Below are 245,079 nucleotides of genomic sequence, written 5' to 3' on the forward strand. Positions count from 1 at the left end.
GAGTCAAGTATGAACCCTGGGGATAGTGATGGCACGAACTGCTCTTAGCAATACATACATTTACATTCCAGTAAATCATACATGTTAAGCTCAAGGCCCACAGGCCAGATTTGACCCACACTGTGGTTAGATCTGACCCATGAGGCTGCCCTGGAGACAGCAAAAGATTGGCCCCCACCACCTCAGTCCCTGCCCACCCTATCATCTTTCTATCTGCGCTTTGAATAATATTATCCAATTCGTGTGGTTCTGTTTCGATGTCATATAATTTTGTATCATTATTGTATTTAGTTTTGATTTGGAGGTAAGTTAGCCAGTCAATTTCCATGTTCTGTTCTGCCAATTCTTCAATTGTTTTTAAATTTCCCTGTCTATCAATTAAATCTCTGTATCTTAGCATTTTGTTCAAATTCATAAAATTTGGATGGGTCGTCCTTTCTGTCGGTGAGAGCCAATTCGGGATTTTCACATAGTGGATTTTTTTGATTTTGAGCCATTTTTGCAATAACGCTCTTCTAATTAAATGATTTTGAAAGTATTTGTGCATTTTATTTTTTTCATCCCATAGGAATGTATACTAGCCTGCTTGCAGATCATGGCCTTCTAAGGTCAAAATTCTTTTATTCTTTAGCTCTATCCAATCCTTCACCAATGTTATTGTTAATGCTGATGCATATAAATCCCAATTTGGTAATGCTAAACCTCCCCTCTCCTTGCTGTCTTGCATTGACTTTAGTTTAATTCTCAGTTTTCGTCCCTGCCAAATGAATCTAGTGGTTATTTTGTTTAATTCTTGAAAGAATTTTTTACCCGGATTAATAGGTGCGGCTTGCAACAGGAATAGGATTCTTGGTAAAATATTCATTTTAATTGTTGCTATACGTCCCATGAGTGAGAGCTGAATATTTTTCCAAATCTTTCTTTATTTGTATCACTAATTTATTTTTTCTAAATCTTTCTTTATTTGTATCACTAATTTATTATAATTATCATTTTAATTGTGGAACATTTTGCCGACACCCAGATCCCTAAGTATTTCACTTTCTTAGTTATTTGCATTCTGGTTGCTACTTCCAGTTCCTCTTCTTGCTTTTTTGTCATGTTCTTGGTTATCATTTTTATTTTGAACTCGGGCTCCTGAGGTAATGACGAGGCTAACACAACAGCTTTATTAGAACAGTAACTAGACAGGAACACGAACAAATGCTCTGACAGCCCTTTTATACCCCGAGCTGTCAGCACGCTAACCAATAGGAACCTTCAAAATCTCCTGCCTAAACAACATGCGAACGGACCAATCAAATAACACCCTGCCTGATTGACAAGAGAGGGTGGGACATGTAACACTCCTTCCACCCAGTTAGAGCACACATAATCTTTGAGATACGTGGGTCTATTATGAGTTCTTCCGGAATGCCTGGGTCCTGCCAAACTTGCAGCCTGGTCGTGCTCCTGAACCACATCTCTGGTGTCATCGCTGCCTTGGGAAGACCTAGTCCACTCCGATCATGCAGGCCTTGCAGGTGAGTCTTCCGACGAGAACGTGGCGGTTGCATTTGGGGAAATTTCTGGCTCTGGGCCAGGACCCGGTTCCACCGGACAGTCAGTATCTGGGTCGGTTGATAGTATAGGCAGGACAGGATCCCTCTGGTCCACTTCATGTCTCCGCAGCTGGTCTACATGGCACCCATCTTCCAACCGGACCTTATAAGAACATGGGCCGGTTACCTGTATAATCTGACCAGGAACCCATTTAGGATCTCCTATACAATTTCTCACAAATATCCCTTCCCCCAGTTGGAATGTGTGGGTGCCTGTACAAGGAAGTTGCATGTCAGATTGGTATGTGGGATGTAAATGGTCCAGCACCGTGCATAACTGACGGCCCATAAAAAGTTCAGCTGGGCTTTTACCTGAGGTAGGACAAGGTGTTGAGTGTTGTGATAATAAATATGTGTTAACCTTTTGGTCCCATGGACCCAGCCCCATATGGCTGAGTGCTTCTTTTGCTGATCACACAGCTCGTTCTGCCCTACCATTGCTTGCAGGATGGTATGGAGCTATTAAAGCATGCCTAATACCTAAACTTGCCAAAAATGCTTGGAATGTGGCAGATGTTAGTTGCGGCCCATTATCGGATACTAAAGTGTCCGGAATGCCATGTGTTGTGAAAAGATGTTGTAAAGCCTTTATGGTTGCTTCAGAAGTAATAGAGTGGATAGTACATATCTCAACCCAATGTGAGAAAGCATCCACCACTATTAAAAAAGAGTGTCCCTGCATGGGGCCAGCAAAATCTATATGGATTCTTGACCATGGGCCCCTTGGTATGTCCCATTCTCTAGGAGGTGCTGCTGGAGGATTTCGTCTAGAACGTTGGCATGGGAGGCATGCCAATACCCAGTTAGATATGTCATTATCCAATTTTGGCCTTGCTAATGCCTTCATTCTGGCAATGCCTGGGTGGCTTAAATGCAAATGTTGTAATACTTCATTCAGCAATCCATTGGGCACTACTATCCTTGATCTCCAAAGCAAACAATCTTTTAGTTCGGACAACTCAGACCTTCGTCTAAAATATGGCTGAAACTTTTCAGAAATCTGTCTATTGGGCCACCCTCGTCTAACCCAATCTAGGACTTTTGAAATTGTGGGATCTGCTTTTGAGTGTGCTGCTATATCAGTTGCAGACAGTGGTAGCTGCAAGTCGTCAATCAGTAATACATCGCTCACTGGAGCAGGGTCATTAGTCACGGCAGGCAGTGGACAACGACTTAGCGTGTCTGCATGGCCTAAATGTTTCCCTGGTCTGTATTCTATACGATATGAATATGCTGTGAGGAATTCAATCCATCGCAGCATGTGGGGTGACAGTATATTGGATGTGGGTTTGTCCCCAGCTACTATTCCCAAAAGGGGTTTGTGGTCAGCTTGCATATGAATTGCCTGCCGTATAGGAAATTGTGAAACCGTTTAATGCCTGTTACTGCTGCTAATTCCTCCTGGTCCAATTGACTGTAATTTCTTTTTGGTTTGGGCAAGGAGCGGGGGAAATAAGCAATGGGAACCTCAGAGCCATTGGGTAATCTGTGGCTCAAAACTGTGCCTATTCCATACGGGGATGCATCTGAAGCTAGTAAGAGTGGAAAAGATTCATTGTATTGGATTAGAACGGCTGATGACGTCAACAGATATTTGACAGCCATGAACGCATGCGATTCACGGCTGCCCCATCTCCACATTGTTGAGCTGTCAAGCAACCTATGTAGAGGCTCCGCAATGGACGCCTTATGGGGAAGAAACATTGCATAGAAATTTAACAATCCTAGGAAAGCCTGCAATTCCTTTCTATTAGTGGGTGTTAGTGCATTTTTGATTGCTTCCACTTTGGACTTAGAAGGATGGATGCCTTGAGCATCAATGTGAAATCCTAAAAATTCCACGGAGGATACTCCAAAATGACATTTAGATTTTTTAAATTTTAAGCCTTTCTCCCTGAATCTTTGTAAAATGATTCTTAGTTTCTGAATTAATTCTTGTGTGGTGTTAGCAGCTATAAGTATGTCGTCAAAATAAGGTAAAACCCTGGGAATTCCTTGTAATGTTCTTTCCATTATGCTCTGGAATATCCCAGGTGCGACACAGACTCCAAATTGTAGCCTACGACAGCGGAACCCCCCACAATGTGTCACTATCATTTGTGCGTCCGCTTGAGCTAGGTCAAGCTTAACAAAAAAACTTCCTTTACCCAAAGGTGCTGGACCACTGGAATTGGGTAAGGGTGCGCTTGTAAGGCCTTATAGTTGGCACATAATCTAATTGAGCCATCTGACTTCATTGGTAATACTATAGGTGTTTCCCACCTGGAATAATCAACAGGCTCTAATATACCTTGCTGTAATAGTTTGTCTATTTCTGCATCTACTTTGGCTTGCAATGCAAAAGGGACTCTTCTAGCCTTAAGCCTGATTGGTGTTATGCTAGGATCTAAATTAAAAGATATAGGAGATCCCTTAAATGTCCCTAAACCCTCACTGAATACCTCAGCGAACTCTTTGGTGAGTTCCTCAAATTCACTTGCAACATTTGGAGTGTGAATTCCTGTTATTTCTAAGCCTAAAGCTTCAAACCAGTCTAGTCCTAATAAAGTAGCTAAAGGGTTGGTTACTATTATCAAAGGAAGGTTCCCTTTAAACTGGCCATGTTCAACAAAAAAAATTCTGCCTCCTTTAAGAGAAATTGGATTGTTTTGGTAATCTTTTAGGATGCAATTGCACTTTTCCAGTTGCTTTTCTGGAAACCTCAGCACCAGCTATTTGAGGGTGTCCCATGCTATGATTGATTTCAAAGATCCGGTGTCGATCTCCATCTCGCAAGGCGCCCCTTCGATGTAGACAATGATGTACGTCTTCTTACGTTTGCCTGTAGTCGCCGATGCTGTGTTGATCACCTCTTCTTCTTCCGCATCTGGATCCACAGCATGACAGTTTTCGGTCCCTCTGAATGGCCTTTGATTGGCAGGTCGACTGCTTATTCGATTGAACGGTCTGGGATTGGGTAGTCTTACATACATATGCAAGGTGTCCCATTTTTCCGCAATGGCGACAAACAGATGTCTTGAACCTACAAGTTGAGCGCAAGTGATTGCCCCCACAGTTTAGGCACACGGCTTGAGGTAATTCACTGTTAAGTCTTTTCTTCCTGGCTGCACTTATGTTTAAACGGCTCACTTCTTCTGGCAGCCATACATCCTCATTCAATTCCTCTGCCTGGTGGTTTACCATAGCAGAAACTGGCGAGCTGTGGAGGGCTTGGTATATTTTTATTTCAGCCGCTGATCTATTGGACTGTTCGGCTGCTCTGCTCTGCATAGCAAATCTATCCATTGCTATGGATAGATTTAAATCAGAGCGAGCCAGCACTCTCCGGTGTAAACGAGGGTCTTTCACTCCACAAATTAGCTGCTCTAACAGTGCATCATCCAGATCAGGGAATTTGCAATGGATGGCAGTGTTTCTTAAAGCAGCTACGTATTAGCTCACAGTCTCATTTTCGCCTTGAATACACTGCCTTCACGTGTATCATCTAGCGAAACGGGATGGTTTTGGGGTGTAATGACCCTTCAGTTTGGCTATGAGAGTGTCCCAAGATAAGTTAAAGACTTGGGCTGGCGCGACTAGGACTTGGCAGTGGTGAACATCTCAGGCTCACAAGAATTAAGAAAATACCCCCTACGCCTTTCGTCTGAAATGTCCTTGAAATCATTAGCAAAAAGGAAGCATTCAAACTGTTCAATAAATGATTCCCAAGATTATCTTTCTGGCATTTAAGCAGCGAACGGGGTAGTAACCACCATAGTTTACAAATTTCAGTTCATTTAAGGACGAATAATTATTCTACTCTGGTATTTGAGTGGTTTTTTTACTCAAAATCCCATCCTTGTCACCAAGTATTTTGAACTTGGGCTCCTGAAATAATGGTGAGGCTCAGTGCTAACACAACAGCTTTATTAGAACAGTAACTAGACAGGAACACAAACAAATGCTCTGACAGCCCTTTTATACCCCGAGCTGTCAGCGCGCTAACCAATAGGAACCTTCCAAATCTCCTGCCTAAACAACACGCGAATGGACCAATCAAACAACACCCTGCCTGATTGACAAGAGAGGGCGGGACACGCAGATATGTGGCAATTTTTGTTTTTTCTTTATTGATCTTTAGTCCTGCTACTTTGCCATATTCTTCTAATTTTTGAATTAATTTCAGGCTGGATTCTAATGGATCCTCTAGAACAAATGCTAAGTCATCGGCATAGGCTTGGGCCTTATATTCTTCATTTTTGAGTCTTAGACCTTTTATTCCCTGGTCCTTCCGAATTTCATTTAATAAAATTTCCAAATATAAACAGCAAAGGAGAGAGGGAGCATCCCTGTCTGACTCCTTTTTTATTTCAATCTTCTCTGTTAGATCTCCATTCATCAGAACTTTGGCTGTCTGGCTGTTATAAAATCATTCAATCATTTTTATAATTTTGTCTCCGAATTTCATCTCGTCCAATTGTGTTATTATAAATTTCCAGATTACGTTGTCAAATGCTTTTTATGCATCAAGGAAAACCAGTACCATTTGTTTTTCTGGATACGCCTTGTAATACTCTATTATGTCTAGGGTGACTCTCATATTATTTTTAATGTGTCTGTGATGTAAAAATCCATTTTGGTCCGGGTGTATTAAAACCTGTTTAATTCTTCCTACCATAATTGTTGCAAATATTTTATAATTGGAGTTTAGTAATGAAATTGGCCTGTAATTTTGAATTTCTTTTAGGTTGGTTTCTTCTTTTGGTATTAGTGATATTATTGCTTCTGTCCATGATTCAGGTATCTTGGCTTTTCCTAAAACTTCGTTAAACATTTCCACTCCTAGCTCTTCCAATATTATTTTATTGTATTTGTATAGATCCACCGGTATTCCGTCTGGTCCTAGGGTTTTATTATTTTTTTGGTTTTTAAGAACTAATTCCAGTTTGGTTAACGTTAGTGGCCTGTTTATTGCCTCCCTTTGTTCTTTTGATATTGTTGTTATCTTTTCTGTGTTTAAATAATGTTTTATTTTGATTTCCTCCATAGAGATAGAGATATCCATAGCATTCCAGGTGGACCTCAGCTGAGTCAAGGAATAGGGCTAACTGGTCTGAGTTCCCATCAAACTTTCCTCTGAACCGGGGCAGTTCAATCAGCAGTACCCTTTCCTCCTCCTGTTGGCCTCTGTATGCTTGCATTTGATATGTCTGAAGATAGTGCTCAGTTCTAGTTTGGAGGGAGGGTGGAGATTGTCTGCCCTGGGCAGCCTTCCTGCTACAAGGGAGAGGCACTGTCTTCATCTTCCTTCTAATGGATGGAGAAGTGGGGCTGTGTTTCCATGTGCTTCTCGTCACCTCAAGAGGATCCACTGCTCCTCCTCTCTCTTTTGGCATGCATAATGGCCTTTCTTCACAGAGGGTGACCCAGTCAAATTCCTCCCTCTGTTGCTCTATGGAATTTCCCAGGGGCTCCATTTGGGGCTTTGGGGGCCTGGCTTGATTCCAGTCCAGCATCCCCTCCACTCTTTCCAGCTCACTTAGGGTCTTTCACTTTTTCTGGGAAATAGGGGTGGGGGTTCAGCTATAGTTGTTTTTAGGGGTTGATTACTTACCTCCTCTTGCTTCACTCATCTTGGCTTTGATGCCTGATGGCTGCTCTCCACCTCTGTTCAGATAGCTGGCCTTTTGCCATTGTCTTCTGAGTTCCCCCTCAGCACCTCCAATATTTAAAAGCAAAAAATGGCTGTCTTTAAAGTAGCCTAACGATGCCTGCTTCATAATAAGCTACCCGATATTGTAATACAAAAAGCAGTAATTTATTAACAGCTTCATTAGGCATTCTTCATTAGGCATTTCTTATTCGCAGCCATATTTTTTGCTTTCTTTATCTGCTTCTGAACTTTGCCCATGTTCCTGTCCTCCCTTCAGTCTGTGTCATAAATCACGTTATCCAATAGCTTCACTCATCTCAACCCAACTACTGTAATCTGAGATCCAGTTCTGCCGATGCTCTGCATGGAATGTCAACACAGAGAGTTGACAATTACAGAAAGTGGAGGAAAAGGCAGAAACAACAGAGAAGAAGGTGGAGGAGATGGATTACAGACTTGCAATAACCGATAACAATTAAGAAAGGCTAAACATATCCTGGGAAATGGATAAAGCTGATTATTATTTAAGATTTGAAAATATTGAAGAGGAAAAAGGGGAGAACCTAACAGAAAAAAAGGCAGATATTTTAGCGGACACATTAGAAGAAAGCAAGGAAAGGTTAGTGTTGCAATTGCAAATGATGGACTTTGGAGAGGGATTTATAAATATGGTTAAAACCATTTATAAAGAAAAACTGGCTAAAGTGATGGAAAATGGGGATATGACAGAAAAAAATGCCTATTAGAAAAGGAACCAGGCAAGGGTACCCGCTATCTCCATTATTATTTACATTGACATTAGAGGTTTTGAATAGAAAGTTAAGACAAGACAAAGAAATAAAAGGAATGGAAGCTAAGAAAGAAGAATATAAATTACAAGCATTTGCAGATGATTTAGTATTTATTTTGGAAGGTCCAATAGAAACAGGACCAATAGTACTTGAGCAAATAGAAATGTATGTAGAAGTAGCAGGATTGAAAAATAATAAAGACATCACAAACATTTTAGTGAAAAATATAAGAGAAAAACAGAAAACGGAAATAATGGAGAAATTAGATGTTCAAATAGTAAAGAAGATGAAACATTTGGATATACAACTGACTCCAAGATGTGTAATCATTAAGGAAGATAACTATTATAAATTAAGAAACCAAATTAAAACAGGTGTAGAGAAGTGGAAGAATTTACTGTTATCAGAATAGTGATAATTAAGTTGAACATATTACCAAGAATTTTATTTTTATTCCAAATAATACCAATAAAGCTTGAAAAAAGTACTTTGAAAAATTAAATAACAGGGAAATATATTTAACAAGGGGAAAAAAAGAGAATTAACATAAAAATGTTTCACAATTCAAGAACTAGAGGTGGATTTGGTTTACCAATTTGGGAGTTATATGAAGCAGCAGTCTTAACTTGAATAAAAGAATGGCTCTTACTGAGAAATACAATGTTATTTGTCCCTCCAGTCTTTGGAGGGACATGATATGCAACTGGGTTGGCACACATTTTTGTGGTATGGGAAAAATAGAATGCATACTTATTTTCAGAGACATTATGTAAGAAATGGTTTATTCACAGTATGGGAGAAAGTGAAAGGGAAACATTACATGGGTATACTAATGTGGCTTTCAACAGTGGCAGCTTTGACATACCCGAATATCAGTAGTATGAGAAATATTACTAGATATAAAGATAAACTAACAGTAAGGGGAGAATCAAAACAGAAGAAAGAACTAGAAGAATATAGGATGGTTTAAACAAATAGAAATACAAACAATATAAGAAAAGGATGGTAGAGAGTATGGTTTTAATTTGGGAAATTCAGAACTGGATAAGATACTCATTGGAACAGATGAAAAAATGATAAAAAATTGTATAGTTACCTACTTAGAATCAATTTAGGGGAAGAAGAAGTTTAAAAAACAATGATAAGGTGGGCAAAATTTTTTGGCTACAAGATAGAATTATAAAAATGGCAACAACTATTGGAAAGGAATTATAAATTAACAATGGTGACAGCATATAAGGAGAACATGTATAAAATGTTTTACAGATGGCACATGCCACCTAAAAGGCTAGCAAAAATGTTTCAGAATAAATCAACTAAATGTTGGAAGTGCCATCAATTGCCAGGATCATATTATCATATGTGGTGGACATGTAGAGATACAAGAAGCTATTGAGTTAAAATGCAAAAATGATTAGAGAAAATGGTACATCAGCGTATAGAGCTCAGACCAGAGGTATTTTTATTGGGTATTCTATCAGAGAAATATAATAAAGAAGATACATATTTGATTGTACACATAATAACAGCAGCTAGAATTGTATTTGCACAAAACTGGGAAACAGATAAAATCCCATCAGAAGGAGAGATAATAAAGAAGATATTGGATTGTGCAGAAATGAACAGGTTGACATTGAGAATAAACAACAAAGAGAAATCAGTGTCCTTCAGAACATGAGGGCAATTTTATGATTGGTTAGAAAAGAGATACAAATAGAAAGAGAAAGGGAAAAAGCAGAATAAATAACTCAGATGACACATTATTAAATGGGGGGAATGGAAAATTATTAAAATACAAGTATACAAGTTGAAAATAGTACAAGTGGATTTATTATTGGGAAATAAAATGTTAGAGAGAAAATTATTTTTATGTAAATATAAAGTTGGGATCGCTGAAATGCCACCTCGAGAATCCATCAGAGAAAGTAAACAACGGAGGGCAACAATGGAAAGGAGGGATGAGGAGGATGAGGAGGAGGGATGAGGAGGAGGGAAAGGAAGAAAGGACAAATTGTAAGAAGATAGTGATAAATGTTAATAGTACTTATGAGAATGTATATTTGTGAATGTATTTGAAAGGAACAAATAAAAAAATTATAAATAAAAAAAACCTGGTCATCTGCCGCCTGACATTGCCATGCTCAATTGTGAGTCCATCCAGTCTTTCATCAATCCCTCCTTGTTCCAGAATGACCTGCCTGTTCACTCCACCAACCTGACTGTCCATAGCCTGTGCCACATGATGGAGATGGGCCATCCAAGTATGAGGTTGCCAGCATTTGGGACTCCTGGTGGCTGAAAGGATGGTTCCAGTATTTATTTGAGTGGAAGGGTTATGGGCTGGAGGATTTCACCTGGGAGGATGCTGCGACCATGCATGCACCTGCTTTGGTGCAGGCCTTCCACAATTAATTCCCATCATGTCCACACCCAGATTGTCAGACCTGGGGGAAGAGTCTTGCAATGAGGGATAGTGTTATGGTCCACCAGTGGCCAGCAGAGCTAGCAGTAGTGTCGGACAGTGAGGAGGTTGGGGAGGAGCATGGGCCAGTCCTGGAGGCTGGGAAAGGCTCGAATGAGGGTTCTGCATCAGATGCAGAGATGGGGCAGAGGTTGTTTGGCAGTGATCAGGTGACTACGGAGCTAAACAACAGTAAGGCAGAGGAACAGTTAGAGCCGGTTCCCAGTGTGCGCATGCGCAGAGCTGCCAGAAGAAAAGAACAACTCGGAAATTAGGGTAGACTTGTGATTGACCCCTCCCATAAGAAATAAAAGAGGAGCGAAAGGGGAGTGGGCTTTTTCAGGAAACAATTCATTCGTTCGGTCCTTAGTTTCATTTCAGGAGTGTGAAGATCTGTCCGTGAATTTCAGAGACTCTGTGCTCAGTCTTTCCTTGCGCAGCACCTCATTTGGAAAATATTTACATGGCAGCTTTCCAAGATAGATAAGATCTGTACTGATAAATATTCCTTTGAAATAATGTTTGCCAGGCCTTGATAAATGTGAATGAGAGGAATTCGCATTCGTTTAATAAAAGGGGTTTTGTCAGGACCAGGATTCTGCCTCGTGCTTTCTGGGGAAGCCTAGGTAAGAACAAAGATTTCTAATAGAGGGGCAAACACAACACTTTCATTTACAACCATGGAAGTATCAGCTATCACTTTTCAGTACAAAGTCACTTAACCTCTGCCATTCTCACTGTTTTGGGAGTGAAATACCCTAGACAGATGCCCTAGTAATGAATGTGCAAACTGAAACAAGAAAATTTATCTTCTGCTAGAACTGCCCCAAGTAATCAGTTTTTTGCAAGTACATTACCTCCAATGGGTTGACAGAATATTAATCTATGTTTTCCAAGCAATGTGATATGTAATTTTTTTCCACTGCAATGTCATCAGAGCTGAGAAAATGCACACTATTATTCTGTTGGAAGCAGCAGCAGCCACCATATAACATTACAATTGTAATGTTGACATTACAATTACATAGCTGTGTAATCTTATGATTGACAGGAAAATAATGGCTACTAAAGGATTGCTTGATTTTTAAAAGAGAATTGTTTTTACTTAGATAAAAACTGTTTTCAGAGCAGGCACAATCAGAAACCTTTCATTTAAGACATTTATTGGAAGTTATTGTTTATTACTATTATTCCTCACTATATTTTGCTAATGGCTGGCACTTTTAATAAATGGTATCTTGTCTCTTGCTCTCTCATTTTTCTCATTGATGGAGAGGCAATGAACAAAAATCTCTGCTCATAATGACACAGACAGGTAAATTAGGACAGCAAGATAGCTAAAAGCATAAAGTGAAGGCATAAAAATATGAGTCTCCAACATTCTGTGTAATCTAAATGGGGACATAGTTGCAATATTATTACAAGTAACAAGTAACATATCCATCTACAAGTTTCATTCTTTTCATGACTAAGCATTATGGTAGGCTACACAAATGCTCTATGGTATATTACAAGCTTGAGGCTCACTGGGCTTGGTGTAGTAGCGTCCCCAAAGTAGAGTGGCAATCCCCAAATTTTGGAGTGGGGTGGATTTCATATTTCTAAAGAAGTAAAGTACAAGTTTAAGATAGATATTTTAATTTTACTCATGGTAAAAGAGGGAGTTTTCTCCTTTGCTCTAAGGACTGTAAAAGCAATGTAGATGGAAGAAGTCAGTCTAAAGCCCAGACTTTTTTTGTTAATTTCTTCAAGTATTCTTTAAAAAAATAAAATATCAAGTAAGTTATAAGGTTTTCCTGAGGATGACAGACATAATGCAAACCATGGACAATTGCCTATGCAATTCCTTCAGTATCAATGGGCGTTTTGCACATATTCTTTCTGTCCTTATTAGTGGCGAGTTGCAGGCAGTACGCCCTGGTACGAGCATACCGGAGCTTACCCAGAGCCTACCATTCCACTATGGTGCTCCGGAGGGCCCACCCACCCGCCCGCACTCCTTACCTGTCTTTAAACCTTTTGGTGCTTCTGTGCAGGCGCAGGGTGCATACAGCACCTGCATGACGCTCAGCCGAGCAGCTGAAGCATCACAGAGGCTCGCAGAGATGTTGCTAGACAATAAGATGCATGAGCACACTCTGTGTGCATGCGCGCACACAACACATGTTCATGTGGAGGACGTCGGGCCCTGTTGCAACCGTACCAGTTGCAATGGGATCTGGAACCCACCACTGGTCCTTATAATCTATCATCCCTGAATGATGCAGTCCACATGAAATACTATGGACAAGTGATGATATTGTCCAGATATTTCTACATGTGTGTCAGCATTTTGGATGCTTTTTTCCTAGAAAACAAATGAAAACCATTCTAACCAATATTTAATGTAGCATTCCCAAAGCTGGGATTTCCCAATGCAACTCCAAAATTTCTAGCAGCATAGCTTGTGATAGTAGCTAGGAAAACTGAGAATGGCTATCTCAAACTTTAGATCTGGTAGGTTTGCTCTTATAGCAGTCAATTTAGATTCTGTCTGCTTTTTCACTCAGAAAGGTAAGATTAGGTAATTTAAGGATGCTGAAATCTCATATATTTTTAATTGAAACCTCATAAAATGTCAGCATCCATATCTTGAAACCCATGAATAAGATTTACAGAAGTAGCATTTGAAATTGTCAGTTTTTCATTTTATTTTATTACAGAAGTCCTTGAACATAATTTAGGGTTCATTCTGGATTTTGTGAGCACTTTGTTGCTCATCTGAGTAAGAAATTTTCTCTCCCTTTAGGACTTGCTCCTTTTTTGGAAAAGTTTTTTTTTAATTTAATTGAACAAAAACACAAAAAAGGAATCATCCTTCATTACATCTTGTAGAAAGCGTGTCGATTGGTTACAGATAACTTTTGGGTGTTCCTTCCACAGTCATTACTTATAGTTCATATTAGATTATACACTCTAAATCAAAAATCTTTGTATATCTTACTATCAATGTACCACAATTCTCATCTGACTACAATTATTTGAATGTGCTTTTACCTCAAATCATTCATACTTGAAGACACAACCACATAATGGCATTCATTAGCTATTTCAAAAATCCTCCAATAATATTACACCTTTATGACATATTCTAAGCAAAAGTCAATTAATAAAGTTTCTAAACCTTTCCCCCCTCCCCCCCAACTCGCGGTTTAGAGTTTGTATCTAAGTTGCTTTTGCCAATACCAGAGCATGTATATATTATTAAATATCCATTGCCATTGCCTTGTTGTTATTATAATTGGATAAAAATCATTTACTATTTACATCCCATCTCCTCTCGTCAGACCCAAAAAACATTATACCTTTATGACAAGATGCAAATAAAAATTTGTTAATAAAATTTATAGGTCTTTTTCCCAGATCACAATTTGCAATTTATACCAAATGTCTTTTACTAGTTTACCAGTACATGTATATATCACTAAGCTGTATCCATTATCATTTCATAGTTATTGATAACCAAAATTAACTAATTTTTTATTATCAACTTTCATTGTCAACCTGTATCTTTCCAGTAACAAAACAGTCTTATCTCTCTTGCCAGTTGTGGTGTCAGTCTTCTTTTTATCTCCTTTATAAGGTTTTTATAGACTTCTCTCCACACTTTGTTGCTTAAAGGATCTCTCAGGTAATCTCGTTGCCCTCCAGCTGTTATTAAAATTAGCTTGGTTGTCAATTGTGCTTCTAAAAAAAAAATCTCTTCTTAAATCCATCACCATTTACCCTTTTTTTTCTTCTATATCTTGGAATCTGGGGTAGAGCTCCAGTTCATCTAATTCTCTTTTCCATATTCCCTTCTTTCCACTTTCACCCACATTTGCTCCATTAATAAATTCATATATTGTCTTGTCTTTATCTTCTACGTCTTCATTCTCCCCTTTAAATTTTTGGGCTCCAACCCCTTCATCTTTTGCTGTGAGAAACACTAGTCTTTCCAACTTCTTCTCAATTCTCCTATATCCTTCCAATAGATTTTGAATTCCAGCCAAGATATTTTGGAATTTTAAGGTTTCCTCATCTGAATATTGATCCATGTTTCCAAAAAAGGAGGAGGAAAAGAAAAAAAACTAATAGCCACTACCACTCTAGCCTTCCAGGCCTCTTTTATTTTTTATTTTAGGTTGACTTAAACACAAGTTCTTTTATGCTCTTCAAATGAGAAGTGTTCTGTTTCCCCCACTTTCTCTCCCCTGCCAGAATAGTTCTCAAAAGCACCTGTGAAAAAAATTCGTGCCCTTGGCTCTTTATCAGTTTCTGTAAACAATTTGCAAACCCTTCAGCTACAGAGTCAGTAAGATCAAAAAAGAAAAGAGAAGAGATACATTGTTTCAAAAATTCCAGCCTCTGACCATTGTGTGGCAGTGTTGCTACTTTTCACTTTCTAATATAGGAAACAAAGTTCTTTAGATTTCTTTAATGAGATTTAATAACAAGTAATAGGAAGAACTGTTAAAATAAAAAGGAAGGTTTTAATCCAGGTCAAAAAATAAAGTAACAAAAAGCAGAAGAAAAAAAATTAATCTGTTCACTTTAAGAGGAGAAATGTTGCGAGCACCCAACTGTCAGGTGGGAGATATCTTCAAAAAACATCACCAGGATGGAATGCTGGACAGTTAACTTTGGCGGGAAACTCCCTTCCTCCACATGCGCAATGAGATGGTCAGGCCAGCGTCTAGAATTTTCCTCCAGCACATAATGATTCCCCTCCCAAATACCATGCCCACCCTCCCCGTTTCAATGGCAGCCGAAGCAGCAGCAAAGCAGAGGCTGACACTAGCCTTAGCTTTCAAACAGTTCATTTAGTGACCAAAGTTATAATGGCATTGAAAAAAGTGACTGATGACCATTTTTCACACTTAGTGACCATTTTCACACTTAGCAACCGTTGCAGCATCCTCATGGTCACGTGATCAAAATTTTGATGTTTGGCAACAGATTTGTATTTATGATGGTTTCAGTATCATGGGGTCATGTAATCGCCTTGTGTGACCTTTTGACAAAGTCCAGATTCACTTATGTTACTAACTTATCAGCTGCAGTTATTCACTTAAGAACTGTGGCAAGAAAGGTGGTATAATGGGCTTAGTGACCAAAGTTACAATGGGATTGAAAAAAGTCACTGATGACCATTTTTCACACTTAGCGACCATTTTCACACTTAGCGACCATTTTCACACTTAGCAACCGTTGCAGCATCCTCATGGTCACATGATCAAAATTTTGATGTTTGGCAACAGTTACAATTTATATTTTTAAATTGTAGTATGTTGAAATTACAATACTATTTTTGCGTTGTATGAAAATGTTTGTTGCTCCGTATAAAATTTTTAATCAAGCCCCCCCCCCCCCCAGTCAAAGGTGTCCCTCTTTACCAATCTGAAAATCTGGTCACCTTATGCTTGGAGGGTGACTTCATGGGGTGCACTGGGGGCAGCAAGAAGCTACCAAGATTGGCAGTGGGCTTTGTGGTCTACGTGAACCTGAGGACTGGCTGAGGCCTTTCTTGCCACCCTCCCAGTCCCTGGGCTGGCTAAGCCACCTCAGCTCCATGCCAGGAGGGACTAGCTGACTGGGTTATCCCTGTGTGCCTCCAGTCCAGCTTACCTTCAGCCGGAGTGTCTGGTCTGGTTGCCTGCTGCCTACATCCATTCCAGCATCCGTCACATCGGAGAGCAGCTGATTCTGCCTGCTGGTAAGTGGCTGGTTTTTTTCTTTATTATTTAATGTTTTTTAAAGGATATTTTATTGTTAATTTTTTTCAGGAAATTTGGTTGTTTTTAGGAAATGTTTTTTTTAATTTTTTTATTGTTTTGCAGAAATGTTTTTTTAAAAAAATATTGTTGTTAGGCAATTTTTTTTAAAAAAATTGTTTTTAGGAAATGTTTTTTTTAATTTATTGTTTTCAGGAAATTATTTTTTAAAGACATTTTATTGTTTTTAAGAAATGTTATTTACCAACAGCAAACGGCACAAATCATAGTCAATGGAAGTTTAACAGATTATTTTCAAATCGGAAAAGGTACAAGACAGGGCTGTCCTTTGTCCCCACTATTGTTTATTATGACTCTGGAAGTATTGTTGAATAAAATACGGGGCTTGGATGGTCTAAAAGGGATCAAGATTAGGCAGCAAGAATACAGAGTGCGCGCTTTTGCGGATGATTTGGTCATAATATTGGAACAACCACAGGAATCCAGTATGGTTTTAATGAATACGATTAATCAATATGTCTGGCTTTAAAATAAATTTAGGAAAAACAAAAATATTAGCTAAAAATATGAATACTAAACAAAAGGAAGAACTAGGAGGGATGCTACGATGTGAGGTAGTCAAAAAAGTCATATATCTTGGAGTTAATATTTTAACTTCAAATGGGAAACTATATAAGCATAATTATGAACCACTTTGGCATAGTATACAGATAGAGATGAAAAAATGGGAGAAATTGCACTTATCTTTGCTGGGTAGGATAGCAGCAGTGAAAATGAACATCTTACCAAAATTTTTATTCCTCTTCCAAATATTACCCATACTTAAAAAAGATGTGAATCTTTTAAAATGGCAGAAGGGTATCAACAAATTTGTATGGGCAGGAAAGAAGCCGAGGGTAAAGAGGAAAATAATGCAAGATGTACGCAAGAGAGGAGGCTTGAAATTACCTAACCTAAAACTATACTATGATGCAGTGGTGCTATCTGTAATTAGTGATTGGCTTACCTGTTATGCAACAAAAAATTGGACAAGAATTTTAAAAGTCATATTTTAAGAAATGCTTTACTGCGGGTCTGGAAAAAATACCAATATAAATTAAATGACAAGATACCCATGTGGGCAATTCCTAGACACGCAATTGATTTGATTTGATTTGATTTGATTTTATTGACATTTGTAGGCCGCCCTTTTCCCTGAGGGGACTCAGGGCGGCTCACATAAAATCAGGGAAGGGGAAATGCAGACAATAACAAAGACACATATAATAAAAACAGTAACCAACATGCATTCATCATTCGGGAGGGGCAACTATCTTCATCCCCAGGCCTGACGGGCTAGCCAGTTCTTCAGGGCTGTGCGGAAGGCCTGGACGGTGGTGAGGGTACGAATTGAAAATATGAATATAGCACAAAAACAGGATAGAACTACCTACAGACAGCTTCTCATTTTGGAAAGGGGGGTACTACAACTAAAATCTTTAGAGGTATTAAAAGAGGAGAAGGTAGTTCAAACATGGTTCCAGTATGGGCAATTACAGGCCAGGTGGAAAATAGATCAAAAAATTGGTTTTATCCAAGTTGAGGATAATCTGTTTAAACAAATAAGAGATCAAAGCTTAATGCATATAAAGAGGATATATAATGTATTAATACAGATGGATTCGGAAACAGAATTAGTTAAAGATTGTATGATAAAGTGGGCTCAAAATATTGAAGAACCAATAATGCTGGATACATGGGAAAGAATCTGGGTAAGAAATGTGAAATTTACACAAGCTCAAAACCTGAGAGAAATTTTTTATAAGATGTTCTATAGATGGCATTTAGATCCTAAAAAGCTGGCTTCTATGTATTCGAATGTACAGCCTAAATGTTGGAGATGTGGTTCTCTCAATGCTACATATTTTCATATATGGTGGACCTGCCAAAAGATTAAGGCATTTTGGATAAAAATATGGTGGATTATGCAAAATATCTTTAAAAGAAGGATAAAGTTTACTCCTCAGTTATTTTTACTAGGTATAAGTACTGACTTTACGTTGGTAGAGACTAACTTGATTCTGCACCTAATAACGGCGGCAAGACTGTTGGTGGCGCAATACTGGAAGAAGGAAGACTTGCCTACAACTCAAGAATGGACATTGAAAGTTACAAATTTAGCCGAGATGGCTAAAATATCGGCATATCTTAAAGATCATTCAAATGAAAGATATAAACGAGACTGGAAAAAATGGATTGACTATATACAAAACAAATATGGGACTAAGAAATTCCAGATAGCCTATGCTTAAGATCAGGAATGATTTAAACTGTTCAAAGTTAGCGTAGCAAGAAGAAGTTAAGATCAATGTAGAGATGTTATTAACCCTTTTTTAAATTTCTTATTTCTCAATATATTTTAGACTGTGTTTGTTAAAAATCTATACTGTGTACGGGCTCTGGGAAGTCGGGGGGGAGGGAGGTGGGGTGTTGGGGGGGAGGATGGGGGGAGGGAGGGATATATACTAGGTTAGATACAATGGTTTAGATCTCAATGTAATGCGATTTCACATGTATACAGTTTTTCTTTAATTTCTCTGTAAAAATAGGATAAGTTAAGTACATTGACATATAGTGGAGGTACACCAAAGGGAGGAGGAGGGGATAGAAGAAAGATGGGTAGAGAGGGTGGGAGAGAGGATGGGAGGGAGGGTAAGAAGGAAGGGAGGGAGTGGATCGGGAGAGGGGAGTGGTAGAGGGGGAGGGGAAGTAGGGTAGAGGGGGATGATGGAGGGAAGATAGAAAGTTGGAGGGGGTGGAAGAAAGAGGTGTATGGAGAGTGGAAGAGGTATATTGGGTTTCTATTTTGGGGGGTATTGTTGACAAGAGGAATTGCTGCGATTATTGTTTAATGTTGTATGGCCCCGGCTACGAACAGTATATATGTGAGTGTATGAAAATGAAAATGGAAAAAAAAAATCTTTTTCACAAGAAATGTTTTTAATTAATTGTGTTTAGGAAATCTTTTTTTTTAAAAGAAATGTTATAGCTTTTAGGAAATATTTTATTTGTGATGCAATATCTTGCTTTTAAGTGTGCAGGCTGGTGCATTGTTGGTGAGATTTTGTGTGTTTGTGTAGTGAGGTGAATCACTACAGAAATAAACACACAAAATCTCGCAAAGCTGCCTTGCACAAACCTGCACGTATAAAAGCAGCCATTTTAAGGCACATAAATTAAGGCTGTTTTTATATGTGCAGATTGGTGAAGGCAGCTTTGCGAGATTTTCTGTGGTTCTGTGTGATAACTGGTTTTTGAGGTAATTGTGAGGTGGTTGCTTCTTGCAGCAATCACCTTTTATGTGACTCCATGGCTGCTTTCATATGTTGAGCTGTGTGCTGCTTTGTGAGCTCCTGCAGCTTGAAGGGTTTTGATGATTTCTGATTGCCCTTCTTTTGTTTTCCTGTTTTCCAGGGTTAATCTTGCTCCCAGGTCTTTTGTTATTCCTATCCTGGGGATTAGTTCTGCCAGGAAACAGGAAAAGGGGAGTTCCAGGTGAGCTATTTTTAGCCAGCTGATTCCCTTTGTCTTAATGGATGTACTTAAGAATTTAAGTCTTCCTTTCAGCTGGTGCTTTTGCATGGGGTTTTCTTAAAGGGGGAAGGGCTTGAGTTTCTTGGCACTGTTTTTTGTGGTTTCTGGTTTAGTGAAGTTTCTGGTACTGCCTTTTATGATAATACTTCCCACAATGCCTTGATGGTTCTTATTCCAGTAGATTTGTTTTTCCTATCCTTAGGGTTAGGGAAAAAATTGTTTCATCTGCAGTCTTTTGGGGGGAAACTGTTGTTATTCTTTTGGTATTTTCCTGATTCTGTCATAGTTGGGGTGTGTGTTTGTAATGTCCCGCAGTTATCTACACATTAATAATGATCAAATACTAATAATATTTGCTTATACATTTAAGTGACCTTTCCTTACATAATTGGTGTTTTCTTTCATACATTTAGATTTCTAACTTCTGTTTCTGTTAGTTAGCCATTGATAAAATAAATTCCATGTGAAAAAGTATTCGAAATCTTCTTGATTTTAATTGTCAATTTATTCATTTCTGCACATTCTAATATTTATTCATTTTCATATCTTTGTTTTTCCACTGTTATGCAAACACAATTCCAGCAGCTGTTAACGTGTAAAATTAAATATGTATTATATTCCCTTTGAAATATCCAACAAAATATTTCTGGTTTGAAATCCATATCTTGCTTTACCATTGCTAACCATGACACCACTAACTCTTGAATAGCTAATTGGACTGACCTAAGTACTGAACCCAATTCATATATTCCTGTTTTTTGAACTCAGGAATAAATTTCAGAAAAAGAAATCTGTATTGCTCTGTGAATCTATCTATGACATTCATTCTTCTTGATCTAACTTCTTAGATGAAAAACTATAAATTTTCTGTTTGTTGGGGGACATCCTTTCTGAAAAGACTGTACATTGTTGGGTGAAAACAGATCCCTTCTGTTACCTGTAGTCCTCAGCTTACAACCACAAAAGTCCAAAGCACAATATTGTTTTATTATTAGTATTATTTAACAGGATGAAGAAGAGGCAACAGAATATCACTGCTTTCTTCACCAAGAAACCAAGACAGGAGCAATCAGCTGATCCAAAACAGTCACCAAGACCACCAGCACTACCAGGTGGATCAGACCAGTACCACCAGCACCACAAGCACTAAGTTTGATGAGGACCCCCATCAACTGGGAATTTTCCTCACACACATGTTAACCTACATGCAGAAGTATGGTAGGGACCTCCCCACAGAAGGAGCCAAAGTCAGGGTCATCACCCTGGCCTTAGAAGGGGCTGCTGCATGCTGGATGATGACCCCCACAACGCAGACACCCCAGAGCTTCAAAGCTTCAACTGCTTTATGACAGCCCTGAGACAGAGATTTGAGGACCCTCTAGCCAGCAACTGCATCAGGCAAGGACACCAACTGGTGGCTGAATACATCAAGGAATTCCAAGACCTGGACTGCCGTATGAATTGGCCAGAGGAAACACTGGAGAGCTGGTTCAAGGATGGGCTCAATGATGACCTGTAGAATGCCCGAGTAGCCCGTGGAACCCTAGTCCACCTGCATAACTGGTACTTTGTGACTGAGGAAGCTGAAATTGACCAAGCCCAGAACCAGTACTGTGTGAGTTGCACCTGGAGGAAGTCCCTGCCCAAATGGAGAAGGGAGGCTGCCAAACCTTGCCCTGCTTCACTGCCCTTGACCACCTGCTTCAACTGTGGGAAATAAGACCACCATAAAGCTGATTGTCATGCAAAGATCCCTGCTCAAAAGGGAGAGAAGCAAGCCACAGGAAGGTCTATGAAACCAGCACAGCATCCCAGGGATACCTCTTTGAAAAGCTGCATAGTTATGGAGTTCCTGCCAAAGTCAGCTCCAGTACCTGGAATTCCAACTCCTCTAGCAGAAGAACCTGAGCATTCAGGGAGTGACTACAAAGACCCATTGGTAAGTGGGACTGTTGAATTTATAATCCCCATAGAAATATTAATCCCACTAATGGGGAAAAAGTAAGACTTAAAGCATTGTTGGACTCAGCGTGCACGAGGAACCTAATAAGCCCTCCTTTAGTTGGAAGACTGGGGCTCCAAGTAAGGCCATTCAAAACTCCAGTCTCTTTCTGCCAACTCGATGGTTCCATTGAGGGAGGCACCCCAGCTACGTGTGCTACTGAATTGCTGGATCTCACCATAGCAATCCACTCGAAAACCATTGCTTTCATCGTGACACTGGGGTTGAAGTGGTGTTTAGTTTTGGGACTAATCTGGCTAAAGAAATGGAACCCGGGAGTGGACTGGATGGATGGGACCCTCAGATTCCCTAATGGCCCAAAGGAAGGAGACTTACAAGGTGGGAATGCCATGTTGTGAGGAAGTAGCTGCTACCATGATAAGCAGACCCCTACTGGACATCCCCAGAGAATACCAAGACTTAACTGACATGTTTAGCCATACAGTTTCAGATGAACTCCCCCCTAAGGATTGTGCCATTGAGATTCTACCAGGAGCTAAACTACCTAAGCCAAAAATGTATGGCATTACCTCTCGGAAGCTGGATGAACTGCACCTATTCATAGAAAAAAACTTTGAGCGCAGATTCATCAAATCTGCCAGATCCAAGGTGGATGCCCTGGTACTGTTTTGAGGGGGAAAGGACGGTTTGTTGTGCCTATGCATGTACTATAGAAATTTGAATGCTATTTTCAAGAAAAATATGTATCCCCTACTTCTGATGAAAGACATGCTGGCCCATTTGGCAAAGGGGAGGATCTTTTCCAAATGAGATTTAAGGGAAGCTTATTACCATATCTGAATTGAGGAGGGGGATGAATGGAAACTCATGTTTAATTGCCCACTGGGTGCTTTCAGTTCAAAGTTTTGCTGTTCTGACTCCAAGGTGCTCTGGCCATTTTTATGCAGCTGATTAATGAAGTGCTGCATGAGAAATTGTACAAGGGTTGTTTTTTGGGGGGTTTATCTTGATGACATATTGATTTACACTGAAACTAAGACTGAACATGTTAAGTTAGTCAGGGAGGTCTTGAAAAAGCTAAGAGCAGCTAAGTTGTTTGCCAAAATATCCAAGTGTGAATTCCATCAAGCTAAAATATATTACTTGGGATATCAAATCTCCCATCAAGGAGTGGAAATAGAGTCCGCAAAAGTCAGGGTGGTGCTGGAGTGGGAGACCCCTTGCACCCGCAAGCAATTGCAGAACTTCTTGGGTTTTGTCAACTTCTATTGTCAGTTCATCCCCTCTTTTGCCCAGGTAGCACTTTCAATTACTTATTTGTTGAAAACCAAAGGGGTAGATAAGCTGAAACCCAGCCAGCTACTAAAAGGGTCTATGGAATGCCAAGCAGCATTCTGAAAAGATCTTTTTTTGGCTGAACTGGTGTTAAAACACCTGGATCTGTAGAAACTGTTTGTAATTCAAGCCAATGCCAGTGATGTGGCTGACAGAGCAGTCCTACTCCAAGAAAATGAAGAAGGCAAACCTCAACCATGCACGTACATCTCTAAAAAATTAACTGAAACTGAACAAAGATGGGCTATATGGGACAAAGAGGCATTTGCAGTCAGATGGGCTCTCCTGACTTGGAGACATTTCCTGGAGGGAAATATAATATCCTTTCAGGATATTTCCTTTTGTGTGCCGACCACAAGAACTTAGAAGCTCTCAAAACCACAAGGAAAATGTCCCCAAAACAGGTCCAGTGAGCACAGTATTTCCAACCGTTTAATTTTACTTTGAAGTATTTACCAGGGGGAAAGAACTTTCTGGCAGACACCCTGTCCAGGCTACCAAATACAACAGTGCTAAAGCAGAAGTGATTAAGCCCATACTCATGGCTTCCCAGCTGCCCATCAAAGTTGTCACATGCTCCCAGGCAAAGAAAGACCCTCTCCACCTTAGACAATGCCACCATCTCGGAGATCAAAAAAGCATTGGAAACAGATGAGTGGTTTTGTACCCATAAACATACCTGCACAATAAAGGATGGGTTAGCTTGGGTGGGAGATGAAATGTATTTCCCAAATAAGGAAATATTGAAAGCTATGCACGCCTATCACGACTCCAGATTAGCTGATCACTTAGGTTTTGTAATAATTATACACTTACTAAAACCAACTCTGGTGGCCTTCGTTGAAGAGGATATGGAAAGCTACGTAGCAAGCTGTCCCATTTGTACTGCTGCTAAGCGCAGGCAGGGGAAGACCCCCAGTCTACTATAGCCAGTGGCAGACCCTTCAGCACCCAGGAACACAGAAATATGGGTTGTCATGGATCTCTTTTCGAAGCTCATGACACTTCATACCATGTCAAAAGAGCCATACAGCAAAAACCTTAGCTAAGCTATTTTTACTATACATATATCATTTGCACGGTACACCTCAATACACTATTTCAGATAGAGGGTTCCAATTTACCTCCATGTTTTGGAAAGCCTCCTTGGACCTTCTCAGAACCAAACAAGGACTTAGTGTTAGATCCGTGTATATGCCATTCTTCAGTGGACGAAGATAGGGGGTTGGATTTGATGCATTTATTCTTCCTCCTTTCTATGTCTTGCCTTGCATGTTATATAACCTTTCACCTGATTTATAATGGTTGGCCATATTTGGGGATATATTTATCACCTAGATGCAGTACTCTTAAGGAGGACAACTATACTAGACTAAAACAACAAATTGCGACTGACTTCATGAAATGGGAAAATCTACAACTCTCAATGATGGGAAGGATCTCTACAATCAAAATGAATATTTTACCTAGAATTTTATATCTGTTCCAGACAATCCCAATCAGACTAGGTAAGGACTTTTTTCAAGATCTAAATAAAATAGTTTTGAAGTTTATTTGGCAAGGGAAAAAAGCAAGTATAAAATCAAATTGTTACAAGATGCTAGAACTAGAGGAGGATTGGGTTTACCTGATTGGGAGTTATATTACCAAGCAACAAACTTGATGTGGATTAAGGAGTGGATAACACTAAAAAAACCTCTAGAGTATTGAATGTAGAGGGTCATGATTTACTGTTGGGATGGCATGCTTTTTTATGGTATAAGGGAACCAAAGCACATGGTTATTTTAGAAGACATTATATAAGGGAGGCCTTGTTATTAAATTGGGAAAATGTTAAAAGATTACACTACTTAAAAATTCCAGTCTGGATATCAACGATTGAAGCATTTTCATACCCAATAATATATAAAAATGAACAAACAGTTAGATATGTTAAAATACTGAATGCAGAGGGTGAACTCAAATCTATTCAAGAGTTGAAACAAGAAGGAATAGAAATGAATTGGTACTCATATGTACAGATACAATCTAGATATAATGAAGATAGAAAATCAAAAGATCTTTACAACACAATGACTGAGTTAGATAAAATTTTAACAGGTACTGATGAAAAAGTAATTAAAAATTATATGGATATTTATTAGAGGTTAAATTACAAGAGGAACAAGTTAAAGAAACCATGATAGCTTGGGGGAAAAACTTTGGGCATGGGATTGATTTAGAGAAATGGCAGAAATTGTGGTCTCAAAATTATAAAATGACAATGTCTACTGCATATAAAGAAAATTTGTATAAATGTTTTACAGGTGGCATCTATCCCCAACGAGAATTGCAAGAATGTCCAAGAATAAATCAGAAAAGTGCTGGAGATGTCATCAGACACCGGGCTCATATTACCACATGTGGTGGACTTGTATTGAAGCCAAAAGATATTGGACTAAAGTTCACATGTGGTTGGAGAAAATGATACACAAACACATAGATCTTAAACCAGAGATTTTTTTTATTGGGAATTATACCAGAAATCTATAACAAAGACTTAAAATATTTGATTGTAAACGTTTTAACAGCAGCTAGAATCTTATTTGCAAAAACCTGGAAAAATGAAACAATACCAAAACAGGAAGAAGTTATTCGAAAAATAATGGTGTGTGCTGAAATGAATAAATTGACATTTGAAATTAGAGAACAAGAAGACGAGCAATTTTATAAGATATGGGATTTGTTTTATCAGTGGCTGGGGAAAAAAAACCTGGAAATGAAAAATGTTTTACTTATGTTTTAATTGAAGGAGTTAAGTGATAATACAATTATGTTGTGAAATAGATTAATAATGATACAATGAAAGACTGATTATATATATATATATATATATATATATATATATATATATATATATATATATATATATGTGTGTGTGTGTGTGTGTGTGTGTGTGTGTGTGTGTGTGTGTGTGTGTGTGTGTGTGTGTGTTGTATTTGTGCTGATAAATAAATAAAGGGAGACTAGTATAGATCTATTTCAAGCTATTTAGCTCTCATCAGCTAGCCATACCCTTACTGGGATTTGTACCTTGCCTGTTTTACATATTAGGCAGATGTGTTAACCATTAAGCCACAAGGTTCTCCTCCTTTATCAGCTGAGCCAGGGAAATAGGTATGTATTTAGTATCACAACCCCTGGTATGCCCAAATATGGGAGGAAGCCTACTGCTTCCTTTTCTCTGTCTATCGGCTCGTCACAAGAGACCATCCAAACAGAAACCCAATATTTTTTACTGTTGCCTTTAAGGTCTCTTGTGGTGATGTGGAAATAACTTCCTACCTACATATCTTGCAGCCCCAATCTTCCAATAAAATGGCCCTTTAAATGGCTTTTGTTTCAAAGGTTCTGCTTTCTTGAGAAGACTAGTGAGGCAGGACCTTACATCTATCCTTTCCTGTTATTTGTGTTGCACTCACTGTGAGCACAATATTTAACTATGGCTAAGGGGTGCAGTGGCCTAGTATCTAACACACTGGAACTAAAAGGTTGACGATTCAAGACCCATGTGACAGGATGAGCTCCCATTATTGCCCCAGTTCCTACCAAATTTAGCTGTTCAAAAGCATGAATATGCAAATGGATAAATAGGCACCACTTTGGTCAGAAGGTAATAGCGTTCCATGCACCTCAGCATATAGTCATGTCAGACCACAGAAGTACCATCAGACATTGTGGCTCCCTCAGTTTGGAAACAGAGATGAAACCTTTACCTTTTAAAGACTTGATTTAGAATTGCCCTGATATTCTCCATATAATATTAGCATAGATTCTCCTTTATAGGCAACTGAATAGTGTTTGATACTTGGATACCTTTCTTCTTGTTCACATTAAGAAAAAGAAATCAAATATATATATTGGAGTAGCCTTGCTAGATTTATGATAGATAGATAGATAGATAGATAGATAGATAGATAGATAGATAGATAGATAGATAGATAGATAGATGATAGATAGATAGATAGTGTCGTGTTGTATTTGGGTCTTTTCCCGTGGAAGAATTATAAATGACACTTTAAAAAATATCGCTTGTTCTTGTCTACATACTACATTTTGAATTATCCTGTGCTTGTGAGAAACCATTCAATAATACCGGATCTGGTTGTGTCAAGCAACAGGATGGGGATGCTACATAGCAAAATTATATTGGTCTGCACTTGATCAGTGAAATTCTGAAGCAATAGTAGGCCAGTGAAATGAAGGCATAATTTCTGCACAGGATCTCAGAAGGAAGCACTACCAAATTCGACAGGAATCTGCACCTCGATTCATTGTAGTATTTTCTGGACAGTTGAAAGCTTTCCGGAATTCCTCAAAATTACTCATAGCAGCAATAACTCTAAAATGGAGAAAGGAAAGGTAAATTTGCAAATTAGTTTAATACTGTGCCTCATATTCTTAATACATATACTTGTAGTGATTTCAGGCTATAAAACCTTCATTTTGATTTTCTGTAGAAAAACATGTGCTAGGATCCAATCTGGGTTGATCACTGGGACCAGCAGTTTTATCTTCTGAGCTTTCGGACCTGTACTGATAGGACCTGTTCGGACCTATCTTCAGGAAACTCTGACACACTGAAACAGAGTGAACACATTCTGCTAGAGAGAATTCCCTGAAGATGGGCTCCAATACAAGCCCAAAACTTTGGAAGACAAAACCACTGGTCTCATATTGACCCATATTGGATTGTGAAATATTATTCTGGGACACATTTATTTGCCTGCATTCATGAAACATGCTAACTCAAGCTACCACTGCTATGGCATCATACCATTCCAGATAACATGTAAAATACTTTAAACGGTTCACCACGCACTTCCTAGGTACATTAGGTGACAATATTCGATAGTGATTTCAGGCTACAAAACCTTCATATTGATTTCCTATAGAGAAACATATGCTAATTCAAGATAGTTCTGCTACTGCATCATACCATGTCAACTAACATATAAAATCTTTTAAAAGGCTCACCACTTTAATGTGTACATTAGGTAATGTTATTTGATAAGTTCTGGAGACAAGACGCCCAAGGCAAGACATAATCTTGTTGATGAGGATATACCATTAATTTGTATAAAGTCATTCCAGTTTTTCAGGCATTCTAGTCTCTCGCTTGTTCATTGCCTGCAGCAGCCCATTAAACAGGGATCTCAACAATGCTGCCTGAAATTTTATCCTGATAGTTTTCTTTCCTGAACATTGTTAACATATTACCAATAATTCATGTACTTTATATTAAATTTACATTTATTTTTAATTGTTGAAGCTGTTTTTTCATTAATCCATTTGATCCAGTATCATTCAGGCTTTTCAACATTATCTAAACTCCCTTTTTTTAAAAAAACAAGAAAATTTGTGTCATAATTCAATTATTATCCTTCACTACCTAACTCATCATGTGGGGGAAGCTATATTACTGGAAGATGTATTTTCTCATTCCAAATGGTTATCCATGTGAGGTGCTTTTAATCCTTCTCTTTCGGAAGATATTTAGGGCAACAAATCTTTTAAATACAGATAAAACTAAAAGGATTCCTAGCACTTTTCTATGGATGCAATTACATTTCTAAGGATGTATGAAACAGCTCCACAGTTAGGGATGAAGAAGAGAACTGTGTCATTTAATTTGCTGGCAAGAATAGTCAACACTCTAGATCCATGATGGCGAACCTATGGCACGCATGCCACAGGTGGCACGCAGTCATTTTTAGTGCATGTGCGCACTGGCCAGCTGACTTTGGCCTTCTTTTGAGGCCATTTTCTGCCCTCCGGAGGCTTCAGGGAAGCTCCTGAAGCCTCCAGAGAACCTCCAGGGGGGAGAGACTGTTATCGCCCTGCCCAGGCTCCTAGAAAGCCTCTGGAGCCTGGGGAATGCAAAAAAAGCACACCAAAAGCTGGGGGGAGCGCTGGTCATGTGTGCATGCACATGTGCACTGGGGGTTGCACACATAGCATTATGGATGTGACACACCCGCGCACAACCCCCCTGTGCTCCCCCCACTTTTGGCACAGGAGCCAAAAAAGGTTAGCCATGCTGCCCTAGATGATAGGCTCAAGATCCATCTGGATCTTGTTGGACTTGAACACTGGGCCCTATCTAACAAAATGAAATTCAATGTAGAGAAATATATAGTGTTACACTTAGGCAAGAAAAACCAAAAGTAGGGTTAGGGTTAGGGTTGTAGGAACTGGGCATGGCTAGTCTAGTGAAGAGAAGTACCATGGGAGACAGGATAGCAGTGTTCCAATATTTGAGGGGCTGCCACAGAGAGGAAGGGGTCAAGCTATTTTCTAAGGCACCTGAAAGCCAGACAAGGAATAATGGATGGAAACTGATCAAAGAGAGATTCAACCTAGAAATAAGGAGAAGTTTTTTGGACAGTGAGAGCAATCAACCAATGGAACAGCTTGCCTTCAGAAGTTGTGGAAGCTTCCTGACTGGAAGCTTTAAAAAAGAGACTGGACTGCCATTTGTTAGAAAAGGTGTAGGGTCTCCTGCTTGGGCAGGAGGCTGGACTAGATGACCTACAAGGTCCCTTCCAACTGTTAATCTATTGGATGTTGAATACATTTCTCCTTTAAATATTGGCAGGAAATTGCACTAAAATTGCAATAGAAATTCCTGTTCTAGGAAAGACTGATGATTTCAAAAAATAATAATTTAAAATACTATTTCATTAATTATAATTGTATATAATATGTTTTATCATAATTATTTAAGCTTCCTACATTCACCAGGTGGCACGCAAAAAATTAAAAAATAAAATACAGCATTACAATACAGCAGAACAAATAAAAATCAGTGTAAAAGCATTCACCTCACAGAAATAATGGAACAATTTGGGTAATGAAATTGTGCTGTTCGGTCAAGAGAGTCCTATTTCACAGCATGCTAAAATGCACAAGTTTTTGCTGGATCCAGGATAAAGGTAGGCAAGAATTACCTTCAATTGTGTAAATGTTTGGATGTGTGCATTTGCACACACACAAAAACTACACAATCCTTCTTACCCACATTTCTAGACCTGGTTTAATGTGTTGATATGTGGGGTCAGTTGACCCATATCCATGATTATAATGCTGCACGTAGATTCAGAATACTACAATAAACATTAATAAATTAAAATCCACACAGCTAAATGTTACAGAGAAGAGAAACTACTATCTGGAAAGAAGAAAAACATTTTCCCTACCCAAATTTATCTCCCTTCTACTGAACAGCTTCTTGAAGCTGGAAAAACAAATATCTGGAAATGATGTACTATAAATATCAAGATGGAAAATAAAGTGAAGGAAGACAAGTACATACACTATTGTATGAGTTCTTGCAGAACAACAGAGTGGTTAAAAGAAATTGTCACATTTCTTAACTGATCAGAACAGCTGTTTATACTAGTTTTATTATACCTGCCTGATTTACTGTATTTTGGCAATTGGGAAAAAAGGAAGCAACTTAAAATACCTGAACTGAGGAGGACTGTGAGCTCCAGTGTAGATTTGTTCTCTTGCAGCTTCTGGTTTAAATGAATTGCACCTCACCTAAGATACATAGTTAGATAATTAGATAAAATAACTGGTTAAATAATTCTGAACCTCTTTCATGATCCAGTTTGTAACCAATGACACACGTAGTTGTCTGTACTCTGTAACCTAGGTAAATCAGAGAGAAATCATGCACAAAGCCATCTAACATTGTGCTATAAAAAGGACCTTGTGCTGCCTTTGAAATTTCTTTCTCTTCAGCAACTAGAAAGCTCGAAAAGAGAGAAGCATCAGTTAGGAAGCAGCACTGAAATGTACTTTCAACTTTTTGGTAAGGTATTGTAGAAAGAAGAATCTGAAGAGAGGCCTTGTAATTTGTTTCTAAGGGAAGGGATTGGTAATAATCTACAATTTATGACAATAACTATAAATATAATCTTTATTGTTATTATACAAAATAAATACAACGAAATTGGTTATGACATTATTTTGGTAATCAAGCAGACTTGTCTACTCATTATACAGTGAACAGCTATATATCTATACATCTATATATCTACATAGCTATATATCTACATATCTATCTATCTATCTATCTATCTATCTATCTATCTATCTATCTATCATCTATCATCTATCTATCTATCTATCTATCTATCTATCTATCTATCTATCTATCTATACCAGTGATGGGCAACCTTTTTGGCGTGGTGTGTCAAAAATCGGCAAAAAATCGAGCATAACTCGCGTTGTGTGTCACTTCGACAAAAACATAATTTTGCGCAATTTATAGTTGCTGCTAATGGCGCTCACAGTTCCCGTTGGCACTCCGCTGTTCCCTGCTGTGGTGCGGTCGTAACCGACAGTCCCAGGAGTAGACTCTCTGTGCCGGCCTGACTGGAGAGAGGCACGCACTGTTCCCGCGCTCCTCTCCTGCGGGTCCTCCCTCGCCACGCTGATGACGTGTGTGCGCACGGCACGCACGCCTTACCAGCAGCCCCTGCGCTCAGAAAGGGGCGGCGGCGATACAGTAAGTGAGTGTGGGCGGGGGAGATCACATGTCCCGCCCCCCCCGTTCCTCCAGCACAGATTCTTTCATCCTCGGCGGCCGTGCAGGAGCCGAGGATGAATCGCATGAAATCCTGTGCGTGTCACCCCAAATGGCTACGCGTGTCAGCACTGACACGCGTGTCATAGGTTCGCCATCACTGATCTATACACACACACACACAAACACAGTATATTCATTCTGAAATGTTGTGTACTACTCACATGAGCATAACTCAGAAAAAAGAGCTGATTATGGGTGAAGTCAATGCCTGGTAGTACAGCCTCTTCCTCTCCTTGTCTCTTTTCTTTGATCCATTTCCTATAGGCCTGATGAGAGACATAATTAACACATTGAAGGCAGTGCAGGTTTCACCAGCCCTTTTCCCTACAATATCATATTGGGGTGTGTGGGGATGGACCATGTATTGGTCTGCACTTAGAAAAAAAGAGCTGCCTACCCGGAAAGCCTCTCGCAATCCTCCATTATCTGCAATGTTTTCTGCCAAAGTTCTTTTTCCTTTTATCTAGGAGTAAGAATAATGTAAATTATCATGGTTTTTCAATCCACATCAAATATTTCATACAACTGGGGTGGGGGGTGGGGAAATACAAGGGTTGCTAACTCTGTTGGTAAGTAGTGGTTGTTAAGTGAGACACCATGTGATTATAACTTGTGACTATACTGTCAGCTTTTTTATTAACTCTACTTGTCAGAAGCCAGCTGTGGAGCAGGCAAATGGTGATAACTCAGCCAGGGGAATGTTCAATCATCCTAAGTGCAAGGAACAGTTATAAAATTCCTTTTTCAGTGTCATTGTATCCTTGAACAGTTGCTAAACATGGCAGTCTTTAAACAAAGACTATCTGTAGGCAATATTGGAAGACATATGCATCAAGGTGCCTGCAGCATTACAGCTGTTGAAAAAGTGAAAAAATAAGTTGTGTTTCAAAACATTTTGTGAACTATGTAGCATTAGTACTTAAGTTTTCCAAGGAATCCAGTCAGTGGATCCTATTGCTTCAAATTCCTTTTTTTTTCATTCTACTGGATAGATGGTTGGATGGATGGATGGCTGGATGGCTGGATGGATGGATGGATGGGATAGGTATAGATAAGATATAGGCAGATAGATAGATAGACGAGACAGACAGATACAGAAAATCAAAACCTGTAAAAGAATACAGGTTTAACAATATCTATTTGCATTGTTATTGACAGCTATAAAATTGTAAAGATGCACAGTGAATAATTAAGCAAGCATATGTGCTTAATTCTCTTCCTTGCCTCTTTGCCTTGAAATTAAAGGAAAAAATGAGGCAAAGCATTGGAAAATAACTAAGTCTTTAAAACCTTTGCCACCAGCCACAGTAGCCAGCTGTCACTAGATGAAATCATATCTCTCTTGGTATCATGCATCACTGAAAAAGCAAAATGTATCTAGTTAAAAAGAGAAAAAACTTGTTACAAGCTATACAAAAAGCCAAACATCAAAATGTCATGATGATATATTACTGCTGATTGTTCCAGATTTAGTTTGATTGATCCAAATCAGTTTAAGCCAAAACTCCTGAACTTACATTCAACCCTGCTTGCTTCCAATAATAGCTGTTGTACTGATTGACCATGCATTTTGTTTTCTCTTTGAATTTTTCTTCTGACTGCAAGGACCACCAAGGATTCAAATTTCCATTCTTGTCATATTTGCGACCTGCATTTCCATTTTCAAGAAAAACACAAAGCATAATATTAATAAAAACATACAGATTTTTAAAAACTTAACCCAGAAACATTTCCTTTAAAAGAATAACTTCACTATTTATGTAAATCTTAAAATTTGCATAAATATAAACAAGAATTTAATGCATGATTAGCTATTTTCATCTAAAAGACCAGAAACACTACATCTCCATATTGCTTTAGAAAGTACATGAGGTTTGCATTTTTTTCCTATACAAGTTAGGAGAGGGCTCCAAAATTAGTCATTTTTTTACCAAATTTTAAGAATTTAAATAACTCACCATTGTTATCAAATCCATGAGTAAATTCATGTCCAACAATTACTCCAATAGCACCATAGCTTAATGACCTGAAAAAGAAAAGAATTTTGAGATCCAGTAGATTACAGTTGTCAAACTCGCAGAGTCATGTTGCTATCATGTGATGTATCATGACAATTTTCCCTTTCGTGGAACTGGGGTGGACATGGCCTGCTCATGACACATCTGGCCACCAGTTTGATACCTATGCAGTAGGGGGAGAAAACAAAGCAGTATAATTTCCATTCAGTTTTATGTAAACTGAAAGAAAGTATATCTAAAGATATCATTGAAGAAAGCCACTATTATTTGAAAAACATTAGCTGAATTTTTTTAAAAAAATCTTAGTTTGTAAAAAGCAAATGGAAATTAGGTAATATATACAAAGAAGTACATTTAACCTCTCTGACTATATTAAACACAGTGCCACCTCAAAGATGTTTTATTTAACAGTCACATTGCATGTTTTTATATTAATAGACGAATCACAGTTCAGTGTTACATTTCTAGCAATCATTTTCAAGGCTGCTCACAATTAACCTTTTGGAATCAATTACCACCCCTCCAGTATCAAGGTAGATAAACTTTGTATTTGTCAGAACAGAGTGAAGAGCTTCTCTTAACAGCTATTTTTCCCAAACCTTCAAAAAAAGCTCAAGTTAATTAAATTGTCAAAAGAGTACTGAATCTCTTTTTTCCATATAAGCCAAATATGGCTCATAAGTTGTCTTAAATCAAAACTGATGGAATGAGGTCTAAAGTATAACTAGTCAAATGTATTAGAATGGAGTATGCTTGCAGTAATACCAAATCATTGGTGCTTATTATCTATGCCCTTATTTGTAGATATTTATTCGTAATAAGATGTAAGAGTAAACATTATTTAATGTCATAAAAATATAAAAGGTTTTTGTAATCTTGGTTTAAAACCACAAAATGGGAGAAGATGGAAGGGAAAGGGAAGATGTGCAAGTTTAGTTAAATACCAGACTAAAAAGATAAGTTTCTAAAATATTCTAAAGAAAGGAAACCCATAGTTCTCATGTTTTTAAGAACTGAAATATCAGGAAGAATAAAGGAATATGGAAGTAGTCCTGGAATGAAAGCATAACTTTTAGTTATTGAAGGGTCAACTTTTCAATGAAGAAAGTGAACCTTGATTGATTACAGGAAGACAGACAGGAAATCATATTCCAATGAATTACTTCAGAATCCAACCAATAACAGAATTTTAAAAGTGGGATTCAAAGAATATTCTGGCCCTGAACTGTCAGATCTGGAATAACAAAAATCCTGTTGCTCCTTCAATGTGTACACAAACATTCAATTGTCATGTATGAGGAAGGAAGGAAGGAAGGAAGGAAGGAAGGAAGGAAGGAAGGAAGGAAGGAAGGAAGGAAGGAAGGAAGGACACACTATTGGGAAATAGGACATTTTTTCTGCTTATATAAAAACACTTCTGTTGACTGTAATACCCAAAAGATAATATGGCATTTTTACAACCAGACACTTTTCACAGTAATTTTAATAATGGCTGAATGCTGCAGTCTGAGTCATTATAAACCCATGGCAGGGAAAGATGGCTCCCTGAGGCCAGAGGCTAGGAGTTGAATAATATAAAATATAGGTACAAGTTGCATATATAATGAGGGAAATTCAGATTTATTACTTTTTTAGAGAGATTGTGAAGTTGGTTCGGAAAGTTTTGGAAATGGAATTAAACTTTTGGAATTTGTATTAGATTGTACTCCTATTTCATTTTCTGTTATTTTGTATTTTATTTCTTGAGGACATTGAGAAGCTAAAACAATTTTCTTTAAAAGTGCAAAACTAACATCTGTGATAAAATATAGTGGGTGAAACATGAGGAAGTCACTACTGGGCAAACATGTACAGAAGTGTACATTAAACATAAGAAAAAAGTGCAAGAAACAAGTGCATTGCATTTCCAAAGCTCTCAGAAAATCTCCCTCCATTTAAAGATAATTATTAATGAAATAAACAAAAAAAATATAGCAGTAATTGTATTTTGTGTGTGTGTGTGTATGTGTATGTGTGTATTAAAACTTCCAAAAATACAAAACCATATAATTTTAAAATACAAATATATGTTTTTAAAATATGATTAAATCTGGGTTATATTGAACTCAATTTATTACAGTCATAAAGCCAGATTAAACTGTTGCATACCTCTATATGTATAACAGAAAATCAAAGCAATATGGAATGTTTGTATGTAGGTATAGATAGATAGATAGATAGATAGATAGATAGATAGATAGATAGATAGATAGATAGATAGATAGAGTGATTGTAGATAGATCTAAAAATATATAGAGAGCCATTCTGATATAGTGCTAAGGCATCAAGTATCAACTTCTAAAGCGTTGACATGACTATTATCAGGCTGGCATGGAAGGGGAAATTCCATGCATGCCTTTGGCCGGAGTCGGATCTCATGTCTACAGCCTAGTTGGAGAATATGAATTATGATGTAGGACAGAAGGGAGGGGATTACAGGGGTAAAGTTTAAACGCAATTAAGCGAAAGCAGTTTTGGCTCCACGGGAGTCCACGCCAGAATGTCGATCCTAATAAATAATTGGATTTCTTTTCAACTTTGTCTGGAGGCTTGTAAATTAATTAGGTCGTCTTCTGGGAACTTCACATCAAGCTAGAAACCAGAAGATAGTGGGTCTAATCCCATAAACCAGCTGGGTAAATTAGGCTAGCTATTCTGTAGGTATGGCCTGCTTTGTGGGTGTGGCTTGGCAGTCATGTGACTGGGTGGGAATGGCCAAGTCGATGTCACTGAATTCTTTGCTCCCATGAATGATCTACAAAAAGAAGATATATAAAAAAGAAAATTTATTATTTTGTGCACTTACTACTTAAATAAGATTAAAATAAGTACACAAAACAATAAAAGAGCTACTTACAGAAGGAAGATGATTGTCCTTGCCAGTCTTCTATATCACTGAACACCTTTCTCCAATGAATGGCCTGCACAAATAGACACAGAAATGAACTCTTCAATTTGGATGCACTACATTAAGGATGAAACAAGCACACAAAACAATAAAACACCTACTTACAGGAGGAAGATGACTGTCCTTGCTGGCCTTCAACATCACTATCTCACCACCTTGTTCCAATAACCTGCACAAAGAAGAGACACAGAAAGGAAGACTTTAATTGCATGCACTTACACTTTACATAAGAATAACACAATGAAAGAGATACACTCAAGTACTTACTTGTGTTATTGGTTTTGTGGTTGAAGATGTTTCCAGATTGTTCTTTGGTTCCCAGACCCCTCAGTTGCGCTTTTCTTGGTCTTTATTCGTGGATCATCAGTTGGGTGATGGTGTGCTCTGAGCCACTTTTTCACTGCAGGAATTGGGTCCCATCTCTCAACAGGCATGCCAACAATGCTTATCGTCATCAGATTACTAATGTTTGTAACAATTAGGTGGGTTCTTTGCTTTGAACATATGAGGTTCATTTTTGAGAACCCCCTTTCTGCCTCTGCTGAATTAACAGCAATTGTCCTGACAATATCTCTAGTTTTTTTTTGATACTGTCAGGAACTTTGTAGCTCTTTAGATCTTTGATCACATTTTGCAAAAAAAAATCTGTAGTCGTTCAAATCAATTTCATAATTAAAAATTTCACCAAATTCAGTCAATCCTTCTTCTGCTTCTGCCAATGGAATGATTACATCTTCAATGTTCCAGTAATCCGGCTCCAAATATGTGATAAAGTGTAATTTGTTTGCATCTGGCAATTGGCTACCTGTTTTTAGATGGTTGCAATCCATCAGCCTTTTCTTCAAATTGGTGATGATGCTTGCCAAAAATGTTTTCACAAGGAAGGGCAACAAACCGTTGATTTGGAACTAAATTTTATGTTTTTGAAGGCTTCTGAAGCTAGCATTGTGTCATTTCAAATGCTTTAATTGATCACAATCCTAATTTTTTGGCCTTGATGATATCTGTGTTTCTCCCCTGCAGGGCATTTGACAGAAGAGAAATCTCATTTAGAATATCAATCATGAGGGCAAAATCCTTCAAAAAATTTAAATTTTCAAAATGGGAAGCCATTTTTTGCCCAGAAAAAACTGATGTAGCGCTGGGTAAGCACGCCACATAGCTATGGTTGACCTTAAACTACAGGCAGCCTATCCTGGTCCCAAAACTCTGCCAATCTTCACAATTTCAATGCCCAGTTGTTCAGAGATTTGGAAAAGGTCATTCTGGCTATTGCAGGATTTCTGGAAAGTTGTGTGTATCTTATCAAGCAATATCTTGAAGTGGTTAACTTGTTTGATTTCTTTTATCGCATCATCCAGCACAAGTTGGAGGTAGTGGTTCATGCAGTGCCAGATTATGATGTTTGGGAAGTCTTGAGCTATTCTGGTGCTGACTACAGATTTTCTCCCAAGTATAACATTGGCACCATCGAAGCAGAAAGCTATTAAATTCTTCTGCAGATTTTCAGTGGTAAACCCAACTTTACATAAGCTTCCCATCGCTGCAGAACATATGGTCTCTGCATATTGTTTCTCTAATTCCAACAGCTCAATAAAAATGGTTGCTGGGCATCCTGAATCCTCAACTTTATCTCATTATCTACCTGGCAGACAAGTGGAATGAGCCTTTCTGGGAGTAATATTTTATTGTGGGAGGGGGGTGTTGGTTGCTTTCCACAGAGGGAAGGGAGAAAGAAAAAAAAGAAAGACAGAAAAGCAGCACAGCAATTTAGGGCTAGAAGGCTACTCAGAGGTCATCTAGTCCAACCCCCTGCTGCAGTAGGAAACCTTACATTGTCTGAATTATTTTGATGCCGCTAACAGAGAGGAAAATTGCCAGAAAGGAGAAGGAGTTTACTAGGAAAAGGCTGCCATGCAGAGGAAGGCAGAGATAGTCCTTGACGTATAACTACATATTCATGTTCATACATACATACATACATACATACAAACATACAAACATACATACAAACATACATACACACACACACACACACACACACACACACACACACACACACACACACATATATATATATATATATATATATATATATATATATATATATATATATATTCTGACCCCCCCCTCCTTTGCTCGTTCAAAGACAACAGGCAGACAGACTTAAAAGGAAAGAACTTTATCAGCCTCGGCTCACGCTGGCTGCGAGCCCAAAAATAAACATAAATAAAGTCTCTGGCAAGAAGATAACAGAATGCAAAAACAAAGATCTCTTACAAAGCAAATCACTTCTCCAAGTGTCTCTTTGAATCAGGGTTACAGAAAGCAAATCACTTATCCAAGTGTCTCTCATAAACAAACCACGACCGATGATCAATGAACCATGCACGAACAACGAACGTTGACTTCTTCAACCAGGGTGTGGCACCATCAGTCCTTTTATCTCCAGAAGACCACACTAACGAGCCCCAGCTGCATTGTTATTCCTGCATCCCGACTCAAACTTCTGCTGAGTCACAACACACACACACACACACACACACACACAGACATAGACATACACATACACATACACATAGACATACACATACACATACACACATACATACATACATATACACACATATACATATACTCATACACACACACATACACACACACATACATACATACCCATGCATATGTATTATAAAAAGTATATTCAAATTTAACAAATTGTGTGATATAATCTACAGATGGTGGTACAAAACTGGGTGACTTGGAGGGATACTTTTGAGTCCTTGTCTGAAAGAAGTAACATTAAATAGACAAAAAGGAGCAGTACAGTAATAAATGGCCTAGAGTTTAGCCATTACCACATGGACAAAATTGGAAAAACATAGAAGTATATTTAAAACCTCCCAAAAGGACTACTGCAGGTAACACACCCAGTCTGAGTAAAGTGAAATCTAGATTGTATGGAAACAGATTATCCCATCTTCTACATCTATATTTTTAAATACAAAGTCATTTTAAAAACTGGCAGAAATCACATCTTTCAGAAAACCTCTCAAAGAGATGGACACAAAATCCAGCCAAGTCTGAAACAACGGATGAATGTAACTATCCTGGGGATGTCTATTATAAAAACATAGCAAGGAGCTAATCAGAAAAGCCTGGAATGAACTCTGGGATTGCCCATTGCAATCTGGGACAATTCAACACAAGCTTCTAAATATTGAGTCATGGTGCTGCAGTGGCTGGAATGCAGTACTGCAGGCTGACTCTACCCACAGCCAGGAGTTCAATCCTGATCAGCTCAAGGTTGACTCAGCCTTCAATCCTTCTGAGGTCAGTAAAATGAGAAGCCAGACTGTTGGGGGAGTCAGCAATATGCTGATTCTATAAACTGTGTATAGATGGTTTCAAATAAGAGTTATATATCTGATCAGCAGACTGAGTTCAGCTACTGTTGGGATAATCTGCATTCCTAATGACTTGTCATGCAGAAGAATTCACTGAAGAAGAAACTTTGATTAATGCCAAGGAAGATCTCTTCTTATTGAAATTATGTTTCCTACTCAACACACCACCCACAGGACCAAAATGGGGAGGGAGGAAAGGTTATTTCTTTTCTCCACTTACTCTATAGTCCAACACAAAATCAGAATCCCCCATGCTTATTCTGAATTTACTATAACAACACTCCATCAATGTCACTGCAGATTTTCAAAGAAACTTTCATTTGACAATCCGTAACATGGTAATTGCCCTCTAAATCATATCCGAAACCTACAGTATATTTATTTTATTCCATCCTCCCCAAAAGCTCATTTGTATGTCATAAAATAGTTCTTACAGATTTTATTTTTATCTCTGATAAATTCCATTACAAGCCTGAGGTTAAAATTATATATTTCAAGAATGGAAGCATCCCATTCTATGACAAGTTTATTATTTTAAATTGTACTGAAGACAGGTATGGCATCAGATACAAAGTACAATCTTAAAAGTAAGGCTTTTCAACTTTTTGATAATATCAGGGAGTGTGTCTGGATTACAAAAAGGAGTGAAATCTCTATCCATTGTTCCTCAGGCACTCAGCAGTAGTGGAAAAATAACACAACATTACCAGTATATTATTTACATAAACTTTAAGCAATGAAACTTTTAACTATATATTCACAAATATAGGATAAGATATTCACAAACACTTAAAATTGTCAGCTTAAAAATGCCTACAGCAAGTATGTCAAACTGGCTGCCAGTGGGCTGGATGTGTCACGTGCAGACTACGCCCACTCCAGCTCTGCAAAGGCCAAAACATCATGATACATAATGATACATCACATGATGCAATCGAGTTTGACATCCATCTACTTTCTTTTTTAAAAAAAGATCAGTCTGTTTGAGAGAGATAGCTGTTAGAGAAAAACTAACAGAAAGCAGAGGAATTGGAGGTTTTTTATTTTAAAAAATGCAGAATGGGTGAAAAAATATGAGCGTTGATATCAGAATGAGACATAAATCCAGGGGAAGATCAGAGGAAGAAGGAATGTTAGTGAAAAGAAGAAATAACTTACCAAGTTAATAAAGGAGAATATTTGTAGCTCAGGATTGAAATGTGGGGTCCTTGGTGCTCTCTGAGCTTGGTTGTTTTCTTGCAGACATTTTATTACCCAAACTAGGTAACATCATCAGTGGTAGGACACTAGCACGGATGATTTACCTACTTTGGGAAATGAAAATTCTGCAAGAAAACAACCAAGCTCAGAGAGCACCAAGGACCCCTCAAAAACAACTTAGGAATTGGTCTAATAAAAGGCTCAGGAAATAGTGGCTGAATTTTACACACTAGTTCAGCAGTTCTGAGTTAATATAGTGGTAAGAGCATGTATGCAGGTTTTTGGTTCTCCAATGGTTATGGGTGCAAACAGCAAGAACATTTTCCATTATCAATAGTGTTCTTGTTGTTAATGATGCTTGGTCTTGAAAATGGTTATTGACATGGAATAAGCCTTCAGCAATGGAACAATCTCAAATATAGTTTGATATGGTTAGGGAATGGGATGGATAAACAAACAAAAAAAAAAACAAATAAAATGCTGTTTCTTCCCAAGCTGTTAGCTTCCTCCACAAAATGTCATCAAAGATATATAATTCCTTATTTTTGGTTTCTTAATTAATAAGCACACTAATGTATAAGTAGCAATTAATACTTTAATTTCAGTGCATACATTCTCAATAAATGTTGATTTCACAACACAAATCCTATACATGGATTCTACAAGGATTTCAAAGACCAGTAACCACCATGTTTCCCTGAAAATACGACAGGGTCTTATTTTCTTTTTACCTACAAAATATGGCTTGGGCTTTATTATAGGGGGAGGGTTTATTGTTTTTGGGTTGCCGGGTGGCTGCTCTCTTGCGAGCGGACTCCCAAAGAGCCGGGCACAGCCTCATGGGCGAATGGCTGTGTCGCGCTGTCACAGCAGTACAACAGAACAGTCATGAAGTGACCACACTAACAAGGAGCCACCCGGCAAACCCCCTTTGCAGCCGGGCACAGTGCCATTGACTGACCTAGGGGTATCGCCAAGCCGTGTGATCGCCTGTTCGCCGCCGCTCGGCTCCCGCGGCTTGGCGCCTTCCAAATGCCAGTGAATGGTGCTCTGCATGGCTGGAGAGGGGGGTTGCGCGAGCGGCTGTTCCACTCTCACTCACCCACCTCCCAGCCTCACGATGCATGGCCCAGCTCTCATTATGGAGCCAGGGCACCTCCGCCACTGCCGCCATCCCAACCTGGCTTTTTCCACGGCTTCCAACCCGAGTCTTTCGGCAGTGGCTGCTCTGGACGCATGCTCTATGGTTGTGGGCCAGCTGCCTGCAGAGCGTACAACCATAGACATGCACCCAGAGCAGCCACTGCTGAAAGACTCGGGTTGGAAGCCATGGAAAAAGCCAGGCTGGGATGGCGATGGTGGAGGTGCCCTGGGTCCGTAATGAGAGCTGGGCCATGCATTGGGAGGTGGGTGAGCGAGAGTGGAACAGCCACTCATGCAACCCCCCCTCTCCAGCCATGCAGAGCACCATTCACTGGCATTTGAAAGGTGCCAAGCCGCAGGAGCCGGGCGGCGGTGAACAGGCGCTCACGCGGCTTGGCAATACCCCTAGGTCAGTCAATGGCACTGTGCCCAGCTGCAAAGGGGGTTTGTTGGGTGGCTGCTCATGAGTGTGGTCGCTTCATGTCTGTTGTGTTGCACTGCTGCAACAGCGCAACACAGCCATTCGCCCATGAGGATGTGCCCGGCTCTTTGGGAGCCCGCTCACAAGAGAGCAACTGCCCGGCAACCCCCCCTTCAGCTGGGCGCAGTGCTACTGACTAACCTAGTAGTATCCCGAAGGCACCAAGCAACACGATCACCTTTGCCTCCCCCCCAGGTTCCCATCGCTTGGCACCTTTGGGATACTGCTAGGTTGGTGAGTGGCGCTCTGCCTGGCCGGAGGTGGGGGGTTGTCCAGGGGGCTTATATGTGGGGGGGGGCTTATATTTTTGCCCACCAGAAAAATGTGGCATGGCTGTATTATGAGGACATGTTGTATTTTCGGGGAAACACACAGAATCAAACTTTGACCCAGGCAAAAGATCTTAAATTTCTACTTTCTGGAATCTAGTTCTTGTCACATTTCATGATTTGAGAACTAAAGTCTCAGAGATACTCAGCTTTTCTACTTTATTATTCAATTTCCATTGAGACTATAAGGAGGCAAATTCTGATGATATAAAGAATTTATGGGGGAAATAATCTTGTGGGGTAACAATTGTAACAATTATTGAAAATATTAAAATAAAAAAGTGAAACCTAAGAACTATTTCTAATCTCATAAATAGGAATTGTGTGTTTTAAATTCCAGAGACATATTTAACATTAACAGGTTTTTTTGTTTTGTTTTGTTTTGTTTTATATGTGTGAAAACTAACAGCTTCTACATGGATCCATGGCTAACAGTAGTTAGTTTTCTAAAAGTATTTATTGCAATACATGAACAGGAATACTTAATTCATCTCTGCTTGCAGCCTTTCATTTTATAACAGAGTATTTAAATACACAGGGAAGGAATGGAGGCTGCTGATAAACTCTGCAAAGAAAACCTCAGTAAAGCAATTATGGGGAGAACTCCTTTTCTGTGTTTACTGTTTGATCACCTGTTAAAAAGTGCATGAGGATGAATGAAAGAGGGCAGAATGCATGTACATATCTCTAATGAACTGAAAACAAAACAAAAAATAAATAAATAGGTATTATCAAGAAAGCTGTTTTTTGTATTGATCTATATTTACAATGCCCCAAAAGTTAAAGCTAATAGAACATGGTTAATTGCACATATATTTAGGTTTCCAGTTTCTTGCTTCAACAAGTATGCTAAAACTTTTAATAATATTTATGTATTTGACTTTGTTAGTATTTCACATAAAAAGACTTCTTACCTAGGATATTCAGTTCCCCAGAAGAAAGGCTTCTGGAGTTCTCCTGCTGGAAACCCTATAGTGATTTTAGAAGAGGAAGAGAAGAAGAAAGAATTCATTTCATTTCATTTTATTATATTTATATGCCGCCCTTTTCCCTCGAAGGGGACTCAGGGCGGCTAACAAATCAAATCAGGGAAGGGGGGGTACAGACAAAAAATAAAAAACGAAACATAACAATACATAATTTAAAAACACACAACAGTCATACCATTCGAAACGGGGGCAGCAGCTCTTTAGCCCCAGGCCTGTCGGAACAGCCAGGTTTTAACAGCTTTGCGGAAGGCCTGGAGGGTGGTGAGGGTTCGAATCTCCACAGGGAGTTCGTTCCAAAGGGTCGGAGCAGCCACAGAGAAGGCTCTCCTCCGGGTAGTCGCCAGTCGACACTGGCCGGTGGATGGAATTCGGAGGAGGCCTAATCTGTGGGATCTAATCGGTCTAGTGGAGGTGATTGGCAGCAGGCGGTCTCTCAAGTACCCACTCACCAATTCAGTCTCACCAAATAAAGAAATCTGAGATTTAGACAAGGTAGAGCATCTGATACTTTCTGCATACAAGGGCAACACTTGGTCTAATAGTTTAAACAATGAATGTAAACAATTTAAATAATGAATCTCAGTCAGAAGCATTGTATATCTTTATAGGAAGCCCTTCCATCCTCACAGCTAAAATTCAAGCATTCAACCATTATACCTCAGAACTGGCTTGTGTAGTCATTCTATTGGGAGGGTCGGGTTATAATCCAAATTTGGTCCTGATGACTAAACAATTTTAAATTGTGTCACATTACCAAAAAAATCTCCTATGCACAACTTGAATACATTTACTTAACCTAGGAATATACAAAATAGTGTTTTGACCAGCTTTTTATTTAAAGTATTACAATATAAAAGTATATAAAAGGGTGGAGGGTAACTGCTTTTTATTGTTTTGTTATTGGATTTTTATTTTAGTAAGCTGCTCAGTCATGAGACCAACTCAGGCAGCCATATAAATATTCTAAAATAAATAAATAAATTTTGTGACTTAAAAAAATGTTTAGGCTTTTTCCATAGACTTAGATATTGAAATTACAATTCTCATCTGGCCTAGGTGGCCAAACTAAACTATTTATATAACATTGTTTTATATAGGTGCTTATGTAGGTAGCACAAAGAAAGCCTAGGAATTATAGTAGAAATATAAGAGACAGCCTAGAACAACCAAAACTGCAAATAATTTCCAAAAACCTTAAATACTAAGAAATATATAGCAGAAACTCTAGGTAGAAGCTTTAATAAACAGGGAAGGAGGAAATAAACATTTCCATGAGGAAAAAAAATAAAAAGAAATACTCAAAACATGACTGGATAAACCTGTAAATAAAGCCTTATCACATATTATTTAAATGTTCCTTTTTAAAACCCTAAATTAATGCTTACAAGGGGCATAGCCTTTGGGCAAAATATAATCAGATAGTTTTGTATAGGAAGCTAGAATGAAGATATTGTTATATCTGAGTTGACTTTATTCAACTGCTGACTCTGTAAACTGCTTAGAGATAGGCTGTAAAGCACTATGAAATGAGGCTAAGTATTATTGCTATTGCTAAAGCTCATTTAGCAACTAGACATTTCATAAGCAAACTGTATAGCTATTTTACCAGCTCTGCGTATCCTCCAAAGTTCTTATACAGTAGAGATGAAATGGTCATTCCAGAAATGTAGAAGACCAGGAGGAAAGCCTTCTGCCTCCCAACAGTTTGGGGCAGCTTAGAACAAACACACTTTTAGAAAACTTTTGTTTGTTTGTGTGTTTACTTTTAATGTTCCAATTTATTTACTTCACTCAATTTCTACACCATTCCATTCTCATGGAATCAGAACAGTATACAACCACAACTATAATTTAAGATTAATATCCAAGCCAAAATAATGCTAACTATTAACAGCAACTAACATATGTGCCCCCATACTGGAGTAGAATCAAAGATGGTATTCAGCCAGTTTGGACCAGTTTGGGCAAACCGGTAGCAGAAATTTTAACTGGTTCAGAGAACCGGCAAATACCACCTCTGGCTGGCCCCACCCTCACCAGCCCAGTCGCCTGGTTGCTACTAGCCCACCCACCCACTCACCACTCTCCCTGCCCAGTCGCTCCTCACTTTCTCTGTGGCACACTGGGTCCTGCTCGCACATGCACACAGTCTCTGCTCTGCAGCTTGCCTTTCTAAGTTGCCTTCCCACATGGTGCCTGCACCCCAATTGAGCGGCCCTGATCTGCCTGCTTCCAGGTAAGTCTGTGAGTTGTGCTAGTCCCCCCACCACTATCCCTGAAGCTTGCTGGGGGGGGCACCATCTGCGGGACTTGCCGAAGCCCTCCTACCATCCCAAAAGCTTGATGCATACACACCCCTCACAGTCCCCGGAGCTTGCCTGACTGGCTTTGCCATCAGCACGGCCCAATCCCACACACAGCACTGGCTGCAGCCTAGCTAGCTTCCCCCCCACAACCATCCACGGGGTCATCTGGCTGGCTAAGGTGCCAGCATAGGCCCATCCCTTGCCCTGCCCCACCCACTTCAGCAGCAGAAGCCTCAAGGCAGAAATAAGCATGGCTGGGCAAGCGGCCTCTCGGGGAAGCGGGGTTGGGACGGATGCTCATCTCCAAAGCCTCCCATTTCTCTTGCCCTTTTCCTCTTACTGCTTCCTGAGGCCTCAATCTATTCCTCTCCTTCAACCTCCTCCCACTTCTTAAGGCACATCCTGGGAAGCAAAGCCTTGGACAATCTGATCTGTGACTGTCCTGAAGGCCTCAAGGGGCTGCAGACTTTCCATGTGCCTCTGCCAGCCTGAGTGCCCTGCCCTTCAGATCCCAATGGGACCAGCACCCGCCAGTGCTCAGGAAGAGCGGGCAGATGTCCAGGGGCTGCACCACAGTGGAGCAGCAGTCTCAGCTCCAGTGTGGTGTCTCCCCCGAGAGCCACCTGCTGTCAGCTTTACCTTCACAGGCAGCCACACGCTGGCTCTGTTGGGATCTGAAGGGCATGGTATTCAGGCCGGCAGAGACATGTGGAAGATCTAGAAGGTAAGGCCGACAGTGGTGGCGGGGGAGAGAGACCTGCTACACCCAGCCGAAGAGCCTCCTTGGGGAGACATGGCAAGGCTCACTCACTTTTTGGGCCTGGAGCACTTGACTTCCACAGGGCATTTGCATGACTGCTGCCCACTTGCCTTTCATTCCACCTTGGGTCCTGCTGCCCGCATCTAGCCCATGATAGGGGACGCACTGTTTCTGGGCTGGGCTGGCCAGTGGGTTGGCGGGCAGCCCTCAGGGGAGACACGGTGCTGGGGCAGAGACTGCTATTCCACTGCGGTGTACATGTACAGCCCCAGAACATCTGCCCACCCTCCCAGAGCAAATTGGGTCTTCAAGGTAAGGCGACATGAAGAACTTTCAACTGCAGGTTTCTAAAAATCTTATTAAAATGAATGTCTAGAGGCTGCTCTTTAACTCTTAGCTATTTAGCTCAGGAATAACAGAGTTGAAAGGAACTTTGGAGGTCTTCTAGTCCAACCCCCTGCTCAGGCAGGAAAACTGAGGATGTCAAAATCTGGGAAAGGTGTCAGAATAACAGAATAACACTTAGAAGGGACTTGGGGGGGGGGAACCCTATACCATTTCAGAGAAATGGCTGTACAGACTTTTCTTTAAAACTTCCAGTGATTGAGCACCCAGAACTTCTGGAGACAAGCAGTTCCACTGGCTAATTGTTCTCACTGTCATGGAGTTTCTCCTTAGTTTTAGGTTGTTTCTCTCTTTGCTCAGTTTCCATTCATTGTCACACTCTTGAGTAAAGCACTCGAGCCATTTCCTCCTTTCAGTGTCCATGAAAATACATCTATAGCAGTGATGGCGAACCTTTTTTTGGCTCACGTGGCAAAAGCAGGGGGAGCGCAGGGGGGCATGCACGGGCGTGCCACGCGTGTACACACTTTCCCCCTCTATGCACAGGCATGCGAGACCAGCAAACCCCCTGCCTTTGGTGCTCTTTTTTCGCCCTCCCCAGGCTCCAGAGGCTTTCTAGGAGCTCGGAGAGGGTGAAAACTGCCCTTTAGGAAGGATTTTTCTATTAAAATATAGGTAGCCCTCAACTCATGACCACAATTGAGCCCAAAATTTATGTTGCTAAGTGAGAGATTTGTTAAGTGAGTTTTGCCCTTTTTTGCCACAGTTGTTAAGTGAATCATTGCAGTAGTTCAGTTAGTAGCATAGTTGTTAAGTGAATCTGGCTTCTCTATTGACTTTGCTTGTCAGAAAGTTGCACAAAGTGATCACATGAGCCCAGGATACAGCAACTATCCTAAATATGAGTTAGTTGCCAAGCATTTGAATTTTGATCCTGTGACCATGGAGATGCTACAATGATTGTAAATATGAAAAACGGTCATAAATCACTTTTTCAGTGCTGTAACTTTGAATAGTCACTAAATAAACTGTTGCAAGTTGAGGAGCCCCTGTCTGGCCTGCCTCCATTCAAAGCCCAAAAAATAAAACCCCCAACTCCATTGAAGTAGAGAAGAGGTACTTTTACTGAGTTTGAAATGATAGCAACGAATGAAAAGCAAGATATGAGCTAAAAGGCACAAAAGTTTCCCCAACTTCCTCCACCCAGGGACCCAGGCTAAATGTCCAATCCTCATCCCACATAGTGTCATGTGGGGCACATCTTCAGGTGTTTTCATCCATCTGGAGTTCCAGGATGGTTGGCAAGGGTAGGTTTCATTTTTTTTTTACTACCTTTTCTGGGGATGTGGCTTGATTGGTGGGTGTGGCTTGTTGGTCATGTGACTGGATAGGCGTGGCTTCATGGCCATGTGACTGGTTGGTCATGTGACAGGATGGGCGTAGTTGGTTGGTCATGTGACTGGGTGGGCATAGCTGGTTGATCATGTGGACATGGCCAACTTGAAATCACTCACATCAAGGGGCGCCTTGCCTGACCTCTCCTCATCTCAAAGGCCTCAATGAGATACAATTTCTCTTTCTATTTATTTACTACTAAACATCCAAAATATACTATTTAATCCTATGTATATATGCCATATGTGTACATACATATTACATAGTATAGAGTGTGTATAGGTACACAAAAAGATACATAATCTTTTTGTGTTATATTATCTACTATATATACTGTATGTGTATGTACACACAAACACACACAGAGCTCTTCTAAAACTATACACATTCAACTTCACTTACTGCATTTGGAAAAACACACCCAGAGTCCACTTTCGGCCACACATTTAAATATAACCTCTGTACATTAGAACATTACACATGCCTTCAGATGTTATTCCCTAGCTTGCACATGACTGTTATGTGGTGGAAATATGGTGAAACTCACTTAACAACATTTTTGCTTAGCAACCAAAATTTTGGGCTCAATTGTGGTCACAAGTCAAGGACTATCTCTGCCTTCCTCTACATGACAGCCTTGTCCTAGTAAACCCCTTCTCCTTTCTGGCAATTTTCCTCTCTGTTAGAGGCACCAGTATTACTAATAATACAAGTTTTACAATTACTATTTCAGCCCCAAACTGAATAAAGATAAATGACCTCACCATTTGCTGCTCAATACCTTTATTCATATAAATAGACACACATTGACACACAAAAGGAATGGAAACATCTGGTCTGAACACAGACACACACAAACACACACACACACACACACTCATTTGCAATAAGTACAGAATATTTGCCATAACTTCTCATATCTGGTAAAGAAGTCCATTGCACACAGAAAATATTGACACTATTTTAATTACTATTAAAACTGTGGAAATTTGGATAATACCAATAGACATCAGAAGAAGAAGAGGAGGAGGCAGTTTGCCAGTTTTAGATAGGTCTGTGCCAAATATGACAAAATAATCCAGACGAATAGAATAGAATAGAATAGGAGAGAGATTCTCCACCACTGTTCCCTCTAAGCTGCGCAGCCGCGCGGCCGCACACGTGGCAACAAAACACCGCGCAGCAGTTTCCAACTGCCGCGCAGTGGTTTTTATGAGACGCCTTCCACCATAATAGGAGAGGAGAGCCAGCCCGGAGACAGCAATCAGTTCTAGATCCACAAGGCAGAAAGTAAGTAGCTCAGAGAAGGGGTGTGGGGGTTGGGAGAAGGCATGGGACGGGCATACCAGTGCTTGGGGGGCTTTGAAACATGCTCTTTCTAATGAGAATGATTTAACAGAGTTTCCAGAAGGTATTTTTTTGGAAAAGCGGGCTGAAGATACCCTATTTTTGGTATTTTTACAAAAACTGTCAACTTTACACTCAATTTGTGAACTATTGGAAAGCAATAGGAGAATGACATTTTATATTTGAAAACCTTGTGTTGCTAAGTTATTATGCACAAAGTTTCACATTTCTCATACCTTTCCTTCCAGAGATATAAAAAGCCAAACTTTAACCTTTTTTTGAGTTGCAGTCATTTTCAGTCAACTTTGCTCCAACTTATCTAGATGGAGATCACTCATGAGAATGTTTTTTTTTAATTTTGTTTAATAGAGCACAACAAGTTGTCCAAGATGGTCAAGTTTTATTTCTCTCAGCAAAATATTGCAAGAGATATTATGTCTCAAAGTTGCTGAAACCTCAGGGTCATACTGTAGAAGGCTGGGGTATGGGGGCAAACAAATGACTATATCTCCGCCCGCAAGTATTGCATCGGCAAATGTAACACTTTACTAATGTTCATTTGTAACGTGTGTGCATTTTCACACCAAATTTCATCAAAATTCATTATGGTCAAGCAGGGCACTTTTTTGAAATCAGACCACTTGACATGGCCCAGGGCTAAAAGAGAATGACTGGCCTAGAGTCACCCAGCTGGCTTTGTGCCTCAGGTGGGACTAGAACTGAAGAGTATCTCAGTTTCAATTTATGCCTTAACAAACAACACTGGACTGGCCCTCTTAGCAATATATGTATTCTTTAGCAATACATTCAATAGTTGGACCTTCCTGTTCAATTATCTTTGTTCAGCCATGCTTGCCTATTGCCAATTCTATCAGAGAGTGAGTTTTATAAATGATTTGATGTCTTTCTATCACAAACTCTTCTGGTTGTATCTGACACCTCTCAGCTTCTACTGAGTGTAAAATCCTCCTTACGAACCCTGCTCTTTCAATTTAGCAAGACAATCCTTAGTCTGGCATACAAAATTAATAAATAATAAAAAATATTATTCTTAACATTAAATTCCATAAAGAATTTTGACCTTAGAAGGCCATGATTTGCAAGCAGGTTGGCATACATTCCTATGGGATGATAAAAATAAAATGCACAAATACTTTCAAAAACATTTAATTAGAAGAGCGTTATTGCAAAAATGGCTCAAAATAAATAAAAAAAATCCACTATGTGAAAATCCTGAATTGGCTATCACTGACAGAAAGGACGATTCATCCAAATTTTATAGATATGAATAAAATGATAAGATACAGAAACATAATTGATGGACAGGGAAAGTTTACTGGCTAACCTACTTGCAAATCAAAACTAAACACAATAATGATACTAAAATATATAACATCGAAATAGAATCACACGAATTGGATAAAATAATTCATAGCTCAGATAGAAAGATGATAGGGAGAATATATAAATTTCTCCTGAAGCATAAAATGGAAGAGGAAATTGCGAAAGAACAAATGATAAAATGGGCACAGAACTTTGGCTATAATATTGAATTGGATAAATGGGAAAAAATTTGGGGAACAAACTTAAAAATGACACTATCAGTTGGATACAAGGAAAATCAGTTCAAAATGTTTTACAGATGGCACTTGGCACCAACAAGGTTAGCTAAAATCTCAACAAATACCTCTCCATAATGCTGGAAATGTGAATCAATACATGGAACATACTACCATTTATGGTGGACATGTGATGAGGCTAAATTTTTTTGGAAAAGGGTCAAAAAGTGGCTAGATGTAATAACAGGTGTTAAAATAGAATGGACACCTTAAGTTTTTTTTTATTAGGAATAATGACAGCGAAATATAAAAAAGAAATTCAGTATTTAATATTACATATAATTACGGCGGCGAGGATTGCCTTTGCCCAGAAATGGAAAAACAAATTAATTCCAAGCGAAGATGAAATAATAAGTAAGGTTATGGACTGTGCTGAAATGGACAAATTAACAAAAGAAATCAAGGGAAAAGAAGAAACAGAATACTACCAAATATGGAATAAATGGTATAGGTGTATAGGAAAGAAACAAGGATCAATGAAGGAAGACAACAAAGCCGAAAAATAGTAGTTAAGGAGAATTAACACATATATATGTATCCAAGTGGTTGAAATTTACTAGAGGTAATCAGCCAATATAGCAGACAGATGAGTAAGATAAGAGGGTTAAGAATGGTGAAATGCAAATGAAATATAATAGAAGGGGAAACAATATAAGGTGAGCGATATCGATTGGCAATTGCTATTAGAAAGAACAGGAAGCTTCTGTTCGTATTGTATTGTGTAAATGTGGTGTACATCTAAGTTTTGTGTGTATTTTACATGTTTGTAAATAAATTTTTTAAAAAAAGAAACGTGTGCCAAACTTAACAGGAAAAACTAGCTGGATTTGTTTATTCCTAAACCATCTAAGAAAAATCAGCCACAAATTATTATGTCAGGTCTGTGATCATATGGCCTCAGATCAACAAAACTTTCAAGGATGGCATGCATTCATGCATTTCATTCATAGCTAATCTGTTATCTAAAAATTTTGAATGAGAACAAACTCTTAATGCTTAAACAATAGGAACCATGAAATCTTGCCTAAAAATGATTACATAAGTGGTAGAAACATCTATAATGTTAGAACAAACTTTTAACAACCTGCCTCCATTGTTCAAAATTACTTATTCTCATTACAAATTACAGCCTAAATCATATAAATATAATAAATAAGTTACTGTATTTTTCGGAGTATAAGACACACCTTTTTCCCTCAAAAAAGAGGGTAAAAATCTGGGTGCGTCTTATACACTGAATACAGCATTTTTGGTCTACCGAAACCTCGCCCCCTTTGCAAAAATGGACATGCAGAGGGTTTGGGAGGCTTGCAAAGTGCTCCGGAGGGCTGGGGAGGACGGTTTTTGCTCATGTTTCCCCCCCCAGTCCCCAGGAGCACTCTACAAGCCTCCCAAACCCTCTGCATGCCCCTTTTTTTGCAAAAAAACCAAGTGTGCAGAGGGTTTGGAAGGCCTGAAGAGTGCAAAAACTTTTTTAAAAAAATTACCTCTTCAAAATCATGATGTGTCTTATACTCTGGTGCATCTTATATTCCAAAAAATATGGTATATGAAACAATGGAAGAAAATGAAATGTTTTCCAGAATTCCATAATAATGTGCATTGCATATGGGAACCATTTAAGTCAGAAGTGGTATTCAGCAGGTTCTGACCAGTTCAACTACCAGTTCAGAACTGGTAGCAGAAATTTTGAGTAGTTCAGAGAACTGGTAAATACCACCTCTGACTGGTCCTGCCCACATCTATTCTCTGCCTCCTGAGTCTCAGTTGATTGGGAGGACATGAGGATTTTGCAGTAACCTTCCCCTGGAGTGAGGTGGGAATGGAGATTTTACACCCACCAAGCCATGTCCACCAAGCCTCATCATGGCCACCAAGCCACGCCCACAGAACCGTTGTAAAAAAAAATTGAATCCTACTACTGCACTTGGATAACCCAAGCATCCAAGTTGAGGAAGACCTGTTCCCTAATTTTCAAAGATTTAGAATTATTGTTCTTTTGCCAGGATCAGAATAATAATGATGGGTTTTACACTTAAGCAGTGATATGTTTTTGAGCTGAAAGGTTGGGCTGTAGTTTTCTGGTGTCCTGACCAGCAGCAAAACTTTTCCAGCTAGAAAACTAGATAACTGCCATTAGACCCAAAAGCTTATCACTGCTTAATTGATGGCAGGCATAAAAACATACACCACTATACAGGTTTATATTGCCTCAAGAAAGCTGGGTGACATTGTAAATTACTAGAGCGTGAATGGTCTTAATGAGTATGGGGCTTGCTTGCTTGCCTGCCTGCCCGCCTGCCCACCTGCCTGCTTGTTTGTGGATCTCTTGATTTACTAGTGACATTTGTATTCGAATCAAGAGGTGATCAGATGCCTTATTATTTCATAAGGTAATATTACCTTAAGGTAATAATGTTAGAAGGGATATTTTTATGCAATCTGTCCTTCCTTCCCTCCCTCCCTCCTCCTTCTTTCTCTCTCTTTCTCTATTTATATCCTGAATATGTAAAACCAAACACAATATATGTACATGCTTGTAAACATGGTATTAGTATTTTTTATGACACAGTTTTTTATGCACACTAAACCTAGTGGGCATTTTTGTGCAGTATGAGAAAATAACCGTTTTAAAACTGTGAGAAGGAGCACTGCTTGTAGAAGCTGAAGAATATTCTTTTTTCTCAGATAAGTTATTAAATCATGATTTAGTCAAGTACTCACTGATTTGATTTGTAGACGAACTGTAAAAAGCATTCACTGTTGTTGGATTAGTAAACCACCTGTTGAAAAAGAAAAAAAAAGCAGATTTGGTGTTCTTATTCTATGAATCAGAGAAAATCTGTCACATTATGTCTATGTTCCCCCTGCCCCCAAATATCAAGTTCCTAGAAGTGGGGGAGGGTCATTGCTCTTTTTGGCTAAATTTGGATCTCCCTCAATATTTAAACTACAATTGCAGAGCCTGCCATTCAAAGCCACAGCAGGCACCTTATTATTCTGTGTGCTAAGAAAATCAGGATCCAACTATGTAGCAAAGGATGAAGATTAATAATCTGTAAAAGTGGTTCAAATAGTAGTCCTCAATCTATAAGTGTTCATTTAACAACCATTCAAATTACAATGCCCTTAGAAAACGTCACTTATGACCTATATTTACACCTACAGCCATTATACCACCCTCGTAATATGATTGAAATTTGGGAACTTGACAACCTGACCATATTTCTGATCAATTGTAGCCTCCTGCAGTCACATGGTTTGATTTGCAACATTTTTTCCTGATGTCCAGAAGAAAAAAAAACCTGCCTTTGGGGGAAACTAGATTGTAGTTTGTAGTTTGTAGTTTGTAGTTTATTTATAGGCCGCCCTTTTCCCTGAGGGGACTCAGGGCGGCTTACAATCAAAAAAGGAAGGGGAGTGTAGGACAATACAAAAAAAGAAATGTGCACAAAGTAAATTAGACAATAAAACTCAACATTCACTCAGCATTCGGGAGGGGCGAAATAAGATTATCCCCAGGCCTGACGGGTTAGCCAGTTCTTGAGGGCTGTGCGGAAGGCCTGGACGGTGGTGAGGGTACGAATCTCCACGGGGAGATTGTTCCATAGTGTCGGAGCCGCAACAGAGAAGGCTCTCCTCCGAGTAGTCGCCAGTCGGCACTGACTGGCGGATGGAATACGGAGGAGGCCAACTCTATGCGATCGGATGGGACGCAGGGAGGTAATTGGCAGAAGGCGGTCTCTCAAATAGCCAGATCCACTACCATGGAGCGCTTTATAGGTGGTGAGTAAGACCTTGAAGTGCACCCGGGGACCAACAGGTAGCCAGTGCAGCTCACGGAGGATCGGTGTTATGTGGGCGAACCGTGGTGCGCCCACGATCACTCGCGCGGCCGCATTCTGGACTAGCTGAAGTCTTCGGATGCTCTTCAAGATTCACTTAACAAAAGCAGTGATTCATTTAACACACCATAAAAATTATGGTAAAATTGGATCTGGCCCAACTTACAACTTTAATGACTTACAATGGCAATTTTGATCCAAATTGTGGTCATAAGTCAAGGACTACTTGTACAATGGAGTAGGTATCTTACATCCTTGATCAAGCAGGTATCCTATATTTGACATTATAGCTAAGGGACATACAGTAAGCTTCCCTTTTTCAAATGAAATTTTAGAAAATGCATTAAGTATGGATATCAAAATATCAAAATTATAGGATTTATGCGATTAGACAACATTCCCTTTGTATTCACCATTTTATCAGGTTTTTTAAAATAAATCATTAAATATACTTGTGTAGTATTATTTAATTTTATACAGTGATACAATATAACAATTATGTTTATTATTCATTCTATATTTTAAATATCAGTAATATACACAAGGCTGAGAATCACTGAATTGATATCTATTTAGTTATAATCCAACAAACTTTATTTAGCAGGCATGCTTTGCCTTCCTACCCTGCACCCTTCTGGAAAACATTTTCTAATAAAATGATAAGATGGAAGATATTTCTGTAAGAGAGTAGAAGATGAGTGACATCCAGGCTGAGGAATCAGGAGAAAACATTTAGCAAGTTTGCCTCATTTCGATTTCAGAGTCATTTACAGCAGCAACCATATACACTAATCTGAAAAGAAGTCCCACAGATGCTTTAAAAGAAGTGGCCTTAACTAGGATAACATTGAATGCCTTTTTGGAATGACCTAGAATGGCACTAGGTCATTTTTATTGGAAATCTAAAATGTCATTGCACATTCCAAGTCTCCACAATGATTGCAACCTTTAGCATCATCTCTTAATCTTATTTTTTCAATTGTCTCAGAGCTTGCTTTCAGTAAGTTCTAACCTACAGACCTCCACCAGCCTTAACCCAAAGATATCAAAGCTATATCCATAAGTTTTACAATCACTTAAGATAGATAAATATTTAGTATGCTTCTTAAAAAGTATAAACTTTTATAAATGTTTATTGTTTGAGAGTAACATGTTTTAATTTTCTATACATTTATATTACCTATACAAAAATGTCCACCAGACCCTTCATTACTGTACAGAGGTTATAGCTTTGCAAGAGAAAATTAATGCCAATAAAATTTCCCATATGCAAATACGAAACCAATAAAGAGCATCATATTGATACCGGTGTTGGTGATAAGAGGTGACTTTTCTTGTTCTTCCACACACTGATATAAACACATGAGGATGGAATGAAGCTGCCCTAAATAATTCCATTACATAATCCAGAGTCCCAAACATTTGTTAGATTTGTATGTACCATACAAATACTTCAGGAAAGATTCCCTTTATAGATTCCCCTTTTGTTATGTTCAGATATTTAAATTGGGTATTAAATACAGTCTGCACAAATTCCATATGGACACCAGATGGCAATAAAAGCTAGAGTAGTCTTGTTTTCTTCCTGCCATCTACTGGTTATCCAGTAGATTTCAGAGATCAGATTTTTCATGCTTCTCTAAATAACTGGAAAATTGTAGAATAATAATGTAGGGCTTGCTTTTTAAATACAGGTTATTGGCTAATTACAGAACAGTTTGTAAAAAAAGGATTATCTATGTGGCTTTGCTGTAACATATCTTTCCAGGCTATCCTTTATTGCAGAATTCTAAGTTAAGCAGAAAATTCACCTACAGTAAATTTAAAATCTGTAAATATTGAAAAATCTTTACAACTTACCACTAGCTTCCCAAAAACTTCTAAAATTCTTCCTGCAATTTAATGTCTCAGGACAGTGTCATTCAATCCTTCTCATTTTATTTGTTTGTTTGTTTACAAGATTTAAAGGCCACCTAACACCAGAATAACTCTGGGCATCTTACATTAAGAATAGAAAGCAATACCAATATGTATGTCTATGTACATTTGATCTCTTCCCTGTCTGGGAAAGTTCATAGATTAGTCCAAAACTACTAATGGGCATTTGTCCTGGCCTAATGGAGGATTTCATAGCCAGTTAAATGGTAGAAAATGGAAGATACTCAGCCATACTATCTGGGATGGGGCTATAGGAATATTTTGAAGATTTCACCGTAGGAAATTACAGTTTGAGTTAGTATTCTGGGTAAAAAAAACTGTTATTGCAATGCTTGTCGACTTTGGAATTAAAGCTTTAGCTCCTTCTGAGATATCTATATGGATGACTATTACAAATAAATGGGCTTTATTTTTATGTTTGGATGAATAAAATGGGTTACCGTATCCCCAGATTTGAATGGTCTGTATTATCAGACTCTGAAAACCTTGATTCCTGACCTATGTAAAATGAAAGGCATGTGTATAAAATATATGTATTTAAATTGAAGTGATTTAGTCATTATTAATTTGTCTACCATATTTCAATAGGTTATTTTACATTTAAATTGAATATGCATGTCAGCTTACCATGGTTTGCCTGCATGTTTCATATTAATTAAATCATAGTAATTTTAAAATGACTGAGCTTTCACTATTCCAATATTTCAAGTCTTCAACATCAGAAGACATAATTTTATTTCATTATATTTTCAAAATGGTCTTAATTAGCTCTCCTTAGCATTCTCTGTCTTTTGAAGGGAAAGTCATTGTGAAGTAATGGTTTCACAGTAGTCCAGGAAAATCCAAATCTGTGAAATCTTGGGGGTGGGGGGTGGGATTGATGAAAGTTTCAAAGTTTCAAAGTTTGATAACACTTGTATGCTGCCCAATCCCGTAGGACTCCGGGCGGCTCACAATACAAATAAATCAAAAGGCATAGAAAAAAAGAAAAGATAGACTTAAAAACACAAAGCCATTACATTGTTGTAACACAAGCCCTGCTATTTTCTATATCTATCACTGCATGATAAATTAGAGCAGGGGTGTCAAACTCAAGGCTCATGGGTTAGATCTGGCCCATGATGTGGTTAGATCTGGCCCATAGTGCCGCCCTGGAAATAACAAAGGACCAATCCACAGAACCTAACCTCAGCCAGCCCAGGCTGATCAGGCACTGATCTACAACCTGGTAGCAGCCATCCAGGCTGGAACATGGTCAGCATTAGATCTGCAAAGCCAGCCTGGAGCCAATGAGGGCCTGCTCCTGCCCCGTCCCCTAGGCACACGCACAGGAGGTTTGGCATCCCTGGGTACCATCTTGACCCACACACTGACTGCATTCTCAGCCCTTCCCTTTCACCCAGGATGCCAGCACTTGCCACCTCCTGTGCATACACCCAAGGGTGGGGCTGAGGCAGCGAGGTGGTCTCTCGCTGGCCCCAGGGCAGCTGTGTGGGTCAGATCTAAGGCTGACCAGGTTCAGGCCTGAATGGCTGCCATAAGCTGTAGATCAGCACCCGGTTGGCCGAAGTGACGTAGGCCGGTCCTTTGCTGTTTCCAGGGTGGCCCCACGGGCCAGGGTAAGAGTATGGCTGTGATGCCAGTGGCTATGGTTTTCCCATGCGGGGGTTGGGGCAGTCCCAAAGAAAAGGAAGCCTCACTGGCTGTGAGGCCAAGCTCAGAAAGGGATGAGGGAAGGGGGAGGGACTGGCAGCATTTCCCTTTTACTGGGACATTCCTCACCCAGTTGGAAAGCTTGTGCCTGGCATCTGCCCCTGGCACCCACAGGCTTCCACATCCTTTGAATCCACCAGGCAGGAGTTCCACCAGCAAAGCTGGTCGGGTTTTCTGATCTGTAGATGGAGGAAAGGGTGCCAGAGCCTCGCCCCATGCCCTGCGATCTGAGGTGGGGTCTATGGACAGTGCTTGGCCATCTCGTTATCATGCAAATGCCCTTTGGCCAGATCTGGTACAAGCCTCAGTTTGAAGAGAACAGAGGCCTAAACTACTGTAGCGTGAAATCAGTAGTGCAAGATCTCATGCTACTGATCTTGTGTGATCTTGCGCTATAGTACTGCACGAACTTCAGGGCATTGGTACTTGTGCGCAACTTGAGCAACTTTGAGTTGGCCAGATTGAGTTGGCCATGCCCATCCAACCATGTGACCATCTGGCTATGCCCACCTGGCCCTTTGAGAGCAACTATAATACTGATCTGGCCCTCAATGAAATTGAGTTTGACACTCCTGAGTTACAGTTTTTGGCAAAACACCAAGATGCTGTTTATTGTTCTGATTCAAGCAACAAGCTCCTAGAGAATTTCTGATTCAAATTCAGTTGCTTTTTATCCTCAATGTTCAACAATTGAATTTACACAGCACAGGTCCACAGCCTATTTTATATCTCAGAAACTATGCATATAAACTTGTTCTATGAGAAAAAGATAGAATGCACTGTAAATCTAACAAATAAGGTCCTTTGCTATTTCCAGGGCAGCTCCATGGGCCAGATCTAAGCACCCCACAGGACTTGAGTTTGACACCCCTGATCTAGAATGCCTTCAGGTTTGAATGTTGTAGATTCCCTTCTTCATCCACCAATTGGCTTATCAGCTTTTGTTCTCTTTCCTTTTTCAACTTGTAAACCAGCCAACAGCGTGGTTTATTTGCATTTTCAAAGAAGTTTTGTTTTGCCAATTTTATTTTGTTTGCCAGGTCCTCATTTTCTATCAAGTTCAGTTTATATCTTTGCAGTTCCAATGTATTTTTTACTTTTTTATTTTGTAGGTTTTTCTGCAGCTCCATCTAAAAACTTTTAAATTCTAATTCCAACTTCTTTTGAGTTTGTCTATTATGTCTATTCTTTTTCCCTATATATGTCATTGTGAGGTCTCTACTATATGCTTTAGAAGTGTCCCATAAATTCTGTAATGATGTGTCTTCCTTTCTATTTTCCTGGAAGAAATACATCAGTTCTTTTTCCATATATTGCTGGAAACTTTTTTCATTTAATATTATTGAGTTTAAAGTCCATCTCCCCTTTTTCCTCTGTCCCTTCCAAGTCATTGTTATTGGGTTATGATCAGCCCACGTGCATATGTCTATCTTCAGTGTTTTGAGTATTAACTCTGTTGACATCCATATCATATCTATTCTTTAGTAGGATAAGTGTCTGAATAGAAAGTATATTGTCTTTCTTTCGGGTGTCTTATTCTCCAAACATCTTGCAGATTTAATTCTCCTGCTATCGTGAAAAAGGTTTTGGATAGGATTTTCCTCAGCTTCTTGTTCATCTTTGTGGATTTATGGTCTATTCCATTATTTACAATTGCATTGAAGTCTCCTAGTGTACATATATCTTCATATTCATATTGTATTATCTTTTTGTGTAGTTTCCCAAAAAATTCTTCTTGTTTATCATCTGGAGCGTATATTGCCACTAATAAATATCTTTCTCAAATTCATCTTTATCTCCACCGTCAGTATTCTCCCCTCCCAAAAATTATATCTGATTGAATTGTCTTTCTAATGTATAGTGCTATTCCCTTTTTACTTTGGTCAGCCAGAGTTGTGTATAAATTACCTAGTTTTACTTGTTATAAAAATTTCCTGTGTTTCTTTCTAATATGTACTTCCTGTAAACATATAATGTCCAGTTTCAATTTCTCTAATTTGTTGAATATTCTTTTTCTTTTTATCACCGAGTTTAGTCCATTTATTGTATATTTATTGAGATTACTTTTAATTCTTCCTCCATGTCATTGGTTTATAGGTTTAATTGATCTAGTCGTTCTTAGCTCCCTCTGCTCCTTTATCTCTTTGGCCCTTGCCTCTTCTCTTAACACTTTCTTTTCCTGTTCTTTCTCCATTTCCCCTTGATCTTTCCCCTTAGCTTCCTGGCATTTGGTTCCTCCCTCTTCTCTTAACAGCATTCCTTCCTGTGTTGATATATGTTGTTCATAAAATAATTCTGCTTTCTCTAGTGTATCTAACCTGTGCCTTTGTTCTTGCCTGTTTACCAAGATCCCTTCTGGAACCAGCCATCTAAAACTCACCCCTTTCTTAACCAGACTCTTAGTCAGGAAGTGGTATTCTTTTCTTATTTCCCTAACCTTCCTTGGAATTTGCTTCAATACCACTATCTCTCTACACTTGTATTTAATTGTGGTACTTCTTGTTCCTTGCAATACTTCATTTTTTAAAGTTTTTTTTAAAATAAATCTTACATGTACCTCTTTGTGCAGGCTATTTCTCACTGCACATCTTGGATGTATTCTAAATGTTTTGTCCATTCCACCTAAATATATATTCCTTACTCATTTCTGTGACCCCTGAAAGAATTTCTGCAATCTTCTCTGCTAAAGTCTCTCCTTTCTCCTCTTCAATGTTCTGAAATCTTAGGTAGAGTTTGGATCATTCCATTTCCAAAAATATGGTGGATTCATCTTGCTTTCTGTCAATTATTAGCAATGTATGATCCATTCCTCCACTTTTTTCTCTGTTATTTCTGCTTTCTTCCACCTTCTGCGGTCTCTGCTCATTCTTCCCCATCATTTGCTTGACTTCCTTCAGTTCATCTTCCACCTTGCCCACTTTCTCTTCTACTTTGTTTACTTGCTCCTTAAGATCCTTAAGATCCACATGTATGGCTTGCAACATACTTTTTAACTCCAAGGTAGTTTTATCTTGTTGCCTTGTTGTGCCTGTTACTTTCTGTGTCACTGAACTGGGCAGTGTAGCTGTTGCAAATGCATATGATATTATTTTCTTCATTTTAGTATTTGGTTCTGACATTGTTGTGATTGAGTCATAGTTGAATTTTATAATCCAAAGGGTAAGTTAGTAAATTAATTGTAATCCTGAAGCCGTCCACAGCAGCTCAAACACCAGTCTCCAATAAACCAACCCCTGTTCTTGGACCCAGTCTTCAGGTTCTTGCTACCTTAATCCATTCATTTTATAATGCCAATGTGTAATAAAAAAGAAAGAGAAACAAGGAAATAAGAGAAAAGAGGGTTGGTATAGAAAAATAAAAAAGGCACTCACCCCAACAAAAGAGACAAAAAGAAAACCCACAAAATTAATTCTGCAATGGTAATCCACACTTTGTTGCTAAAAGAGGAGAGAGAAAAGACGAGATGAGTAAAAAAGGGAAGAAAAGATAAAAATTTGGGTAAGCAAAAAAGGACCCAAAGTAGCCAAGTGAAAAAAAGGCAAAGAAAAACAAAGAGAAAAAAGAACTTTTATTATAAATTGTCTGGATTATCTAAGTTATTCTTCCAATAAAAGGGAAAAAAGCAAGAGGGGGAAAAATACAGTCAGAAAGATAATGTAGCAAAAGAATACAACACTGTGTTTACACAGGTAGTCTTAATTTCTTTCTTCCAGAGATACTTTATCAACAGTTCAGTGTTATCAACAAAAAAGTCAATTCTTCTTAGCCAGCTTCCTTCCTTTCTTTTCAATCAGCTTTATTCAGGCAACTTTTATTTACCACTAGATGGCAATGCAGACCATGCAGACAATGCAGACAAGTAATTCATTGTATTTGTCTTTTAAATCCATAGCTCTAAAACCAAAGATTATGAGAAAGTCCAAATAAAGAGTAAAAAGTCAACATTCCAATTTGCTTTCTAGCCCTTAAACAGTTAAACAATTCTCAAGAGCTATTATTTCTTTTATTTTGTTAGTGGCTCTGTCTGTTCGCTGCTAGCACGAGAGTGGGAGAGCTTTCTACCCCCCACTCCCCCCTGTCTCCTGCCACTCTTTCTTTAAAAAGTTTTTAACTGGAGATTAAAGTTAATTAAAGGGATGTTGTATTTAAGGCAATCTTATTATCTCACCCAGCCGGTCAATTTGCTGATTTTCCAAGCTTGTTGCAGTCACCCAGCTGGGCAGCTCATAATGGCTACCTTCCTTGCTTTAGGTCAGGGGCATCGCAAGCAATTTTGCAATTTTGCAGGCATTTTAGGGGAATTGCAGGGATGCCCCAGTCCCTTGCCTTCCCTGGGATCTCTGCCTGCATGCACCTCTGTCCTCAAGCTATGGCCCCCCAAGTGAAAGCAATTTATCTGGCCAGCAGCCTGTCATGCTTAGCCAAAGTGTCGCAAGGGGTTGGTGTGGGCACAGGTGGGCTAAAGCAGTTTGGGAGCCTTACCTGTAAAGATTCCCATGCAGAAAGCACTGCAGTGGAGAGAAGCAGCCAGGTTCAATCTCCAGCATCAAGTTGCAGCTGCTTCCTCCAGCCCTTGGTGTTGAGTGAGTCTTGGTTGCTCACTGAACCTCTCCACATGCTCTCCAGGTTGGCGGATGCTTCTCTCTGCCACTGCTGTTTCCTCACATCTTGTGCAGAACAGCAAAATGTAGCAGGCGTGATGTGAGTCACCACTTTCCTTGAAGTCTCTTCCCCAGAAAGCACTGCAGTGGAGAGAAGAATGCTTCTCTCTGCCACAGCACTTTCCGGGGATGGGACTTCGAGGAAAGCGATGGCTCACATCACAGCTGCTACATTTCACTGTGCTACGAGCTCTCCCAGCAAGAGCAGCAGCAGAGAGAAGCAGCTGCTGACCCAGAAAGCACCTGGATGCCGTCACCACCATGTGCTCTCTGGGTCGATGGCTGTTTCTCTCCACCATTCCTATTGCCTTGTCTGCACAGCACAGCGAAATGTAGCGTAGCTTTCCCAGCAACAGCTCTTCTATTCCTGGCTCAAGGACTTACTGTATCCTAATGGCTGTCAGGGAGGGTAGGGGCCTCCAGACCAGCTAACCTAGGCTGTCTTGTCCCAGGCTTGGTTGAATCCCCAATGATGAATCATGAAGTGTGACACTTGTATTCTGAAAGGATGTTGCTGGGCACTTGCTATTGTGACTTAATGACTTCGAAGTTTGACCTGATTTGGATCCTGAGTGAGGGCTAATAATCCTATCACCCTGGAGGCTGGGGCTAAAAGGTTTTTGTTTTGTAGTAGATAGGAATAGGATGGCCCAGTCTTTCTGGGGCTGTTAAAAAAGGTGGGGGCTGCTTTCAAAGAGCATGTTTTTCCTTTTCTCATCCAGGGAGGTATAATATTCTGCCTTTTTATACTTCCTAGAATATTTCATTCTTCTAGGAGATGGGTTGTTGCTAACTTTCTACAGAATAAAATAGTAACAAGAATGTTTGAATACTAGATTTGGTTACATCTGATTGTTTTTGTCTTAACTCTTTTGAAATAGATAATTATGATATAATGGCTTGCTGGAAGAAATTCCCCTGATTTGTTCACAGCTGGGGCAATTATTAAGGTGATTGCTCTGAATTCTGTCTTCCTGTCTTAATGGGCTAATCCTATTCCTGGGGCTTTGTCTTTCCTATCCTGGGGGTTAATTCTGCCAGGAGAGAGGAAAGGGGAAGTTCCAGGTGTATATAATGGCTGTACTTAAGTGCTTCTATGCCAATTGTTACTTGGGCTGCTCTGAGTTTTCCCAAAGGGGGAAGGACTGGCTTCAGTTTCTTGACACAGTTTCCTTTTGTGCACTTCTCCAAATTTTATGAACCATTTCTTGGCTGGAAAACTGCTTAAAAAAACAGGCACACTGAAAAAGAGAAATGCAACATAGCCACCAAATATAGAAAAATGATTAGCTGTTCTGACCCCCCCCCCCCCTTCTCCGTCCAGGAATGAAAGCCAAAAGCCACGTAACTAAAAAGGTTTCTTTTAACCAGTCCAAGCTCTTGTTGGCTGTAAGCCCAAATAAACAAAGATAATTAGCTCTGGCAGAAAGTCCTATAACTCACACCAAAATGCAAACCCGGCTTCTCTTATCTCAAACCACTTATCCAAGTTGGCTTCTCTCGGTTTGTGAACGCGAACAAGAACAATCACTAGAACGGGAACGGAACATTGACTTCTGCCACCAGGGCGTGGCACCAGCAGTCTCTTTATACACAGGAGAGGATCCCGATGAGCAACAGCTGCTCGCAATCATCTCCTGTAAGTACTCAGTTGTTCCTTCCGTCGAGTAACCTTTCAACAGGGTGCATCCTGCAACAACTCCCAAGTGTTTCCCTGAACACGCCCTCTGATCCAATGCTCTGCCGCCACCCGGTGTGACAACAATTAGCTATCTTACTGATAAACAAGGGTCAACAAAAACATCATTCAATCTGTATCATTAAGTATTGAAGTTCTGTCAAATCACAAAATGCTTGTTCAATTTCTTTTCATTCTGTTTCATTAAACTTTTATTTTTAACACTGAAAATGGGTAAGCAAATATAAGGACTGATTCTCACAGCCTTACTTTAGAGCTGCTTCTTATGGTCATATTTAGCTACTGATGTTCACTGAGAGTCCTATGTTGGTGTGGAGGTCTTTTAATCCAAGCTCCTGCTCATGCAGGAAACCCTATACTATTTCAGACAATTTGTATTTGTACATTACAAATTATCCACAGCAATGGATGAAAACAGACTGTACATTGTTGGGTGAAAACAGAGATCCCTTCCATTACCTGTAGTTCTCAACTTACAACCACAATTGAGTCCAAACTACAAGATAGGTTTTTTTTTTGCAGTAGCCCTTAACAGTATGAAAAGGCAACAGAATTTGACAGATTTTTTCACTAAGAAACTTAGATCGTAATCAGATACAACAGAAGTGGCCTTGGATGATCCAAAACAGTCACAAGCACAACCACTCCAACTTGGAGAAAGCAGCACGTCAATTACTGAAAGAACAGATAACTCCAAAATTGAAAATAATCTCCCTGACTTCTGGACATTGCAACAGTATAACAACTTTAAAGAAAAATATGAGGGACTGGTAATTTCAAACAAAAAGTTAGGTTGCCAGTATTGCACAAAATATAACTTTACAAAAGAAAAAAGGGTTCAGGTGTCAAAAGAATTGAAACATTTCCAGGTTGAGGCAGTAGGAAAAAATAAAGAGGTACAACAAGCTTCTCTAAGAAAAAAAAATAAAAGAACATTTTTCATCAAAAGCTTCCACAGAGAATTTAAAACAATGTGAGCAGGATGCAACAAAAGGAATAGATAAGATGACTGGCAAATATATAAGTACTACTTATAGAGTATTCAATACAGTTTACAGCCTGGCACAAAGATGCAAACCATTTTCAGACATAGAAAATGAGATAGAATTAAAAATTGACTAGATATGGGAATAGGATTGTATTCACTTCAAACTGCAACAGATTCCTCCCGTTACCTATAGGCCTTCACCTGCAACCACAATCAAGTCCAAAGTACATTGGTTTTTTTCTTTTGCAGTAGTAGCCTTTAACAGGATGAAAAGCCAACAGAATTCTACCACTTTTTTCAGCAAGAAACCAAGACTGGAACCAGATACAATAGAATTGGCCTTGGATGATCTGAAACAGTCACAAGCACCACCACTTGAAATTGGACAAGACAGCAAGTCAATTATTGGTGATTCTGAAATTGAAAATAATCTTCCTGACTGCTGACATTGCAACAGCATAACAACTTAAAAAAAAATATAAGGGACTGGAAATTTCCAACAAAAAATTAGGTTTCAAGTATTGTGCTAAAATTGACTTTACAAAAGAAAAAAGTGTTCATATAGCAAAAGAATGGAATGAACAAGCTTCTCTAAGAAAAAAATAAAAGAACATTTTTCATCAAAAGCTCAGAATTTTTCTATAGGGAACTTAAAACAATGTGAGCAAGATGCAGTAATAAAAGGAATAGATAGGGTTAGGGTTACGGATGACTGAAAAATATTTAGGTACTACTTGTAGAATATTCAATACAGTTTACAGCCTGGCAAAAAATTGTAGGCCATTTTTATTCATTAAAGGAGTGATAGAATTGCAAATCAAAAATGGAGTAGACATGGGAATAGGGTTGCATTCACGTAAAACTGCAGTGAAAGTAGTGCATTCCATTGCGAAAGACACTAAAACAAAATTATTTACTACAATAATTGAAAATAATCTGAAAATATGTTTGATTATTGATGAAGCATCAACACAATCTAGCAAACCAGTTTTTATACTTTACTTAAAATTTGAGGATTCAGTTACCTCACCAACAATTTTTGTTCAGCTATTGAATTAGAAAAGTTGAATTAGAAAAACAAGATGCAGAGACAATATGTTCTTCAGTTATTGAAAGTTTAAATAATGTTGGGTTTACTAAGAAGTACCTGGGGAAAAAATTAATAGGATTTTGCTCCGATGGTGCCAGCGTTATGCTTGGGAGAAAATCTGGAGTAAGCACTAGAATAGCAAAAGAATTTCCAAACATCATAATATGGCACTGCTTAAACCATTGCCTCCAACTTGTTTTAGATGATTTGATAAAGGAAATAAAGCAAGTAAATCATTTTAATTTTTTTATTATCCACTATTTTTCATCAATCCAATAAGAACCAAGGTATACTTTTCAACAGGGGCGTGCAGTCAGGGGAGGCAGGGGAGGCAGGGCCTCACCAGTGTCATGAGGAAAAGAAAAGAATAATTAAAATAATTAAAAAGGCTAAGGTAGTTGCTGCCAGACTCCAAAGTCACAGTGACTCTGAGTCTGCTTAGTGCTAACTGCAGGGGGAGGCGAGAGAACTATGGGCCTCCTTTGCATAAGGAATTTTTCGCCATTTAACCCTTGCTCAGAGTTAAGCAAGGGTTAAAAGGTGAAAAATTCCTTATGCAAAGGAGGCACGTGATTCTCCCGCCTCCTGGTCTGGGAGCAGCAAATCATGCCTAAGTTGCTTTTTTATTTAATTTTTTACATTTTCATCATGGCGGGTGGACAAGAGGAGAGTTGAAATCCACAGCTGGAAAAGGTATGTGGATCGGACAGAGGGAGGGAGGGGATTCAAAATTATTGTAATTTAATTTGTAATTTTTTATTGTGAGGAATTTGTGTGTGTGTGTGTGTGCATTTGTGTGTGTGTGCGTGTGTGTTTCTTCACAGAGGTGGGTTCGAAGGAGGCAGGGGGCGAGGCAGCGGAGCGCGGCAGCGGCAGGGTTGTTCTCGCCACTGTCTCCAACAGGCCAGGCATCTCGCGTTTATGTCCGCCATAAACGCCAGATGCCTGGCCTGTTGGACACAGCGGTGGGGTCGAAGGAGGCGGGGGGTGAGGCGGCAGAGCACGGCAGCAGCAGGGACATTCTCGCCGCTGTGTCCAACAGGCCAGGCATCTCGCATTTATGTCTGCCATGGTGGGCATGGCAGAGAAAGGATACTACAAAATCTCCATTCCCACCCCACTCCAGGAGAAGGATACTAAAAAAATCTCCATTCCCACCCCATTCTGGAGCCAGCCAGTAGTTCTCTGAACTACTCAAAATTTTCGCTACTGGTTTTCCAGAACCTGTCAGAATCTGCTGGATTTCACCCCTGATCATGCTCCATTATCCTGTAGCTGTAAAAGGCAGCAACAGACACTGTCTTCTTGTGGGGAACCGTGGTGTTTGGGTCACACTGAGGTATATTGATGTAATAGCCATCTTCTCCATGGCAGAACATCAGAGGGTACTGGAGAGCCTCATAGGCATGGTGCGTCTCACTGATTTTTAATAACCTATTGTCTCTGCTATGGAGAACAATATCTCTCTTCTCAAAACCCTGGCTGACAATGAGAACAGCCACTTCTGTAGGTGTGGGGGCATTGAAATTACCTCAGTGCTCTCCAGAAGGCTTCTGTACCTCTGGACAGCAGAAAGAAAGTGCTTTGCCATTAGATTCTGTGGGTGAGAAGGCTGTGTAAGGATTATGGGGAGGGAGCAGAGGTGGGTTTCAACCGGTATGGCCCGGTATGGCCAAATAGGTCGTAGAAATCTGCTGTACCATAGCGAACCTTTAGGACTGATGGCCTGGCCATTTCCCCATACAGGTATGGTCTTCTGGCCTGGGCCCTCTCTCTCCCCCCATCTGCCCAGTTGCAGCTCGCTCGCTCACTCTCTCACCCCATCTGTCCACACCATGCTTGCCCCCCCCCATTTGCTTTGCTGCAGGTGCCTGTGGAGGGAGGCAGAGTTCTGCCCATCTGCCTTCCCCCTAAAGAAGCAACTGGGTGGGACCTGGGATGGTCAGTAGCCTGCGCACTGCTGCCATGTGACTGCTCTGGGGGCGCAGTGCCTGCTCGGACAAGGCTGCAGCCGGCAATGGGATGTGAAGGTGTGGCTGTCCAGCAGAGCCAGGAGTGTCCTGAGATTAGTGGGGTGGTGGGGAGGTTGCGTTGGGCTGGAGGCAGCAGGGAGGCAGCTGCTGGGGCCCCCGGGTGCATGCAATGGGACGCGAAAGCTGCTGGGCAGCCACTTCTTTGTATCCCATTGTTCCTTTGCATCCCATTGCAGTTGGCTTTCTTCTGGCTATCCTTCCTCTCCAGAGCAAAAGGTCTCTCCCAGCCAGGAAGGATCCCCATGAGAAAGCCAACTGCAACAGGATGCAAAGGAGCAGCCGCCCAACAGAGCCGTGAGTGTCCTGAGGTTGCACTGTGGAGAGGTTGCACGGGGCTGGAGGTGGCAGGGAGGCAGGTGCCGAGGCCGCTGTGGGTGCCTGCAATGGGACGCAGCAGCTGCTGGGTGGCTGCTCCTTTGTGTCATGTTGCTCCTTTGAGGCCCATTGCAGTTGGCTTCCTTCTGGTGATCCTTCCTCTTTGGGGCAGAAGGTTTCTCCCAGCTAGGAAGGATTGGGGCTCTCGGGGCCCAAGTCACCCCACCATGGAAGACAAATTGTGAGCAGGATGGGGGAATCTGGGGGGGGGGGTGTTCATGGTCACTAAAAAGCTTTATTATTATTATTATTATTATTATTATTATTATTATTATTATTATTATTATTATTGTACAATTGTATCACAGCGGCCAGTTGTTTCGCCGGATTTGGCATTGGTTACTAGTCGGGCCCCACCCAGGGGCCTAGGACGTCGTAACGTATTTTCGTAATATGCGTGCAGATCCAAACAGTGCGGCTTTTTGCATTTGACTGATGGTGATTTTGTCAATTTTTAACTGTTTTAAATGTAATTCCAGTGCTTTTGGAATAGCACCCAGTGTGCCAATTACCACTGGAATTACCACTGCTGGTTTGTGCCATAGTCGTTGAATTTCGATTTTTAACTCCTGGTATCTTGTGATTTTTTCATGTTCCTTCTCGGCGACCCTGCTATCACCTGGTATTGCGATGTCTATGATTGTGACCTTATTTTTCTCAACCAGTGTGATGTCTGGTGTATTATGCGCCAGTATTTTGTCGGTTTGTATATTGTAATCCCACAAGATCTTGACCATCTGATTTTCGGTGACTTTTTCAGGCTGATGTTCCCACCAGTTTGTTGCTGTTTTAATATTATAATTTTTGCACAAATTCCAATGGATCATTTGTGCTACTGAATTGTGCCGCAATTTATAATCAGTCTGCGCGATTTTTTTACAGCAGCTGAGTATGTGATCAACAGTTTCATCAGCTTCTTTGCAAAGTCTGCATTTGGCATCATCAGAGGATTTTTCGATTTTGGCCTTAATGGCATTTGTGCGGATAGCTTGTTCTTGCGCAGCCAGGATTAGTGACTCTGTTTCTTTCTTTAATGTACCTGTTTTTAACCATAACCAAGTTTGTTCAGTGTCCACTTTATCTTTTATTTTTTCCAGAAATTGACCATGCAGTGCTTTGTTCTGCCAACTCTCCATTCTTGATTTTATCACATCTTATTATTATTATTATTATTATTATTATTATTATTATAAACAAATAAAATAAATAAATAAAAGTTTAATTGTTGAAATGCATTTAGTTGCTTTCCTGCAGCCCTTTTAGGCCCCCAACTCGAATCCTGCATCCTTCCTCCAATGTGCTCTACTCCAACTCCCATTATCCACAATGGGTGAATAGGGATTGTGATAGGCCGAGGATCTCTTAAGAGGGGGCGGCGACCAAGCAAGAGGGATTCAAAGGGGCGACTCCTGAGACTCCTGAGGTGGAGGCTTCTGTTCTGCAAGAGACTGCAAGCATCCCATAATATCCTTGACCTTTGAGCCTTTGTCTTCCCCTCCAAGGATCAAAGGATCCTCTTTGGCATTTTAGGGAGGTGGAGGCTGAGTTTTCAAATGGCAGGTCTGGTTATGGATCTCTTTATTTGTGGAGGGGACCTATGCACCAATCCACAGCAGCCCTGAACTCTGGATTCCCCTCTTGCATTAAGGAAAATAATGATAAGTGATAATAAATGTATTCCTTTTATTTCTCTCTGTGCATGTATGTGTGTGTAATAAATGACACAAAAATTGGGATGACCTCTCCAGAAAAGAAATATATAAACTATACAATTGTACATTTGTGTGTATAAACTAATACTATATGTATTAGTATTAGTATTGTATGGTGTATTAATATGGTATGGTAATAGTATTATAATAGTATAGTACTATATATTGTTTTGTATAGTGTATAGATATAGCATAGTACAGCACAGCACAGCATAGCCTTTATTGTCATTGTACAAAATAAATACAATGAAATTGGTTTTAGCCTCACTGGCGCCATCCATAACAAATACAAACAACATAAATAGTATAAGGAATAATCCCAATGCAAGCAATTAGTGGAAAAGAAAAAAGAAAAAGAAAAAAACTAGTCATACATTTCTACATGTGCATGGAGTGATTGTGATTGTGTTTAAGAGTCTGACAGCCCAAGGATAGAAACTATTTTTAAACCTCTGTATGTGTGTATGTGTTTTTGTGTGTGTGTGTGTATGTATGTGTGTGTGTATGAATTAGAAAGAAAGAGGAAGGAAGGGAGAAAGGGAGGGAGGGAGAAAAAAGAGAGAGAGAAAGAGAGAGAGAGAAAGAAAGAAAGAAAGAAAGTGGAAGAGAGAGAAAAAGAGAGGCAAAGATAAAAAGAGAAAGAGAGAAAGAAAGAGAAAGAAGGAAAGAGAAAGAAAGTGGGAGAGAGACATAAGAAAGAAAAAAGGGAAAGAAAAAAGGGAAAGAAAGAAAGAAAGAAAGAAAGAAAGAAAGAAAGAAAGAAAGAAAGAAAGAAAGAGAAAGAGAACTTATGACCACAACTGAGCCCAAAATTTTGGTTGCTAAGCAAGAGCATTGTTAAGTGAGTTTCACCACATTTTACAAGTTGGCCACACCCACCCGGTCACATGACCACCAAGTCATGCCTTCAAAATAGGCCACACTCACAGAATAGGTAGTAAAAATTTCGAAACCCACCACTGGGAGGGAGGTGGACTTTACCACCACTGAAGCACATCCCGGGACTCTCATCCTGCCACTTTAGAGCACGGCACCAGGCACAGGGTAACTGGGGTCCGAGATCAACAACCTTGTCCCTGGAGTAATCAATCTGAGGTTCATATTTAAAACCAGACAAATACTTATTAGTCCAAGGCATTGATCTCATTTGTGACTAATTAGCATAGGGGTTATTAGATATATACTTTTTTACAGCCTGTCTACTGACCTGGGGATGAGTTTGATGATACTTGTGTGCAGCTTCCCTTACTTGCATTTTTCTAATCACTTCTGTAAATGTTTTTTCTGTGTTTTTGCCTCTTTCCCCTGGTGTTACAGTAGAAGGAATAGATTCATCTGAAATTGGGTGGGGGGGAGTTCTGCCTCTGCCTACCAGCATCCATTGGTATTCATCTGGCTAGTGTCCTGTCAGTGTGTGAAAGAATTGAGGGGTGTTTGGAAACTCAAACAGTATTTGCCGTATGAGAAAGGAGACAGGAAGGACCCTGGCTGTGGCTTAGCTCAACTGTTCTGTAATAAAGCTGCTTGCTGCTGTGAACCAGAAACTGAGACTCCTCTCCTCTGCTTGTGTTTTGCATTTGAAACAGATTTCTTTTGAGGTGGGGAGTGGGAGTAGAATTCCTTAGCATCAGAGAGTGGAACAGATTTATTTTCAGGTGGGAACAGGGAGTAGAACTCCTTAACATCAGTGGGTTGTTTTGAAAGTGAAACAGTATTTGCTGTGTGAGTAAGGAGGAGATAAGAAGGAGCCTGGCTGTGGCTTAGCTCAACTGTTTTGTAATAAAGTTGCTTCGGGCTGTGAAAGTAAAACTGATCTCCTCTGTGTTTTGCATTTGGAACAGATTTCATTTCAGGTTGGGAGGGGCAGTAGAACTCCTTAGCATGAGAGCATATTAATAATCATATAGGAAATACTAATGCTCTGATGGTCATTTCAAAAAATCATTTCTTAGTGAGTACCTAGAAACCAAAAATAATATACATGGCAAATTTGAAGTTTGTAGGTTTTACAGTTCTGGAGATTTTGTGATGACGCATGAGTGGTATTTTGCTTTTATATATGTAGATAGAGTACCTGGATACCCATGCTTTGCGCCAAAACTATGTGATCGGGCTATGCAGGAGAAATTTGGTTCAAAATCTGTTGGCTCAGAGGTGGTTGGTGATTGAAACATATAAGGAAATATCGCTCCCACCACCTTGTGTCCAGAAGTAGTTCCATAGGTGGAAGACATAGACATTTTCGTGAGGTACCGACTTTTAGTACTGTAAGGAGCCCCAGACTACTCCTGAGTGAAAGGAGTGGAATGTCTGCCAATTTGAACTGAGGTACCAGAATGTGACAAAATAAATAGAATTAATTTTCTGGAAATTTTGTGATGAATGGTATTTCACTTGTACATATAGATTACAAAAAACTATTCAGTTCTAAACCAGGCAAACCAATCATTTTAAAATATTATCAGTTTCAGTACAATAGATTGGGGATGAAAACTAAATTTTGTCTTAAATTATATTTCTTGTATATTAATTGTCTGATCATATTTCATCTCAATACTTCCCCCCCCCTCCCCACATCCCTTCCCAACTCACTCTGTTTTGGAGACTTCTTTTCTCAGCCAGTAGAAATCTGATTGGGCCACATGTTTGCGAGTCTGAAGGACATTGCCAAAATAGTCTATTTCTGAAAACTTCATCTGAAAAATAAATATAAAGATTATGCTAATATAATTTAAACAGAAATTAACAATCTTAATATACTAAACAAGTAAAATATCAGAATTTAAATATTCTGGGGAAAAATGCTGCCTCCTCCTCCTCCTTTTCTACATTGTGATCCAAAACCAAGCCAGGTACAATACAAAAATATAACAGCGTTATAACAGTTTAATAAAAATTATACTTCTAATAACAATGTTGGATATATAATTAATTGAAACCAATATATAGAAAAATTAAAGTGATATTAAGACCTCACTCATTGATTGGGTTTGTTATGTAGTCTTTCTTGTTGGGAAAAATTGTCAGCAATGGTACAAAGTATTAAAAGTTAGCTTAGTACTGTTTACATCAGGGTGTTAGAAGTTTCTAATCTTAAATGACTGAATTGTGATCTACTTAGTGATGTTGTTTGCTTGACTGAATTTAGACTTTTCCTTATAAAAACATTAACAGCCCAATACCTTGATGATCCTATAAAATCTGATGACTCAATTACACTCATACAGATGTATTTGGCTTAATATCAACCTTCTCTGATAGGTACCCTGATTCTTCTTTTTATGTAAATGCTATTTGTAGCACCTAGTTTTCTATCTTTCGTTCTATAAAAATTATAAGCATTTAAAGGTTTACTTCTACTTTATCTGTTTCTCTTTAGGTATATTTAATTTGTCCATTTTTAAAACTTTGTCCTTGTGATTGGCAAACTGCAGCTCTAACAAATTTAAATTATTCAAACTTATGATCAATGTCTCTATGTGTTTCCTTTTCTCATGATCAAGGTACATTTCCATACCATGAACTGGTGGTGCAGGAATCAGTTCTTAGGAGATATTGCTTCTAATCTGCTAGTCATCAATTGACTATTAGGCACAAGTTTTAGCCCTACAAAGATGTTATCAGTTATGTATAACAGGCTATTTTCTGTCTGGCTAAAAAGATAATCCTTTGCTCTTTTATTAAGAATATCAATATTAACCCTTTCTACTAACTAATGTTGTTAGAATACATACTGTATATCATCTTTGTGACATATTTTGGATGAGTTATTGATGGGTATATCAGCATCAAGGTTCATCATACCTAGTCAGGGGACACTGATTGGAGGAGTTGAGTGTATGCATATTTTTTGTTTGTGACTATTTGTAACAGGAAGATTAAGATTCATTCAGCTTACAACATGTGATCTTAGAATAAGCAATATTGACAGAAGGATACAGGTTTTTTTAAAAAAAAAACAGACCCCATAAAGTCTGTACGTAAAGGACTACTATATTGCTGCAGAAATACATGAAACCAAAGATGAAAACCTCCTAGAATACATATGGGTCTATATAAAAGAAAAAAAAGAATGACATGGCCTTAGGTGTATACTATACCCAATAAAGCAGAAAAATTAGATGTTCTTTTTGCTAACCAATTAACAAATATATGTAGGAAACACACTACAATAGTAATGGGAGACTTCAATAATCTTGACATCAATTAGAAGACTAATTTTGCATCAAATAGGTTCCTATCCAATCTAGCTAACAACTTTGTTGTCCAAAATATAGAGGAGGGAACTAGGGGGACAGCCATACTGGACTTAATTCTTACAAATAGAGAAGAAGTGATAGGGGGAGTTGAAACTGCAGGAACATGCAGTGACGATGTCATACTAGAATTCAACATAATCCAAACACAAGCAATAGAACATAATGATACCAGAGTCTTAGATTTTTAAAGAGCTGATTTTAACAAACTCAGAGAGAACTTGGGAAAGATTCTTTGGATGAAAATCCTAAAGGGGAAAACAACTCAGAAATCTTGGGAAACTCTGAAAAATATGATCATAAAAGCCCATATGAGCACAATACCAGTGAAAAAGAAATACAAGAAGAAACCAGCATGACTGCACAAAGATCTCTCTGACAAATTGAAAGACAAAAAGGACAAGTACAAAAAATGGAAAGAGGAACACACAACTAAGACTGATTATCAGCAGATAGCCAGAATCTGCAAATATAAAGTCAGGAAAGCAAAGGCTTAGAATGAACAAAGACTTGCAACAAAAGTCAAAGAATTTTTAAAAAAAGTTTCTTCCAACATATAAATAACAAGAAAAAAATCAAGGAAACAGTCAATCCATTAAAGAGAGAAGACAGCAAGGAACAGGCAGCAGAGAAAAAAAACAGAGCTGCTTAAATCATTCTTCGCATCGGTCTTCATGTAAAAAGAAACTATAGCCCAACCTGCCAAAAACTGTAAAAGACAAACTAGGAATAAAAGTTAAAATAAGCAAAAAAAAAAAAATGGTAAGAAAACACCTGTCTGATCTTGATGAATACAAATCACTGGAACCTGATGGATTACATCCCAGAGTTCTAAAGGAGCTGGCAGATGTCATCTCAGAACCACTGTACCACATCTTTCAAAAATCCTGGAGCACCGACGAAATACCAGAGGACTGGAAAAGAGCTGATGTGGTTCCCATCTTCAAAAAAGGGGGAAAAAACAGACCCAGGAAACTACAGACCAATTGGCCTACCATCAATACCTGGGAAGATACTGGAAGTGATAATTTTAAAAAATCTAGAAATGAGTAAAATAATAACTGTCAGCATGGGTTTGTTAAAAACAGATCATGCCAAACCAATCTTATTTCATTATTCAACATAGTGACTAAATTTGACTGGAAGGAGGAGCCACGTCTCGATGTTACAACGTGTGGTCTCGATACTCTGAGACTGCTGTTGACACTTTTGCCGCTGGAGGGTGCTTTGAGACTTAAACCATCCCATAGAGATGGTGATCAGGAAGACAAAGCCTTGCTGGTCTCAGGGATATCACAAAATCCCTGATAGACCCAAGGGAAGTGCTTCAAGCCAGTGGTAAACAGGCAGCCCCAGGCTGATGAAATCGGGACGCTCCGGAAGGAAGGAAGTGAAAAGAGAAAGTTAGTCCATCTGGTGAAGTGTTATTTTCTATTTTGCTAAAGACTGCCCAAAGAAATGTTTCTTTAAAGCCAAATGAGATCCTTAAACAAAAGAACTGAGCGGCGAAAATAATCCTAATGGGATTGCTGTGGAAAGTTTTTTTTCTTTGTAACTAATTTTTATGGATTGAATTGCTCGTAGCGTTCTTCATCTCTCCTCTTAAAGTGAACGGATTGATTTTTTTTCTGCTTCTTGTTGCTTTATTTTTTGACTTCTGGATTAAAATCTTCCTTTTTATTTTAACAATTTTTCCTACTACTTGTTATTAAACCACACTAAAAAAAAATCTAAAGAACTTTGTTTCCTATAGAAGGTGAAAATTAACTGTCACTTGGAGGTCAGAAGCTGGGGTTTTTGAAACAACGTATCTCTCTTCTTATTTGACTTCACTAACTTTGCAGCTGAAAGATTTGCAACTTGTTTACAGAAACTGATAAAGAACCAAGGGCACGGACTGTTTTCACAGGTGCCTCTGAGAATTATTTTGGCAGGGAAAGAAAGTTTTGGAAACATGGATCAATACTTAGATGAGGAAACCTTAAAATTCCAAAATATTTTGGCTGGAATTCAAAATCTATTGGAAGGATATGGGAGAATTGAGAAGAAGTTGGAAAGACTAGTCTTCCTCACAGCAAAAGATGATGGAGTTGGAGCCCCAAAAATTAAAGGGGAGAATGAAGATATAGAAAATAAACATAAGACAATAGATGAATTTATTAATGGAGCAAATGTGGGTGAAAGTGGAAAGAAGGGAATATGGAAAAGGGAATTCGACGAATTGGAGCTCTACCTCAGATTCCAGGAAACAGAAGAAAAAAAAATACTAATGATGATAGACATAAGAAGAGAAATTTTCTCAGAAGCAAGGTTAACAACCAAAGACAAGTTAATTTTAGTAGCAACTGGTGGGTAACGAGATCAACTGAGAGACCCTTCAAGCAACAAAATGCAAAGAGAAGCCTATAAAAACCTTATAAAGGAGGTAAACAGAAGACTGACTCCACAATTGGCAAGAGAGATAAGACTGTTTTGTTATTGGAAATATACAGGTTGACAATGAAAGTTGATACATGTATTGGCAATTTAGTAAAAGAAATTTGGATATAAATTGTAAATTGTGACTTGGGAAAAAGACCTATAAATTTTATTAACAAATTTTCATTTAGATCTTGTTATAAAGGTGTAAGATTTTTTTTAAAATTTTATTTCCATTCCATTCTATACAATCACATGTTTACTGTGCAGAACCGGGGCATATAACATTGAATAATAAACACAGCCCTCACTTATATAGAAAGTGCCCTCTACAATACAAACCCAATATACCTCCTTGGCCCACCATACACCCTCTTTCAACCCCCTCCAACTTTCATTCTTCCTTCTCACATACCCCTCTACACCTACTTCCCCTCCCCCTCTATCTAACCCTAACCCTATCACTCCCTCTCTTAATCCATTCCCTCCCTTCCTCCTCCTCCTCCTCCTCTCTCTCACCCTCTCCACCCTCCTTCTTCTTTCACTCAGCTCCTCCCTTTGGTATACTTCTATTACCTTCCAATATATTCAGTTTGTTCTGTTTTAACACTAACATTAAAAAGCCACAGTATACAAGTGGAATCATGTACTTTAGAATTTAACACATATTGTATTTCCCCCCTCCCCCCTCCCCCCTCCCCCCACCTCCCTTCCCTCCCCCCGACTTCCCAGAGCCCGTACACGGTATAGCATTTTAAAAATCACAGTCTAAAATATCTCAACATTGAGCTCAGCTTCTTACTGTTACCCAAATTTTAAACAGTTTAAGTTATTACTAATGTTAAACATAAACTATCTGGAATTTCTTAGTCCCATAATGAACAGTTTACATTGTTCGTATACATTAAACTCAGCTTCTCACCATTACACAAATTTAAACAGTTTGCTTTGTTCTGTCTATTTCCAAACCCATTAATTTTGTTCCCTTTGTGCCTCCTTCCTCTATAACACAATTTAGATACATTTCGAATTTTTCTTTTGATTTCCTCTTCCAACTCTTTTTTTTTGCCTTTATTTGTATCCATATATATATATAGTCTCCCTTTATTTATTTATCAGCATAAATATAACAAATATATATATATATATATATATATATATATATATATATATATATATATATATATATATATATATATATATATATATATATATATGCACCTTCACACACATATATATGTGTATATATATACGTACATATATATATATACATATATATTTTTATATTCATTAGTACTCCTCTCATATATGCTTTTCTTGGGTCTCCTAGAAATTCCCTAAATATGCCCTTATTCATATTCTGAACATGATATTCAGATAGCAATTTTTACAATCATTAATATACTTTTCATATCATAATAGCTTCCATTCGACCTCCAAGATCTTCTTACCTACACTACCCTTCCCAATTCCATCCAAACTGGGCCATGATCCAAAAGAACCCCCACCACAATCTCCGTCCTCTTCGCCCCAGAAAATAAATCAACAGTAATTTATATAAAAGTTCATAATTATCCATCAAGTCAATATCTTTTCTTCAGTATGCAACTATGTCATTTTTCTTTTGCATGACAGAAGTCACAGAGTATTGACCATGTAATCAATGGCCAATAACTATTAAAGTTGTTGCAGTCTGCCTTATTTCCCCATTCGTCTGGTTGTCGTACCGCTAGGTCCTTGTTCTCTGATCCCTTGCCCTACCGGGAAGGAAAGATGATGCTTTCTATCTTGTGGTTGTATAATTTGTTGTTTATCTTGTCCTTCTCGTTGTCTTTCTCCAGATCCAGATGATTCAGAATGTCCCACCTTCAGGGTCTTATGATAGAAATCTCGGGCTTCCCATACAGAGTTGAGACGATATTTTTGCTCACCAAGTGTAATTATAATACCAAATGGCACATCCCATCTATACTGTATCTGACGGTTTCTGAGTTCTTCCACTAGAAAAGCGTAATCTCTCCTGGCTCTTAACATTTGGGGTGGTATTTCTTTGAAGACAATCAAATCCTGTCCGCCAATTTGTAGCTTGGTATTATAAGACTTTTGTAATATCCTATTTCTAGACTCTCTTGTAGCAAAATATATGATTACATCTCGAGGGAGCTGTCTCTGTTTTGCCGTCCAAGAATTATGGCAGTAAATTTTTTCAATCTGCCAATCAAAGTTGATTCCCGGTCTTCCCACCAGACGACTGAAGGCCTCTGAGAAAATCTGTTTCAGGTTCTCCTGTTCCCTTTCACGCAGTCCCCTAATTCTTAATGCAAGCTCCATCTTTTTATAATTTATCATAACGATTTGTTTTTCTGTATTTTCAACTTTTTGTTGCATCACTTCAATTTTGGATGTCAAGTTGGTATTGGCTTCCTCCAGAAGCTCTAGCTTATCTTCCATTCCAGCTTTTTCAACTTTTTGTTGCATCACTTCGATTTTGGATGTCAAGTTGGTATTGGCTTCCTCCAGAAGCTCTAACTTATCTTCCATTCCAGCAACATACTCTGTCAATACAGTTACAAGTCCTATCATGTCTTCCTTTGTATTAGCAATCTTAGTGTCAAACTTGTCACAAAAGTCTGTAATAAGTTGCTTTATCTCCTCTCTGAATTCTCTAAGTGTCTCAAAAAGAAATTCTTTCGTTAGCAAATCTCCAGTAGGGGGCGTAGAAGGTAAAGGCTGCGACTTCATGCCAAATGCATGAGGTGTATTGCTAAAAGGATGTCTCCCCGACTTTGATTTTGGTGCCATTATTTCAAACAATTAGTCAAGAATTACTTGAACTCTGCTGGCCCGTTATGTAACTTGCAAGAGAAGAAAGTGTTGAGTCCCCCCTTTATTTGTTCATAGAGGTTTTTCAAAAGATTTCAAAAAAGAGCGTTGTAACAAAGCACGTCTCAAAAAATTAGCATTGTAGTGTAACAGTTCATATTCATCTGTGTTTAAAATATCTCTATATTGACAAGGAGGCTTAACAGCTTTTAAGAATTGATAAGAAAAAGAAAAAGAAATTCTTGGTAAGTCTTCAAGGAAACAATGTTAATTAGTCGGAGAATGCTATCAGGCAATACCTTTGATCTTTCTCTCTGTCGGCTGTGCCAGGAAGCTAAAAATATACAAATGCGAAAGCTACAAGATCGCCATCTTAGAACCAATTACACAAAGGGATTTTTTTATCACATTGAAACTGGGATTTTTGGTAGGAAAAAAAAAATAAAGTTCTCAAGTTCGGTCTCTGCCTGTATTAATTTCAATAACATAGTTACAAAAATTGTCCAAGGGGGGGGGGTTCTTGCCTTGTACTGTAAAAAAAACAGCTGAGATTTTCTGGCCGGAGTAAATGACTCAGCCTTGGCTGACTCTCCCCCTCCGTTCGCAGCCAAAAAAAAAAAAAAACTGCGAACTTCAAAGAAGACTCTTACCGACTGAGTTGCTCTCTGCTTTTTTCTTGCCTGAAAAAAGAGATATCTAGTAGATATTAAATAGATAACGAACCAGGAATCTGGGGGCAGCTCCGTTAAGCTGCCGACGACGGCAAGTCCCTCCCCGGAAGTCTCAAGGTGTAAGATTTTTTTGGGGATCTCTGATAAGAGGAGATGGGGCAAAAATAGTAAATGATTTTTAGCCAATTATAATAACAAGGAAATGTTAATGGACACTCTTTAACAATATATACATGCTATGGTATTGGCAAAAGTAACTTGGATATAAATCCTAAACAGTGAGTTCAAAGTGCGGAGAGAAGTCTATAAAAACCTTATAAAGGAGATAAAAAGAAGACTTACACCACAATTGGCAAGAGAAATAAGATTTTTTGTTATTGGAAAGATACAGGTTGATAATGAAAGTTTATAATAAAAAATCAGTTGATTTTGGTGACTAATAAGTAGGAATTCTGTAACTCTTGGATTGTTTTAGATTGTTATCAAATGTTTATTCACTAACAATTAATTAACTATAATAACAATAAGGAAACGATAATGGATATAACCTAATGATATATACATGTATGGTAATCTAGCAAAAAAAATGGATATAAATTGCAAATTGTGACTTGGGAAAAAGACCTATAAAATTTTATTAACAAATTTTTATTCAGATATTGTTATAAAGGCGTAAGGTTTTTTGCTTTGGGGGGGTCTGACGAGAGGAGATGTGACATAAATAGTAAATGATTTTTAGCCAATTATAATAATAACAAGGAAATATTAATGGGCATTGTTTAACAATATATACATGCTAATGGTATTGGCAAAAGTAACTAGGATATAAATTTTAATCAGTGAGTTGGAAAAAAAGGGGGGGAAGGTTTAGAAACCTTATTAATTGACTTTTACTTAAAAGATGTGTAATGTTATTGGAGGATTTTTTGAAACAGCTAATGAATGCCATTATATGGTTGTGTCTTTAAGTATGAATGATTTGAGGTAAAAACATGTTCAACTAATGACTGTGGAAGAAAGGCACGAAAGTTATCGGTCACAGATTGACACACTTTCTACAAGATGTAATGAAAGATGATTCTTTTTTGTGTTTTTGCTTAATTAAAATTTAAAAAAATCCAAAAAAAACACAACATAGTGACTAAATTAGTAGACCAGCGAAGCACTGTGAACATAATATACTTAGAATTTAGCAAGGCATTCGACAAAATGGACCACAACCTACTTCTTGGTAAGCTAGAAAAAAGTGGGATAGATACCATCACCATCAGATGGATTCGTAACTGGTTGACAAACCGTACTCAATGAGTAGTCCTACATCTACATCTACATGGAGAGAAGTAAGCAGTGGGGTACCACAAGGTTCTGTCCTAGACCCATTCTATAGCTTCATAAATGACTTAGATGAGGGAATAAAAGGGGAATTTACCAAATTTGCAAATGATACTAAACTGGCAGGAATAGCCAAAATCCTAGATGATAGGCACAAGATCCAGATGGATCTTCAGAGACTTGAACACTGGGCCCTATCTAACAAAATGGAATTCAGTGTAGCGAAAAGTAAAGTCTTACATTTAGGCAAGAAAAACCAAAAATACACATATAGACTGGGTGAAATCAGGCTTAATAACAGTAACTGTGAGAGGGATCTTGGAGTCTTAGTGGACAAACAATTAAATATGAGCCAATAGTGTGTGGTGGCAGCCAAAAAAGCCAATGCAATCCTAAGTTGCATTAACAGAGGGATACAATCAAGATCAAGTGAGGTACTAATAGCACTCTGTAAAGCCTTAATAGGACCACACCTAGAGTACTGCATCCAGTTTTAATCACTGCACTATAAAAAGAATGTTGATACTCTAGAAAGAGTGCAGAGAAGAGCAACCAGGATGATTAGGGGAATGGAGGTTAAAACATATTATGAATGGTTGCAGGAACTGGACATGGCTAGTCTAGTGAAGAGAAGGACCAGAGGATACATGATAGTACTGTTCTAATATTTGAGGGGCTGCCACAGAGAGGAAGGGGTCAAGCTATTTTTCAAGGCACCTGAAGGCCAGACAAGGAGTAATGGATGGAAACTGATCAAGGAGAGATTCAAGCTAGAAATAAGGAGAAATTTTCTGACAGTGAGAACAATCAATAAATGGAACAGCTTGCCTTTGGAGGTTGTGGGAGCTTCATCACTGGAGGCTTTCAAGAAGAGATTGGACTGCCATTTGTCAGAAATGGTGTAGGGTCTCCTGCTTGGGCAGGGAGTTGGACTAGATGACCTACAAGGTCCCTTCCAATTCTTTTAATCTGTTGTATGTTAAACAAGAGGTTTTTAATAAAGTTACCTGCATCGTTTATTTATATTTGTTCTGCTGGATATGAGAAATAGAGCTGGGAAGAAACAAGAAACCTGGTACCAGACAGGCTCCAGTAGTAAATACAGCACCACATATTCTATCAGCAACTCAGTCTAACAAACTAGCAAGCAGGCTAATGTGGTGAAAGAGCTAGGATGGAATATTTGTATTTGTAACAATGAGAAAAAGAACATAGATATATTTGAAAGGGGGGAAATTTTGTCAGTTCCTTTTTATGAAGAATTAGAAATGGAAAGTAGTCCACAGTGACCACTAATTTCCCACAATACAGAAGGAAGGAGAAGAAGATGCACCTTGAACTTCCAGATGCACCTAAAACCTCCCCTTCAGTAAAGTAAAAAAATGGCTTAGGATAACACCAGTGATACTCCAACTGGATGGAACCATTCTTTAGAGCATGCCTCTCTGACTCTCAAGGAAGGCTAGGAAAAAATATAATTGAAAAGCCCGTTGATTAGAAAACCTAAGAGTTGAAGGCCTACAATTTAAAATCTGGTATAGAGAGGCAAGCAGTCTTCTCTTTGAAGAGTAAATACATCTTAGGTTATCTATTCAGCATTGTTTGTTTCAATTAAAAACATTTGGTTCTCCTGAGAGGTAATGTTGCTTAACAAAAGATGCCATGTAAATAATGTAAGCAATTAAGTGGAACTCAAGAAATATACACAGCAACATACATAAATGAAGCTCTTAGAAGTTATTACTCCTTTACTTCTAGTGGGAATTAATTTAGGTATAATATTAAATATATCCTGAAATTATTACATTTGGTTTGATTTATAACACAATCTCTCTCTTCCTCTCCCTCCCTCCCTCCCTCCCTGTCAGCTTCTGCCTTGCTGTTGCTTCATCTGTCATGAAACGGGGAGGGAGGGTTGGTATTTGGGAGGGGTAATTCGATGTGCTGGAGGAATGTTCTAGTATGTACCAGATGGTTGGATTGCGCATGCGTGAGTGCTTCCCGCCTGGACTAACGGCTTCGACATTCCATCTTCGTGATGTCTTTGAAGTTATCTCACACCTGACATTTGAAGGACTTATGATTGGCCTGAGGCTATGATCCCAAGGGGTGGGGAATGGACTATTCTATATATCAATCGCTTTCGCGCCTAATTAAGCAGACTTTGCTTCGCAACTGCTCGCTTACCATTTGTAATTAGTAAAAGTACTTTTGATTTCCAACACATGGAATCTCTTAGCCTTTCTTTCCTAATTATATAATGGAGTGATGCTGACACTCCCTTTCTCCTGTTGTGGTCCACCGGTGGCCTGCGGAGCTGGCAGCAGAGTCGGACAGTGAGGAGGTTGGGGAGGAACATGGGCTACTCCTGGACTCTGGGGAAGGCTCAGATGAGGGCTCTGCATCGGAGGCAGAGAGGGCGGCCAGGGCCATCTGGGAGTTATGTGCTGCCTCTGGAACCTCCAGAGTTGGACATCAGCAAGGCAGAGGAACAGAGGGAGCCTATTCCCAGTGCGTGCAGGCACAGAGTTCCCAGAAGGCAAGAACAGTTAAGAAAAAAGGGATGATTCAGGAGTAAGGCTTGGAGGTGATTGGCCCCTCTCATAGGACATAAAGGAGAAGCAAAGACACATGAGCTTTGTTAGATCCAGTGAATGGATGAGGCAGACTCAGGCTAACAGTAACAAGAGTTCTTTATTAGTCAACACTATGTACAATCCAGCAAAGACTCTGTCTGGCAGCAGCCCTTTTATAGGGAGCTGTCAGACATCTTAACTAATCAGAGGACCTTGGTGGAAACTATCATACTGTTTATCAGTATGTAACACCCCTCCCCTCTTAGTTGGGCTGATCCAGCTGGTTACGTACTCACACAAGTAAGTGGGTTTTCTGGTGACTCGCTCTGACCTGTGCAGTTCAGTTTGCACTGGAATCTTGGACAGATCAGATGGACCTGTTGTCTCTCTGGCTTCGCCTGGTTGAAGCTCCTGGAACTTTCCACAGAGCACGGCTGGAGTTTCTGGAGCCGCTTCACTTGGAACTCGCTGCAGCCCTGCAATCTCACCAGATAAGTACCCCGCTACCTTCGGGCTTGAGTTGTCTGTGGAAGGAGTGGATTTGTTCTCCTTTTGGGTAGGGCTTTGGCTGACTCTTGGAGTTACCTCTATCTCCCCATCCATGTTAGGCCACCACATGTAACTTCTTGCCAAAGACTTCATCCAGACAATTCCCAGATGCCTTACATGCAAGGCCTCTAATACTGCAACTTGCAGTTTGGGTGGAACAACAACCCAGTCCACCCACAGAAGACAACCCAGCAATACAGATAACTCATCTTTTTTGGTTACAAATGCTTTAAATTCAGACCCAACCGGCCCCTTGGGCCACCCCCTCCACACTCAGTTCAAAATTTGAGAGATTGTTTGCCTCTCACAGAGTGGCGGACAACCTTGCTTGATGACACTGGGCCAACCTCCAAACAGTCAATGAGCAAAATCAGGGTATCAGGGGTTGGATCCTCCAACAGTTCAGGAAGTGGGCACCTGCTAAGAGCGTCAGTGTGTCCCAAAGTTTTTCCCGGCCTATGAATGAGGAGGTAGCTGTAGCCCGCAAGGAAAATAGTCCAGCATGTAATCTGCGGTGACAACGATGCAGGAGTTGGTTGGTCCCCAGCCAAGAGCCCCAGCAAAGTCTGTGATGACCTCAAAATCCCGGCCATACAAATACTTGTGGAACCGTTTTACCCCAGCAACTGCAGCCAAAGCCTCACGGTCCAGCTGGCTGTAGTTGCGCTTGGCCACTGACAGAGTCCTTGAGTTACTTACTAGCGATGGGGGCTTTGGTTCCATTGAGCATGCGGTGGCTGAGGACCGTGCCAATGCTGAAAGGAGAGGCATCACAAGTCAGGACAAGGGACAAAGTCTGGTTATATTGGACCAGGAACGTGTTCACTGACAGTAGTATCTTAACTGTGGCAAAAGCTGTGGCCTCGGCCTTTCCCCAGGTCCATCTGGCATTCTTGCCAAGGAGCTGATGCAAGGGCTCAGCAACAGTAGCTTTCTGTTTAAGAAAGACACTATAAAAATTGAGAAGTCCAAGGAATGCCTGCACCCTGGTCTAATTGGAGGTGTGTGGGCTTTCTGGATAGCTTTAATGTTTTTATTTGTTGGGTGAATTCTGGAGCTGTCAATCAAATATCCCAGAAATTCAACCCTTAGAACATTAATTTGGCATTTTTCTCTTTTTAAACAGAGACCCTTTTTGCTAATTCTGGTCAAAACTGTTCGTAATCTTTTAAAAAGTTGCTCCTTATTTGCAGCCGATACCAAGATGTCATCAAAATAGGGGACAACTCCTGGTATCTCCTGCAAAAGCCATTACATGACACTTTGGAACAGTCCAGGGGCCATACTAACTCCAAATTGTAGCCGGGTGCATTTAAATGAACCCTATGCCGCACAATGGTTTGGGCCTCCACTGTGGTACCATCTACAGGCAATTGCTGGTATGCCTGCACATATCTAATTTAGCAAATACTTTTCCCGGGCCAAGGGAATGAAGTAAATGCTGGACAATGGGCACTGGATAAGCACTCTGTTGTAGGGCCTTATTTATGGTGCATTTATAGTCTGCACAGATGCAGACAGATCCATCAGGCTTGACTGGGGTCCCAGTGTGTGTGATAAACCGGCTCCAGAATCCCCTGGCCAATTAGTTTGTCCAATTCAAGATCAATTTCTGGGTGGAGGGCGAAAGCCTCCGAGGCTTTAATCTAATGGGGGCAATGTTGGGGTCCAAATTAAATGAAATTGGGGTTCCTACATACTTGTCTAGACCAGTGACAAAGATGTCCTCAAATTCTCTTATTATCTCTTTGGTGCTGTCGTCTTTAATGGTGTTGATGCCGGTCACCCCCAAGCCCAGAGATTCAAACCAGTCTAAGCCTAGGAGACTGCAGGGCTCCACCAACCACAGTAACAGGAAGCAACCTGTCAAATTTTTAAAATTGCACTCAGAAGGTCCTTTGACCCAAAATGGGGATTTGGTTCCCCTGGTAGTCCCTTAGGCATATCTCTGGAACCCTCACCTTGTGCTTCCATAGATTAGGGACGGCCTTTTTCAGTGTGACCCAGGACATGATGATCAGTGATGAGCCGGTATCTATCTCCATGCTGCATGGAGACTCTTCAAGGAGGATGGAGATCTGCACTTCTTGTTCCGCAGGGTGCTTGCTTGCCCAATGATTGTTTGGAATGTGTCTTCGGCATCTGTGTTCTCTGCCCTCTGCTGCGGCTTCCATTGCTCTCGCCGGGGTGGATGTGGCCTTGCAGCCTGCGGAGCCTGGGTTTTCCGTGGTGTTGGAGTTGGAAACTTGTATATTTGTATTTGTATTTATTTGTCTTGTATGCCTTGCTCCTGCAGGCTCTTGCAATGTGCCCTCTGTGATCGCAGCATTGGCAAATGGCATCTCGGAAACAGCAGGCAGATTGCTGATTATTTCCTTCACAGCTGGCGCAAGGGGAGGAACAGAGTTCAATTTTTCACCCCATTCTCTGCTTCTCTCTGCGCATGTGGTAGACCTCATGTTCACTGTCAGAGAGGTCTCTCTCTGTAGTCTCATAATGCACTTTGGCTGCTCTGCGCTTGCTCTTGGGGCTGTTTTTTCTCTGGAGCATTTCCTTTGACTTGGTCGAGGACTCTGTTGCTCTGACCTCATCTAATGAGATTTGCAGTGTAAGGTTGGTCTTTGCCAGCAACTTTTACTGCAGGTTGCTGTCTCACACCTTGCAAATGATTCTCTCTAGTAGCAGTTCATCGAGATTGCAAAACTCACAATATGCTGCGCCTTACAAAGTGCAGCAACATATTGGTTGATTGTTTCACCTTCCTTCTGGATATCGAGGTTGAATTCGTGCCTCCGAACATATTTAGATGGTTTGAGAGCATAGTGTGTCCTCAGCATCTGTTGAAGCATTGACCAAGCCACTGACTGTACCGGTGTTGGCTCGGATAGGTCCTTGGCGGTGTCGAATACCTCTGGCCACATTAGCTCAGGAACATGGCTTTCTTTCAGCCTTCGGACAGGCCAAGGAGATCATTGGCTTCGAGGAAGCATTCAAACCTCATCATATATGAGTCCCAGTGCTCGGTGGCTGGGTCGTACAGAGCTGATGGGGTGTGCATAGTCACCTTGATTTAGTCAAGGCAGATTTGAACATGCCACTTAAAGATTGTCACTTGATGCCGTGTTTAGCTCCAGGCTGGATTGTGTTGCTGGATTGCCAGTGAGCTCTTTTTGTGCCTAGTTGCCTTCCAATCCCATCCTCGTCACCAGTGTTAGGTCGGGTGAATGGATGAGGCAGACTCAGGCTAACCGTAACAACAGTTCTTTATTAGTCAACACTATGTACAATCCAACAAAGACTCTGTCTGGCAGCAGCCCTTTTATAGGGAGCTGTCAGACGTCTTAACCAATCACCTTTGAGTATTTTCCTGATGGATCAGAGGACCTTGGTGGAAACTACCATACTATTTATCAGTATGTAACAAGCTATTTCAGGAAGCAACTTTGTTCATGCTGGTTGGTTTACATTCTGAAGCTCTGTTTTGACTCTGCTCCATGTGGCATTGCCACGCTATAGCAATAGCAATAGCAGTAGACTTATATACCGCTTCATAGGCCTTTCAGGCCTCTCTAAGCGGTTTACAGAGAGTCAGCATATTGCCCCCAACAATCTGGGTCCTCATTTTACCCACCTCGGAAGGATGGAAGGCTGAGTCAACCCTGAGCCGGTGAGATTTGAACCGCTGAACTGCTGATCTAGCAGTAGCCTGCAGTGCTGCATTTAACCACTGCGCCACCTTGGTTCGCTAATTGCCAATTAGGTCTTTGGCAGCATTTCAAGGAAGCTAAAGATGGGTGCTTATCAGCCTTATTCTGAAGGACTTTGGCAGACTTTTGTAGGACTCTTTGCAAACTATTTTTGACTCATTACGGGCTGTGAATGAACATAATTCACAGCTTTTGAAATAAAAAGAGGGTTTTGGGAATAAGCCTGTGCTTTTTACTGTATCAAGAAACCTAGGTCAGAACATATCTCTTCCCCCCACCTCTCATTCTGGTCTATGAGAAGATAAAGATTTCTTTATTTCCAGGGTGTACCAAATATGAATGTAGCAAAATAGTTATTTTATTTTAAATCAAATCCCAAAGTCAGGAACTTCTTTTGAAAAGTAATACAATTACTTGTATTACTTGTATGGGCGAGAAAGATGGCTGCCGAGTCCATCGCTCGGCCCCGTACTGCAAAGAAATATCGTAGAGAGGAGGAATTGGCGCTTCTGGGGCTGACCCAAGGGAGGTGAGGCCGTTTGAATGTCCAGCGGCCCCGGAGCTGACAGTAGAACGGAAAAATTCGACCCTTCCGAGCTGCCAGCCCCAAAAGACGCCGGCACTGTTGGCCGCGGATGCCGCCTAACATCACGGCTTGAACGAAAAGCGCGGCTGGAACGAAAAAACCCGCGGAGGCTGGCAAGAAGAAAACGAAAGTTGCTGAGAGGAGAAACTGTACTTGGGACGGAGCAGAGGGAAGTGGGGGTGGTGCGAACGTCCTATGATCCGGAGCTGGCAGCGGAACGGAAAGATTTTAATTCTCCGAGCTACCAGCCCTGAAGGACGCCGACATTGCTGGTTGTTAGCGCTGCCCAACATTGCAACATTGTAGCTCGACCTTCCCTCTGTGTTTGCCGCCGCCTGCTGCCGCTGAGCTGTTGGCTCGTTGCCATTGGCCGAGGAAATGCCGCAGCTCGTGGATGTCACAACTTTGTTCGGTCTTTTCGAGATTTGCAGTCGGACTATCGAGGGTCTCACGGTCCCCCTCTATCCCCCTCTATCTCTTGCTTCCTGCGGCCCGCTGCCTGTTGGCCTGCTGGCTTACTGGTGGCGGAGCGTTTTAGGTGCACCGCGCCTGGCGAACTTGGCGAGCTGGAAGACTGCATGAGTTGATGACCTTGGGGGAAGTTTACTTTTGGGCCCACTTTTTGACTCTTTGGTGCGCTGGGGCCCTTTGAGAACGTCGGGCCCGACCACTGAATGGGACGCCATTCCCCCCCTCCTTCTTCCATCTGAGGCAAGTTCCTTTTCCTCCTGTTTTTCGATCTTTGGAAAAGATACTAAGGGGGTGGTTGGGAATGAACCCATGCATCAGGCCTTGTTCATCATGGTTGACCTCCTGGCTCTCACTACTGCAGCTGACACACGAACTTACTCTATCTCTCAGTCACCTCCCTCCTTGGACTATATTGAACTCTCCAGAAGGGCCTCCCTCAAGGTGTGGCCCTCCCCTAGGAGAGGGCGGAAGACACCCCTGGACTTACATTTCTATTCTATACTATACTGGACTCTCTACCGGCTTTGATTGATAACATAAGCCCAGTACGGACTCTGTGAGCCAGCACAATTTTTAAATTGGTATGTTGAGTGTATGGGACTGGATGTGATAGTGTGAATGACCCACTTTTTATTATTAATATTGCTTTATTTTTGTATTTTTGTGTTTTAACTATTGCGTGGGGATTGTCTGTGTGTGTGCCTGAGTATGATTGATTCGGAGGACCTGCCGGGGAATGCGGGGGTCACCGGGGTGGTTGAGGGGACTATGCCCACGGGAGAGGGTCGGAGCATTGCGGTCATAACAGGGAGAGGCAGATACGGCGGGGACTTTAGGGCTGGCCATTACCAGGGAAGGAGGGCTCGCTACATCACAGAGATCCCTCCTTCCGGCCCTATGAGTCCCACTCCAAGGTCAGATGGCGTAAGTAATCAGGACCCTGGGTTCAGGCTGTTGTTGCTAAATGCCAGGTCTGTTGTTCACAAGGCTCCCCTCGTCCGGGACTTAATTTTAGACGAGAGGGCAGACCTGGCATGTATTACTGAGACATGGCTGGGCACGGAGGGAGGAGTCCCCCTCGTAGAGATGTGCCCAGACGGGTTTCAGGTGCTTCATCAGCTGAGAGCCCAGGGAAGGGGTGGCGGTGTGGCTATCGTTATCTGGGAATCTTTAGCACCTTGTAGGATCCCTGCTCCGGAGCTTGTCGAGTGTGAGTCCCTGCTGGTGAAGTTGGACCTCAAGGGTTAAGCGGGTCTGCTGCTAACGTACCTGCCTCCCAACTGCGTTGCAGCAGCCCTCCCCTCGCTCCTCGAGTCAGTAGCCGAGCTAGCAATTGAGTTCCCCAAGCTTATGGTTTTGGGGGACTTCAATTTGCCTTCGCTCGGTGAACACTCTGATGGAGCGCAGGAGCTCATGGCTTCCATGACAGCCATGGGCTTGACCCAGGTAATTCGGGGCCCAACCCATTCAGCGGGTCACATGCTTGACCTCGTATTTCTCTCGGAGCAGTGGACTTGTGACCTTGGTCTGAGGGGTAATGAGATCATACCCCTGTCGTGGTCAGACCACTGCCTACTGAGGCTTGATTTCCGGAGGCCAAACCCCCACCGTAGGGAGGAGGAACCGACCAGGTGGTTCTGCCCCAGGCGACTTATGGACCCTTTGAGGTTCCAGACGGAGCTTGGAGTTATTCCTGATACTCTCGCCCACAGTTCAGCGAAGACTCTGGCTGCTGCCTGGCACTCGGCGGCATCAGAGTCCCTTGACCGGATTGCGCCACTACGGCCCCTCCGGGTCGGCGGATCCCGGAGGCCTCCTTGGTTCACCGAGGAGCTCCGGGAGAAGAAGCGCCGGAGGAGACGCCTAGAGCACTTGTGGAGGTCCGATAAGTCCGAAGCGAACCGAGCACTTCTGACAACATGCACCAAGGAATACATCAGGGCATTGAGGACAGCTAAAAGAACACATATTGCCACCTTGGTTGCGTCCGCCAAGTCCCGCCCAGCCACCCTGTTTAGGATAACCCGCTCCCTCCTAAATGGGAGGGATGCGGGGGACCCCCTACAGGGTAAGGCTGAGGAGTATGTCCAGTTCTTGGCGGACAAGGTTGCTCTGTTTCGGTCGGACTTGGACTCCACCTCTGCAGATCCAGCCGAGACACAGGGGGATAACTTGGCAGACCATCTCTGGGCTGAGTTCCAGGATGTTGCCTCAGGGGATGTGGACAAGGCCATATGAGCTGTGAGTGCCTCCACCTGCATACTGGACCCGTGTCCCTCCTGGCTGGTTGCCAACAGCAGTGAGGTGACACGAGGCTGGATCCAGGCGGTCATTACCGCCTCCCTCTGGGAGGGGCACTTCCCCGCCGCACTTAAAGCGGCGGTGGTGAGACCCCTCCTGAAGAAACCATCCTTGGATCCAGCCGTTCTTAACAACTACCGTCCAGTCTCCAACCTCCCCTTTGTTGGGAAGGTTGTTGAGAAGGTGGTGGCCTTCCAGCTTCAACGGTCCTTGGAGGAAGCTAGTTACCTTGACCCCTTCCAGTCCGGCTTCAGACCTGGTTACAGCACAGAAACCGCTTTGGTCGCATTGACCGATGATCTCTGGAGAGCCAGGGATGGAGGCCATGCGTCCATCCTGGTTCTCCTTGACCTCTCAGCGGCTTTCGATACCATCGACCATGGTATCCTTCTGCGACGACTGCGGGAGGTGGGAGTGGGAGGCACTGTTTTGCGGTGGTTCTCCTCCTACCTCTCGGACAGGTCGCAGTCGGTGTTGGTTGAGGGGCAGAGATCGTCCCCGAGGCCCCTAACTTATGGGGTGCCGCAGGGCTCGGTCTTATCCCCCCTACTATTTAACATATACATGAAACCGCTGGGCGAGATCATTCGGAGGCACGGGATAAAATACCATCAATACGCGGACGACACACAGTTGTATCTGTCCGCCCTGTGCCAACTCAATGAAGCGGTGAACATGATGAACCGGGGTCTTGAGGCCGTTAAGAACTGGATGAGAGCTAACAAACTGGTGCTCAACCCAGACAAGATCGAGTGGCTGTTGTGTTTCCCTCCCAATAATTTGGCCAATGTTCCATCACTCAGGCTGGGGGGGTCAAATTTTACACCCCTCAGACAGGGTTCGCAACTTGGGAGTTCTCCTGGACCCACAGCTGACTTTCGACCATCATTTGTCAGCTGTGACCAGGGGGGCATTTGCCCAGGTTCGCCTGGTGCGCCAGTTGCTGCCCTACCTGAATCGGGAGGCCCTCACAACAGTCACTCGAGCCCTTGTGATCTCTAGGCTGAAATACTGTAATGTGCTCTACACGGGGCTGCCCTTGAAGAGCATCCGGCGACTTCAGCTAGTCCAGAATGCGGCCGCGTGAGTGATTGTGGGCGCACCGCGGTTCGCCCACATAACACCTATCCTCCGCGAGCTGCGCTGGCTACCTGTTGATCTCTGGGTGCGCTTCAAGGTGCTACTTACCACCTATAAAGCCCTCCATGGTAGTGGGTCTGAATACTTGAGAGACCGCCTTCTGCCGATTACCTCCCTCCGTCCCATCAGATCGCACAGATTGGGCCTCCTCCGAATTCCATCCGCCAGTCAGTGCCGACTGGCGACTACGCGGAGGAGAGCCTTCTCAGTAGCAGCTCCGACCCTTTGGAATGATCTCCCCATGGAGATTCGTACCCTCACCACCGTCCAGACCTTCCGCACAGCCCTCAAGATCTGGCTATCCCGTCAGGCCTGGGGATAAGATCCTAATCCGCCCCGCCCGAATGTTGAATGAATGTTGTGTTTTACTGTTTTATTTTATTTTATTCACAAATTTTATGTTCTGTCTTGCACTCCCTCCCACGAGTTGTAAGCCGCCCTGCGTCCCCTCAGGGAAAAGGGCGGCCTATAAATGCCAAATAAAACTCTAAAACTCAAAAAAAAAAAAACAATTGTGTCAACAAGGCCTCACTGGACAGATGGGCTTTATCATTTCTCTAGTCATTCTTTGAAGTGCCTAAGAAGGGAGAGAGCCACCATCCAATTCACTAAATGCTTATTATACTGCCAAAAAGCTTATTAATAAATAATAAGGGCTGAGACAAAAATGAGGTAAGGAAGTTAGGCTGCATAAGAGAGAGAAGGTGCATAATGGGAGGATGATTGGATTTAGCACTATTTAGCACTGTGTAAATTATATTTGTAATACACTTTGCTCTGGTTAAATCTTGAACATTCTACATGGTGAATGAGCATATGAACATATATACATTTGGCATTTATAACAACAACTGTAACAAGTAATAATTGAAAATAATAAAATGAAACTTACTGTTTTGATGCCTTCTATAATATATGTATCATTCATTATAAATCCGGGATACCCCACCTTTGCCAAAACTGCTTTTGCCTTTAAAAAAAATAGATAAACATGAAAATGATGATTATCATTTAAAGTAAATTTTAAATCATATGGTAACCTTAATTCCACTCATGGTTGTTATTAGCATTAAAAACAGGAAATCTGTATTTTACTTTCCTGCAAAGAACAATAACAATAGCAACAAATATTTTTCAGAATGTTATTTGTCCTTAGTAAGTATACCAAATTTCTGTTACATTTCAAACAATCTACGTTGGGGATGGTTAGTGTTTGGATTTTTTCATGCAGAAATATGTAGTTTTCACACGTCAAATGTTGCTCATAAACACCAGTGTTCCATAGCTGAAAAAGTCTTGGAAAATACTGGGGAGACGGGGGGATGACTCCTAGCCTATTCTGCTCACTCTCCATCCTACTGTGCTGCTATCTTGTTTTAATTTGATCTAACTTTTTTTCTTTGTCTATGAAGATGCGCAAAATATTTTACACTGCATTCTTTCTTCTCAACCAAAGGACTCCAAATTTGGCTATGTAGTGCTTCTGCTCAGCAGTTACTTTTTCTTCCCTAAAAGGTGGTAAGCTATACAGCATGATGACTGCTTCTATGGTAAGCAGTTTTATATACAGATTATTCAAATCTAGATATTCTATATTGGGGGGATGTGGGGGAGAAGAACATTGTTGTGACTTCTAATTTGAACCAGATGGTAAGAATTCTCTTTCATCTATGATAACATATAAAACAAGAAAAGCCATTTGAAAACCTTTCAAAAGTAATGTGTTAGAGTGAATCTACTGTATTAATTAGATTAGAGTTTCAGTAAATGGAATTATTTGTCTATATATCTTCTAGGTAAAGAATACTTTGATTATCTAGATTAGCGATGGCGAATCTTTTCGGCACTTGTGGAAACGTCACACATGCGCATGCTCATCAGGGCCGTGCTCCAGAAAAGCTGAACTTCTGGGTTCTAGCATGCATTCGTGCCTGACAAGTAGTTGGCTGGCGTGCATGCGCAGGCTGGTTTTCGGCACTTCCGCACGCACACGAAGGGACCATACTCCAGAAAAGCCAAACTTCTGGGTTCTGGTGCACATGCACACACTGGTTTTTGGCACTGCTGTGAGCGTGAACAACAACTCATCATCGCAAGTGCATGTGTACCAGAAACCTGGAAGACAAACAGGCAAGGCATGCTGGGTGACATGACTTTGGGCACACTTGCCATATGTTCACCATCATGGATCTAGTTTTTTGTAGCCCAAATTATATAGCCTGGCTAAATGTAAATGTAAATTAGACAGAAGATGAGATTCTGTAGGAACCAGTCCATTAGGGTTAATAGTGCTTAATATCTCTAAAGAAGCATATAGGTAGTCCTCAACTTGTAACAGTTTATTTAGTGACTGTTCAAAGTTACAACAGCACTGAAAAAAGTGGCTTATGATTGTTTTTCACACTTAGGACCACTGTGGCATCTTCATGGTCATGTGATCAAAATTCGGATGCTTGGCAATTGATTCATATTTAAGATAGTTTGAGTGTCCTGGGGTCGTGTCCTGGGGGCATACAAATAAACCAAAACTAAACTAAACTAAAACTAAACTATGATCACTTTTTGCAACCTTCTTACAAGTAAAGTCAATAGGGAAGCCAGAGTCACTTAAAGTCGTGTTACTAACTTAACAACTACAGTGATTCACTTAACAACTGTGGAAGGAAAGGTTGTAACATGGGGCAAAACTCACTTAAATGTTTCACTTAGCAACAGAACTTTTGGGCTCTATTGTGGTTGTACATTGAGGACTACCTGTACTGATAACTATTAGGAGATAAGGATATGTGTTCATTGTTCTTTTACTTCTTTGGGTTTTTTTTCTAGTTCTCATTTTTTGCTAAGAGGCAGTGCTCAAAAAAGTTATAAAAGAAATGTTGTCATTCAGTTTCTGAAAATTTCTTCGTTTTCTAGCCTTAGCCCACATGGCTATTTTTTTTTATTATGCAGATTAAAGCAGTAACACATGGGAAAAATCTTGAACATCATGATACACAGACATTGTAAAAGGTTTAAATGAATTTTAGTATGAATATCTTACCATCTGGAAATAAAAAAAACCCTGCTACCTTGTCTTACATAGAGAATAATCTGATCTTTTGGGTACTGTACCAAACACTTTAACTTTAACAATAGTTGCCCTTAGCTACTCCCTCTGGCAATAAATTCTATTAGGCCAATCTTGCTAATGCCAGGTATGTATTTGTCACTTGTGGAAATATCTTGACTTTACAATTAACTGAGATAATTAATATGTGACATCCTGCAGAAAATAGATGGGAGATTAACAGCAGCAGCAACAGAAACAGACGAACCCTTAAACAAGACAGATTCCATTGTGATGCAAATATTCTCAGTGACCGAAAAACAATAGAAGACAAATGCTATGCAGGACAAAATGGGAAATAAAGTAAATAACAAAATAGAATATTTGTTCAAAATTTTCCAAAAGGGGCATCAGAGCCTCACAGGTTTTTGTTATTTTCAAGAAAAACCATATCTTATTGTTGTTTGGTATATGATTGATTAACACTATAATTACTATTAGGTTAATACCTGATCCTCTTATATTCCATTCAAAAGGGCAAGTGGAGGTGTCAGATCCCTTATGTGATACTCCCATTCCCATATTAGGTTAATACCTGATCCTCTTATATTCAATTCAAAAGGGCAAGTGGAGGTGTCAGATTCCTTATGTGATACTCCCATTCAATTAGGAGGAGGGGGGGCTCGAAGTTAAATCACTAGCAGTACCTGTACAACTGAGATTTACAACTTTTACAAGTGGCTTCCTGTCATCAGAAGATTGGAGGTCCCAGCACCTCTGGAGGGATGTTTATGATGGCCATGTGGGATATCTCACTTTAATGTCTAACTAGAGATAGCCATGGGGACGTGTGTTTTATTCGACTCTCAGGGCAAAAGAGTTAAGGAAACATCTTCACACTTGTGTATTGGCCAGAATCTGCATTCTGATAAAGGGGAGGGGTCATTATCAGTTTAATCCCACTTGCATTGCCTAAAGGGTTTCAGATGCTGCTTTGCCTTTAATGTTTCATCCTGCTTAATTAAAGGTTCCTTTTGAAGTAATCCGTTTCAAGAATCTTTACTTTCTTAAGTTAGGAGAGGAGTCATTACAGGGGGAAATGTTGAAATTTCATCTGATCTAGTTTTTAAATGTCCTAGGTAAGTCATAGAGGTCTTGCATGTCTTCTAAAGTAGTCATTTAAAGCAACTAAGAAACTTAGTATTGCATCCATGCTTTTTAGTATAGAGCATTAAGCAAACAGGAGGATAATAACTTTAAGAGCTGATAAATTGTGACCTTTAAAGAAAACACCTACTCATTTTGCAGCATAAATAATTACATAGTTTGGAAAATAATGAATGTGGATGAACTAACCCAACTTGGCAAATGATTTACAAGTAAACTAATTGCTGTAAATATTGATCAAATGCCACCGCTAAAGATATTTCAAATCAGAACTAGGCTGTATAACATCATCTGAATCTGGGGGTGGTGATGTTAAAACATGATCAATTGATCATCAAAAAGAAACATTACTGTATCATTTTATTTCAATAATATATATCCATATTTATTAATTTCCATACTTCCTGGATGGGTCTGGGAATTGAGTCCTCTCTTAATCCACGAAGCGAGCACTCTCACAGGGTTCCAAGTAATACACTCATAAGAAGCAGAACTCCAAGGCAAGCAGTTTCCTCAAATAACACGTTTATTGGGAATATCTACTGGCACAGGCCAGTGAAAACCAACTCTAAAGGTTTCAGCAATTTTCACCTAATTAAAAGTAAACGTTTCCCCCGTTTCCCAAACAGGCAAAACTATTTTGGCTACAAAACCCCAGTTATCTCTATTCCCCCCCACCCATTAGATCTCATTGTTTAAGCCTCCTCCGAGTTCCATCCGCTGGCCAATGCCGACTGGCCACCACGCGGAGGAGAGCCTTCTCGGTGGTAGCCCCGACCCAATGGAACGATCTCCCCGTGGAGCTTCGTACCCTCACCACCCTCCAGACCTTCCGCACAGCCCTTAGAATCTGGCTATCCCGTCAGGCCTGGGGCTAAAGATTGTAACCTGCCCGAATGGTATGAATGTTGCGTTTTAATCATGTACTGTCTTATATGTAAAAGTCTGTCCCCCCCCCTTCCTTTTGATTGTGAGCCGCCCTGAGTCCCCCCAGGGAAAAGGGCGGCATACAAATAAACAATACCAATACCAATACCAATACCAATACCCTATCACTCAGTACCATTGTGGTAGCACTGAAGCCCCCAAAATGGCCTTGATCAAACTAGCTTCATAGTTGATGGCTCCCCTTAAGGAAAAAGAACTTCCTGCAAGGGAAAAAGAAAAATCACAAAGAGGTTACTTAGGATTCAATCTAGCCCCCCAGATCTCCCCCTGGAGGTCCTTTAGGCTTCTGGGGGTATTTCTCATGAAATTGCTTAATCAATTTATCAGCTTTCACATCCCAACTCTTGACCCAAATAGCTTCTGACAGTGGATATCCTTTCCATTGTACTAAACAGTGTAACCTCCCCTTGTACAATCTTGAATCTAAAATCTGTTTGACCTCAACAGAGACATGGTGAGTCTCTCCCTGTACTACAATTGGTTTTGGGACTGCCTGATCTACTGGCCTGAGCTGGAAGCCTACTGCTGGCTTTAACAACCTACTGTTAAAGATTGGATGCACTTTCCCCAGCAGGAGGGAGCTTAAGCTGCACGGTAACACAATTAATCACTTTCACTATCAGAAAAGGCCCAATAAACTTGGGCCCTAACTTCTTGCAAGGGAGCTTTAGCTTCAAATACTTCATTGAGAGGTAAACTTAACTTTCCATTTGGAAAGGCACTTGTTGGCTTGCACTTTATGGGTTTTTGCTGCTTCTCGAAGGGCTTGCTTAGTATTCTCCCACACTTTCTTCAGGAACTCCATCCATTCAGCCAATGACATGGATGAAGGTGGCTCCCTAGGGAGTTCAGGCATGGGGATGAACTCCACACCTCTGGTGACTTGGAAAGAGGTCAACCTGGTGCTAAAATGCACTGTGTTGTTGTAAGCCATTTCAGCAAACAGCAGCAACTCCGCACAATTTGTTTGTTGGTAGTTGACATAGCACTTCAAGTATTGCTCTAGCATTCCATTCGCTCTCTCTGAGGCCTCATTGGTTCTCAGGTGAAATGCCAAGCTAAGCCCCTACAAGGATGCAATGGACTTTATGAATTCCCTCCAGAACTTGGTGGTGCATTGGACTCCCATATCAGAAATGATCCTGCGTGGAACCCCATGCAGGCTATAGATGTGTTTTACAAACAACTTGGTCAGCTTATTTATGGACAGGAGACCGGGGCAGGCTATGAAGAGGGCTTGTTTTAAGAACACATCTATTATGGTCCAAATGGCAGCATTTCACCCACTATCAAGGAGTTTTATGATGAAGTCCATGGCAATCTCTTCCCAGGTTTGAGACGGATCTGCCACTTGTTGGAGCAGTACTGGGGGGGGGGGGTATGGCTTTCCCCCCCTGGCTTCACAAGTGGTTTCTGACAATTTTTTGGAGTTTTATGCACAGAGTTGCAGGTTGCCCCATATGTTCCTTTGAAGGAGGATTGCTGTAATGGCCACATTACTGACATCAGCTTGAACCATGAAAGTTTAGGAAGCATGCCAGCTTATCTAGATCCCTGTTGAAGATGGCAGCAGGCAGGGGAGCAGGGTGGTCTGGAGTGCTGCCAAAGGTGCTGCTGGGTACAGTGGTGGCACCAGGGCTGAGATCCATTGGACTTGAAAGCAGCAGTGTCCAGGATAGTAAGCCCAATTGGGAGGTATCTGCCAACCCAGTGGAAGTTGGGGCTATTGAGGCAGACTAGCAACTCATTGGCACCTTTGGTGAACTCCACTGCGGTCCTGGACAGGACTGCACTAATTAAGATGGTGGTGGGGATAACTGCCCAGGTTATTGAAGTGACAATCTGTACCTACTGGAGAGGGATTGTCAGGGTCCACTGGCTCAGAAGCATCCTCATGCACTCAGGCTGACATGACTGCTCCAGGCTTCCAAGGCTCAGTCTATTGAACCTCTCTGGTAATCCCTCTGGGGCTATGAACCACTGTTTGGTACTTTCAGTCCCCAGAGTCATCCAGATCTAGGAGTCCCTTTGCCCTCCACTTGAGGACTATGGTCATTGACTCCCTGGTCAAGTTCACTGGATGATCCCTTACTGATTCTTGGGACAAGGTTCAGCATTTGAAGCTCTACTCTGCTTGGTACAGTTCCCCAGTGGCCAGCCACTTGGTATGGACTTTGGTTAGTTTCCATCCACTGTTTTTTGTTGTGCTTTTTGATGCTTTGGAAACTAGATCCAAAAGTTGTAAATGCTGCAACAAGAGATTGGACAATCATTTGTCTGAAGTGATGTAGGGTTTCCTGCCTAAGCAGGGAGTTGGACTAGAAGACCTCCAAGGTCCTTCCCAACTCTGTTATTCTAGTCTATTCTAAATATTGGAACAGTGCTATTTTATTGTGCTGTTTTATTGTGAGTTGGACTAAGGAGAAATTTCCTAAGGGTGAGGCCAAGCAAGTTGGCCATGCCAACCCAATCCCATGACCCATTTCTCACAGAAAAGGTAGCCACAATACCTGGGTAGGTGTGGTGGGATGTGTGTCAGGTGACTGGTTGGGAGTGACATTGAGTTGGCCACACTTACCCACTCAGATGACCACCCAATTATGCCCACCCACTGACCACCAAGCCACACCCACAGAACCGGTGGTAAAATAAATTGAATCCCACCACCGGCCTGTTTCCCAGGCTTCAATCATTTCCCTGCCTATCTTTGTACCTACATGCCAACAATCTTGTAGCTATGAAATTGAATGTATGTCCTTGTTCATTGCAATGTGGAATGCATTATAGAATCTATCAGAAAATGAATGGAAGAAATGTGGAGGATGTCTAAAATCTATTTCATTTTACTGTATTCAGTATCAAGACAAACATCCACTCCTGCATTTTACACTAATAATGTAGGCAAATAGGCACTGCATCTATGTTTAATGAAGGGCATAAGGAATTTATTTAAGCTGTGTTTACTTGTTAAAAAAACATTTTAATCTACAGTTCACTCTGCAGATTATTTTTTTCATTCCAGTGCTTACTAGAATGATTTGTTGACTGTATTTATAAGCTTTTAAAAGTTTAAACAAATTGTCTTACGTAATGCATGATTGTATAAGGGTTAGACATTGTTTGCAGTTAGCACTGACACTTTGTTCTAGTGGAAATTTTTTTTTAATTGTTAGATCATAGTCATTACCTAATGTAGGCAATCAGTAGGTTCTTCTATAAAAATTATTACTATGCTGTTGTTATTTGTTGAATAACTGTTGACTCCAAGGTCTTCTTTATTGTATGCATGTAACTTTATTGTATACATGTAATAAATGCATGCACGGTTCGGTTTTTAGGTAGGTAATGAGCATAGCCACAAGTATTTTGATCACACAGTTCAGTTAATCTTTTCGGCTATGCTGTTCTCTGGAAATAGTATGGCAGCTGGACAGGGTTAAATATAATTTCCTTCACTTCTCCAATTTTCCATAATCTGTCTGCATTGTGCTCAGGTTATTAATGGAATTGGCATCTCCATACAACTGATTGAGCACTGAAGCAGTCAGGTAACAAGGGAGAAGCCGATGGCAGCAAATAATCTAACATCAAAGGACATAAACATGTCATAACAAATGGTTTCAGATCAAGCCAAAGTAGATGAAAAGCATCACATCTGGTGAATGAACCCATGCTTTTGTGAATTAGATGCATATAAATTAAAATTGCTTTTTTGAGGGTGAAAGTTACTACCTCAAGAGATGTAAACTGTAAACCATAATGATATCATGTGTTCCTGATGCTTCTTATTTCCATCCCATCCTATTCAAACCCATTAATGCAGGCAAGATATGGATAGCATTGGATTACAAATCACATAATCAATATTAATCATTAGGCTAGGGATACTGTATATTATTTCAAATATTTCGAAAGCGCTTTAGCTTGTGAATTTATTTTATCTGCAAGCGAGATAATATTTCGAGAGATGAATGATTTGGTAAGAGACTTGAATCTTACTCGGATCAAGGCTGAAAAGCAGGAATTTATTGTTGCCAGGAGCATCATCTTCATGGTTCAGACATCGTGAAAAGAGTTCGTTCTTTACTTCACCGAGGAAGACAAGTTGGTTTATTGCATCGATGTCAAAGGTTTGATTTGATTTGATTTTGATTTCTGGTTTATTTGTATGCCGCCCTTCTCCAGGAGGGACTCAGGGCGGCGAACAACTCAGGGGGGAAAGGGAACATAAACAACAGTACACATAATTAAAATGCACGAAAATCACACAGCCATACCAGTCGAGAGGGGGGGGGGACTCATCAACCCCAGGCCTGCCGGCACAGCCAGGTTTTGACAGCTTTCCGGAAGGCCTGGAGAGAGGTGAGGGTCCGGATCTCCGTGGGGAGTTCATTCCAAAGGGCCGGAGCTGAGGTCTGATGGGTCAATTTAAAATCCAATATGATTCAGAGCAATGGTGTCTTTTTATAGATTCTTCAAAAAGAAGTCTCAAAGCAGTTTTACTCCACAACGGTTTTTACGCTTCCATACCTGTAAGTCGTTCCGTACACTTGAAGGAAACCTACGAGAACTTGGAATTGGTTCTTCGTAAACTTAAATATGAAAACCATGGTTGGCAAGTGTGTGGGGACTTGAAGGTCTTGTGCATGCTGCTCAGGCAACAAGCTGGGTATACCAAATACCCTTGTTATCTGTGTCTATGGGACAGTCGAGACCGACAAAATCACTGGACCAAGAAGAGTTGGCAGCCGAGGATGCTAACAATCGGTGAAAAAAATGTCCTCCGAGAAACTTTGGTACCTTCCCATAAAGTTCTTCTACCACCTCTCCACATAAAATTGGGATTGATGAAGCAATTCGTAAAATCACTTCCAAGAGATGGAGAATGCTTCAAATACTTGGTCACCAAGTTTCCATGCCTGTCGGAGGCAAAATTGAAGGAAGATGTGTTCATCGGACCAGACATTAGAAGGCTTATAGTTGATCAAGAGTTTGACAATACCATGATGGATCCTCAAAAAGAAATGTGGATTGCATTTAAAGAAGTCGTACAGAAATTTTTAGGCAATAACAAAGATCCTCACTACAAAAAGATCGTCGGAAGAATGCTGAAAGCATTTCAAGCTTTAGGTTGCCTGATGAGTTTGAAAGTGCATTTCCTCCAGTCCCACCTTGACTACTTTCCTGAAAATTTGGGAGCTGTGAGTGAGGAACAAGGTGAATGATTCCACCAAGACATTAAAGAGATGGAAAGGAGATACCAGGGAAAATGGAGCATTACAATGATGGCAGACTACTGTTGGATGCTTCAGAGAGACATTCCAGATGCTACTCACAAGCGTAAATGCACTAAGAGGAGCCTCACAAGGAAGAAGAATTGAGTTTAGTGTTTGTAGGTGAGCTCATTTCAGTTCAAAAAAGGATTTTCATGAAAATATTGTAATAAAACTTTAATTTTATAAGTCTATTTCCATTTATTTTGAGATATTGCCTTACTTAACTGTTCTGACCCCCCTCCTTGCTTGTTCACAAATGATAGCCAGACAGAACTTCAAAGGAAATATCTTCATCAGTCCCGGCTCAAGCTGGCTGCGAACCCAAAATAAACGTAGATGAAGTTTCTGGCAAAAAGTTACACAGCAAATGCAAAAACAAAACTCTTACAGCAAACCAGATTTACATAAAGCAAATCACTTATCCAAGTGCGTCTTTGAATCATGAACACTAACTCGAACAGGAACGGAACTGAACTCACGAACAAACAAACAACGTTGACTTCTGCAACTAAGGCATGGCACCATCAGTCTTTTATCCACAGGAGGAGAGCCTTAATGAGCCCCAGCTGCTTGTTATCTTCTCCCGGGAGCATCCTGAAACCACTCACTGATAGCAACTACCGAGCCACAACACTACCCCCCACCGCAGGGCCCTTCCCTCGGGTCTGACGGTCTGGATGCGGTCGGAATGGATTGTCCATAAGATGGCCCGCATTCATTTCCTGTGTTTCCTCCTTCGTGATTCCCAAATACCTGCAGGAACATTTCCCTTGATCCAATGCTCCCCAGGTATCTGGTGGCCACCACGTCTCCTCCCGCTTTGCGCGGCGGCGACACCCTGTCCAGGGTCCTCCACCCTCTCCAAGGCCGACTCACCAGCCCCTGTGCTGGCAGAGTCTGGTGGCAGCTGTAACAGCTCTGGCCGAGCCCTAACACCCTGTCCAGGGTTCACCACGCTCTCCAAGGCTGACCCACCAGCTCCCGTACTGTCAGAATCTGGCGGCAGCTCTAACAGCTCTGGCCAAGCCCTAACACCTTGTCCAGGGTCCTCCACCTCCTCCAAGGCCAGCTCATAAGACCCCTCGACGTTGGAGTCTGGCAGCAGCTCTACCGACTCCTGCTGGGCCTCCACACTCTCCCACACTGCAGAGCTCTTCCCACAGTTCCGACGCTCGGGATGCGGCCCAGAAGGGTTGGTGACAGCCCACATGGAACACAGTCCAAGACACTGGTACCCCACCAGGATTCTAGAAATGAAGTCCTGTGCTGCGGGGACAGGGGTCGACAAGGGCTGGAATCTTGGCGAAGCCCTCCTCGCAGACCTGGCCCATTGGCACTGGACACACGACTCCACGCACTTCCACACATCATTTCTTAAACGGGGCTACCAAAACTGGCAGGATGCCAGGCGCAATATCCGGAAAAAACCCCAATGTCTCGCTGCAGAAGCGCCATGAACTTGAGAGAGCACCCCTCTATGGATGTGCCCTGCAGGAACATAGAGCCGGCCCCAATACTTCAAAAGATCCCCTTCCAAAGTCCACAGGGAATCCGGCCCTACTTCTGCCTTTCGTCTCTCCACCCATTCGTCACCCTGCTGTGCATCCCGTATCAGAGACTGTATGCTCACGGGATGATAAACTGCAGCGCAGGATGCAACGGGTAGAACAGTCTGAGGTGGAAGCAAGTCTGCAGGGTCAGAGTTCTCTGTTTTCCTAGGCAGGGCATCCGCCCTGAGATTCCACACCCCATGAATGCATGCTACATTGTGTGAAGGGGTATCAAAGCTGCACAAACGTGACGGTTGTCTGACATGATAGTTCGTTGCTGAGGGATGGCTGCAGTCCGTGCAACCCTTCTATTCTTCTTGGGGCAACTCCCCACCAGGTGTCCAAGATCCCCACAGTAGAAACACAATCCCTCGACTTCCTGGGGGCGGAGCCTGTTGCCGAGGAGGGCTCAACCGAGCTCCTCTCAGAGATCTGGTCTGTATATCTAAATAAGATCATAGATATCACCCCTTTTTGGCTAAGAAAGGGGCAGGGAGTAGCTCTGTGTGCTAGGGTCTATTCGTAATCCACAGCCTTTCTCTTTTTTTGGCTGTGGACAGAGATTAGATCCAGCGGGAGCGGAGCTTTTATCTCCAGCCAGTTCTTCTCAGCTGCCTTTTTTTGCAGCCCTAGACAGGCGAGCCCCCCCCCCCCAGGACAAAGCAAAGTTGTTCCAAGCCAGGATTAATACGGGCGGGTCCCACTCCTGTGAGATTTATGCTTTTATTACTATCTTAAATACCAGCACCATTTGTCTTAGAGACTTCTTTGTTTAAACGGACTTCAAAATGGCGATTTCTCTCCGTTGGTGACTGATAGGGGATGTACTTAGCCGGTTTTACCTTCCTGCAGACCGCTCCTTAACAAAATAAACTCTTTTTTTTTTGGAAACAGAGGGGAGCGAAAGCGCTGTTTGTTTGTTTATTTATTATGGCACCCAGGTCAAAATCGAAGCGTCTCTCTACAAATGTGCCTAAAGAATCTAAAGAATTTATACTGGAATCACAGCCCTTGTCTCCTATGCCCTCTACTGGAGAATTTTTAACACAGGAATTTTTCTTTCAAATGCTTAATGATTTTAAACAAGAAATCAAGGAATTCGTATTGGAGCTATATGATGATTTAAAGTTTAAAATTGACCAAATGAAGGTGAATACGTTTGCAGCCGTGTCTGCCCTGTCAGATTACTCTGCTGAAATAGAGAATAAATTGGAAAGCTTGGAGGAGGCTAATTCTAATTTGACTACTAATATTCAAATATTACAACAAAAAATTAGAGACACTGAAGAACAGCTCGTGATGATAAATTTTAATAGGAAGGCATTTGCAATAAGAGTCAGAGGACTCCGCGAAAAGGAGCGAGAGAATTTGAAACAGACCTTTGTTGAAGCCTTCAGCCATGCGGTGGGAAGCCGGGGACTTAACTTTGATTGGCAGATTCGGAAAATCTATCGCCAGAACTCGTTGGTAGCGGAACAGCGACAGCTCCCGAGGGACATAATTATATATTTTTCCACAAAAGAATCCAGAAACGCGATTATGCAAAAGTTTCATAATAACAGTCTGCGAGTTGATGACCAGGACCTGATTGTCTTCAAAGAAATACCTTTCCAGAAGTTGAGAGCAAGAAGAGACTATGCCTTTTTAACTAAAGAGCTTAGAAATCAACAGATCCAATACAGATGGGAGGCCCCAGCCGGCATTACGGTCACATTTGAGAATCAAAGATTCCGTCTTAACTCTGTTTCGGAGGCTCGAGATTTCTATTACAAGACTTTGAAGGCAGGACTTCCTGATTCACTCGGAAAAGAGGAGAGACAAGCTGAAGGAGAAGGCAAGCGGCAGGCCACGTGGTTGCAAGATGGAGGGGGTAGCCTTTCCTCCCTCGGAGAAGCAGAAAAGCGGAGATTGAGGATTTAGACATTTTAAAATATTTGCCAAAGTTGTGGACTGAATGGGGGTTTGCGACCTTTCTCCGGTAGAAAAAGTGGTACTTATTGGTGGGGTGATATTGATTGTATATATGTAAAATGAATGCGGAATGATTTATGTTGTTTAAATTCTGTTAGAAGGGATTACTTTAAAACAGAAGGTTAACTGATTTTTGTTGAAAGTATTATTTGAATATGTGGAATGATCCATGCTATTTAATTCTTATTAGAAGGGAAAGTTGGATGAAATTACTTTGAACTAGATCCTAAACTAATGTTTGCATAAATTTGATAGTGGTAAATATCAGACAAGCAAGGGATGAGGGTAAAATGCATGCGGAATGATTTACGTTGTTTAAATCCTATTAGAAGAGAAAGCCGGTTGGGATTATCTTAAGATAGAATGTAAACTGATTTTTGTGTAAAGTAATACTTGATCCACGCTGCTTAAACTCTACTAAGAAGGGAAAGTTTGGTTAGATTATTCTGAATTACTGTTTGAAAATGAGGTTAAGAAAGATTATTTACGCTGTTTAAATTTTATTAGAAGGGAAAGTTTGATTATATATGTAAAATGAATGCGGATGATTTATGTTGTTCAAATTCTATTAGAAGGGATTACTTTAAAACAGAAGGTTAACTGACTTTTGTTGAAAGTTTTATTTGAATATGTGGAATGATCCATGCTATTTAATTCTTATTAGAAGGGAAAGTTGGCTGAAATTACTTTGAGCCAGATCTTAAACTAATGTCTGTATAAATTTGATAGTGGTAAATATCAGACAAGCAAGGGATGAGGGTAAAATGCATGCGGAATGATTTACGTTGTTTAAATCCTATTAGAAGAGAAAGCCGGTTGGGATTATTTTAAAATAGATTGTAAACTGATTTTTGTGTAAAGTAATACTTGATCCACGCTGCTTAAACTTTACTAAGAAGGGAAAGTTTGGTTAGATTATTTTGAATTACTGTTTGAAAATGAGGTTAAGAAAGATTATCTACGCTGTTTAAATTCTATTAGAAGGGAAAGTTTGATTATTCCTCTGTAAAGTAATATTTGAATATGTGGCATGATCCACGTTGCTTAAACTTTACCGGAAGGGACTATTTTTGGCTAGACTGTATATTGATGCCTACACAAATCTGTATAAATGTTTATCTGAATACAAGGCTAAGGAAGAGGAACGGGAGAGTCTACAGGAGGTTGGGGTAAATAACAAAGAAGTAAGAGACGAGAATAAAATATAGATAAAATGACTTATACTATTTAGGCATAGATAAAGATGGGGGGCTGAGCTCAACACAAAGAGTTCTTTTTCCTTTTTTTTTCCTTTTTCTTTTTTCTCTTTTCTTTTTTTTCCTTTCTTTTTTCTTGTTTCTCTTTCCTTTGATATATTACTTTTATTTTTAATCCATACGTATACAAGATACTTTAGACAGAAGGCAGTGCCAGGTGTGGGCCCTGGGAAGTCGGGGGGATTAGGGATGGGGATTCATGGGGGGTGGGTGGGTGGGTGTTAATATAGTCTCAATAAGAACAAGAATGTACTTATATACGGTTTTTTTTTTCCTTTTTTGTTTTTTTTTCTTTCTCTTTTCTTTCTTTATATTTTTTTTTCCTTGGTTTATTTTACTTTTTATCAGATTAAACAACACTTGAATAAAGGCATACACCAAGGAGGGAGGTAGAGGGAAAGAAGAGGGAGGAGTAAGGAAGGAGTAAGGGGAATGTAAGGAGGGCGTGTTGGGAGTAAGGGGAGAAGGAAGGTTTGAGGGGAAAGGGAAGTAGGAGGGGAGTGTTAGAGGGAGAAAGGAAAGTTGGAGGGGGTAGATGGGGTGTATGGAGGATGGAAGTGTCAGGTGGGGTTGTGAATGATGAGTTGTGTTTTCCTTTTTTATCTTTTTCTTTTCTTATAGCAAATACCCTGTATATAAGTGATTGCAAAATGGAATGTGAAAATGAATAAAATATATTTTACAAGAAACACAATCCCTCAGCACGTCGTCTGTCCATCTCTGTACATGACACTTGAGGTCTGACAGCACCCAACTCCATGGGTTCCTCCCAGTCCACTTCAGTCTCTTGATGAACCGGCACGCTAGTGGTCTCCTGGAATGCACGGCGATGCCTTTGCCTCTGCAGCCGGGCGTCTATCCGGAGGCACAAGTGGACCAATGCGTTGAATGTCGGTGGCCTGTCCACCCTCACCAGTTCATCTTGCAAGGCATCAGACAATCCATCTTGGAAAGTGTCCATCAGAGTGGTTCATTCCACGCTGAATCCTGGCTACACAGCCTGAATTCACTTACATAGTCTTGCAATGAACCACTCCCCTGCTGCAGTGACTTCAGATGTCTGGTTGATGTTTCCCCCTTAATGGGATCCTCAAACATACATTTAAAGTATTGGCAAAAACCCTGGAAGTCATCCAACAAAGGGCTCAGCTGAGTTAACAAGGGGGTAGCCCAATGGGCAGCTGTGCCTGAGAGCAAACTAATAATAAATCCCACCTTCATCCGGTCAGTGGGAAAGTTCTCCGTTCTCAAACTCAGGAACAGCTGGCATTGTCCCAGAAACATGGCAAACATGGCCTGATTCCCAACAAATTTATCTGGCATGGCTACTGGGCACTTCCTCCTTGGCTGGGGTTTTTTTGCAGCTCTCTGCAGCTGAGAAATTTGGTCAGCCAATATGGCTATTTGCTGGGTCAGTCGGGCATTTTCAGTGTAAAGCTGCTCCATATTTTTATGAATGGAGGTTTGTCGTGGCAAAAGTCAAACTGTTCTGAACCCCCTCCTTGCTTGTTCACAAATCATAGCCAGACAGAACTTCAAAGGAAATATCTTCATCAGTCCCGGCTCAAGCTGGCTGCAAGCCCAAAATAAATGTAGATGAAGTCTATGGCAAAAAGTTACACAGCAAATGCAAAAACAAAACTCTTACAGCAAACCAGGTTTACAGAAAGCAAATCACTTATCCAAGTGCCTCTTTGAATCATGAACACTAACTTGAACAGGAATGGAACTGAACTCATGAACAAACAAACAACATTGACTTCTGCAACTAAGGCATGGCACCATCAGTCTTTTATCCACAGGAGGAGAGCCTTAACGAGCCCCAGCTGCTTGTTATCTTCTCCCAGGAGCATCCTGAAACCACTCACTGATAGCAGCTCCAAAGGCTCCTACCGAGCCACAACACTTAACATAGTTACCTAAATTGTGAGGAAACGTGATGTCCTATGACAAAATGGAGGTCATTTTTGGATTCAGCACACCAAAAAACATAAAGATTATGTGGAATAACCAAAACAGCTCTCGAAAAATTTTTTTTTGCAGACCTGTGATCCTAATTAAAGCCCTATGTACCATGTTTCCCCCCAAATAAGAGAGGGTCTTATTTTCTTTTGACCACCAAAATATTAATTGGGCCTTATTATCGGGGGAGCTTATTGTTTTGGGGTTGCCAGGTGGCTGCTCTCTTGCGAGTGGGTGCCCAAAGATCCAGGCACAGCCTCAGAGGCAAACGACTGTGTTGTGCTGTCGCAACAGAGCAACACACCTGCCATGAGGTGACCACACTCATGAGCATCCACCTGGCAACCCTCCTTTCTAGCCAGGCAGACTTCCACTCACCGACCCAGTGATATCCCAAAGGCACTAAGCCGCATGGTGCTCTGCCCTCCCCCCAGCTCCCGTGACTTGGCACATTCAGGATATCCTTAGGTCAGTGCATGGCGCCCTGCCTGGCTGGAAAGGGAGGTCGTGCGAGCGCCTGTTCCATCCACAGGTGGTGTGCCTCCAAGCCTCACCATGCCCTGGCCCAGCTCTCCCTGGAGGGCCAGGGTGCCACTGTCATCATGGTGCTCTGAGCATAACCTATTCTCCGGCTTCCAAACTCTGGAGATCTGCAGCCGAGTCTTCTGGAGGCTTATTTTTGGGGGAGGCCCACCCGAAAAATGTGGCATGGCTTTATTATCAGGACATGTCGTATTTTTGGGGAAACACAGTAGAAATATTTGTTTGAAAGTGTGGTATGGGGTTAATGGAGCCCTGACTAACAGGAGTCACACAAGCAAAGGGGTAAGGCAAGGGTGCATTTTAGCCCGATTACTATTTAATTTATACATCAATGACTGTCCAAGATTAATGAAAGACCCTAGGATGCACACACCAATGATCCTAAATAGAAATTGTAACATCTTGCTCTATGCTTATGATATGATCCTATTATCGCAAGTAGGATTGCCTAAGCTACTAAAGAGATTTAGCTACTACTGTTAGGATAACTCTCTAATTATTAGCAAATCCAAATAAAAAATTATGGTGTTTGGTAAACATAACCAGAGGCATAGATGGTAACTAGATGGGGAACCAATTGAACAGGTTAGCCCCTTCATATATTTTGGCATAACTTTTCCAAGACCGGCTCTTGGGCTTGTAACCATCAATGGAGCACACTTAGAGCAAAAGCTCACTTGAATCTATTACTCAAATTAAAGAATCACAGTTACCCAGGCTCCCTAGCACCACTAATCAAAATGTATCAGTATATAAAGCTAAGATAATCCCTATGCTCCTGTCAGGTGTGCCTCATTCAAAATCCAAGAAAGAATAACCCCAACTCCATTTGATTAGAGAAAAGTACTTTTACTGGATATGAAATGAAAACAACGAAAGTGAAGCAAGATCTGAAGCAAAAAAGCGTGAACTTGTACATATCAAACGTTTGCTCCAGCTCCCAAAGCTGTCATGTGGGATATATCTTCGAAGGGCCTCATTCAGTTGGTATGCAGAGACAGTTGACCTTGACCAAATCGTAACACAAGCCATCAGTAAGCACAGAAGATGTGAGAACAAACCTTCCTAAGCAATACCTCCTCTAGCACCTATTCCTCCACAAATACCATGAGCCCCCACCCTCCCCGTTTCTATGGCAGACGATAGCAAGCAGGCAAAGTAGAGGCTGACAGCTCCTATACAAAGCTAAGGTTTGAAGTTTACACCCTATTACAGCTTCTGTAATAGGATGTAAACATCATAAGCTTCTCATTGCAAAATTTAGGCTTAAATTGAAGAAAGTAGGGGAAAGTACTAGGCCACTCAGGTATGAAGTAAATCATATCCCTGATGAATATACAGTAGAGGTGACAAATAGATTTATGGAATTAGATCTGATAGACAGAATGCCTGAAGAACTATGGACAGAGGTTTGCAACATTGTACAAGAGGCAGCAACTAAAACCATCTCAAAGAAAAAGAAATGCAAGAAAGGAAAATGGCTGGCTAAGGAAAATGGCTGGCTAAGGAAACTTTGCAAATAGCTGAGGAAAGAAGGGAAGCGAAAGGCAAAGGAGAAAGAAAAAGATACACCCAATTGGATGCAGAATTCCAGAGAATAGCGAGAAGAGATCAGAATGCCTTCTTAAATGAACAGTGCAAAGAAATAGAAGAAAACAAAAGAATAGGGAGGACCAGAGATCTCTTCAAGAAAATTGGAGATATAAAAATTGGAGATATTTCATGCAGTGGGCATGATAAAGGACCAAAATGGCAGGGACCTAACAGAGGCAGAAGAGATTAAGAAGAGGTGGCAAAATCACACTATACACAAAACCATACAAGAACAAGCTTAACGTTCCTGATAATGAAGATGGGGTGGTCACTGATCTCGAGCCAGACATCCTAGAATGTGAAGTCAAATGGGTCTTAGGAAATCTGAGCAACAACAAAGCTTGTGGAGGTGACAGTATTCCAGCTGAATTATTTAAAATCTTAAAAGATGATGTAGTAACAGTGCTACACTCAATTTGCCAGTAAATTTGGAAAACTCAGCAGTGACCACAGGATTGGAAAAGGTAGTTTACATTCCAATTCCAAAGAAGAGCAATGCCAAAGAATGTTCAAACTACTGCACCATTGCACTCATTTCACATGCTAGTAAAGTTATGCTCAAAATCCTACAAGCTAGGCTCCAGCAGTATGTGGATTGAGAACTACCAGAAGTACAGGCAATGAAGCAGGATTTTGAAGAGGCAGAGGAACTAGAGATCTAATTGCCAACATATGCTGGATCATGGAGAAAGCTAGAGAGTTCCAGAAAAACATCTACTTCTGCTTCATTGACTATGCTAAAACCTTTGATTGTATGGATCACAACAAATTGTGGCAAGTTCTTAAAGAGATGGGAGTATCAGACCATCTTATTTGTCTCTTGAGAAACATATGCTTCTTGTGGATCAAGAAGCAGCAGTGAGAAGTGGACCCCGAACCACTGATTAGTTCAAAATTGGGAAAGGACTCTGGCAAGGCTGTATACTGTCGCCCTGCCTATTTAACTTATATGCAGAGCACATAATTGTAAAAAAAGCTGTAACAAGAGGAGGAGAAAAAGAGTTGCCCAAAGAATCATGGCTATAGAAGCTCAAAATGACATAGCTACACTTACTAAGGCTGGTACCCTAAATTGGTGAACAAATATAAATGTACCTTTCAAATGGACAACTATTTAAAATTACAATTGCCAAAACATGTCAAGGAGTCATTTACCTGAGCAAGATTCAAACAGCTTGATACAATGATTAGATTTGGGAGATTCCATTCTATCCCATACAATGAATGTACATGTTTCTTTGTTGCTGAAGAGGTGGAAGATCTGACTCATATATTATTCCATTTCTGTTTCTATAAGGAGGTGAGAGATAAGTACCTTGATCCACAAATTAAACATATGGCCCTGTGGAAGGCCCATATTGAAACAACATACCTCATATGTGGTCAGAATCTGAAAATGAAACTTAATACAGCATAATTTCTGACTACCTGAGAGACTGCCTCCTGCCATTCACCTCCCAATGACCAATAAGATCACACAGGTTGGGCCTCCTCCGGGTGCCGTCGACTGGACAATGCCGGCTGGCGGCTCCCTGAGGGAGGGCCTTCTCTGTAGCTGCACCGGCCCTGTGGAATGATCTACCCACAGAGATCTGGACCCTTACCACTCTCCTAGCCTTCCGTAAAGCGACCAAGACCTGGCTGTTCCGGCAGGCCCGGGGCTGTTGATGAATATCCAGCCCCACTTGACTGAATGGATGATGTATTAATTTTAAATATTGTATCTTTTCTTAAATTTCTAAATGCTTTTATTTTGCTGTGAGCTGCCCAGAGTCCCAATGGGAGTGGGCGGCATAAAATTTTTATTAAAGTTAAAGTTAAAATGGTCCAACTGAGATTGGCATATGTGGGCCTGATTGGTGTAGATTTCAGGGGTTTAGCAAGTGACATTCGGCTCCCCTCACTTTCCAAAAGCAACCTGTGCGAAGAAAAACCAATGTGAGTACAAGTATAGGATTTAAAGCTGTGTCCTCTCCCCAGGCTTGTTTGGATTTTCTACATTGAATTTTGCTATAAGGCGATCAGCCTAGATATTTCTACTCTTTACTCAAGATGCTTCTGACAGGGGGTAGCCCTTCCACTTGATTAAGTATTGGAGTTGTCTCCTATGCCACCTCGAATCAAGGATTCATTGCACCTCATAATGGGTTTGGCCCCCTATGACCACAGGGTCTGGGGGCTCCCAGGGTAGTGGTCTCAGAGTGGATCTGACCTAAGTTTTTAAGAGGCTACTATGGAATACTGGGTGTATCTTCCCTTGCAGTCGGGGCAGTTTCACTTGCACTATGACTGGGTTGATGATCTTTACTATGGGGAATGGTCCCATAAACTTTGCCCCCAGTTTCTTGCTAGGGAATTTTAACCTCAAATATTTTGTGGAGAGGTAAATCTTCTCTCCCACCTGGAATGTGCTGCTTTAGCCAGCGCTTTTTTGACATTCTCCCAGGGTGCTTTTAGCATTGACATCCAATCAGTCAAGCTGACTGAGGAGCGGGGATCCCTTGGATACTCAAGCATTGGGATGAAGTCCATGCTACTCACTATTTTGAATGGTGTTAGTCTGGTGCTACTGTGAACAGCATTATTGTATGTGAGCTCAGCAAAAGACAGAAGGTCTGCCTAATTGGACTGCTGATAGTTCACGTAGCACCTCAGGAACTGCTCTACCATGGAGTTCAGTCTCTCTGCCCCCCCCCCCTTGGTGTTGAGTGAAAAGCTGAGCTAAGGCTTTGGGATAACCCAATGGACTGCAGGAACTCCCTCCAGAACTTAGCCATGAACTGGACCCCTTTGTCTGAGGTAATTCTTTGAGGTATTCCATGCAGGCGGTAGATGTGCTTCAGGAACAGTTTGGCCAATTGGTGAGCTGAGGGTAGTCTGCTGCAGGGTATGAAGTGTACCTGTGTGGAGAACAAGTCTATTACAGTCCAAATCACCATGTTTCCCCCACTTTTCAGCACTTCTACTATAGATTCTATTGTGATCTCCTCGCATGGCCTTGTTAGCTCTGCTACTGGTTGTAGCAGTCCGGGGGTTTTCCCGATTGTCTCTTCATTGTGGCACAGATGGTGCAACTTTAAACTTAACTGTCCACATCTTTCTTTATGCCCGGACAACAGAACTGCTTCCAGGCTAAATGTAAAGTCTTTAGGAATCCAAAGTGGTCTGCCGGTTTGGCATCATGGCTCCTCTGGAGAATTAGGGTGCATAGGAATTCTGGGACATAGAATTTTGTCCCCTTCCACACGAGGTCATCTTTTTGTCAAGATTTGTTGGCTGTTTTGGAACCAGGGGTCTGCTAGCAATTTTGGTTTTGAGTCTAATGTTTAAGTCACTTGCTGGTTAGTCTTGCTGGTCACGGCGTTGTTGTCTGGTGGTCACTTGGGCAGCTTTTGAGTAGGGAGAATGATGCCATCCACCACCTGCTCCCATTCGCATTTCTACTGGGTCATGTGGGAGAGAACATCAGCTAGAAACTTCCTCCCCCTGGAATGTGCTTTAGTACAAAGTCAAAAGTATTAAGCCCATAGGACTTGTTTGGGTGATTTCTGAGAGCCTCCAGATTTTTGTAATCAGTACAAACTGATACAATCAGTACAAACTGGTTTTTGGCCCCCTTCCAACAGGTGTCACCAGGTTAGCAGTGCCCATCTCACTACGAAAGCCTCCTTTTCCCATGCAGCCCATTGTCTCTCTATGTCTGTGAGCTTGTGGGAGGTGTAAGCACAAGGCTGTAAGTTTCCTTGGCTGTTTCTTTGGAGTAGCACTGCTCCCACTGCCATTTCACTGGTGTCTGCTTGGATGTCAAAGGGTTGCTCAGGGTCAGGATGCTTCAGCACCAGTTATTTTGCAAAGATTTCTTTTAGTGTTTTGAATGGCGTTTGGTAGGTTAGGTCCCACTGTAGAGGTTGTCTGGGGCAAGGTTTTGTTCCTGGGCTACCTGTCTTTGGGAGTTCTGTCATGGGTTTGGCAATCTTCACGAAGGAGCGGATGAATTGCCTATAGAAGTTCTGAACCCTAGGAAGCTTTGTAGCTGTCTGCAAGTGCAAGGGGGTTGCCAGCCTAGGACAGCTTGTACTTTGGCTGGGTCCATCTCTATTCCCTTATTTGTCACTCGGTAACCCAGCCAGTCTAGCTGTGCATGGTGGAATTCACATTTTGATAACTTGACGTACAGGTTGGCTGCCAGAAGTTTTCCAGTACCTGTTGGACCAGGGGTATGCAGTCGTTTATGGTCTCTGTGTAGATGAGGAAGTCATTCAGGTAGATGAGTACTCCCTTGTAGAGGTGCTCATGCAGCATCTCGTTTATTAACTGCATGAACACTGCTGAGGCTTCCTGCAGTCCGAAAGGCCTCACTTTGAATTGGAAGCTCTCTAGGGGGCAGTTGAATGCTGCTTTCCATGTATTAAGACTTTAACTCCATTCTTTAAAGAATTCCTTCTGACAAACTACTTGCTAGAAATACACAGAAAATGGCACCGAACAGCTTTGTAGGCGGGGTCAGGCTCCAATGCCACAGATTTTTACGGAGCTCAGAACATTTAAAGATCATTAAATCAGTAGTGATTTATTACTAAACTAAATAGTAATTGCTGGACAAGCAGCTTGCCTGGATTTAGTAATTGGGTGAAGAAGATTAAATGTGGAATGGCCTCCGAGCAGCAAAAAATAAATGCCTCTAAGAGCGCTGGTAATTCACCTGCTCCTGGAACTAAATTACAGTCACTACTCCCCCCCAACCCCCTCCTACCCCCGCAGAGGAGCCTTTGACCTGAGAAATACTGCAAAAAGATCTAAGTGTGGCCTTAGCTGAGGCCTTAAAAAATCATGCAGCTGCAATGGAAATTAAAATACAGGAAAACATATCTGCTACCCATAAGGAATTGTCAGAAGAACTTATGAATTCAGTCCAGATTCAGAACCAGCAAATTAGAGACAAAATTTTAGAGGCTTTTAAGTGCCTATCTGGTTATGTATCTGGAATCGAAGATAAATTGGAAGATCTTAATGAATCCAATATTAATCTGGTAACGAAAATGGATGTGGTTCAACAAAAGGTTGGTGATGCAGGAAATGAAATTATAATGCTGCAGTATAGACAGATGGAATTTGCCTTAAGGATAAGAGACCTCAAAGAGAAAAATCAAGAAAATTTGAAGCAGATTTTCTCAGAAGCTTTTGATCAATTGATGGGACGGTCAGAAGGGATTTTTGATTGGCAGATTGATAAGATACATTGTGTTAATTCCTGGCTCGCCAGACAAAAGCAACTCCCAAGAGACATTGTGGTGTATTTTGCTACGAGAGATATGAGGAATTCGATATTGCAAGAGTCTTACAAAACTAAGGTTCAAATTGGGGGTCAGGAGGTGACTGTTTTGAAGGAAATACCACCCAAAATTTTGAGATCGAGGAAAGACTATGCCTTCTTAGTTGATGAGCTCAAAAATCGTCAGCTACAGTTCAGATGGGAGGCCCCAGCCGGGCTAGCAGTTACTTACCAGCGGCAAAGACATTGTCTTAACTCAGTATGGAAGGCTCAACATTTTTATAATAATATGCTGAAGGCTGGACATCCCCCCCCCTTCCAGGACCCAGAGAAAGAGAACAAGAAGGACATGATAGAAAGCAAGCTACCCAAGGATCACCAAGGCTGGACCAACTTCCTCTCTCAAAACTAGAAGGAGAGAAGGAGCAAAGACAAACCCGCGTGATTACCAGGCGAATGGAACAAGAGTTAAAAAAACAACAAGCTTTACAACAAACACATGCTACTGTCCAAAAATTCACAGGTTTTAGCTCAGAAGCAGTGTGTGGAGTCAGGTCGAAAGCCAAACTACAGAATTTCCAGATGGCTCTTAAAAAGCATCAGGGAGCTAAAGATGACAACTAAGTTCTTAACTTGGAACGTTAACGGTTTAAACTCCCCACAGAAAAGGAAGAAAATAAATCATTGTTTGAAACCATTTAAGAATGACATAATTTGCCTGCAAGAGACTCATATTACATCAACTGACCAGAAATATTTGATTAATACAAGACTTGGACAACACTTCGTAGCTTCTGCTCTTGAGAAGAAAAATGGTATAGTTATTTACTTAAGAAAGGACATGAAAGCTGAATTAATTGAAGCAGATTCTCAAGGAAGATATATTGCAATAGAACTGGTATTAGAAGGGAAAAAGATACTTCTAATGGGAATATATGCTCCCAATCAACAACAAGATAAATTTTATAAAACACTCCATACTAAGTTAGTACATTGGGACTATAGATTTTGCATATTAATGGGTGACTGGAACGGTGTTATGGATACCAAGAAAGATAAGAAGGGTCTCCGGCAAAATATCCAAACGCGAGCGAAACTACCCAAGTCCTTTTTCGATATGATGAATGATTTCGAACTGAGAGACATCTGGCGGGAAAGGAGTGCAGAAAAATATGACTTTACATTTTTCTCTGATAGACATCAATCCTTTTCTAGGATTGACTTTATACTAACAACCAGTGATTTGCTTTCTAGGGTAAAGAAGATGAAGATATGTTCCAGAGCTTTATCAGATCATAATTTGGTTTGAATAGAGCTGGAATTTGGGACGCAAGCAAGAAGGACTTGAAGATTGAATGAAAACTTATTTGGATATGAGAAAAATATTAATGAATGTAAAAAATTGTTAAGAGAATATTTTGTTTTTAATATGAATAAGGGTACATCTATGGAAATGGTCTGGGACGCAAGTAAAGTGTATATGCGAGGAGTTCTAATAAATTTAAATAGGTTACATAGATGTAAACAGCGGGGGGGGAGAACCGAACTAGAGGAAGAAATCAGGAAAAGAGAAAAGGAGTTAATACTAAACCCAGGAGATAAGAAGATTAAAGAAACAATTACTTTATTAAGAGCGCAATTTAATATGCTGATGTCAAACCAGGTGGCTACTAACTTGCTATATGTAAAACATAATACTTTTTGCAATGCAAACAAATCTGGTAGATGGTTAGCATATCTGATTAGGAAGAAACAGAAATCTCGCAATATATTGAAATTACATTATAAAGGGAAGGAAGTGTAGCAACAGGATGAGATTCAAAAGGTTTTTCGTGAATTTTTCATAGGATTGTACATGAATGACAAAATACAAGGTTTAGATATAGATAGATACTTGGATAAAGAAAAAATACTCATAGTTAAAGATGAGCAGAGGGAGAGATTGAATCAACCAATAACTTCGGGGGAAATTCTCCAGGTAATTAAACAGCTAAAGGTAGGGAAAGCACCGGGTACAGATGGTCTGACATCGACTTATTACAAAAATCTACAATTAGAAATGGTAGAACCCCTTAAGGAACTATTTAATAAGATCCAAATGGAAGGAAAGGTACCCCCATCTTGGAAGACAGCCTTCATATCCCTGATACCAAAAGAAGATCAAGATCTTAGTCAACCAAAAAATTACAGACCTATATCATTACTTAACATAGATTATAAATTTTTTACTAAAATACTAGCAAATAGGTTAATGTTGGTTATTCAGCAATTGATTCATAATGATCAAACAGGTTTTATACAAGGGAGACAAATGTAAGACAAATTGTTAACATACTGGAATATTTGGGAAAGAATAATCAAATTCCTGCTGCGCATATATTTCTAGATGCCGAGAAAGCCTTTGATCGAGTGAATTGGCAATATTTATTGAAAATAATGCAAAAAATGCAAATAGGAGAGCATTTTTTACAATCAATTAAAGCAATATATCAGGAACAAACAGCACAAATTATACTCAATGGAAGTTTAACAGATCCATTTAAAATCGAGAAAGGTACAAAGCAGGGTTGTCCCCTATCCCCATTACTGTTTATCATAACTCTGGAATTATTGTTGAATAAAATACGGGGATCAGATGATTTACAGGGAATCAAGATTAGGCATCAAGAATATAGAATACGTGCTTTTGCAGATGATTTGGTTATAACATTAACCCAACCACAGGAATCTAGTAAGGTTTTAATGAATATGATTAATCAATACGGCCAAGTGTCCGGATTTAAAAAATTTAGGGAAAACAAAGATGCTAGTTAAAAATATGAACACTAAACAAAGGGAAGAATTAGAAGGAACGATAGGATGTGAAATAGTTAAAAAGATTAAATATCTAGGAGTCTATATTTCAACCTCAAATGGGAAACTATATAAGTGTAATTACCAGCCACTATGGCGCAGCATACAGACAGAGATGAAAAATTGGGAAAAATTACAATTATCTTTGTTGGGAAGAATAGCAGCAGTGAAAATGAATGTTCTACCTAAATTTTTATTTCTTTTTTAAATGATACCAATACTTAAAAAAGATGCAAATTTGCTAGAATGGCAGAAGGGCATTAATAAATTTGTATGGGCAGGGAAAAGCTGAGAATAAAATTAAAAATAATGCAAGATGTGCGTGAGAGGGGAGGTTTGAAATTACCAAATTTAAAACTATATTATGAGGCAGTAGTTTTATCGGTAATTAGTGACTGGATTAATTTAACAGATGATAGAATACTTAATATCGAAGGGCATGATTTGGTATATGGTTGGCATGCTTCCCTGCTATATGACAAAAAGGTAGATAAGAATTTTAAAAGTCATATTTTAAGGAATGCTCTACTGCGGGTCTGGAAAAAATATCAATACAAACTAAATGATAAGATACCCATGTGGGCAATTCCTAGACACGCAAAAGAAAACATAAATATAGTACAAAAACAGGATGTAATTACATACAGACAGCTCCTCACCTTAGAAAGAGGTGAATGTACTAAAAGAGGAAAAGGCAATTCAAACATGGTTTCAGTATGGGCAGTTACAGGCCAGATGGAAAAAAGATCAAAAAATTGGTTTTACACAAAATGAGGATAATTTACTAAAACAAATTAGGGATCAAAGTCCAATGCATATAAAGAGACTATATAATGCATTAATAGAAATGGATTTGGAAACAGAATTAGTTAAAGACTGTATGATAAAGTGGGCACAAAATTTTAAAGAACCAATAATGTTGGATACATGGGAAAAGATTTGGGTAAGAAATGTAAAATTTACACAAGCCCAAAATTTGAGAGAAAACTTTTATAAGATGTTTTATAGATGGCATTTAGATCCTAAAAAACTGGCCTCTATGTATCTGAATTTACAACCTAAATGCTGGAGATATGATTGTCTCGATGCTACATACTATCATATATGGTGGACTTGTAAATAGGTAAAAGCATTTTGGATAAAAATATGGTGGATTATGCAAAATGTTCTTAAAAAAAGGATAAAGTTTACCCCTCAGTTATTCTTGTTAGGTATAATTACTGATCGTACAGTTATAGAGACTAACCTGATTTTGCATTTAATAACCGCAGCAAGACTGTTGGTGGCACAATACTGGAAGAAGGAAGATTTGCCTACTATTCAAGAATGGACATTAAAAGTAACAAACCTAGCAGAGATGGCTAAAATATCAACATATCTCAAGGACCATTCAAATGAGTAAACTGGAGTGGAGAAGATGGATTGACTATACTCAAAATAAATATGGGACTAAGAAATTCCAGATAGTTTATGATTGAAGAAAGGAATGATATAATCTGTTTAGAGCTAGCCTAGCAAAGAGGAGTTAAAGCTCAAATAAAAGATGATACTAACTTTTTTTTTAAAGTTTATCCTAGAATATCTTTGTTAAAGATTTATACCCTGTATTGGTTCTGGGAAGTCGGGGGAAGGGAAGGTTGGGGGGGTGGGGTTTGGATGGGGAGGGTAAGGAAAGGGAGGTAAATATTTGTAAAAGTTTTTTTTTCAAAATTTTCAATAAAAAAAAGTGAGGTCTGAAGTATATAAGGTCCTCCCAGTCAGGATGCTGGAAGCAAAATGGGTTTGGGGGTGATGGCAATGAAGCGATCGTGGACTGCAGTACCTGAGGTGGTGTTGGTGCCCAGAGGCACTGTCTTGGGTGACCGGAGAGGCTGCTGAGGATGCAGGAAGCCCTGCTTGAGCTGCTTGTGTGTCCCAAAACTGCTGTAGCTGCCTTCGATTCCCAAGTGAGCCCTGCTATCTGGATCCAATGGGACACACACAACCCTCAGCCTCGACCAGCACTAGAAGCCCAATCAAACCCATATCAGCCTCAGAGTGGCTGGGAGGGACAAGGGGTATGGCTGGGTGTAATTCGCTACTGATTCAGATGAACTGGACTGGACCAGCAGAATTCCATCACTGTTTAAAGATCATAAACTGAGTCACAGTGGAGCTCAATATTCCCTGGATATTGGGAAAGTGCACCCAGTGTTTCATTGTAGTCTGCTTAAACTAGTGGTGGGATCCAGACTAAGACCAGTGGCGAAAGAGGATCCAGATCCCATCACAGTGCGGACCAAATAACATTATGAAGTTAAATGAATATTGGATTCCAGGCTATATAAGGGGAAACTCCAGTACTTAGTACAGTGAAGGGATTACCCAATGTCAAAAGCATGGCGGGTGAAAGCTCAGAATATGAAGGAGGACCGGTTAGTGAGGTGATTCCTTGAGAAGTATCCCCCAAAACCTGGGGCACAGTTTGCCAAACAATACTTGGACATCTAATTGGATAATGTGACCAGCACTAATGGTGTGGAGGGAAAAACCCATTGTTTTAACTATGTAAAAACTGTGGGAATTAGGTAGAGCTGGTTTTACATTCATATTGTGCTGAAATGATGTACTCAATAAAGTTTGGCATTATGAGATTGGATCATCTCAGTTTTGCTGGCTTGGTTGGGTTCATCAGCCGGAACCTTAACATTCAGATCAGTAAATAAAATCAAAGAGCCAGTATAGTTAAGGTGTTAAACTGGCACTAGGAGAATACATATTCACTGTCATCAATAGATGCCCACTATGATTGAGGAGGACATGATGGCTCAGTGGCTAAGACACTGAGGTTGTTGATCAGAAAACTGGCAGTTCAGTGGTTCGAATCACTAGCACTACATAACGGAGTGAACTCCCGTTACTTGTCCCAGCTTCTGCTAACCTAACAGTTTGAAAGTACGTAAAAAATGCAAGTAGAAAAATAGGGACCACCATTGGTGGGAAGGTAACTGTGTTCCGTGCACCTTCAGCATTTAGTCATGCTGGCCACCTGGCCATGGTGACGTCTTTTGGCAACGTTTGCTCTTCAGCTTTGAAACGGAGATGAGCACCACCCCCTAGAGTCAGGAACGACTAGCACATATGTGCGAGGGGAACCCTTCCCTTTATGATTGAGGATCAGTTACTCTTCACTCAACTTAACCTCATAAGGTTCTTATGGTGGGAGGACCTGGGAAGAGAGAGCACTATATATGGGGCCTTAAGCCTCTGAACCAAAGACAGAACACAAATCTAACAAATACTTCAAACATTCTTACTGGAACAAAGAAAAAAAAAAGCACACATCACAGAGTCTCCAATTAGGTGGTAATTTTTTAATTTAAGAATTGGTTAATGTCTGTCAGGCCTACAGTCATATTCTTTTTAGGATATTTGGCCTGCCACACACACTCTCTCTCTTTCTTTACTATGATGTTAGTGGGGAATTGGGAGAGGGAATAGTAAAGAGTAGAATGTTGTTGTCAAAATAAAATATTCCTTTCTAGAAGCCCAAGGTCATCCTTTGTCTTTGTACCTCTGCACCTGACCGGAAGTGGATGCGTGGAATTGCCAGCGTGGCAGTGGAAGATTGGACCATGTGATGAACTTGTGGGGTCAAGGTCTTGAACTTTCAACTCGGTGGAAAACCCAGGAAGCTTTCAGATTCGGGTTTCCCACGGATGTGCCAACATGTCTCTCTTATTAAATTGGAACTTTGAGGAAAGCTCTGTCCTGGACTCTGATTTAATTCTGGGTGATATTTGGAATGCTGACAATGTCAGTGTTTCTAGTATAAATATTTACTGGATGTCAGAATTATCAGCATGTAGCATCATTAGTCAGATGCTAGAGCCCAAGGGTTACAAGAAAGCTAAAATGTAACCTTGGCTTTGTCCATTCCCAGCTCTCTGTAGTTCACTTAGAAAACTGCCATTTATATTTTCCACAATATTACTGACAAAGTATGGTTCTGACCAAATGTTTGCTAAGGAACTCTCAAAATGCTGAGTTTAACATTTTACTTAAGTTGTTGAGAGCTAATTAGTGTATTATTGCTGCCCTCTGCTGCTCATTAAGAAGCTGTTCAAAGAAGTCTATAAGTGGCCGTCAAGTCAAAAGCTTGGAGCTGCCTTTGATAAGCAAGCACACCAGTTGAAGCAGTAGTCAATATCTTCCACTTTATCTCAGGTTTTATAGCTACATTGAACAGGTCATGTTAAAGTCAGACCATAAAGGTTTTAAAATTAGAACGCCAAGCCGAATTATGATTTCGTTATATTTATGACAATAAAGATAATACTTATGATTACTATATTTTTCTGTGTATTTCTCTATCTAAAAGTAAACATAACTAGGCTGTTACATTTGCAATGGAGATTGTAGAAAAACAAAAATAAAGATAGTTTTGTTGTGATTACTTTATTTTAATATTTTAGGCAACTAGCATATTACTACCCCATAAAGTATTAAGGATCTCAGTCCCATTCTCCATTAAAGTTACAGTGAAGCAGTGGAGTAGTCAAAAAATGTACCTGATGAATTTTATGTTCTGTGATTTCTTAAAGAGCATTGTGCTAGGCTGTTCTTACTGTTGACATTTTTCACTTGGCATTTGACTGTTTACTGATTGCACTAAGCCATTTTTTATTTCATGATTTATTTCATCAATTTAATAACAATTGATAAGATATGTGTATATTAAACCACAAATTAAACAACATTTATAATTATTGTGTGCAATGTGTAAACCAGCGATGGGTTCCTACTGGTTTGGACTGGTTGAACTGAACTGATAGTTATATGGCGGCCTGGGTCGTTGGAACTGGCAGCAACCCAGGCCTGCCACACCCCCGAACTGGTTCCCCAGTCTCTTCTATCATCGCTGGGATGTTTCTGCGCATGTGCAGAACAATTTTCAGTCAACTGCACATGTGCAGCAAAACGCAGCATGCATGCACACAAGCAAAGCAAGCAGCGTGCGCACAAAATGCCCTCTCAACAAACCGGTAGTAAACCGGTTAGGAACCCATCACTGGTGTAAACCTATATTTATACTATCTTTACCACTGAAATGTTTTCCATTCTTTTACTTGCAAATCTATGACATATACATATAGCTATTTGAGATATGTTTGAATATTAGTAGTTCAGGTTGGTAGTTGGGCTGTTGGTTTGAGCTCTGAGCTTTGCAATTTGGTTCTGAGACATTGTCTGATTGTTGATTGGCTGATTGTTGATGCTCTTTGGTTTTAAGTACTGTCTGCGTGATGTAAATTAGTGTTGTTAGTTAATGGATTGTTTCAATCCTGTTTTTCCATCAGCAAGTCAATAAACAGATATTTTGACATCAATCCGTTCTACCAATCGCTGACAATGAAGGAACTGCATCAACCACAATCCCAAAAATAGTATTCAAACTGAACAAACAGGCATCCATCATTATGCCACAATAAAATCATAACTCATCAGCTCACAAGAAATCAGAAGTTTTGTCGTTGCTGCTGCTGTTTTTCTGGTTTTCAAAATAAACCAGTTGCTCCTCCTGCTTCTTTGAGTCAGTTCTTTTAAATAGTGAATAATTCATGATTCAGAAAATTAAGAAAGATCTGGAAAATTGGGGGAAACTACAAATATCATTAATGGGAAGAATTCCCATCATTAAAATGAATATATTACCAAAAATTGTATTTTTATTTCAAGTGGTACCGATTAGCCCAAGGAAAAACTTTTTTATAGATTTAAAAAAATTAATTGCACATTTTATTTGGTCAGGGAAAAAACCATGAGTTAAATTAAAATTGCTACAGGACAGTAGAGAAAGAGGAGGATTTGGGAGCTTTATTATCAAGCAATGGCTCTCATCTGGATAAGGGACTGGATCAATCTAAAAAACCAGAAGATTACAGACAATAGAAGGTTACAATTTGGAACTGAGTTGGCATGCCTTCATCTGATATGCGAAAGACAAAATTCATAGCTATTTCCAAAAACATTTAATTAGAAAAGCTCTACTACAAACTTGGTTAAAAATAAAAACAAAACACTACAACAAAATCCCAATCTGGCTATTCACCATGGAAGCTCTGATATACCTGAACGTATTGGACATAAACAAGATAATAAGGTATAAAGATACATTAGACAACCAAGAAAGACTGAAAACAAGGCAAGAATTGAAAGATGAGGGAATAGATATAGGCTGGTGGCCCTATTTACAAATATAGACAAGGTATAAAAAAGACAGGGAAAGGGATGGATTCTATAAGGAGCCGCAAGAGTTTGATAAAATTCTACAGGAAACCGAAGAAAAATTGATTAAAAATATATCACTATTTATTAAAATTCAAAATGGAAGAAGAAAATATGAAAGAAACTATGATAAAATGGGCGATAAATTTTGGGTATAGTATAGAATTGGCGGAATGGGAAAATTTTGGGAAATAAATTACAAATTAACAATGGCAATGACATATAGAGAAATCATATACAAGATGTTCTACAGATGGCACCTTCCACCAGCGAGAATTGCAAAGATTTTCCCGGAGTATTCACCTATCTGTTGGAAATACAACCAACAACATGGAACATACTACCATATGTGGTGGACGTGCACATCTGGAAAAAAATAAAATATTGGCTAGAGGAGATTACTAAAGACCAAATTGCACTAAAACTTGAATTATTTTTGTTAGGAATTATAAAAGTAATTATGAAAAAAGATATTAGGTACTTAATTCTACACATAATTACGGCAGCAAGAATTACATTCGCTCAAAACTGGAAAAATAATTATACACCAACAGAAGAAAATGTAATAAAAAAATATTGGAATGTGCAGAGACGGATAAGCTCACAAAAGAACTAAAAGAGAAAGAATAATCGGAATACCACTCCGTATGGTATTCAATACATTTTTCACATTTGTATCAGCTAAAAAGCATTACATGTACTGGTTTTTATCTAAGAACTCTTGAAGTTTTCTTTTAAAAGAACTGTAGAAAATTAAACCCTACCTGTTTTTATTTCATCACAATCTGGTAGTGATACAGATACTGCCTGTATTATGAGTGCCCTCAGGAAAAGAATTTGCAAGCCACTTCTACCAATCAAATCAAACAAGGAGAAGAGACATTTTCTTCCCTTTTACCTCTGACTATTCAAATGTTTTTAAAGTGTCTTATTACCTTATGCCTAGCATTTGGATGAGTTTCCCCTGAAAGTTTAAAATGAAGAATTATAAAATACAGTCTCAAAGAAGCCCCCGGAAATTTATGAATAGACATTTATAGCTGCATATATTCCTTATGTCACCCAAAATATTTAAAACATTATACATTAAAAAAAAAATGGTTTCAAGCTGTTAGGCAACATATGTGCTTTCTGGAAGATCAAGTATTTGAAAGCTGCTTCACATAAAAGAAGCCCCATGTAGAAAAAGACCACAGCAGAGTCAGAGCAAGTTTCCCACATCAACAAATCAGTTTATCATAGTTTCTAAGAAGGAGGCAAATAAGGCACAGTAAGTTTGGTTTTTTTTTGGAAATTCCTTCCCGCTTTAACAGAAATACAGATGAAGGAAGATAACACAGATCTTAGAATGGGGTTGTTCTTATTGCAGATGAGAGCCATTAAATTCTATTTTTAGACAACAAAAGAAATAATCATCTGTTTCAGTGCAAAAAATGGTAACTAATAATATCAGTGAACATAATGCATAATTATATGCTAAAAATATTAAGAATGAAAGAAACAGAAATGGCTAGATATTTCAGAATGCACAGACATGAGCTTACAGGAATTAAAATACTTAGTTACAGACAATCCTGGAAATTATTTTCATCAAGTCACAAAGGGTTGGAAGGAATTGAACAACTATTACTATAAATTCCATTTTTACAAAATATAAAACATATCAATAAAAAACTTTAAAAAATAAGGGAGAATAGTTTTAAGAACTACTGAAGCATCAGAAAATTTACAAGTTTTTTATATATATTAAATTTCATTAGTTAATAATTATGTGCACCATAATTCCTGACTGAAAATATTTGAGACAATTAGGTTGGTACTTTTAAATTACGGATAACATGAGGCTTTGGGAACTGAACTTTTAACCACAGTTGCTGAAAATTGGTGGTATAATTTTATGTTGGTTTGAATGAAAAACATTAAAAAATGTTTTTTAATGCTTTAACACAGACTTAACAACCAGCCTAAAGAACACATGCCTTCCTACTTTGCATTATCCTCCCATATTATTGCATAGGGTCCCCAACCCTCAGGCCACAGACCAGTACTGGTATGTGGATCAAATGGTATTATTTCCATTTTATTTACTGTGGTGTATTTCTCTTGGGTTTGTTCAACATTCCATGGACGAGAAGTTAACCGGGAGCTGAGAGACGTCACCTAAAGCCACACCAATACCGCACATGCGCAAAATATCGTGATATCGGGGCGCTCTTTTCTCTGTTCACTGGTACTTTCTCATGTTTAACAGTGCTTGGTGTACGTGTATATTGTGTTTGCTTAAATTTAACCCACAAATTAGTAAAAATGAGTACGAAACAGACGTTGTTAGAAAGTTTCCTAGGGAAAAAGAAAAGGCCTAGTGAAGAGACAGAAGAAGAGCCTTCAACATCAAAGAAACATAAAACTTTTAACAGACAATACCATGAGTCCTATTGAAATATGGATTTATCGGGACAGGTGATTCCTACACACCAACCCCACTCTGCATAGTTTGCGGCGACCAGCTCTCTAATGAGGCAATGAAACCTTCAAAACTGCTTCGCCACTTGAACGCCAAGCATCCTGGATTAAAAGACAAGCCTCTGGAGTATTTTGAAAGAAAAAAAACGGGAACACGAAGGACAGAAGAAATTTATGTGGGCCACCACATCAATAAAGGAGAATGCACTGAGAGCATCATATTTGGTGGCTAACCGTATTGCTAAGGCTAAAAAGCCATTCACTATCAGTGAAGAATTGATCTTGCCCTCCACTAAAGACATTTGCTGTGAACTTCTAGGAGAGGCTGCTGTGGAAAAGATAGCACATGTGCCTTTGTCGGCTAGCACTGTGACTAGGCGCATTGAGGAAATAGCCGAAGACATTGAGACACAATTGTTGGAGAGGATTAATACATCACCATGGTACGCACTCCAGGTTGACGAATCTACAGATATCGACAACAAGGCAATACTACTTGTTTATGTGCGATATCTATATCAGGAGGATGTGCATGAGGATTTCTTATGTGCACTATCTTTGCCAACCAACACCACAGGAACAGAACTGTTCAAGTCACTGGATGGTTATATATCAGGATAACTAAAATGGTCCTTTTGTGTCGGCATACGTACAGATGGAGCTGCTGCCATGACCGGACGACTGTCTGATTTAACTGCTCGGATTAAGGAGGTTGCACCTGAGAGTGAATCTACGCATTGTATCATTCACAGGGAAATGCTGGCAAGCTGAAAAATGTCACCGGAATTTAACAGCGTATTGATTGATGTCATTAAAGTTATTAACCACATCAAAGCACATGCCCTTAACTCGAGCCTGTTTGAGCAGCTTTGTGAGGAGATGGATGCAGAGCACAGATGCCTTCTCTTATACACAGAAATAAGATGGTTATCCAGAGGAAAATCGCTAACCAGAGTATTTGAATTACAAGAGCCATTGCAAAGATTTCTCTCAGAAAAGAAGTCACCGCTGGCAGCACATTTCAGTGACAAGGTATGGGTCGCAAAACTGGCTTACCTGTGTGACATATTCAGTCTGCTCAATGAACTCAATCTGTCCCTTCAGAGGAAAATGACAACTGTTTTCAAGTTGGCAGACAAAGTAGCTGCATTTAAAGCCAAACTGGAGTTGTGGGGATGGCGGGTGAACAGAGGCATTTTGGACATGTTTCAGACATTAGCAGGGATTTTAGGTGAGACTGAGCCTGAGCATTCATTCTGCCAGTTGGTGCACAATCACCTGTCTTTGCTTTTAAAAGAGTTCGAGCGCTACTTCCCAACCACAAAAGACCCACGAACTGGTAAAGAATGGATCCGCAACCCATTTGTCAACAAACCAGGCGAATCTAGCATGTCTGTGCAAGAAGATCAACTGCTGGAGATTACAAATGATGGCGGCCTTAAAACTACGTTCGAGACAATAACTCTGCCGGTGTTCTGGATTAAAGTCATGGTGGAATACCCTGAGATTGCCACCACAGCACTTAAATCCCTATTGCCATTTCCGACATCCTATCTGTGTGAAGCGGGGTTTTCTGCAGTGACAGCAACCAAAACAAAACAACGGAATAAACTGGACATAAGCAACACACTTCGGGTGTCATTGTCTCCTATTACCCCCAGATGGAACTGTCTCGTTGCAAAGAAACAAGCTCAGGGTTCTCATTGATTTAGCATTCTAGTGAGTTAAAATGTTAAATCACTTTATATTCATTTTTTGGTGTAACTGTATTTTATTTTGAAGGCATGTTTAAATACAATTAAATTAAAATTATTAAATCAAAACAATCTAAAATAGAAACAATCAACGCCCACCCCCTCAGCAGGCCGCAGTAAAATTATCAAACGTTGACCGGTCCATGGGGATAAAAAGGTTGGGGACCACTGCCCCACACCATCTTAAATTGAAATTTCAAATTTGATTTTTCTACATAAATTATATAGTGTTAAGCACTCCTCTTTAATATAATCAAATATATTGCATGATAATAAGTTCTATTCAGTAGAAACTGTACTTGACTGTATTGACAATATTGTAATATATCAGACATACAATGACCCAGATATATTTCATTTTAAACCATTTTTAGATTTTTATAAGGTATACAAATAATGAACAAATAAAATAGTTGATGACTGTGTTATTGGTTTGGTTTGGTTTGGTTTGGTTTATTGGATTTATATGCAACCCTTCTCCCAAGGACTCAGGGCGGCGTACAACATTAAAAAAACACATATTTCAAAAGTTTAAAAAAATTAGATAGAATATCCAAAAAACAAACCCAATTAAGATTCACAATAACATTTTTTAAAAATTTGATTAAAATTAACAATAATCAATAATTTATTTTGTTTTGTTCAGGCCAGGCTGAACATTTTAGGGCACGTCGGAAGGACCGGAGGTCGGGGATTATACAAAGCTCCGGAGGCAGCTCATTCCAGAGGGAAGGCGCTCTCACAGAGAAGGCTCTCTCCCTGGGGGTTGCTAGTCAACACTGTCTGGCCGACGGCACCCTGAAGAGGCCAACTCTGTGGGATCGCACTGGACAGTGGGAGGCTACTGGTGGCAGGTATCCTGGGCCTAAGCCATGGAGCGCTTTAAAGGTCATAATTAGTACCTTGAATCGCACCCGGAAGACAACCGGCAACCAGTGCAGGCTGCCTAAAAGGGGTGCAACATGGGAGCACCTAGGTGCCCCCATGATAACACACGAAGCCACATTCTGAACCAGTTGAAGCCTCTGGGTGCTCTTCAAGGGCAGCCCCATGTAGAAAGCATTACAGTAGTCCAGGCGAGAAAGGACGAGGGCATGACTGACTGTGCACAGAGCATCCTGATCCAGGAAGGGGCGCAACTGACGTACCAGGTGAACCTGGTAAAAGGCTCCCTTGGTCATGCCGTCAGGTGTTCTTCTAAACTAAGCTGCGTATCCAGGAGGACTCCCAGATTGCGGGCCCTCTCTGAGAGGCTAAAATTTCTCCCCTTATCATCAAAGATGGAACAAGATGCACAAATTAGGATGATGGAAACCACAGTCATTCAGACTTGGAGGGATTGAGTTTGAACCTGTTCCTCCCCATCCAGATCCGCACAGCCTCCAGGCATCAGGAGAAAACATCGAGGGCATCGTTTGGGTCGTTTGGGGTAGAGATGAAAAGTTGGGTATCATCAGCATATACCCCAAAACCATGGATGATCTCACCCAGTGGTTTCATATATATGTTGAACAGGAGGGGTGAGAGAACCGACCTCTGGGGCACCTCACAAGTGACACACCTCGGGGTCGATCCCTGCCCTCCAGTCAACACAAACTGCGACCAATCTGACAGGTAGGAGGAGAATCACCGTAAAATGGTGCCCCCCACTCCCAACCCCCTGAGTCATCGCAGTAGGATACCATGGTCGATGGTATCAAAAGCTGCCGAGAGGTCTAATAGGACCAGGACAGAGGAGCAGCCCCTGTCCCGGGCCTGCCAGAGATCATCGACCAATGCAACCAATGCTGTCTCCGTGCTGTATCCGGGCCTGAAACCCAACTGAAACAGATCCAGGTAGACAGCTTCATCCAGCTACAAAGCAAAGGTTGGAGACCGGATGATAGTTGGCTAAAGAAGCTGGGTCCAGGGAAGGCTTCTTAAGGAGGGGCCTCACCACCGCCTCCTTCAAGGTGGTGGGAAAGAACCCCTCTCTCAACGAAGCATTGGTAATCACCTGGAGCCAGCCTCGTGTCACCTCCCGGAAGCCAAGACTAACCCAGAGGGACACGGGTCCAGCACACAAGTGGCAGCACTGAGTCTCCCCATAATCCTGTCCATGCCCTCAGGGGTCACAGGGTCAAACTCATTCCAGATGGTCTCCACAAGATTCATCCCCGTCGACTCGCCCAAATCTACCCAGTTAGAGTCCAAGCCTGTCCGGATCTGAGTGATTTTATCCTGCAGATACTGAACAAATTCTTCAGCCCTATTCTGCAAGGGGCCTTTCCCAGTTCCTTGGTTAAGTAAGGAGCTGGTCACCCTAAACAGGACAGCTGGGCAGTTATCCCATGTGGATGTGATAAGAGTGGAAAAATGTTGCCGTTTTGCCGCTTTTATCGCCACTAAGTAGGATTTAATATGAATTCTTACTAGTGTTCGATCAGATTCGGACCGGCTGGCCCTCCAACCACTCTCTAGGCATTTTTTCTGGCGTTTCATCTCCCAGAGCTCCTCCATAAACCAGGGAGCTACCCGGGATCGACACGGGGTCAGAGGCCGCAAAGGCACAAAATGATCCAAAGCCCCAGTGGCCGCCCTATCCTGGCTTCCACTAGGGCTTCGGTTGAGTTGTGAGCAAGGGATTCAGGAAAAGTCCCAAGCTCCATCAGGAACCTTTCAGGGTCTATCAGGCACCTGGGGTGGAACCATCTAGTCGATTCCGCCTCCCTGCAGTGAGGGGTAGCAGTATGGAAGTCAAGCCTGATGAGGAAATGATCCGACCATGACAAGGGTTGGATAGAAATATCCCCTAAATCTAGATCACTCATCTACTGCCAAGAGACAAAAATCAGGTTGAGTGTGTGTCCCCCATTATGGGTGGGGTCTTGAATTAACTGAGTTAGGTCCATAGCCGTCATGGAAGCCATGAACTCCCGAGCTGACTCGGATGTCTCGCCAATGGAAGGCAGATTGAAATCCCCCAGGATCATAAGCCTGGGGAAATCAACCGCCAATCCAGCTAGCACATCCAGCAGCTCTGGCAGGGCTGATGAAACATAGTAGGGAGACAGGATGTAACTAAAAGGCCCACCTGAACTCTAAGGCCCCATTTCACAAAAAGGGACTCACACCCGCCTATCTGAGACATCATGACCTCCTGAGGTCCGAGACTTTCCCTAATAACCACCTCCACACACCCTGCCCCTCTCCTGGGCTCTCGGCTGGTGAAACGCCTGGAAGCCTGGTGGGCATAATTCACTAAGGGGAACACCACCACCCCCTCATGGCCCAACCAGGTCTCCATAATGCACTCCAGGTCCGCTCTACCATTTTGTATGAGGTCATAAATGAGGGGAGCCTTATGTACCACAGACCTGGCATTAAGCGACACCAGCTGGAGGCCAGGGTCCTATAATCCTGAGCACCCAGGGGTGTGGGAAGGGTGATGAGGGTTGGAACGTGCGATCGCTCTTAAACAGTGAACCCGCGTCCCCCAAACATAATTTGCCCTCGGCCCCTACTATATCTGCCTCTCCCACAAACAGTACAGATGGTGACCCCCCCCCAATGGAATGGCTTAATGTCTCCCCTGGAATCCCAACCCTTCCCAGCACTCCCGACCTGCACACATTAGTTAGCTCTGGCCTGTGCCCTGGCAGACTCCCCCCCCCAAGCCTGTTTGAGCCATCCGAATCAACCCCCCCACCCCCATGTCTCTTCTTCGCATGCCACCTCTCAGGATCCCAAGATCCATCATTAAGGAAGCATCTTGATAGGCAAGAAGGCCATCCCCGGGAAAGGGGGAGTTCCCAAATGAAATAAAGTTCTGTCGCAGTATAACATAGAGGAGAGTGTGGCATCAACCAAATGGGATGACGGAGAGATGGAACGAGGAGATGACATGTCCACGGGGGGGGGGAGCCGACAGTGTTCAAGGGGGGTAGCGGGAAGCTTATGTCCATCATAACAATGGTTGGTATTAAGGACAATATGTAAGAGTAAGGGCCAGATGTCAAAAATGCAGCATATGATGAATTGCGAGGTGATGAAGTGGCTAGTAATGGCGGTGATGAGGACAGCAGTGGCAGTAGCAGCTGCTCCAACTTCAACAACTCCAGCAGCTAGGCTCCGTCCACATCAGCTGCACTCCTATCCATCACCAGGGCCACACTCCGTTAACCCAGTCCATATTGTCACAAAAGCACTGTTGCCTCTAAGGGGCGCGGCTGCACGGCCGTGCGTGTGGCAAGAAAACACCACACAGCTGTTTCTAACTGCCGCGCAGTGATTTCTGTCACAGGCTCCGGAAGCTGAGGGGCCTCAGAAAATCTAGGGTTAGCACAGGCGCGGGGATGGTGACGGGAGCTTACATGGCACAGCCGGCGCCATGTAGGACCTCCTAGGCACCGGCTGCACCACTCATTACTGTCAGTCGCCCCGTGTTCAGCAAAGCAAATGCAGGGAAGTCCTTTGCAGGTGGCTGGAACAGGCCGCCCACAAAGGACCTCCCCAGACTTATTTTGATGAGCACGGAGCGACTGACGGTAGTTTGCGCTGGCCGCGGCTGCTCAAACTAGCATCAGTCGCTCCGTGTTCAGCAAAGCAAGCCCAGGGAGGTCCTTTATGGGCGGCCAATCCTAGACGCTTGCGCCTGGCTCTGCGGCTGAAGTGAACCTACAAAGCCCCTGCTGCCACCAGAATATCTGCTACCGCCTCCTCCTCCTCCAACAGCACTGCCAGATTTGCCGCCCGATGCTGCGGCTGAGGTGAAGCCGCCAAAGCTCCCGTCAGCACCCCCACCCGTGGCAGTGGTGCCTCTCCCTCCATGCAGAGCACCTGAGCTGGCCCCCGCATTATCCCTCCCCCTTCATCCTCTGCCATGCTTTTGAGGAGCCATGAGGCCACAGGAGCTAGTAGGAAGGTGGCGGAGGGGGCGGGAGCAGGAAAAAAAGGCTTCATGGCTTCTCAAAAGCACGGTGGAGGTGGAGGCAGTGGCAGTGGCAGGGGTAACCCGGAGCCCAGCTGAGGTGCTCTGAGTGGAGGGGGAGGCACCGCCGCCACTGCCATGGGTGGGGGCATCAGTGGGAGCTTTGGCGGCTTCACCTCAGCTGCAGCTCTGGGCAGCAAATGTGGTGGTGCTGTTGGAGGAGGAGCAGGAGGCAGCAACAGTTATTCTAGTGGCGGTGGGGGCTCATTGGCATCTTCAGCGGCAGCCCTGTCCCCTGTGAAAAATCCCGAAGATGGAGCAGATCCACACAGATGATGTCACCGCAACATGACTGGAGGAGGAACTCTAGGAATTGAAGTCCACAAGTCTTAAAGCTGCCAGGTTTGAAGACCCCTGGGGGTTTTTTTCCTAAAGGGTTATGGGTGCAAGGATCTTGTAACTTGACAGCTTTAAGACTTGCATGCTTCAAATGCCAGAGTTTCTGAGCCAACATGACTGGAGGAGGAATTCTGGGAGTTGAAGTCCACAAGTCTTAAAGCTGTCAGGTTTGAAGACCCCTGGGTTTTTTTTCCTAAAGGGTTGGGGTGCAAGGATCTTGTAACTTGACAACTTTAAGACTTGCATGCTTCAAATGCCAGACTTTCTGAGCCAACATTTTGGTTGCTAAGCAGGAGTGTTGTTAAGTGATACTGATATTATATAACACTTTTAATTAAGTGGGTACCTTGAATAAACATAACTTTGAGTTTCAAATAATACTGATTTTGTTGTTGTCTTAGGTGACATCTGTGAAAAAAATTCAGGTGCGCAGGCATGAAAATATGCCGCTCAACCACTATACTTTTCTGCTCACACTGAAAAAAAAATTAGAGGGAACATTGCACAAGAGTAGGGGCCAAATGGTCAAATGACACAGTACGGTGGCCCAGGCAATGGTGGTGATACTGGAGGGGGCCAGAATGAAGGACCCCCCCCCCCAACCACACCCATGCCAACTACCGAAGTCATCTTCTGCTGGCATCAATATCCATGCCAGCTGCCTCAGCCACTCCCCTCTGATCCAATTTATCAAGTCCATAAGCAATTATAATCACAGATGTACAATAAGGGGCAATCCAATAATTCCAATCAATTCCAGGAATTGAATAATGTCAGAAGAGAAGTCTTAAAGCCTTACATTAATAGTTTCTCTCCAAATGAAAACTGTTTATTTAAATATAATTATTAACTTGTTCTATTTAAATGCAAAATGAAGAATCAAATAATTACCATGACAATAAAGATTTAACTAAATACAAGATGCAAACCATAGAATTTTGCAACAAACATCCAATCCTATTTTCAGTTCTTTTTTTTTTTTTTGCTATGCATTCATATATGATAGTATAGAGTGTATTTCAACATCCTTACCTTTTCAACAGCTTTTCTTTTTGTATCGAAATCCATCCAGTCATTTTCATTTTCCAACATGTCTATAAAGGCCCATCGAATACCTTCAATCAGCTCTGCCATCTGAAGGAAACATTATCTCCTTGAAAAAGATGCTATTTTCAATCCAATACCATGAGGGGAAGAAATCTACATGGAACAAACATGTTTCTGTGCAAATTGCAAGCATGGATCCACTTGTGCCTTTAGTTATACAATAGTATTTGCATTATTTTGCTCAACACATTCCCAGACAATAATATGGATAAATTGAACATTCTTCAAGAACAAAAACTAGTTTAGAGTAATAGGTCTGTATGACCTTCAGAGACCCTAATACACTTTAGTTTTCTCTATTTTTGTCCTATGGCCCATTTTTAGTATCCTAAAGGTGTTTTGTGTTCCCATAAGTTTTTACCAGTGGTGGGATTCAAATAATTTAACAACTGGTTCTCTGCCCTAAAGACTGGCTGGGTAGGTGTGTCTGGGGAAGAGGAGCGGAGGGGAGGAGGGAGATGACAGCGGGGTCCTTGGTGTTCCCTGAGTTTGGTGGTTTTCTTGCAGACATTTCATGACCCAGCTAGGTATCTCACACCGATGACAATAAAACATCTGCAAGCAAACCATCGAGACCACAGGACATTTATTTCTTCATTTATTAAATTTATATGTCTCCTGCCTCGTGGTCATCACAAACTCCTCATCAGGACCTTCCACAATGACCGGCCTCAGAATTACATCTCCACAATCTCAAATTTTATTTATTGTGTATAGAATATTTTTAATGGTTTTATTTTAATTTATTGTGTATAGAATATTTTAATAGTTTTATTTTAATTTATTATGTATAGAATATTTTAATGATTTTATTTTAATTTATTGTGTGTAGAATATCTTTTTTAAAAATTATTTTTAGGAAATTTTTATTTATGTATTGTTTATAGAATATGTTTATTACAAGAAATGTTATTCCTTTTTGCAAATGTTTTATTTGTGATGCAATATGTTGCTTTTAAGTTCTTCAGGTTGGTGTATGGTTTATGTGTCTCAAGGTGGCTGCTTTTCTATGGGCAGGCCAGGTTGGTGCAAAACAACTTTGCCAGATTTTGTGTGCTTCTGTGTGATACCTGGTTGTTTAGATAATTGTGAGGTGGTTGCTGGTTCTGTGAGCTTCCTGGCACTGTCCTTTATAATTTCCCACAATGCTTTGATGGTTTTTATTCCAGTGGCTTTCTCTTTCCTGTTCTTAGGTTTAGGGAAAAAACCTAGTTTCATCTGCAGTCTTTTGGGGGGAAATTGTTATTTTTTGGTGTTTTCCTGGCACTGTCATAGTTTGTGTGTGGGGGGGTGTAATGTCCCACAGTTATCTACACATTAATAATGATCAAGTACTAATAATATTTCCTTATACATTTTAGTGACCTTTCCTTATATAATTGGTGTTTTCTTTCATACTTTTAGATTTCTAATTGCTGTTTCTGTTAGTTAGCAATTGATAAAATAAATCCCATGTGAAAAAGTATTCGAAGCCTTCTTGATTTTAATTGTCAATTTATTCATTCCTGCACATTCTAATATTTATTCATTTTCATATCTTTGTTTTTCCACTGTTGTGCAAACACAATTCCAGCAGCTGTTAACATGTGTAAAATTAAATATGTATTGTATTCCCTTTGAAATACAAGTAGTAAGTAGTAAGCTACTTATCTTCTGTAAGTAGCTCTTATTGTTTTGTGTACTTATTTTAATCTTATTTAAGTAGTAAGTGCACAAAATAATAAATTTCCTTTTTTATATCTTCTTTTTGTAGATCATTCATTGGGGCAAAGAATTCAGTGACATTATCTTGGTCACTCCCATCCCATCCAGTCACATGACTGCCAAGCCACTCCCACCCGGTCACATGGCTGACAACCACTCCCACAAATCAGGCCACACCTTCAGAAGAGGTTCCAAAATTTTTTGAAACTTACCACTGGTTCACAGAGATATTGAGTCTAAATTTGGTGTCTTAGCTTTGACTCTTTTGTTTTTGCTATATATTAATAAATTTTTGTTATATTACGTATATTTATAAAATTCAAGAATGTCCATTAGAAGTAGTATGCTCTCTTTCAGTGTTCAATAGGCCCTAGAACAATATTTTCATTGCTAATACATATAATGCATATAAATGGTCTATTTGTGATGGACATGGTGGAACAAAGCAATATAATTGGTACCAAACTCTAGCATGTATACTGAGTGGAAACAACATTATAATTTCCTCAGAATCCTATCTTGAAATGTCTGCATTCCCTTATCTACAGTGATACAAAACTCAGGCTTTGTGGAATAAAATGCAGCAAAATTGGTACAATACTATGTTAAATGTAGCAGTTAGTAGTTAAGACAGCTATTTTTATCTAACTCAATTCAAAGACAGAAAAACAGTTATTCATTTCTACCCAGCTGGTCCTAAGTAAACTATAATATCTATTTAACCTTAAAGAATTCATATGGATGTGATTTGTTCCTGAAGCTGGGACTCTTCATTTTCCACAATAGATAATATTAATTCCCTAATGTTGTATAATTGCTCTGAACTCTTCTACTATTATTTACTGAGTTGAAACAATCAAACAAATATAAAACAAAATAAAACCTACCATTTCTCTCTTATCTTCTTGGAAATGTAGTTTTACAAATATTTTGCCAACAACATATGGGAGAGCACTTTCTACGAAGTTTACACATTTATCCCATCGAGGCACTAAAGATGCTGTTCCCTGGATTACCTGTGTGAGTTAAGATTGATATATTATGGTAAGTTCCAGTATAGCCTTTTCTGTAGCTGTGCAGAGCAACCCTACCCTCCTTGTCTTCTTAAAGGCCATTAAGATCTGGCTTTCCTCCATAAGCATTGGACCAGGGTGGCAGGTAAGCCCAGCATTTGTGTTTTTGTGATGGAAGCATTACAGTACTTGGTAATATGTAAGACTTCTTTATTTTCTGTGTTCCATTAATTGTTAGCCATTGAGAGTGATTTTAGATAATATAGTTGGGCATATAAAATGTTCAAATAACAAAAAAAAAAACCTCTAAAGATTCCTTTAAAAAAATTGTTGTCAGGTTCCAAATCCCAATGAGATAGGAAAGATTAGAAGTTCAATACACATTGACCTCTAGAAAAGCTTTTGGTTCAGGTGGGCTAGATCGAATTACAGTAGTTCATGAAATATGGGTATGAAATGCTCTTATTGATCTTATAGGCATGGATAACATGGATATTGATTTCTCATACTTACCCTTGAAAATTCTAGCCATCTATATTGAAAACGTCGACTGAGATTGAATATTCTTGAATAAACCATTCTCCATACCAGATAGTTGGCAATAGTCCTGTAAAACATACAAATGAAGACCAGTTAGATCCATGTGTTTCAATGTACAGGCAATACTAGAAATATCCATAAGTATTTTTTTAAGTTATTCACTGCAATATCAACTTACTTAGAATTAAATGAAAAAAGTATGAACTGACAAAAACATATTACAGTAGAATGAAGAGACTGCATCATAATTGCCACAATGTAAATGTCAGGACATTTTCTTTTTGAATATCCTGAATTGGGATTTAGGTCTAACAGTTCTGTGGGTCTAACAATTCTGTGGGTCTAACAATTCTGTGGGGTGGGTTGAGACAAGAAAGTCACTGGTGTAGTCACCCAGCCCCCCTTTTAATAACTTTTATAGTATTCATTAGTATAGTTTTAATTAATAAATCATAATTAAAAATTGTCACTAAAAAAAATAAATAAGCATCTTGAATGTTTTAGCTGTTACAGCTTCAGAAAGGCATATAAATCAATTTCTTAATGGCATGTTCCATACTGCAGCCAAATACATAATTCCAAGGAATATAGTAAAAATATTGTTTATTGGAAAGGATGTTGCTCTGCTCTTCCCGTGTAACCTGCAATATTCTGGACAGTTAATAGCTGAATCAATGTAATCACAAGATCAATATAAACCTTAAAAATGAATTTGATAAAACAGAAATATAGTGTCTCTGCTGTATGTATCTAATGCTACAACATCTGCAGCATCTTGGGTGTCATACTATGAATAATGATATAACAAATCACTTTAAGGCTAAATTATTTAAACTATATAAAGGATGCTAAGTAATTAAACATTGCAAATAAACAAACATCTTTAAAAGCTTAGTCTGAAAGAATAGAATACTTTTAGACATATTTTGATCTTTGACTTCTTCATAAATCTTCATAAATGGCTTAGATGAGGAAATAGAAGGGGAACCCATCAAATTTGCAGATATCACTAAGCTGGCAGGAATAGTCAATACCCTAGAAGACAAGGTCAGGATCCAAAAAGACCTTGACAGACTTGAACAATGGGCCCTATCCAACAAAATGAAATTTAATGTGGAGAAAAGCAAGGTTTTCCTGGGCAGGAAAAACCAAAGGTACAAGTACAAATTAGGCAAAACCTGGTTCAAAAACAGTAAGTGTGAGAGGAACCTTGGAGTCTTAGTAGACAATAATCACTGAGTCAGCAATATGCGGCAGCAGCCAGAAAAGCTAATACAATCCTTGGTTGTATAAACAGAGGCATAGAACCAAAATCATGTGAAGTATTAGTACTGCTTTATGAAGCCTTAGTAAGACCACACCAGGAATACTGCATCCAGTTTTGGTCATTACATTACAAAAAAGATGTTGAGACTTTGGAAACAGTGCAAAGAAGAGTAACAAAGATGATTAAAGATCTGGAGACTAAAATATATGAAGAACAGTTGCAGGATTTGGGTTTGGCTAGTCTAGAGGAAAAGAAGGACTCGGGAGGACATGATAGTAGTATTCTAGTATTTAAGAGGTTGCCACAAAGAGGAGGGGGTCAATTTATTTTCCAAAGCACCAGAAGGCAGAACAAAAAGCAATGGATGAAAACCAGGAGTGGGTTTCAAATTTTTTTACTGCCGGTTCTGTGGGCGTGGCTAGGTGGGTGGGGATGTAATTGAGTGGGCGTAACCAAACTTGACGTCACTCATGCACACACACACTCAGTCACATGCCCTCCCACTTAGCCATGCCCACAGAACCGCAAAAAATTCTGTTTTGCCAACTGGGAGCCTGGCAAAGAAGCCTCGCTTTCCCTGCCGCTTGCAACTCTTGGAGGAAGGAGGCAGGTAACCGAGCCCTGGGCGGCATTTCTGCCTCCTTCCTCCCACTTCAGGGACAGCCAGCCTCTCCTGCCGCTGCACCCTTCACTCACCTTCCAACTGGAGGTTCTGTCGGTGGGGCACCTCCCATTTTGCCTCCCTTGAGACTGGGTGCAGTGGAACCTACAGTGAGGATGCATCCATGTCTACTATTACTATTACCAGCACCAGCAACAGTGGGGTAGTGGCAGCGGCGGCTTGTCTCTACTTCTGTGGGCATGGCTGCTCTCTGCTCCCCATGCTTTGCAACCTGGCTGGAGATAACTGCCGCTGAAGTGTTGCTTTGCTTGCTGCAGCCTGGACACCAGGTAGGTGGGAGTAGCACTGTCCGAGTTTGGGGAAAGGTGGCCGGGGGCCAGGCTGCCACAGCCAATCCTCTGCTGATCCCTAAAGAAGAGGATGTGGCAGATGATTTGCTCATACAACCAATTATCTGCCACTGCTTCTTCTTTAGGGGTCAGCAGAGGCTCGGCTATGGTGGTCCAGCCCTGGCTGCCTTCCCCCAAACCCAGACAGCACTACTCCCACCGTCCTCCCTGGTGTCCAAGCACGGGGAGCAGAAACAACCATGCTCATAGCTTCTCTCGCCAGGAGAGGATGAAGAGATTAAGATACAATGCAGTAAAGCAATGTATTAGGACATCTATACTTTACTTTTATGAAATACCATATATCATGACTTTTAATGTAATGTTACAATGCAAAGATATTTGTGAAAGGAATCCTATTTTTATGAGACAGCAGAAGTTCATGCCATTGTCACTGCTCTTAACCCAAGAGCCTGAGCCCATGGAGGCTCCAACTTCTCCCATGGGAAGTTTAACCCTGATCCCAATCCAAGGCCCCAAAGCCATCAAGGCCCCCCCAATGGCTTGAGAGGTAGAGAGGCACTTGGCTCTTGGAGGAAGGAGGAAGTGTCGCTTCCCTTATCACCCGCCACCACCCGCTCGCTCACTGCTTTCCCAGGAAGGGCCTTGAGAGGCTTTGCTGAGCCATCCCAGAGCTGCATGGAGGCTTCCCCACTGGGAAACCCGACCTGCCGCTCCCACGAGAGGTTCAGCCTCACTCGCTGGGCAGCATTTTGGGGAGCATTGCAGCTCAGCCTTGTCTCAGCTGGCTCCCTTCTGAAGTTAGGAAGCTGGCGCTTTGCTCCCAATGCCACAGAAGCCCAGGCTGGGGCACTTTGTGCAGGTTTCATGGCAGGAAGACCCACGGTGCCCATTCTTTCAAGTGGGGGGCCCGTCAAGCAGGGCCCAAACTGGCCATAGGGCAGGCAGGGGGCCTCCAACCACCTCCCACCACAGGGAGCTGCCACATCCTGTTGCAGCCTCAACCTCCGCCTCCATGCCGCTTCCAGGCCCTCACAACTGCCACACCACACCACTGACCCGGGGGTGCTCCCAGTTCTTCTGGGTGGCCACACTTTTTTGCCCCATTGCCGGCTGCAGTTGGGCCTTTGGTGGCCCTGCTTTCTCCTTTTTTCCCTTTTTTTAAATAAATATTTTTATTGCACATTTTTCCATACATGTCTCTATCACATGATTAACAGATCTGTGACATTATCTATACAACTGGAATCAATATTCAATACATTGTATACTCTATTTCCAAATGTTCTAACCCTATGTACATTTCCATTTCTTGTTTCTCCCATACCATACAGTATTCCAAATCATCCTTTCCCTTTAACTCTAATGTGAGTTTGTCCATTTCTGCACAATCATATATTTTTTGGATTACTAATCCCTCTAGTGGAATACTATCATTCTTCCAATATTGCGCAAAAGCAATCCTTGCCACCGTTATTATTTGTAACATCAGGTACTTTAAGTTTCTATTGTACTTTGTCTTAGTTATCCCTAGGAGAAACATTTCCAGTTTGAATTCAATTTGACATTTAGTTAACCCCTGCATCCAATTCTGTATTTTCAACCAATATCTTTTTGCTTCGGGGCATGACCTCCATGAATGAAAGAAGATACCTTGTCCCTATTTGCATTTCCAGCATTTTGGGTTTAAATTTTGGTACATCTTGGCCAGTCTCACTGGTGCTAGATGCCAACAGTAAAACATCTTGTATTGATTTTCCTTATAGGACACAGATTTCGTAATTGTATAATTTTTGTTCCAAATTGTTTTCCAGTCTTCTAATTCTAAGTCCAAAATTTTTGGTCCAGGCAATCATTGATTCATTTACAACTTCCTCTGCCCTGTCAAATTTTAGTAAATAATTATAAATTTTGGTTATTAATTTTCCCTCTGGGTCTACCAACAGTTTTATCTAATTGTTGTGACTGAATATCGAATCCACATTCCTCAGCATCCTTTTTATATCTTGATTGTAACTGTAAATATGGCCACCAGTCAATACATATTCCTTGTTCTTTTAGGTCCTGATTGTTTTTGAGTTTCCCTTGGCAATCTAAAATTTCATTATACCTGTACATTTTACCTATATTTAATGTGTTGGAATAAATCATAGCCTCCATAGTGGATAACCACCCATGGATCTTCATATAGTGTTTTCTCCTTATGTCTTCCAAAGTTTGTATCAATGCATCCCTTATTTTATATCTGTACAAATACATATGTGCTTTGTTTCCCTTATCCCACAGAAAGGCGTTCCACCCCTTTTGTAAATCATGCCTTTCTGTTCTCACCCCCTTTCTTCGCTCGTTCAAAGACGACAGTCAGACAGACTTAAAAGGAAATAACTTTATCAGTCCTGGCTCTCGCTGGCTGCAAGCCCAAAATAAACATAAATAAAGTCTCTGGCAAGAAGATAACAGAATGCAAAAACAAATAGCTCTCACGGCAAAACCAGGTGTACAGAAAGAAAGCAAATCACTTATCCAAGTGCCTTTCACAAACAAACCATGACCGATGAACGATGAACGATGAACAAATGATGAACGTTGACTTCTGCAACCAGGGTGTGGCACCATCAGTCCTTTTATCTCCAGAAGACCACACTAACGAGCCCCAGCTGCATTGTTATTCCTGCATCCCGACTCAACTCACAGCAAACTTCTGTGAGTCACAACACCTTTCCAATGTTAGAATTCTTCTATTTTTTAGATTTATCCACTCTCTAATCCATACTAATATCACAGTCTTGTAATAGAGTTCTCATGCCAGGAGTCCAAAGCCACCTCTACCTCTACTATCTTGGAGTGAAACTAGTTTTATCCATGCTTTTCTACCTGACCAGACAAATTTTGTAATTATTTTGTTTAAGTCTGTAAAGAACCTCTTGTCCAATTTTATAAGGATTGTTTGGAATAGATGAAGTAATTTGGGTAAGAAATTCCTTTTAATAGTCACTATTCTTCCTAATAGAGATAATTGTAGCATTCCCCACCTTTCCAAATCCTTCTTTATTTGTTGGAATAATTTTATATAATTGTCATCTTTTATCGAGGATAAAAGATGGCGTTAACCAAATTCCTAAATATTTAATCTTCTTGCTAATTTGTAGTCCCATTTCCTCCTCTAAATCTTTTTTCTGTTTCATTGTTAAATTTTTCACTAACATTTTCTTTATTAATTTTAAGGCCCGATACTTCTCCATATTTTTCTATTTCTTATAATAAGATGCCAGTTTCCAATGGCTTGTCGATAAAAAATACCAAATTGTCGGGAAGGCCTGAACTTTATACTCTTCCTTTTTGATCCTTGTTCCTTTTATTTTTGGGTTTGCTCTAATTCTGATTAATATTATTTCTAACATCAGGATAAGGAGTAGAGGTGACAGTGGACACCCTTGATGTATTCCTTTCATAATTTGGAAAAACTTCCTATTCTCATGTTGAAGATTCTTTATTGGTGTATATGTCAGATTCTCACTACCCAGCACCAGTTCAGAGGTTCCTTCTCCCCCGCCAGTAGACAGAGAGAGAGGGGGAGGAAGGGTGGGAGGGAAAGAGAGAGATACAAGAGACACAGAGAGAAGAAGAGAAAGAGAGAGAGAGAAGAGGAACAGAGAGGAGGGAAAGAGAGAGAGAGAGAAGAAAGAGTGGGGAGGGAAAGTGAGACAAGAGACACAGAGAAGGGGGAAGGAAAGAGAGAAACAAGACAGGAGAGAGAGGGGGGAGGGAGGGAGAGAGAGATGAGAGAGGGGGAGAGATGAGAAACAGAGAGAGGGAGAAAGAAAGAGAAAGAGATGAGAGAGAAATGATAGAAATGAGAGAAAAAGAGATGAGAGAGAGGGAGAAAGAGAGATGAGAGCGAGAGAGTGGGAGAGGGGGAGAGGGAGAAAAGAGAGACACACAGAGAGATACCTGTTTAAAAGAAAATAGAAAAATGGCTTTTTGAGTGTTTAAGGTTGCAGACCACTGGGTTAGGCAAACACCATGGTCATTAAGTGAACCTTGTGATCATTAAGCAAACACTGTGGTTATTAAACAAGTCAATTTCCTTCAATGGACATTTTTAACTGGAAACCAGAAAGAATTGTTGGAAACTGGCAAAAAAACATAGAAAAACTATGTCACATGACTGTGGGATGTTATAACTGGTTATGTGTGTGTGTGTGTCTGTAGCTGTATGGCATCTGGTTTCCTTTCACCCTTTGGGAGATTGCAAAAGGTCCAGATGGGGGAATCCTCATAGGGGGAACTAGGATCATGACCACCTAGCCACACCCATTGTCAGCTTCTGCATTGCTGTTGCTTCAGCTGCCATGAAACGGGAAGGGGGGGCGTGTATTTGGGAGGGGTTAATTGATGTGCTGGAGGAATGTTCTAGGATGTCCCAGTCGTTGGGACTGCGCATGCGTATGTGTTTCCCGCCTGCATCAACGGCCTACACATTCCATCGTTGGCCTGTCTTTTTGAAGTTATCTCACACCTGACATTTGAAGGACTTATGATTGGACTGGGGCTTTGATCCTAAGGGGGGGGGCACGGGCTATTCTATATATCAAATGCTTTCGCGCCAAATTAAGCAGATCTTGCTTTGCTACTGCTCGCTTACCATTTATAATTAGTAAAAGTACTTTGATTTCCAACAATGGAGTCTCTTAGTCTTCTTTCCTAATTATGGAATGGAGTGGTGCTTGACAAGAAGCAAGATCTCAAAAAGAAACCCTTTCCAGGAGATTTACGTCTACCGAGAAGGGAGATAATGTCTTCTCCGACCAGAGAAGAAGAGGCGGCCGTGGGAGGTGCGGATTCCAGTGGAGTAGGACCTCCCGACCTTTCTCTACACGAGCCCAGCCCGCCTGATTTATCCTTACACGAAGATTTATTTCAACTGCAAATTTCCAGCCAGCCTGAACCTGCCCCCCCACCCCGATGGTCAACCTCGGTGGGACAAAGAGAGACAGAGACAAGCTGGAATGCTGGACTCTCCCAAAGACCACCCAGACAACCTTCGCTGGAGCTGGGTGCCGTGAGAAAACCCCAGTCGACTGAATTCCCTGACTATTGGAGCCAAAGGTATTTTGGGGAAAAAAGGGGAGGCGATGATGGAGAATGCCGAAGCTACCAGCTCCAGGGGGCCATGAGAAAACCCCAGCGGAGTGAATTACCCGATTATTGGGGTCAAACGTATTTGGGGGAAACAAGGGGGGAGGAGGAAAAAGACTGGAGAAATTGGCAACGTTACCCACGCCCGCCATCTCCCCCTCCCCCTCGGCCTGCTTCACCCCCTGCGGCTAGAGGTTTTGCTGACCAGGGGGGCCCTCCCCCCCGAAGACATCGGATGGCTAAAATCCCTCCCTTGCCTGTGCGTTACAATGGTGATTCTGCTACCCTGGCCTCTTTTCTTATGCAAGTGTTTAATTACATAGAGATTTATGGCCGAGACTTTGAAAATGACACCATGAGAGTTAGAATGATTCTTTTGTCATTGGATGGTGAGGCTGCTAAATGGTCAACGGCTTTGCATATGTCTGGTTCTCCCCTCTTGGGGAATTTCCACCGCTTTATGGAGGCTTTCCGCCAGCGTTTTGATGACCCCTTAACTGAGAAGCGAAGCAAATTGAAGTTTCTAACCCTTGAACAAGACGAACGGCCTGTCGCCCACTACATCCAGGAATTTCAATGTCTGTCACAATACATGAGAGGCTGGGGGGAGGACGCCCTTCTGGACAGGTTTGCTGAAGGGTTAAATGAAGACATTTATCAGCAATGTGTCAATCGTAACCTGCCGAGACGCTTAATCACTTGGTTTGAGCATGCTGCCGACGCTGAACTCGACTTAACGCACCTCCGCTATGCCAAAGAAGAAAGAAGGAAGCGGAAAGAAAGGGCGGCTAAGTCCCTCCCCCCACCTGCAACTCAATCGCTTTCCAAAAGACGAGGTGAAGCGAGGGGGCCCCCTTCTGGCTTCTCCAGGCCTTTAACATGCTTTCGCTGTGGCAAGCTTGGGCACACCGCCCCCGAATGTCGGGCTAAATTGCCTCTCTCGGCCCAAACCCCTCCCAGACGTGAGGAAAAGTCTGCCAGAGGCCCTGACAAGAAGAAGAAGGAAACGGCTTTCGCTGGGGATTCCACCCCCCCTCCTGTTGCCCAGCCATTAGAGGGTGACGCGGATGCTAATTCCTCTTCTTCGGAGGACTCCGATGACGACACATCGCCTCACTGGGTGAGTTCAAACAAGGGGCCCCTTCTGATCCCTATTGAATTAAAAGTTCCTCCTGAGGGGACACCTGCCACCCTCCTCGCTTTACTTGATTCAGGCTGTTCCCGGTCCATGATCAATCCGGCCATGGTAGAGAAATTGGGCCTCAAACTGCGCACGTTGAAAACCCCAATTGTGTTTTGCCAAATAGACGGTTCCATTGCGGGGGGGGGACCCGCCCATTTTTTACTGAGCCTTTGGAAATGAGAATGGGCACCCATACTGAATTAATCTCTTTTGTGGTCGCACCTGGCATGGACAGGCCACTCATTTTGGGCATCCCATGGCTTCGGAAGTGGAACCCTCACATAAACTGGCGGACAGGCCGCTTACGCATCCGCTCGAAGGTGCCTCCAGTCGGGGAGGGCTCTCCGGACCTGCCTGCCGTCACTGACGTTCCTGAAGTTGCTGCTAGAGGGCAGGAGCGCATTGCTGGGGAGGAGAAAATTCCGAAAGAATATCTAGACCTTAAGGAAGTTTTCAGCGAACAATCTTCGGACATTCTGCCCCCCCACAGACCTACTGATTGCTCCATAGACATTTTACCCGGGGTTAAGCTCCCTAAACCCCGCATTTACTCCATGTCACCCAGAGAAATGGAGGAGATGCGTTCTTTCATTGACAAAAATTTGAAACGTGGTTTCATTGAACCAGCCCGACCCAAAGTGGCCGCCCCTGTTCTGTTTCGTGAAAAGAAGGATGGTTCTCTTCGTTTATGCTGTAACTTTCGCAACCTTAACGCTATCTCTACTCAAAACCTCTACCCACTCCCGTTGATGAAGGACTTGTTAGCCCAACTGGGGAAGGGCCGCATCTTCACAAAATTGGACCTGCGAGAGGCTTACTATAGGGTCCGCATTAAGGAAGGGGACGAATGGAAAACCGCGTTCAACTGCCCTCTTGGTTGTTTCCAGTTCCGGGTTATGCCTTTTGGCCTTCAGGGGGCTCCTGCTGTGTTCATGCAATTTATTAATGAGATCCTGCACGATCATCTGTACAAGGGCGTTATCGTATACCTGGACGATATCCTCATTTATACCCGCACTTACGACCACCACGTCAATCTGGTGCGGACTGTTTTGAAAAAGCTCCGTGCCGCTAACCTTTATGCCAAATTGTCTAAGTGCGAGTTTCACCAAACTACAATCGACTATCTGGGCTACCGCATCTCCCCTAATGGTATTGAGATGGACCCTGAGAAGGTGAAGGCGGTCACTGAATGGGACGCGCCCAAAACTCGTAAACAATTGCAAAAATTTTTGGGCTTTGCTAATTTCTACCGTCAATTTATTCCCTCTTTTGCTGACATTGCTCTCCCTATTACCAATTTGCTCAAGACGAAAGGCGACCCGAAGCCTAAACCCAATAAACCTTTGAACTGGACCATGGAATGCCAGGCGGCATTCGAAAAGCTTAAACGCCTTTTTGCCGCTGAACCGATTCTTAAACATCCTGATCTCACCCAGCCTTTCGTTGTCCAGGCTGATGCCAGTGATGTCGCCGTAGGGGCCGTTCTGCTGCAAGCCAACGACCAAGGTAACTTACAGCCTTGCGCATACACCTCCCGTAAACTCACTGACACGGAGCGGCGCTGGGCGGTTTGGGAGAAGGAGGCTTTTGCGGTCCGTTGGGCCCTCGCTACTTGGCGCCATTTCCTGGAGGGCTCTAAACACCCATTTGAGGTTTGGACTGACCACAAGAACTTGGAAGCGTTGCGAACGCCTCGTCGTCTCTCCCCCAAACAGATGCGCTGGGCCCAATATTTCAACCGTTTCAATTTCACTCTAAAGTATATCCCGGGGGGAAAGAACTTCATGGCGGATGCTTTGTCCCGATTACCTCAATACAATTGTTCTAAACTGAGCATCGTCCAACCGCTCCTGGCAGCTCCGGTACTCACACGTCAACAGACCCACGCTCAGAAGGAGGTACCTCAAGATCTACTTTCTGACCTCAAAACGGCTCTTCCGCAAGACGATTGGTTTCTCAACCATCGGGACGAGTGCACCATGAGGGACGATCTACCGTGGATTGGTGCTAAATTATACATCCCCGCTTCCCTACGACTTGTCGTCCTTCGTCGCGCTCATGACTCCAGAATGGCGGGTCATTTTGGGTTCGTGAAAACTTTGCACCTCGTGAAGAGACAATTCTGGTGGCCCTCTTTAAAAAAGGACATTGAACTGTATGTCGCCAGTTGCCCAGTTTGCGCGACCGCCAAAAAACCACCGGGGAAACCGCAGGGCCTTCTACAGTCCGTCGCCCGCCCGGTCGCTCCTTGGAAGGAGATTTCTATGGACTTTATTGTTGAACTTCCCGAGAGCCAGGGGCATACCGTCATCTGGGTGGTCACTGATTTGTTTTCCAAACAAGTTCATTTCGTGCCTTGTCACAAAATTCCTTCCGCCAAGGCGTTGGCTAAACTGTTCCTCTCCCACATATACCGTTTGCATGGAGTTCCCGACCGAATTATTTCCGATCGTGGGGTTCAATTCACCTCTACTTTTTGGAAAGAGTTTCTCAAACGCCTTGGGGCCAGCCAGGGCCTTAGCTCCGCCTACCATCCTCAGACTAATGGCGGCTGTGAACGTACTAATTCCGTCCTTGAACAATATTTACGTTGTTTCATCAATTATCAACAGGACGACTGGGTTGACTTGTTACCACATGCTGAGGTGGCCTATAACAACTCGGTTCACTCCAGCACGGGGTTCACCCCTTTTCGGGTCGTTTACGGCCAGGATTTTGTTCCTATTCCCGAACTGCCTACGGCCCAGCCTCAGGTTCCTTCAGTTGCGGACTGGAGTGACCGTCTCAGTCGCATTTGGCCTCTGACTCTTTCCACCTTGGACGCTGCCCATAGGGCCCATAAGAAGCAAGCCGATAGGAAACGCTCTCAACCCTATGAATACCACGTTGGGGACTTAGTTTATTTGTCCACAAAATTTTTGCACACTACACAGAAGTCAAAGAAGTTAGGCCCCAAATATGTTGGCCCTTTCCCGATTGTGAAAGTTATCAATCCTGTTTCTGTTCGTTTACAATTGCCCAAACACCTCAACCGTATCCACCCGGTGTTCCACATCAATCTCATCAAACCGGTTCGGGTCTCCCACCTCCGGCCCCCCGATGACCCTCCACCTGCTCCGTTGCTGATTGATGGGGAACGTCATTTTGAAGTTCGTGAAATTCTTGATTCCCGCAGGCACCGTAATCGCATCCAATACCTTGTGGCTTGGAAACACTTTCCCCCATCCCACACGGAATGGGTTGATAAGTCCCACGTTCGTGCTCCCCGCCTGCTTCGGAAATTTTATGCTTCTTATCCCGACAAGCCTTGACTTTTCTCCCCTCCCTCTTCTGTTTGTGGTTGTTGTTTGTCTGTTTTGTTTGTTTTTCTTCCAGGCCTGACAGCCTTTTTTCCGGGGGACGGCCGGATGTCAGCTTCTGCATTGCTGTTGCTTCAGCTGCCATGAAACGGGAAGGGGGGGGCGTGTATTTGGGAGGGGTTAATTGATGTGCTGGAGGAATGTTCTAGGATGTCCCAGTCGTTGGGACTGCGCATGCGTATGTGTTTCCCGCCTGCATCAACGGCCTACACATTCCATCGTTGGCCTGTCTTTTTGAAGTTATCTCACACCTGACATTTGAAGGACTTATGATTGGACTGGGGCTTTGATCCTAAGGGGGGGGGGGCACGGGCTATTCTATATATCAAATGCTTTCGCGCCAAATTAAGCAGATCTTGCTTTGCTACTGCTCGCTTACCATTTATAATTAGTAAAAGTACTTTGATTTCCAACAATGGAGTCTCTTAGTCTTCTTTCCTAATTATGGAATGGAGTGGTGCTTGACACCCATCCAGTCACATGACCACCAAGCCATGACCACCCAGTCACATGACCACCAAGCCACCAAACAAGCCATGCCCAGACAACCAGTATTAAAAAAAATTGAATACCACCACTGAGCCAGATTGAATCAAAAGGCCATATTAATCCAATGCCTAGGAGCAAGGCAATGTTATTAATCCATCAGCTTGGTTTTAAGGTGTTTAGGAAAGGGCAAAACTAAGGATGATGACCCAGCATTTCTTACTTCAAATATTTCATGTAATTATTAAAATATGCATTACACCAAAGTTCTACTTCGCCTTTTATGAAGAAAGAAAAATTAGTACATATGGACTTTTAAATTTATGAAAAAATAGATGAAAAAATTAAAGAATATACTGCAATTGAATGTGGCTTCAAAACTGATAAATATTTTGAAATCAAAACCAATGTTGCTTTCTCTTAAATATTTTTTAAAAATAAATAAGTTAATAACTAATTTGTCAGGGTTCCAAATAGCACCCTCAATCAAATAAGAATCTGAGACTAGAGAGTCCTCAAATTTCAAATTTACTAAAGTAGTCATGTTGGCACATCTGTGAAAACCCAACTCTGAAAGCTTCCAGGTATTCCCCACCCAGTTGAAAGTTCAAGACCTTCTCCCAGCACCCACATGTCCATCACATGGCCCAACCAGCCACTGTCATGAAGGAAGATTCCTCCCATCCACGTCAGTCCAGGTACAGGGACAGAACAACCTTGACTCTTTGAAAAGGAATTATATTTTGGCTGCACATCTCCCATGCTCCATACAATCTCCCCCTCCCAGTTTCCCACAGTAGAGTATGTTTGAATTTGTGGCAGGCTTGAGGCCCAGTACAAAGATGGCTTCCAAGCCTGTCATAATTTTTAGAAGGCAAACAACCAGGATTTTCATTTCAAAACTGCTTTCATGCAAAAATGATGATTTCAATTTAAACATTACAGGACAGAAGAGAGAGGCCAAAGTCAGGAGCAATCAAGTGAGCAAGTAGCCATTTAAAAATCACTTTAAGAAGACTCCAGTTATGAAGGTACTTTAGGAACACATACCGTAATGCACATTATACATAATAATTCATAATGATTGCTAAGTGAAGTTACTATAAATACTTCTATAATACTACTATGCTGATATGTTGCTTCTCTCTGTTGCCCAGAGAATTTAACTACATCCTAAAGAATCCTTTGATATCCTACATAAAGAATATAAAACAGCCATGGCAAAATATTCAATGAAAACATCTGTTGTGTTCCTTTTCAGCCTCATCTTTTAGCAGTCTCTGAAATTCCATAAATTTAATCTACATTGGAGAAGACTTTCAAAGAAGTTACACAAAAAATTCATCATGATCATGGATTTGTAACTGGCTGACAAACCGTACTCAACAGGTAATTCTTAATACATACATACTACATCTATATGGAAGGGAGTAAGCAGTGGGGTACCACAAGGTTCAGTCTTAGGCCCAGTACTCTTCAATATCTTCATAAATTACTTAGATGAGGGAATGGAAGAGGAACTTACCAAATTTGCAGATGATACTAAGCTAGCAGGAATAGCCTATACCATAGAAGATAGTGTCAAGATCCAGATGGATCGTGACAGACTTGAATACTGGGCCCTATTTAACAAAATGAAATGAAATTCAGTGTAAGTCTCACACTTAGGTAAGAAAAACCAAAAATATGCATATAGACTGGGTGAAAGCAAGCTTAATAGCAGTAACTGTGAGAGGGATCTTGGAGTCTTAGTGGGCAATGAATTAAATATGAGCCAACAGTGCATAGCGGCAGTCAAAACAGCCAATGCAATCCTAAATTGCATTAAGTGAGGGATACAATCAAGATCAAGTGAGGTACTAATACCTCTCTATAAAGCCTTAGTATAACCACATCTAGAATACTGCATCCAGTTTTGGTCATCACACTATAAAAAGATGTTGAGATTCTAGAAAGAATGCAGAGAAGAGCAACCAAGATGATTAGGGGACTGGAGGCTAAACATACACTGAATGGTTGCTGGATCTGGACATGGCTAGTCTAGTGAAGAGAAGGACCAGGGGAGACATGATAGCAGCCTCCACTGCCGCTGCGCCCTTGTCTTGCCATCCACGTGGAGCCTCTGCTGGCGGGGTGCCTCCTATCTCGACCCACACATGCCCCCCCTGGGCAGCTGGGCAGGAAAATTGTGATTTTTCATATCACTATGCACTCAAGTTGAAACTTCGCTATCTATGGTTGAATATATCCTGTCTGGAAGATAGCAAAAGAAATGATTTTTGTAATAGATGTGGATGTGTGCCAGAGTTTTATGCTGGATTCAGTCAGTGCGGGGATTCAAATTATTTACCAATTGGTTTTTTGCCCTAATGACCATTTTAAGTATAAAAAACAATATTAAGTCTTATTTTGGGGGGATGTCTTACTTTACAACAGGTGGCAGGGATGGGGCCTGTGCATAATTCAGCATCTAATGCCCAGATGCCCTTAAGTTTATGTATGTATGTATGTATGTATGTATATTTCAAGGTTTTTAATCTTTTTACAAATTTTAACATGAACGAAGTGTTGTCCGGGTCTTTTCTTTTACATTCTCTTGTATATATAATCCATTTTACATCATATCTCTATTTCTAATTTCAGCCATATTATTCTCTTTCCATATTTTTTATCTTAAACTTATTTTCTTCTTAGTACATAAACAATATCACTAATCACCCTTATTTCTAATCTCTTACTATAACATCAGCTCCATTGCTAAATATGTTTCTCAAATTCCCCATTTCTCTCTTTAACATTTCATCTTTGTCTCTTAATTTAAATTATCTTCAAGGTTAAACCAAATTGCTATTTCACATTTCATCTGTTGATCCGTTTTGCTATAGGCAGCATACATAATCAAAATCATTTTTTACATAAAGAACATTTAACTTAATTATCCACAATTAATCATGTTGTTATAATTCCCTTACATCTTAATTAACTATCCACCATTAATAATTTTAATATAATTCCCTTTAATCTACTAGTATGTACCTTATTTCCCTTCCTCTTCCCCTTTAACCCTTTTCTCTTGGTCTGTCAAAGATTCCACTTCTTATTAATATTTTATCTTTTATTATCTTAGCTTCTTCTTTTTCTTTTTTTCTTTTTATAATTATTGTATCTTTTCTTCTGAATCCTTTTTCTCACTTTCAATTTTATTGTTTGGGTAGCTTTCCCCGGGGTTTTTCCTAGTCTCTTCCCACTATTTCCCTCTTTACTGTTTGATTCTTTTTTGGTGGACATTTTCCCATCTACCCTTTTTGTGCCACTGTAAACCCCAATGAAATCATCTAACTGTTTTTTTTTTACTTTCAGTTCCCTTTTCTTCAATATTATTTTCTTGTTCTTCATTTATGCTCTCTTTTACCCCCTTCTCTCCTGTTTCCTGGTCTGTGTGCTCCAGCCGGATTTCTGACTTTTTATTGCCTTTTAAAGTTTCACACACATTTTTTTAGCATCTCAAATAATTCATCATACATCCAAGGCTCCATATTGCCAATTTAACAAATTTAAGAAATTTTTGAGACTTTTGAGTTATATCGCATTTAATTAGAACTTAAAGTCCATACAGTCCTTTTTTATTATTTTGTTTCCAGGTTCTAATCCAAGTCAAAAATTTATTATCTTTCACAGCCATAGACAGTTGAAACTAAGTGATGTAGAAAAACAAACACTCCTTAGCAATTTTCACAGATCCAAATTATATTTTCTAGTAGTCAAGGTCAGGTTCCACAGCTGCACTTCTCTTTTATCTTTCACAAGGTATTGTAGTACTCTCTTCCCAACAGCAGATGGCTCTCTCAAATCCGCAATATATTCAAACCAGCTGATTGTCAAATCAAAAACCCTTTAAATCAACATAAAAAAGCTTTCCCATGGGTTCTTTCCTTTTATTATTTTTAGTTTCTCCAAATCCAATTATAAAAGCAAGAATCTTCTAGGTGGTTTAGCCTCTGCTTTATCCTTTTTTCTCCATGGAATTTCCCAATTAGCTGCAAATTTCAGCTCTGGGACCCTTTTAAGTCCAAATTCAAAGTTTTATTTTACCTGTGGGTTGGCCAATTATTCACCCAGTTCCACACTCCATTCCAACACCACTCCTGCTGAACAACTTAGTCTGGTTTCCCCAACTTCAGAGAGGTCATTTAAAAATGTCTGCTGCTCCCGCCACCAGTCTGAAGAGCTTTCTCTGACCTACCAAGGAACTTGCCAGTTCCTCTTGGTCATCTGAGATGCCTCTCCTTCTTCCTCATCCTTACAGGATGGTTCCAGTCTGAAGATCCGACAGCAGTTTGTCATGCTGAATTTTCACGGAGTTCATTGGAGTCCACTATTTTTTCAGCCGGTCTCACCGCGACGCTTCCAGATTCTCAAGTTTCTGTATATTTGACTCATACCATGAACACTACAAATTTTATTATCTGTGTTAAGGTTATAGAGAATAGCAGACTTAACAGTATCAGAATGATGATGGCATATATTTTATATAGTTTGTCCCAAACTCAAGCATTATCATTAACTATTTGGTACAGAGACATTGGGTTCTTCCTTATGGCTGAATTAAAATCCTATTCACTAATGCTTAAACTGCCAAAAAAATATCTCAACTTAAAATTTATTGGTCCAATGCCAATCTAGTCCACTATTGTAATGATGCTGCTGACTAACACTATTTTTACTAACTACTTTAGTTTCAAATTAAAAAGACATTGTAGCAGAGGAAGTCATGTTAATCTATAGCAGAGGTGGGTTGCTTCTGGTTCAGGTAAACCGATAGTGGTAATTGGCCCTGGGTCGCCAAACTGGTAGTGATGGCTGGCTGGCCATGCCCCTGAACCAGCCCATTTGGACACTCGCCCTACTTTGTCTTCGCCATGGGCATCCACAGAACTGCCTCCTCCTGCCTACACACAGTTAAGTATTCATGTTAGCTTAGCCTCCCCTTTCCACTGGCCAGCCTTTGCAACTGCAATGGGAATAGCCCGGCAAGCTGGGCACCCAAAAACGGTGCAGAGGCACGAGTGAAGGCTGGGAGGGGGTGAAACATGTGGGAGGCTCCCTGCAATTCCTTGGCTCTTCTTCCGTCCTTGACTGCTATGAAGAAGCAGTGGCTCTGGATGTGCCATGCCTGCTTTGTTCTCTTTGAGAGCCACTTTGCAAACAAGGTGCAAAGCACACACACACACCACTTAGCTCCAAGGCCATGGGTGGCTGCAGCCTGGGCCCTGCCTGGTCAGCCAATCAGAAAAACAGCAAGTGGGCGGGCAGCTGGGATGAGCCTGGCCTCCAACGTTCTGTCCAGTAGGAGCGGCAGTGAGCAGTAAGGGAAGCGAGCCCTGGGCTGGCATCCCTGCCTCCTTTAAGAGCCAGCTTGGGGGATGGCCAGCCTCCCCTGCCACCATGCTCTTGCCTTGCTGCCCATGTGGAGTCTCTGCCAGTAGGGTGCCTCCTATCTCAACCCATGCGCGCCCCCTCCCCACTGGCTGCAGTCTGGGACCTGCCTGGTCAGCTGGGTGGCTGGGTGGGAAAGTGGCAAGTGACTGAGCAAACAGGCAGCTAGGACTGGCCTGGCCTCCACACACCATCCGGTAGGGAGGGCGGTAGCAAGCAGTAAGAGCAGCGAGCCCCGGGCCAGCATCCCTGCCTCCTTCCTCTGAGAGCCACTTGAATGATGGCCAGCCCCCCCTGCCGCCATGCCCTTGCCTCACTGCCCATGTGGAGCCTCCACTGGTGGGTCACCTCTTGCATCAAGGCTGGATAGGTGCCAGCCCAAACTGATGAGGCTTGGTGTTGGGACCAGCAGTGGGGAACCCGCCAAAGAGGTACCTCTTTTGTCTTTGGATGTTGCAAAGAAGTGGTGGCTCTGGATGACACTGTGTCTGCTTTGTTCTCTGGTCTCTCTCCTTCCCTCACTTGGCTGCTACCACTAGGGTGCCACCAGGGCAAGCAAGGTGTGTGTGTGTGTGTGTGTGTGTGTGTAATGCACGGACCATTCAGCACTGAGGTACAAGCAGCTGGAGCGGCAGGGAAAACGGGGTTCTTATCCAGTCTCCCAGCCTGCAAAACAGAATTTTTCACCTGTTCGGTAGGCATGGCTAGCTGCGAGGGGCATGTTACTGAGTGGGCATGTGCATGAGTGATGTCAAGTTGGCCACACCCACCCAGTCTCATGCCCCCCCCCACCTAGCCACATCTACAGAACTGGTAGTAAAAAAATGTAGAACCCACAACTGGTCTATAGCATCAAAAATGAGGTATTTGGTAGCACCTTTTCTGATTAACAATTTTTCTCAAAAGGCAGAAGCTTTTTGTGAGCTGCATCTCACTTCATCAGAAAAGCTTCCATCTGTTTTTTAAACATTAGTCAGAAAAGGCACTGTGCACCCAGATTCTTTCTGAAGTTAAGGAGAGCAATGTCTTTTCCCTGCCACCAAGCATCACAGGTTGATATGGAAACTATCACCAATCACTTTCTCCAAAGTGGGGGTGAAAAAGGATGCGACAGGTTGCATGGAAGGTTTATGGATCTAAAGTTGCTTAACAGATGGCAAACACCAAGGAAAAGGAGGGAGAACAGGAGAAAACAGGAGGGGCTCCTCCCAATGCTCTTGTTAATGCAACTGCTCCCTTGTGCCTTTTCTGGGGGGAAAATAGCCCAAGGGAACATGGGTGAAGAAGTTCATAAGGTGAAGCTGGAAGAGCAATGGTATGCTGCAAGGGCATGGCTGGGAAAGTGATCAATAAACTTCCAGTTCTCTTGTCCAGGGGCACCTGGAAGAAGCAACTTTTGATAGCTGGGGGTTATCAAAACACGAATGGAATAGGCAAAATTATGCTGATCCTCCCATGGTGCATTGCACAAAAAAACAAGGGAACTGGTAATGAGTCTAAAGCGCTGATTTTATTGGATTTTTAATTGTTTAACAAATGTAATGAATCCTATGATCCACCTATCTTTAGTCTGGTGTGGCTAGTGAGCTTTCTTTGTGAATTGACAGTTTCTACTTTCTGCAACAGCTGAAGTTATTCAGCCTTTTGATTGCAACATTGTATCCTTTTAGACATGAGTCTCTGGCTGTGGTTTGACAGTTTAGAGGAGGGAAACAGGAGGTGTTCTTTTTTACTTTTAGTGTCTTGCTTGTTCTTTTCCTTGGCTTCTCTCTTCCTTAGGTTGTTTTTTTTATTAATTGAGGTGAGGGTTTCCTTTGGGGAAGTTGTGTCTTTTCTTACACAGTCAAGTACAATTATTCCATTCTGTGCCAACTCCACCCTCATGCTTTGCAATTCTCTTTTTGGTGACAGAGAAATTGTTCTTCAAACTTTTCATTTCCATCATTTCCCCCCCCCCAAAAAAACGGGGCTTGGGGAATCATCAACTCGCCAAACCTTGTAAGTAGCAGCTTCACTCTGGGATCGAAGGCAGCCAGGTTAGAAGGGAGATGGATTCCCAACGCACAATAACAGATTGTGCAAATCCTGCAAGAATGGCTAATCAATCACCAGGTGAGGTGTGAGTGGAATCTATTTGATCTCTAAATTCACTACTAACTCCACACTCATGCAGAGAGTCAGCATGACATAGCAGTTAGACTTATATACCGCTTCATAGGGCTTTGAGCCCTCTCTAAGCGGTTTACAGAGCCAGCATATCGCCCCCACAGTCTGGGTCCTCATTTCACCCACCTCGGAAGGATGGAAGGCTGAGTCAACCTTGAGCCGGTGAGATTAGAACCGCTGAACTGCAGATAACAGTCAGCTGAAGTGGCCTGCAGTACTGCACCCTAACCACTGAGTCAACATCCCAGCTGCTCCTAGTCCTTGAAAACCTGGAGGGTGATTGGCTGAAGGAATGGGCTGCTTCTGCCCATCCTCTTCCTCCTCTATAATATAAGAGTGCTCAATGCCTGGAATGCTCTACCTGACTCCATTGTTATATCCTCTAACCCTCACAGCTTCAACCTTAAACTGTCTGCAATGGACCTTACCCCATTCCTAAGAGGTCGGTAAAGGGGGCGTGCATAAGCACACCAGAGTGCCTAACGTCTGTGTCCCCATCTATTTGTATTCATTTCTTTCGTTTATATCCATGTTTATATTCATACCTGCTATCTTGTACGTGTTTGACAAACTAATAAATACAAATAATTCCTATGTAGATATGAGGTGGGGGGGAGAGGGGAAGAGGCAGAGGAAAAAAAGCATGGCTAGGCAAGGCAAAATAAAACATCCGCAGCAACTGTTAGACAGATGATTAAGTAATTCTCCTGGTCTTTTCTTTCCTCTCTCACTTCTTCTTACATCTCTGTTTGATTTCCTTCACTCTGCTCTTGGACTTTTGGGGAAGGTTCCCCCCTCCCCCGCCTGAAAACCATATGTGTTCTTATCCAAGAAGTGAGACGCCTTCAAAGAAAAATCAGAAAGTTCAGTTGCCTCTTGAAAAAGCACCTTTGGGACATAGAAGTGATACTGTTCTCCAAACTAAAATGCATCCTGCATTCAGTTGAACACAGACCCTGTCCAGCTCAGGAAAAAAGAGCTCCAAATTTAAAGATACTTAGCATTTTCTCAGATGTCTATTTGTGCCCAAGTTTGGTGAATTTGCATTCCCATCACCTGTAAAACCTTGTGAAATACAGATATTGGTCCCATTTTATAGATAGGAAATTGAAGCTGGGAGAGAGACTATCATGTGTGAAATATAAAACTAAATCAGTTCTTCTTCCTTGAGGATATAGTATTTAGTTGAATATTTCCACTGAAGACATAGTATTTCAAATAATCCTATTTACCCACACACACATAGATTCCTTCTCAACATTTTATAGATTATTACATGTGACCTGAGCTAGCATCTTCTGAATGTATCAATCTCAGTCTAGATGTTTAACTCAGATTCCAAATATACATGAAAACGCTTAGCTTGTTGGCAGCCTGCTTTCAAAGCAGGACCAAGGCTGCTTCTCCACTGCTGGACTTCCCTCTTACTGCTACAGACACTGACCCTGCTGCCTTGCTGCACACAGGGAAGGAACTTTTGGGCAGCCATATACCTTGCTCCTTTCCTTCAGCAACTGGCTAAAATGATGGCTGGGGCTTCGTCAGTTTCTTGCAAAATGCGATTTGCTGATTGTAGTATGCATTTTTATGCACATAATGCATTTATTACGAAATGCATCCTCTGAAGCCCCATTCTGGGCTCAGCAGCACCTTTCTGAAATTCCTTCACTTTGTGGAGAGAGGGAACAAGCATGGAATTCGACTGCCTAAGCCAGAGTTGTCCACGGGATCTTGACACAAGTCATTTTCTCACAGGGGGAAACCACCCAGGAGGGGAGGGTCAAGGCAGGGTCAGGCCAAGGCAAATCAACTAATTCACCAAACTGCACATAAAATTAACAAGAGTTGTAGTGAATCGGTGTGAACCAGCTGAATGCCACCAGTGTCAACTCTCAGTCTTTGAGATAGCTTCAAAGGTAAGACTGGATAATATGTCAGAGAGGGGAGCTGGAAAGCAGGTTAGTGTGGTGGGGAGGGAATGGGGATTTTGCAGTATCCTTCTCCTGCCATGTCCACAAAGCCACACCATGCCCATCAAGCCACACCCACAGAACCAGTAGTAAAAAAATTTGAATCCCACCACTGGTAGAAGGTTATGCAATCAGAAGCTACTGCTTCTTCATGTTCTCATGAAATGGTTCTTTTACTTCTTTTTTTTTCTTTGCCAAATAGATAACATAGTTCATCACATTGAAATATATTGCTAACATTTATGAGACCTGTACGCTATCACATTTGGAGAATCTCATGTTAGGGAAGGCTGTTCTGACAGTAATATTATCTAAATTAAAGTCATGTATTTAATGCATTTGTTTCTGCAAAGCAAATGAAAAACTATTATAATAACTTTTTAAATCTCTGTTTTGATCCTAAAAAGCAAGTTTCATGATGAACTGAAAGACTTCTGCAGGAATATATTATTTCTTGGTATGAAACTTCAAAGTACATCAGGAACCAACACTTTGTTCTAAAAGTCCAGCAGAAAAACATCAATGATAAATCCTTACTTTTTCCTTTCTCTTTCTAGTATCCTGAATAAATCCTTAAAATACTGGGGCACTCGGACAATCACATTTTCTGAAGCATCAATGTCCTTCAGGTCAGGATAGAGTTTAGTATCGATCAACTTCTTGATATATGCCAGCCAGTCAAACTGAAAGATATATAAATGTTTAGCTTTTGGCTCATAAAAAAAAAAGTTGAGTAAGTTTTCACCTGACTGCAAAGTTGAAGTTCACTGCACATTGTAAATATTGTATTTTAAACTTTTCATAAAAACAGCTGCATTTAACTATGAACGTGTATATTTAACTATTTTAATTTAAATTGCACCTTATGCACATCTAAAGCGGCTTTCAGTTTAGAAGGATAAATATCCAGTCCAATCATGCATTATCAAAGTTGTTTTCCAACCTGTGGGATCATGCTGCTGAGTTCTGATATGTTCATTTTGTTATACATAGATTCACTGGTTCGATTCTCAGGTGGAATCATTATCTGTAAAGATACATGTAAACAAATATGCTACTAAGAAATCCACTCTGACTCTATTAACATCAACAGATCTTTTCATAATTCCTTCACTGAAACAAACATTATAGCAAACCTGCTGATATCAAACATAATTATTTTATAATTATATATAAACAGCCACTTTTCTGTATAACTATTTTAACAATTTTCTTCAACTGTATATATTATAATGAATATAATTTATGCTTCTAGTTTTTTGCTTTTACAGATAACTCACAATCATTCATTTCTTGTAAAACACACAGAGTAATTGTCAGTTCTATATTTTATTTGTGTTTATCTATAAATAACATAAACAACAAAAGGCACATCAAGTACCAGTGTCTTATCCCCTGTTCAGAGTTCAACCATTCTCTAAAATTTAGTTCATTTTCATTAACTTTACTTCTTTACTTTACTTTACTTTACTTATATACAATCACATTTATCACATTTAGTAACTTATTTTTCACATCATATCCACATAAAACATTCCCTAATTAATTATATTCACTTTGTCACACATTTCATTTTAACCAACATACAGTGAACTATTTTAATTACATCCAAACATTTCTCAGTGTCCTCCTGAAGAGAAAAAATCTGGCCAGTCTAAAGATTTATTGCAGTTCTTAAATTTTATTTATTGCTTCTCTCATATTCTTTCAGTCAAAAATCAACTAAAGCCTTTCCAGATGTGCACAATTAATAAATCCTTTTAAAGTTTGCATTCAGTCTTGCTAATTTTCTTTTTGAAGAGAATATTAATAGCTTTTTTCCAATTATTAGACACAGATGCTGAATTCTCATACACACTAAAAAATATCATAAAGCCACTCTTTAAGTAAATTATACTCATATTTTACCTAGAGCCTTTCAATTTTTAATATTCTTGCTGCTTTTGCTACTTTTTCTCCCTACAGTAAATGGGTTATAATTTAGGTTTGCTCTAGTTTTTTTGCTATTTATGTATAACTTGTACCATACACTTTTCTATATAACACTTATCCTGAACTTTGACACAAGTAATTGTCAGTTCTGTATTGAAAGCCATTTTATATTTATCCATAAATAGCTTAAACTAGCCATATCTTTACATTATTGCAAAATGTTTGGTCAGTACATGAATGGTTATTTGTCATTTTGTAAAACATTTGTTTAGGCCTTGTTCTTCAAATCACTTTTATGCTTTAAATTGTGTTCTTATTAATTAACCAGTTTTTTGCTTGCATGCTTCTTTGTTTTATTTAAGTTCTGCTTTAATTTCTAAGATTCCACCCTGTTTTCCCCTGCTTTATATCTTTAATATACAGGGGAGTTTTCCTTGTGGCACTCTCCCTGTTTCATACTGGTCAGTGCCTTGTTATGTGTCTTTTGCATTTATTCATTATGCATTTATACATTATAAATGTTTGATGGAAAGTTTTACTCCATTATATACTGTATCTTGTAAAGGTATTTTTATTACTTCAGTCCACTCAAAAAGATATTTGTCTCAAAAATTAGTTTTAAAAAAGTATTTGTACACATATTTATTTCTTTTAGTGCCTTCTGAAACCTTAGAGCAGGGATGTCAAACTTAATTTACAATACAATACAATACAATACAATACAATAGCAGAGTTGGAAGGGACCTTGGAGGTCTTTTAGTTCAACCCCCTGCCTAGGCAGGAAACCCTATACCATTTCAGACAAATAGCTATCCAATATCTTCTTAAAGACTTCCAGTGTTCTTCTGGAGGCAAGCTGTTCCACTGATTAATTGTTCTAACTGTCAGGAAATTTCTCCTCAGTTCTAAGTTGCTTCTCTCCTTGATTAGTTTCCACCCATTGCTTCTTGTTCTACCCTCAGGTGCTTTGGAGAATAGTTTGACTCCCTCTTCTTTGTGGCAACCCCTGAGATATTGGAACACTGCTATCATGTCTCCCCTAGTCCATCTTTTCATTAAACTAGACATACCCAATTCCTGCAACCGTTCTTCATATGTTTTAGTCTCCAGTCCCCTAATCATCTTTGTTGCTCTTCTCTGCACTCTTTCTAGAGTCTCCACATCTTTTCTACATTGTGGCCACCAAAACTGAATGCAGTATTCCAAGTGTGGCCTTACCAAGGCATTCTAAAGTGGTATTAACACTTCACATGGGCTGGTCCTTTACTGTTTCCAGGGTGGCCCCATGGGCCAGATCTAAGTACCCCGCAGGCCAGATCCAGCCCCTGGGCCATGAGTTTTCTACATTGTGGCCACCAAAATTGAATGCAGTATTCCAAGTGTGGCCTTACCAAGGCATTCTAAAGTGGTATTAACACTTCACATGATCTTGATTCTATCCCTCTGTTTAATGTAGCCTAGAACTGTGTTGGCTTTTTTGGCAGCTGCTGCACATGCTTTCATTGAGGCTGCATACGGGTTATGCTTGACCTTGGGGTGTGTGGCCAGGGGGCATGGCCGACTCAACATCACTTGTGTTGGGGACACCTAGGGTGGCCTGAGCACTCTGCCAGCAAAAATGGGCTCCCGAGCTCCATTTTCAGCTGCAACAGACTCCTACAATTCTCTGCCAGTAAAAACAGAGCTCATGAGGACCACACGCAGCCCTCTCAAGCTCCATTTTTACTGGCACAGGCACCATGGGCTGGTCCTTTGCTGTTTCCAGGGTGGCCCCATGGGCCAGATCTAAGTACCCCGCAGGCCAGATCCGGCCCCTGGGCCATGAGTTTAACATCCCTGCCTTAGAGGAAAAGGGCCTTATCTATCATGCTATTCCTGCCAACCGCTTTTGATATACCAGATCAGGAAATCTATTTTACAGGAAGGCTAAACTTTTTTTATTATGCTTAGATATAAAAACATTATCTTGCAAATCTTACTGAATTGTACTTCTTCCTTTTTATACTTCAATGAATTAGGGAAGCATCTGCCTGAGTTATTTCTGAAAATAATCTTGTGCTGGACTTAAAGAAATACTTTGCCAAGCTAAGGTTCCTACTTATTTCATGTCAAAGTCATCTTGCATCATGGTAAAAGTTCCAACATTGAGAACTATGTGTGTGACTTTGCAACACAAATATAAAATAGACAAAAATGTCATTGCAATTTCAGGATATATATTTCCATACTTCCCTCAGTTGCCTTAAATAAAAGCTAAGGTCTCTTATTTAATAACTATCTTGCAAACCAACATATTGATTGTATTTTACTTATTAGGAAGTGCATGAAGCATACAGTTATAGTAAGCTTTAAATATCATATTTGATTATGATGACATATCCTTTCTCTGACCTTTCTCTGTAAGCAGGGGATATTTAATTTAAATTTAATGTTTCTGATCATCTTTTTTCAACATTTATTATAGTCAAAGACCAGCATAAGAAGGATGGGGTACAAAAAAATTAAAAGGATAAAAAATACAAAGTACAAAAATAAAATTATATAAAAGACTAGAAAGTATAAAAACAAAAATCTAAAAAGGAATCTTAAGTACTTACTGAATCACTGGTATCAATAGAATTAAAAACATTGAAAATTATATATGTTTAAATATCACTGAAAATATATCTATGCTGGCCAACCTGAAACTACCAGAAAGTTTGAAATATCAAAAATGAGAATATTTTTCACCCTAAGTGGCTAACATTTATTATATGTATGATACTTCACAAAGAACTGTGGTTCAAAAGAAATACAATGAAAAGAAGGACCAGGGTGACATGATAGCAGTGTTCCAATATCTAAGAAGAAGAGTGGGGTCAACCTATTCTCCAAAGCATCTGAAGGCAGGACAAGAAGTAATGGATGGAAACTAATCAAGGAGAGAACCAACCTTGAACAAAGGAGAAATTTCTTGACAGATAGAACAATTAATTAGTGGAATGATTTGCCTCCAGAAGTTGTGTATGCTCCAACACTGGAGATATTTAAGAAAAGATTGGACAACTATTTGTCTGAAATGATACATAAATGGTAAATGCTTGAGCAGGGGGTTGGACCAGAAGGCCTCCAAGGTCCCTTCCAACTCTATTATTCTGTTATTCTGTTATTTAAATGTTATTCCAAAGATAGCTAGAAGAAAATAACAGATGCAGAAGAGGCAACAGCAACCAAGATGGCACACTGTTTTGTCACTGAATTCTGGGAAAGAACAGTGCTGAATGGAGAAATAAATCCAGGGTACTTCTGAAAACTGGCTACCACAAGTGCAGTTAAAATCTATACTTAAAAGGGCACTAACCTCAGCAATTTTTATTTCTAATTTAAGCACTGACTTCATATCCAACTCTGCATGTGACGCATTGGCACCCAAAAGGACTGAGGTATCAACCATGAACTGGAGCAAGGCATCTCTGTACTACAGTGGGTTAAGAATTCAGATATTAATACAGGAAACAACAACAATAACAACAACAACAACAACCAATAGCTCAACCAGATAACACTTCTTACCTTATTTTACCTTGAATAGTCTAACATAGCACATTATTTTCACATTTTTATTTTTAATTTCAGTAACAGTATTGCATTTTGATATTATTTAATAGTAAATCTTGCTAGCAGAATTAGCATTAATATCATCACAAATATTAATTAGTATGACATTTGCATTAATCAGCATACATTGAGAAAGTGGATCCCTAGCTTTCTTCAAAAGTTTGGTTTTGAAAGCATATTGAGGAACCAGGATGTGAACTACATCTGTACTTCCTTTATTTTTCTATGTTTTCAGGGAATATTTATGTACATATTCACAAAACAAGAAGAGAACTCAGACTTGTGCAATGTATGAATGATTGTACTCAGCAAGACATCCTTGGTTGCAACTCAATAATTAACAAAGAAGATTGTGCTGCAAATAATGGTCAATATTGAAAAGGAACACGGTCGCGGAGCAGGGCAGGGTTCTACTGATACTAAGTAACTGACATATTGGGCATGTTTATTGTTTAGAGTAGGGGGAACATGTCGGAATGTGTTCAAATAGTCAATTGCTATATACCATTTTTTAAATCTTCCCCCATATTTACCTACTATGTTGGGAATGATATGTAATTATTGTATAACTAGTAAGTGATAAGGTATATATTCTCACACAATTAAGATTTTCTTTCAGATCACTTTTCATTCAATTTATGTAATTTTTTAGCAGAAATATCATCTTTATACTCTGTATAGTGTACAAAATATAAAGGAATGAACACTTAGTTTCCAAGCCTGGTGTTTTGCAGATGTGCTTGGATTTCACCCCTAGAATCCAGCTAGCTTTTGGGAGTTGTAATTCCAGATAGGCTGGGAAAATATCCTGAATATACTTAGGTGATTGAGTAAATAACACTCACAGATTTAGCTTCTGTGGTATTGTCCAGGTAGTCTTCCCGTGCTGATAGAGTCAGAGATGCTTGATCTAACTATATAAATAAAATAAGAATTACTATACATTAGATTTACAAAAACACAATTTGGAGGGTAGTTCTATAACCAGACTTCAATGATAAAATCAAAGATCTTAGAGAAACTACTTGCAAATAGATTTGTAGCAGTATTCCAATACCAACATCCATTGCAGTATTATAAGTTAAAGGGGATGGACAGAATTCAAAAGACACGAAAATGTACACAAAAGCATTTTATTTATTACCCTGGATATTCTGCATTTTTGACAAAATCAATATGTAGATCCTGAGGAGTTTTAATTTACAAAAATGTGAATATTTCATAGCAAGGCAATATAAGAACTACACATTTCTTCAAAAATGAGAATATAGCAATCTACTTTCTGTAAAGAAGATTACTGAAAATTAAATTAGAAATGACTGTAGAATGCCATCAGGAATACTGTTACATTTTTCCAACTTTTAGTCATTTACATATATACATACTAATAACCAGATGTCAGGATGTTGTTGAACACAGATGTAAAAGTTTTATAAATACTGTTAACAAAATTAGCTGAAGGCTTAATTAAATACAGATTTAAAATATGCTGTACCTTCTTGCATATGTGGTTAGGGAAGGAATTCTCTGGCGCATAAATAGCTCATGTTCATGTGGTATTACAAAATTGCATTCCTTCTTTCTTGTTTAATTTTGAATGCTAAGAAGCTATCCAAAAGCTTACATCCTATCTCTGCATGGCTCCCATAATTGAACCTTTATATACATTTATATATAAAGTTAATAACTAACTAAATAATACATCTATGATGTGTTTATTATCTCTACGTTTGTTCCTATCTTTTATACACCATTACAATCTGCATGGGCTTCTAGACATGTTTATTTAAGACAACAATATAATAATAAGAAATACATTACAGGACTAGCAGTGGCATATTGTCATCATACCAAATGTTTTCTAGAATTGCGGTTTCTATGAGTTTGAAGATGACCATTAAGATGGGCACTGATTAGACCTCCAGGGAAGACTGTCACATAATGCAAGGACCACAATGAAAAAAACGGTGGCTGTAATAAACATGGGCCACATCCCAACAACTTTGTCATTGGGGCCATTAACAGAGATTGTCAAAGATCATACATCAGGTCATTCAATTCCATGTGAAAGAACTGAAGCAGTTCAGCCAAACCGGTAATGGAATTCAGGCCTGGGTTACAGAACCAGCAGTTACCCGGGCCTGCCATGCCCCCGAACGAGTTCCCTCACTGCTGCTTGGCCACCACCATTTTGGATTTTAGTAACTGCACATGTGCAGTTCACTGTAAATTGTTCTGCACATGCACGCATAACAATTTACATTGAACTGCCCATGCACATGTTGTGCGCGGGTTGCAAATCAGCAGTAACACCGGCAGCAACCCATCCCTGGCTTGAAGGTACCTAACAGCCAAGCCATATAGGGCTTTTCAAGATAAAACTAGCAGTTTGAATTGCGCTTCAACCAATGCAGAATGGTTGTTTCTTGACTGTTGTGGTTCACCAGCAAGCAGACTACTGTATTTTACATTATCCAGTTTCTAGTATAGATGGTCTTTAAAGCCAGTCCTGTTTAGAACACATTGCTGCAGTCCAATTGCCAGGATCTGCTACTCCAGATTAAGGACAAAATACTAAATAATAAAATGAAATTAATTGAAAATACCACCTGTATGGTTTCCTTAATAATACCTTTATGATGTGCTCATTAGAAGCCTTATCATCTGAAGCCACATATAATCGGATGAAAACAGAATTGCTATATTGTCCGCGAAGAGTAGCAAGGGTCTGGAGCATGCTGAACTTCCTTTCTGACCACAGACCTCCGGGCCCAATGTTTGATTCCAGCACAGGCCAGCGAAATGGAGAATGCTTCAGCATGTTTAGAAGTGGTTTTGCATCAGCTTTTTCTATCTTATCTGCGAAAATGAAAAAAAAAAAATCAGTCAACATAAGGTGTCTTGAAAAAAAATCCACTTCTAAAATACCTATGCTGTATATTGTTGGCAACAAAAGCTTGCTTTCCTATCATCATGTATATTTCTCTACATCAAGTGAAATGTCACCTAGAACATAGATTTAGGCTAAACATCAGCCACTTTGAATAGCTTGTCTTGGCATAGAGAGCAGAAAAATGTATGTGCTTGCCAGTGGTGGGATTCAAAATATTTTACTCCTGAATATCACCTCTGGTGCTTGCCATTTGTCTGTTCAGGCCTTGACTGCTGTTCAGTCACGGGCAACCTTCAGAGCAAATGCAAATCATCCAGGTTTTTGACTCATTATCAGAGGTAGGTTCCTCCCAGTACGGTACTATACGCCAGAAGAGGTAGTAAAATCTGATGTACCGGACCAGATTGTTAGCAATGGTGGCCTGGCCATACCCCCGTACCGGTGAAAGAAAGAATATCCCGCTATCCCAGAACTGTGTCACGGAGTAAGGGAAGTAGGTCTTGGGAGAGACCTTCCTTCCCCCTTCAGAGAGCCCTTGTGGAGAGAGAGGAGGCGGCCTGGTTTGAACGCGGGTGTGCGTTTTAGTGGCCGGTGCCTCCTTCGCTCATTGGAGCAGACGGAGAAAGAAAGGAAGTGCGTGATAGTCAAGGGTGAAGGTGCTCCCCTTTGCCTTTGGTAGTGGTGGGGGGCTGCTTTATCATGCGTCACCTTCCCTCGCTCAGCTGCTATCGCCAGGGTGCTGCTAGAACAAGCGGCACTGGGGCTGGAAAAAGAAAGGAGGTGCATGATAAAGCATCCCCCACCACCAAGGGCAAAGGTGAGCACCTTTGCCCTCCACTAATGCGCACCTCCTTTTCCAAGTTTGGCACGATGCCTCTCCCCACTCCCCACCATATGGGGCTACACCCTGCAAGAGATTTCCTAGCCCAGGATCCCCGGAGAAGCTCATCTACCTAGAGTTGCCAATCCTTCTGCCATCCCAAGAGGAGGCTTCTGCTGCCACCTCTACAGGCACTGCAGAAGCGCACAACTTTCCATCGGCTTTTCACTCAATAGCATGGCTCTGGAGCCCTTAGGATGCCACCATGGCCAGATTCTCTCTCTGACTGCAAAGCACCACAACCAACCAGGCAGCAGCCTGAGTAAGACAAGGGCACGTGGGGCGAAGAGTGCTTTCTCTGTCTCTTCTCTGCTGACCTTGCAAAAAACAGGGTCTCCCCCCCCCCCAGATGCTCCTGGCTGTAAAGGCCCGTATAGTGGGGAGTGGGGAGAGGCATCCTGGCAATCTTGGGAAAGGCCCCTCTTTCCTTCCCTCCTGCGGCATCAATCCGTAGTGGGAGGGCACGGACCATGGGGAAAGGGAGGCTTCTTTGTCAGCCTCCCAGCTGGCTAAACAGACATTTTCACCAAAAGGAAAGGATGTGTGTGAGAGAGAGCGCGAGGAGGGGGGAAGACAGAAAAAAAGAGTAAGAGATATATATGAAACATATGTGTTTCATACACAAATATCAATAGTAGCCTATGACATTATATAATTTAAGTGATATAATATTGCACAGACTGAACTGCAACCAGAAAAAAATGCCCCATTGCACATATCTGAAATGTAAAATTCCCTGTACAGGTATATTAGGACTTTCTAGATTGTTTTGAATTAATTTTGGTACATCTTTCTTCTCCTAACAGAGACTAACAGTAGTGCACCATATAGTTTCTAACAGTATGGAAATAGGTACTCACCCTCATTCATACATGAAGAATAAAGTATCTTGGCCTTCTGTACAGCTTCATTGTCTCGTCTTTTGCTAAGTGGTTTTTCAAGGAGAGCTGTAAAGAATAGATATTTTTCCAAGACATTTATTATTATCAGAAAACAATTCAAAATGCCTCAATGTAGATAAGATGCCTGAATTTGTGGGAATATTTGTTTAGTATTTAATATTTTAGTATTTAATATTTATTTAGATTGGCTGCCATGGACATTTTTTGTCTGAGGGACTTAGAAAATATTAAACTACACATGATGAGAAGTGTTGCGTTAAATGTTATACTCTGTTTTGAAATGTCATCATTGACTGGAATGTCATTGACATTAGAATGAATATTAAACACCGAAGAGACAAGCTGAATAGCTCTCTCCTATTCTTGGTCAAAAATGGGAACTCTAATACATTCTTGCATTGTAGAATACTCCTATTCAAAATTCTGGTAGAGCCAGCAACAATTATATAACATCAGATACATTTTCACCTTTTATTTTATTGGTAAGAAAGTGATGATGTTGGGAACTTTTGGGGAAAGCTTCATTCTTCTACTATTATTCTACTCAAATTATAATTAAATATCTGTCTCTTATATTTCATCATATATTGCATTTATTATATGAAAGTTTAGGTTGGAATCAAGAATTCTAATTGCATAATATTTCCTTAAAGAAAGAAATGTCAGGTGTTATTTAATATACACATCTGAAAATAGAATGAGTGTGTACACATTTATGACAAAACAAAGGGTGGAGAAAATTGGCCGTTATTGTTGTTTTGAAACATAAATAGGGAAAGAAGTATTTTTTCCCTTTCCTAAATGATTGAAATAGCAAAGAAATTATATCAAATTAACTCTAGTAATGCAGGGTTTGACCTAGCAAAGTTAAAATTGTGCCTGAGAAACAATGAGGTTTTTCTCCTCCATTCACAAGGACATTACATATTTTGAAAGAAATGTAAAAGTCAGTTATCTTGTTCCCTTTCTTTAGCTGCCACCTTACTTTTCCTGAAACCATTCTAAATATTCTGGGGAGTGGGTGGGTTAGTTTGATCTTACAGAGAGTTGGAAACAGGAAATGGAAACAGTAGGTGCCAAAGTTGGAATTTAAGTGAGCTTCAAAACAGTGAAATGTCATAATTTGTCTCATGAGTCACCCATGCAGTCCAGTGCAGGTTCAAGGGGTTCATGCTCTTTCACTTAAGCTGTTGAAATTTTGTAAAATTTTGTACATTCACAGAATTTACCTAATCCTGCCAGAAAGGCAAAGAGACATCTGTAGATGACTTAGAAAGAGAGTGTGAGAGAGACAGTGAGTTTGATCCAGCAGTTAAGGCATCAGCCTGAAACCAGGAGACTATGAATTCTAGTCCTGCCTTAGAACTGAAAGCTGGCTGGGTGACTTTGGGCCAATCACTCTTCAAATTTCTGTAACAATGGATGGATCAACGCTTGGTTGATCTGTTAAAATAAAAAATGGACCTTGCACTTGGAAAATGCTAAGGAGAGAGAGGGGAAGGGAGAGAGAGAGGGAGAAACACAAACACATATTCATACACAATAAAATATAGTAGATTCCTGTTCTTTTATACTTTATACTTTCTCTCACTCCTGTTTACTTCAAAGGTTTGTTGTAAGACTATTTGTCAAGCATGCCTCCCTCAGTAACCAAGAAAGAAACCTCTCACTCCAATGTTTGTGGAATTAAAAGTACTTTTACTGGTTATGAATAGATAGCACCGAAGTAACGCAAGGTCTGAGGCAGAAAAGCGTGAAATCATACATATCAAACTTTTGCCCAGCCCCTCCCTCCAAAAACTCCCACCCCATTGCCCAATCTGCATCTTCCTTAGGTGTCATGTGGGTTGCATCTCCAAATAGCATCATCAGGTTGGTACGCAGGACAGTTGGCCTTGACCAGGTCCAAACATCAGCCATCAGCATGCGCAGATGATGGTGAGAACAAAACTCCCTGTTTGACAAATCCTCCTATACTAATTATTCCCATCCCAAATACCATGCCCCCCCATGTTTCCATGGCAGCCAAAAGCAAGTAAGCGAAGCTTCTAGAAAAAACCATGGTTCCTTGACTATAAAATATATTTATCAATAATAATCAAGTCAACTTCCATTTTCCTTCATAATATAGCTGCTTCTCAAAAACAACCATATTCAGTATAAGAACACTGAAAAAGACTTTTTTCCCTGAGTTACTATTTCTCTACTTTAAATTGCATTGTTCTTTGAATTTGGATCTCAGATGAATTGGATGGAACCAGGGAAGGGAAGGGCCCTGTCCTATGCTGCAGATTGTCTTACAAACATACAGTTAGAATATACATCATCGTTTAGGATATAAGCCTAAATAGGATACACTGTTATCCTAAGAGTAAATAGTAATTATATCCTGTTAAAATGAAGTCTATCCTCTACTAAAAGCTAAATACTCCTACAGGATTATTTTCTCTCAGAAAAAGAACTGTTTTGAAACTAACTGTGTATTTGTGGTAAAATGTTGCCTCTAATCTTACTTGCTATTTCTAGCCCCTGCCACTTTCCCAGCCAACAAACAATCATAATTTCACTCTAGATTGCATACCCTTCGACTTCCTTCACAAATTAAACTTCTTCCACTTAATTTATGAAGGGGGAAAAAATCCTACCTATGAAAAATCAGGCCTAAAACACTTTGGCTATATTCTTGTCCTATCAAGAGTAGAAGTGGGTGAGGTGGGGTGATGGTATTATTTTCTGAGATTAAGCCAATTTTCCACCTCTCAAATCGTGTCCCCTGAATCAATATTACCTCTCTTTCGTCCTTCCAGTAATTTTGAGTGTGTACTTCAAGGATATTTGCATTGCTTCAGCACTGCTTTCTTGATGCCATTTTATTTGGAAGAGGAAGTTGTTTTTGTCATTAATTGTCATACCATATGATTACAATACTGGAAAATTATTGACAAACCTCCATTACATCTGTGAATCAATATATTTTAAGAAAATGTGGTTGCATATATTCATAGGTTGTATAAACATAGGCATAGAATCAAGATCATGTGAAGTATTACTACCACTTTATAAAAACCTAGTAAGACCACACCTGGAATGCTACAATCAGTTTTGTTCACCATACTACAAAAAAGACGTTGAGACTTTGGAAAAAGTTCAGAGAAGATGATCAAAGGCCTGGAGACTAAACCATATGAAGAACAGCTGTGGAATTTGGGTTTGGCTAAAGAAAAGAAGAATTAGGGGTGACATGATAGCAGTATTCCAATACTTGAGGGGCAGCCACAAAGAGGAAGGGGTCAAATTATTCTACAAAGCACCAGAAGGCAGGACAAGAAACAATGGTTTGAAACTACCGTAATCAAAGAGAGAAGCAACCTGGAATTAAGGAGAAACTTCCTAACAGTGGGGATAATTAACCAGTGGAACAGCTTGCCTCCAGAAATCGTGGGAACTCCATCACTGGATGTTTTTAAGAAGAGTCTATACTCCTGGTGGCGAACCTATGGCACACGTGCCAGAGGTGGCACACAGAGCCTGCTCTGTGGGCGTGTGTGCTCTTGCAGGCTCTTTTTTCTCTCCACTGTGGCTCCCTGTTGGGTGATCCCACCACTGGCTGGTCCCGCCCCTTGCCCTCCCCTCCCAGTCACCCCAAAGGAGTCTTTGAGGGCTGAACACTGAGAGGCACGGATTTCCTCCACCTTCTGCGTTCCCACCCCGCCCTGAAGCAAACCAAATGGGCCAGAGTCTCCCCACTAAGCAACCCTACCAAGCCCACTTGCAAACTCCAAACATTTGACTTGCATGTCCCTCCCAGACAGCACCAGCACCACGACAAGGAAGGGGCAAGCCCTGCCTGCTAGGGTCTCGCTGGCCAGAGTTGGGGCTCCACGCCACTGCCTCTCAACTGGAGCACCACATTTATTTGCTTGCTAATCACTTCCAAGGAGGGAACTGCATTCAGGCTACCCAGGCCCCCACTGCAAGGGGAGAGAGGGAGAGGGAAGGGGGAATGTCTCCCCCCAGCAGGATTCAGGTTGGAGTTACCTTATTTTGCATGGATCTCTAACGCTTGGCTTTGCCTGCCAACCTCCACTCCTCTCCCCCTCCACAGCCCAAGTGGCTGGATTCACACAACACATGAAGCTGGGCAGGAGAGCATGGATAGATGGATGGATGGATGGATGGATGGATGGATGGATGGATGGATGGATAGATAGATAGATCAAATAGAGAGAGAGAGGGAGAGAGAGAAAGGGAGAGAGAGAGAGGGAGAGACAGAAAGAGGGAAGGAGGGAGGGAAAGAGAGAGAGAAACAGAAAGAAAGAGGGAAAGAGAGAGAAATAGAGAAAGAGAGGGAGAAACAGAGAGACAGAGAGAAACAGAGAGACAGAGAGAAACAGAGAGGCAGAGAGAGATAGGGAGGGGGGGAGGGAAAGAGAGAGAGGGAGGGAAAGAGAAAGACAGTAAGATAGAGAGGGGGGAATGAGAGAGAGAGAGACAGAGAGAGATGGAGGGAAGGAAAGAGAGGGGGAAGAGATGGAGGCAATGAGAGAAATGATATTACAAAAGTTTTTCTGTTTTATTGTTGCTAAAAATATTTCAAAAGCAGAAAAAAAGTGCATTTATCCTGTTTTTCTTAGAACAACTCTGCCTTGTTTGTCATTATTTTACGTAGTAAAACCTCATTATTCAGGTTAAATTGCCCTGATGGCACTTTGCGATAATTAAGTGGGTTTGGGGGTTGTAGTTTGGGGACCTTGTTTCTAAAAAGTTCGCTATCCCTGGTCTAGACAGTCACTTATCTGAAATTGTATAGGTTCTCCTGCCTGAGCAGAGGGCTGGTCTAGAAGACCTCCAAGGTCCCTTCCAGCTCATTCATTCTATTCATAGGAGTAAAATGGTCATTGATAACAGGCAAAGAAGGTAGAAATTAATGCAGAAAGCTGGGAAACAATTGTTTAGTAAGATTTGAATGTGTGATACACATCTTTTACCTTAAAAGCTAAATATAAAAAAACATGGAATTTCAGTTTATAATTTATTCATAAGGTAGGAAATTCATGTCAAAACTCCAGGGTTAATTGACAGACTTTATGTAAAATGCCCATTTTCTTCACCTTTCGTAGGTGAAATTTTAACCACAATATCTTGATGGGGCAAAAGTTCTCTAGATTTTACTTGAAAAACCCTCAAAACATATTTAGTATTCTAGATCTAGGAATCACTGGACAGTTTGAACAATCACCATGTTGTTTCCTTGGATTTTTTTTCACCCCAGGATTATAAGAATAGCTGTTACTGATTCTACAATTTATGGAACAATTAATCAAATGGATTATTATTACAACATTTTTTGAAAGTAACAACTTCCCCTCCCCACTATGAGAGCAGTTGAAATATAACATCTCTGTTGTGATTGTTTAGGAAAGGGGAGAGCAGCTGAAAAATCAGTTAGCTAAAATCAGTTACTTTCCCCCAATTTTTCTTTCCTTAAATAAAATCTGTGGTGCTTGGGTAACTAATTACCAGAACAAAGAGCTAATCTCATCATATTCTTTTCTATTAGCACTTCTCTAATCTAAAAATATACAAATCATACAGGCAAGTACAAGTTATCCTTCTTTCTATTCCTACAAGGTTTTTAGAAATATTTTCAACTATGTTAATTAAACACTGCTTTCTATAGGCTACGGAATGTCATGTCTCCTACTTAACAAGTTCAAGCAAATAGATTTATCATGCTGCAAAAGTGTGTTTATTTATAGCTACTTACTGGTAGCTACTTACTAGTCACAAGTTCACCATAAGTAACTGTGTCTCTCTCATTGCCTATGTGGTTGATAGATGCAAAAAAGGGAGAGTCTATTGGTGCTGATAAACTGCACCAATAATATTAAGATTGCAGTGACAGGCATATCAGTATATGCAAAATGTGCACACACCAATCAAAGTTCAACAGAACAGTCCAAAGCCAATACAATCAATGCATTTTCAAATGTACTCTACCGAAAAGTTCATAAAAAAAATAACAGAAATAGAATATGAAAATATATGTTTAATAGGTTATTTCAATGCAATAACAGATATTTTAAAAGATTACAAAAACAATAAAAGAAACAAGAAAAAAAGAACATTACCAACTACATTCTTTGAAATGGTGCAGGAACTGAGTTTACAAGATGCATGGAGAGAGAAAAATATAGAGAACAAACAATATACCTTCTACTCCAATCCACATAAATCATGCTCAAGGATGGACATGGTCTGGATGACACAGGGATTTAGAAGAGGTACAGAAGAGATTGAAACAATGATTAATACCTGGGCAGATCACAGTCCAATAAAAGTGATATGGAAAGGACAGAAAAAAAAGAGATGGACAATGAACCAAAATATATTGAAAGATAAAGAATACATAACAATGGTAGAAAAAGAAATGAAACTCTTCTATAAAGTAAATAAAAAAGAAGAAACATCACTACAAAATTTGTGGAATACAACAAAGGCATACATTAGAGGATGTCAATGGCATATTTGGCAAGAAAAAACAAAACAAGAAACAAAAACAAGAACTATTAGAGGAAGAAAAAAATTGGAAGTGGATCTGCAAAAAGATCCACCAAAAACCAAAGCAAGGGAAAAGAGTGAGTTGATAAAGCATAAACTGAATTTTGATGACCCAAGAAGAAATGGTTCAGAAAATTAAAACAGTAAAGAAAACTTTTTTTTTGAAAATGCTAATAAGCCGGGGAGATGGTTATCCCACAAACTAAAAAAAGAAAAGGAGAAAAGAATAATACACCAACTACAAGATGAAAAAGGAACCATACAACACTGGAGGGAAGAAAAATAATAATACAAAGTTTCTTTGAAAAATTATATAGTCAAGAAAACAGCAGAAGATAACATTGAACAATACTTAAATAAGATGAATTTTAAAAAAATTGGGGAGACGAAAAGAGAAATATTAAATGGAAAAATTACAATGATGGAATTATCAGAGGCAGTGAAGAGACAAAAAAATACATGACATTCGGCACAAATGGAATACCTGTTGAATTCTATATGAACATATAGGAACAGTAATGCTGGATTTGTACAACAAAGCACTTTCAGAGGCTAAACTACGAAAAACATGAATGGAAGCATACATAACACTTATACCCAAAGAAGTTTCAGATCATCAACAAATAAAAAATTACAGACCCATTTCATTGTTGAATACAGATTACAAAATATTCACATCTATAATTGCGGAACGATTAAAAAAATACTAAATGAAATTATTCACACAGTCCAAAATGGATTTCTACTAAAAGAACAACTGAAAAATAATCTATATAAATAAAAATGTAAATGTTCGTTTGTTCAAAATCTTAAATCTCCGAAAGTTCTTCACCAATTGCTTTGAAATTTTGACACAACGTTGTATTCAAATATGCGTGTGTTTTTATATACCTATATTATATAGATGTCACACCTGTGACAGGTTAAAACATGCTTTTTTGAAAACCAGAGCTGCTTTTTTGAAAACCAGCGCCATTTATTGGATGTAAAAGCAATACACGCTATACTAAATATTTCAAGATTTGTTTCCGATTGCATTGTTATATTGAATTTTCATAGATTTTGATTTATTTTCATTTTGATTTAATTATTTCATGTGACATTGCGTTGGAATTGAGCTGTGTCGTTTACCATAGTGTTCATTTCATGAGTATAGTATATTTGGAACAGTTCGGCCTCTCTCCAGCTTCGTCCTGATGGTCCCTTTATATGTGTGGCTGGGCTGCGGCCGCACTCTTTCCCCTTCCTGCCCCTCCTCTGACTCACTTTGGCAATTTCCACCAAGGGGAGCCAAAGCCCTTTGGCCTCCCCCTCCCCTCTCTCCCCTCCCCTCCCGCCGGGCCTTTGCTGCCTGCACATCCTTCAGCCACCTCCTCCACCCTTAAGGCAGCCTCCTCCCGCCCAGCCCAGCAAAGCTCCAGAGGAGGCAGAGGTGGAGCGTCTCCTCAGCCTGGCCGGCCATGCGTGCTCTCCACCCCCCCTCACAGCGAGCCAGCTACAAGACAGCTCCTATGGGGCGGGGACGGCTGTGTCAGCCTGAGGCTCAGCAGGCCACTGGGTGCTTTGTGAGGCGGTGGCTGCAGTGGTGGCAGCATCTCTGGATGGAGCCATGGCCGGCGGGGGCTGCCTTGCATCCACATCACTGGGGTGGCTCCTTCCTCCTCCTCCTCCTGCTCCTCAGGGGACACCATCTGCCTCCTCTTGCCACCGCTGCTAAGGGAAGCCGGGTCAGGGGACGGCCTCCTCCTCCTCTCCTCCTTAGCCCGGCCGGGCTGGCGCCTGAGGGAGGCATCATTGTGGTAGGTGGCGGCATTGGGCCTTCCTCCTGCTGGCCCCAATGGAGCAGCAGCCGCAGCAGCAGCAGCAGCAGCAGCAGCAGGAGCCTGACTCAGTGGCAGAGGCATGGGAGAGAAAGAAGATGGCGCAGCCCATGATGCTGCCTTGGCAGACTGGCAGCAGCAGCAGCAGCAGCTTGGAGGACTTCCTGCCTGGCCTGCTGGCCCAGGTGCTGCCACCTCCCCCGGCCTTCATCACCACCTCCGTCTTGGTCTCCTGTCCTCCCAGGGTGCCTCCGCTGCAGAGCCTGGCGCTGCTCTCACAGGGAGAAGGAGGCGTCAGGGGTCCGGTGGGCACCCAGTTGAAGAAGACGAGCAGCTTCCAGATCACCATCATGACCCCAGTGTAGATCTCGGTCAGCCTCAGCTCCAACAACAGCATAGCCGAAGAAATGGAGAGCTACGAAGACCTGGACGAGTCACACACTGAGGACTTCTCCTCCTCCGAGATCCTGGACGTCTCACTCTCCCGGGCCACCGATTTGGGGGAGCCCGAGCACAGTTCCTCCGAGGAGACACTCAACAGCTTCCATGAGGCCAAAAGCCCCAGCGCCGTCTCCCCCAACCAGCCTCGCCCAGCCCAGCAGCCCCGAGGTCTGACCAATGGCAGCACCCACCTGCCACCTCACTATGCCCACGGGGGACACCCCAGCCTCCCCCCATGCTGGGGTCCCCCTGTCCATGTCTGGAGGGGCCCCATCCAGCCCATCGTTCTGGAGGCTGCCTGTCACAGGGAGCTTGGAGGGCGCCAGGCTGGGGCCTGCAGGAGCGTCCTCCACCATGACTCACTTCCATGCGGGGGCAGCCTCTGCCAGGGGAGCCATGACCGGTGCAGTAAGTGGCAGGGCCCGCCAGGTGGGCAAGCCCCTCACGCACCTTGCTGCTGCTGGCAAAAGCATGACCCTGCCTGGAGGGAACCACCCTGGGAATGTTTCTTTCTTCGCATGCTTTTGGTAAATGTGCCTGGTCCTAAGTCTTTCCAGCAATTGAAAATTGTTTCTCACATGGACAATTATATGTTGCATGTTCTAGAGTCAGCAAACCAGACAATCTCTATATCTGCACAGACAATGGAACAACAAAAAATATTGTATACCCACAAGCGTTGTGAAATTAAACATATTAGAAACTTGCGCTTTCTCTTTTCTTTCTTTTCCATTTAACCAGACTGGGCCACAGCAACATGTGGCCAGGTACAGCTAGTATGAAAATAATTATGAACACACTAGAATATTATAAAGCACATCCTGAGAAACAAGTTGCACTGATTTTTTTTGGACACTCAAAAGGCCTTTGACAATTTGAATTGGCAAATTCATTATTACACAATTAAAAAACTTGCAATTAGGAGAGAAATTTGTGAAGATGGTAGAAACAATTTATTCGATTCAAACAGCGAAAGTACTAATAAATGGAAACGTTACAGAGAAGTTTAATATTTTGAAAGGAGTAAGACAAGGATGTCTCCTATCACCTTTATTATTTATTTTAAATGTTAGATATACTACTACTGGAAATTAAAAGGGAACAAGAAATAAAGGGACTAAAATTTTAAAAAGAAGAATATAAAGTTCAAGCATTTATGGACGACTTAATATTCATTTTAGAAGAACCACTAGAAATGGGGTTAATACAAAAAATTAATACAAAAAATAGAGGAATTTGACAAAGTAGCAGGACTTAAAATTAATAAGAACAAAACAAGGATCATACCAAAAAATCTTACCAAAAAACAAGAGAGAGAACTGGAAGAAATAATGGACATGCAAATAACAAAAAAGGTGAAATATTTAGGAATTTGGCTAACAGGAAAATGTTCAACACTCAAAGAAAACAACTATAATAAGATAATGCAACAAATTTAAAAAGATTTGGAAAATTGGAAAAACCTGTAACTTTTGCTTACATGAAGAATAGCTGCAATTAAAATGAACGTCCTGCCGAAACTTTTGTTTTTATTTCAAGTAGCACCAATAAATTTAGGGGGGAAATTATTTACGGACTTAAATTAACAACACAATTCATTTGATTAGGGAAAAAAACATGTATTAAATGAAATACAGTAGAGAGAAAGAAGACATCCCGACTGGGAGCTCTACTATTAGGCAGCTGCCTTACTTGGATAAAGGACTGGATAACTTTAAAGAATAAAATAATGTTAACAATAGAAGGACGCTGGCATGCTTTCATTTGGGATGGGAAAAATAAAATACAGAGTTACTTCCAAAGGCATCAAATTAGAAACATTCTATTGCAAACATGGCAAAAAATTAAAAGAAATCATTATAATAAAATTCCAATTTGGTTATCAACTATGGAAGCACTAATCTATCCAAACATACTAGATATAAATAAAATAATAAGATATGAAGATTTATTGGACAATCAGGAGAAATTAAAAACAAGACAAGAATTAAAAAAATCAGGAAATGAACATAGACTGGTGGCCAGGCGTGGGTTTCTTTTTACTATCTATTTTGTAGGTATGGCCTATTTTGTAGGTGTGGCTTGGTGGTCATATGACTGGGTGGCGTGGCCAACTTGATGTCACTCACCAGGAGATGTCATGGATTGGGTAAAATGTAGTGAAGCTCACTTAACAACACTCTTGCTTATCAACCAAAATTTTGGGCTCAATTGTAGTCATAAGTCAAGGACTATCTCTGCCTTCCTCTGCATGGCAGCCTTGTCCTAGTAAACTCCTTCTCCTTACTGGCAATTTTCCTCTCTGTTAGAGGCACCAAAATAATCCAGACAATGTAAGGTTTCCTGCTGCAGCAGCGGGTTGGACTAGATGACCTATGAATAGCCTTCTAACCCTAAATTGCTAGGCTGTTTTTCTTTCTTTCTTTCCTTCCTTCCTTCCTTCCTTCCTTCTTTCCTCCCTCCCTCCCTCCATTCTTTCTTTCTTTCTTTCTTTCTTCCTCCCTTCCCTCTGTGGGAAGCAACCCCCCCCCCAATAGCTGTTGAATGTCACTTTGCAAACCTAAGTAACTTTTCAATTTAAAGCAGGATTCCAAAATTTGCAGCTTTAAGACTTGTGGACTTCAACTCCCAGAATTCCACAGCTAGGCATGCTCAGTTCCGATTTAAAGTGACATTTGTTTTTCTCCTTTGCTGAATCTCCTGGGTGAAAAGTGAGTTTGCTTCCTTCTTTGTTTCTCCCTCCCCTCCCTCCCCCTCTCTTTTACTTTTAAAGCTTTTTTCCCCTTGAACCGACAGGGGGAAAAAACTTTTTTAAAAAAAAGCTTCTGATAAAGCTTCTGACACAGTGATGGGTTTCAAAAATTTTTAGAACCTATTCTGTAGGTGTGGCCTGTTTTGTGGGAGTGGCTCAGCGGTCATGTCACCGGGTGGGCATGGCTTGGTGGGCATGTGACCGGGTGAGCGTGGCCAACTTGGAAAATGTGGTGAAAGTCACTTAACAATGCACTTGCTTAGCAACCAAAATTTTGGACTAAATTGTGGTCATAAGTTCTCTTTCATGTCTTTCTTTCTTTTTTCTTTCCTTTTTCTCTTTCTCTATCTTTGTCTCTCTCTCTCTTTTCTCTCCCTCCATTCCTTCCTTCCTTCCTTCCTTTCTCTCTTCCTTTCTCTCTCCCGCTCCCCTCTCTCTCACACACACACATCCCTTCGAATTATATTCATAGTAGATATATTCTATGAACTAAAACTGGTGCCCAATAAATCCTATGATTATGGCATTCTGTGTCCTACAATCCAATTCACAGAGCTCCCAATTCAGCCTCTTAACCGAATATGGTTAGTCGTCCTGATATCTTCTGGCTGCAGTTCCCGCCTTTTTAGCAGAGCAGCAGAGAGGGCTAATTTCAAACAGCTTTTTTTCCTTTTGCCAAAGTCCGATTTGTCTGCTGCTCGGCAGGTGACCTGGTGAGTGTCTGCAGGTGTTGGGCGCACTACAGAAGGCACACACCTCATACACACACACACACACACAGATCATGCTTGCTGCAAGGCGCATGTGTAAGTGAGACTGGATCAGCTAGGAGGCTGACAAAAAAGAAGCCTCTGTTTCACCACTGCTGCGACTTCAAGAGGAAGGAGGCGGGGATGCTGGCCGGCACTCTCTTCATTTACAGCCCCCCCTGCCTGGCTGGGTGGCAGGCTTGGAAAGTGGCTGTGTGTGTGTGTGTGTGTGTGTGTGTGTGTGTGTGTGTGTGTTAGCATAACCACTTTTCCCTTTGCCGTTTAAAAAGAAAACAAAGCTGGAAAGGGGGGGGGAGACACATGGCCAAAGTTTTAGGAGAGTTTTTAGAGAGACCTCTTGCTCATTTCTGCTCTTTTGCTTGGGGTGGTGGGGGGAGAGAGAGAAACAAGAAGTAGATTGCCCAGAATAGTAAAAAGACCCTTCATAAAGGTCCTTTTGATCCAGAAAGCAGGAGAAGGTGCGAAAGGAGGAGAGAAAGAATTTGAGCTTCTTTTCTCTTTTCTTTTCTTTTTGGTCAAAGCTGAAGTTGTTGACCCTTTCCCTCCCAAAGTGGAGAGAACCAACATCTGGAATCACGTCTTTTCGGGAGCTCTGGTCTTGGTGACAATCAAGAGTCAACCAACACCCTTCAAGTGGCTTGTTTGAGATAGAGGTGTGCGTGAGGAAACACACACGCACACACACACATGCACCCAAGACTTCTTTGTATGCTTCACAACCAACAAAAACCTTCACCTCGACCTCCTGAAACCCGAAGCAAAGGCTGCATTGGCACAAGATGTTTCACCAGTTTAAGGGAAAAGGTGGTGAGCCGGTTTGGTGAATTTAGAACCCTGGTTCTACTTTTGGGCTTCCTTCTGCTTCTCCCTCCCCCCACTCTTTTTTTCAGAGGCTTAGCCTGGGGAGGGTGTGAACCCAACAACCTTTTTCCAATTAGGAGACCACGGAAAATACTCTAAATCACCAGCCCTCAAAGTGTGGTGGGGGTAAACACAGCTGAGGTGTTCCCAAATGTGGCGCAATCTTCCTGACGTTCAGCTCTTTCTTTTGAGTAAAGTTGTGCCTGGTTTGGGGGATTTTGGGGGATTTGGAAGAAGGAACAGGAGGAAAGGATTTGGCTGTTGCACAAGCCCACGGGTGCATGCTGCTCTCTGCACGCTGCTCTCTCCATGGACCCCCCCATTTTAAATGAAGCGGCTGTCAAAAAGAAGAGAGCACAGCGCACGCCACATGGGCTTGTCCAAGAACCAAATCCTCTCCTCCTGTTCCTTCTTCAGCTCTTGCACAAGCCCATGTGGCACACACTGCTCTCCCTTCTTTTTGAAAGCCGCCTTATTTAAAATAAGGTGGGGATCCATGCAGAGGGAGCATAGCGAACCTTCTTCTGATGCTGTTTGACCACACCACATGGGGGATCCATGGAGAGGGGCAGAAAAGATGGATTTCTTCCCTCCAATTGGAAACAAGGTGGCTGTCAAAGACAAGGCAGCATGCCCCGCATGGCATGTTCAAACAGGAGGGTGGTGCAGCGCTGCCGCCCTTGCCCTTGGGGCTCTTCTTGTGAGACATGATGGCTGGCACTGCTTTGGGGTGCCCCGTCTGCCGGCTCCTCCGCATGTAGCGTTGGCGGCAGTGCGTTGCTGGATGGTGGGCAGGGAGAAGGAGGGCTCTGTGCTGCTGCCCTTGCCTCTTCTTGTGGGACATGCTGGCTGGCAGTGATTTAGGGCGCCCCAGCTGCTGGCTCCTCCATGCACAGCCCAGCTGCTGGCGCTGCCGGCATCCCGTCCGGTGCCTGTCCTCGGCAGTGTGGTACATTCCCCTAAGCAAAGGAGGAGGCAGAGAGCTGGGAGGAGGAAGGGGGAAACCCTAGTTCGGGGATTTCTGCTCCTCGTGCCGTGCTTTGCAGCCACCGAAGCCCTGCACAGACCTCTTTGGGGTGCTGCTGGGCAACCTGGTTCTGGGGGGAGGGATTCCCAGAACCAGGTTGCCCAGCACCCCAAAGAGATCCGTGCAGGGCTCTGGTGGCTGCAAAGCATGGCACGAGGGGCAGGAAGTCCCCAAACCCAGTGGGACACTGCAGCCCCAATAGCAATAGCAATAGCTGTTAGAGTTATATACCGCTTCATAGGGCTTTCAGCCCTCTCTAAGCGGTTTACAGAGTCAGCATATTGCCTCCACAGTCTGGGTCCCCATTTTACCCACCTCGGAAGGATGGAAGGCTGAGTCAACCTTGAGCCGTGAGATTTGAACCGCCAAACTGCAGCTTAGCAGTCAGCTGAAGTTGCTGCAGTACTGCACTCTAACCACTGCGCCACCTCGGCTCTCCCTCCCCAGCAGTAGCAGCGCGGCTTCTTGCAGCAGCACACCTCCCTGATCAACCTGCCTTATGGCACCCTCTTCAGCCTGCTCTGCCTGGAGTCAAGTTGGCAGCAGGCAGCTCTCACTAGGGTTTTCCCCTTCCTCCGCCCAGCTCTCCGCCTCCTCCTTTGCTTAGGCTCCCCACTGGGTTTGGGGGCTTCTGCCCCTCGTGCCATGCTTTGCAAGTATGGTAAGGTGGGAGGAGAGAGAGAGAAAGATCGAGCAGCGACCGGGAAGATGAAGGGAGCAAGTGAGGGGGGGCAGGTGGGAGGGAGCATTCCAGTACTCTCCCACCGGATGAACTAGTTCCAAAAAGTACGTTAAATTTCACGAACTGATTCTGGCATACTGGTGTAAACCTAGAGAAACCCACCCCTGTTCTGATGGGAGAAAAGGTTTGGGGCTGTATAGGGAGGAACCCACCTCTGCTGGTGGCCATACATGCCAATACAGACTAGATAGAAGAAGGACTTAGAAACAGATGGATTTTACAAAGAACCACAAGAATTACACAAAATTCAGGGACAGAAGAAAAACTGATTTTAAAAATATACCATTATCTATTGCAATTTAAAATAGAAGAAGTGGTAGTGAAAAAGACCATGATGATATGGGCAACAAATTTTGGACACAATATAGAATTAGAGAAATGAGAAAACCTCTGGGAAATAAATTACAAACTAACAATGACAGCAGCATACCCAGAAAACTTGTACAAAATGTTCTCTAAATGGCATTTACCACCAGCAAGAATAGCAAAAGTGTTTCCGAACTGTTCACTGGATTGTTGGAAATGTAGCCAGGCCCACGAAACATTCTATCATATGTGGTGGATGTGTACAGCAGCAAAATAATATTGGATAAGAATAAAAAACTGGCTGGAAGAGATAACTACACAATCAATAGAACTAAAACCAGAACTATTTCTATTAGGGATAATTACAGGGAATTATGAGAAAAAAATCAATACTTAATACTACATGTAATAACTGCAGAAAGAATCATATACACACAAAATTTAAAAAACAAAAATATACCAACAGAAGAAAATGTGATAAAAAAATATTAGAATGCGCTGAAATGAACAGACTTACAAAAGAAATAAAAGACAAAAGAGAATCTGAGTATTACATAGTATGGAATTTATAGTACAAATGGCTAGAGGAAAGATGTAAAGAATAAGAAAGCATTAAAGGACAAAAGATTAAGAAATTAGAAAACAATCATAAAACAGCATAATTAATAGGGGGGAAATGTAAGATATATTGTATATAAAATAGTACAGAATAATAGTTAGAAGAGGAATATATGTGCATAGATAGATATAAGATATATTGTATAGAAATAAGTACATTGTAAGAGTAATATATATAGAAGAAATATACCATATTTTTCGGAGTATAAGACGCACCAGAGTATAAGACGCACCAATGTTTTGAAGAGGCAAAATTTTTTTAAAGTTTTTGCACTCTGCAAACCTCCCAAAAACGGGCCCATTTTTCCCCCCCCAAAAAAGGCATGAATAGCCCTTAGGAGGTTTGTAGAGCGTTCCTGGGGGGATGGAGGGGTCAAAAATGAGTAAAAAACAGTCTGTCTTTTGTCAAAAAAGGGCATTTGGAAGCTTATAGAGTGCTCCTGGGGGATGGGGGGGGCAAATTTGAGCAAAAAACTGTCCATTTTTTGCTCATTTTTGCCCTCACCAGCCCCCAGGAGCTCTCTGAAAGCCTTCTACAGGCTCTGCATGTCCATTTTGGTGAAGGGGCAGGGTTTCAGGAGGCCAAAAAATGCTGTATTCAGTGTATAAGACACACCCAGATTTTCAGCCTCTTTTTTTGAGGGAAAAAGGTGCATCTTATACTCCGAAAAATATGGTAAGTATAAATTACTATATTAGTAAATGAAAAATGTGTGTGTATACATATACATATTTAGATACACACACACACGTATGTATGTATGTATGTATGTATGTATGTATGTATGTATGTATACATGTATGGATAAAAAGTGTATAATGGAGACTTATGGATGTGGAAATGTTGCAAAGATAATATTTGTGATTAAAATGGGGAAAATGTTTAATAAAAACATTTTTAAAAAAAATCAAATGTATTGTACCTTGAAGGTTCAACTTCAATTAACCAAACTAACCTTGTATTATTGTACTAATAATCTGCATATACAGCACTGAATTTGCATTATAAATCCTTCACAAAACTGTGAGTACTTTGACTATACTACCAGGCTTCTGCCAGGACTTTTTTCTACAATAGCTGAACTGCGATCCAAAACAGCTCCCTACATACATTGCATATTGTCTGCTGATTTGTCCTAGATATATCCTTTTGTTGATAAATGTGAAAGTATGAAAAAAACAAGAATAATACTTGCAAGCTGCAAAACTTTTTTTTTTTCTGAATTCAGGAGAAGACTTAAAAATAACAGCAATTGAAATGATCCTACTTCTGATGTCAAAACAATTTGAACATCTTTCTTTGACAGCACATGGTCAATCTTGTTGTAGTCAGAAGTTAAGAAGGGTCAAGCCTGGCTAACACCAGCTGAAGAGCAGTCAGGGATTATCAGAACAGTACATTAGAGTCATCTCAAAAATTCAACAGCAAACTTTATCAAGAAAAACAAATCTACATAGTCACTGGAAGTCTTTATCTGCTTAAAAATGTTATCTTTTTAATACTAAGCAACTTTGCATTTTACGTATCTATCCTACATAGATCAAATGCAAGACACTTTGTGAATGCAATTTATCCAGAGTGAAATGACTTTTTACTTTGTCTGTAATAAGGCTTGGGATCAAATTCCATAAGAGATCCAATCTAAGAAAAGGTTGGGCAGATTTTTCTGAGTCTGGACTCAATTGTAGAACACTACTGCATTCAGAAGGGTCCATAATTTGGTGCCAGGATCTTAAGAGTCAAGATTTACAACTTGATAGATGGAGGAAGGAAAATTTGCCTTTTTGATCCCTCAAAGAATAGTTAATGTAGATAATACTGAGATCAATGGACTAATAATCTGTGCCCCTTCCAAGCAAGTTCCCATGACCCTTGTTTTGTTCAGTGATGAGTTGCTAAAGTAGGACCTACATTTTTTTTTAGAAAACCTCAGACTTAGAGTTGTGGCTTTTCACTCCCAGGAACTCATGATTTGACAAACACAGAGACTTTAATTATAACATTGCAAGAGTACAGTAGTGCATTCCAGAAAGGTTATAGTCGAAGCTCCAGAAACAAGGAGATGCTGAAGATAGACATCTGGGGTATTTAGGAACATAGAAAATGCTAAGTATATACTTTGCTTGCTTAAAATAAAAATGGAACCACAAGTCTCTAAAATTAGGCTCAACATTTTAAATCTTGTGCTCGTCCCTTCTCCACAGCTATAGAGATGGGTGGGGGAGGAGGCAGGGAGAGAGGAAGGAAGGGAGAAAGGGTCTTAAATCCTGAAAAGTCTTAAACATTCTTTTAAAAAGAAAGAACCTATTTTCTGAAGGTTTCTGATTATTCAATTTTCCAATATCATGCTTTTAGTAACCATTTATTTAGGTGTATAATATTGTGTTTTGCTAACAGTGATTTCTTTAAAGTTCAGTTCCCTTTCCAGGAGAAAATGGAGAATCTTATGTTTTACATTTTCATTTGTAAAATGAGATTGAAGATGAGATAATATGGTCTGTTCCCAAATGACATTATTATTTGGTGCCTTCAAGTGAGACACTACAGCCCCAATAGCAATAGCAATAGCAATAGCAGTTAGAGTTATATACCGCTTCATAGGGCTTTCAGCCCTCTCTAAGCAGTTTACAGAGTCAGCATATTGCCTCCACAGTCTGGGTCCCCATTTTACCCACCTCGGAAGGATGGAAGGCTGAGTCAACCTTGAGCCATGAGATTTGAACCGCCAAACTGCAGCTTAGCAGTCAGCTGAAGTTGCTGCAGTACTGCACTCTAACCACTGCGCCACCTCGGCTCTCCCTCCCCAGCAGTAGCAGCGCGGCTTCTTGCAGCAGCACACCTCCCTGATCAACCCGCCTTATGGCACCCTCTTCAACCTGCTCTGCCTGGAGTCAAGTTGGCAGCAGGCAGCTCTCACTAGGGTTTTCCCCTTCCTCCGCCCAGCTCTCCGCCTCCTCCTTTGCTTAGGCTCCCCACTGGGTTTGGGGGCTTCTGCCCCTCGTGCCATGCTTTGCAAGTATGGTAAGGTGGGAGGAGAGAGAGAGAAAGATCGAGCAGCGACCGGGAAGGTGAATTATTTGGTGCCTTCAAGTGAGATTCTGATGCCTGGCAACAGCATGTTTGTAGTTTTTTGGGCAAGGTTTGTGGATGTAGTTTGCCATTGCCTCCTTCCTAGGGCAGAGAGAGAAGCATTGGCCCAAGGTCACCCAGCTGACTTTGTGCCCAAGGTAGAACTCGAAACGATGTTCTCCCAGTTTACAGTTTGAGTTTCTAGTCTATGCCTTAACTACTATATCAAACTGGTTCCCCAACTCATTATATATGTTGTTTACAATCTCAAATTTTTACAACTAAATATTCAAAGCAACTTTTGAAGCATAAGAAATGGCAATAAAACTTTCTTTCTGTAGATGTAGAAATATAAAAATTAAACTGGTAAGATTGTCCATTTCATGAAATTGTACTCTGTATTTTAATTCAAATATTAAATATTTTAAGTACTTTTAAGCTAAAATACATTAAAAACAAAATTAAAAGACTAAAACTAAAGTCACATATCCCTTAGATTTTTGTAGCCTCATTGGATTGCTCCCTATAAGTTTAAATTTATCACTTGGACAAATGCAGAAGCCTTGCACTTTATTGGTGTAATCAACTCATTTCTTGAGATATTTACACTTTCTATCCTAAATAATGTTTTGACAGTTGGATCATTATAATTAATATGCTTAGTGTTTGTGTCAATCAATCAGTATGCAGTAATAAGCAATTAATGAGGATTTAATTAATATGCATTTCCAGAGAGATTTGATGAACATTCAGCCGTACATCAAATAATAACCTGGGAAATCATAATCAGCTTCAAAAGAGTTAAATCAATCAAGAAAAATAATACCACTATATTTTCTCTCTTGATAAGGATCAAAGTTGATGTGCCACCTTTGAAAATAGTATGGAACATTTTCAAGAAAATCAGATATAGATAAGTAGAGCTACATTTCTAAAACATGATTCAATTTATTAAATCATATTATGCCTAGCCCCCAAAGCAAATGTGATAATAACTCTACTAGTTACAAGACTAGGATTATGCATGCACTATATGTATGCATATTTTAGTAATATTTTAAAACATAGGTAGCGCTGAGTTGTCCCAAAGGTGCTTTTTCAAGAGGCAACTGGACTTTCTGGTGTTTTTTTAAAGACATTTTGTTTCTCAGATCAGAAGCGAAATGTCTTCAAAGAAAAACCAGAAAGTCCAGTTGCTTCTTGAAAAAGCACTTTTGGGACAAACATGACCTGGAGGGCTGAGAATCTCCATAGACATTGTGCAGTTAAAATTCAGGTGAATACATGAAGAAAGAAAACAGAAGCAGCAATCATAATCACTTTTGGTGATGTTTTGGAGAGCACAAAGAGTTAAAAAAAAACCTAAGATGCATGTTTCTGCTCTTGACAAGAAGAATGGATGATCAGTATTGCCTTGACCCTTCTCTGAGAGTATTTTGTAATTTTTAAGACTGACGCTTGGGGCACATAAAAGGATCCTGATGTAGTTATATTATCACTGATATACTACAAGGTTAGACAGAGATTTCCATTGCAATGATATGTATCTTTCTAAAGTACATTTTTCTAAGGAATTAAAAACTGTTTGGAATCTACTATTCTCTTCAAATCTGGAGTCTTATTCACTTTCTGCAGATCTACTTTGCAGTTTGATTGGTGATTTTTGAACTCCACAGATTTTTTTGCAAAATTCTTAGGAGAGAACTCAGTAGAACTCAAATATCTTCTGACATATTTTACAGATATTTCATTTCCTTATCCCTTCAAAGTATTTCCCTTATCCAGTCCTATAATAAAAAACCCGTTTTGTCATGAAATAACCACCATTGTGTATAGTGTGACATAGATAAATCTAAGAAGTTTTTTGTTATCTTTCTTAATCTGAACTCATCAGTTATATTGTGATTATTGTAATGTCCTGTCAAAATAACCAATGGCTTATTGACAAGCTAGACTAATAAAAACTTATCAAAGGATCATATATTTCTTATTATAACCTCAGTAGCTTCAGGAAAATAAGGGATGTGCCCACCCCAGTACTCGGCAAAAAATAATGTAGAAATTTGTTCACATTCTAAAATGCCGCATAAGCAATAATATATTACTACAGTATAATCAGTGCATTTATTACTACTGCTATGCTAAATATTCCTTAGATGGGGATGATTTTTACTAGAAATAAGGCAAGACCTTTTTTCTATTTACATTGGGTGCATGAATTTATTTACATCTTCTAAAGCTGCTGTTATTTCTCCCTCTATCTTTAAAATCATCACATTAAATGCAACAACATATTTAAAGTAACATGTAATTTGGCCCTGATCCCTAAATTTAGCACTCAGGACTGCAAATGTTGTTGAATTACAATACCGAACATTCTACGCATTGACTCTGCACAGTTCAACAGACATGGAAAGCTTATGAGCTTCCATTTCAGTTAATTGGTGCTGCAAGAACTAAATCAGGGAGGTTGATTTTCCCTCTTTGTACATTTGCTTCCTGATATCTTAAATTTCATTCTTTTCAATGGTAATTACAATAACTAGAAAAAATATGGAATACAGAGATAATGCTGAAGGTAATTTATATACTTTGATACATACTTTGTAGATTTTGGAATTCGAGGAAAAGATGATGAATCATTTTGATGGAAAATAAAGGTTAGTTAAATACTGTATTTCACAATACATCCAACCCCAAAGCTAAATAAAACTGTTTACCTGATCCAACAGCATAAACTCCCAAAACTCAGAAGTGGTGTCTCTCTCCTAACCAAAAGAAGTCTGAGGAAATCCTGTGGCTCACATCATGAAGAGCCATGAAAACCTCATTGGAGGAACAAATTATCTCTTTTCCTCTTCAGGTTTTCCACATAGCCTTTATGAAGACAGTTCATCTAGCTAGCCTAAGCAATTTCTGACTTTTCTACCATTTAATTCAATACATTTGGTTAAAATGAATTAATACATAATTATTAAGAGAATTCAAGAGTTGTGAAAAAGGAGATATGCTATTAAATCTGATATAAAATATATTAGTTATTCAGCTTACAGGAGAGCCAATGTGTCTCCTAAGTACATTTATCACGTATTAAATCATCAGTTAATATAATCCATTATCCATTCAATGATTGTTAAATCTTATATATCTTAGTTTTAAAAGCCACAGCTACAACATACGAAAATATATCAGCATAAAATTTATGATTATTTAAATTTTTTATCCTTTTATTGATAATAATAAAAAATTTACATTGCAAATTTTTCCATACACGTCTCTATCACATAATTAACAGATCGGTGACATTATCCAAAATGTATGATTTAAATTCACTCCTTTTTCAGACTCTTGTGGTGATTTCTGTGTTCTCGACTACTAATTCTAGATTTTTCTTATTCTGCACTGCTGCAAAGCTTCCATAGCTGCAAGTCACCATTTCCCTGAGGGTTCTAAGAAATATAGGGGCAGCTTTACCACCTTCTGCACAGCAGCAATCAGGTCTTTTAAAAATCAACTGAAAACAATAATGGACCAGCAACAGTGGAATCATAATGTGATTTGCAGCAGCTTTTGGATTTCTCATTGGACAAGGAGGGGAGAATTTGACAGCTTTAATAATTTGATCAAAATGATTAATAGTGCTTTCTAGCATCATCCAACCATTGTGCTGATATACTGTAGTAGTATCATTAACAATAACTAGATGACGCTATAAGTCTTAGCATCTGAAAATCTATCTGTGGTTAATTGTGACCTTTCCAAAATTGTTTCTATGGATGAGGAAAGTGTTTTGGGTATGGAACATATCATAGATTTACAAGGAGGGAGAATTAAGAATTTTCTTCTAGGTCCAGCTAGATACAAATAATTTTAATAGTTATTCAACTATTAATTTGTGGGTAAAAAAATGTTTTGCTACTTTCAGAGAAATAAATTTATCATTACTATTTAACAGCAGTGCAGATAAAAGCACTGCCTTTAAATAGGATTAGAGTATTAAGTGCCCCAGAAGTTTAAATAAAAGAGGTGTCATCAACTTGTGGCAAATATGCCTATAAAACAGGCAATAAAGAAAAACAAGAAGAACACTTGAATGCATTTGGGTCATTATTAAAGCGGGGGAAATGACATTGCCATAGGTCTATACTATAGGCCACCCAACCAAATAGAGGAAGTAGATGAGCTTTTTGCTAGTCAGCTAACTAAGGTATGTAGGAAAAACACCACAATAGTAATGGGGGATTTTAACTACCCTGACGTCAACTGGGAGACAAACTCTACACCAAGTGGAAGATTTAACAGGTTCTTAACTTAGAAGAAAAAAACTTAGAAGACAACTTTGTTCCCAAAAAGTAGAGAAGGGAACAAGGGGATCAGCCATATTGGACTTAATTCTTACTAACGGAGGAGAAATGATAGAAAGTGTTGAAGCTACAGGAGTCTTGGGGGCAAGTGATCATGCAATATTGGAATTCAACATTACACAAACACAAGTAGTAGAACAAAGTCAAACTAGAATCTTGGTCTTTAAGAGAGCTAATTTCAATAAATTTGGAGAAAGCTTGAGAAGGATTCCATGGATGAGAATCCTCAAGGGGAAAACAACTCAAGAAGCTTGGGAAATTTTGAAAAGTGAGATTATAAAATCCCAGTCTAGCACAATACTAATGAAGAAGAAAAATAACAGCTCCCAAAAGAAACCAGCATGGCTGCATAAAGAACTCTCTGACAAATTGAAAGACAAAATGGATAAGTATAAAAAGTGGAAAGAGGGGCATATAACTAAGGCAGAATATCAGCAATAGCCCGAGCCTGTAAAGATGAAGTGAGGAAAGCTAAGGCTCACAACGAAGAAAGGCTTGCAACAAAAATAATAATAATAAAAAAACTTCTTCCAACATGTTAAAAACAAGAAAAATGTTAAGGAACAATTGGTCCAGTGCTGGGAGAAAGTGGCAAGAAGGTGACAAGTAATAGGGAGAAAGCAGAACTATTTAACTCATTTTTTGCATCTGTCTTTATACAAAGAGGAAAAAAACAGTCCAGCCTATCAAAAATAGCACCACAAAAAACAGATTACGAACACAAGTTAAAATAGGGAAGAAAATGGTAAGTGAGCACCTGTCTACCCTAGACAAGTTCAAATCACCAGGACCGGATGGATTACACCCCAGGGTTCTGAATGAACTGGCAGATGAGATCTCAGATCACTGAACTATATCTTTCAGAGATCCTGGAGCATTGGGGAACTGCCAGAGGACTGGAAAAGAGCTGATGTGGTTCCCATCTTCAAAAAAGGGAAAAAATAGATGCTGCAGACCCATCAGCCTGACCTCAATACCAGGGAAGTTTCTGGAAAAGATAACCAAGCAATGAATTAGCGAACACCTAGAAGTAAACAAAGTAATAGCCAAAAGCCAACATGGGTTTGTCAAAAACAGATCATGCCAGACTAATTTTATTGCATTATTTGACAAAGTGACAAAATTAGTGCACCAGAGGAATACCGTTTATATAATGTACTTGGGCTTCAGTAAAGCATTTGATAAAGTAGACCACAACCTACTACTAAATAAAGTAGAAAAATGTGGGTTAGACAGCATCACCACCAGATGGATTTGTAACTGGCTGACAAACCACACTCAATGTGTAGTCCTCAATGGAACTGCATCTACATGGAGGGAAGTATGCAGTGAAGTACCCCAAGGCTCTGTTTTAGGCCCAGTACTCTTCAACATCTTCCTCAATGATTTGGATGAGGGGATAAATGGGGAACTCATTAAATTTTCAGATGACACCAAGCTGGCAGAAATAGCCAACACCCCAGAAGATAGGGTTAAGATACAGAAGGATCTTGACAAACTTGAACATTGGGCTATGTAACAAAATGAAATTCAATGGTGAAAAAAGTAAGGTTCTACATTTAGGCAAGAAAAAAAATGCACAGGTACAGTATATATGGTACCTTGCTAGATAGTAGTAACTATGAAAGGGATCTTGGGGTCCTAGTGGACAACCATTTAAATATGAGCCAGCAGTGTGCAGCAGCTGCCGAAAAAGCCAACACAGTTCTAGGCTGCATAAACAGAGGGATAGAATCAAGATCATATGAAGTGTTAATACCACTTTATAATGCCTTGGTAAGGCCACACTTGGAATATTGCATCCAGTTTTGGTCGCCATGATGTAAAAAAGATGTGGAGACTCTAGAAAGAGTGCAGAGAAGAGCAACAAAGATTAGGGGACTGGAGGCTAAAATATATGAAGAACGGTTGCAGAAACTGGGTATGTCTAGTTTAATGAAAAGAAGGACTAGGGGAGACATGATAGTAGTGTTCCATTATCTCAGGGGTTGCCACAAAGAAGAGGGAGTAAAGCTATTCTCCAAAGCATCTGAGGGTAGAACAAGAAGCAATGGGTGGAAATTAATCAAAGAGAGAAGCAACTAAAAACTGAGGAGAAATTTCCTGACAGTTAGAACAATTAATCAGTGGAACAGCTTGCCTCCAGAAGTTGTGAACGCTCCAACACTGGAAGTTTGTAAGAAGATGTTGGATAACCATTTGTCTGAAATAGTGTAGGGTTTTCTGCCTAAACAGGGGGTTGGACTAGAACCTCCAAGGTCCCTTCCAACTCTGTTATTTTATTCTATTCTAACATGGGCTGTGGATTCTATGGTACCCAGGTCACCCATATTTCCAACTTAGACTAGGATCTTAAATTCAGGGTTGATTATTATCCAGATGTTCATCCAAGGTGGGATCAAAACCATGGTATTTAATTTTCATTTTGGGGAAGAGACTGTTCAATGTTTATACAATATCACAGTATGTAAGAAGCATAAATCAAAATTTATTACAAGTCAATTACAAACATTGCTCTAACAATTGTTCACAGTGTAATCCTACACATGCTTATTCAGAAAAATGTCTAGTCAGTGGGCTCTTTTTCAAATAAGTTTTCATTGGATTGCAGCCTCAATTAATCCAAGTAAGACTGGCCTGTCAGCCCAATTAAGGTATTTTATTAGTCTCGATCAAGAACTTTGTATGTCAAAATCTTGGCATTTCTCTCTAGTTTATATTGCTTAAGCTCACTTGTTTTACATGCCTTCAAATTCTTTTAAATTGTAATGCAGTACCTTGTAAGCAGTGAAATACAACAGTTCACTGGTAAATTATGTCATCAGATTACTTTTAATGCAAGAGAGATTTGACATTAAAACACTTCAGGAAAATAAAGACCTCTGCTGGATTCTGCATTATTACATGGCAGTTGCTTTCTATCTGCTGTTTTCCAACAAGGCTGAAAGATGACTGTTAGAGAGTAGAAATGTAATGCATCTGGAAGATGCTATGGAGAAAGAAGATTCCAGAGTAAGGTTTCACCAAAAGCAGTTGTTTCAGAATCCAATTATTGTTCAACATATGTCTAGCATTCATGAATGCATGGCATCCAGTCAAAAAAGTTAGGATGGCAGCTGTAACCATGCTATCAAAGCATATTCCTCTCTTGCATGAACATATTCAATTGTGAAATTCAATTGTGAAATTGCAGCTATCCTCTTTACATTTTTGAACAACATTATGGATGTCTTTCCTGAAAGTCAAATTCAAAAGTAAATTACTTGAACTTTTTGTTTTTCAATTTATGAAAATTGATGCATGCTAATCCCTAATATAAGTTTAATGAACTTCAATTGATCTCTGAAATTCTGGAATAGAACATAATCAACCAATGAAAATATATATTTCCCAAAAAATCTCTGATTCTACATTTGAATAATATACAGATGCTAGAATTATCAGGCCAAATATTATCAGGTCATTATTACATCTGGTTTAACAGTTAAAATATACTGCTATCCAATAATTTCTTGCTACAGCTTTATAATATTTGAGGAAGAAAACATCTTGACATTGCAATCCTGTTGATGTCAACAGAATGATCTTCCATACAAACAGATATCTAACACTTTCTATATCAAACACAAACATCAGAAAAATATTGATCATCTTAGTTGCTCTTCTCTGAATTTTTTTCCAATGTCTCAACAACTTTTTTGTAGTGCGGTGACCAAAATTGGTTGGAGAATTCCAGGTGTGATCTTACTAGGGCTTTATAAAGTGTACTAATACTTCATGTGATTTTGATTCTATGCCTCTTTTTATACAACTCAGGACTGTATTAGCTGTTTTGGCTGCAACAGGACACTGCTGGCTCATATTCAAGTGATCATGCACTAAGGACTTCAAAGTCTTTCTCATAGTTACTGTTTTTCAGCCAGGTCTCACCTAATCTGTACTTATACCTTTGATTTTTTTTCTACCTAAATGTAAAACTTTGCTTTTCTCCACATTAAAATTTATTTTGTTGGATAGGGCCTATTCAAATTTGTCAAAATCTTTTTGGACCCTGAGCTTGTCTTCTAGGATGTTGGTTATTCCTGCCAGTTTAGTGTCAACTGCAGATTTGATGAATTCCCCTTCTATTCCATCATCTAAGTCATTTATGAAGATATTGAAGAGTACTGGGCCTAAGATGGAACCCACTGCTTACTTCCCTTCATGTAGATAGTACCATTAAGGGCTACTCACTGAGTACAGTTTGTGAGCAAGCTACTAATCCATCTGGTAGTGATGTTATCTATTCCATATTTTTTTAGCTTACCAATAAGTAGGTTGTGGACTACTTCGTCAAATGCCTTACTTAAGTCTAAGTATATTATGTCCACGGCATTTCGCTGGTCTATTAATTTAGTCACTTTATCGAAGAATGAAATAAGATTGGTTTGGTATGATCTGTTTTTAACAAACTCATGCTGGCTACTAGTTATAACTTTAGTTGTTTCTAGATGTTCACAGATCTGTTTTTTGATTATCTTTTCCAGGATCTTCCCAGGAATTGGTGTGTAGTTCCCTGGGTCTGTTTTTTATTCCTATTTTTATAGTTGGGAACCACATCAGCCCCTTTCAAGTCCTCTGGTACTTCCCTGGTGCTCCAGGATTTTTGAAAGATATGGTATAATGGTTCTGAAATAACATCTGTCAGTTCCTTCAGAACTCTGGGAGGTAATGTCAGCCTCTGCTTCGCTTACTTGCTATCGGCTGCCATAGAAATGGGGTGTCAGATCCCTAAACATGATACTGTCATTCAATTGGGAGGAGGGGGGCCTTGGAGTAATTTATTGGAGGTGCCCATGACAACTGATATTTTACAACTGCTTTCCTGGCGCCAGAAGGACAGAGATCTCAGTACCTCTGGAGGGATGTTTTTGATGGCCATGTGGGGTATCTTACTTTAATGTCTAACAAAAGATAGCCATGGGGATGTATGTTTATTCAGCTCTCAGGGCAGTTGGTAAAGGAAACATTTTCACACTTGTGTATTGGCCAAAAACTGCATTCTGACAAAAGGGGAGGCGTCACTATTACTTTAATTCTACTTGCATTGCCTAAGGGGATTCAGATGTTGCTTTGCCTTAACGGCTTCCATTCTTCTTAGTTAAAGGTTCCTTTTGAAATAATCTGTTTCAGGAGTCTTCACTTTCTTAAGTTAGGAGAGGAGCCCTTACACAGGGAAGGTGGGGGCATGGTATTTAGGATGGGAATAAATGGTACAGGAGGTGATATGAAAAAGAGAGTTTTCTTCTCACCATCTTCTGCGCATGGTGTTTGGACCTGGTCAAGGCCAACCGTTCTGCATACCAACATGATGAAGCCGAGGTGGCGCAGTGGTTAAATGCAGCACTGCAGGCTACTTCAGCTGACTGCAGTTCTGCAGTTCAGCTGTTCAAATCTCACCGGCTCAGGGTTGACTCAGCCTTCCATCCTTCCGAGGTGGGTAAAATGAGGACCCGGATTGTTGTTGGGGGCAATATGCTGACTCTGTAAACCGCTTAGAGAGGGCTGAAAGCCCTATGAAGCGGTATATAAGTCTAACTGCTATTGCTATTGCTATTTTGGAGATGCACCCCACATGACACCTAAGGGAGTTGCAGATTGGACACTGGGGTGGGGTCATTGGAGGGAGGGGGCTGGGTAATCATTTGATATGTATTTGTTCGCACCTTTCTGGCTCAGATCTTGCTTTACTTTTGCTGCTATCTTTTCATAACCAGAAAAAGTATTTTAATTCCATGAACAATGGAGTTAGGAGTTTTCTTTCTTGGTTATTGATGGAAGCAAACCTGACAGGTAATCTGTTGGGTCTGGGTGATTTATATTCCTCAAGGTCATTCTGAGCATTTGCTTTCCTGACTTCATCTCTGCAATTTCTGGCTATCTGTTGATATTCTGCCTTAGTTATGTGTCCCTCTTTCCACTTTTTGTACTTGTCCTTTTTGTCTTCCGGTTTATCAGAGAGATCTTTGTGCAGCCATGCTGGTTTCTTCTTGAATTTCTTGTTTCTCTTTTTCAGTGATATTATGCTGGACTGGGCTTTTATTATCACATTTTCCCCATGCTTCTTGAGTTGTTTTTCCCTTTAGGATTTTCATCCAGGGAATTTTTCCTAGGCTGTCTCTGAGTTTGTTAAAATCAGCTCTTTTAAAGTTTAAGATACTGATTGGATTATTTTCCATTGCTTGTGTTTGCTTTATATTTAATTCCAGTATGACATGGTTACTTTCACCCAAGGTTCTGGCAACTTCAACTACCACTTCTTTATAAGTAAGAATTAGGTCCAGTATAGTTTTACTTCTAGTTGCCTCATCCACCTTTTGGATGACAAAGTTGTCACCTAGGCTGATTAGGAATCTGTTTGATCTCCCACTTGGTGCAGATTTTGTCTCCCAGTTGATATCTGGATAGTTAAATTATTCCATTACTATTATGGTATGCTCCCTACATACATTTGTTAACTGGCAAACAGTTCATCAAACAGTTCATATACATTCTAGATCTTTGAACATTTGCATTTCTGTACATATGTAGTGATCTGTTACATATAGTGCAACTGCACCTCCTCTTTTTGTTGATCTGTTTGTTTTGAACAATTTGTATCTATCCATTAGTACATTCCAGTCATGGGTTTCATTCCATCAGGTTTCTGTAATGGCAACTATATCATACCTACCCTTGTGTACCATTGCTTCTAGTTCATCCTGTTTGTTTCCCAAGATTTGAGCATTTGTATATAAGCATTTAAGACTTTTATGCCTGCCCATGTGTATGTTTCCTGCATCTACTACTTGTTATTGGAGTTTTTTTTCTTTTTTCTCATCACTCCCTACCTCATTGTTTGAATTATTTTCTTGGGATCTATGATTGGTTTTTGTGTTCTAGGGATTCCAAAGATTGGTCATCCTTCCCCATCAATTTTAGTTTAAAACCCTTCTGATGAGTTGGGCAAGTCTTTTTCCAAGTTCATTTTTCCCTGTTTTCATGAGGTGCAATTTCATTAATTTTTTTGTCTCAAATCTGCTTTCCCTCCCTCCCTCTATCTTTACATGAACTAGGGAAGGTCTTGTGTAAGATGGTTACTCACTTTATATTGTTGACTTGGGCTCAGGCCCCTTTTACCTGTTGCCTTGATAACAGTTTTTTCCTGCCCCTCAACTCTTAATGAATCTTTTGCTACCAGGAAAAACACATGGATAAAAAATATATAATGATTTGTGATTCAACAGTAAAGGAACGAGCAGTCAAGAAATAATCTGCTCATTAGTACTTGATAGAACAGCCATGGAAGTCTTGGAAAAGGTATTCAACTGTCATAATGAACAGAATAGTGTAAGCAATTATATTCTCTGTGACATACTATTGAAGCAAAAGTTGGATTTTGAAGAAGCAGGATAAGAAATATATTGATGCTTTTGAACTTTGAGGTTGGAGGAATCCTCTAAGATTGCCATAAATAGCAAAGAAAACAAACAGATCACAGATTAACAGAGTTGGAAGGGACCTTGTAGGTTATCTGGTCCAACTAGCAGACCCTACACCATTTTTGACAGATGGCAGTACAGTCTCTTCTTGAAAGTCTCATGATGAAGCTCCCACAACTTCTGAAGGCAAGGTGTTCCATTGGTTAATTGTTCTCACTGTCAGAAAATTTCTCCTTATTTCCAGGTTGAATCTCTCCTTGTTCAGTTTCTATCCATTATTTCTTTTCTGGCCTTCAGGCACTTTGGAAAATAGCTTGAGTCCCTCCTCTCTATGGCGGTCCTTAAAATATTGGAACAGTGCTATCATGTTTCCCCTGGTCCTTCTCTTCACTAGACTGACCATGTCCAGTTATTGCAACCGTTCATCATATGTTTTAGCCTCCATTCCCCTAATCATCTTGGTTGCTCTTCTCTGCACTCTTTCTAGAGTCTCAACATCTTTTTTATAGTATGGTGATCAAAACTGCATGCAGTATTCTAGGTGTGGCTTTATAGAGTGGTATTAGTACCTCACTTGATCTTGATTGTATCCCTCTGTTAATGCAATTTAGGATTGCATTGGATTTTTTGGCTGCCACCACACACTATTGGCTCAATTGTTTGTCTACTAAGACTCCAAGGTCCCTCTCACAGTTACTGCTATTAAGCCTGATTTCACCCAGTCTATATGTGTATTTTTGTTTTTCTTGCCTAAGTGTAAGGCTTTACTTTTCTCTACATTGAATTTCATTTTGTTAGATAGGGTCCAATGTTCAAGTCTGTCAATCTGGATCTTGAGCCTATCATCTAGGGTTTTGGCTTTTCCTGCCAGTTTAGTATCATCTGTAAATTTGGTAAATTCCTCTTTTATTCCTTCATCTAAGTCATTTATGAAGATATTGAAGAGTACTGGATCTAGGACAGAACCTTGTGGTACCCCACTGCTTACTTCTCTCCATGTAGATGTAGACTACTCATTGAGTACAGTTTGTCAACCAGTTATGAATCCATCTGATACTGATGCTATCTATCCCAACTTTTTCTAGCTTGCCAAGAAGTAGGTTGTGGTCTACTTTGTTGAATGCCTTACTAAATCTAAGTACATCACGTCCACAGTATTTCGCTGGTCTATTAATTTAGTCACTTCATCAAAGAATGAAATAAGATTGGTTTGGCATGATCTGTTTTTAACAAACCCATGTTGACTGCTAGTTATTACTTTATTCATTTCTAGATGTTGGCAGATCTGTTTTTTAATTATCTTTTCCAGTATCTTCCCAGGAATTGATGTGTAGTTTCCTGGGTCTGTTTCCCCCCATTTTTAAAAAAAGATGAGAACCACATCAGCTTTTTCCCAGTCCTCTGGTAGTTGCCGGGTGCTCTAGGATTTTTGAAAGAAGTGATACAGAGGTTCTGAGATAACATCTGCCAGCTCCTTCAGAACTCTGGAATGTAGCAATAGCAATTAGACTTATATACCGCTAAATAGGGCTTTCAGCCCTCTCTAAGCGGTTTACAGAGTCAGCATATTGCCCCCACAGTCTGGGTCCTCATTTCACCCACCTCGGAAGGATGGAAGGCTGAGTCAACCTTGAGCTGGTGAGATTTGAACCGCTGAACTGCAGATAACAGTCAGCTGAAGTGGGCTGCAGTACTGCACCCTAACCATTGCGCCACCTCGGCTCAATGTAATCTATTGGGTCCCAGTGATTTAAATTAGTCAAGGTCAGATAGATGTTCTCTCATCATTTTCTTGCTTATTTTAATTTTTATTTCTAATTTGTCTTTTACTGTAGTATTTTGGTACTTTGGGCTATCATTTCTTTTTGCATAAAGATTGATGCAACAAATGAATTAAGCAGCTCTGCTTTTCCTCTGCTGCCTGTTACTTCTTTGCCATGTTGTTGCTTTAATAAACCAACTGTTTCCTTGATTTTCTTCTTGTTATTTATATGTTGGAAGAAACTTTTTTTTATTATCTTTGATTTTTGTTGCAAGTCTTTGTTCATTCTGAGCCTTTGCTTTCCTGACTTAATCTTTGCATTTTCTGGCTATCTGCTGATAATCAGCCTTAGTGAAGTGTCCCACTTTCCATTTTTTGTTATCCTTTTTGTCTTTCAGTCTATCAAAGAGATCTTTGTGCAGCCATGATGGTTTCTTCTTGGATTTCTTGTTTTTCTTTTTCAGCAGTATTGTGCTGGACTTGACTTTTATGATCACATTTTTCAGAGTTTCCCACACTTCTTGAGTTGTTTTCCCCTTAAGGATTTTCATTCAAAAAATCTTTCCCAAGTAAACAAGCAAATAATCAAACAAAACAATCCAGAATTCATTTCAGAGTAGAAATGACCAGGTACAGATTTTCCTACTCTGAACACATTATGAAAAGATCCAACTTTGTAAAGAAAACTTTGATGTTGAGAAAAGTACAGGGGGGCAGCTGTTGGACTAAGCGGCTGTGTGAATGGGCTGCTCTGCAGTGCACAGCCAATTTCCAGCTGTCTAGTGGGCTTTTGTAGCCAAAAGGGGGTCTCAGAGGGACACCCAAAAGGTGGATGTTCTGCGGTTCATGCACAGATGGTGGAGAGTGGAGGTTCGTGGAGTGAAGCAGGAGAAATCTCTTGAGCATTGGACAGAGAGAAGATGAGCAATAATGGCCAACCTGAAGGGCTGACAGCTGGACAAAGTAAGTATGAATTAAGTGGAACAATGGTAGACTGTTCCTGGCCATAATTTAATTTCAACCATTGAAATTAAAAGAGATTGTTTTGAGGAGTTTCCCTGGTGGAAGAAACAATCATAACTGAAAGGAGGGGTGGAGTCAACCTCACCCAATCAAGAAAAGAACAGGAAGAGTTGGCGGGGTAAAGATAGGAGATCAAGGAGAATAATACGGATTGGCTGGAACAATCGGAATACTCCATTTTTTTCTATCTTCTTCATTTTTCCAACTTTTTTAGGCAAAGGATATTATTGGAGTATCAAATTTAATGTAAGATTGCAGAAGAAGTTTGGAGCAGCACCAATGGGAGAGCGTGACAGTGTGAAAGTTTGGTGATGAATAGCTTCCCTCTGAAAAGGTGACAGTGCTTTTTGAAAACAGAAAAGGAGATAGGGTGACATTTACTGGTCAAAGAGAGAAAATACTGGTGAGATATATATGGAAGGGAAGCTGAAAGAAGGGACTATTTTGGCGTTTTGGCTTTTTGAAGTACTATTGACTATTAACTGACTATCAATTAAAAAAAATTGAAGTCACACAGAGAGACTTACTTATTTTAACAGACTTTAGTTGAACTTTAGCTGAACTATATTAAAAATATTAAGATCATCAATAAGTATTAATAATATTATCAATAATATTACAGTGGTAGTAATTAGTGAAATAGAAAGAGTGTGATTAATACAGGTTTCATGGTTGTTTTCAATAGTGACTTAAATTGTGATATTTAACCTCAATATACCTCGATATACTCTCATATAAGAGATAATTGTGTATGTTTTATAATTGTCTATATGTGATAACAAAATAGAATATTAATAGCTCATAATAGCTGGAGAGATGGAGGCTTATATTGGTGGGAAGAAAAAGTGGGAGAACTTGATAAAAGATGAGTTTGTGAGAAGGCTGTTAAAAATAATGAGTGTTACCAATTTAATGAAGATCAGGACAGGAAGAAAACAAGGTACTCAATTAACAGGGGCAGCCCCGAGCCCCTTAGGCCAAAAATGCATGGAGGAAATGGTTTAGAAGGAGAGGTCAAATTCATTTAAAGACCTTCCGGTCACAGTACAAGGTATGCAAGAGGTGATGAAACAAAACCATGAGGAACTGAGAAAAGAGATTGGAGAAGAATGATACAGAAGAACTAAAAGAGAAGATGCAGGTGATGGATAAGAAATTTGAATCCTTCCAACATCAAATTATGAAAAATGAGCAAAGATTACAAGACATGGAAGTGAGAATAGAGAAAGAAGAAAAAATAGTAGATGTAATTAGTGAAAAATTAATTCAGGCCAAAAAGGAGCTTGAAAATACAGTTGTATTTTTAGAGTCTGAAAAATTGGCGCATTATCTATGCTTCCAAAATGAGAGGAGAGAGAAGACCTGCTGGAAATCATGGGAGAATTATTAATGAAAGCACTTGGAATTGAGAAGGAAGAGATGCTGATGGAAATAGATGAGACCTATAAAGTACAGACAAATTATGCAAGGAGACATAATTTACCAAAGGAAATACGTTAGATTGGTGAAGAAATTAATCCAAGATTAAATATTACACAGAAGAGATGAACCAATAGAATATAGAGGGAAGCAATTAATAGTCCTGAAACAAGTACCAAGAAGGATCAGAGAACTGCAAAGACCTTACCAATTCCTGACTTCCAAATTAAACATATATAACATCAACTTTAGGTGGCTGATTACGGAAGACATTATGGTCATGTGGCAGGATAAAAGACACAGAATAGACACCATGGACAAGGCAGAGGAATTCTATATTCAATATATCAGTAATGAAGAAGAAGTGGGAGAAAAGGAAGATTTGGAAGGAAGAGACTCGAGACTAGTGGAAAAAGAAAAGAGTGTGTTACAAATTAAAGAGAGAAGTGAAAGAAAGGAAGAAAAGATGGAGAATTATGAGGGAAGACACCAGGAAGCAAAAGAAGTTAGAACAACAAGAAGCACAAAACCAAGGTATCAATTAAATTTGGACATTATAGCAATACAAGAAGTTCATATAAATGAAAAACAAAAGCAGCTATTAGAATACCCCAAACTAGGGATCATATATAATGCAGCATTGGAAGAAGCGAAGATACCACAATCATGGGCGGAGGCAAATATCACGCTAATACCAAAACAGAATTCAGACAGGATGCTAATTAAGTATGGATAACCATATGCTTGTTAAATACAGACTACAAGGTATTCACATCAATAATAGCTGAATGTTTAAAAAGATTCCTAGATGAGTTTATACACAGAGATCAAAATGGTTTTCTACCAAAATGACAAATGAAAAATAACATAAGAATAATATTAGATGAACACAGGTGGCATTGTTATTTCTAGATGCACAAAAAGCTTTTTGCAAAGTTAATTGGAAATTTATGTTACAACAATTGAAATATGTGGAATTTGGCGATAAATTTTTAAATATGTTTCGGGTGATATACTCCAACCAAGAAGCTAAAGTAATAGTGAATGGAGAGGTGACAAAAAAGTTTAAAATCCAGAAAGGCATGAGGCAAGGGTGTCCTCTATCCCCTTTGTTATTCATATTGTCTCTAGAAGTGTTAACAAGGATAATACGGAAAGAAACTCAAATTAAAGGACTGGAAATTAGGAAATAAATCTGAGGCTGATGGAGGTATTTGAGGACTATGGGAAAGTAGCCAGATTGAAAATTAATAAAGATAAAATTAAAATGATATTTTAAAATATGACAGAGAAGCAGAAGGAGGAATTGGCCAAAGGAATAAATATCCAGATGGGGAAAAATGAAATATTTAGGAATTTATATAACGGAAAGGTGTACATCAATCAAAGAGAACAACTATGTTAAGTTAACAAACTATATAAAAGGAAAATTGGAGAGGTGGAAAAATTTGAGATTCTCCTTCATGGAAAAGATAGCAAGGATCAAAATGAACATTCTACCGAAATTATTATTCTTGTTTCAAAATATCCCAATAAAATTAGATAAAAAGTACTTTGGAAAATTGAATAAAATGACATCAGAATACATTTGGCAAGGGAAGAAACCAAGGATTAAATTTAAACTTCTGCAAGATGTAAAAGAAAAAGGCGGATTTAGTGTACCAGAATGGGAATTATATCATAAAGCAGCAACACTTACCTGGGTAAAAGAATGGATAGATTTAAAAATAATAGATTGCTAACACTAGAGGGCCACGATTTACATTTAGGATGCCATGCCTTCCTGTGGTACAGGAAGCAGGTAGCACATCAATATTTTCAGAGACACTTCATAAAACAGGGGCTATTAGAAACATGGAATAAATTAAAGAGGAAAATTTATACCAATTTGGCTATCAACATTAGTGCACTCAAACTTTATTAATCAGGGAAAACAGGTTACCTATAAAGATAAATTAGTTAAAAAAGGGAGATTAAGATTGAGGCAAGAATTAAAAGAACAAGGGATAGATCTGGAATGGTGGTCTTACCTCCAAATCCAATCATGTTACTCAAAAGATATGAAAGAGTGTGGCATTAATGGACAGTTGATGGCAATAGACAAGATCCTTTTGGGGATAAATGATAAATTGATTAAGAAGATTTACAAATTTTTATTGGAATATAAGATGGAAGAAGAGCAGGTTAAGGAGACAATGGCGATATTGCATGGGCGATAAACATTGGCTATAATATACATCTGAATAGATGGCAAGAACTATGGGAAAGGAATAGGAAGGACCCAGTTAGAGATAGATGGCCATGGAGAAAATTTGTGTGATTGCTAAGAGTTGGCATCTATAATCAACCAAAAACAAAATCTATGCATTAACAGTATCACCTTAAGTGATAGCCACCTGGCCTTATTTAGAATTAGGTGGCATACAAGTTTAATGAATTATTTTATCAGCAACTATCCAATACACTAAAGTTTGTTCTTAATAAGTAGAAACAAATGAGGACAACAACAAAAAGCTATATGAAGCAAATTAGTTAGCTAAAGTCCTTCAGCAAGGATCCACTTACCTTTCAATTTTAGATCTACATTATGTCTCAGCCAAGAATAGGTTCCATAATTTGAATAATCTTCTGGCATTGGATTATCTTGAAACCATCCTTCACAGGCAAATCGGAAAAAGTTATCACAGGGGTCCACAGACACATTTAGCTTGCTTTTGATGGAGGCAGCTGGAAAAAGTTATATAATTTCATAGATCATCAGTTGATAATATTAATTGCTATACAAGACATGCAAATCACTTCCAGATTTATGATTACTATTTTCTGGCTTTATACATTCCCTTTACTTCCACATAATTAATCTCACCATTTAACCTATCCCATCTGACTTTGTTCAGATAGGCTACAATTTCAAAAGGAAATGAAAGGAAATTGAAAGGAAAGAAATCTTTCTTAAGCATTGGCCAATCTCACTTTCCTTGATTTTCATGTTATGGATTTTGGGCTATTCAATAACATTTTGGCTTTCATTTTTCTGGGTGCATCTGGATTTTCACTATCTGTCACTGCAACTAGCCTTGCTAAAATCTCAGGGAATCTTTTGGTTGCCACGTCTCTTCTCTTCATCTTCCTTTAGCTTGTAGTTATTGAGGTGAACAGGGCCCTTGATGCTGTCAGTGCCACCACCTATTAGTTAGATCCTTGTCCCTCCTGGATTGTGAAAGCCTCCAGGATGGTGGCCAGTGGGCAGGTTCAGGAAGTGATTAATATGTCACTGAAGGAAGGGACATTTCAGAATGCTTTTAAGCCCTGATTTGTCGCCTCCTTAAAAAAACATAATTGCATCCCATCTGCCTGGACAATTTTTGTCCAGTTTCCAACCTTCCTTTCATAGGGAAGGTTGTGGAAAAGATAGTTGCCTGGCAGCTGCAGAGGATCCTAGATGAAACAGATTATCTGGACCCCTTTCAGTCAGAATTCAGGCCTGGTTATGAGATGAAAACTGCATTGGTTACATTTGTTGATGATTTCTGGTAAGAGCGGGATGGGGATAGTGCAAACATTCTTGCTCTCCTTGACCTCCCAGTGGCTTTTGATACCATTGATCATGGTATCCTTTTGGGCTGGCTGCAGGAATGGGGATGAGCAGCAAAGTTCTGCATTGGTTTGGCTCAGTGGTGGGAGCTAAGCACCCATTTGAGATATGGACTGATCATAAAAACCTTGAAGCATTGAAAACACTGTGGAAATTGTTGCCTAAACAAGTCTGCTGGGCACAACATTTTAACTGGTTTAACTTTACACTAAAATACATCCCTGGGGAAAGAACTTTATGGCTGATGCCTTGTCCAGGATTCCCCAGTACAATGGGGCCAAATTGGTGATGATTCATCCAGTCATTCCAGCCAAACACCTAGCTGCTTTGGTGGTCACCAGGAGCCAAGGAAAAGTGGACTTGGAAGTGCCATCTGATTTGATGAAAAGACTGAGGGAAAGCCTTGCATCTGATGAATGGTTCAAGCTACACTCCTATGAGTGCACCATGCAGGATGGCCTCGCATGGGTTGAAGCCAAACTGTATGTTCCTGCTAGTCTAAAAAGTGTTGTCCTTCAGCAGGCCCTTGACTCAAAATTGGGTGGGGGGATTTTGGGTTCGTAAAGACATTACATTTGGTTAAAAGACAATTCTGGTGGCCTTCGTTGAAAAAAGACATAGAATCTTATATTGCTAGTTGTACTGTATGTGCCACTGCAAAGAGACCACCAGGGAAACCTCAAGGACTGCTTCAAAAGTGTCGCCCGACCTGGTGTCCCGTGGAAGGAGATATCGATGGATTTTATTGTCAAGTTACCAGAAAGCCAGGGAAATACTATGATCTGACTGATCACTGATTTGTTCTCCAAGCAAGTGCATTTTATGCCCTGTTCCAAGATTCCTTCAGCAAAAACACTGACTAAACAATTTATTTTACACATGTATATGTTACATGGAGTTCTTAAATGCATTATTTCACATAGGGGGGTCCAATTCACCTCCCGCTTCTGGAAAGAGTTCCTGAAGCTAATAGGCTCTGCCCAGGACCTAAGCTCCACCCACCATCCACAGACTAATGGGGCCTGTGAGAGGGCTAACTCGGTTCTGGAGCAGTATCTTAGATGCTATGTCAATTATCAACAGGATATTTGGGCTGACTTCTTGCCCCATGCAGAGGTGGCATACAACAATTCAGTACATAGCAGTACTGGAATGACCCCTTTTAAGGTAGTGTTCGGCAAGGAGTTTGTTCCCATTCTTGAACTGCCTCAAGAGAAACCACAAATCTTATCTTTGTCCGAGTGGAGTAATCAGCTTCAAAGTCTCTGGCCTATGACTGGCAAAGCCTTAGATATGGCTCACAAAGCACACAAAAGACAAGCTGATAAAAAAGGTCAAAGCTGAAAGAATACCAGGTTGAGGATAGGGTATACTTGTCCACTAAGTTTCTTCAGACTATCCAGAAATCGAAGAATTTTGGTCCTAAATATGTGGGACTTTTCCCTATTGTAAAAATTGTAAATCCTGTGTCAGTACAATTGGACTTGCCAAAACCCCTTACATGAATCCATCCTGTGTTTTGTGTGCATTTATTGAAACCTGAACATACATCTTTAATGTGCTCACCTCAACCCCCACCCCCTGTTCCTCTCCTTATTGAAGGAAAGCAACATTTTGAGGTTAAAGAAACCCTGGATTCTAGGAAACAAAGGGGACGAATTCAATATTTGGTAGCCTGAAAAAATTTCCCTCCATCCCATGCTGAGTGGGTGAATAAGTCTGATGTTAGGGCTCCCACACTCTTGAGAAAATTCCATTCTAAGAATCCTGATAAACCCTAGGTGTGATATATATAATTTGTTATATATATATCGGTTAGAGCCGAGGTGGTGCAGTGGTTAGAGTGCAGTACTGCAGGCTACTTCAGCTGACTGCAGTTCTGCAGTTCGGCTGTTCAAATCTCACCGGCTCAAGGTTGACTCAGCCTTCCATCCTTCCGAGGTGGGTAAAATGAGGACCCGGATTGTTGGGGGCGATATGCTGACTCTGTAAACCGCTTAGAGAGGGCTGAAAGCCCTATGAAGCGGTATATAAGTCTAACTGCTATTGCTATTGCTATTGCTATTGTTATTGTTGCTGTCTATTTTATCTTCTTCTCCAGGGATGATGTCTTTTCCAAAGGAAGGCCAAATGTCAGCCTCTATTTTCCTTGCTTGCTATCGGCTGCCATAGAAATGGGGAGGGAGGGGGCTTGAGGTATTTGGGAGAGGAAATTATGGTGCTGGAGGAGTTATGAAGAAGGGAGTTTTGTTGTCACCATCTTCTGCACATGCTGGTGGCCTGTGTTTGGACTTGGTCAAGGCCAACCGTCTCATATACCAACTTGATGAGGCTTTTTGAAGATGCACCCACATGACAACTTAGGGAGTTGCATATTGGACATGGGGTTGGGAAATTGGGGGGATGGTGCTGGGTAAATATTTGATATGTACATGTTCGTGCCTTTTTGGCTCAGATCTTGCTTTCCTTTTCACTGCTTTCAATTCATATCTACTTTATCTCTATTCAAATGGAGTTGAAGTTTTTCTTTCTTGGATATTGAAGGAGGAATGCCTGACAGAAATATTGATTACACTTGAATTCAACCTCAATCTGCCTAATAGGAGAACTTAAACAGTCATGAAATGCATGGATCCAACTGTGAACACCCAATTGGGTGTTCCCTGGGCAATGGTGATATCATCATTCAATCCTTTCAACCCGGAAGTTCTTCAGCACTCCCAACACAACACTATAGTGGTATTTCAAAGGATAAAGTCCCAATTATGTCCATTAGCACTCTCAAAATCTACTGTATCTCCTCCTGATTTGAGAGCTTTGTACATCGAATGCTATAAGAATTCTTCCCAGCAGCCTATCAGATGGTTTGGGTGAATAAAACCATTTCTAGAAGGAAGTAAGCTACCTTTAAAAGAATTGCCTCCTTCCTAGAAGAGGAATCACCTAACCCAAGATCTCCTGGTTTCCAGCCTGATGCCTTAACCACTATTCTAAACTGGCTCTCCCTGAACCAATAGAATTATTTTTTAAAAAAAAATTTTTTTTAAATAGTAATTACTATCAAGTTATCAATGGTTAAAATGGTTTTCAATCTATTGCAGGTTCCTGAGATCCAAAGGGGGAAAAAAAGAGTTTACATCTCTTTGTACCAATATGCTTCATCTAAATTAAGAGAAAAGTAATACTTTACTTACCAGCTTCAATGCATTCAGGAGTCAAGCAATATTGATATTGTTGCTTTGCATGAAATTTGATGTGTCCTTGACTAACTGCAAAAGGAAAAGAACAACATTGTGGCTATCTTTGTCTCAACAAATATTTTTCATTTATCTAAAGACATTAGTTGGGTGATTGTGCCAATTCTGGTACAGAAGGAAAAGATGTCCATCTGTTGATACAATACCTTCCTCAAAACAGAAAATATTTTTATATATTAACAACCACTTGTTCACTCACTACACCAGTTTGACTCAGAAGCAACACCTGTGAACCTTTTTATTACTAAATGGGGAGATAGGATAGGGTGAGGCAGATAATCTATGGTTGATAGGGTTTTGAACCTGATCTCCAACCTGATCCAAACATTGTATGAGATTGGAGTCAGTCCAGAATTAATTTGCTAATCAACACAGCACTGAAATGTTTACTTGTAATTTGTATTCTATTCCCACAAAAAAAGAAAACAATTAAGACCCTAGGAAGAAACAGAAGCAGTTGTATTTAATATTCTTGTTAACTCTAGGTAAAAATAGAACTGGAAAATTTAGGTATGTTAATCTTAGTCCCCACCAGCTATCATATGTATTCGAGTGGTCATTTTGTGAGATTTCCAAAATCCAAATGCTCCGAACACTTATACTTGCCTAAGCTCTAAAATGCTATATGCATCAACAAAAACATCATAGGGAAGAATAAACAGGTAGAAGGGGAAGAAGAGGGGAGTAAAGAGATTAACCTTTCCAGTTCAACAAACCCTTTGAGAAGACCTTAAGAACTTCTTTCATCTTTTGATAGTCAATGCTTCAGATTTTTAAAAGTGTTTCCTGTTTCTATAATTTCACAATGATTTTCCTCATCCTGTATTCTTCCAAATATTTTAGTGTGGCACATGGTCAGGAATCATGTAGCTTCATGACACATAGAAAAAAAAGATTGCCCTTTCTTGCTCTAATGGCTAATTTAAATATATTTTATCTAATCCTTACTCTGCAGTGGTGGGTTGCCAATGTTTTTACTACTGCTGCGGATGCACTCCCACATGTGTGATGCTCCCACACGTATGACACATGTGCAGAAGCATCCGGGAGGGTGAGCAGAGCTTCCCACTGTTGCTACTATCAGTTCGTCCAATCTGGCCAAACGGGGAGCACCCACCTCTGTTACTCTGTATATTTGCCAGCATTCTTCATCCAAAAGGAATGACAAAACAAGTGACATACTATCATGATGCAAATTTCTACCTGTTGCCTGTGCGTCATGACAATGTGCTTGGACAACAGATCCTCAGTCAACAGGTCTGTTACATTTGGAGTAATCATTTGGGAAAACTGTACTTATTTCCCAAAAAGTTACTTGATGAGGCAAGAATTTTGCCCTATTGAGTGGCTAGATCCCCTATTCAAATTTTTCAGTCCTACAATTCTATGATAATGTAGGAACGATATCTACTACAACAAGGAATAGCAACCACACACTGCTGAATTTGGTGTTCTTATCGGAACCGTGCCTATTTGACCTGGAATTGATGGGCTTGTCTTTGGTACCCCTGTCATGTCAGATCACAGTCTGGTGGCAATGAGTTTCTTGAGAGAGGTAATCCTCCTCAGAGAAGCAGGATCTATTGGGTTGGTCCACCCCTGGCAACTAATGGGACCGGATAGGTTTCAGAAAGAAGTGGGTTTAAACCTGCAAATCTGCTGCATAGTACTGCTGAATTTTTAGTGACTGCTTGGAATAGGAAGGTGACTGATAAGATTGTGTCCATGTGACCTCTCCAATCCATAGACCTCTTTGTCCCTGATGGTATGCAGAGGAATTGAGAAAGATGAAATGAATGAGGAGACATCTAGAATGCTACTGGCAGAAGACAAGGGACCAACTCAATCAAACATAGATGACAGCTACTATTAAGTCTATCTTAATTTGAGTGGCTGAAGCATAAGTACATCTCTGCACTAATTGCACCTGCAGATAATCAGCCAGCAACTCTCCTTAAGGTACTTAAGGAGTACCTGGGGAAGGATAGAGGTCCATCTGATGGGACATGGTGAGAATTTGCTGATTTTCTGGAAGACATCACTCATCTTCATTCTCAGTTAGATGCCAGCATGGTTGCTGGTCTGGTGAAGGCATGTGGGGCAGGTTCTTGCCCAGTTATCTGTGAACAGTTTGACCCTACTGCTCCTGAAGAAGTGGACAGGATCCTAGGGAGTATGCATGCAAGCATCTGTGTTTTAGACTCATGCTCCTTCTGGCTTGTGAAAACATCTTGGGAGGTGACATGAAGATGAGTTCTGGAAGTGATTAATGCTTTCTTTTGTGAGGAGCTTGTGCCTCACCATTTTAAGAAGGATGTGATTTGCCCTCTTCTTAAGAAGCTGTTGCTAGATTCCACTCTGTTGGATGATTTTTGACCTGTCTCCAATTCCCTGTTTTGGGGAAAGTTGTTGAAAAGGTGATTGCATGACCATTCCTGGATGAAATGGATTATCTAGACCCTTTCTAGTCAGGGTATAAATCTGGATATGGGATGGAAATGGCATTGATCATGCTTTTTGATGCTCTCTGACATGGGCAGGTTGGGGGTGGTGCATCCATCCTTGTGTTACTTGACCCTTTGTCAACCTTTGATAACATCGACCATGGTATCCTTCTAGAGCAACTTCAGAGGTTGGGAGGGGGGCTCTATATTGTCTTGGTTGACTTCCTTCCTCTGTGGCACTCTGATGGTGTTGATAGGAAGCAAGAGTCCAGCCCTTGACCCCTAGGGCTCAGTAAGCTGCTGGGTGAATCATCGCCATCATGAATTGAGATATCATTAATATGTTGATTGTTGTAATATAGTTCCTTGTGTTAGGTGTGTGTCCACCATGGCCTAGTTCATACTAGGGCATGCAGAGTCACGCTGAATCACACAGGAGACAACTGGCTCCGAGAAAGCCATAACAACCTGATAGTGAATAACATAACATTCTGAGATGTGCTCTACCATTGACGTCCAGGATTTGACCATATATAGAGAGAACTTTCCTGAAGCAGTAGATTAGAAATTGTACTTTTACAGGTTGTTTTGTATCACATGTTATTGCTCCTCCTGCCTTTGTCCTGTCTCAATAAAAGGGGCTCTCAGGTTCCCATCTGGGTCGCTCCATCCCGAGAAAATTTGTCTCCTGTCTTTTCTCAACATTGGCTTCATGGGCGAACAGCGGAAACTTCACATTTGGTGACCCCGACGTGATTCGAACACGCAGCCTTCTGATGGACGTGATCAACCCTACGTGATGCAACGTGATCGACGTGATCTTCCTGTGTCACCAGCCTTTCACTCATCCCCGACTTGGCAAAGTCTCGCAACCAGGGCCTGCTGTTAGCGAACAGAGCACCCTCCCAAATCGTGAGTATGGGCTCAGGTTTCTCGAAGGCTCAGACTGCACATCTGCAGGAGCTTCGGGAAATCGTTAAATCGTCTGTTGCAATCTCTCAGGCGACAGGTCATCCGCTTCCCATTCCCCCGAAAAAACATTTCCTCTCTCTATTGGCTTACATCTAAGAACTGTCCCATTTACCCTGAGAAGGGCTCTCTTAAAGTAACCTCGAGCCCTGCCAGAAGTTCTCACTACTTGGAGACTTCTTGTAAGATGCCTTCAAATTCATGAGGAAGATATGCACGGGGCTGCTTTTAAGCCTTCGGCAACATCTCCCCCGCGCTACTAGGAGATCACCCATCCTGGGGCTCTCTCCAAAACTCCTCCACCTCCCCCGGCCCCTTCCGGAAGAGAAGGTTTCTCCTCTCCCTTCCGCCCCTTCCCCCGCCCCGCAAGTGTGGCGTAGCGCTCTCCAAGACGCTCTGCGCGATGCTTACAATCAAGGGGACATGGAATTGGCAGAGGATTGTTTCCCTGTAACCTTTCAAACCAATGCGGCTGGGGTGGTTGTGCCTAATTATATCTCAATCCCCTATAGAGCTCTTAAAGATCTTAAGCAAGCAGTTTCTGCCTATGGGGTGCAATCCCCGTATTGCAAAGGACTGTTCCGAAACCTTTTGACAGGGGATCCCTACGTGCTGGAGGATTGGAAACTTCTCCTCGGCATGCTTCTTACCCCCTCTCAGTATACCATTTGGGCCTCCGAATACCTTAAAGAGATTCACAAGGCAATTGCCAAGGGTCTGTATAACAATGTTACCGCCCCTCAGCTAAAGGGAGGGGATGGGTTTGATATGGGGCCTCTGCAAGCCCCCCCTCCCCTGGGAAGCCCTTGGAATTCTTTTCACAGATGTTTCACAGAGCAATTGATTTATAGGATCTGAATTGGAATGGAGAAAAATGGTTTTGTGCATGTGTAAGTTTGTGTGTGTGTGTGTTTGAGTGAGCGTAGGCTCCAGTAAGGAAACTAGGAAAGTAGGTAAATTATTGCAAACATGATTAATGGGGACAGGTTGGGCAGTAGAGAGTAAGTGATGAAAGTGAAGGAGGGAGGGGGAAGGGGAGAGAGAAGGAGAAAGTGACAGAAGAATGGAAAAGGGGGAAAGAGGAAGTGAAAGAGAGAGACAGAGAAATCTGGTAAATGTTTTTTGCATGATTTGCGGGCTGTTAATAAAATTCTCCAACCCGTGGGAGCGCTGTGGCCTCCCCAATCCAAATTTGATTCCCCAAGAATGTGATCTCATGACACTTGTCCACTATTTCTCAGAAACCCACCCTTTTTGCAGCCCTAATTACAAAAGCCCTTCCGCTCCAGTGGAAGCCTCCTTCAACAGCTTTTTTCTATCAAAGACGCTATAACTGTCTTTGCCGATGGGAGCATGTGCCTGGCAGGAGGATGGTACATGGCACACCCAGCTCACAGAGCCACAAAAATCTGCTCAAAGAGATGAATTGGCCACTTCCATCTTGGCCTTTCAGTTATTTGACAAACAACCGTTTAACTTAATTCTTGCTAGTCTTTATGTGACTCAGATTATAACCTGTTTGTATGAGTCTTATCTCTCTTCTTCTATTGATTCACAACTTTTGTCTCTGTTTCTCACTTTACAAGGTCTTGTCTTCTCTCGCTGTTATTTTTTCCATGTCTCCCATATCAGCCTTTCCCTGGGCCTCTCCAGGAGGGCAATGATGTTGCTGACGCTGCGGCATCAGCCCCCACCCCACCCCATGTCAATGTTTGTTCTGCTATCACACCTTGGGATAGCCACTCTTACTTTCACCAGAATAAAAAAGCGCTCATAAAACCATTTGGCATTACTGCAAATGAGGCATCAGCTATTATTCAACTATGCCCCACCTGTAGCCAGCAGGCAAACCCTCTCCCGATGGGAGTTAAACCCCAGGGGGACAGAGTGTTGCTAAATTTGGCAAGTGCATGTTACCCATTTGCCCCTTGGAAATATTTACATGTTTCCATTGATACATATTCAGGCTACATTATGGCATCCCCCCAAAGGGGTGAAGCCACCAAACATGTTATTAATCTTTGTATTTGGACCTTTGCATCACTGGGACGCCCAAAAGAATTAAAAACAGCCTTTGCTGCCTTTTGTAACCAATGGGCATTGTGCATAAATTTGGCATTCCTTATAACAGCCAGGGTCAGGCGTTGGCTGAGCGCGCCAACCAGACATTAAAACATGCCCTGGACAGATATATTGGCAATAGGGGAAAATGCCCCCTGGCCTCCCAGCAGTGCAACACACCAGCAGCCACCATCCTCGGCAGCGATTCGTCATTTTGCAGCTCCACCTACTGCAGACACCTCCCGTCCACCTGCCTACTGTCGCTGCTTGCCTGACTTGACGTGGCGAGGACCTGCTGACCTGATTACCTGGGAAAGGAACTACGCTGCAATCCAACTTAAAGACAAAGTTCTTTGGATTCCAGGACGGCACGCAAGACCATATTTGCCAAAACCACCTATACAACCACCTACACAAACACAGAAGCAGCCTGACCATGACCAACCAGCAGGAACCACAGCTTGAGGCTGTCTCTGTCTCTGACCTGGAGAACAGGGCAGAGCACCCTCCACCCTCCACTCCCCCGACCGGCTGCCTCATCTTTCACCGCAGATCCCCCTACTATGTGTTTGGTTGAATGCTACCTGTTGTCATTATTTGAACCAGTCCGGAGAAATTGAAACCAGTGTGGACAAATTACATGATACCGTTCAAGCGGTTGGACAAACATACAAGGCCTTGGACTCCTGGTGGGACTGGATGACCTCTTGATTACCAAATTTTTAGCTGGTTGTGAAATGTTTCCAAGACCATTATAACCCTTGTTGCTTTGCTGATACTGTTGTGTTGCTGTATTCAATGTGCACCCTCTTTAGTAACTGTGTGTAAGAATATACTCTCTAGCTTGGCTCCACAGAAGAATATTCACATTGTCAACCACATGGAGTTACATGAACAGTCAACCCCTTCATGGGGAAAGATCCCTTCCGCATGCCCAGCGACGAAGAAGGAGACGCTGCCTTTTAAAACAAAAACAGTGTTGGAATCCATTCCGGGTGTGTGTGTGCAGGGCAGTTTCTGCTGTCCGAAACACACATACACAGGGATGCAAAAACATCGCACCAGAAACATCTTTCCGGCCTAAACGGCCAGGACTCATTATGCAGCCTCATGTAACATGAACTATGTGAGCCAGCTAGTCCCACACATGTCCCATTCCCAATGCCATGCAGCTTGTAATCTTCTACTCCCCCTTTGCCCACCCTTTGCCATGATGTGATGTGTAGAATGCTGTGATTAGCCCTGTCAGATGAAGAGGGAAAGTCTTGTTGACAAAAAGAAAATAAAAAAGTAGGAGATGTTGTAATATAGTTCCTTGTGTTAGGTGTGTGTCCACCATGGCCTAGTTCATACTAGGGCATGCAGAGTCACGCTGAATCACACAGGAGACAACTGGCTCCGAGAAAGCCATAACAACCTGATAGTGAATAACATAACATTCTGAGATGTGCTCTACATTGACGTCCAGGATTTGACCATATATAGAGAGAACTTTCCTGAAGCAGTAGATTAGAAATTGTACTTTTACAGGTTGTTTTGTATCACATGTTATTGCTCCTCCTGCCTTTGTCCTGTCTCAATAAAAGGGGCTCTCAGGTTCCCATCTGGGTCGCTCCATCCCGAGAAAATTTGTCTCCTGTCTTTTCTCAACATTGGCTTCATGGGCGAACAGCGGAAACTTCACAGTTGATGACACCCTGCTATATATCTTGGTCCATGGTGAGTTAAGTGATGCTTCAAGGCTGTTAAGAGCTGGATGGGCGGTAAGGGCTGAAATTGAACTTTGACAAGACCAGGTGACTCTGAGTTTGAGTTTTTTTGGTCCACAGAGAATTGCCATCTCTGGTCTTAGATGGGATGGCACTGCCTGGACAGTGTGTAATCTGGGGGTTCTCCTGGACTCATGACTCATTCTGGAAATCAGATTGAGTGCCAGTTATGCCCTTTCCTGGATCAACAATCCCTGTGTCAGGCCTGCAGCCATATTCCTCTTGGATCTTTGGTCTACCACACCTTTTATTATTCTACTATGCCTTTTTCTATTGTGGGAAAATGGGAGGAGAGATTGTATGGAGTTACTTAATGTGTAGCTAAAACAAAATTCCTTCTAGAAAGCCAAGGTCATCCTTTGTCTCTGCACCTCTACACCTGATCAGAACTGGATGGGTGGAACTGCCAGCATGGCAGTGGGAGATTAGACCATGTGATGGATTTGTGGGTGTGGGGCAAGATCTTGAACTTTTAACTAGGTGGGGAAAACCTGGAAGCTTTTAGATTCGGGTTTTCCCAGATGTGCTCTCTTAATAAATTGGAACTTTGAGCAATAGTTTGCCTTGGACTCTGATTTATTTTTGGATGCTATTTGGAACCCTGACACCCTGCTCACAATCACTCACACCCTAGTCACCTCCTGTCTTAACTATTGCAACACACTCTATATGAGACTATCCTTGAAAAGCATCCAGAAGCCCCAGTTGGTTCAAAATGCAGCAGCTGGCATGGTTCTGTGCAGACCCATGTGTGCACATTATTACGTCTCATGCAGGAACTGCACTGGCTGCCAATTTGCCTCCTGATGCAATTCAAGATTTGTCACCATTAAAGGCCTACACAGCTTGGGACCAAGGTTAAGGTGACCAGACATCCCGCTTTTGGTGGGACAGTCACAATTTTTCAAAATTTGTCCCATGTCCCGTGGCGTGTTCAAAAAGTCCCGATTTTAAAAGGACGCCATTAAAAAAAAGTTTTTATTTCTCTGAAGTGTCATTCCCAATGTGGCCTTTAGAGGGCAGTGGTTTCCTTCCCTCCTCTCGGCTCGCTCGCAGTGCCCGATGAGGGGCGAGGCTCCCTCCCTTCCTGTTCTTCCAAACACAATCATATCTCCCTTCCTTTCAATCTGGTTGCTTTTCTCTGGTCTCCTTTTGGCGAGGGGGGGGCGGCGGGAGGGGGGGAGAAGATCTGTCATTTTCCTTCCTTCAAAAAAAATGGGGGGGGGAACCCAGGATTTATTGCAAATAAAGAAATCCACCCCAAATTGATCGGGAGGCGGGATGGGGGGGGGAGAGTGGGAATTAGGGGAAAGGGGGATTTTCCTCCCATGCCTTGGATTTCATTTATTTATTTATTTATTTATTAAAAAGTTGCTTTTCTTGTATTTCCTTTGCTCGTATGTTTGGTTGAGGGAGGGGATGAGTGGAGAAAAAAAGAGAGAGAGATCTGGGAGCTTGAATTGATGCGGCTGGAATTGGGGCTGCGGGATGGGGAGGACAGTGTCTATGTATATAATTTGGAAGAGGCGGGGGGGATGGAGGATATTTCCTTCTTTCCACTGCTCTTCTCTCGTCTCCTTCTGTCAGATGGGGTTGGGAGTGGGTGGGTGGGGGTGAACGATCCCCTCTTATTTTTTTAATCTACCCCTTTCCTACCTTGTGATCTCCGATCGCCCTCTCTCCCTCGCAGCCCCTCCCCAGGTTCCCCCATTCCTCCTGAGATCTTGTAATTGCTGTAACCGAGCTGCAAATAAAAGACCCTGCTAGCAATTCCCCTTCTGTTGCTGGTAAAAATCGTACACACAGAAACATTTTGACTGCTCTTTTTGTGCATCCAGTGTGAAGTGAGCAGGAATGAAGGCTGCACACACATACACACACAGACACACAGACAGATTAATAACCCCCGTTTTGCTGCCCCACTCTTAAAAACTCATCCATCCTTCCCACTTTTCATCCAACCATCACTCTTCATTCTTTACATTTCTCTACACATTTCTCTATTTATCGTGTTAAGTCTATCTCTTTTTTAAAATTATTATTCTGCTGGTCTTCCTTGACGCCTTCCTTGGCAGCCTTGACGCCCCCCCTCTCCCCCAAAAAAGAGGCAAGTTAGAAATTTAAATTTTCATCCAGCATGACTAAGGTGTGCTTTATCCAATTTTCTCCTCTTGAGCTTCTGTGGGCAAGGGCAGTCTACCTGCCAGCATCAGGAGTCCTGGGAAAGGAGCAATAGGGTGATTTACAAACTATATTCATGTAGACTTTCTAAAGAGATTTAGAGATGATGGCATAATAAGATGTGACAAGGCTTGCATGATGCATATAATGAACTTGGCTGCATTGAGTCATTTATTTATTTTTTACTATTTTTAAAGTGGGCATTCTATTTAGGAACCGTCTCCCTGCTTTGCCTCTGCAGATTCTGCTTTAAAGCAGTGGTCCCCAACCAGTGGTCCGTGGTGGACCACTGGTGGTCTGTGAGAAAATTTTGGTGGTCCGCAGAAAAATGATTTGCATTTTTTATTTTATTATTTGCACTATTTATCTTTTTTTAATCATATTAGTGGTCCGCAGGATTTAAAATTTAGGGGTCCCTGAGGTGCAAAAGGTTGGTGACCCCTGCTTTAAAGGACCCTCTTCTCCCCACACCCCCATCCCTCACACATACCCTTGCCTCCAGGAGAGCTAGCTGTCCCTTTAACTACTTGGGTTCCCACAACCTCTGCAAACCCTCTTTACCATGTTTAGACCCCAAGGATAAGCACTTTCCAGCTGTCGCACATGGTCCTGCTTTATGGAGTGTGCTGAATCCAGATCCCTGCCTCTCCAAGGAGTTGTGGGAACGGAGCAGCAGAGACTCGGCTATCACTGCTATAGCCACCTCTCTGCTGCCATTTTTTTTAATCTTCCCTGGAGAGTGACCAAATCCACTCCGTGGGAAACAGAGGTGTTAGAATCCCGTGTTTCTCCCCCATGGGTGAAGACCAGAGTCTCCTGCTTTTCCCTCGGACGTCACCATGGAGATGAAATTCTTCCATCATCATCATCATCGTCACGGGAAGGAGGTCTTCTGCTCGTCACCTGGACAAGGTTGAGTGACGAGGAGAGGAATTCCTACCCTACTGGCACTTGCAAATCCCATTCAAAAAAATGCTCCAATTCCCATGGCAGGAAGTCCTGTGTATTTTGGAATAGACAGAGGAGGGGTGTGTGCAAAGCTGATAAATTTAATCGATAAAATAAAGCTACCCCTGTGTGCAATTGCCTTGCATAGAATCCCTGAATGAGGAGATACCTCTGAGGTCATCCAGTCTAGCCCTATCCTCGGCATAGGAAAGCATTCCCCAGCCATCAAAATCTTCATGTATTTGAACCATGAATATTTTTGCAGGCTACTTTGGTTAATTCCTGTTTTTGTGACAGCCGTCTGGCGGCCTCAGGTGGGGGGAGGCTTTCTGGCAGCGGCACCATCTCTTCCTAGGGTCTCCATGGTAGCTCCCTGTGGAACATTATCCCCACAGACTGGCCTCCACTTTGATACTCTTTCACAAGGACCTGAAAACCTGGTTTTGCCAACTGGTTTAGGGAACCCAGAATGGGATGGAACCCATCAAATGTATATTGCTTATTGCCACCAGGTGGGAGAGAGTTATTGGTTTTGCTCTTTTAATATTGGTTTTTTTTATTTTTTGTAAACCACTTAGAGTCATTGAAAGTAAGTGAGTAACCATATAAATTCTCTAAATTAATTAAATAAATACCAGTTCCTAAGTAAAATAGATTCAGTATTATTTTGCAATAAGCATCTTGTTTTAATAAGTACAGTCACATGGAATTTCCATGCTTTAAATTTGATCAGATTTCTAACATTTAAGAGTTGTGACTAGCTGAAAACACAAGCCAGGTGATGCAACACCCAGAAAAATACAGTATACTTCACTTAATCCTTCAAGGAAAGATTGAAGGCAAGCGAGATCCAGGCAAAAGATGAACATCATGGTTTCAAAATCTAAGGGACTGGTTTGGACAAAACTCAACAGCACTTTTTTGTGCAGCTGTTCGTGCAACATGATCACCAACATCCAATGATGGATATGGCATAAGAAGAAGAAAACACGTCATCTGGGGGCATCTGATAGGGGAAGGCTGCCTTGCAATTTCTCTGTGGAGCTCATTTGGTAAATGGACATTGACAATGAACCCCATTTATATAAGTCAGCATCTGTTATGCCCAACTAAATGTTTGGGAGGAAGTCAACTTTCAGTTACTTTTAGTTTCAGTGGAACTGAAGAAGCAGAGAAACTCTATTCCCCTCTTAAGATTTAATTATTCATTTGGTAATCTCTAGTTTTAACAGTTCAAAAGCATAGATAAGAATGCACACCTAGGTTTCCTCTTTGATGTACACAATAAAGTTTAACTGAAATCAAATGGAATAAGAATCCTCAATTGAGATTATGTATGAATTTTGAAAGACATAATTTATTTTTATACAAAAGCCACATGTTAATTGTCAGTAATTAGAAGAAACAATGGTTTGTTTTTTTAATTCCAAAGTAACTCTTACTTTTTTTTAACAAAAATGTTTCCTCCTTTTTAATGTAATATCAATTTATAACACTGGATTATGATTAATATTGCTATGATTTGTTACTCAGAATTTATTCAAGGTTGTAAACTGTAACTTGATAAAATGCATTGGTATTTGTAGACCTTGGTTGCTTCTTAGTTAAAATGTGAGTAGCAAAAAAGGAATAAATGAATAATCCCAGTACTTGTTCAAACAAATAATAAGAGCAGTTAACCAAATCCTAAATTGCAAACTGCTGTAAAATCTTGAGAAGAAAAATAAGTTTCAAGACCTTTCAAGCCTCCATGCAGTCTTTAACCTGGAAACAGAATCCTCACCAGTAAAACTACAGTAATTCTTCCAATTAGGGAACCTTACAATGTGATTAGAAGAGTAACCAAGGATGAAATGGTAATAGTACTACAGATAAACTTTGCAAAATTGCATTTATGCTAGTGCAAGTGATTGAAACTTACCCAGAAAAAGGGCAATGCCGAGCACGACCGTGCTACTCACAAACACACCAAGGCACAGTTTGAGAAGTTTCCTGGCAGCTCTCTTGTTGGCTGGAACCGACCTCCCTGTTGTCTCTCTTTCCATCAGGACAGATTTTCACAATTCCTTGAAAAAAAAGTCCCTGTTTTTCGTTCTTCTGCTGTTTGTTACTGTTGACTTATAGAGAAGTCCCATCCACGAATCCCTTCTTTAAATCTCTGTTATCATTGAGTATTTCAGCAACTAACACTGCTGTCAAAACTCATTTCCAAATCTTTAACTCTTTCTAAAAGTGGGAGTGGAGTGTAGGGGGGGGCATAAAACGCAGTATTAAATTTCTTCCTTGATCAGGGCTTGGAAAGGGACACAGTGAACAATTTAATTTGTAGCTCTTGTTCTCTGCAAGCAGGACAATTTTTGTCAACAGTGCAGGGCAGAAAAAATTCAGTGTTGTCCCAATAAATCTTCTCCAACTACAACTCCTTTTAAAGCTCCAAGGGATGACTTACACTGCTTTTATTTTAGGATATTTGTTTATGACATCAAGTGCCAAAGATGAGAGTCATGCTTATGTGGAAGGCAAACTTGTTATTAAAACAACCTATATATGGGATATTTTAAAGGGAAGGAAATTGAACAAGTTATTTTTCAGTGCCAGTGGAGTTTCTGAAGGTTCTGTAGGAAGTTAGCACCTATCCCTCTCATAGAAGAATGAAATATTATATTTTGAATATTATATTTTGCCTAAAGGAGAAACATGTTTCTAAAGACACAAACTCAGAGCCTCAACTCCCTGCTTCCCCCCCTCCCCAGCAGATATTTTAGTGCCAACCTATCTACAAGAAAAAGGCTGGGCCAGCTTATCTACAAACAAAAGACATGGTCCTCGGGACATCACAGTGATAGGCTGGCTGCTAAAGCAAGGTCATGGTAAATACTTGAAAGTAAATCAGGAAGACTATAATTCTGGGGGTCTGTCTCACAAGAACAAACAATGCTTATCAACAGGAAATATGTGTGTGTAAAACTTGTAGCAATTATGAGTAGTTAGTTGATAAAAGTAACAACAATTAGACAACTTGCAGACCTCAGCTAAAAGTTAGGAATAGAGATGGCCAGCAGCAAATGAAATGTGTATTAGATAACTCCTGGAGCATTCATTAGCCAAGGCTTAGGAATAGGGACAGCTAGAGACCAATAGAACACATTGTAGAATTATTATTAAATGTTTATTAGATGATATTTCTTGCTATCTCATCTTGTCCCACCTTCTCCTTTAGTGAAAATGTATAAAGCTTACTTATTCCTTTGTTCTTGGTTCTTGGCCTTTTGACCAGGAACTCTTTTCCTTGGAGTACTCCAGTAAAAAGCAATCAGAAAACCTGCACCTTGTGTCTGGCGTCCATCATTGGCTTCGACACCAGGCTCAGACCCGAATTGGGGACAACCATCTGGGGGCTCGTCCTGGGATTCCATACTTGGATTCAATTTGATGACACCAAAGACTACCAGAGGAGGGCCTCTGGATGGGTAGGACAGTGGCTGAAAGGTGTGTGATTGCTCTGAAATAAAACTCCCAGTCGGTGACCAAGACTGTGTAGTCTGCTAGCCGCCCTCAGGGCTCATGAGTCTTTTGACAGTGATTGAGTACTCTAAAAAGCAAGGGGTGATGCAGAGATCCGTGTGTCTCACTGATGCAAAGAGTGGATTGATTGAATGCAATGAGCCATTGTCTAAATGAACATCCAGCCTCGGTAAGATCCTTGGTGACTTCTTAATTGAACTCAAAAGCTAAAGCCCTGAAGAAAGCGAGGAGCAGGAATAAGCTCTGGTAGAGGAACAGAAAGAGGCAAAATGTGGAGGAAAGGTAAGGATGGACAGGAGACATCCTAGAGGATAAGTGGTATCCGCCTGAGATCCAGCCCTAAGTAAGAGGCAAATAAGGCAAAGACCAGACAGGAGACGTCCCAGGGGATAACAGGAATCCACCTGAGATTCGGCTTTGAAATGGGAAAATGGTAGCAAAAAGGCATCCAGGAAGAGCGACAGAGTTGCCAAAAGAGAAGCTGCCCAAAGATTTGCTGATGGATTGTATTTTCCTTGAGATATTAGGAGGAGTAGATATAGGGATCAAAGGCAGCCTTTTCTCATTATTGTATGTTTGTCTGACCTCAACTTCCCTTGGACAATCCAGGTGATTTTTGGCTGTTTCAGGGACCTCATAATATGGGACTTATTGAGCAACTAAAAGCAATATTGGGGAAATAAAAGAAACAGACAGAGATACAATACTTGAATTTATTTGTGAAACTTGTTAATAGTCCATTTCTGTTACAGGAGCTTGAGGTAGTATATGTGTTCTTATGTTGTGTCATTTCCAAGACTTGGGAGAGGAGTAAGACCCTCTAATAACAATAAACAAAAAGGCCTTATTATTATTTATTATTTTACTTTTTAAAAAAAAAGGATTTGGAAAAAATGGAACTCATTGCCTTGTGAAAACTCCCTAAAATAATGATAATAATGATTGGTTTGCCAGCAGAAAGTATGAAAGGAAATATTTGTATGTGGATTTTTTTTTATGCAAGCAGTTTGAATGGAGGATAAATGTATAAGTATGCTGATGTGTAAATGCTTGTGTGTATTGACTCCCAATCCCCAGATTGTGAAAAGGGTTAATTATTTTGATTCCTTTTCTTATAAAGAAATCCAGTGCTCCCCTGGTTAAACTGGAGGACTCTGAGACTGGTCTATCACCCCCTACTTACTCATGGAATGAGACAGCCCAGACAAAGAGATCCCAGAGAAGAGGGGAGGCTGAGGAACAATGTAATCAAACAGTGAGTGACTCTTGTGACATCCAATCTCTTTCAAAACTAAAACCAGAGATGCAGACTCACTCAGAGAAAATATAGTGGTAGGAGGAGGAAATAGATTCTGTCAAGTGCTAGTTTACACACCATTTTCTACTTCTGACCTTTATAACTGGAAGCAACAAAATCCCAATTATAGGGAAGACCCAGAGAAAATGCACTCTCTGAATGTCTGCCCAAGTGGGGTTATGTGTCCTTATAAGGACACATAATCCCACTTGGGAATACATTCAGACATTGATGAATGTCCTTTTGACACCAGAGAAACAGAGACTGGTGGGGGCGGGGGGGGGCAGTGGAGTTAAAGAAGAAGAAGAAGACGCATGAGAATGACAGCCTCTGGGAATGACCCCCTCACAGAGCCAGAATGGGAACTGGATGATGATGGGGACAATATGAGGCTACAGAATTCTCCATCTTTAGTCTTATATGGAGTTAAATTAAGAATGTTACAAAAATATATGAAATAAGGCAAAAGAAAGATGAGGATCCTGAGGACTTTTCTTGAAAGAATATACCAGGATTTCAGGCAATACACTGATTTAGATCCTGAAGCATCAGATAATCAGAAAATGATAAACATGGTTTTTATAGGGAAGTCAGCAGAGGATATTAGAAGAAAGTTACAGAAAGCAGAAGGATATCTGTGGAAAGACATTTCAGAATTGGTTGAGATAGCTTAATGGAGGATAAGAAGAAATAAGAAATAAATTTAGAAGGCTCACCAAAACGCTATCTTCCTAGCAGATGCCCTTCAGCAGGAAAAGATGGGAGGAAGGGGGACATACTGGAAGAGGTGGCGAGGAGTGGGAGTTTAGGGAATCTGAAAGTAATATGGGCATCAGTGGTGGGTTACGACCGGTACGCCCCAAAACGGGCATACCAGTGCCTGCTGGGAGCATTGGATATCGTTCTGGTATGGTGCTTCAGAGGGTCCACCCGCCCACGCGTGCTTCTTAGCGGTATTTGAGCTCTTTGGCACTTCCATGCACACACATGAAGTGTACGGCGCCTGCGCAACACTCCACTGAGCAGCTGGAGCATCGTTGATGCATCACAGGAGGTAAGGACGCATGCGTGCAATGCACATGTTCATGTGGTGGATGGCGGGCCCCGTTGCACCATACTGGTTGCATCGGGATCCAGAACCCACCACTGATGGGCATGGAAGAAGAAAGGTCCCCTTGGGACCGTACCAGTGTGCTGTATGAAGAAAAGAAGGATATTGGAAGAGTGGATGCCTGGTAGCTATAGCCATGCAATCAGAAAAAGAAGGGTGAAGAGGTCATGGTCAGGGAGCTGTTCTTCCCCCAACCCACCTCTGTGGAAGTCCAAATTGGGGGATTTAAACATAAGAAGTTAATAGATATAGGAGCCAGTAGATCTGTCATTAACAGACCTATTGGTCCTTGGACTACAGATGAGATACCTTTTGTTGGGGCTTTAGGAAAGGCAGGGGTGAAAACTTAGGGTATGGCCTCTCTACAGGACAGCAGAGACTGTTAGCCTAAAGAGGGAAGCAATCTATTAAAGCCCTCTGTTAATAGAAAAAAATTGAGACTCTTGGGGGATGGCTGGTTTTTGTAGAATTTGGATTTTTAATTTTTGATTTATTTTCAAGCCCATTTATGATGCTGTTAAAGGGGGGATGGGAAAATATTTGAATGGATTACATAATGCCAACAAACATTAATAGCCAATATGCCTTTGGAGTCTTGCATGCCCATGGAACCTTATGAAAGGAAAGAGGATTTTTAAATGCAAGAGAATCAACAGTTAAATATAGCCCACAAAATTTAAAATTATTGGAGGCAAGGAGGGGGATAATGGGTGGTGGAGGGTAGAGAGCAAATTTATTCTACCAAATACAGCTCTAAGGCTTATTTTATAACAAATACATGCTAGCACACATTGGGGGTCAAAAGCATTGGTAGATTTTGTGATATCTGGGTAGTAGGCAAGGGTTTCTATTCCACTGTCTCCCAAGCTGTAGCAGCTTTTCTGATCTGCGCCAGAAATAATCCAAAAGTAGACAAGCACCCACTCCTATGAGTCCAACTTAAAGGCAACTACCCAGGGACAATTTGAGAAATAGACTTCATTGCATTACCTAGAAAGCAAGGTTTTAAGTATGTTTTGGAACTAGAATGTATCTTCACAGGATGGCCTGAGACTTTTTGCTTGCAGGCCTAATAAAGAGCATGAAGTTGTAAACGTCCTACTGGAAGAGATTATTCCTAGGTTTGGGCTGCCAAATAGTATATCATTTGATTGTGACCCATATTTCAGAGCTAAGGTTTGTGTGAACAGTTAAACATCACTTGGAAGCTTTACTCAGTCTACCACCTGCCAAGTCTAGACTATGGGGAAAAAATGTAATAATTTACAAAAACAACAGCTAGCTAAGCTATGCCAGGAGGCTCACCTGTCCTCACCACAAACTTTGCCACTCACATTGTTAGGGCTTCACATTGCACCTTGAAAGCGAATAGGCTTGAGCCTCTTTGAGGCCCTTTTTGGACAACCACATCCCTCCCTAAAGGCAGAGGGGAGGTCCATCCCACTGGTGGGTGAACTGACCTTGTGCCAATATGTAAGACAACTTGTTGGGGTTATGATAGTGGTGGGTTTCAATTTTTTTTAGAACCTATTCTATAGGTATGGCCTGTTTTGTGGGAGTGGCTTGTCAGTCATGTGACCAGGTTGGAGTGGCTTGGAAGTCATGTGACTGGGTGGGAGTGGCCAAGTCGATGTCACTGAATTCTTTGCCCCAATGAATGATCTACAGAGAGAAGATTTAAAAAAAGGAAATTTATTATTTTGTGCACTTACTACTTAAATAAGATTAAAATAAGTACACAAAACAACAAAAGAGCTACTTACTACTTAGAAGGAAAATGATTGGAGAAAGGAGTTGACATTGCGACATACGCCGTGCGATCTCGGAGCTCCGAGATCACAGTCGACACTTTTGCCGCTGGACGGTCTATTCGGACCTAAAATGTCCCGAAGAGACAGTGACAGGGAGGAGTACGTCTTGCTGATCTCAGGGAGACCGCAAAGTCCCTGATTGATCCAAGAGAATCTCTTCTTGCCGGGCGACAATAAGCACAGCCTCAAGCTGCTGAAGTCGGGACAGCTCCGCAATGGGAGGAAAGTGGAAAGAGAAAGTGTGTCCATCTGGTGAGGAAATCTTATTTTTATAAAAGACTGCTCAAAAAAGATTGAAGTTAAATTAAACTGGTAAAGAAAAGGAAATAAGCGGCGAAATTAAGTATTATTGGACAGTGTGTTATCTTTTTTATTTTATTTTTTCTATGGATGGAAGTTTGTAAACATTTTTTACTTTTTAAAGTGAAAGTATCGGATTTTCTTCTTCTATTTCTTTTTTTACCTATGGATTAAATCTTTTTCTTTATTTCTACAATACTGGTTGGGATGGATTTTTTTCTTTTTATTTTGTTTCATTGAAGAATTTTGTTTCTTCTAAGCCTGAAACATAAAGAAGATATAAAAGAAATATAAAGAGGGTAGTAATCTTAGAGGGAAAAGAAGTTACACTGCCACTTGGAGGTTGAAAGTTGAGACCTGGAAACATTGCTTTTTCTTTTTTCCCTTTGATCATTTTGACCTTGCACTTCAAAGGCTTCAGCTTGTTTATAGAAGAAATAAGAAGAAGAGCATGGGTTGTTTACACAGGTGCTCTTTGGATGCTTGTTGGTAGCTGGAAAGAAGTGAAAACACTTCTAATTGGAAGTGAATGGCATGGCATCAAAAAGAAACCATAACATTACAACATATTATGTTTGGAATTCAAAAATTATTAGAAACAACAGAGAGAATTGAGAAGAGATGGGAAAATATTGAAAATATAAATTGTAATGTGGTAGAACCTGATGGAAAAATGGAAGATATCCAGCAAATGGAAAAAGTGGAGGCTAGAGTCCTAAAAACACAAAGGAAAAATGAACAAAGAGGCAAGATAAACGTGTATATTGACAGTGAACTGAGTGTGGTTGGAGATGGAAAGAGTGGAACAAGGAAAGAGAAGATAGATGGAAAGGTGCTTTACTCCAGATTTCAAGGTATAGAAGAAGAAAAAAGAGAAGAATTGATGGACTTAAGGAGAGAAACTTTGACAAAAACACTACTGATAACTAAAGATAAGCTGACGGAGGGTTTCAAGATTTTACAAGATATGTAACAAGCAACAAGTTGCGAAGAGAAGTCCAAACAAATTTGATTAAGGAAATAACCAGAAGACTAATTCCATAAATGCCAAAAGAAATAGGACTACACTATTACTGGAAAGACACAGGTTGAGATATGAAAATTAATAATAAAACACTAGTTAAATTTAATTAAAATTAGAGCATTATGTTAAAAATGTAGTGATAATGGATAAAGTTAGATAAATAATTGATAATGATAACAATGTATACATATGTATTGGTTTGATAAGAGGGAATTTGGTATAAATTTTAAATGGTGAAAAAATGGGAAAAAGTAAGTCAAACTATTGTTAAATAAATGACTGATAATGATAATAATGTCATAATTTGTATTGACATGAGAAAAGGGAAATTGGATATAAATTGTAAACAATTATTAAGAAAAGAGGTCTAAAATTTTGTTATTAAACATAATTAATTTTTATTTTGAATGTGTTATAAAGATATAATGTGGCTGGATGATATTGAAATAGATAAGGGAATGCCATTATGTAGTTTTGTTTTAAATTTTGGAATGTTTGTTATAAAGGGACATTAAAACAACTATAGTCATGTGGATGAGGTATGATGATAGCAATATATATAAATATATTTGATGTAAAATATATAACTTGATATGAATCGTAGGTGATGACTGTGGAAGGGGTGCACGAAAGTTCTTTGTAACCAATTGACACACTTTCTACGATTTGTAACGGAAGATGATTTTAAGGCGTTTTTTTGTGTTTATTCAATATCTATCTTTATCTTTATCTATATCTATATCTATATCTATATCTATATCTATCTCTATCTCTATCTCTATCTCTATCTCTATCTCTATCTCTATATCTATATCTAATCTATATCTATATCTATATCTATATCTATATCTATATCTATATCTAATCTATATCTATATCATCTACATCTACATATCTATATCTATATCTATATCTATATCTATATCTATATCTATATCTATATCTATATCTATATCTATATCTATATCTATATCATCTATATATTTAAAGTCACAACCCCTGGTATGCCCAAATATGGGAGGAAGTTCACTGCTTCCATTCTCTGTCCATCGGCTCGTCATAAGAGACCATCCAGACAGAAACCCAATATTTTTACTGTTGCCTTTGTTACATTTGTGTTGTATTTGTGCTGATAAATAAATAAAGGGAGACTAGTATAGATCTATTTCAAGCTATTTAGCTCTCATCAGCTAGCCATACCCTTACTGGGATTGGAACCTGTGCTGTATTGCATCTTAGGCAGATGTGTTAACCATTATGCCAACGGGACAGTGGGCGGTGAGAAGAGAATGAAGAGTGTCGGCGGCTGCTGGCGTGGGTGTGGTTGGTGGCAGCGGTGGCGGGATGCGCAGTCTGGGGTCTCTGCAGCCGGCGTGGGTGTGGGTGTGGTCGTCATCGGCAGGACACCTGGCCTGGGGTCTCTGAAGCCGGCGTGGGTGTGGTCAGCGGCAGCGGCAGCAGGACGCCCAGCTTGAGATCTCTGCAGCCGGCATGGGTGTGGTCAGCAGCAGCGGCAGCAGGACGCCTGGCTTGGGATCTCTGCGGCTGCCGCTCCCTGCACCGTGGTGTTATCGTGATTGCTCCCCCTCCTCCTTGCTTATGGACATGATAAATTGGATCAGAGGGGAGTGGCTGAGGCAGCTGGCATGGATATTGATGCCAGCAGAAGATGACTTCAGTAGTTGGCATGGGCGCGGCTGGAGTGGGGGGGGTCCTTCGTTCTGGCCCTCTCCGGTATCACCACCATTGCCTGGGCCACCATACTGTGTCATTTGGCCATTTGGCCCCTACTCTTGTGACAATATGGGCTGGGTTAATGGAGTGCAGCCCTGGCGATGGATATGAGTGCAACTGAAGTGGACGGAGCCTAGCTGCTGGAGTTGTTGAAGTTGGAGCAGCCGCTACTGCCACTGCTGTCCTCATTGCCGCCATTACTGGCCGCTTCACTACCTCGCAATTCATCATCTGCTGCGTTTTTGACATCTGGCCGTTACTCTTACATATTGTCCTTAACACCGACCATTGTTATGATGGACATAAGCTTCCCGCTACCCCCCTTGAATACTGTCAGCTGCCCCCGACAGTGGACATGTCATCTCCTCGTTCCATCTCCCCATGATGTCATCCCATTTGGTTGATGCCACACTCTCCTCTATGTTATACTGCGACAGAACTTTATTCCCTTCAGGAACCCCCCACTTTCCTGGGGATGGCCTTCTTGCCTATCAAGATGCTTCCTTAATGACAGATCTTGGGATCCCGAGAGGTGGCATACAAAGAATTTTAAGGGGGGAGCGGGAGGGTTGATTCAGATGGCTCAGACAGGCTTGGGGGGGAGTCTGCCAGGGCACAGGCCAGAGCTAACTAATGGGCGTGGTTTGGGGTACGGTACCATCAATATGCTGATGATACCCAACTTTTCATCTCTACCCCAAACCACCCAAATGATGCCCTCAATGTGATGTCCCGATGCCTGGAGGCTGTGCAGATCTGGATGGGGAGGAACAGGCTCAAGCTCAATCCCTCCAAGACTGAGTGGCTGTGATTTCCGTCATCCCGATTTGTGCATCTTGTTCCATCTTTGATGATAGGGGGAGAAATTTTAGCCCCTTCAGAGTGGACCCGCAATCTGGGAGTCCTCCTGGATACACGGCTTAGTTTAGAAGAACACTTGACGGCCGTGACCAAGGGAGCCTTTTACCAGGTTCACCTGGTACGTCAGTTGTATCCCTTCCTGGATCAGGATGCTCTGTGCACAGTCACTCATGCCCTCGTCCTTTCTTGCCTGGACTACTGTAACCCTTTCTACATAGGGCTGCCCTTGAAGAGCACCCGGAGGCTTCAACTGGTCCAGAATGTGGCTGCGCGGGTTATCATGGGGGCACCTAGGGACCCCTTTTAGGTGGCCTGCACTGGTTGCCGGTTGTCTTCCGGGTGCGATTCAAGGTACTAATCATGACCCTTAAAGCGCTCCATGGCTTAGGCCCAGGATACCTGCGAGACCACCTACTGCCACCGGCAGCCTCCCACCATCCAGTGCGATCCCACAGAGTTGGCCTCCTCAGGGTGCCGTCATCCAGACAGTGTCGGCTAGTAACCCCCAGGGGGGAGAGCCTTCTCTGTGGGAGCGCCTTCCCTCTGGAATGAGCTGCCCCCGGAGCATCGTATAATCCCCAACCTCCAGTTCTTCCGACGCGCCCTAAAAAGTTGGCTTTTCCAGCAAGCCAGCCTGGCCTGAACAAAACAAAATAAATTATTGATTATTGTTAATTTTAATTGATTTTTTTTAAAAAATGTTATTGTTAATCTTAATTGGGTTTGTTTTGGATATTCTATTTAATTATTTTTAACTTTTGTAATATGTCTCTTTTTTTTAATGTTGTATGCCGCCCTGAGTCCTTGGGAGAAGGGCAGCATATAAATCCAATAAACCAAACCAAACCAAACCAAACATCTTTATAACACATTCTAAAAAAAGAGTCAATTAGTAGGATGTCTAACATTTCCTCCCCCTTTTTCCCCCCAACTCACAAATTAACGCTTCTTTTGGATTTACTTTTACTAGTACACCTGTATATATCATTAAATATTATCCATCAACATTTCCTATTATTATTGTAGGTTAACTAAAACTTATTTATTATTTATCTCACCTCTCCTCTGCTCAGGCCCAAAAGAAATTATACCTTTATAACCAGCTCTCAACAGAAATTTATTAATAAGATTTATAGGTCTTTTCCCTAATCCCCAGATTGCAATTTATATGCAGATTATTTTACTAATTAAGGTTATCATTTCATTGTTATTATCGTGATTAATTACGTATTAACAAAATAAACGTTTAAAATCTAAGACACTCTAAGAGATGTTAACATTTCTACTTAATAATCACCAAAAATATCCATTAACATTTCCTTATTGTTATTATAGTTGGGAAAAAAATTGTTTACTATTTGTGTGACATCTCCTCTCTTCTGACCCAGATTAATTATACCTTCATAGCAAGATCTAGACAAAAGTTTGTTAATACAATTTATGTCTTTTCGCCAGATCCCAATTTAGAATTTATAGCCCGATTATTTATCTTAATTAAGGTTATCATTTAATTATTAATATCATAGTAAATTATATGTTAACGAATAAACATTCAATGATATTCTAAAACAGTCTACAAAATACTAAAATCCTTACTTATTAATCATCAAAAATTGGCTATTTTTTTATCATCAACTAGCATTATCAACCAGTATCTTTCCAGTAGCAGGGTAGTCTTATCTCTCTCGCCAGCTATTGTGTCAATTCTCTTTTCAGCTCCTTTCCAGGGTTTTGAACTTCTCTCCACACTTTGTAACTTAGAAGATCTCTCATGTGGTTTCGTTGCCCTAGAATTGTTATTAACATAAGCTTAACTTTGGTTATCAAACTTATTTCTGGATAGGTTTGTCTTTTTAACTCCATCCTTTTCGCTCTTTTTTTTTTACCCCTGGGTCTTGAAGTTTGGGATAAAGCTCCAAATCGTCAGTCACTTTTCCAGCTTCCCTTCTTTCCACTTTCACTCACATTTGCTCCATTAGTAAGTTCATCTATTATCTTATCTTTGTTTTCTGTATTTTCATTCTCTTCTTTAATTTTTGGGGCTCCAACCCCATCATCTTTTACTGTGATACCCAATAGTCTATTCCATTTCTTTTCAAATCTCTCAAATCCTTCTAAAATATTTTGAAGTCCATCCGGGATATTTTGAAGTTTTAAGTTTTCCTCAACTGAATATTGATTCATTTTTCCAAAAGAAAAGAGATGTAAAGAAAAAGAAAAAGAGGAATCTGATGATTTCTGGCACTCTAACCTGTCAGAAAATAAAAATTTCTTGAAGAATATATCTATATTTATTTTAAACCTTAAGCAAGAGCCGGGGTGGCGCAGTGGTTAGGGTGCAGTACTGCAGGCCACTTCAGCTGACTGTGATCTGCAGTTCAGCGGTTCAAATCTCACCGGCTCAAGGTCGACTCAGCCTTCCAACCTTCCGAGGTAGGTGAAATGAGGATCCAGACTGTGGGGGCAAGTTGCTGACTCAATTTGATAAAAAATCTGTAAACTGCTTAGAGGGGGCTGAAATCCCTATGAAGCAGTATATAAGTCTAACTAATAAATAAATAAATAAATAAATAAATAAAAGCATAAGATCTTTTATGGTTTTCAAAGTAGAAGGGTTCTTGCCTTTTTCTTTCCTTTTCCTTCTTTTGCCAAAATATTTTCCAAACACACTTGCAAAACACTGTTCGTGCCCTTGAGTCTTTATCAGTTTTTGTAAACCAGTTCCAAACCCTTCCTTTGCAAAGTCTGTGAAGTCAAATAGGAATGAACAAAGGATACATTGTTTCAAGAAAAAAACTTCAGGCTCAGGCTTCCGACTGGCAGATTCAACTTTTTTTATATACTTTTTCTTCAAGTATCTTTAATATGATTTTATAATAAATAGAAGGAGGAATTTGTTAAGATATAAAAAAAAAGTTTTAGTTTAAGCCAAAAAAATTAAAGTAGTAAAAAATAAGGAAAAAAATCAGTCCATTCACTTCAACGTTGCAAACATTGCAATCACTTCAATCCACAAAACATTGTTACAAGCAAAAGCAAAGAGCTTTCTAAGGCAGTCCAATAAGAATTAAATTTGCTGCTTTATTCTTACTTAGAAGACTAATATCTTTAAAGAGAAAAAAAAATGTGTAGGGCAATCTTCTGAAAGTAAAAAAAAAAAAAAACCTCACCAGGTGGAACACTTTCACTTCTTTCCTTCCGGAGCCGTCTCCGACTTTGTCAGCCTGGGGGCTGCCTGTTTGCCACCGGTTGGAAGCGCTTTCCTTAGGTCGATCAGGGACTTTGTGGTGTCCCTGCGACCAGCAAGGTTTTGTCTTCCTAGTCACCATCTCTTCGGGATGGTTTAGGTCCTACCAGACCCTCCAGGGGCAAAAATGTCATCGGTGGACTTGGACTGTTGAGTCCGCATGATGTATCATCGCGACGTCGGCTCCTCCTCTTCCAAGAAAAGAATTTTCTTAACAAAAATAAAATAAAAGGCAGTTTGCAAAGTGCGGTGAGCTTGAGCAAGACTTCAACAGGAAGTTCTAGGCCCAAAGAACACACACCAAAATTCAAAAGGAAGTTTTTATACCCAATCCCTAACACGACGGCCCATTCCCTCCCCTTTGGTCCCATTGGATAGGTCCTCAGAGGCTACAACTAATCCGAGGCACCTATTAAGAATACATTAACCCTCTTCTCACCCCTTCCTGCCTACTTGCAGTTGCGGTTTTAATCCCCAACTAATCCCCAATGGTCTTTTATTTTTGAATGTTAGTGTTCCCCTCAGAACTGAAGAAGCTTTTTAGATGAGAAACAAAACGTCTTCAAGGAAAGACAAGGACAACCATAACCTGGATGACTGAAAATCTACATACACAGATTTAGAGATTAGTTACCAGAACACACACTGAAAAATTTACCATTTATCCTTAATATTTCCTAAGAGTACATATACTGTAATGTTAGGTGCTAGAAGTTTCCCCAAGCCATTGAGATGTCAAAAAGAGTGAGACGGGGCTTGCAAAAAATATCAGCTTTTATTTATGGCCATAGCAAAAGCTGGATAACAAAACTATATCCAAAACATACAAACAAAATGCATGTAAGGAATAGCCACATCTACGAGAGTGGCTCAGAGTATTATATATATTTTACACAGATAAAAACAAAGTTTACCTAATCAGAGACAAAGGTTTGTTATCAACATGTTCTTTAAAGCTTTTCCTTGTTCAGGCCACTGTCTCTGTCCACCTTATCTATGAAGGTAGCTCCCCCTTGGCTAAGTTTATTCTGCAGAATGCTTTCAGGATTTATGAGGCAGGAAAACTCCATACTCTGGTTCCCTTATCTATGTGGCAGGTATATCCAGTGTGCATGGGCAGTAGGGGAAAAAATTACACATGCTCCATACCAACAGATAGGCAATTGCACATAGGCAAACTTTCTACATATCCAATATAAGCCATTTGAAGCATGCCAGTTAAGAATTTCAGTACCCATGTCCGTCCATAACCCATTTAGTCTAGATGCATTTTCAAACGGATTACTAGGTTGTGTGAGGCTAATTCTAGACTAAAAGGTTGCATTAAACAAAGAAAAGACCCTTGCTAGTAATGTATGTTTTTTCAGATTAATCATTGCATTGTATTCTCCTCCTTTATGAAAATTATAACCATTACATTAAATCAAAACATCCTATATTTTCAGGGATTATGATATCACTATCTCTTAGGACTTCAAGGCAGGTTGATCAGATTAAATATCCCAATTCTTACACATTTAATCTACTCAGCCTTCCACTATTACTGTATCACAAGGTTCTTCACAAGCACATACTGGTCCACAATCACAACAATGGTAACAACAACAACAACAACAACAACAACAACAACATTCAGTGATACAATTACAATCACAGAACCAACACATTTTGTAGAGTGCACAGTTCCACAGCTTCTTTTGGGATCTTCAGATGGAAATACAGAAGCCACCACTCAGGCAGGAAAAATCAAAAAGTTGGTACTCCTACGAGAAAAATCATAAACAAAACCCATTCATTCATTCATACCACGATGAGTTTATTCTCAATGGGTCTTCTCCAGGAACCACTTTCCACTCTTTAGGTTTGTCAACTTGTCCTTTTACACATATGTAGTGGGTCCATCCTTGGTGATTTGTTCAGACTGATGTTTCAGTGGTCAATAGGAGTTGGTAGGACCTGCCCTGGCCTTGGTTAAGTTTATCCTCATGTCAGTTTTTAATCAGGACCTAATCATCAGGCTGGAACTTACAGACAGCAAATTTGTGAGGTAGGAATTGTGGTAGTAGTAATCTTTTGATTCTGAGGGAAAATAAAGAAGGGGATAGCCCAAGTATACAGTTCTTTACAAAAATATATTTAGTTCATATTGTGGAATTTCCAAGTGTGGTAATGCAAACATTATTTCATAAGATAAAATATTAATTTTTGGCAGATTGAATTCTGAGCAAGGCCAAGAATAAACATTCAGTCCATGGCATAGATGAATTTGCATTCCACAGAACATGACAACACTTTTGCAGTAAAATGAGTCCCTTCGTTGGTGTTTATAGCTTCTACTCTTCCATATATCTAGATATTATCTGTTCCAATATAGGTTTTGGTGACTACTGCTGCAGTGGCTCTCATGGCTGGATAAGCCTCAACCCATCCAGTCAAGTGATCCACTGCACCAATAAATATTTAAGTTTCCCCAGTTGAGGTAGCTTAGTAAAATCAATTTGAATGCATTGAAATAGTCTCACGCTAAATGTTGCCCTCCCTTTTCTGTATGTGTAGGACTTGTTTAGTAAATCTTTTTCATACTATACAATGGTCACGTATTTGTTTTAGTTACTATATAAAATCCTCTAATGGCGGAAAGTGAAGAGGTACTAAAGAGCCTTGATGCGGGTGAAGAAGGAAAGTGCAAAAGTTGGCTTGAAACTCAACATTAAGATCATTAACTAAGATCATGGCATCTGGCCCTCTCAATTCCTGGCAAATAGATGGGGAAGAAAAGAGGTAGTGACAGATTTCATTTTCCTGGGCTCCAAGATCACCGCAGATGGGGACTGCAGCCAAGAAATTAAGAGGCGCTTGCTCCTGGGGAAAAAACCTATGGCAAATCTAGACAGAATACTAAAAAGCAAAGACATCACCCTGCCAACAAAAGTGCATATAGTCAAGGCTATGGTTTTCCCAGTTGCAATCTATGGCTGTGAAAATTGGACCATAAGAAAGGCTGAGTGCCAAAGAATTAAGGTCTTTGAACTATGGTGCTGGAGAAGACTTCTGCGAGTCCCTTGGACTGCAAGGCGATGAAACAGTTCTGTTCTAGAAAAGATCAACCCTGGCTGCTCTTTAGAAGGCCAGATCCTGAAGATGAAATTCAAATACTTTGGCCACCTAATGAGAAGAAAGGACTCACTGGAGAAGAGCCTAAAGCTGGGAACGATTGAGGGCAAAAGAAGAAGAGGACGACAGAGAAGGAGGTG

At 40.6% G+C, this 245,079-nt stretch overlaps 1 protein-coding gene across 1 annotated transcript; it reads right to left on the reverse strand.

Moving 5' to 3' along the window:
• Positions 1 to 27,092: 27,092 nt before the first annotated feature.
• Positions 27,093 to 229,268, reverse strand: PHEX (phosphate regulating endopeptidase homolog X-linked). The gene is made up of 22 exons (XM_032226114.1): positions 228,837 to 229,268; positions 216,481 to 216,555; positions 212,257 to 212,418; positions 174,654 to 174,740; positions 172,653 to 172,879; positions 170,866 to 170,934; positions 169,764 to 169,880; positions 165,435 to 165,518; positions 165,029 to 165,174; positions 142,484 to 142,577; positions 141,845 to 141,973; positions 139,179 to 139,280; positions 95,810 to 95,887; positions 74,680 to 74,783; positions 54,758 to 54,816; positions 44,187 to 44,241; positions 33,706 to 33,773; positions 33,265 to 33,395; positions 32,145 to 32,210; positions 31,909 to 32,013; positions 30,617 to 30,693; positions 27,093 to 27,490 (listed from the first exon to the last, which is right to left on the reverse strand). The coding sequence occupies exons 1-22, from the start codon at positions 228,958 to 228,960 to the stop codon at positions 27,388 to 27,390; spliced, it is 2,262 nt and encodes a 753-aa protein (XP_032082005.1). The 5' UTR covers positions 228,961 to 229,268; the 3' UTR covers positions 27,093 to 27,387.
• Between the last annotated feature and the right edge of the window lie 15,811 nt (positions 229,269 to 245,079).

Source organism: Thamnophis elegans, chromosome 11 (assembly GCF_009769535.1).
Source record: "Thamnophis elegans isolate rThaEle1 chromosome 11, rThaEle1.pri, whole genome shotgun sequence".
NCBI classification, from domain to species: Eukaryota; Metazoa; Chordata; class Lepidosauria; order Squamata; family Colubridae; genus Thamnophis; species Thamnophis elegans.

What these genes read in the sequence shown, in the direction of transcription:
- PHEX (XM_032226114.1), bottom strand. Translation starts at nt 228,960, where the DNA reads ATGGAAAGAGAGACAACAGGGAGGTCGGTTCCAGCCAACAAGAGAGCT. An exon ending in TTCGTCTACAAATCAAATCA is followed by an intron (nt 44,242 to 54,757) that starts GTGAGTACTTGA and finishes AAATCACTATAG; the next exon opens with GGTTTCCAGCAGGAGAACTC. An exon ending in TTTTTCTGAGTTATGCTCAT is followed by an intron (nt 30,694 to 31,908) that starts GTGAGTAGTACA and finishes TATGTATCTTAG; the next exon opens with GTGAGGTGCAATTCATTTAA.